The 282,710-nt window shown below is 48.1% G+C and overlaps 8 protein-coding genes, 1 long non-coding RNA gene and 1 other non-coding gene across 25 annotated transcripts in view; 4 read left to right on the plus strand and 6 right to left on the minus strand.

Annotated features, from left to right (window-relative positions):
* Positions 1-12,016: 12,016 nt before the first annotated feature.
* On the minus strand, positions 12,017-13,813 carry C7H11orf86 (chromosome 7 C11orf86 homolog). Of its 2 annotated transcripts, none has more exons than XM_045558369.1 (2): positions 13,410-13,813; positions 12,017-12,805 (listed from the first exon to the last, which is right to left on the minus strand). In XM_045558369.1, the coding sequence occupies exons 1-2, from the start codon at positions 13,683-13,685 to the stop codon at positions 12,710-12,712; spliced, it is 372 nt and encodes a 123-aa protein (XP_045414325.1). In that variant the 5' UTR covers positions 13,686-13,813; the 3' UTR covers positions 12,017-12,709. The 2 variants fall into 2 exon arrangements, with proteins under 2 accessions (XP_045414325.1, XP_045414324.1); XM_045558368.1 differs by having other exon boundaries at positions 12,017-12,808.
* Positions 13,814-21,802: 7,989 nt separating this feature from the next.
* Positions 21,803-119,673, plus strand: PC (pyruvate carboxylase). Of its 6 annotated transcripts, XM_045558371.1 has the most exons (22): positions 24,665-24,723; positions 29,958-29,996; positions 96,720-96,855; positions 96,990-97,174; positions 97,389-97,554; positions 97,687-97,832; positions 97,983-98,100; positions 98,430-98,581; positions 100,079-100,197; positions 102,660-102,822; positions 105,035-105,217; positions 114,796-114,940; positions 115,271-115,360; positions 115,447-115,668; positions 116,201-116,357; positions 116,937-117,177; positions 117,271-117,520; positions 117,730-117,974; positions 118,082-118,261; positions 118,339-118,587; positions 118,828-118,968; positions 119,051-119,673. In XM_045558371.1, exons 3-22 carry the CDS (start codon positions 96,720-96,722, stop codon positions 119,297-119,299), a joined length of 3,537 nt encoding a protein of 1,178 aa, XP_045414327.1. In that variant the 5' UTR covers positions 24,665-24,723; positions 29,958-29,996; the 3' UTR covers positions 119,300-119,673. The 6 variants fall into 6 exon arrangements, with proteins under 6 accessions (XP_045414330.1, XP_045414328.1, XP_045414327.1 ...); XM_045558374.1 differs by lacking the exons at positions 24,665-24,723; positions 29,958-29,996 and adding an exon at positions 21,803-21,822; XM_045558372.1 differs by lacking the exon at positions 29,958-29,996 and having other exon boundaries at positions 24,664-24,723.
* Positions 108,263-111,703, minus strand: LRFN4 (leucine rich repeat and fibronectin type III domain containing 4). The gene is made up of 3 exons (XM_045558377.1): positions 111,461-111,703; positions 109,662-111,020; positions 108,263-109,096 (listed from the first exon to the last, which is right to left on the minus strand). The coding sequence occupies exons 2-3, from the start codon at positions 111,008-111,010 to the stop codon at positions 108,538-108,540; spliced, it is 1,908 nt and encodes a 635-aa protein (XP_045414333.1). The 5' UTR covers positions 111,011-111,020; positions 111,461-111,703; the 3' UTR covers positions 108,263-108,537.
* A 230-nt stretch (positions 119,674-119,903) lies between the features above and the next one.
* RCE1 (Ras converting CAAX endopeptidase 1) lies at positions 119,904-124,739 on the minus strand. 4 transcript variants are annotated; one of them, XR_006736543.1, is made up of 9 exons: positions 124,516-124,727; positions 124,281-124,383; positions 124,106-124,189; positions 123,752-123,830; positions 122,915-123,082; positions 122,715-122,786; positions 122,386-122,448; positions 120,515-120,775; positions 119,904-120,198 (listed from the first exon to the last, which is right to left on the minus strand). XR_006736543.1 is itself a non-coding variant. In XM_045558379.1 (8 exons), the coding sequence occupies exons 1-8, from the start codon at positions 124,698-124,700 to the stop codon at positions 120,684-120,686; spliced, it is 846 nt and encodes a 281-aa protein (XP_045414335.1). In that variant the 5' UTR covers positions 124,701-124,727; the 3' UTR covers positions 119,904-120,683. The 4 variants fall into 4 exon arrangements, 3 of the variants coding, with proteins under 3 accessions (XP_045414335.1, XP_045414334.1, XP_045414336.1); XM_045558379.1 differs by having other exon boundaries at positions 119,904-120,775; XM_045558378.1 differs by lacking the exons at positions 119,904-120,198; positions 120,515-120,775 and adding an exon at positions 121,407-122,076 and having other exon boundaries at positions 124,516-124,739.
* An 83-nt stretch (positions 124,740-124,822) lies between these two features.
* On the minus strand, positions 124,823-201,082 carry C7H11orf80 (chromosome 7 C11orf80 homolog). Its single transcript, XM_045558381.1, has 16 exons — positions 201,029-201,082; positions 198,995-199,133; positions 192,374-192,427; positions 169,577-169,686; positions 165,323-165,406; positions 162,804-162,859; positions 162,033-162,104; positions 160,211-160,406; positions 151,335-151,485; positions 149,306-149,452; positions 144,969-145,090; positions 144,070-144,180; positions 141,391-141,489; positions 128,838-128,913; positions 125,023-125,243; positions 124,823-124,947 (listed from the first exon to the last, which is right to left on the minus strand). Exons 1-16 carry the CDS (start codon positions 201,056-201,058, stop codon positions 124,882-124,884), a joined length of 1,734 nt encoding a protein of 577 aa, XP_045414337.1. The 5' UTR covers positions 201,059-201,082; the 3' UTR covers positions 124,823-124,881.
* A 7,776-nt stretch (positions 201,083-208,858) lies between these two features.
* LOC123642876 lies at positions 208,859-214,581 on the minus strand. The gene is made up of 3 exons (XR_006736544.1): positions 214,475-214,581; positions 211,154-211,203; positions 208,859-209,042 (listed from the first exon to the last, which is right to left on the minus strand). It is a non-coding gene; the product is annotated as an uncharacterized LOC123642876 (long non-coding RNA).
* A 5,247-nt stretch (positions 214,582-219,828) lies between these two features.
* On the plus strand, positions 219,829-249,728 carry SPTBN2 (spectrin beta, non-erythrocytic 2). Of its 2 annotated transcripts, none has more exons than XM_045558384.1 (36): positions 219,829-219,985; positions 224,643-224,794; positions 225,208-225,381; positions 226,170-226,261; positions 226,420-226,500; positions 226,825-226,940; positions 228,694-228,806; positions 228,951-229,138; positions 230,787-230,904; positions 231,378-231,536; positions 231,843-232,145; positions 233,132-233,285; positions 233,520-234,390; positions 235,632-235,769; positions 236,077-236,833; positions 236,986-237,188; positions 237,563-237,653; positions 237,858-238,004; positions 240,110-240,373; positions 241,785-242,009; positions 242,275-242,364; positions 242,718-242,978; positions 243,070-243,200; positions 243,429-243,633; positions 244,154-244,528; positions 245,186-245,430; positions 245,529-245,667; positions 245,920-246,004; positions 246,222-246,418; positions 246,717-246,859; positions 246,950-247,025; positions 247,103-247,153; positions 247,317-247,537; positions 247,823-247,996; positions 248,535-248,577; positions 248,870-249,728. In XM_045558384.1, the coding sequence occupies exons 1-36, from the start codon at positions 219,829-219,831 to the stop codon at positions 249,101-249,103; spliced, it is 7,173 nt and encodes a 2,390-aa protein (XP_045414340.1). In that variant the 3' UTR covers positions 249,104-249,728. The 2 variants fall into 2 exon arrangements, with proteins under 2 accessions (XP_045414340.1, XP_045414339.1); XM_045558383.1 differs by lacking the exon at positions 219,829-219,985 and adding an exon at positions 222,139-222,539.
* A 5,279-nt stretch (positions 249,729-255,007) lies between these two features.
* Positions 255,008-265,163, plus strand: LOC123642880 (RNA-binding protein 4B). Of its 6 annotated transcripts, none has more exons than XR_006736547.1 (5): positions 255,038-255,152; positions 255,821-256,244; positions 260,119-260,164; positions 261,376-262,046; positions 264,580-265,163. XR_006736547.1 is itself a non-coding variant. In XM_045558392.1 (4 exons), the coding sequence occupies exons 2-3, from the start codon at positions 255,833-255,835 to the stop codon at positions 262,035-262,037; spliced, it is 1,074 nt and encodes a 357-aa protein (XP_045414348.1). In that variant the 5' UTR covers positions 255,008-255,152; positions 255,821-255,832; the 3' UTR covers positions 262,038-262,046; positions 263,688-265,163. The 6 variants fall into 6 exon arrangements, 3 of the variants coding, with proteins under 3 accessions (XP_045414348.1, XP_045414347.1, XP_045414349.1); XR_006736545.1 differs by lacking the exon at positions 260,119-260,164 and adding an exon at positions 263,688-263,909 and having other exon boundaries at positions 264,499-265,163; XR_006736546.1 differs by lacking the exon at positions 260,119-260,164 and adding an exon at positions 263,688-263,909.
* Positions 258,371-258,470, plus strand: LOC123643155. Its single transcript, XR_006736712.1, has one exon. It is a non-coding gene; the product is annotated as a small nucleolar RNA U13 (small nucleolar RNA).
* Positions 265,164-280,956: 15,793 nt separating the features above from the next.
* The window catches only part of LOC123642879 (RNA-binding protein 4), an 8,530-nt gene continuing 6,776 nt past the window's right edge, over positions 280,957-282,710 (minus strand). The window contains exon 3 of the mRNA XM_045558390.1: positions 280,957-281,398. Coding sequence (XP_045414346.1) covers positions 281,379-281,398 — 20 coding nt within the window. The 3' untranslated portion in view covers positions 280,957-281,378. The remainder of the gene's footprint in view (positions 281,399-282,710) is intronic.

Consider the following 282,710-nt stretch of genomic DNA (forward strand, 5'->3'; position numbering starts at 1 on the left):
TTAGTGACCTGAGACCCCTCCCCTTGGACCATCCCAACTTAATAAATGTGGGAAAAATCGGGTAGACGGGGCTCAGAATTTGGTGGCAAGACCCCTCTGAGCCCACTGGCAAATAAACCTTGATTCTCCGACTCTCCGTGTGCTACTCGATTTGTCCTTGGGACCACCCACTGTAACACTTGCTGTAACACCGCAATTGTCTCCATTTCATAGACAAGAGCGCAAGATCTGCCAGGATTACGCTAGAGCTAGCCAGTGGCAAAGTCAGGAGTCATACTCCGGTTTTTCGACCCTGGATGTAACTGCTTGTAGAACCAAAGTACAGAGACGCTTGTCCGTGTTCACCCAGCAAGTTGGTTGCTCCACCCAGGGCCCTCCCACGGCCAGGCGGCCTGTGACACCACCATGGTTATTTCTTACTCCCCATCCCTGGCCTGGCCTCAGCCCCCGGTTCAAGCTGCCCTCCCTGACCCTGTCCAGCCTGTGTTCTTTGGCTGCTGTGGCTACTGGCACCCCTGGGGGAAGGGACCCAGACTTCCCAGCAAGTAAACACCGCCCCCAGGTTTCCAGATATAGAGAGATAAGTGTTCCCTCCCGCCACGGCTGGGACTGCTGGAACTGCAAACATCCTGTGTGGCTTCTGCTCCTCATGGTGATGGTCCCAGATCCTGACTTCTTTCTGGGGCACTATGCGACCTGCCCTGTACAGTGGAGGTGACACCTGCCCATGGGACTAATCATTAACAACAACCGATAGCACAGTAGTGATAATAACACCCATAATCCCAGTTTAGATACTTTATTTTTATTTACTTACTTTTTTAGAGATAGTCTCACTCTGTCACCCAGGCTGGACTGCAGTGGTGTGATCATAGCTCACTGCAGCCTCAAACTGCTGGCCTCAAACGATCCTCCTGCCTCAGCCTCCCGAGTAGCTGAGACTACAGGTGGGCAACACCAGGCCCAGATAATTTTTTAAAAACGATTTTTATAGAGACAGGCTCTTACAGAAAGAAGTCTTTTGCTGCCCAGGCTTGTCTTGACCTTCTGGCCTCAAGTGATCCTCCTGCCTCAGCCTCCCAAAATGCGGGGATCACAGGCATGAGCCATCCTGCTTGTCCTGGATACATTTTATAAAACAGTTGTGAGCAAAGTCTTCACAAACATCTTGGACGACAATGTCTTTATCCTCAGACAGAGCCACTTTGTGACCTGTCTCACAGGGTTGTTGCCAGCAGCCTGCACCCCAGCCTCACATGCAGGGCAGTGAGTTGGGGCACAGAGCTCTCTGTCTGCTTGGGTGTTAGCCATCTCCATGTGGACACCACTTACAGAGACACTGCTTTTCAGAAACTCTCCACTGTAAAGAGTTTTGAACAGGCCGAGTGCAGTGGCTCACACCTGTAATCCCAGCAATTTGGGAGGCTAAGGTGGGAGGATCACTTGAGACCAGGAGTTCAAGACCAGCCTGAGCAGCATATTGAGACCTAGCCTCTACAAAAAAAATAAAATTTAGCCAGGTGTGGTGGCACACACCTGTAGTTCCAGCTATTCTGGGGACGGAGGCAGGAGGACCGCTTGAGCCCAGGAGTCTGAGGTTGCAGTGAGCTATGATGACACCACCGCACTCCAGCCTGGACGACAGAGTGAGACCCTGTCTCAAAAAAAAAAAGGAAAGAATCTTGAAGATATACAAAATTAGACACCCCCCACCCCCACCCAGTACCCATCACCGTTTCAGGGCTGACTCACTTCAGCTACATTCTCAACCGTTTCCCTCCCTTCTGAAACAAGTCCCAGACATTGTATCATCTTACCATAAAAGATAAAAATAATTTAAATGAGGATTCTTTTTTCAGTATAACAATTAAATCATTTTTGCCCCTAAAAAAGGACTAATTCTATAATATCAAATATCTAGCCAATGTTCAAAGTTCCAAAGGTTTCATAAATATTTTCTTTTTCTTTCTTTCTTTTTGTTTTCTTGCAATGTGTTTGAAGTAGTATCCAAATAAAATTAATGCCTTATGATTGGTTCATATGTCAGGTTTCTTTTAATGTAGAGTTTCCCCTCCGTCTCTCTTTTTTTCTTTGCAATTTATTTGTTGAAAAATTGCTGGACTGCCTGTCCTGCAGGGCCCCCCACATCTGCATCTCGCTGGCTGCAGCCCCACAGTGTGGTTTAATATGCTTCTCTGTCCCCAGGGCTCCTTGCAAATTGGGAGTTGGATCTAGAAGCTTGATAAAATGCAGCTTGACTCTTTTGGGCAAGAACATTTCGTAGTTGATACTGTTTCTCCCATCAGGAGGCACATACTGTCTGGTTGCCTCTCCTTTTGTGATGTTATCATATTGCTTTATGTTTAAAATCTCTTATTTTGAAAAAAATCCAAACCTACAGAAAGTTGCAAGGATAGTACAAAGAACTCTTGTATGCCCTTCTCTTTGATTCAAGTTTTGCCACATTTGCTTTATTATTCACATTCTTTTACATATATATTAATATATATATGCACATATATTTTCCTAAATCGTTTGAGAATAGGTTGCAAATATCATGCCCCCTCACCCCTAAATACTTCACTCAGCATGCATCTCCTAAAACTCTTACCCGTAACCATTTAATTCAGGAAATGTAACAGTGATACCATTCCATTATCTAATATCTAGATCATATTCCAATTTTGCCCATTATCCTATGTTGCCTTTCAAAATGACCTTTAAAAGACTTATTTCCAAAACATCTAATCCTTGCAGCCACAAGGTCATAGCCTCGTAAGTAATTTTTTTTTTTTTGAGACAGAGTCTCGCTCTGTTGCCCAGGCTAGCGTGCCATGGTGTCATCCTAGCTCACAGCAACCTCAAACTCCTGGGCTCAAGTGATCCTCCTGCCTCAGCCTCCCGAGTAGCTGGGACTATAGGTTCACGCCACAACGCCTGGCTAAGTTTTTCTATTTTTAGTAGAAAAACTCTTGCTCAGGCTGGTCTCAAACTCCTGAGCTCAAGTGATCCTCCTGCTTCAGCCTCCCAGAGTGCTGGGATTATAGGCGTGAGCCACCGCGCCTGGCCACCTCATAAGTAAGTTATAAATCCACGTTAAATTTATTTTTTTATTTTATTATTTTTATCAAAGTAATCTATGTACTTAATTTTTAAAATCAAATAGTTGAAGACTTACAACGAAAACCAGTGGCCGTTTGCCTTTTCCCACCCCACCTCCAGGGCAGCCACTCAGGTGCGTATTTCCTCTGGGATTTGCCTTCGTATTTCTAGATGATACGCTTGCATTACAATTCTTTGATTTTTCAAATTTGGACATCACCTATTGACTTCCTATTATGGAAGATGAGGACTTAGCTCTCCTATTCCCCCCCCCCCCCCCCGCCCCATATACATGCACGCATCTCCTTTCCAGGCCTCCCGACAGAGCTACATCATGAGTTTGGTTAAATAAATATTCAACGATTATATTACTTTGACTATGTAAATATCATTCACAGCTGAGCTACTTAGTGTTCTATGTGTTCATTTCCTTCCTCATACATATTTTATTTTGTTTTGTTTTCATGACTGCAGGACTGGCACTTGATTGCTCAGGGATCCCAGGGTCCTGCCTAGAGCAGAAGTTGATACCCATTTGTTGAATGAATGAATGATGCTCGTTTAAGGGTCAGGGTCATTGCTGACATATGCCAGTAAATTCAAAAGATTATAGAGGGAACCCAAAGGAGCCTCCTTCCGTGAAGTTGCCTAAACTCTTTTGGAGGCTGAAGCCTCATTCAATGAATCATCCATTTATGCAAGTCATTCAACAACTATTAAATGAGCACCTACTATGTGCCAAGTATTGGGAATACAGCAGGACACAAAACATCTCAAGTTCCTGCCTCGTGGGGCTGATATTCTGGTGGGGACACAATGAGCAATAAATGTCAGCAGGATAAACAGGGTAGGAGGCGGAGACACAGGGTGGGATGGGGGTTTCTCATAGGGAGGTCAGGGAAGGCCTCTGCAATGAGGCGATTAATGAGCAGAGACTGCAGGGAAGTGAGGAAGGCATTTCAGGGACAGTATTTCAGGGAGAGGGAACACCTTAGGGTGCTGATGTGTTTAAGGAAGGATAAGGGGCCAATGTGACTGGAGCCAGGGAGAGGCCTCCTGACGAGGTGGGAGGAGTGGCCAGAGGGTGGGGCGGGAGGCTGTGGGATTAACTCTGTATCAGTAGAGAAGCGTTTCTGAGTTTTGAGCAGGGGAGCGCCCTGCCCGGGACGCTGTGTGGGAAGTAGATGGCCAAGCTGGAAGTAGGTCACCAGTTAGGAGACTGCAGAAATGGTCCCAAAGAGAGATGAGGGTGGCTTAGCCCCAGGCCGTGGTGCTGAGGGTGAGGGCAGGAGCTCAGAGTGTGGGTGCCTGTTGAAGATGAGGCTGACAGTATTAGCTGGTGGATGTGGGATGTGGAGTGTGGGACAGCCGTCACTGACCACCGGGATTTCTGGCCCTGGGTGTGGGAAGGTTGGAGCTGCCATTAATTGGGATGGGGGCAGATTGGGCCAGGAGACCAAGAGGACAGTTTGGGGCATGTTGAGCCTGAGCTCTCTGTTAGACATTCGGGTGGAGATGAGGCGTAGGAAGTGGGGTGGAGAAGTCTGGAATCAGGGAAGGGGTGGGGGTGAGGGTGCGGTGTGACCTTGAATGATTTACTCTGTTTCCTATAACAGCTCTACCTTTTAGTGGAAGAATCCATCCTGCCCTCACGTGATTCCAGCAAAGTCAACAATTAGAGCCTTGAATTGCTTCTGCCACAGAGATTGGGTCAGCTATGAGCATGTGCCTCCTTCTGCAAAGGCTTCTGGGACAGAGATAAGCACTGTCCCTGTGGGCCTCAGGATGTAGGGGCTGGAGCTGCCGCAGCTCCATGGGACATCATGAGGAGGGAATGAGAGCTGAGAGAGAGGGAGAGGGAGAGAGCACAGATCCTAGGGATGACTTTGAGCCCCTGATCAAGCTATGCCTGACGCTAGCCCCGCGTCTGGGCTCTTCAGTTATGTGAGTCAATTAATTCTTCTCCCTTGAGCTAGTTTCAGTGGAGTTTCCTTTTAATTGATCTGTACCTGGAGAACCATCCAATCCTTCTATTTTCCAAATAAAAAAGGTGAAACCCAGAAAACCCTTTAGGGACTTCATACAACTAGTGTGAGCAAGCGAGTAATGGAGCCTGCTGTGCAGGTCAGCGGGACTCTCCACCAGTGTCCTGAAGAGGCAGGATTCGGTTGGGAGCAGGAATGGGGGCGCCCTTTAGAGCAACTAAGAAGTCTGGCCAGGGACAGTGTCTTCTCTCAGGGACTCCACTGGCTGCAGGGAGCCCACTGGACAGGCTCCGGTTCACTTAACCTCTTCATGGAAGGTTCTCCTAGTCCCTGGGCCTGTTCTTCTTGGGAAGGTGGAGTGGTGGACGTTGGGGCCAGCTTTGGATTCCATCCTTCGGACTGTCTCTGGCCGGTGGACATCTAACAGAATCACAGTAACCAGCAATGGTCTGGCATCCGTGTTCCAGGGGGCAGCGACTGTGCAGACAACAGTGGAGAGACGGGGTATTTGGCTCCAGGTTGGGAGTGAGAATGGAAGTAGGGAAAGACTGGGGAGGTATCCAGCACCAGGCAATCCCCTGCTTGCTACAGGCAGAAGCAGGGGCCCAGGCCTCCACCCAGCTTCCTTGGCACCTGTCCTCACTGACCCATCCGCCTCCCACTGTCAGGGCTGACGCCTTCACCGGGAAGGGGTGGCCTGAGTGGAGCTGCTTGCTGGGGAGGTGGAACCCAGGTAGGAGGAAACAGACAGAAGGTAAGGCTATGCCAAGGCGCATGGTGGGCAGCTGGGCCTGGCAGGCCAGATGGGGTGTTGGATACAGGGCACTCAGCCTGGGTCATCTCACTGTGTGTGGCCTGGTTAAACCTGTCCCTCCCCCTGAGCTCAAGTGATCCACCTGCCCCAGCCTTCGAGAGTGCTGGGACTACAGGTGTGCACCACCACGCCTGGCTAAAGGAAGCCGTCTCTGATGCCCACCTTCCAACATCTGCACCCTGAGCAAGCTACTGCTGGTTGATCTACAGGGCTGTCATCCGGGGGATTTTGAGCAGGAGAGCGTTTCATCCTCTCTGAAGTCTTCACCCTAGCAGGGGTCTGAGTGAGCTGCACCAGGTGTTGGTTGAATTGACTGCTTGTGCCTGGAGCTCTGAGAAGGGAGACATGGCCTGGCTGGCCTGGGCCGGGGAGGGTTCACTGGCAGCAGTCACAGTGGTGGGGTGGGAAGGTAAGGAGAGAGCACCTCCCTCCTACACCCACGCCCACGATGGTGCTAAAGGAGAGACCACCTCCTGGGAGGCCCCAGGATGGCCATCTGGTCTGTGGCTGGGCCCACTTTCCCAGATCCTGACAGCCCCTCCCTGCCACCCACAGGCCTGCCAAGGCCAGGCCCGGCCAAGGTGAGCTGAGGACATGCTGGGCTCCGAATGCCAGGCTTCTGCGCCTCTCATTGAGCTGGCGCTTCTGTGGGCTGGCCCTGGGCTCAGCACAGTGTGTGCCTTGGCCCAGCTCATCTTCCAAGATGCCTCGGGCCAGGTGCTATTATTAACACCCCCATTTTCCAGAGGAGGCTGCTGAGGCTTAGAGAGGGGACCTGCCTAAGGTCTCATACAGGGAGAATGTCCTGGAACTGGCTCCTAAGAACCAAGGGCTAACTGCTCTAAGTGTTGTACATGTATTAACTCAGGTAATACCACAACCTGTGGGCAGGGACCTTTACTTATTTATTTATTTTTGAGACAGAGTCTCTGTTGCCTGGGCTGGTGTGCAGTGGCATAATCTTAGCTCACTGGAACCTCAAACTCCTGCACTCAAGTGATCCTTCCATTTCGGCCTCCTGAGTAGCTGGCACTACAGGTACATGCCACCCAACTAATTTTTATTTTGAATTTTTTTTAGAGGTGGGATCTGGCTATGTTGCCCAGGCTGGTCTCCAACTCCTGGCTTCATGCAATCTTCCTGCCTCAGCCTCCTAAAGTGCTGGGATTATAGGCGTGAGCCACCACACCTGGCCCATTATTGTTTTTATTGAACAAACTAGGAAATCAAGGAACAGAGAGGTTAAGTAACTTGTCTGATGTCACCCAGCTAGCAAGTGATACAGCCAAGATTTGAACTCAGGCAGTTTGGCCACAGAACTTTTACGTGCTTTGCTCTCTAGCTTGATGAAGGGAGTGATGATGGTGTTGGCTCTTAGGACACAGCATGCTACAGTTTGCACAGTATTTGCACCCTTGGCATCTCATCTGCCCTTTGGCTCAAGGGAAACACAGAGGTCGGGATCTCCATTTTACAGAGGAAGAAATTAAGACCAGAGGAAGGTAGTGATTTGCCTAAGGTCACTCAGCAAGTGGCAGCGGGGGAGGTTTGCCACCCAGGCCTAGACCCTCCCCAGCTCTCCTGACTGGCCGGACACTCTGAGTTTGGTGCCTCCCAAGAAAAGGGTTCTGGACAGCCACTGCAAGCAGGAGTTCTGCACTGGGAGGCAGGGGTGCTAGGGAGGACCCCCAGCTTTGCCTCTGGCCTGCTGTGGCAGCCTCAGTTTCCTCATCTGTAAAGTAAACCAGGTGGATCCGTTGGACTCCGAGGGCCCTTCCAGCCTGAATCCACAGGCCTCACTCCGAGAGGTGCTTGGGAAGGCAGCGTCCGCTGCTCACCTCACTGCTTCCCCCAGCGGCGCACGGCCCCATTTCCCCTGCACGATGTTTTTCCACCTGCTTGTAGCCCGCGTCCTCGCAGGAAGCTCGCAGGAAGCTGGGGAAGACGTCCGGCCACGCGCAGAGCATTACACTGGCGCAGGAATCAGGGCCTCGCTTACCCCTCACCCTGCTGCCCAGCGAGCACTGACTCTGTCCCGCTTCGCGGCAGAGCAGCCAGTCTGCCTGCCTGTCTGCCCCGCCCCCCGGCAGGGCCGTGGGCAGGTTGAGGGCAGAGGTCACATCAGCAGGTCAGAGCTTGACAAGGAGTGAGCTCCCCAGTCCTGGAAACATGCAAGGAGAGGCTGGGTGAGGCAGGACGTTCAGCAGGGGAGAATGGAGCTCCGTGGCGGGGGCTGAGGGGTCTCCTGGCTGTAAGGCCCCGCGAGGGATATTCGAGAGCCCATGGCACGGGAGACCCGTGGCACAGGAGAGGACTGGGTGGCTCTGGCCGCGGTGGGCAGCTGAAATTGAGCAAAGAAGCCTGACGCTGAGGCTCAACCCGGACGTCTTAATGTGACCACTGGGCATCCACCGGCCTGCGGGCGAGCAAACTCAGAGAGCCCGCAGCTTTCACCCTGGCAGGGCCATCTCTCTGCATGGCCCATGCTGCCCACCAGCACTGGGGAGGCCTCCGTGGACGGCACAGCCCCTCCTGTGGGTCCGACGTCGGGAAGGTCTGTGAGGTGGGGCGTGTCCTCCGCGAGGTTGCGCGTGGCAGCTGGAGCCGACGCACCCGCACCGGGAAGCTGCCTTGTCCCTACTGCACACAGCAGGCTGGAGCCCAGCCCGCCCAGCCTGCCCGGCTCAGTGTGGAGCCCGTGCCTCCTCCTGGCACCTCAGGCCGCCCTGACGGCTGGCAAGGCAAGGCTCTCCTCTCCCTTTCACAGAGGCCCCAGGCCTGGGTGTGTGGCCGGCAGTCACAGAGCCCGGCCCGAGGTCCAGGGTCTTTCCCAGTGGCCCTGTGACAGTGAAGTTCTCATGTGCCGAGGAAACCAGGGTGGGCAAGGCCTGCAGAGGGCATGTGGGAGATGGGGCGGGCGGGGAGCGGGGAAGGGGGATCATTTCAGCAAATGAGTCCAGGCCCATTCAAAGCCCCGTTCCCTGCTCACAGGTTTGAGACCCGTACAGCCCTGCAGCCCTCCTGCTCCCGCCCCAGTGGTGACATTACTCACTGCCACTGCAAGAGCTTCTGAGAAAAGCGCCCCCTTCGAACTGCCCCCGCCCCATGGGCCATGATGTGGCTCAACCCCCTGGAGTGCATGGACAAAGGGCCCCACCCACAGCCCAGCTAAGGACAAGCCTGTGCAAACCCGTGTGCATCCCATCCCTGGGAGCCCACCCTCTGGGACCTACATTGCTGAGTGAAGCCTTTGAGACCTCAGGCTTTGCCATGAGAGTGGGCCCAGACGATGCCTCATATTTGCTTTTATTTATTGAGCACCTACTCTGTGTCAGACCCAGAGCTGGGGGGCTCTGAGCAGTCACTTCACTTTTTGAATCTCCATTTCCTCATGTGTAGAATGAGGATGCCTACCCTGCGTGCTTATCATGAGGATGATGTCAGTTCTTAAGGACACCTCGCCTCCAGGCGGTTCGAAGTACCTTACGTTCATGGGATTCTCACAATGGCCCTGGGAGCGGAGGGCCATTCTCAGCTGCACTTTACAAATGAGGAAACCGATGCAGAGAAGGTAAGTGACTTGCCCAGGGTTCAAAACCACCAAGTGGTCGAGTCAAAGCCAGGTATTTGGCTGTGGTGCCAGTGTGCTTAACCACTGAACCACACTGCTCCCCAGGATGGCCGGCAGAGCGCCCAGCAGAGGGTGTGGCCCTGTGAGTGCTCCCGAAACACTATTTCCTTCCTCCTCTCTTCCTCTAAGTGTCAAGGTTCTTCAGGGACTATTACTGATGCAAAGTGTCGTCGCCCTATTTAGGAACTCCTTGGCCACCCTCCTGGCATGCTCCAGCCTGGGGACTAGTTTTCTAAGGGACTTCAGTGCCTGTTGTAAAAGTTTTGCGCAGGGTAGCAGCCAGTCTGTAGCACCACATGGCTTCATTCCTTCCAGGAAGGCATAGCAAACACCTTGTTCCTCTCTTGCTATTGTCCTCAGGCCACTAATGAGAAAGTCCCCAAAGAAATTGTCCCCAACTGTGAGCTCTCCTCCCACAGGGTTTGCAAGAAGGAGCTGTATATTTTGGACAGTTATTGCACATATTAAATACCCCCCTCTACTGGGTTGAATTTTGTCTTCCCAAAATTCATGTCCACCTGGAACCTGTGAATGTGACCTTATCTGACAATAGGGTCTTTGCAGAAATAATCAAGTTAAGAGGGCCGGGCGAGGTGGCTCACGCCTGTAATCCTAGCACTCTGGGAGGCCAAGGCAGGAGGATAGCTCGAGATCAGGAGTTCGAGACCAGCCTGAGCAAGAGAGAGAGACCCCGTCTCTACTAAAAAATAGAAAGAAATGATCTGGACAGCTAAAAAATATATAGAAAAAATTAGCTGGGCATGGTGGTGCATGCCTGTAGTTCCAGCTACTGGGGAGGCTGAGGCAGGAGGATCACTTGAGCCCAAGAGTTTGAGGTTGCTGTGAGCTAGGCTGACGCCATGGCACTGTAGCCTGGGCAACAGAGTGAGACTCTGTCTCAAAAAAAAAAAAAAGGAGATCCTACTGGATCGGGGTGAGCCCTGAATCCAATTACAGCTGGTGTCTTTGTAAGAAATGGGAAATTTGGGTACAGACACACAGGGAAAAGGCCGTGTGGTGATGGAGGCAGAGGTTGGATGACGTATCCGAAAGCTGAGGGATACCAGGGATTGCCAGCAAGCACCAGAGGCCAGGAAGAGGCAGGAGGCCTTTCTCCCTAGAGCCTTCAGAAATAGTGCCGCACTGCTAACAACTTGATTCTGGTCATGTGGACTTCAGAACTGTGAGAAAATGAATTTCTGTTGTTTTAAGCCACCCAGCATGTGGCAATTTGTTACAGCATCCCTAGGCATTGAATACACCCCAAACCCAGTGGTGTAAAGCAACAGGACTTCTTACATTTCAACTCTGTGGGTTGGCTGGGCTCGATTGGGTGGTTCTTTGCTCCACATGGTGTCAGCTTGGTGGCTCAGGCTGCAGTCAGCTGGAAGCAGGGCTGGGGTTTCACTCCCCCGACTGGCTGTTGGCTGGGGGGCCTTGGTTCTTCTCCACGTGGCCCCTGATCTCCACGTGGCCTCTCTAGCAGAATAGCCGCGATGGCCTCACATGGCAGCTGGCTTCAGAGGTAGAAGCAGAAGAGGGCAGAAACAGAAGCTGCAAGCTCTCTTAAAGCCTAGGCCCAGAAGTTCCAGAAAACTGTTTCCACTGTATTCTATTGGTCAAACCGGGTCACGAGGCCCATCTCAATTCAAGGAGAGGGACAATAGACTCTACTCTTGCCGAGAGGTATGACAAAGACAATGCAAGAGGCATCCGTGATGAGAGAGGTGGGTACAGCCATCTTTGGGAACAGCCCACCACCGTGCGTGTGTTTTGGCAGAGGTGTGCTCCCTGTCAACGGGCCTCCTGATGAGGCTGAGATAGGAACACGCTGCCTGAGGGGGGATCCCCCAAACCCACAAGCTGCAGGCCCAGCTCAGCCACCACCTCGCTGGGGGACCTTGGGGCAGTCCCTCGCTCACTCAGTAATAATTTACTGAGCACCTACCACGTGTCAGACCCAGAGCTAGGCACTAGGTCCCGGGAGTGAACAGGCCAAGTCCCCATGGAAGTTTCAGTCTGGAAGGACAAAGCACATAACTACATAACTAGACAAACCGATCGCAAAGCATGACAAGTAGGAGAACTGCTGGGAGTGGGGCTGAAGCATCGCTGAGGACAGAGAGGCCGGGTGTGGCTGCAGGGCAGAGAGCTGGCGGGTGAGAGGCCTGCCCGTTCAGGGACTGCGTTTCCTCCTCCGGACACTGAGCGGGCCTGGGGTGGGGCGTGAGCAGGCAGGCAGGGCGCTCAGAGAGCTGGGTCCTCTGAAGCCGGCCTCGCAGCCAGCACGTGGGTGCAATGCCTCTGGGGAGAAAGATCAGGAGAAGTGGCAGGAAAGGCCCAGCCTCCTGGGGACCCCACAGGCCCCCCACCATCCCCCGCCTCTGCCCCGCCATTCTGGGCCCCTGTGGGCTCAGCCTGCCTCACAGGGTTGGGAGAGGCTCTAAGCCAGCGAATTAGTCACGAGACACATCACTTCCTTCTGCTCGTGTCTTTATTGCTGCGTTCAGCCCCGATGCTGGGTGCGGTGTGGGCTGGGGGTGGGGCCAGAGCTGCCCGGCACAGTACACCCCGCGTCTCAGTTTCTCCCTCTGCGCACGGGAGGAAAGGCTCCCCTGCTCCCTTCACTGGGATACTGTGAGGGTCCAAGGCCTGGGCCTTTCAGCCCCGAGTGCCTGCGCTGCCCAGACGTGGTCCCTGCCCTGGGGGGCTCGCCATTGGTGAGGGCACCTGTGCCAGGGCCCAACATCAGCAGCAGAAGTTGGTAGAGAAGGGCAGATGGGTCACAGCCCCGGGACCAGGCAGTGTCCGGAAGCCTCTCAGCCATGGGTCTGGCTTCACCAAGCTCCATCCTGGAAGGTGACCACGGGTCCTGTGTGGGGCAGGGGCGGGGGCGGCGACTCCCCCACTTGTGGGCAGGTTTCTGTGACTCTCATTCATATCATAGTCCAAGGGCAGGGAGCCGGGCCCCTCCTTTTCAGCCTTAGGGTCTTTGCTGAGGGCCAGAGCCAGAGGGGCAGCCCCGCGGGGACTGGTGGCGGAGGCCTGGTTGTGCCACGTGAGGAAAGCTGGGCAGTCCACCTAGAGGAGGCCGCCCAATCCACTCGAGAAGAGCCACGAGGTCGGCAGCAGTCTCATCCAGGTGCGGCAGGGCGGCCACCGTCGCTTCCTGCATCTTTAGCTGGTGGTGCCCAGTGGGGGCTCCGGGGAGGCCGGCCGACTGAGGGTCACGCCGGGAAAGCTGGCGACAAAGCTGTCCCACCTTCTTCTTACCTGCTGGAAGGCAGACGTGGGGGAGGTGGGGGCCCATGCGGCAGCTGAGTGGTGGGCTTCAGGTGTCTTTCCACCCACAGCCACGAGGTGGGGGTAGACCCCAGGGAGAGAAGCACGGCTCACTAGCGACCCTTTCTCTTAGAGGAAGGGGGCCGGGGCCAGGAGCCCGAGGTTCCCCACAAGGGGGTCTGGATCTCCCCGTCCCCACACCCCCCACACCCCCGCCACCGTAAGACGGTAAGAGGGTCATGGTGTGGAACTCTTGCGAAGTTGTGCTGGCTGATCCCTTGCCTCCTGCTCCATTCGCCCATCCAACACGCTGTCAGATTAATCATCTTAAAACAGCATACTGTGTCGCTTGCCTGCTCTAAAACCTTCAGTGACTCCCCAGTGCCTGTGGGATAGATCCAAACGCCTGCAGCACCCTCTGAGATACGGTTCCAGGGTCGCTGTCTCTCCAGCCTCATCTCCAGACAGCTCTGTTGCCACCCTGGTGCACGGCGCTGCGTGGCTCTGCCTCTGAACCTTGGCCTCCCTGGGTCCCTCTCCCTGCAGTCCCCACCTGCCGCCTGCTGCCCCCTCCGTCCTCCGACCCTCCCCATACCTGTCGGTACTGCCTCAGCCACGCCCGGCTGCTTCCTCGCTGGGCTTGGATCAGCTGCTCTGTGTCCCCCAGGGCCCCGGGCAGCCGCTCCTGAGCAGGGGCATCCAGCTCTTCTGTGCCTCCTTCGAGGCCCCGGGACTTGGACTTCTCACGCCCCTGTCTGAGGCTCAGCACCCGGCGGAGTTGGCCCTCCAGGGGCCTCCCCCAGGGCTCCTGGAGCTTTCCGTAGGTGGCTCGGGGGCCTCGCAAGGACTGGCTCCGCGGCCCCATTCCCATGGCTCTGGAGGCTGCAGGGCAGGACCGCTTCAGCCCTTCAGCAAGCCACCGGCCCTCTGAGGTGGCCTGGCGCCTCCACGCATCTGACAAGAGATCACCTGGGGGCAAAGGTTGGTGCTGCTGAGGTGGCCGTCATAAACCAAAGGGCAGGCCACAGGGACTGAGCATCCCTGAGTCACCTCCCTGCGGCCTCCCCACCCTCCCCTGCCAGGAGTGCAGGCCAAGGGGCCGGATCATATTGCCTCTTCCTCCTCCTCTCCAGGCAGCCTTCCCTGACCACCCCACCCCTAAACAGTGTGGCCTCCTCTGAACTGCTGTGGCCCTGGCTCCCATTGACACAGCACAGATGGCTCCACAGCAAAACAGGGTCGGGCTGTGTAGAATCAGCGCAGCTCCTGCCCGCAGATTCAGACAGAAGGCAGAATGGTGGCCGCCGTGGCTGGGGCAGGGGTGACTGAGGTCACTGCTTAAAGACTGTGGATTTTCAGCTTTTAGAAGATGGAGAGTTCTGGAGACGGGTTGCACAGCAGTGTGAATGTATGTAACACCACTGAACTAAAAAATGGCTGAGATGGTAAATTTTATGTTATGTGTATTTTGTTAGACTTGAGAATTTTTTTTTTTTTTAAAGAAAGGAACAAAAACAAGTAGGACAGCTCCTTGTAACAGGGACAAATAACTCAGGTGATTGTTTGTGGATTAAATGTGATCCACAGGGCCTGGCATACAGCAAGTGCTCAATAAAAGTGAGTTATTTGTATTTATTATCATGGGCAAATCCCTTTCCCTCTTGGTCAGTCTCATCTGTAAAGTGGGTTGTTTTGAAAATAAAATGAAATCAAGAGTGTGAGGCTACCAGCCAGGGGAAAGAGAAGGAGGTTTGGGGCCAGACCAGCAGATTCGTGAGAATTGAGGAAATCAAGGGCTGAAGGGACCTCATACATCTGCTCCACCTTCCTTTTTGTTTTGCTCACTGCGTTTTGAGCATTTTTACTGGTTCCAAAGCTAATCCCTCTGTAAATTTCATTTAAACCTCATGATAGTCCAATGAAGTGGGAATCGTTATCCCATTTTATGGATCAGGAAACTGAGGCTGTGAGGGATTAAACACCTGGCCAGAGAGCATGCTCAGTAAATGGCAGAGCTGGGACTCCCACCCTGGTCAGCCTGGCTTTAAAGTCCATGCTTCAACCACTCTGCTCTCTTGCCCTGGAGTCAGCAGCAGAGGCAGGACTGGAAGCCAGGTGTCCTGCCTTCTCCATGTCTGGGCTGCTGCACATGTACCTCTGTTTGGGGTCAGGGAAGTGCTGGCTGTGACTCCCTAGCCTTGTCCCTGTGGGCTTGGCCTTGCCCTCTTTCCTTCCACTCCGAGTTTCTGGATCTTCCTTACATGAATGGTCACTTAATATCCTCCAGGCTCAGCTCCCAACCCCAGAAGCTACAACCAGTGTGAAGAGAATGGAAAAAAGGAGCCCTGACCCTCTGCTCCAGCCTGTCCCAGACACTGACTCTGATCTGTAACCAGGCCTCTTTATTTCAACACTGGCCAGGCTTCTAGTGTTTAATCCACAGGTCAACCCTGACTTTGGTTAAAAAGCCACAAAACCATTATACAAGTTTCAAGGTCCTCACCCCAGCACACGTGGTCAACTCAAATCCACACTCTCACAACAGTCTGAGCCCAGGAAGAGCTTGCTGACTCATGGACTTTTGAGATGTGTTGGCATGAGTCATTTGCTCTTGCGTCAAGCACATAGCTGCTGAATACCCTCTTGCCAAGCGTACTGTCTTAAAACAATTTCCCAAATCCATTGAGGCCAAAAAGAAAATACGTGCTCTCGTCCTTCCCTCCCTGCTGCCTCCCTGTCGTCTTCATCTGGTGTCTAGTCTATTTCGTGTTGCTATAACAGAATACCTAAGACAGGGTAATTCATAAACAATAGAAGCTTATTTGGCTCATGGTTCTGGAGTCCGGGAAGTCCAAGAGCATGGCACCAGCATCTGGCAAAGGCTTTTGTGCTGTGTCATCCCATGGCAGAAGGTGGAAGGGCAAGAGAGGATGAGGGCAAGCAAGGGTAAGAGAGGACTGAGCTGTTTTTTTTGTTTTTTTTTTTTGAGACAGGGTCTTGCTCTGTTGTCCTGGCTAGAGTGCAGTGGTGTCACATAGCACACTGCAGCCTCCAACTCCTGGGCTCAAGCAATCCTCCTCTGCCTCAGCCTCCTAAGTATCTGGGACTACAGGTGTGCGCCACCACGTCTGGCTAATTTTCAAAAATTTTATATAGAGATGGGGTCTGGAAGTGTTGCTCAGTATGGTCTTGAACTCCTGGCTTCAAGCAATTCTTCTACCCAAAGTGCCCCAAAGTGCTCCAAAGTGCTACGATGATAGGCATGAGCCACTGTACCTAGCCAGAAATTGCTTTTATCAGGAACTCACTCCCTAGTAAAGGGATAACTACATTAATCCATTCACGAGGACAGACTTCTCTTAATGGTCCCACCTCTGAATTCCATCACAATGGTTATTAACTCCAACATCAGTTTTTGAGAGGACATCCAAACCACAGCACCTGGCAAGCTGCACTCACTGTGCAAGTGGCATCTCCCCAAAGAGTCTGCGCCGACCTCTCTAGCCCACCAAATACACGCAGCAGCACAATCACACACGTATGCCTTACCCCACCAGCCTAGGTGTCCCTTGAAGGCTAGGACAACATCTTTTTCGTATCTGTGTCCCCAGGACCCACCGCAGTAAATGGTCTTAAATATTGGAGACTATTCGTTGTCTATTGCTATATAACAAATTATCTCAAAATTTAGTGGCTTAAGACAACCACAGTTTCTGTGGAGCAGGAATCCAAGCATTGCTTAGCAGGTCCCCGGCTCAGGACTCTTCAGGGTCTTTTTGGGGGTGGACCTTCTTCCAGGCTCACTGTCATGGTTGTTTGCATAACTCGGTTCCTTGTGGGCTGTTGGAGTGAGGGCCTCAGCTTCCTGCTTGGGGGCTGTTGCTACTTGGCTTCTCCAAAGAGCGGCTCACAAGGTGGCAGGTGGCTTCAGTGGGAGTGAGCTCGTGGAGGGTAAAGATGGAGAGAGAGACAGAAGCCAGAGGTTTTGGGGACTTAATCTCGGAAGTGACAGCCCATCACTTTTGCTATATTCTGTCCTTTAGAAGCCAGTTACCTGGTCCAGCCCACTCATAGGGAGCGGATTACACAGGGGCCTGTGCCCTTGGAGGCCATCTTAGAGACTGCCTGCCCCAGACACCTGGGACTCCAGACCTGTCACATTGCCTGAGTGGAAAGCCTTGCCCTTTTCGTGTGTTAGCTTTGTGCCTGGGCAAATGGCTTAACCTCACGTGCCTACAATTCTCAGCTCTAAAATGAGGATACCTTATTTCATCAAATCTCAGCTGGAATCTATGGGAAGGTAGCATTATTTTATAAACCATTAAGAGGTATTAAAAGGAGATAGTCTCATGGACATAAAGAAAGGGGCCTTAAAAGAGATGCTGAGTGCTGAGGGTGCATGAAAGAAAATGGGAGGCCAGGCGTGGTAGCTCACGCCTGTAATCCTAGCACTCTGGGAGGCCGAGGCGGGTGGATCCCTCGAGGTCAGGAGTTCGAGACCAGCCAGAGCAAGAGTGAGACCCCCGTCTCTACTAAAAATAGAAAGAAATTATCTGGCCAACTAAAAATATATATAGAAAAAATTAGCCGGGTATGGTGGCGCATGCCTGTAGTCCCAGCTACTGGGGAGGCTGAAGCAGTAGGATCGCTTAAGCCCAGGAGTTTGAGGTTGCTGTGAGCTAGGCTGACGCCACGGCACTCACTCTAGCCCGGGCAACAGAGAGAGACTCTATCTCAAAAAAAAAAAAAAAAAAGAAAGAGAATGGGAGAACGCATCTGGCTTGGGGCTGCGGGAATCTAGGCAGCCTTCCTAGAGGAGGTGGTGTCAGCTCAGCCTCGAGGGCATGGAGGACTGGTACAGGTAGAGATGGGGTTGGAGCTGTGTGGGTGACCACAGCCCCGGAACACAGGGAGCCCACTCTCCAAGCCCTTGAGAGTCAGACCTTGAGAAAGGCAAGGGGCGGGGTGGGGTGGGGAAAGCCCTGCACTCCGGGAGCCTTCCCGCTGCAGTTGCGTCTGCCCCCCACTCCGGAGCTCATCCTGATGTTTCAGAGGAAATAACAGGAGCACAGTCAGTCCTGTGCTGGATCCAGCCCAGCTGAGTCAGGTCAGCAGATATGAGTCCCACCCTCTGTGGAAGCGGCCCGGGTCTCCACGTGCCCGCTGGGAGGAGCAGACAGAGCTATAGCCTAACAGTTGGTGCCGCTAGATTTTCTCCTTGAAAATATGACACCCACCAGAAGTAAGACGAGAGACTGTGCGGATATACATATTTAATTTAAAATTGTTTGTGTATGATAATTTATCATGTGTATGTATGATAATTTATCTTTACTCTGCCTGAACAGATTTTATAGTAGCGCATTTTGGGGCCCTAGTTCTTCTACTTCAGAACAATGGTACCAAATGCGTCCACTTTTTGAATTTCAGGTCCCTCCAGGAAGGTAGAATGCCAACCTGTTCCGTTCAGTGCCAGAACTTGGCCACCTTCTCCCTTGGAGAAATCAAAGGGAACAATAAATAATACGACTATTATTTAAAAGCTGTTACAAAAGCTCCATGTGCTGAGCGCTCCTGTGCGTGGTCTTGTGTAGTTGCAGCGCTGGGGGAACGAGGGCCAGATTGCCCTGAGTTAAAGGCAAAGCATCCAGCTCAGTAGGTGCAGGGTTGCAGAACCGGTAACACAGGTGCTCCTGAATTTTTCAGGATGACTGTCGACAGGGGTCTGCCTCTTCTCCTGCCTGAGCCCGTTTCCTCATCAGTAAAATGGGGCTCACAGGTCTAGCCAGGGTGCCCCAAATTTCCCTTGTTAAAAAGCACCAATATCCGGGGCCCACCACAAGCCCACTGCATGGACAGGTCTGGGCAGGGGCCCGAGAAACCGTCTGTACAGTCATATCCCAGGTGGCCCTCATCTCGCGAGAAATCTTAGAAACACAATTGCTCAGGGTCTCCTCTGAGGACTGTGATGTTAGGACTCAAATTTTAAACCAAAGCCCTTCCTTTGAAATCTGAATTCTGTACTTTCTTGCCTTCTTTTCCCAGTGTGACCAAGGCAAGTGGAGGAGAAAAAGCACAGTGGGTCCAGGGACTGGAAGTCCAGTCCCGGCTCGGCCCTGCCTAGCTTGTGTGATCAGGGCAGAAGCCATTTCCTTTCTCTGAGCTTTAGTGTCCACACCTGTAAAATGGGCGTGGCCTCCCTGTCTGCCTCACAGGGTTGTTGGGAGAACCAGAGGAGGGAGCTCTGGCTCAGAGAGGTGAGGAGGTTCCTCCTGCTCCTCTGCCCCATCTTGTGGGCAATGGAATTGTCCAGACTGAATGGCCAAAGTAGGAGGAGCCCCCAAAGACAGGGCAGTCCCTGGGGGTGGGAAGCAACCAGGTTATAAAGGAGCCTGGGAACACAGCAGAGGAAACATCAGGATTTAGGCTCCCCCCAACCCAAAACCGTACCTGGGTGGCCACAGGCAAGGGCACAAGGCAACCTCACACAGTTGTACAGTTTCCACACTGCACAAACACTCCTAGCAATGCTTTGCCTGTTCAGTTCTGGCTGGTGTGGTGCTACCTCGGCCCCAGGCAGGGTCTTAGCACCAAGTGCTGCCCAGGGGGAGGCCTTTTCTTCACTGTCACAAAGGTGCAGCATAGGCTAGCAGTGGTTGAGTGTGGGAGCCACTCCAAAAGCCCAAGTGGAATGGCCTGGACCCCCTGAGGACATGGCGGGAGGGAAACATCAAAAAGAGCAGCAGGGTCGCCTCTGCCCGTTGCACGCACCAAGGGCGCTGTACTGCCCCATCCTGTCGAAAGGGCCTTTTTTCCTGTCCTCAGGCGTAAGTGGGTGTGTTCACCGAGGGCCTAGCGGCCTCCCCGTCATCCCATCATTAAGGGTCTCCCAGCAGTCAGGCTACCAGAGGCTCAAGCTGCCAGAATTTGGTTAATACATTGGTAAGATACGTCTTTCTTGTGTCACGTTAGCAGGGGGATCAAAGGCATCTGGTTTGTCCTCATGGGATCCTCAGGGTAAATCCAGGCTTCTGAGTCGTAAATACAGGCGGTTGTTTCTGGGCTCATGGTAACTGCTGTGCTTCGAGAGGCCCATGGCTTTGCCTGGGAGCCCCCATCCACCTGGATGCTTAGAGCCTCCTTATTCCTAACTGCTCCTGGCCTTCCCCACTGTGCTTCCTGAACTTGATGGTGAGCTGTCCTCACCGTGCTCCAGTGGTATGACCCTAACCATGCCTCCACCCCATCAGGCCTCCCTGCCTTCGCTTGGGCTGTTTCCCTCCACAAGGGATCCCTTCATCAGTATACTCACCTGATGAACTCTCTATCTATCTATCGAAGACTTAGCCCATGCATTGCCTCCTTCAGGAAGCCCTCCAAGGCCTCTTCCTGGACTCCCGGAGCACCCTGGGCATTCCCTCCAGCACAGCACCACATTGCTTTGAAATCCAGTGCTTTGAGGTAGGGGCGTAGCTCGGGGACTGGGAAAGGAACTCATTTTTCCCAGGTGCTGCTGAAATGGCTCATTGTTCTCCCACCATCATGTCCTCCTTTCTGCCCCAGGAACACTGTCAAAGCCTCAGAAATTCTTCAGAATTTGCTCTTCCAGGTCCATGGCCACTCCCTCCACCCCCACCTGACCTGACCTAGTCCAGGTTGTTATCCTTTAACTTTTCCTCTCCCTTAAATGTGGTGCCCTCTGGACTCCTCTCTGTTGGTGGACTTGCATGGCCTCTGGGGCAGGTCCTTTCACTCCAGTAGTTTTAACTACCAAACATGGGCTGATGACTCCCATTCTTTCATAAGCACCTACTATGTGCTAAACTCAATGCCTGTAGAGGTGACATTCAAGTGTGTCAACAGAAAATAACCCAAACTCTGTAAAATAATATAAGAGGTTTATTTTGAGCTGAATATGCATGATCATGGCCGGGAGAGCCACACCCAAGAAGCCTGGAGCAAGTGATCTTGCCGTGGTTGGGGTACAGTTTAGTTTTATACATTTCAGGGAGACAGGAATTACACATAAATCAATACTTGGAAGATATACATTGGTTTGGCTCAAAAAGGCAGGACATCTTGAAGGGGGGGCAGGATTGCAGGTTATAGGTGAGTTTAAATATTCTTTGATTTGTAATTGGTTAAAGAAATGAAGCTTTATCTAAAGGCTTGGAATGTTTTAAGTTAAGGAATTCTGAGGTCAGGGATTGCTTAAGGCCAGGAATTCAAGACCAGCCTGAGGAAGAGTGAGACCCCTATTTACTAAAAATAGAAAAATCATCTGGGCCTCAGGGTGTGGACCTGTAGTCCCAGCTATTCAGGAGGGTGAGGCAGGAGGATCGCTTGAGCCCAGGAGTTTGAGGTTGCAGTAAGCTAAGAGGTTCCAATGAGCTACGATGACCCACTGCACTCTATCTACCTGGGGTGACAGAGTGAGAGACTGGGTCTTAAAAAAAACAAAAAACCAAAAAGATAAGGAAGTGTGTTAACAGAGACAAGCCACTGGACACATACCCAGAATCAAGTGATTTGTTAAGTAAATTGAGGATCTGCAGATGTGGTTAAGTAGCCTCAGGCTTGTTAATGAGTTACAAAGGGCATCTCTAACAAGGGAGGGAGGCATGAGGAGGCGTGTCTGATCTCCTTTCAACTCAACTTTAGGGTATTTCTGGAGTCCCTTGGCCAGGAGGGGGTCTATTCAGTCAGTTGGGGGGCTTGAGATTTTATTTTAGTTCACAAGTTTGAGAAAGGAATGAGAGACAGAAGGTAAATAAGCCCAAGAACTTTCTAGAAACCAACGGGTACTAAGAAGCAATAAGACAGACCTGCACTCCCAGCCTTCCAGGAGCCCCTGAGCTGCTCTGCAAAGGTCCCCTGGATGTGACTCCTCTTCCCAGAGTCCTGCTGCCTGAGCTGTGCTCCAGAGCTAACTCCTGGCCAGCCCTCCATGGACTGGTCTCAGCCCATCTGTCTGGCTTCACTTTCTGCTGCATCCTCTTAGGACTCAGGTAAGTTTCCCAAGCTTCTCAGATATTAAGAATCAGTTGGGGGCTTGTTAAAAAAAAAAATCAGTAAAAAGATTCCTGGGCCCCACCCTAGATTTACTGACTCATAATCCACAGGTGTTGAGGGGGACCAGGAATATGTTTGCTATTGTTTTTAAAGAGCACCAGAAGATCCTTGTTACCCAGGAAGTCTAGACAATACTTTTCTAGGCTTCTCAGTGGGTCTCAACACTAATACTACTAACAGTAGAGCTGTTAGGAGAGCTACAAACAGTAACAAGGAGACGCAGGGGATCTCATTCCCCAGAGAAGGATTTAAGCGGCCTAGGCTACTCAGGAATTCTGATGGTAATTCTAAGACCTGAGTTGATGGTTAATATGCAAAAGAGCCATGGGATGGAGCTCAAGAGTCTGTTTCCCACTAGCACACGGTCCCAGGAAGGTTCTGTCACTAGTGGTACAGAGGCTACACTGAGAAATAGTTTCTAGCCACGTTAGACTCCTCAACCAGGCTGTTGCCCAGGCAGTTTTCTCTTCCTAGAATGGAATACCCTTGCCAACTTTGTCCTCCTGGAAAACTCATCCTGGAGGTAGGAGAGAATGGGTGGAGAAGTACCTTGTTTCCTAATCTATTAATAACTTGAACTAGATAATTTACATCCAGTTTAAGTCCCGTTCTTTTGCTTGCAGCAGTCCATTTTCTGGTTCTACTCAGTTAGTTTCTCTGTTGAGGCCTCCACCTGGTGGTGCTGATGTGGGAGTCACCTGAACCTGAGTGGAACCACCTGCCCTCTGTTTCAGACCCGGGAGGTCATAGGAACCAAGCAAGACTGAGCCAGCACGTCACAGCCTCTGTCACATGGCCAGCCCTAGAGCAAGGCCTTACTTTTTCTGAGGGACACAGGAATCAACATCCATTTTGTGTGTGTGTGTGTGTGTGTGTGTGTGTGTGTGAGAGAGAGAGAGACAGGGTCTCCCTCTGTCACTTGGGCTCCTGGGTTCAAGCCATCCATCCTGCCTCAGCCTCCTGAGTAGCTGGGACTACAGGTGTGTGCCACCATTCCCAGCTAATTTTTTTTCCTTTCTTTTTTGTAGAGAGGAGGTCTCGTTATGTTGCTCAGGCTGTTCTTGAACTCTTGGCCTCAAGCGATCCTCTCACCTCAGCCTCCCAAAGTGTTAGGATTACAGGCATGAACCACTGTGCCTCTGTGGGATCCAGAATTTACATGTACACCACAGGGGAGATAAGATCCAGGAAGTAGTGAAGTCACAACATCAGCATACACTAGAAGAGTAATAGGAACAACAAGTAAATTACTCAGTGTCCATTAAGTCCAACCCATTTTATGAGGAAATCCAGCCCAGAGGGAGGAGGGGACCTGCCTAAGGTCACTCGGCTTTTGCTGTTGTTTATTTGTTTGTTTGTTTAAGAGATAGGATCTTGCTCTGTTTCCCAGGCTGGAGTGCAGTGGCACAAACAGCTCACTGCATCTGGAACTCCCGGGCTCAAGGGGTCCTCCTGCCTCAGGCACCCTAGTAGCTGGGACTACGAGGTGCTCACCACCATGCTCAGCTTTAACTCTTTCCTGTATAAAGTTTTTACATAGAAAGAGTATTTGGAGTTGGACATCCAGTAGAATGTGAGCTCTATGATGTGATTGCAGAGTCTGTGTCTTGTTCACTACTGTGTCTCCATCACAGCACCAGGCACATACTAAGTGCTCAGGAGGTGTTTGTTGATCTAATGAATGTGTGAATCTGGAGAACTGGGATTTTAATCCTTGTTCTGCTACTAAAAAAGCTGTGTTGGATCTGATCCAGGGGTGAAGTTCTTCAGTATAGGTGGACAAGGAAGTTGGAATGATAAACTATTTCTGCAAGAGTCTGAGAAGGGAGTCATATCTCTCCATTATTCAATAAGCAATTTCTAGTTAACAAGATGTTCTCATGGTCTGTGATTCTCCTAACCGTCTGGAAGCAGGTTATTTTTTCTCCATGCTCTGATTACCATCCAATGTACCGTATATTTTATTTGTTTATTGTCTGCTCTCACTGGAAGGCAGGGACTTTGATTAGTTTGGTCACTCCCTTATACACTGGTTGGCACAGAGCCTAGTTAATGAAGCTTTCCTTTCGTATCTCAACCAAGCCTTTTAAACCCTCTAGGTCCTGAGCGGCTCCGCTTTGAGACTCAGAGAGGTGACGTTGCTAGTCCAAGGTCACACAGAGATGGGCTCCTGACCACTATCACCACCCACGCAGCTGCTAAAGGACGCAGTCATGTAAACCCGTGTGGCACAAGCTCCTTCTCCTTCCTCCTGCCCTTGACTAACGCTTTTCCCCCAACCTCTTCTGCACTCGCTAGCGTGTATATGCATCTGCCCCGGATGCCTGAGTCCCCATGCCATTTGTTATGCTTGCGGCTTTGGGAGACACGTGCTACTGGGTGAATGAATCGAACGTCCCCACCCCCACCGACAGCCAATCACGGCACGCCGGAGCCCGGCCACTTCCGCCTATTGCGGGCCGCGGCGGGGTCCGGCGGCCCACGTGAGGCTCCGGAGATAAGAGAGTGGGCGGTGATGCGCCAGGGGCGGGCTCTCCCAGCCTCGCCACCAATCAAAGAGCCCGCCGAGAACGAGAGGGGCGGGGCTGACGTGGGGCGCCAAGGCTTAAACGTGACGGACAGGTGGGCGTAGGGAGGAGTCCTGAGCGAGGAAGCGGGGAGTGACGGGGGACACTGCCCAATAACGGGAGGGGTTGGGCTGCCTGGACCAATAGGAAGTCTGCGAGGCGGGGCCGGGGCTGCAGCAAGTTCGGTTGCGCGGAGACCGCAGCTGTTCTCTGTCAGTGGAGGCAGCGGTGGTAGAGCCGGCGGCGACGACTTGCGGTGGCGCCGAGGAGGTGAGTGTCCGCGGCGCTCTGCATCTTTCTCTTCCCGTGGCGGGTCGGAGCGGGTGAGCGTGCGCCGGCGCCGCCACGAGGGACGCTTATGTAAGGGTCGCGCGCGCAAAGGCGGTGCGGGCTGCACCAGTGACGGCTCCAGGAGACAGCGGCGGGCGGTGCGCGACGTGACGCGACGTGCGCCGCCTCTCCCCCTCCCGCGGGGGGGCGACCGGTGCGGACCCGCCCCCGGGTCCCTCTCCCGCCCCCGGCCCGGCGCGCGCAGCCCCCGGCCGGCCGCACAGCGAGCATCCCTCCCGCGCGGGAGCTGCCCGCTGCGTCCCACCCTGCGGGCGGCGGCCTTATTCCTGCTCTCGGGCCCATTTTGCAGATGGAGAAACTGACGCTCGGAGCCCTAAAATGCCTCGCGCGAGGTCCCTCAGGGTTCGAGCCCAAGTCTATCAGAATCGGGAGCCCAAGTTGTCCCCTTCATACTGGATGAGGCTCAGCTCTGAAGAAAGCCGTGGCGTGTAAGGCGAGGGTTTTCCTTGTTCCCAGTGCCTGCACTCCGTCCCGGTAGGATCCTCCTAGCCACCCTGTGGGGCATTCTCGGTTCCACTTTTTTCTAATGACGAAGCTTGAGGCGCCCAGGCGCAGCGATTCGCCCAAGGCCGCTCAATTAGGTGGGGCTGGGCTCAGCCCGTTATTTCTAGGTTTTAGTAGTTTACAACATGCATTCGGGAAATGCCCTCCTGGGCACAGAGTCAGAGCCCTGGCTTTGTGGACCTGCCATGCAGGTTCCTCCCACCGTGACTTGCTCCGTGTACCTTCATCTCTGAAGAGCTCTTTCCTCATCTCACAAATGATGGAGTTAGGCCAAGTCCCTAGGTCCTGGCAGCTTTGAAATTCTTAAAAATCTGAGTATGTCTTTATTTTGTGAGACAGATAGGCCAGGGCTCATTATCCCCATTCTCCAGCTGAGAACACTGAGGCTCAGAGAAGTACAACACTTGCTGGATACACCTGGAGTCTCCAGAGTCTTTGCCATGTGCCTTCCCTGTTGCGTCCTTACCCACTGCCACCAGTAGCCCTGGCAGGCCTCCCTCATGTCACGCTTTCCCTGTATGTGATGCAGTTACTTGTGCTGGGGGTGGATGTGCTCAGCATTTCTCTTCACTTGTAGCTACAGCTGTCTGTGTGCATGCTCTTTGTTAACTCTTGAACTTTTAATCGTGTTCTTTGCACACCTACCATGTGCAGAGCCCTAGACTAGGTGCTGAGAGAAGGCGGGGGTGGTGAGGTTAATCCTTGCTCTAGAACTGCTGACAAAGTGATTGTGGGAGAGAAAAATAAACAAAACCTAGGCAGCAAGTCAGCATGCCGCAGATGTTTGTAGAGCGCCTGCGGGAGCATTGGCCCGGTGGAGGACATGGAAGAGGAAATTCAGTAGAGGCCGGAAAATCGGGGGAAAGCACGTGCTAAGACAAGGGAGAGGAGAAGTGGACTGGCCTCAAGGCTGGAAGGGGATGGATCTGGGAAGCCTTCCCGGAGGAGGTGAGTTGTGAACGTCTTCTTGATGCCACTGGCAGTGGAGAAGCAGTGATTGGATTTGAGCTGCGAAGAGTTTATTATGGAGAAATTTTATTGTGAAGTAGAACCTGCAAGAGGAAGGCTGAGGATGGTGGAAGGATGAACGTGGGGGAAATTGGGGGAAATAGTAAGTACTTCATGATTGAGTGTGAGGAACTTGGTTGCTGGGAAGAGGCCTCTGCAGGATATGTAACCAGGTGAGGGCACTAGTATTTGCCCAGGTGCAGGTAAGTCAGTGACTGGAAGCCAAAGTGAGGAAGTAAGTTTGGATCCAAAGGCAGCTGGGGACTTGGCTGGGCTGTGAGGCCCAGCAGCAGGCCTGAGCTACAGGTTGTATCCCGTCCTGTTCTGGCTGCTCTTTGAGAGCAACTGTCCTTTGTTTCCTAATGGCTACTCCATCCTGCCAGGCCCTGCCCTCTGTATAGTTGCTCAATATCTGTTTTTTGAATTAATTTAGGCTGCCATCCAAAGTTTCCCCAGTGTGCCCCACGTACCCTTCTATGCCTGTCTCCTCCTCTCTCTCTGCTGAAGCCTCTGGCACCCTGGCTGCCCCTCTCTGTGCCAGTTCTCACCTCCAAGATCTTCCCCAGGAAGGTGGGGTCCCTCCTGCCTTTGATATACCATACAGGTGGCTTGCCCTTTTTTTGTGCTGCCCCTTGCTTTCTGCCTGTCTCACTTCCAGTACCCCAGGAGCTGTGCTAGGGTGCCTGTCCTCCCAACACCGCTCATGGAGACTCTGGGACCAGCTGCAGGGCTGGACCCCAGACCCATGTCTCCTTCTAAGTCTCAGTTCTCTCTTTCCCGCTTCCCTGTGTCCTCATGGTCCCTAACACAGTGCCAGGAACAAGTAGGCGCTTAATAACTGTTTTGGGTGAATTGTAGTAGAAAAAGGCTCAAATTGGAAGCCAGTGAGGAGAGAAGAGTGAAATTGGGGAATCTGGAAAGGGGTTGCATTTGGGGGCGGTGTGGATGTCCAGCACTGCGGCCGGTGTGTCAGGAAACCGGGGAGCCTGTCCACACCTCTCTCTAGCGCCCTTCTGCCTGAGCTGGGTGCCTCATTCAGATCACCATTTTCATTGACAATCAGTGTGGGCCTTCTCTTTGGCTGCCTCCCGGTAGCATCCTCTTCTGAACGGGTCCCTATGCCCTGTATCGTGGAAGTGCCCTCTTTGGAGGAAGGTTTCTTATCCAGAGAGAGCGCTTGCAGAAGTCGGGGGGCATTTTGACAATTCACTATGAAACCTCACCTGGGCCTGCCTGACCATGCCTTCATCTCTTTCTCTTAGCTGCCTCCCAGTCTCAGCTGTGGACACTCTGCCTTAGGCGTAGGGCCTGATAGTGGAAGACGGGAGATGACAAAAAGAACAAACCGTGGGCCGGGCGCGGTGGCTCACGCCTGTAATCCTAGCACTCTGGGAGGCCAAGGCAGGTGGATCGCTCAAGGTCAGGAGTTCGAGACCAGCCTGAGCAAGAGCGAGACCCCAGTTCTACTAGAAAAATGGAAAGAGATTATCTGGCCAACTAAAATATATATAGAAAAAATTAGCCAGGCATGGTGGCACATGCCTGTAGTCCCAGCTACCCGGGAGGCTGAGGCAGTAGGATCGTTGAAGCCCAGGAGTTTGAGGTTGCTGTGAGCTAGGCTGACGCCACGGCACTCACTCTAGCCTGGGCAACAAAGCGAGACTCAAAAAAAAAAAAAGAACAAACCGTTTCCTCTCACTTGTTGAATGAGAAGCTCACCTCATCTTGGCATTCAGGACTTTCTACTACGATCCTCCCTGTTGGGCTTTTTCTTCCATTTGATCCCACAGGTGTCCTCTTCTGCCTCAGTCCTCATATGGAACTATCACCGTTCCCTCAAACTCGCTTCTTAGTGTCCCTCTCTGCTCTTGTCCTTGGTGACCTTGTTTTCTGCAGGGCCTTTCCTCTTATCTTGTCCTGTCAAAATTGAATTATTCTTTAAGACTCAGGGCACTCCTTCATTAAGCCTTGCCAAATCTTCTATTCATGTGGACTGGGCTTTGTCTTTTGATGATGATGATGATAGATAATGATTTGTTGTTAATAATAAAAAGTAACCTTTATGAGCTCTCACTGCGGTGGCTGGGACTTGCTGAGCCCCTTACGTACATGTATGATCTCATTTGATTATCACACCAACCTATCAGAGAGGTACTGTTAGATTGTCTTTTACAGATGAGCCACGCATGTGGGTGAGACACAGGTGAAATAATTGGCCCACAGGCACACGGCTAGGAAATGGCCTGGCTCTCAGGCTGACTGCTTCAGTGCCTGTCATCCTCTCATCTCTCAATCTCTCATGTGTCTTTTTAATTTTTTTTGGAGACAGAGTCTTGCTCTGTTGCCCAGGCTGGAGCGCCATGGTGTCAGCCTAGCTCACAGCAACCTCAAACTCCTGGGCTCAAGTGATCCTCCTGCCTCAGCCTCCCAAGTAGCTGGGACTACAGGCTTGTGCCACCATGCCCAGCTAATTTTTTCTATTTTTAGTAGAGACGGGTCTAGCTCTTGTTCAGGCTGGTCTCGAACTCCTGACCCCAAGCAATCCTCCCACCTCGGCCTCCCAGAGTGCTAGGATTACAGGTGTGAGCCACTGCGCCTGGCCTCATCTCTCATCTGTCGTCTATTTTTCTCTTCTCTTAGCTAGCCCCCAGCAATTTGCTTTTTGGCACTTTGGGGGCAGAGCCTGAGTGTTCTGGCATATTCCTTATGTAAGAAATGTGCTCAATAAATATTTTATTGAACTGAGTGCACGAGACAGTTGCTGCTTTGACATCATCTACCAAGGCAGCTAGTTTTCTCTGAACATGGATTTGATCCCTTTCGTGGCTTGCTGGCCTGTGTTTCTGTTTTGCTGTTTACTGACCAGTGGCTGGAGCTGTCTCACATGTGGCCTTTCAAAAGTAAGCAGTCTGTAAACTCTGAAAAGTGGTCACACTGCCAGCCGTGGGCTGCCATGGGCCTAAACACGAGGTGTGCTCTTACACGTGGTAGGGAGGGGTCTCTTCAGGAAAGGGTCTGAGGAAATAGGAGACACATCTCAGGTCACAGAAGACAGTTGTTCATTAGTGTCAATTTTGTAGTGAAAGAGGAACCAGACTGGAAGAATCCAGAGGGAAGTAACTCCTGAAGGATTAAAGACAGCTCTGCCCATGAGGCTGCATGGAGTGGTTAGGAAGAGAAAGCACTTCAAGTAAAACATGAACAGTTTCTAGAACTTCTTATTCTTGTGTAGCGGGTGCTAGAAAAGGGTTTTGCTTAAATGCTTCCCACTAAGCATCCCACTAAGCACGAGTGTGTCCTCCGTGCCAGGCAGGGTGCCAGTGCTCTGTGTGCATTACCTCACTGGGCACTCCCTAGAACCCTAAGCAATGAGTGTTGTTATAATTCCCATTTCATAGATGAGGACACAGGCTTTGCATGGTTGTGGGGGCGAGTGGCAGAGCAGCAAGGGGTGGAGCCTAGGCAGCTGGACAACAGCTGGCGCTCTCAGCCTTGTGCTCTCCTGGTGGCCCCTAGAGAACCTGAGATGGAAGCAGAGAAACGGTTGTCTGAGTACTAAATCTATGTTCTTGCCACTCCTAGGTTCTCTGGGAAGTGCATAGAAAAATGAGGATAACAGTTTTTTTTTCCTTTTACTTTAGATAGCATCTGCCTTCTGGAGAGCTGACGAAACACTAAGGGTAAGTCCTGTGCCTGAATCTAGGCCAGTGGGATGCGTGGGGTTCTTCGCCAGAGCGACTGCAGGTGCTAGCAGTTTGCCATGTCAGCTCTCAGGCTCAATCAATAAAAAAGGCCAGCTCCGTCCTTGTGTGTCCCTGGTCTTTCTTGGTTTTTCATGGGAAAGTGACATCTGGCTCCCTGCTGGCCCCGTTTGGCAGCTGGCCAGCTTCGACAGGAGGCCCTACTTCTGGAAGGGTGTGGTTCCGGAAGCTGGGCAGGGAGGGTGGGGAAGCTCTTCTGGACCTAAGGGAAGAATCCCTGGGGCCTGGCAGCCTCTGAGAAGACCCCTTGCGTCAACGCAGCAAGCAGGCAGCTGAGGTACAAGACATGGCTCTGTCAGCTGGTTGTCAAAACACTTGACACGTGTTTCCAGAGGATGACGCTCAGGCTTTGCCAGTCACAATGACAAGGGGGTGAAGGTGGAATTGTCCCTTCTTCCCTCTACATACTGCTCAGCAGCACTGCCCCGTGTAACCTACAGCTGTCAGAGTTTGCCCTAATGGGGCTTCCCTGATTGCAGGTACTTGGGAGGTCCAGTGGCATCTCCTCAGCCTAAATTCCAAAGCCCTCCGGGCCGGGCTCCACCTGATGGTCCAGCCCTAGCTCTCTCTGCCCCGCTGCAAGAGTAGCTGCTGATCATGCCCTTCCCTCCAGGCCAGCTGCTTCCCTGTTTCACAGCTCACTGCCTTGGGGACTTCGTGGCTTGGAGACAACGTTCCCCAGAGCTCATGTTCAGTGCTGAGCGGGGATTCCTTGCTGCAGGGATTTCTCTTGGCTTTCCACCCATTGTGTAGGGATTTTTCTCAGGTGACCCTTCATGACTCAGGAGCTGATTTCCTTCATGAGATTTTTCCACAGTCCTCTCTTGCCCTAGGTCTTGGGCCAGCAGCGGCAGTTTTCACCCTACGATTGAAACCGTCAGCACAGAGAAGCTGACGAGTAAGGGCAGATGGATGGGGTGGCAGTGGCTCTGTCCCGGGGATGGACTCCGCCTTCCACGGTCTCCAGCACCCTGCTCTCTCTCTGCTTGCTCTGTCTTATTCTTGCTTGATAGACTTGGGTGTTATTTCTCTTACTTGTATCCCTACAGAGACAGGTCGGGGGGTGGGGTGGGGTGGATGAAGTTCCCTGCAAACCACCCATCTTATGGAACCCAGGGAAGGCTTGTTAGCAGAATCTAAGCTGCTGATGCCGTGGGTTTTTTTTTGTTGTTTGTTTGTTTAAGTTTATCATCTTTTATTGATATTTCCCCCAAAATCCATAAGTAGGAAGGGAAAACTAGTCACCAAGAAGGGCCTCCTTTTCCCAGGTCATCTAATTTGTCAAAGCTTGCTTGGCTTCTCAGTTCCCAAGGCCCTGCTGACTCCCCAGGGCTTTGCTCAGTGACCCCAACTAAGGCTCTGTGATCTAAGCTTGTCCCCTCCCCTCCTGTTTAGCTCTGTCCTGGTGATGCTGTGGGGAGGTGGATGTGGCCTTTTGATGTCCTTGTTGTTAAGTATTATATCAGAAGGCATAACCCCAGGTCGCCCCAGCACGAACAACCTCAGGTTACCTGCTTTCCGACCTCAGGTTACTTGCTTTCCGGGTGCCTCCTTGTCCTGATTCGCCTGCAGGCCAGAGAAGGGGGTGGGGGCCTGGAGTATGCTAGACCGTTAGAAGTACCTTTCCACCAGCCCTAGGGAATGGGCCAAACCCCCTATGTGGCAGTTCCTCTCCTGACAGACATCCCACATGACATCAGTGGCTGAGGCTGTGGGAAAATTCCACAATTTGGCTGTGCTGAGTCATGCTTAGTCTCTGAGGATACGTGTGTCACCTTTCCCATGTCTGTCCCTGGTCAGCTGCAGTTACTATGGAATGTTATCATGCTGCTCATTTCTTATGTTTGTACATCACTATGCTTCTCCGAGTGCTTCCTCTGACTGCTGTGCTGCTTATCAGTATGAAATGTATTAATATTTAATACAATTTAATTTAATTTAATTATTTATTTAAATAATATTTATTCTGGAAAAAATTCCTCTCTTACGGGTGAGGAAACATTTAGACTAAGTGGTGAGTTTCGGGTGACTGGTGAGTGGCATGTCCGGGTGAGATTTTGGATGCCATTCCCACCCCCACACCTGGATTTTTGTGTCATGCAGATTATTCAGAAGTTACTTTGGTTGAAAAAATTGATTTTCAATTTGTTAAAATTGTAAATTAAAAATTTAGTTCTTTAAGGGCTAGTTTTTTAAATTTAGCTTTTAGGTATAGCCTGCAAATCTTTCTGCTCTGTTTATGGTTCTAGGAAATTTTAACAATCACTTTGCAAGGGGCCTTTTGATTAATGCTTGATCCCATTTGCAAACTTAATTAAACTCATTTGAACATTTTAAATTGAATTTCTAAATTATATTCAACTTCCTGTAATTATTTTAATTCTTCAGTTTGTCTGATTTGAAAAATCTCTAATACTTAAATAACTCCTGTAAATCTAATAAATTAAGCTGACTCTTATAATTTTCTTAAACTTTCCTATACTGTTTTATATTTTATTTTCTTCGATAGCTTTATTGACGTATTATTGACATATAAATTGCATATAATTTAATAAGTTTTGACTTATGTGGGCATTTGTAAAAGCATTACCACAGTCTAGATAGTGAACATTTTCATCACCTTCCTTTTTTTTCCTAATCTTCAGAACCTGTGACACATTTTATCACATTTGGAATCCCTCCCACCTCTTCCCCCCCCCCCCCCCAAGTAACCACCGAACTGCTTTCTATTACTATAGATTAATTTGCATTTTTTGGAATTTTCCATAAATGGACTCATACTGCATATATTCTTTTTTGTGTTTTTTCACTCAGCATAATTATTGTGAGATATGTCCATGTTGCATGTATTGCTGTTTCATTCATTTTATTAAGTGATTCCATTACATGGACATCACATAATTTATTTATCCATTTGCCTGTTGTTGATCATCTCAGTTGCTTTCAGTTTTTGGCAATTACAAATAAAGCTGCTGTGAATGTTTGTGTATCCGTCTTTGTGTGGACATATATTTCGTTTTTTCTTGGGCAAATGTCCAGGAATGGAGTGGCTGGATCACATGGTAGCTGTATGTTTAACTTGAATTGCCAAACTCTTCCAAAGTGGTTGTACTGTTATATTTTATAGTCCCACCAGCAGTGTGTGAGAGTTCTAGTTCCTGTATCCTCCCCAACACTGGGTATGGTCAATCTTTTTAATTTCAGCCATTTTATATGGTGGTATCTCATGATTTCAACTTGAATTTCCCTAATGACTAATGATGTTGAGCATATTTTCATGTGTTTATTATCTGCCAATACTGATTTTAAACTTAGAAATCACAAATCTAAACCAATTACTCAGTTTCATGTTTTAATTGGAATCTCAAGACTTGTTACTCTTAACAAACCAAATTCCCTTAAATATTGAAGTACATAAAGTAATAGATAACACTTAGATTTCTTAACACAAAAATATAAATATTATGGTTTTTATTTTCTTAGGCATGTCTATACTTAACCCTGTGTCTTCCTGGAATTAAAGAAGTTTACCTAATAAGGAAGTAATTACATGATTTTAAACTATAGTAAATTACTTTCCTAATCATTTTTTGGCTTTTTTTCCCTCAGTTGGATGACTTTTTTTTTTTTTTTTTTTTGAGACAAAAGTCTCACTCTGTTGCCTGGGCTAGAGTGCAGTGGTGTCAGCCTAGCTCACAGCAACCTCAAACTCCTGAGCTCAAGCGATCCTTCTGCCTCAGCCTCCCGAGTAGCTGGGGCTACAGGTATGCGCTACCATGCCTGGCTAATTTTTTCTATATATTTTTTAGTTGTCCAGCTAATTTTCTTTCTATTTTTAGTAGAGACGGGGCCTCATTCTTGCTCAGCCTGGTGTCGAACTCCTGAGCTCAAACGATCCACCTGCCTCGGCCTCCCAGAGAGCTGGGATTACAGGCATGAGCCACCATGCCTGGCCCTGACATTTTCTTTAAATTCAAGAGACCCCTGGCCAGGATGTAACTACATCTTGGCCTCTGAATCCAACTGCTCAGGAGAGCCTTGATTCGTTGCCATTTTGCCTCCAAATGAGGATGGTCTCATAGCCCATCGTCCCTAAATAGCAGCATCATGTTACCTACTCTCTTATGTAACTCTGCAATTCTCTACCCAGGGTGTTAAGCCATTTGACTAGATTCAATTAATCTATTTAAGACTTCCTTTCTTATGCACTGTGGTCACAAAATAGGTAGAATTAAATACAAAATTTGTAAAACAGATTCTGTGTATCTCTCAAGGCTTTGTCTTACCCAGGACTAGTTGTAAAATCATGCCAGTGACCCAGCAGTTCTAGCATTTGAGTCCCAGTCTTCTGAGTCCAGGTCTGGCATTTCTTCCCTATCTCTTAGATCTTTGCAAATAAAGAAAGTCTGGTATTCAGAGAGCTCTTGCTTTCTGGTTAGGCTTGGTTACCAAGAAATTATGGCACCCGCAATCAGTGCTGCCTGGTTTTTTTTCAATATGAAGGGGTGGGGAGTTGTGAGGAGAGGTGTTCAGTTGCCTTGTTTTTTTTGTTGTTGTTAAGACAGAGTCTCCCTTTGTCACCCTGGGTAGAGTGCAGTGGCATCATTGTAGTTCACTGCAATGTCCAACTCCTGGACTCTAAGCCATCCTTCTGCCTCAGCCTCACGGGTAGCTGGGACTACAAGGTGAGAGCCGTGATACCTGGCTGGGTTTTTTTTTTCCTTCTTTTTGGTAGAGATGGGGTCTCACTCTTGCTCAGGCTAGTCTTGACCTCCTGAGCTCAAGTGATCCTCCCCCTCGGCCTCCAGAGTGCTAGGATTACAGGCATAAGCCATGCCTGACCAAATGCTACCTTTTTCCTATTCTTCAGTTCACTCCCCTGGAAATGGTAAGAACTTTGGCCTCTCCCTAACCTCCCAGTGGAGAGCTACCAATTTCTTTGGAGGGGACATTGTCATCAAATTCTTGTTAGAGATTTGGATCTTGAATGATAAATACATGTGGAATTGCATCCCCATCCGGGTCACTGGGTATGGCCCTGGGAAGCTTGTGGGTAGGGTGTGGACCTGGTTGAGCACTATTGATGCAGTCTGACCTCTCCCTTGATGCATATGTGGCCCCATGTGGGTAAGAGTGAAGATCCAGGGAGTTCCAAGAAAAGGACATTTGAATGGGAGAGAAATTGGCAGGAGGCTAGCTTAGAGTTTTGCTCTGCAAGAGTTTCCCCACAGCCGTTTTTTTTTTTTTTTTTTTTTCTTGAGACAGGGTCTCACTCTGTTGCCCAGGCTGGAGCAATCACAGCTTACTTCAGCTTCCCAAGTAGCTAGGACTTAAGGTGTATGCCACCATGCCCAGCTAATTTTAAAATTTTTTTGTAGAGACAGTGCCTTGCTATGTTGCTCAGGCTAGTGTCAAACTCCTGGGCTCAAGCGATCCTCCAGCCTTAGCCTCCCAAAGTGCTGGGATTATAGGCGTGAGCTACCGTGCCTGCCCCCTCATTTAAAAAAATTATGGTAAAATACACTGTTTGGTCCATTTCAGCTGCTATAACAAAAGTAGCTTAGTCTGGGTAATTTATAAACAACAGAAATTTATTTCCTACAGTTCTGAATGCTGAGAAGTCTAAGATCAATACACTAGTGCACAAGATTCAGTGTCTGCTGAGGGCTTGTTCTGTATATAAAGATAGTGCCTTCTTGCTGTGTCTTCACACAGTGGAAGGGACAGGGTAGCTCCCTTCAACCTTTCTTTCTTTTTTTTTGAGATAGAGTCTCGCTCTGTTGCCCAGGCTAGAGTGCCATGGCGTCAGCCTCGCTCACAGCAACCTCAAACTCCTGGGCTCAAGTGATCCTTCTGCCTCAGCCTCCCAAGTAGCTGGGACTACAGGCATGCGCCACCATGCCCGGCTAATTTTTTTGTATATATATTTTTAGTTGTCCGGCTAATTTCTTTCTATTTTTTTAGTAGAGATGGGGTCTCTCTCTTGCTCAGCCTGGTCTCAAACTCCTGACCTCGAGCGATCCTCCTGCCTCGGCCTCCCAGAGTGCTAGTATTACAGGCGTGAGCCACCGCGCCTGGCCCCTTCAACCTTTCTCTAAAGGCACTAATCTCACTCATAAGAATGGAACCTTCATGACTCACTCACCTCCTAAAAGCCCCACCTCTTAATACTATTGCATTGGGTGTTAGGTTTCACCATGTAAATTTTGAGGGGATACCAATATTCAGACTACATCATACATATAATATAAAATTTACTGTTTTAACTATTTTTACATGTACAGTTCATTAGTATTAAGTACATTTATATTGTTTACAACCATTACCACCATCTGTCTCCAGAACTCTTCATCTTGCTAAACTGAAACTCTAGATCTATTAAACAATTCCTCATTCCCCATTCACCCCAGCCCAGGTAACCACCATTCTACTTTGTCTCTATGATTTTGACTGCTTGTAGGTACCTCATATAAATGGAATCATACAGTATTTATCTTTTTATGACTGGCTAATTTCACTTAGCATAATGTCCTCAAGGTTCGTCCATGTTGTAGCATGTGTTAGAATTTCGATCCTTTTTTAGGCTGAATGATACTCCATCCATTGTATGGATTTTACTTATCCATTCATCCATCTAGAGACACTTGGGTTGTTCCCATGTTTCAGCTATTGTGAATAATGCTGCTGTGGAAATAGGTGTATAACTATCTCTTCGAGAAAGACTTTACTTTCAATCCTTTTGGGTATATATTCAGCAGTGGAATTGCTGGATCATATGGTAATTCTGTTTTTAATTTTTTTGAGAACTGCCATGCTGTTTTCTGCATCAATGGCACCATTTTATTAATATATTCCCACCAACAGTGCACAAGGGTTCCAGTTTCTCCACATCTTTGCCAAGGCTTGTTATTTTCTGGGGTTTTTTTGATAGTAGCCATCCTAATGGGTATGAGGTGGTATCCCATTGTAGTTTTGACTTGCATTTTCCTAATGATTAGTGATGTTGAGCATCTTTTGATGTGCTTATTGGCCATTTGTATACCTTCTTTGGAGAGTCCTTCTTTCCCCATTTTGAATCGGGTTGTTTGTTTTTATGGTGTTGAATTTTAGAAGTTCTCTGTATATTCTGAATATTAATCCCTTGTCAGATACATGATTTGTCAATAATTTCTCCCATTCTGTGGATCGCCTTTTTACTCTGTTGATAGTGTCTTTTGATGCGCAAAATTTAAAAATTTTCATGATGTCCAGTTTGTCTATCTTTGCTTTTTGTTGCCTGTGGCTTTGGTGTCATATCCAAGAAATCATTGTCAAATCCACTGTCATGAAGTTTTTCCTGTGTTTTTTTCTAAGAGTTTTATAGTTTTAGGTTTGGTGTTAGGTAAGGGTTTAACTTCATTCTTTTGCATGTGTTTGCAGGAGTTGTAAAAAGGAGCACTGTGTGCTACACAGTGTTTGAGAGTACAGTCGTCCCTCAGTATCCGCTCCCTCAGTATCCGCAGAGGACTGGTTCCAGGACCCCCCACAGATACCCAAATCCAAGGATCCTCAAATCCCTGATATAAATGGCACAGTATTTGCATATAACCTATGCACATCCTCGCATATACTTGAAATCATCTCTAGATTAGTTATAATACCTAACACAATGTAAATAGTTGTTCTGTATTGTTTTTAATTTATATTAGTTTTTATTATACTATTATTTTTAATTTTATTTTTTGGAATATTTTTGATCTATGGTCAGTTGCATTTGTGGATACAGAACCATGAATATGGAGGGCTGACTGTATACTGAATGATGGCAGTGATGCCACTGAGTGACAGACTCCTCTCAAAGAGAGAGGAAAATGTGTCCCACCACAGGGCAGGGCATTAAATGGGGAGCAGGAGGGTGGTACAGAGAAGATTAAACCTAAACCTTAAAAAGAAAATCGCTTGACACGGCAATTCCAATTCTAGAAGTGTGACCTGAAGTATGATGGGGCAAGCATACAAACATATGAGGTTGTTCAGATTAGTGTCATTACAGCAGAAAATGGGAGATCACTCAAATGTACGTCAGAAAGGGGTTGCTACATATGCAATCTGTTCAGTGTCATACGATGCAGCCTTTAAAAATAGCTCATGTATCCTAATCAAGCTGTCACTGAAAATTTATTACCATAGAGCTATAATGCTTTTACACAAAAAAGGTATATAATAAAAAAGAATGTATAACATCTCACTTTAGGTTATTTTGGAATGCTATACCAAAATTTTTTTCTGGATGCTAGAATTACAAAATTACATGTTTAAAACATTTTCTTTGCAGTATGGTTTAATTTTAAATTATTAATGTTAAAAGAACTTAAATAGAGAAGGGTGCAATTCCTAATTCTGCTAGAGACTTAAGACTGAGTGCAGGGGACTTAATCATCAGAGTTCTGCTCTTTTACCTCGCTTCTTCAAAAATTGTTTTGGGGATAAAAACCTCTTTCCAAATGCCGTGTGAGATATAGATTCCTGGGAATGGCAGAGTAACTCAGTAAAGATTTTTTCTTTCTTTCTTTCTTTCTTTCTTTTTTTTTTTAAGAGATAGGGTCTTGCTCTGTCACCCAGGCTGGCGTGCAATAGTAGTCATAGTCATAGTCAAGGGATCCTTCCGTCTCAGCCTCCCAAGTAGCTGGGACTACAGGGATGTGCTGGAGGCTGAGATGGAATGTGCCACCACACCCAGCTAGGTTTTTTTTTTTTTTTTTTTATTTCTTAGAGATGGAGTTTCCTATGTTACCTGGGCTGGTTTTGAACTGGCCTCAAGTGATCCTCCTGCCCCAGCTTCTGGAGTAGCTGGGATTATCGGCATGAGCCACTGTGTCTGGCTCAAGGACTTCTTAAAAGACATTCTTCTCACTGCAGCTATTACAGGGGGAAAGATTTTTAAAAAAGAAAGAAAAGAAAAGGCTGTTCCTCCGTATAAGTAATGAGAAAACTGGCAAAAATTGTCAAAACCCACTTTTTCAGAACTCTGGAAATTAACCAAAGACTTGCAACAATCCAAGAGATGTTTGTTGAAGAAAAATGGCTGAAAAAATTATTCTTGTTATCAACAATAAATTATGAGGTATGCAAAGAAACAAGAAAGTATGGTTCATCCATAGGAAAAGAAGCAGTAAATAGAAACTGTCCCTGAAAAAGCCCAGATGTTGGACCATATAGATAAAAACTTTAAATCAACTATTTAAAATATGTCTAAAAAACTAAAGGAAAATATGAGAACAATGCCTCACTAACTAGAAAGTATTAATAAGTAATGGAAATGACAAAAAAGAATCAAATAGAAATTCTGGAGTTGAGAAGTAAAGTAATTGAAGTGAAAAATTCACCAGAGTGGCTTAGCAGCAGATTCGAGCAGGTGGAAGGAATCGGCAAACTTGAGGAGAGGTACATTGAAATCATCCAATTTGAGGATCAGAAAGAAAGAAAGAAGGAAGGGAAATGAACAGAGCCTCAGAGACCCGTGGAGCATCCTCAAGTGAATCAACATATGCATGGTGGCAGTCCTAGAAGGAGAGGAAAGAGTCAGAAAGAATATTTGAAAAAATAATGGCCAGATATTTCCCAAATTTGAAAAACAAATTACATGTTCAAGAAGCTCATTGAACTCCAGCTACGATAAACTCAGGGATGCACACCTAGGCATTTCATAACGAAAGTGTCAAAAGACAAAAAATCTTGGCCGGGTGCGGTGGCTCACGCCTGTAATCCTAGCACTCTGGGAGGCCTAGGTGGGTGGATCGATCAAGGTCAGGAGTTCGAGACCAGCCTGAGCAAGAGCGGGACCCCGTCTCTACTAAAAAAATAGAAAGATTATTTGGCCAACTAAAATATATACAGAAAAAATTAGCTGGGCATGGTGGCGCATGCCTGTAGTCCCAGCTACCCGGGAGGCTGAGGCTGTAAGGATTGCTGAAGTCCAGGAGTTTGAGGTTGCTGTGAGCTAGGCTGACGCCACGGCACTCACTCTAGCCCGGGCAACAAAGCGAGACTCTGTCTCAAAAAAAAAAAAAAAAAGACAAAAAATCTTGGAAGTGAGAGATAAGCAACTCATCATATATAAGCAATCTTTGATAAGATTAACAGCTCATTTCTCCTCAGAAGCTAGTGGGATGGATATTAATGCCATATGAGGCAAAACCTTCAACTGTAATCATTTCGCCTTTGAGTCATAGATGACCCTGACCTCTTCCATCTTCAGGGATAACTTGTCAGTTTAATCCCTAAATAACAATTGGTCAAGTTTCCTTTATACTTGACCTGCAAGAAGTCTGTCTTTTACCAAGTTCCCCTCTCCATGTATTTCTAGAATTACCTAAGGGATGCTTATATGTTCCACCATGCCTAGAACATAGTAAGGGCTGAAAAATATTATTAAATGAATTCAGTTTATCTGGGGTGGTTATTTCCTTGGCAAGCTGACCACTGTTCTCTTCTGCATGTCATCTCGTTCTCCCTGCCTCAGGGCCATTGCCTCGGTCCTCATACCATATGGCCTTAAACATGCAAACAGACCTATCTCATAACTTCTCAAAGTGCAGCTTTTAAAAATATTACCAGGCATTTCACAAAATTTTACTGTATGCTTGGGAATAGAAAGGAATTACAATACAGAGAAAAAAAAATTTGCCCCCAAAGGGAAATTCAACCTTTACCTCAAGAAAATTAGAACAATTGGCAATAACTTAATGGTGACCTCTCCCCCACCCATCAGCCATCAAGGTTTCAACAGATATTGAGGTCTGATCTCAACTTGTACACCCCAAGACACCGCGTGGAGCTGACTACTACTGATATTCTTTTGCTTTTGTTATTGCCAGTACTCTTTATATGTGGTTAGCACTTTCCCCAGGACTGGTTACGGTTGTGGTTTCACTGTGTGGATGACAGACCTGAGGTTCCGAGAGATTCGGTGACTCACTCGGCTTCCCTGGGAAGGAGGAGAGCCAATCCCTGCTCTCAACTCGTGGCTTTTGGGATGGAAAGCAGCAATCCTGATTCGTGGCCTAGGGTTCTTAGAGCATGCTGCTGTTCACAGGATGTTAGAATATGATGTCGCAGTGTTACAGTGCACTGACTGAAAAGACTGCAACCCTCCCTCTTTCCTTCTTAAGTCGATCACTTGAGGTGTATTTGCAGTTTCTATCACAGGAGCCATTTGTTGTCACATGGGCTTGGGTCCAAGTGAGAGTCTACCTCCCCACTGAGGGGGGGGCCCTGCCGTGTGGCCCGAGGCTGTTTCCATAAGGCCTTAAGCTTTTGCTCAGCCTTCCCAGCTTTGACTACCCCATTGGAGCTAGTTGCAAAACAGCGGTTTGGGTTTTTGCTGACCTGAGCCATATTTCCATCCCTTTTTATTTCTGATATTCTTAAATGGCAATTTCCATATCTGGCAGAATGAATTCCCTATGATTCAATCCTGAGTTTTCTCAGTTGACTGAATGGTTTAAGAAGGGCAGAAGTTATTACTGTGCAGTATTGCAAGAAATTGTTCTTCCCTCAAGCATTTGCTGTGCATCTGTGGCATGCACAGCTCTTTACCAGATGCTGGACGGCCACTATCGGATCTGACAAGGTGGCCCTTTGCCCTTGCTAATGCTGTGGTTGGAGAGAAGGAATGTGTGTGCTGGGGCAGAATATATTCTCGCTCAGGTAGTGACTGGTTATTATGGAATAGTCATAATGACTTTATTGAGTGCTGTTTCCGTGCCAGGTAAGATGTGAAATGCACAAATGCACACAGGGAAAAATACCAGGCAAGTGGCATAGTGGTAGTTCAGAGCATGGGCTCTGGCGTCAGGCAGACAGGGCAAAATTTGGGCTTAGTCCTTGACCAGCCCTGTCACCTTGGGCAAGTTCCTTAGCCTCTTTGAGAGTTGGTTTCCTCATCTATAAAATAGGGGCAATAAGACGTTCCTCATGGAGCTGTTGGAGGAGATCAAATGAAATAACTTCTGTAAAGTGACAGTGTCGTGCCTGATACCCATTGGACATGTCATAATGGTGGCTATGTTTTTATTTAAAAAAATTTTTTTTTAGACTAGTGAAGTGTGGTAGTGAGAAGGGGCGGAAAGTAGTAGAACAAGGAATTCAATCTGTAACTGACTGTGAACAATCAAGTGAAATAGCTCACGACCTTCGGACCAGCCTGTGGTGGCTATGTAAATGGCACCCGCGGAGAGTGTCCACAAAGGAACTCACTGTGCAGAGTAGGGCATGTGAGTCCAAGGACCTGCAAGACCAGGGTACTCTACCAGGTGGGTGGGATTACTCAGGAAAGACTTCTTGGAAGAGCTGGCCCTTGAATGTGTTGTCATATTTGGGTTGGTAGGTGGGCAAGGCACCAGGCAGTGGCACACTGAGCAAAGTCATGGTGGGGAGAAAAGCCAGGGAGGGGCAAAGGGTGATGCACCAGCCTCACTGGCACTGAAGAAGGCAGTGGAAGCCTGAGAGAGTGGAGAGTTGTGTGATTGATCACTGCTGAATGCATAGGGCCCTGCGCTTAGGAAGCACTGTTGGAAGAGTGTGCTGGTCCTGGGAGTAGGGAGCCAGATTCATTATGTGAATCCCAGCTGCGTGTTGGGATTTGAGACAAGAAGTCCCCAAGATGCTTGAGCCAGGAGCTACCTAGAGATGGATGTGGCTTTGGAAAACTTGGGGAAGTGGTGGGCAGGCTGACCAGGAATGAGGGGATTCAGGAGGGGGGTGGGGACCAGCTCAGTGTGGAATGTAGGGAATGTAGGGGGTGGGGGACTAGGCTGGTAGTTGCAATGGGAAGAGGCAGATACCTAGTGTCACAAAAGGGAAAGTTGTCTTGGGGTGAATTGGAGGGAGGAATAGGAGAGCTCTAATTTGCAACTCTGTCTTCATCTTGACAGGCAGAGCTAGAAAAGCAACCGCATTCATACAGCAAAAGCTAGTTGACCCCAGGACCTGGGGTCAGGGAAAAAGTGGAGAGGCAAATAGAAATAGGGAATTGGGATGGGACACCATCTTTGGAGATGGGCTATTAAGCCCAACTCAGAATTTTTGAGAAAACTGAGTGAGCTTTAAACCAGAGCAATTGTCTCTGAGAACTTACCTGGAGAAAGTGTCACCCAGAGAGGACATAGGTCTGGTAGTCCGAAGATTATGGAGCTGATTTTCTCCAGTTCTTAGCTCTCAGTGCCTGCCTTTTCCTCCTGTCTGGCAGTTCCTAGATGAGACAGTAGCGCCCCATCTGTGTGGTGAGCCTCCTGCTGTTTGTGAGGCTGGGGTGGAAGGGCTGAGACCCCTGGAAGAGCTAATCAGAAGAGAAATGCCTTCCGTACTTCTACTTCGGTACTTGGAGCTTTCTCTTTGATTCTGGGGCAGGCTAGGCGGAAGCTGAAACTGCCTCCTAGCAAGTGGATTTACACTGAGCAAAACAGTCTATTTGTGGATGTTATAATAGATGTGAGAGGTTTAGGTTTTCTGTTGTGTTTTTTGGAGAGATTCTCCCAGCAGACTGAAAACATGATTTATAACCCTTGTTTCTATTTTTCTCCCAACTACTTTTTGATGTTCATGGTTCCTGTGCTGGGACTTTGGAATGGGGTTTGGTCAGGAGAAAAGACAGGTAGGGGATCTGCTGCCAAGAGGCAAAGTCCACTGAGAGTAAATTCTCAAGGTAAGGGACAGTGCGCTCTACCTCCTAGGAAAAGATCTGCGCCCAGTCCTGTATCTGGCCTCTGTGTTGTTTTTACAGCTCTGAGTCAGTCTTCTTTCCCTGATGGCCAGCTCCTCCAGCTGGAGAGGACACAGTTTACAGAGGCTTTTCCCTCCCCGGGCCAGATTAAGCACATTTCTGGGGCAAAGGGCAAATGCAGCCATTCCTACCAGATTTATAGCCCCAAAAGGACATTTTAGCCACTGCATCTTTGAGAGATTTGTCCCAGATCAGCCAGCCCAGCAGAGTAAGGCCAAGAGTTTAGTCATTGGTGGAGTCCAACCAAGGGGGTCTTTGTGGGACCCTGGGCTTGGATGGGTTGAAATTCTGCCCTCCCAGTGAAATCACATGACACGATGGCGTGCCTTCCGTACTCAAAAACCGAGCTCTGGTGCCACACTTACTGATGAGCAGGGGAAGCCCAGGTGTGACCCAGGTGCCCCTTCAGAGACACTACCCTTGAACCTAATGGTCTTTTAACAGATTATCAAGTGGTAACCCACCCAAAGAGTTGGTGTCAAAGTTACTTTGGCTGCATAACATTTGCACCTGGCACAAACATTTAAATGTCTACAAGTCTCATTTTATTCTCTCTCCGCAGTAACCCATTTCCTCTCCCTGGAGGCCACCTCTGGTAAATTGTCTAACCATTTAGAGATCCATTTAAAATGGAAATAGATTTATTTTTCCTCCTACACTCTCTCTGCCCCATGCCCTTTTCACTTATCAGTGTATCTTGGAGATTTTCCCAGGTCAACACAGGTAAGTCTGCTGCTCTCTTTACCAGCTGTGTGGCATTTCATGGTTTCTTTTTTCTTTTTGTCATTTGTTTGTTGCAAAATCTATCACATTTATAGAAGATACATGTAAAATATATATGTACATTAAAACAAAATAATAAAGTGAACATCAATATTCCCATTCCCCAGGTTAAGGATAGGCCCATATAAGCCCGCTATGCGCCCTCCCCAGTTGAAGCCCCTTACCTCCACAGCTATTCTGACTTCTGCGATAATCGTTCTCTTGATTTTCTTGTTAGTTTTCCCACTATGACCAATCTCGAAATAACTTACTGTTTCGTTTTACCTGGTTTTGAACATCCTAGACATGGAATCCTACTGTAGATTTCTGTGACTTGCTTAGCATTACGTTTGTGATTCATCCACGTGGACGCACGTAGATCCGTTCATTTTCACTGCCGTACAGCTTTCCACTGTGTGACTGTGCCACGGTGTGTTCATCCTTTCTACTGCCAAGAGGCCCTTGGTCTGCTTCCCTTTTTTTGCTCTTAGGAACAACACTGCTGTGAACATTCCTGTACATGGCTCCTGGTGCACATGAGCAAGAGTTTCTCCAGCGTGCAAACTAGGAGAGGAATTGCTGGCATGTCTAACTTTTCTAGGTTATTCAAAACCCTTTGCCAATGTGGCTATATTCATTTGCCCTACTTCCCACCAGCAGTACAGAGCATTGAGTTTTCTAATCACCCAGGTAGTGGAAATTTGGACTACTAATCTGTGTGAGGGCTGCCTTGTGACTGCAGCTTCTTGGGGTGATTTTTTTTTCCCAGTTGCTTAGTGACAAGGATTCAAACAGTTGATTTTTCTTGCACATAGTTTTTGGGGGCAGGGAGAGGTAGATCAGTTTTCTTTCTGGTTCACTCTTACCTTGAGGGGGTATCCTTTGGACGTCCCAACTTCACTGCCAGCGAAATCTCCTTAGATTTCGGGTTTGCCTGGTTCTGCAGATATCCTCAGCGTAAAAGCTGCAGCGTTTACTTGCCCTTTTGGGTTTCTGGCTCCTCTTTGGTTTTGGCGTTAGTGTTTCTTATTTTCTTGCCAACTTGTCTATGCTTTTTAAGAAAAAATTTAAGCAAATATATATATTGGTTTATATATATGTATGTATACACGTGTATTTTAGCCAACACTTTCGGTTATTTTCAGCAGGAGGGATGGGTGGGTATCTAGTCCATCTGGAAAAAACTCTGGGTCAGCTTTCAAGCAGTGCTTTTGAGATGGGGCCCTTGCATCCCTGGGGGTATGGCCTCCACTCTCAGGGGTGCTTGGCTTTACACTTGAGGTATAAGGCCACCAGCACCACAGTGATGTTCTGGAATTAGTTTGGACCACTCCCCCAGAATTTGATGCTTGGGTCAGGAATCAGACTCGTTTCGTTGTCCCAGGAGGCCGCTTTGCGAATTTATAATGGGAGATGGAATCTCCAGGGTCTGCCCCTTCTGGTTTTAAAGATCTGTGGTTGACCCAGCCATACCAAGTAGGCCTTACCTGGGGGTAGGTCCACTCTAGCAGTCAGTGGTGTAGATACGGTTGCTTAGGGAGCAGGAATTAATATATATCTTAAGGGAAAGTTTTATGATATTACCCTATTTCAGATCCTTATCTCCCTTGTCCTTGGTTGCAAATTTCCTACTTTCACATAGTGCTTTTTCCAAATATTTTGCTGTTTTAACCTTTTGATTTCTGAAATTCCTCATAATAATTCTCACATTTTTTGCACTCTTGGGTAGACTGTGTGAACACCCCATGGTCATTTTTGCCACTGCCAAATCCATCTTGGTAGATGTTAATTTCAAGCTGGCCTGATTCTTGTTTTTAAAAATTTTTTTTAGGCCGGGTGGGGTAACTCACGCCTGTAATCCTAGTACTCTGGGAGGCTGAGGCGGGTGGATCACTCGAGGTCAGGAGTTCGAGACCAGCCTGAGCAAGAGAGAGACCCCGTCTCTACTAAAAAATACAAAGAAATTAGCTGGATAACTAAAACTATATAGAAAAAATTAGCCGGGCATGGTGGCGCATGCCTGTAGTCCTAGCTACTTGGGAGGCTGAGGCAGGAGGATCACTTGAGCCCAGGAGTTTGAGGCTGCTGTGAGCTAGGCTGACGCCACAGCACTCTAGCCCAGGCAACAGAGTGAGACTCTGTCTCAAAAAAAGAAAAAAAAAATTTTTTTTTAAAAACTTTTTTATATTGTCCTCCTATTGCCTGGATACCAAAAAGGTTACCTGTCTTATTTGATGTACATACATATTATCATCTTTTTGTAGTGCTTTACTGTTTCCGAGGTACTTTCATGTGTGTGATCTCATTCAATGCCTGCCCGGCCTCCACATTTTAGAGGACCAGCCCCATATCGCAGAGTTCAGCCCCTGAGTGTCAGGGACATTCAGTGACTTGCGCTTTGGACATACCAAGCTGTGGACCAGCTCTGCTTCTGAGAGCAGTCGGCCTTGCATTTCCCACGTTTCTTCTGAAGAGCAAGGCAAGGGGACTGTCACCTACTTATATGTTCATAAATACACAGGTATTATTTCCCCAGTTAACATTCTTTTTTTGTAGAACTCTACCTTATTCAGAATTATGTTAACAAGTTAAAAAGAAACTTTCCTCCAAAATACCCATTTTTCTTTACACGTTCTGCTTATCTAGTGCTCGCTTTCCCTCCTCCCACTTTTTTCCATGTGAATTTTGTATATTTTATTGCCTTGGTCTTGTAAATTGCCTTCTGAGTTCAGCAGTTGTAGCCACCCCCTTTCTAGCACGTTCTGTCTGTACTGTGGGGCTTTGCCTCCTGTGGTGTTCCTCAGCAGCCCTCTTCCCCTTGTCCTGCTCACAGGGGACACTTCCCTTGCTAGGTCTCTGCTCTGCAGCTTCCCTCCTTTGCCAGGGAAATGCCCCGGAACTGCGGTGCCCTCTGAGGCCTTCCTGGCTCTTCAGTGGTTCTGCCCCTGCTCTGAGGTGGTCTTCACTCTCTGTCGTCCCTTTGATACCAGCTTGTCATGCTGTGCTTATCACATAACATCAAACTGTTCTCTGGGCCATTTCAGAAATAGATTCTTTTTATAATTAAAAACATTTTTTTAAACCAGAACAATTATTGTGTGACTGATCATTGAAATCCTTAAGCTGAACCACATCCTGCAGCAGCGCCCTCTTGGGTTTAGGTGTTCCTTCACGGACCCATGCCGTGAATTTGCGGTGTACAATTTTTAGGTGCGTCGTTTGACCAGTCTGGTGGTCCTGGAGGTATTTCATCTTTTAGCCTTGGCACTCCAATCATACTTTCTCTTGTGCTTGGCAGAGTAGCCACTCTTGCCACAGGTGGGCTTCTGAAGGTGGTAGGACACAGTGCCACAGCAGCAGCACAAGGTAGGCATCTTAAATCCAAACGATGACATTCCCTTTGTTGTTCGCTTCTGTGGCCAAGAACAAAGTAAAGATATATATTGTTACGTTTACCTTTATTGTTTGTCTTAGAACCTATTTCTCTCCCTGTTTCTTCATGTAAGTTTCTCCTCTTCTTATGTTTTTCTCTTCTTTCTCTCAGTACTGATTCTATAAACATTTTGTTTCCTATGATCTGGTCTTTTGCGTTCCTTACCACCCTCTCCTGGTGAGTCGGCTTGACACCATCCAGCCCCGTCAAGTGGGCAAAGCAGAACCCAAAGTTAGCATCCCAAATTCTGTCCTTTTCTTTACTGCATGAACAAATTAACCTTTACTGTATGCTCTTTGTGTGCCTGGGGTTGAGGAAGAGCTTGCGCACCTAACATCCCCTTTGTCTCATTTAAGCTCACAGCAGTGTGGGTGTGTGTAATAACATCCCTGTTTCACTAAATGCTCCAAAAGGGCAGCCTGCAGAGTTTCCTATTGATTATCTGTAAATCTCTTCTACTGGGCTGTGGGGATAGGAGGGAATACAAATAATCAGGTTGTTTCTGTCCATGCAGCTGATGCTTCATGTGTATTGATTTTTTAAATTATTTACTTATTTATCCTTTTATTTTTTAAAGAGTTGGGGTCTTGCTGTGTTGTCCAGGCTGGTCTCAAATTCTTAAGCTCAAGTAATCCACCCATCACAGCCTCTCTACTAGCTGAGACTACAGGTGTGCCACCACACCTGGCTGATTTTTAATAGACTTTTGCATTTCTGCTGCTTCCCCCTGCCATCCAGTGCATTGCTGGGCTGCCGTATACCTTCCATGTCAGAGAATGGAAATGGAGAGGAGTACATGGGCGCGACTGGGAGTCAGGCTGTAGAGTCACACTGTTGGTTCAAGTCCTTGACTAATTAAAGCATAACTAGGGAGGCCAGCCTGGATGGTTAAAAATTATATATTTAAAATGTTCCTGCCAGTGTGGTGGCTCATGCCTGTAATCCTAGCACCCTGGGAGGCCGAGGTGGGAGAATCACTTGAGCTCAGGAATTTGAGACCAGCCTGAGCAAGAGCAAGACCCTGTCTCTACTAAAAATAGAAAAAATTAGCCAAGTATCATGGCACACATCTGTAGTCCCAGCTAATTGGGAGGCTGAGGCGGGGGATTGCTTGAGCCCAGGAGTTTGAGGTTGCTGTGAGCTAGGCTGATGCCACTCACTCTAGCCTGGAGAACAGAGCGAGACTCTGTCTCAAAAAAAAAAAAAGAAAAATAGTTACATATGTATGAATATTCATAGCAGCATTATTCAAAAGAGCCAAAAAGTGGAAACAACCCTAATGTTCATCAACCAATGAATGGATAAACGAAATGTGGTCTATCCATGCAGTAAAATGTTATTCAACCATAAAAGGGATGAAGTTCTGACACCTGATACCACATGTATGAACCATGAAAATATTGTGCTAAGTGAAAGAAGCCAGACACAAACAGGCCACATAGTGTATGAAATTTCTATGAAATATCTAGAATAGGCAAATCCATAGAGATGGAAAGCAGATTAGTGGTTACCAGGGGATTGGGGATGGGGAATGACTGTTAGTGGTTCAGGTTTCTTTTTGGAGTGATGAAAATGTCCTGGAATTAGGTAGTGGTGATGGTCACACAACATTGTAAATATGCTAAAAACCACTGAATTGTGTAGTGCTTGTAACCAGAGTGTGTGTATTATTAGGACCATGTGCCAAATGATTCTAGCTGGTCATGTCCCCAGTCTCAGGTTGTATTGACTTACCATGATTTGTTTAATGATTTGCCTACTGTAGAGCGTTTGGGTTATTTCCAGGATTTTGTGATTATTGATAATGGTAAGCCTTGCTTTCAAAGTTTAATATAATTTTTTAAAAAAATTCTACTTCCTACGCTATGCCAGGCACTTAAGGAGTACTCCATAAATATTTATTGAATTATCTATGCTTGTTATTCCCATTTCATTAGTGTGGATAATTACTTACTGTTCCAGAGTGTTTGAAAGAAGATAATATCTGTTAAATTATGTGCCTGTTACATTTGTAAGCTGTGTTTATATTTTTTTCCAAATAGAAAATAGTTTGCTTGCCTTTTCTGATCATAAAGGTAGTATCTCTAATTGTAATCAATTCAGATAATGTCCTTGCCTGGTCCTTATCTTTTAGAGGCCTCCAAACAATTCCACATCTGCAAAGGAATGTGCGTCGTATCTGTCTGCCATATCCTTCTTTTCATTATCTTCTCTGCATCTTGAGTTTGCTTGACTTTCATCATCATTTTCTTCCAAATAGCTTCTTTGATGCCTTCTCTGAGACAGGAGTCTAGGATGCCATTGTCATTTTGTCCAAAGATCATGTCTATCTTGTTTGCAAATAAGAAGGAAGGATAGAGTGTTTGTTATTTGTTCTGCTAAGTCAACATCCTTAATTTCTAGCTTGTTTTTCTTTTTTTTTGCCTCGAAATTTTCTGACATTCTGAAGCTGTGTGCTTTTCTGTGACCCATGTAAAACTCTTATGTATTACATAGCTCTTTTGCCGAAGGCAAGGAATGGACTTCTAGGGTTTTTGTCCCTTTCCCTTTGTTGTACAGCAGAGCCATTCAGTAGCCTGACTTCTTACACTCGTTAGTACCTGGTCTCCTTTCCCTGCCCCGCTGTCATTGCTCAGCACACCTGGAGAGGGAATGTGGCAGTCCTGATGGGCCGTTCTCTATTTACAAAGCTAGTGTTACTGACCCGTGCCTTGCTTTTCTCTTCAGAGTTATTTTTCCAGGAACTAGAATGATCTCATATCCTCTGCGTCCTTATCTGAAACTTCATTTGTGCTAACAGCAAACCTGGACAAGATTATTCATCAGAGTCAGAGTTACAGCCCAGGAAATGAAGTGAAACTAACGGGCCCTTCTAGTGATGGCGAAGCCTCATTTTCACCAGCCATCTAATGGCTCTTGGCTTCCTCGTGAATGGTAAACAACTTGTGTCCCTGTCGCTTGCAGCCATGTGGGGATCTGGGCCAGAGACAGGAAATGAAAGGGTGGAGCAGAGGAAGACCAGGTACTTCTTTTTTTTTTTTTTTTTTTTTTCATTTCAAAATATTATGGGGGTATACACGTTTTGGTTACATTATTTTCTTTTGTACAGTTTGAGTCAAAGTTATAAGTGTCCCCTTCACCCAGATAGTGTGCATTGTACCCATTAGGTATGAATTTACTCCTCATGTACATCTCCTCCTGCCTCCCACCTGTTTGATTTCCGTTGAGTTTTACTTCCGCAGGAAGACCAGGTACTCGTCACTGGAGTTGGGGATGCGTGTCTAGAAGAGCTGGGCTCGTTGCTTTTTCCAACCAATGCTGATGACTGAAAGAATGTTTTACTCGTAGGATGACGCAGTTAATTGTTGAATGAAAGTACATGTGTCTATAGCTGTTTCTTCATCTTTCTTGTCAATATTCTGTTTATTTAGATTTCAAACCCCACATTCTCTGATTTAAGGTAAGACTGTCCAAAACCCCTTTACTGATTCAGTAAGTCTGTTCTGGGATTGTCAATGCTGTTTGGGCTTTATGCAGACATAGGGACCACTCACCTCATACATGAGCATGGGGAATTGTAATTAGGAAGATTGTGGGTCTGCTTTTTCCTATTTAACTGAGCTGGAGGTGAGGGAAAGAACCACTTTGTGAATGATACAGGGTTAGGCAGCTTTCTCTTTGTAGAGCCTTGTTAGTCTAAAATTCTCTGGGACAGTTCCAAAGTATTGGGAAGACGAGATCAAAATTCTTGGGTGGTTTTGTATCTACTGGTTGGTTTTTCCTGATTGATTGATGGATTGATTGATTGAGATGGAGTCTTGCTTTGTCATCCAGGCTGAAGTATAGTGGTGCGATCATGGCTCACTGCATCCTTGAACTCTTGGGCTCAAGTGATCCTCCTGCCTCAGTCTCCTGAGTAGCTGGGACTATGAGTGTGTGCCATCCTGCCTGGCTAATTGTGTTTTTTTGTTTCATTCACAGAGATGGGGTCTTGTTATATCACCCAGGCTGGTCTTGAACTCCTGGCCTCAATGTTTTTCCTTACTTAGCTAAATTTTTATTAAAGAATATGACAGTAGAATAATCATGGCAGCTATAAATAATGATGGCAACTAAATTTATTCTACTTTCCTGGGGTCGCTTATTTATTTACAAAAGCATCAGTTTGAAAAATCCAGGGGTCTCCTTATTTATTATCTCTTCTTCCTTACAACAATCCTGGAGGTAAAAGGTGTTGCCTTGGAGAAACTGAGGCTCTGAGCGGGGGAACTACTTGTCCAAGATCATCCAGCTGGGGGGCAGAGCTCAGATCAGACGTGCCTCTCTGAGTCCCGCCTGTGCCCAGGCCTGCCCTGCACGGTGCTGCTGCTGCGGCCAGAACAGAGCACGCCCCGCCTGAGAAGACGGCATGTCTCTGCTTTTATTCGTCCCAATGGCTCTAGGTTTTCTTTGTCATTTCTGTGCTTGTGTCCTCTACAAAGGCTTTAGCTTCCTTTTATTTTTCTTACCCCAATAGGGTCTGACACGATGCCTGGGGTCTAGGAGCAGGTTCTTTGCCCAGGCATCTTGGTTCTCATCTGTTTTACAAAATTATCCTTGGCCTCTGTTTTCTTTTTCCTTTTATTTCCCCTCACAATACTGCTTCTTCAAGGCAATAGTGAAGATAAAGATAATCCTGCCCAAGGCTTTAAAGAAATGTAAAGGAGAAGGTTTTTTTAGCAAGCAGCTGAGTTTTTTAGGTGGGTTGTTTTCATACTCCTTGTTACCCTAGTGTAAGTGGGTTGTCTTCCTCACGACGCCAAGAAAACAAATGTATAAATGGATGCAGTCAGGTGGCAGTTGAGCCAGGGGTCACACGAGGCATCTTGTCCTTGGTCGCATTTCCTTTGTCACATGCCTGTATTTCTATACATTGAACACATTAAATTTGGATGCAGCCCCAGCTTCATTCCCTGAGGAGGACAGAGTTCTCATACCAGTTGAAGGAAAGAGCCAGAGGGTGAGGCTGCTTGGAGGAGTGTGCGGCGGACACAAAGAAATGGCCCTGAGATTCTTGGGGTTGATGGGATGCCATTGCTGAGAGCTGGCCCTCTGCCCTTTCCGAAGCTCCAGACAGGTCCCCAGGAGACAGGCCTTCCAGGGACTGCCACTTTCTCGGGTGTTAGGTCCATGCACATTTTCCTGTCCCTCTCCACTTGTCCCAGCTCCATCTTCTGAGGTCTGGGGCTTCCTTCCAAAATCGAGTCCTAGTTTCATGCTTTCCTTCCTATCCAGTTGTTAAGCAGGGGCTTGTGGCAGGAAAAAGAAGACGGAATCTTCTGTTGCCCGTAGGAAGATGCCAGGGATGCTGGGGAATCTGCCGGTGAGTAGCCTGGCACCTTTCACCGCGGCTCACCTTGCTGGATGTGGAGTCTGCGAAGCCCATCTCCCTTGCCTTTCCCCTCCTCCTTCCCCTTTCTCCGTGCCCCAGTGCGGTGTGCTCTGGGTTGTCCCTCATTGCTTACGAACACCTTTTCTCAGTCTCTGCTGATCTGATTACTTCAGATTGAACCAGCCTCATTCTGAGTTCATTCATTCATATATTCATTCAACAAGCATTTTGTGCCAGGCACTGCAGTGACCTACATTTTCAAGGCTGTATCTGCTATTATACTACTATCACTTGCAGAAGTTGGGGTCACTGATGTGCCTTTGATCTGATGCCCGTTTCGTAAACCCAGGTATTCCTCTCAAGTAATACAGTATCTCTTTCCCAAAGAATTAAGGCCTAGATTTTAATTCTTATGCAAAGGGGGTATCGGCCCACGCCCCTCACTGCCACACCTCATTCTTTTCTCAGCCATTGGGATTTAGATCACTCTCCCCTCCCTTGTTATCTGTTTGCTGTTCCTAGAGCAGATCATCAAGATTGGTCCATTCACTCACTGCCGCTGCTCTGGAGCCCATTTGACCGTTGTCGCTACGCTACCCTGCCCCTCCTTGCCAGCCAATGGCTTCTCACTTCTTCCCAGCTTGTCAAGCTCCTGGAGGTCTCAGGAGAGTCTCTAACATCTACACACAGGCCTCACCCAGGACTCTGCAAAAGTACTCTTTAAGGGTGTGAGTGAAGGGAGAATTTGAAAATAAACAAAATTTCTCCATTCATTTTACCTTTTGAGACTAACCCATAAGGCCTGAGACAGTCTGCTTGGGCCCAGGGTTACAAGAGTCTTTTGCAGGGACTCTCTTCTTGTTTATGTGGGTGCTAGAGGCATATTGGGCTTGGTCTAGCTCCTCCCTGAGCTGCCTCATTAGAGGAACTTCTGGAGAGAGGAGATCCTCCAGGGAGGAGTCCTGAGTGCTGCTGTCCTCTCCTCCTGGGCCTTCTCCACTTGGCTGGGGCTCTGCTTTGAAGCCAGGGTGAAGAGAATATCTGGGTGTCACACACACTCCATGGGGTTTAGGGGGTGGAGAAGCCTTTTATTTGTTCTTCTGCCTCTCATCTCCACACCCACACCCCCAGAAAGAGAATGTTGGAGGTAGAATGTTAATAGCACAGTCAGTTCTACTGGGCTCAAGACATGGTGGCTTGTTTACCTCCCTTCTATAGGAATTGCTGGTGGAGGGAGGAATTCTATTACAATTGCCTTGCACATGAATTTTTCTTTAATGCAAAATTCTTTAGAATGAAGAAAAAGGATTCTACTTGCTGTTTCCCTCACCACTTAGAGAGCTCATGGGCTGCTGTGAGGGAAGGGACCCGGGCATGTGACTAAAGATTTTGCACTTGATGGTGGCGCTCCATCAGGGGTAAGAAGACATGCTAAGGTGGGGAGAGCTAACCAGCTTCCAGTTTGTCCCCTTCCCGTAGCAGGAGGTCTTCCTGGACCATCCCAGGTTCTAGGCCACCCTTGGAAGACCTTCTCTGCAGCCCACCCTAGGCTGTGAGTATTGTCATCCCAGAAGGCTGAGGCTGAGTCACCTCTTGACCCAGGTCACCCAAGTTCAGGCCAAACAATCTCTCTCTTATTATACAGAATGCCAACAGTTTTCCAGATCTTTCTCCCTTCTTGGTAACTCTCTCATGTCCACAGGGCAGTGGACGTGCACTGTTGTCGATGTTAGATATTGTGATGCTTAAGTCTAGCCAAGGCAAAACACATACACAAGGCAGAGCCTGAGGACAGTGTATGAAGCAACACACATCAACCTATAAAATAAGATCAGCCCTCTTCGGCCTGGTTCCAATTTTCCTTGGAGCTTAGTTCTAGAATTTCAGACTTGACCTCTTTTCTTAGCTTATCAATTCTCCATATGCTTGAACTCCTTTATCCTAGGTAGGAAAAGGTGAGAGGCCATCTCTGGAAACCTGTACCTATTTGCATGCACCCTTCTGATAAGCAAAGTACTTTCACATATGTTTCTGAGGGGGGTTAGGAATCTTGTAGATGATTTGCCCAAGGTCACAAAGAACCAGGGCTGGGATCCAGGTTTTCTGCCACCAAATCTTGCTTCCTACAGTGCCATGTTTTTCTCCCTTCAGGGTTTATTGGTTCCGTAACCATCTGGTGCCTACTTGGGATCCTTGCTCTGTTAGGCCTTGCGGAGACCAGCGTGAGTAAGCCTTGGTCTCGGGCAGCTTCTAGGGATTCATGTTCACTGGAAACTGGAATGAGTGACCTGCTGCCTGTAGCTGGCTATGTCACTTATGCAGTGAGGGCCTCCTTAACCCCGTTAGGAGCAAACACTGCACATATAAAACTGCTTGGCAACAGGTGGCACAGGCCTTCCGTCCGTAGCTCCGGGCCTGGCCCGACCCACACTGGAAAGTGCTAAGGGCAGACCACAAGGGCTGGCCGGGTCATTCTGTGAAGACTGGTGAATGGAACTGTGCCCCTTCCCCGGGAAGAGATCGGCCCCTGCCTGAGGTTGTTTGTTCAGGCTGAGCTCCAGCAGCAGTAGTGTGAGTTCCAGCAGAACCAGTAGCTAGAAGATATGTATATGGGTTGGTGTGTTTGTTTTGGAGGGCGGGGAGGAGGAAGGACCAAAGCAGAAGGGCGTGGCCTTCCTGCTGAAGAGCTGGAGAGCTCTGGAGGAAAGGCCCGGGCAGCCGGGGGTGGTTAGTACTGAGCTTGGGATGCTGAAAGGTAGGAGCAGGGACTGGTACCTGGAAGGACTGCGGAAGAAGGGAGGCTGAACCAAACTGGGGTCTTGGGGCCGGAACCAGGCTCCCCCAGTGGGCCCAGGATTTCTGCCTGGTTACCCTCTCTGTGCCTTTGGCATGAGACTTTAGGATGTGTTGTGGAAGTCTCCCAACCTGGTGTGCCACCTCTGAGGTCTACGGCCCCTCTCCTAGGAGCTCCCTGTGAGCGGAGGGCCCTGGCACAGCCCTCTGCGGGATGGAGCAGAGTCACCACTGGAGCCCTTGGTCTCTGCATGATCGCTGGGCATGGAGTGGCCTGCGGCTGGCTCTCGGCTTGGTGGGGCTGCTGTGTAGCTGAGGCAGCACTTGCTTTGCTCTACAACTGTTTGTTGAGCACGGTGTGTTCTAGGCCCCAAGCTGCATACACACGTCTCCCCAGAGACACAGCAGGGGAAAGAAGGCCCCAGACTTGTGTCCTGTCATCAGAGGAGAGAGGCAGAAGGCCAGTTCCTGTTCAATTACAGCTGTGACCAGGGCTGCACAGGCACTGGATAATGAGAGTGCTCTAACTGGGTCCTGGGGGAAGCCTCCCTCCCGCCGTGGTTATCTGCCTCCTGCAGCAGGCAGCGTCTGGGTGTGGATCGTGGCAGTACACAGGGAACCTTGGCAGGTTTCGGAGACTCAACTGCCGTCCTTGTGTGATGGAGTGGAGGGTGGGAGCAGCCGTGGCTTCTCCTCCCCTTCCCTCCCGGGCTGGAGTCTTGCCGGAGCGGCTTGTCTTAAGCCCCTTGCTGCTGGCGCATGTTTGGACCCTGTGTGGCACACTGTTAACCAGCCCCTGGGAGTGTCATTGGAGGTGATGGCAGATATGCCTCAAGGGGACAGGGCCCGTTGCAAGTTGAATTAAATGCTTTCTTGCCTGGCTGCAGATTATCAGTTTGTAGATTATCTAGGTTTGTTCTTTCCTCACATTTTTGGAGCCTTTACCATGGGCCAGGCTCAGTCCTCCCCTCACAGAACTAGCAGCTCTTCCTGCTTTCTTTCTTCCTGGCTTCTCACCTATTGACCTTACTGAGGGAGACTGGGCAGGGATAAGGTGTGAAATTCAAAACAAACCACCTTGTTTTACTCAATAGGAGCTCAGGCAGAAGAGCTGAAAGGGAGAAAGACAGAGGCCTGTTGGCTTACTGAAGTGTTCGGGTTGCCTGAGATTTTGAATTGTTTAGGTGGCTTAATATCCCCAGAGAGTAAAAAACAAGAAGTAGGCGGGCAGTGGCTCACGCCTGTGACTAGCACTCTGGGAGGCCGAGGTGGGTGGATCGCTCGAGGTCGGGAGCTCGAGACCAGCTTGAGCAAGTGCGAGACCGTGTCTCTACTAAAAATAGAAAGAAAATAGCTGCACAACTAAAAATATATAGAAAAAATTTAGCCGGGCATGGTGGCACATGCCTGTAGTCCCAGCTACTGGGGAGGCTGAGGCAAGAGGATCGCTTGAGCCCAGGAGTTTGAGGTTGCTGTGAGCTAGGCTGACGCCACGGCACTCTAGCCCGGGCAAAAGAGCGAGAATTCTGTCTCCAAACAACAACAACAACAAAAAAACAAGAAATAGCTGGGCTTTGAGTTCCTAGATTTCTTTTTTGAGGGCAACCCTCCTGACCCTTCAAACCCACCATGGTGGCTGTGTCCTCAGGGCCAGTACCACCCAGGCCTGGGCACACATGGTCCCTGTCCCAGCCTCTGCACCTCGGAGGACCCCACACTTCAAAGTGCCTTTCTCCTAATTTTCCAAGTGCCTGGAGTTCCTCCAGTGCCTGGAGCCAGCTGGGGCCCCAGCGCCATTCTGGCTGGGTGTCTCACGCCCATGCTGGGGTCCACATTGATCCCTTGGGGATACTCTCCATCCCTCTACTTTGTTTTATGGAGCCATTCGAGGGCCCCATGTCCTAGCTCAGTTTTGGGGGATGGCTACAGTATTTCTTTTGTGGGAGCATGTGAGATTAGCCTTCCAGAATGGTGCTGACACACTAATTTTAAGTGACTCAAGTTTTTTTATATAGACAGGTCCTCAAAATATATTTTTCTGGGCCCCCACACATCCTAGGGACGGCCCTGCCCAGGGTCCACCCACTGGGCTCTGCTCTGCTTAGCAGCTCTGGGTTTGGACCAGAAGAGAGGACAAGGGCCTATTGTGTGTCCCTGGGGCCTGAATGGCACTTTGTTTTCCCCATTTGGCTCTACAGGCCAAGTGGCTTTACTGCTGCTGTGGTTGTAACAGACTCCAGTGAGAAATCTTTTCCTATGCGGACTTCATGTTGTTTTACTGACTATCCTGGGAGGACAGGGCTTTGAGCCAACTTGGGGTCTTGTGTTCGTTGCTGCTGGGTGGGGGCTCGTGACTGTGGTGCTGAGAGAAGGAGCCGTCCCTCCCAAGAGACCTCAGCTGTCTCTTGGCGGAAGGGGGAAAACGCTTTTGTTAACATGGCACTGGGGAGCTGGTTGGCAGGGAGGAAATGTGGTGGGAATCGGTGGGAAAGGCCTCTCCTGCCCCAGGGTGGACCGAGGCTGGGGGCGACTGGGCAAGGGCAGGAGACGATAATGTTTGCTGCCCTCTCCTTTTTCTGCCTTCTTGCCCTCCTACCCCAACTGCACCCACTCCCTCTCGGCCCAGTCTAGTGTGGAAGCAGGAAAGTGATCCCTAGAGAGTTGAAGCTGCCTATTTTGTGTTGAGCTAGGGGGAATGGAAAGGTGGTGTTGGGCAGAAAGAAAACAAGCGGAGAGCAGGTTGTGAGGTTTGGAAACCACAGAAGCATCTGTTCGACTGAACTTTGGGTCCTGTGAGGCTGTCAGTCATGCAGAGTGCTGAGGTCAGCCCTCCACCTGGCTCAGGACAGAAGTCACATCCACTCCTCTCTCGTGCCTCTTCCGTGTCACTTTGGCTGTTGTTTTATTCTAAAGTTGGCTCTACCTACCCCTAGGCCACAGCGGGGAGTAGCCACAATTGTCTGAAAAGGCTATTAAAATATTCCTCCATTTTGCAACTGCATGTCTGGGTGAGTCCAGGTCTTCTCAAACCACATATCACAATAGATCGAATACAGAAGCACAAGTAGGGGAGGGCAGCTGTCTTCTATTAAGCTGGACATTAGGGAGATTTTCAAAAATGTAAAACATTCTCACTAAGTTTTTTTAAAAGTCATGTTTTATTAAAATATTTATGTTAACGTGTAATGTGTTTATTATTTTTAAATTAATTAATAAATATAAATGAGGCCACTGCATCCCACAATAACCTAGCACGGAATTTGCTTTGCCTACAGAAAGCCTTCCTCCCCTGCTAGTAGACTCTAGAGGTCAAGGAGCATATAGACTTTTTGTTGATGGTTAACAAGCAAAAACAAAAAACTTTTGTTCATACAAGGATTTTAACTTTTCAGGAAGCTTTAACATGTATTACTTTGTAAAATTTATTTTTAAAACAGCTTTACTGAGATGTAATTCACATACTATAAAATCCACCCTTTTAAAGTATATAATTGAAGTGTTTTTTTTTTTGTACATAACGTTGTGCAACCATCTCCACTACTTCCAGGACATTCTCGTTACCCCAGAAGGAAACCCTGTGCCCATTAGCTGTCACTTTCTGTTACCCTGCCCCCCCCAGCCCTTGGCAACCACTAATCTACTTTTTTTGTCTCCATGGATTTGCCTGTTTTTAGATATTGTATATAAATGGGATCAGACACTATGTGGCCTTTGTGTCTAGCTTCTTTCACCTAGGATGTTTTCACGGTTCATCTATTTTGCAGTAATAGCACCTCATTTTTTTATGACTGAGTAACATTCCATTATATGGATATACCATATTTTGTTAATGTATTCATCAGTTGATAGACATTGGGGTTGTTTCACACTTTTGGCTGTTGTGAACAACGCTGCTAAGAACATCTGTGTACAAGTGTTTGAGTGGATATATGTTTTCAGTTGTCTTGTGTACATATCTAGGAGTGGAATCACTAGATCATATCGTAACTATGTTTAATCATTTGAGGAACTTCCACACTGTTTTACAAAGTGTCCACACCATTTTGTATTCCCACCAGCAGTGTATAAGGGTTCCAATTTCTCCATATCCTCACCCACACTTGTTATTGTCGGTCTTTTGATTAGTGCACCCTTGTGAGCGTGAAGTGGAATCTCACTGTGGTTTGATTTACATTTTCCTTATGACTGATGATGTTGAGCATGTTTTCATGTGCTTCTTTGGAGAAATGTCTATTAAGATCCTTTGCCTGGCCAGGCGCGGTGGCTCACGCCTGTAATCCTAGCACTCTGTGAGGCCGAGGCGGGAGGATCGCTTGAACTCAGGAGTTCGAGACCAGCCTGAGCAAGAGCGAGACCCCGTCTCTATTAAAAAAAAAAAAAAAAAGATCCTTTGCCTATTTTAAATTGCGTTGTCTTTTATTGTTAAGTTGAAAGAGCTCTTTATGTATTCTGGATTCTAAGCATTTATCAGATTATATGATTTGTAAAAATTTTCTCCCATTCTATGAATTATCTTTTCACTTTTTAAAAAATATTTTTAAAAATATTTAAACTTTTTTTTAAATATATATTTAAACTGCCTATTACTTCTGGAGAACTTTTCCTTTTCTTGATGGTGTTATTGGAAGCACATTTTTTACTTTGAGGAAGTCAATTTATCTATTTTTTTTCATTGCTTCCTTGTATTTTGGTGTCATATCTAAAGAACCATTGCCTAATCAAAGGCCACAAAGATTTATATTTTGTCCTTAGAGTTTTATAGTTTTAGCTCTTATATTTAGTCTTTGATTCATTTTGTGTTAATTTCTGTAAATGGTATTAATTTCTGTAAGTTCTGTAAAGGGATCCCACTTCATTCTTTTGTTTGTGGATATCCAGTTGTCTCAGCACCCTTGTTGAAGATCACCTGGCTGTAAGAGTTTATTTCTGGGCTCTCAAGTTCTAGTCCATTGATCTATATGTCTATCTGTATGCCAGTACCGTGTTGCACGGTTACTGTAGCTTTGTGTAGTAAGTTTTGAAATCGGGAAGTGTGAGTCCGCCAGCTTCGGTCTTTTTCAAGATTCTTCTAGCAATTCTATAGTAGTTCCCTTGTGCATTTCCATGTGAATTTAGGATCATCTTGTCAATTTCTGCAAATAAAGGCATCTGTGATTGTGATAGGGGTTGTGTTGAATCTGTAGATCAATTTGGGGAGTATTGCCATTTTAACAACAATTAAGTCTCTCATTCACGAACATGTGGTGTCTTTCCTTTTGTTTAGATATTTAATTTCTTTCAGTGATACTTTGTAGTTTTCAGTGTATGAGTCTTACACTTCTTTTGTTAAATGTATTCCTCATTTTAAGTATTTTATTCTTTTCAATGCTTGTCTTACTTTCTATTGATTTAACTTTGTTTTTTTTGGTTTGTTTGTTTGTTTGTTTATTTTTGTGAGACAGAGTCTCGCCTTGTTGCCCCCATTAGAGTACAGTGGCATCATCATAGCTCACAGCAACCTCAAACTCCTGGGCTCAAGCCATCCTCCTGCCTCAACCTCCTGAGTAGCTGGGACTACAGGCCCTCACCACGACGCCTGGCTAATTTTTCTATTTTTAGTAGAGATGAGAGTCTTGCTCATGCTTAGGCTGGTCTGGAACTCCTGAGCTCAAGCGATCCTCCCGCCTTGGCCTCCCAGAGCGCCAGGATTAATTTTGTTATTTAGTCTCCTCTTCACTCCTTTCTCAACTAGGCTGAGGACAGGGATATGTCCTCACAGGTCCTGGCATCTCATGGTACAATGCACTGCAGTAAATATTTTATTTTTTAAGAGAGACAGGTTTTGGTATGTTTCCCAGGCTGGAGTGCAGTGGCTGTTCACAGGTGTGATCATAGTGCACTACAGCATGAAACTCCTGGCCTCGAGCCATCCTCCTGCCACAGCCACCCAAGTACCTGGGGCGACAGGCACCTGCCATCACGCCCAGTTTATGGCTTATTTTTTGTCCACACTGCTCCTATGAAGAAAACATGATAAATAGTATCCCTGGTCTAACAGGGGAAGGAGCCAAAGCCCAGGGTGGTGAGGTGACTTGCCTCTCAGCACAGCACTGGGTAACGCTGTGGTGACAGAGACAGGATGGTGATTTTTCTGATTCACAGCTTGCTGCTCCTCCCAGTCATCACCCCACATGTCACTGACATTATTCTTAGTCTCCCTGGGCTTGCTTCTAGGTCTCTACCTCTCTCATACGCAGGCCCCGGGGCACGATGGAAGAGGGAAGGATTAAGGCTGGTATCACAGGACTAACAATGGGGTCTTTTTTCTGGACATCTCCAATGTGCCAGATTCTCCTAGGTATTCCAAAAATATGTAACCTCGTTGAGTTCTCATAGTGACTCCACAGGATGACTCTGATCATTCTGCATCTTATAGATCAGGAAACTAAGGTTCAGAAGGTTACGTAAATTCCCAAGTCAAAGAGCAACTCGAGTGTTGGAGCTGCAACTAAACACAGTTCCCAAAGGTCAAGCTGTGGTGTGTGTGAGTTGAGTGGAGGAGGAAGAGAATGGGGACCTGGGAAGTTGTGAGGGTCCGTCAACACTAGGGTTGGGTTGGATCAATCCAGAAGCATTTGCTCACTGGCCTGGAGCTGGTATCGCGAAGTTGTTGGCTTGTTGCCTCTTCCTGGAAGTGATGAAGAGACAGGAGAGACCTGTAAACCTTAGCCCATGTCATCCTGTACCCTGCAGCCTTAACCTGTGGTGACTAACTCTTAGGGTGGAAGCTAATTTGCCACGTGCAGATCTTGCCTCTACCAGCTACATGGCAATTTTTTTTTTTTTTTAAAGTCACGAGGTCTCATTTTGTTGCCCAGGCTGGAGTGCAGTGGTGATCATAGCTCACTGTAGCCTCGAACTCCTGGCTTCAAGTGATCTTCCTGCATTGGCCTCCCAAAGTTCTGGGATTAATACAGGTGTGAGCCTCCATGTCCGGCCTGTGAATTCTTAAAGTGTGGGACCAGCACACTCTTTGTTTCCACTTGGAATCACTGGCTGGAAGTTTGATTCTGCCTGTAACACCCAGTGTTAACAGTGTTGTAGAACATCTAAGCGACCCATTCGTGAGGGCAATATTGAATAACCTTGTTGCTGGTTTAACTGAGCCAGACACTTATTTCCCTGTCCCTACTTCTGTTTTTCTAAAATGAAGAAAACAACTATAAAGTTGTAGTAATTGTTGGTTTTGAAGGTATTTTACAACTGCACAGAAGGTTAATTGTCACGTTTTTTCAGTGCTGGATTTTCTGCTTGAGTTGAAAACAGGGGTGCAGATCTCACCGTGTTTCTCCGATGCAGACTTCTCCCCAGACTTCTGCTCCAGCCGTGCCAAACTCTGCATGGTTTGTGCCCATGCAGTGGCCAGGCCGTGTCCCTGCCATGCTGCTCCCTTCCTTCTTCTCTCCCTACTAGTCCTCTGTCAGTCACCTCGTCATCTTTGAGTCTCACTCTGTGACGTGTTTCCTGATACCTGAGTCCCTCTCCTCCCAACACCGGCTTAGAGCTGGTGCTCGCTTCCTTAGGCCCTCACCCCACCTGTTTCATTGCCGTGTAACGGTACCCACCACACTTGGTTTTGCTTCTTTGTTTATGTGTCTAGCGCTTTCCCAGACACCTTCCCTGGCTGTGAGCTCCTGGGGGAAGGGGCTGGTGTCTTAGCTCTGAGCAGAACATGCAGCAGTGATGATGTTTTTGGTACAATCCAGTAGCAGCCTGTGAAAGGCCCACTACAGACAGAGCTGCGGAACATGGTCCAACTCAAGCAACTTCTGCTCTGGGGTGAGGGGTAGAGACACCTGTTCCAAAGGTAACTGTCCTTCTACATGATCCATGTGTGCTAGGAATGAAGCATGAGCATAGGCGGCCGGAGCTTGTGACAAGTGTCCCATGAGGAATGGCATCAGTGCCACTGGAAGTTGTCCCCAGTTCCTTATGGTACGAGGAAGGCCCAAGCAGAGATCTACATCCTCTCTGAGACCTGTCTCCTCTCAGAATGCAGGACTCTCTGTGCTCCTTGGGACTGTTCCTGCTCCAAAGCTAGGTGACTAGCTTCTTTGATCCATCCCAGACACCTGATGCCATAGACCAGATTGCACAGTGCTCTGGGTGCCAGGGGTGCCCAGGGAGGAGTGTGTGGGCCCGGCCATCCTGCTGAGCCTGTCTGACCACCACACTCTTCCCTTCTCCTCATCCTTCCTTCATTGAGTTCTTCAGTATTTGGAGAGTAACAAAATTGGAGAAAGAGTAGAATGTTAAGATATATTTCTCCTTCCTATGTGTCCACCCCTCTCATGAGGAAGGTCCTAGTTTTATGAGAAAAATCGAGAGCAATCAGAAATAGAAACTGGTTCTTCATAATCATATCATAAAGTCCTCGCACACCATGCAAGGAATGTGCCATTAGGCCCCACTTTACAAATGAGCAAACAGAGACTTAGAGGTTAGATGACTTGCCCAAGGTCACACACACATAGCAGAGAGAAAATCCAAGCCCAGGTCTGTCTGACTCCAAAGCCATGTTATTTTCTCTGTGCCCGGCTCACCGCCCATGGGAACTGGAATGTCACCTAACTCTGATCCAAGCTGTTGCCAACATATCTGGAGCATGCTGGGAGAGAGATCTCCGTCCTGCCTGATTCAGGCCAGTTCCTGATCCAGGGACTCACCCTGGTACCAGAGCTGGTACCTTTTCCCTAATAGATTCTGAGTGTCACATCCTTCTTTGGGTAACTTGTTTCCTACACTTGTGTTGTGAGGGTCTCAACCCTCCCCTCTATACAGTGGGGGTAAACGTCCTAGTCCTGCCTTTTGCCGCGTGGTGTAGGGACCTTGAGGTAACGTATGTGGAAAAACTCCTGGGAAAACAGAACAAGGTCTCATGCTGTAGAAATGTCTCCATGGCCATGGTCTTTCTCTTGAGCTTGGCTTTGCTCTTGGATGAGGCTTAGGTCCAGGTGCAGGCCCAGTGTGGACAGTTCCCTCCAGCTCTAGAGCCACCTGGCAGTCCCCCAACCAGATGGCAAGTGTCAAGGTAGGTGTAGGAGTTGTGGCACCTCTCTGCCTCCAGTTGGCGGGAAGTACCTGGTGCCTGTCCTGAGCCAGGGTAGGGAAGAGGATTGTCACAGCCAGAAGGTGTAGCACTGGACTCAGGGAGTTTCTGCTGGTTTCCAACCTCGGCCTTCTAACTGATCCTCCACTCTTCCTATTAGACAGGGCCTCTGTTTTGAGTGTCATTCTGGGCTCACCTTCCAGGACATCGGCTGCCTGCCTTTGTCAAGGTTTCTTAGTGGGTATCACCATTGCTTGGTGGGCTGGAATAGCGGCAGGAAGCTGCTTGTCATCTTTGGGAAAAGATAGAGAAGAGATGGGAACCAAAGTGCCCGTGCCAGTCGAGATCCTGGACCTGAAGGGACATGTAAGTTCCCTCTGTCACTGAGTTTGCAGTTAATGAGTGCTCTCCAGGACCTTGTGGTATTCAGATCTCCTCCTGGGCTGGAACCTTGGCCCAGATCAGGGTGCACCTGCATTTCCTTAGCCAGCTCGTCACACAGCAAGCTCTCAGTGACTGATTAACCTCGGGTTCGGGAGGTGAAGCACACGATCTAGTGGTGAGTTACTGACTGTGCTTCCCCCAAGGAGCCTTGTCGGAGCTCAGCCTGGTAGTTTGTTTTCTGTGATGGTGGAATGGTGCCCAGTGGGTGGGAACTCTGTTCTTGTGCCTGCCTGGAGTGGACTTTTGGGTAATACTACGCTAAATGATCTGGGTGAGTTTCGTCGTGTTCAAGCATTTGAACTACTTGCTAATGAAATCATACCGGGCCAGCAGCTCACGCTAACCACCAGGTAACATCTGCCCCTGTGAGGGATCCAGTCTTCTGGCCCGGTGGGGAGATGGGACCATGATGTCACCAGTTGCCCGGTGGACAGGCATAGTGAGGCCTCAGCAGGAAGGAGGAAGACATTAAACTCCTCATTTTTTCCTCCACTCATCAGATCCTCTGCTCCTTTCCCTGGGCCAGATGCCCATCACTCTCTTGGCTGGCTTTCCCACCTCTGTTTCTGGCTCTCCCTCCTTTATGAAACTCAAATACCATTGCCCTTTAATCCTTCCACCAGAACCCCTGAGCAGCGGCTTTTGACCACCCCACACCCTGCCCTGCCCCACTCCGCCCCGTTCACCCCTGACCTAGTTTTGGGTGTTTTTTTCCCTTCCCTCAAGCAGTCTGCCCAAGGCCCACCCCTGAGCCAGAGATTGGCTCATAAGCAGCCTCTGTCCCTTCTGACCTGTAAGGCAAGGAGCAGTTTTGGAAAGTTATTGACAACGGCTTACCCTAGAACATCAGTTACAAACAGGCAGTAGGCAGTGTGCCAGATTTGGGTGTTCTGGCATCAGGAACAGCGTGTGGCCTCCCTGGGCCTCTGCAGACCAGCCACCACAATGAGATGACGAACTTTCAGAGGCCTCTAGGCACGTGGTCCTGGTGGGGGTGTGCACACATTGTGGCCCTTGTCGCTCTTCCCTCTGGAACTTGGCAGTCTTCTAGTACTTGGAAAAGGAGAGGACAGAGATTCTGGGAACAGGTCCTCAGAGAACAGGAACCCAGTGGAGGGCTGGACTAGATCATTAATCAGGGGCCTGTGGAGACAGTTCTGGCAGGAGAGGGCAAATTGAGGAGCACAAGGTAGGCAAATCCTGCCTGACAATGAAAACAGATTCTGCCTGAGCCCTTGGATGGAAGAAGATGGACCCTGGATCCCACCCAGGGGCCTGGGCCGGACTGCCTTTGTGTGGTGGTCACAGTTAGGGGAAAGGCCACATGGCTCCCTGTGTAAATGGGGAAGGCTCTGTTCTTAGTCCAGCAGGCAGCCTGGGGCCTGTGTGTGCTATGCTCCACCTCAGCCCTGGGGCCTTCATAAAATGCCCTGGAGCTAGAGAACAGGAAGGCCCTGCTTTCCTTTAAGAATCTGAAAAATTAAAGGGCTGAGGTCGGCTATCTTCAGGATGTTAGGTATCCTAGACAGCAATGAAGGAAAAACATGTAATGACCTGTATTTTAGGAGACTAAACTTCTGGTGTTTGAGTAGGACTCACTGCTCAGATCTAAGGGGAAAGAACTTCTCCCATTGCTTAGGAAAAAACCTCACCCTCGGTTCAGGAGGAGGAGAAACTGACAAGGGTCCCAATGGCTTGTGGTTCTTTATCTTTAACTGCAAATAGGCCATGGCTCCGCCAAGTCCCGGGATAACAGCTCAAGGAGAAGGGTGACATGGTGCGGTGTGTGCATGTGTTTGCACACACATGCATTTGGGGGACAGGTGAGGGGGAGGGGAGAGGGTGATGTGGACATCCATGCTCTAGTTGTATTTCCTTCTGCTTTGTCCCAGACTCCCCAAGAGCAGCAGTTGATAAGGAATGTGCCCGGACCAGGGAAGGAGGGATCGAGCGCCTGTGGCTTGGCTCCCCGTCCGGTGCCTCTTCTCCGAGACACTGAGGGAAACCTGCCATCAGGAGAGTCTGAGGCAAGGACACCACTAGTACTTACTAGTCTGCTGGATTTGGAATGGTCTTGTTTGTGCCCTTCATGTCCCAATTAAAATGAAATGTTGGTTTCACGAGGGCAGGAGCCTCTTCCCTTCGTTTGGCATTGTCTCCGGTGACTAACAGCACCTGGCGAGCTGTAAAGGCTCAGCCAATACCAACTGCCTGAATGAGTGCTTTTTTTTTGGCATGTGATTCCCTTAAGCCTCTCCAACTCCATCTTCTGTTGGTTCCGCGCCAGCCTTCTTAGTGGTCGTTGTCTACTTAGTGCTGCCCCTTCCACAGCCTTGAGAGTTCATGTTACCGCAGGAAGCCCCTCCACTGCCCTGCCTGAAACTTCTCTTTTGGGCCCTGTGCTGTAACATAAACCTCCCCCCCATCCCTTCAGTTTCATTCCTGCCTCAGTTTCTCCTCCTCACATTTCTGCAGTTCTGGCCCTGTTCCCCTTCTCAGTGAAGGTTTTCATTAATAGAAAGGGGACACCTGGTGGCACCCCAGGCTTTCCAGGGCCTGGGCAGCGTGAGTTCCTGTGGTTCTGCTGGGAATGGAGCATGGTGGTGGCCGGAGCTGGGCTTGTGGGCACACGCCCCTCCCCTCCCCACCAAGGCCAACCTCTGTCTCATGGTTTCGGCGGTCACCTCTATGCTGATCACCCCCAAGTCAATGTGTCTGCATTTCTCTGCTGGGGTTTCTGACCTTCCAAAGTCGGGTCCAACCCTGGCAATCATGCCTTATTTGATGTTGATGATTATTAATTGGTAGCATATATTACACCCCTAATGTGGACTGATTCACATGCATTCTTGTGTTTAATCCTCCCAATAAACATACAAAGCTGAGTTATTATTTTTGAGAGTCTCAGACAAGTTAGTTCCCCCAGGTAACCTGGCTAATTAGCACAGAGGATCACGATCAGGATTTGAACCAGTCTGCTGGGCCCTGACCCTAAATGGAGTTTGACCACACTCGCAGGGGGAAGGCAGCCCTGCCGTTCCCTCTCACCCCAATGCGCTCACAGAGCAGGTGTTGGTGCCCTGTGGGCCAGGTGCCATGTAGCTTCCTCGGGGCCCAGGTCAAGCCTGTCCTCCATGACCCTTTACGTAACCCTAATCAACTCTTTGCCTCCTCCATCTCCTTTTTCTCTCAAAGCAGCTCCTTGTATATACTAGGTGTTTGATGTTCCTTATATTTCCAGTGTGCTAGTGTTGCCTCCTCACCCTATAGGAAGTTTCTTGAAGGTGGAAGCTGTGTTTTATATGATCCTCCATCCCTCACATGTGTCATAGGCAATAGGTGCTCAGTAGACACTCAGTGGCTCTGATTGGATGAAATCCAATCACAGTCCTTTGTGTGTATTGTGGTTTACAGTTTATGAAACTGGAGGGACAATCTGGAGTTTCACTTGTAACAGATCCCTTACTTGTTGGCCCTCTGTGCTGGGAGGGATAAGCCCAACAGGCCCAGAGAGGTGGAGTGAATTCCCCAAGGTCACATGACCGGTTGTAGCAAAGCCAGAATGTGAACCTGAGTGTTTTGACTCTAAGGCTTTCCTTTTCCACAGAGTCTCAGCAGGGCATGGTCCAGACTTGCGGCAGGCGGCCCCCGCTGGTTCCACTTCATTAAGCCTTCCCCTTTCCTCTGTAGAGCGAGGTTCCTGCCCAGATTCACCCTCCTCCACCCTACAACCCCCTTCCCTCCTGCCAGGCCTTACCTCTCCCTTGGTCATGTATTTCCTTATTCCTGTTTGTCCCTTTTCTTTCATTAGAATTTCTGTCTCTTGAGGGCAGGGACCCTGGCTGCTTTTCCTTTTACCCTTCCAAAGCTCCAGCTCCAGGGTGTGGACCAAACATCATTCTCTCAAGGACATTGATACAGTGAGGCACTCAGTGACTCACCTGAGTGGGTCCAGGAGAATTGGTGGGGAGAGGTGTGACCAGGAGGTGGAGAACCATTATGGGCGTGGGGGCAGGAGGTGGCCTGAAGATAATGGCTGTCTTGCCTTTCCCAGGGGACTGTTAGTAGCAAATGAGAGTGTCTATTAAAGTGCCCGCTGAAGTGCAGAGAGCACTAGGATGTTAAATGTGATTATGGTATGTAAGTAAGAGCTCAATGAAACTGTCACATGGAATAATACTGGCCTTGCGAGTGTTGGGGGACGACCTGGATGGCGCCTCATCCCGGGCCGGGCACTCATAGCTATTACGAACTATTATTGTTTTCATAGTTACTGTAAGACATGAGCTCTTTCTTCAGATGCGGTGGGGGTGGGGGCAGTGCGGGGGGGGGGGGGTGTCACTGAGAAGATGTCTGTTCTGGGTTGGGACTGAGAAGATGGGAAAGGTCATCTGTCCCCAGGGCTTTCATAGGTTCACTCACTAAGCCTGTCAGCTGGACACTCCTTCCTCCCAGGGTGTTTCTGGCAATCTGACCTCTCACAGTTGTTTGGTGAACACTTCCCCTACTAGCAATGGTGAGCACGCGGGGAGTGAGTGCTGGCCGGTCAGGCTGCTCAGTGGGTGAGAGGCTGCGCTGGTTTAGCTGCCGGCTCCTGGCAGGCCAGCCTGCTGCTGTGTCCCCCTGCTCCAGGGGTGCACTTCAGGGTGAAGCTGCATTGAGAGACTTGAGCGCACTTGGCATTTCTGCAGAACTCTGAATCAACGCAGGGCACGGAACATCCACTCAGCCGAGTGCGAGGTCAGACTCACCACCACTGGATGGGCAGGACACTGCGATTGCACGATCAGCTGGGGGAAGGGCTGTGGGCAGCGGTGGGGGCAGCATAGATGTGACTGTGACACAGCTGGAGAAGGTGGACCTTTACGTGGGGATCACAGGGCCCAGGAGTGGCAGTGGCCAGGGCAAGAGTGACGGTGGAGGAGGGGTGGCTGAGGGTGGCAGACAGGGAAGAGTGATGGTAACTAGTAATCGCTGTAGCATGATCCATCTGGACAGCCTGTCCACAGGTGGCTCCTGAGCAGCAGGGCAGTGACTGAGGCACAGCTCCACATGACAGGCACGCTGGCGTCTGTGTGGCTTTGAGCTTGAAACCATGGGCAAGCTATTTATCCTAAGTTTCTGTTTTCTTGCTTACAATAATACCCGCCTTACCAGGCTTCTGGTGATTAAATGAGATAATATAAACCATTTAATGCAGTGGTTGGCACTCAGTGGCAAGCTCGTGCACAATGTTGCTGATGCTGACACTTTGCCACGTGACAATTACGATAAAACCAGCAAGAGGGGATGTCCAGAACTCCGTCTCTGGGAGGCTTCTGGCCCAGTTTCTGTGTTCAAATTCCAAATCGTGAAAGGTCAGATCAAAGGGCTACAAAGGTATGTCCCCCCAGGAGTCAAGAGTAGGAGAGAAAGCAGCAGCAACTATCCCTCAAGTCCTGTCTGGATTGCTGTTTACTTTCTTCCTTCCAGGGACTGAAGCTCTTCGCCATTGAATTCCCTCGCTATCTCTCTGGCTTGTGGGGGTGGGGAACCTGTGGCCTTGGGGCGGTGTGGATCCTTGAGTCCTGCCTTTTGACTGAATCCAAATTTTACAGAACAAATCCTTTTAATAAAGGGGTTTGTTCTGTGAAGTTTGGATTTGGTTGAGGGGCTGGAGGGCCACATGTGGCCCCAAGGCCACCAGTTCCCCACCCATGCGGGCACTTTGGTGCTCAGTTTGCCCAGAGAACCAAGTTTCACACTGCCCTAGGTTCCACAGGGCTTTCCTCCTGGGGATGTTTGGGATGTGGGGTCTAATAAAACAGCAGCAAAGGCTGGGCGCGGTGGCTCATGCCTGTAATCCTAGCACTCTGGGAGGCCGAGGCGGGCAGATCGTTTGAGCTCAGAAGTTCGAGACCAGCCTGAGCAAGAGCGAGACCCTGTCTCTACTAAAAAAATAGAAAGAAATTAGCCAAACAACTAAAATATACACAAAAAAATTAGCCAGGCATGGTGGTGCATGCCTGTAGTCCCAGCTACTCGGGAGGCTGAGGCAGGAGGATCGTTTGAGCCCAGGAGTTTGAGGTTGCTGTGAGCTAGGCTGATGCCACGCACTCTAGCCCGGGGAACAGAGTGAGACTCTGTCTAAAAAAAAAAAAAAAAAAAAAAAAAAACCAGCAGCAAAGACTGGCCAGGATCAACCTCACTAATGAGATGTTAAAAAAAAAAAAAAAAAAGACTGATCAGGAATGGTTGAGAGTCGCACATTGTTTCTGAGAAACTGAATTAATCAGCCAAAACAAGTTGGGCATCCAACAAGGGAAGCTGAAGCACCCAGGGACAAGTGACAGTGGAAAGCCATTACTACTACTAGGCTTGAAGGTGTCAGGAGAGGAAATAGTGTTTCCTCCACACACCAGTGAGGGCTGAAATCGTGGAGGCTGAGATGCCCAGCAGGGACTGTCGTAGTGGCAAGACGTGACAGAAATGGGTGCACATTTCTGTGAATGTACTAAAAAAACCATTGAACTGTACTTTTTTTTTTTTTTTTTTTTTGAGACTGAGTCTTTCACTCTGTGGCCCAGGCTACAGTGCCGTGGCATCAGCCTGGCTCACAGCAACCTCAGACTCCTGGGCTCAAGTGATCCTCCTGCCTCAGCCTCCTGGGTAGCTGAGACTACATGTGTGTGCCACCACGCCCAGCTAATTTTTTCTATTTTTAGTTGCCTCACTAATTTTTCTATTTTTAGTAGAGATGGGGTCTTGCTCTTGCCCAGGCTAGTCTCAAACTCCCGAGCTCAAGAGATCCTCGTGCCTTGGCCTCCCAGAGTGCTAAGATTACAGGCGTGAGCCACCGCGCCCAGCCTGAATTGTACTTTAAATGTATGAACTATATGGTTTGTGAATTATATTCAATAAAGCTGTTAAAAACAAAAACCTGACCCGGCCCTCAAGTAATCTAGGCTAAAAGACATTTAATGAGGAAAGTTTGCTGCTGTTCTGCTGGCCTGGCCCCCTGCCTGGCTGGAGGCACTGCCTGCCACAGAGCAGCCTTGGCCTCTTTTTCTGGATCTTAGCACGTTGAAAGACCCCAGTTCCAGTAGAAAAATTTAATTCTAATTTTATTTTATTCTGGTTCAATTAAACGCTTTGGGAGCCATGTTGGGAGCCAGCGCCAGGCTGGGTCCTGTCGTGAGCAAACGGGCCCTGCTGTTGGACAGGCTCACTAGTTCTGGAGTCTGCTGCTTCCTGTGGGCCCTTCTCTGTCTCCATTTTCTTATCAGTAAGGGGAGGGTTGACAATGCCCCATGGGATTGCGGTGACAATCAAGTGGGCTAGGTGGTGCCTGGCATATGATAGGCAGAAAATGAAAGGTTTTTTCCAGTGCTCCTGGAGCAAGTCGTGCACACCAAGTTTAGATAACAAAGTTAACTGGTCACGTCTGTCCCCAGAGAGCTTGAAGCTGGGCTTGCAACCCGCACCCTGTAGCCAGGGCCCAGGGAGAAGCAGGCGGGGAAGAGGACCCCCGGCTTGCCCTGGGCCAGGGTGGGGACCTGGGAAAGGCTTCCTGAGAGAGGGGGAGTGAAATGGGGCCTTGAACAGGGGGCAGGTACACTTTTCATATACTGTATTTTGTTCATTTTTTGAATACATAATCAGGTATGCAGTACAAATTGAAAAGGGTAAACAGTGAAAGATAAACTTTTCCCCAGAGGCAACCACTGTTACCTGCTTCTTGAGTCTCATTCTGGAAATATCCTACATGTGTATGAGCGGATGTGTGTACATATCGGAGGACGCCTCTCCTTCGGGTGGATTTTGACGTCGTCCACGCTGTGCTCTGTGAGGATCCGAAGGCTCCTGCTAAGATGCGGGTCAGGCTGTAGGTGTTGGTTAAGCTCACGCTGCTTTCCTGTCTCACGGTCAGGTTCATGAGGGCTCTTTTTCCTTCAGTCCCCCCTGGCGGGAAGGGTGTGAGGTGGAGGCCGGCCACCTTCCTTGGCGCTGTCCCCCACGGATTCTCTGTGCCTTTCTCCTGCCCTGGCTCCTATTCCTCACCGACTTGCACGTCCACAGCAGCTTCCCGACAAGGGTTGTTTTAGCCCTAGCTTCCTTGCCTTTATTTTACCTGCATACGTGATCGATAGTTTAGCTGGATAGAGAATTTCAGGTTGGAAATCATTTTTCCCTGACAAGTTTGAAGGATTGCTTTGTACTTCTCTAGATTCTCAAACTGCTGAGACATCTAAAACCTTTCTGATTTCTGATTCTTTCTGTCCTTTTTTCTTTTTCCCCCTTTCTCAAAGCTTATAGGATGTGAAATTTTGTGACATGCCTTGGTGTAAGTCTGTGTTCATCTGTTTTGTTAGCTTCTCTGTGGGTCCTTCCAATGTGGAAACTCGTGTCCTGTCCTAGGAGTTTCTTGAGCTATTTCATTTCTTCCCCTTTGTTTTTTACCGCTCTCCCTTTCTGAAATCCTGTTGTTTAGTTTTTGGATCTCTTGCACTGACCCTTTAATTTTTTTTCCCTTTCTTGCCTATTTTCTACTTTGTCTTTTTGCTTCAGTTTCTAGGAGATTTCCTTTTTTAAAAATTTTTTTATTTTTTTTTTAGAGATGAGGTCTTCTCTGTCACCTAGGCTACAGTGCAGTGGCACAATCATAGCTCACTGCAGCCCTGAACTCCTGGGCTCAAGGAATCCTCCTGCCTCAGCCTCCCGAGTAGCTGGTACTCCAGGCCTTGGGGAGATTTCCAAGAGCTTTTTTGCTGTCTCAATGGTTCTTTTTTTTTTTTTTTTTTTTTTTGAGATGAGGTCTTGCTCGTCTGTCTGAACTAGAGTGCTCACTGCAGCCTTGAACTCTTGAGCTCTAGCAATCGTCCTGCCTCAGCCTCCTGAATAGCTGGGACTACAGGTGCTCGCCACCACACCTGGCTGATTTTTCTATTTTTTTGTAGAGCCTTCCTCAACAGCCAAGGCTGCAAGTTCAGTTAACCTGAGCTGCCTTCCAGCTTCCACAATCATGTTGCTGTTGTCTCCCCTCCTATTCTCTCTGTCCTTGAGGATTTATAGCTTTAAAAAAGAATCTCTTTACTGAAGTTTTGATGGGATTTCAGGAGAGAGAAAAATTAGGTGCATGACTGAGACAGGAGCAGGATTTTCACAGACGAGGTTGGGAGGAAAGGTGTTCTAGTGGGGGAGGGTCTTGGTGTAGGTAGTACCCTGAGGGAGATGGGAAGGTGCTTGGACTATTTGGGAACAAAGAGGAGGCAGTTGGGCTGGAGTTACAGGATCCTGGAGGCTGAGGAATGGTGGAAGACGAGGCTGGGCAGGCCTAAAGGAGACGAGAGCCTCACCTGTGGGCAGTGGGGAGTCACAGAAGGTTTTTAAGAAGAGTGAGGGCATGGCTGTATTTTGGGATGCTAACTATTGGTAGTACATAGTGTGGATTAGTAGCTTAGACTGTGGTAACATGGAGGAGGTTTTTACACAGTTGAGGTAGTAAGAAGAGGACAATTCAGGGTGGTTTAGTAGGCATGAAAGCAGGGAAGATGTCAGGGATTTAAGAGGCCAAACTGACAGGACTTCTTGACCAGATGATAGGTGGGGGGGGAGGTTGAAGATGACTCTAAACCTAAGCCCTGGTTACTGGGGAGAGGGCGGTGAGGAAGGCGGGGAAAGTGTTTGGTTTGGGTTCTGGTACCTGTGTGCTGTTTGGGAGGGGCTTGTTGGGGTGGGGGTGGTTCTGTAGAATAGCCATTGGACATAGAGGCAAAAAACTGATTTCACACGCTCACACTTCCAGGCCTAAGTTGGTTGAGACAGAGAGAAAGAAGGTGTCAGGGTAGGAACAAGGAAATCAGTTCCTTGAGAAGACAAAAGAATTTTCAAGTTGTTAAATGAGATGATGTACTTTTCTGGAGAGCAGGCTTTAAAAAAAATTTTTTTAAATAAATGAGATTATGAAAATAATTTTTATCTTAATATCCCCACAGCTTAGTTAGTATTGCAAAACGGCGCCTGAACTCCCTTCAGACATTGACAGAGCCTGTTTCCTTCCTTCCTTGGCTCACCCTCGTGTTTTGACCAAATTAAGAACTCTGTACACAGGCCCTTAAAAAAGAAAAAGAGGCATCTTTATTTGGGTTCTGTAGCCAAAGGGGAGGGTAGAGAAGGGCTCTGTTCACTCGGGTCCCTCACTTCCGTCTCCATCCTCTCGGGGGGATGCATGTCGCTGTCTGGGTGTTCTGTTAGGGTTGCTCTCTGGGAGGTGAAGAAGGGGCCCCAGTTACAGCGTTTGGCAATATCTGTGGCTTAACCATGCCCACTATGGCCAGTTTCAGACCACAAACATGATGTCACTGAGCACAGAGCTTTTAAGAGATGAGCACAGACTGGCGCGGTGGCTCCTGCCTGTAATCCCAGCACTCTGGGAGGCTGAGGTGGGAGAATCACTCGAGGCCAGGAGTTTGAGACCAGACTCGGCAACATAGTGAGACCCCATCTCTACAAAAAATTAAAAAGTTTAGCTAGGTGTTGTGCATGCCTGTAGTCCCAGCTACTTGGGAGGCCGAGGCAGGAGGAGGCCTTGAACCCAGGAACTGGAGGTTACAATGAGCTATGATCATGCCATGCGCTATAGCCTGGGTGACAGAGCTAGACCGTGTCTCTAAAAAAGAAAAAAAAATGGGGCGAGCTAGTGAGAGAGTGAGCTGTGCATGTGGCTCATGGTGGGTCCTCACTGCAGCCGGGATGCAGGACCTCACCTTTCCAGTCGTCTGACCTGTTCTGACGAAGGGGTTAGCAGGGTGGAACTGTGCTTCAAGGCAGCGTCTCGGCAAACAAGGCCTTGCATTGCAGCAGCCCCAGCCCCTCTCCCGGGCCTCCCCTCACAGCCCCATCCCCACCACTGGCTACTAGCTGCAGATCCAACATTAATACTAAACGCTAATATTAAAAGCCAATATTTATAATAAAGGCTACGTGTCAGGCACTGTTGTAAGCACTTTACATGCACCAACTCATTTGATCTTTGTAACAACCCCATGAGGCAATTACTGTTATCTCTGATTTGACAGATGAAGAAATTGAAGCCCAGAGGTTGAAGGACTTGCCCAGAGTCAGTGGAGCCCTGATTTGAACCCAGGCAGTTTGAACTCTGGGATCTTAATCACTATGTTCTCTCTGGGAATTCTCTTCACGTTTCTTTTCTCCTAAGGCCCAGTCGGGGCCTAAATACTTCTGTCTCATTAGGGTTGCCAGATAAAATACAGGATCCTTAGTTAAATTTAAATTTCAAATAAATAAATAATTTTATAGTAGAAGTATGCCCCAAATATTGTATGTTATATACTTAAAATTTTTTGTTAGGTCTGGGCGTGGTGGCTCACACCTGTAATCCTAGCACTCTGGGAGGATGGCTTGAGCTCAGGAGTTCGAGAGCAGCCTGAGCAAAAGTGAGACCCCATCTTTACAAAAAATAGAAAAATTAGCTGGGTCTGGTGGTGCACGCCTGTAGTCCCAGCTACTCTCAGAAGGCTGAGGCAGGAGGATTGCTTGAGCCCAAGAGTTTGAGGTTGCAGTGAGCTATGATGATGCTACTGTACTCTAGCCGGGGTGACAGAGTGAGACTCTGACTCTGTCTGCCCCACACCAAAAAAAGAATATTAAAACAGCTTTGGAGCCGGGCGTGGTGGCTCACACCTGTAATCCCAGCACTCTGGGAGGCTGAGGTGGGGGTATAGCTCGAGGTCAGGAGTTCAAGACCAGCCTGAGCAAGAGTGAGACCTGGTCTCTACTAAAAAAACAGAAAGAAAGTATCTGGACAACTAAAAATACATAGAAAAAATTAGCCGGGCATGGTGGCGCATGCCTGTAGTCCCAGCTACTCGGGAGGCTGAGGCAGGAGGATCACTTGAGCCCAGGAGTTTGAGGTTGCTGTGAGCTAGGCTGATGCCACAGCACTCTAGCCCGGGCAACAGAGTGAGACTCTGTCTCAAAACAAACCAAAACAAAAAACAGCTTTGTGTAGGAACATGCACAGATTTCAATACAGATTGAGAACTACTTTACTTCCCTTCTCCAAGGTTAAATAATCACAACAGAAATTTTAGAAATCTCTTATACAATCAGTCTAACATTTTGCTATTCTAGAAGAATCACTTGACCTGAACCAACTCATTCAGAAAACTAAATTCTTTTAAAAGTCCTTCAGAGGGAAGTGGGATTGCTTTTTCTAATCTATATCTTTTGCTGATGGGACCAGCCAGGTATTTTTCTTAAAGTTTAATCTCAATCATCCCTGATGCAGCTTGAACTCATTATTCCTGCTTCTTTGAGCAGCTGTAGCAAATGAGTAGTTTGCATGGCAGTAGGAAGTCTCGCTGTCTACAAACTGATTCTTGGCTTGTCACTTTGCTCTTTTGGTTGTGCCTTCTGGAACGTGACATCTACCCTTCTCAGCCTCGATGAAAAAGCTATTAGTCATTGTAAGCCTTGGCTGAGTCAGTGCAATGGGTGACACTTGTAGCCAGACACTAGAATATTTTTCAACTGGTACTGTCCCAGAAAATCTAGGCACTTTGGTCTCAGAGGAGGAGGTGTTCTTCATCTAGTTCAAGGCCAATCCTTCACCTGGGCCTAGAGCCTCCCTACCAGACCCTTCTCTTTATCCCTGCCCTCCCAGCTCTTCCCCTTCCTCTACCTAAAACTTGCTAAACCCCCTCCCATGCAGGAGGCTGTCTGCCACATATGTAATGGACAACTACTCATGTCTAGAATCCATAAAGATTTATTACAACTCAGAAAAAAACAACAAGCCCAGAAGAATAGTGGGCAAATGGTATGAACAGGCAGTTCACAAAAAGGAAAACCTAAATATATGTCCACAATTGTAAGAAAATTGCCAACTTCACTAATAATCAGGAACTGAAAATTAAAACAAGATACCAGTTTATACCTACAAGACTGACAAAAATCAAAGTCTGACAATGTAAGAGTTGATAAAGATGTGGTGGAATGGAAATTCTGTTCTACTTCTGGTGGTTTTGTAAATTATTAAGACAACTACTTTAGAGTGATATTTGGCAATATTGACATTTAAAATGTCAGCCTGAGCAAGGGTGAGACCCCATCTCTACAAAAAATAGAAAAATTGTGTAATGCAGCAGTTCCAACTCTAGGTATACGTCCCAGAGAAATTCTTGTACATTTTATATGTAGGGTCAAGGTTATTCATTTTTAACATTTTTAATTGACTTTTTTATTGTGACTGTTTTCAAACATACACAAAAATGAAGCAAATAGTATAATGAACTTCATGTACCTGTTGCCTAACTGAAGAGTTATCATTTTGCTAATCCATATAACACAGTTCTTAATAGCTAAAAATTGGTAACAACTTATTTGTCACTCTCTTAGTCTGTTTGGACTGCTATGAAACAGCCATAGACCAAGTGGCTGATAAACAACAGAAATTTATTTCTCTCAGTTCTGGAGGCTGGAACGTCCAAGATCAAGGTGTTGGCAGATTGGCTGTATGGCGAGGGCCCACTCCCCAATTCATAGATCACTGTGTTCTCACAGGGCAGAGAGGCCGTGGAGCTCTCTGAGATATCTTTTACGAGGGCACTAATTCCATTTAGGAGGGCTCCACCCCCATGATCTAGCTCCTCCCAAAGGCCCCACCTCCTAACACCGTCACATGGGGAGTTAGGATTTTAACGTATGAATTTGTGAGGACAGAAATAGTCAGTAGCAGTCTCTCATCTGTGGGTGGATAAACTGCGGCACACACAATACAACATTATCCAGCCATTAAAATTAATGAGCTAGGTCTACTTGTACCAATGTGGATAGAGTTCAAATATAAAAATGGGTGAAAAAAAGCAAGTTAAAAGTGCCTATCATTTAAGAAAAATATTAAAGCAAATATATGGCTATAGGTACAGGTATTATCTAATGAATACAAAGTCGGCACAGGGGATGTGTATCCAGCGCCTCTGGGGTGTGGTAGCCCTGGGGGCGGAAAGGAGGAAAGGTCCGGGGAATAGGATTAGGAAGGACCACAGGGACACTGCAACTGTTTGTACAGTGTGGTTTTCCCTTTTGTTAAGTTTAACTTTTATCGGAATACATGTGGACACTTCTGAAAGTCAAATTGTGCCACAGGCGTATAAAAACCCCCCAGTCCGCTGTCCCACCTGTCTCCCCATGAGCGTCTCCCCGAGACAACCCCTGTGGCCTCTGGCTCTTACCTGCCCGTCCCCAGTAGCGTCCGCTCTGTCCACCCTGCCCTCCGTGGAAGATCTAGCTTGCTCACTGCCCACTCGCCCCAGACACGGACCCGCTTGCCCTCCCTCCACCCTCCCGCCATGGTTTTGTAATCATTTTTGTTTAAGTACATTTTCAGATTTCACATTCTTAAAATCACGTAAATATTCACATGGGAAAATACAGAGTGTGTGCTATGGTAGCATCTTCTTGTGTAACATCTTCCTAGAATGATTTTTGCATCATTCCCTCATCCACAGACGAGCAAACTGCACGTTGCCGTCCCCTCTCCACTCTTTGCCAGACACCGGGTGATCGGCCTTTGCACTGCTTTGTGTAACACCTGCTCCCTCCTGGAAATGCCCCACTCCTAGGAGCTTTCTGGCATCTGCTGCCACCTCCGCTGGGGGTTCTCTAAGCCTGCTGGACCGCAGGCCGCCTGGGACTTCTTTCGCTGTCACCCTGAGAGTTCCTTTTGCTTCCTCTATGCCAGCAGCCCAGGTGCCTGGATCCCTTGTCTTCCTCATTCTTGGTTTATTTGCTGCTTTGTTTTGTTAGTGCCCATCCCAGAGCTCCCCGGGCAAGTAGGCACATGGGCGGTAAACTTTCCAGGTCAGGTGTCTGAGAATGCCTATTTTTACCCCACTTGATTGATAGTCTAACTGGGTAGAGAATTCTAGCTCAGAAAGCATTTTTCCTCAGCAGTTTGAGGACATTGCTCCAATAGCTTCTGGCTCCAGTGTCACTGTTGGAGACTGTTATATGTGACCTTCTTTTGCCTTCAGAAGCGTAGCAGGGTGAAAGATGGCCCCCAGAGATACCCAGGCCCTAATCTCTGGAACCTCTAAATGCTACCTTATAAGGAAAAAGGGCTTCTGCAGATGAGGATCTTGACCTGGGGAGATGGTCCTGGATCATCCTGGTGGCCCACGATGCCATCACAGGGACATGCACTGAGGAGAAGCGCTGTGGAGATGGAGCCAGAGATTGAGTAATGGGGCCGTAAGTGAAGGAGTGCAACAGCCACCAGCAGCTGCAAGAGGCAGGGGACAGATTCTCCCTAGAGCTCCAAGGGAGCGCAGCCCTGCTGGTGTTGCCCAGTGAAGCTGATATTGAGTTTCTGGCCTCCAAAACTGGAAGAGAATAGATTTCTGTTGTTTTAAGCCCCCAAGTTAGTGGTAATTTGTTACCATAGCCATAGGGAACTAATGCAGGAAGCTTATGACATCCCTTCTGATCGTTTCTCCAGGTGGGTCTTTTGGCATGTCACTGGACTCAGAGCTTTTTCTCTCTTTTTTTTGAAACAGAGTCTTACTCTGTCGCCCTGGGTATAGTGCAGTGGCATTATCATACCTCACAGCAACCTCGAACTCCTGGAAAGCAATCCTCCTACCTCAGCCTCCCAAGTAGCTGGGACTACAGGCATGCGCCACCATGCCCGGCTAATTTTTCTATTTTTAGTAGAGATGAGGGTCTCACTTTTGCTCAGGCTGGTCTTGAACTCCCGAGCTCAAATGATCCTTCCACCTCAGCCTCCCAGAGTTGCTGGGATTACAGGCCTGAGCCACCGTCCACAGGCCTCAGAGCTCTTCTGACACTGAATGAGCGTCCTTCAGTCCCCCGTGGCCAATCCCCGGGGCTCCCTACTCTCTTCTGTTCTCCCTGTCTGGATTCCCAGGTAGCTGGATATTGGACTTGCTGGACTGAGTCTCTTATTTTTTTACCTTTTCTCCTGTTTTCCATATGTTAATCTTTCTGGGTAATGTCCTGAGATGTCTTCTAATTCTTCTGTTATTATGTTTAAAAGTTTCTGCGACTCTATTTTTAATTTCCTAGAGCTCCTTTTTGTTGCCTTTTAAAAATAACTGCTACTTCTTACTTAATGAATGCAATAGCTTTTCTTGCTTCTCCAAGAAGATTAATTACAGGTTTTCTTTTTTTTCCTTTCTTTTTTTTTTTTGAAACAGAGTCTCACTCTGTTGCCCAGGCTAGAGTGCCATGGCGTCAGCCTAGCTCACAGCAACCTCAAACTCCTGGGCTCAAGCAATCCTACTGCCTCAGCCTCCCCAGTAGCTGGGACTACAGGCATGCGCCACCATGCCTGGCTAATTTTTTCTATTTTTAGTTGTTTTGGCTAATTTCTTTCTATTTTTTTAGTAGAGACGGGGTCTCGCTCTTGCTGAGGTTGGTCTCAAACTCCTGACCTCAAGAGATCCTCCCGCCTCGGCCTCCCAGAGTGCTAGGATTACAGGCATGAACCACCACGCCTGGCCTATAGGTTTTCTAAATATCTACCGTCTATATTACATTTCTCCTCAGAGTTTCCTTTTTTCAAAATTCCTAATTTGTTTTGGGGAATTTTTGGTGATTTCCTCAAATATCTGGTGATATTTGGCTGGCCATTCATATTGAAGATGGTGACACCAAAGCCGACTGCAGTCTGGGCAGGGGTGGAGCTGGGTGGCTGTGGTGCTCCCCGTTGGCAGGCAGCTTGTCCTTGGAGAGCCCACTGAATGTCGGTGGCTGCAGGACTTCTGGTTTCCTGGAGAGGAGTCCCTCAGTTTGCTGCCTGGAGAGGAGCCCGGTGACCCCGTCCTGCCTGTAGGCTTGCATTCATTCCCTGCAGCACTCTGGTGCCTCACAGCCTGGCCCAGACCTCACGGCCGGGCTGGAGCCTCTTCTGAAAGGCGCTGTCACATGGTGGTCAAGAGCAAGGCCCTGCATTCCAGTGACCAGCGTGTGCACCCAGCGCCAACACATCCTGGCAGCACGCCCTTGGGCATGTGACTCCACCCATCCTGCCTGAGCCTCAGTTTCCACAGCTCTAGGCCCAGGAGTGGCATGTGACCCTATCGTAGGGAATGTCGTGAGGACTCAGTGATCGAATGTAGAGGACACTCTGAGACCTGTGCTGGCACATCCAGGGGCTGCAGAGTTTGCTGTCGCTGTCATTCCACTGGGCATGGGAGGGTCCCCTGGCTGTGTGTGGTGGGGAGAGGAATCTCAGGCTGTAACCAGGCCTCTGTCTGCGGCCCTCCTCTCCCTCCTACCTTCTGAGGCTCCCGTGGGCCGGCCCTGGACTTCCCAGCGGGCTGCAGCTCGATTCACTCACTTGCCTGGGCTCCCCCCTCCGCGTGCTCCGCTCCCCTCAGTCGTTGCCACTGGTCCATATGCTGGCCATTGTCCAGGGATTCCTGACCTCTGTCATCTGCTGCTGTCAGCTTTCCCATTCTTTGTCCCTGTGGGCTTGGTTTTTTAAAAATTCTTTTCCTGTAGACCCAGCTGCTCAGGGAGCTGGGATGGGAAGACCACTGGAGGCCAGGAGTTCGTGACCAGCCTGAGTGATATAACAAAACGGTGTCTCAAAAAAAAAAAAAAAAATTCCTTACTGATGTTTTAGTGGGATTTCAAAAGGGGATAGAAATAAATCCCTATATTTGATCCACTACATTTCACCAGACCTATTTCTTAACATGAAATATGAAGCAAATATATCAATGTAGTTCCATCAGTTTATTCTGAACATATGGACACTGTATTGCCAGCTGTATTGTCTGTAGTTTTCAAGTATTTCGTTTTAGAAAAAAAAAAAGGTTCCTTGATTCTAGTACGCTCTAGCTCATCCTGCCTTCCTCTTCTTGCCTAAATGCTCTGAAAGTTCTTGTCCAAACTTTGGGGAGTTGGAAGTAGAAACCTCTTCACCTCTCAACTCACTCTGTCCTCACTTTTCCTCCCCTCTCTCTAAGTATGCTACTGTTTGGGCCACCAAGGAGCCCCCTGCTGCCCAATTTGGTGGCTTTTTTTTTTTTTTTTTTTCCTTGTCAGAGTCCTGCTGCCTTGGACGCTGATCATCCTGTCCTTCTTGGAGCCTTTGGCTCTCGCGACAGCACTCTCCCCGTGGCTCCTGGTGTCCCCTTGGTGTGGTCTCTTCTCCCCACTCCATCCCTGTCTGTGGGTGTCCCCACATCACCCCATGCACCCTCCGCTTTCCTCTCCTGAGCAGGCTGGGGGTGACTCCCAGGTCTCTACCTCTAGTGCAGAACTGTCCCTACGCAGGGGACTCACCCAGCTGCCTGGCTGTCCTCTCCAGCCAGATGCTCTGTGGGTTCAAAGTTGAGTCACTGGTTTCTACCTACACCTGCTTCTGTGTTCTTTAATTTGATGTCGCCACTATTCACCTTGAGACAGGACCCCAGAGGCATCCTCCCTATTGCGTCCTTACCTCCCATTTCGTAGGTGCTGTGGATTTTGTCTCCTCAGCGTTTCTTGGCACGCACCCCTCTTCCATACCTGTTGTCACCACCCTGGTTCAGGTCCTCGTCGTCTCCTGCCCACACTGGAACGTGTTCCCAGCTGATCTTCCGCGTCTCGTCTTTCCTCCTCAAACCCGGCTTCCTCAGAGCTGCCAGAGCAGTCCCCTACGTCGCAAATCTGTCTCTCCTCTGCTTGGTTTTTCCTTCGCGTCTCCTGATGTTGAGGACACAGCCCCTGCTGCTAGCCGGTGTGTGAGCTCTGGACCTGGTGTGGGTGTCTGCCCTGGGGCTGCTGTCGAGCCTTCACTGCCTGCCATGGTGGGACCCTGGCCACTGTTCACTCACTGCCCATCTGCCTTTGCTCCAGCCACCCCCACACCCGACCCTGCTCCTCCCCTCCTCTGCCTCCATTCCCCCCTCCTCTGCCTCCATTCCCCCCGCCTCTGCCTCCATTCCCCCCTCCTCTGGATGTCCCTCCTCCTCCCCAGCCTGGTGTCCTTCCCTGGAGAGGTCCCCCTGCTCACTCTGCCCAGCTCCGACTCGGCCTGCCCGGCCGATCACAGTCCTAAATAGCTGCGTGCTCCGAAAGTCACCACTGTGGCCTGTGTCAGGATGAGCAGATGAGAGACAGGGACATTTTTACCATTGTTGTGCTTCCCAATCCCTGGTTTGAGGGTCAGTACAGGTTCTGGTCATTTGTAGGGAATCTGGGTATATCCTGGGGCTGCCATAACAAAGTACCAAAAACTGGGTGAAAACAACAGAGATTTATTGCATCCCAGAACTGGAGTCCAGAAGTCCAAAATCAAGATGCAGGCAGAGCCATGTCCTCTCTGACAGCGCTAGGGAGGCCCCTTCCTGGCCTCTTCCGGCTTCTGGTGTGTGCCAGCAGGCGTTGGCCCCCTGGCCTGTAGGTGCCTCATTCCAGTCACGTGGTTGTCATCTCCCTGTGTCTTTGTATCATCTTTGTTCTGTGTGTGTCTGTCACTGTGTCCAAATTTTCCCCTTTTCATAAGGACACCAAGCATATTGCATTAGGGCCCATCCTAGTGACCTCATTTTCACTTGATTACCGTGGCAAAAACCCTGTTTCCAAAGGTCACATCTGAGGTGCTAGGGGTTAGGACTTCAACATATCTTTTTTTGTGGGGACACAATTCAACCCATCACATTGGGTGACACTCACTTATCCTGAGCTTGCCAGGTCCCCAAATCCCCAAGACCTCTGGAGTCCCCTCTAATTCAGCCAGTGTTCATTTCCAGTCACCTTGGGACAAGGGGAGTTGAAGGGTGGAGAGCGCGTCCTCCGTGGCTCTCCGGCAGGGGCAGTGTGGGCCTGAAGAGGGTCAGGAAGCTCCTGGACCACCCACCCACGTCTTCTGCGTCCTGGCGTCCATGTCCCTGCACGAAAGCCTTGTCCAGCGTGTTCAGAACTGAGTCTTCGCCGCCCCGACCTCCCTCGCCTCACGCTTCACTGGTTCCCACCCTCAGTCTGTGTCACAGTCCCCTCAGGCTGCTGTGACAAAATTCCACAGACTGGGTGGCTTATAAACAATGGAAATTTATTTCTCACAGTTTTGGAGGCTGAGAAGTCCAAGATAAGGTTTCAGTGTGTGCACGTGGGGGGACACAAACACTAAGTGTAGCAGTCTGTGAGGCACTTTTGGCTGGCCCTGCTCTTTTGACCTCTTTGTGTTCTGTCCACAGCATTTTGGGCTCTAATCTATATGTAAGGGACAATTTTGTGTCCCACTAGCTTGTGTGGGCTGCTCCTAGGAGGGGCCAAGCCTTACTGATGTTTGTCTAAGTGTTCCCCAATATTCCTGGGCAAAGCAAACTCTTTGTGTGACCTGGAATATACATCCACCCATTCATTCATTGCCAGACATTTCATTCTGGTGTCAGGTGCTGTGCAGAGTGCTAGGGACAAAACAGACCGAGGATCCTGTACCCAGGGTCCTCACGGTGTCTTGTGAGGGAGACAGACGGGTCAAGAAATCACTGTAACATTAAATGCTCCTTGCTGAGGACAGGGACATGACATCACAGAGAGCCCCCTAAGCAGAACAATAGGTATGGCGAGGACAATGACAGAGCCATGTTGGAGGGAGATGGCTGCCCCGTGGAGTGTATCAAGCCTGCTGCGGGGCAGGGCAGGAAGGCGTTCCTGAGCCAAGTCCTGAAGGATGTGGAGAAATGAGGGCGAGTGACCTTCCTGATGGTCCAGCGCGGGGCTTCCCCTGCCCACACTGGGCCTCAGGCTGCCGGTGGGCGGGAGTGCTGGCTCCTTTTGCACCAGGGGGCAGTGTTGGCCCTGAAATTCTCACCGCCTTCCGAAGAGGCTGGGACAGAGCAGCCACCTCCATGCCAGCAGGCCTTGTCCTCTTCCCGTCACTCCCTTCCCAGCCCTCAGGACCTCTCACGCGCCTCTTTTTTCTGATTCCCCCTTTGTCCCCCAGTGCGCAAGTTCTGAGACCCACAATGCAAGCTGTAGTAGTGCCACCCTTTCCCCTCTGCTGCTGCCTTTGAATGGAGGGTTGCCAGGGGCGATGAGGAGCCACGCTGGCGGGCCAGGGCTGTTAATCCGCGGGAGGCAGCTCTGGGCAGCCCCACAGATGCACCACTGCCACCGGTGCTGCTGGCAGCCCCGGCCCTAGGCCCAGAGACCAGCTGGCTGGAGTCTTAGCAAATGCCATGTGTCTCTTTCTGTCTTTGGTATTGTCTCTCTCGTATCTTCTGTGTCTGTCACCTGCATTGTTTCTAGGTCCTCCCTTCCGCTTCTCCCACCCAGAAATCTCAGCCTTAGTCTGTCCTTTCTTGGTCACTGTGGTATCGGTCATTGCAGCCCTGAGAGCCAGGCAGAGTCCTCCTTTCATCTGTCCCCATTGCTGCCAGCCCCGGGGCCCCATCGGACACGGGTAGGACAGCGCCCAGCAGCCTGGAAAGAGCGGCCCCGTCTGTCCATCAGGGGCTGCTTCTGCCACAGTGCAGAGTCCTCTGCCAAGAAGTCTTCCTTTCTGGTTCTGACCTGCTTTTGCTGGCAGCTGCTGAGCCTGGCGGGGGGCCGGGGTGGGGGTGGGGGCGGGGGTGCTGGGGGTGGCCAGGAGGAAGTCGATGTGTAGGAACCTTGTTAGTGTGGACATTCCTGGGGCCTGCATCTGAACCTCCCTCCCTTCTCCCCGCTCCGGCTGCTCTCCAACGCACCTCTGAGATGGGTTTGCCGAGGGACTTGGGGCCTGGCCGGCTGCCCCCAAAGCGGCACCCTACCTTGCCTTTCCCTTCTTCTGGCCTCACCCGCAGCTGCGCTCTGAGGCTGCAGGAGGTGCTATGTGAGAACAGGGATATTTGGGATAGAAGTGATGGGGATCCCAAGAGGAACATTCCAGGGTCTGTGGCTTGGCTGCAGCAGCTGTTAGGGGGCCACCCTACCCTGATCCCCACGTCTACTCGGCACAGTGGCCATATTGCCTGGACCAGAACCTGGATGGTGACAGTGTGACAGCAGAACTTTGTGCTGCTTCTGGTTGCAAGAGGCAGCCTGGGAGATGTAGTTTAGACCTGAAGTAGCAGGATTTCCAGGGGCATTCTGATGATTTATTAGGCAAATTGAAATTGCCCTGGCTTATCTGGGACACATGGCCGCAGGCTCTCTGGGAGGAAGCATGGAGTGCCAAGGGCGGCCCTACTGGAGTTCAGGCCAGCGACAGACAGTTTTTATCAGGAGTGGGTTTTTTTGGTTTTGGTTTTTTTGGTTTCTAAGTGCCTGTCACACTGTGCTTCTGACGAAAGCCACAACCTGTTCTTTTAGTTCAGTGAAGACTCTGTAAGCCCCAAAGGGCCAGGGCTCCTGCTCTGGAAGGAGGCGTACACAGTGGGCCCAAATCGGGCTCTGCTGGTGACCTTGGGTGTGTTACTTAATCTACTGCACCTGGTTCCTTCTCTGTAAAAGGGGGTGACCAGGGGTTGTAGGGTTACGTGAGCGAGTACATGGAGAGCACCGCGCTGGAGCCCGTGCCTGGTCGGAGCAGAGGCTCCGCCGGGGTTGATGCTCAGCACCCCCCACCATGGCCCCGGCCCGGCCCGGCGTGGAGCTGTCCTGCAGGGCATTGAAGGCACCTTCCTGACTCCATAGTTGTCTCTCCTTTCTGGAAGGGAGAATGCTAAGTTTATTGATCCACTGTTGGAGGGGAAAACTGAAGCAGGAAGAGAAGTAGAAGCTGTCTGTGGAGTCATCCTGAGAGGCAGCAGGGGAGAAATAGGTGCTGCAGACACTCTCGGCTTCAGTGTGGCTGGTTCTCGATCAAGAGGAGTTATTTACACATCCCAAGTGACAGTCCAAGCTGTCTTATTTCCCTGTCTCTAGTGCGCAACCTGAGGCCGAGAAAAGGGATCTGTCAGCTGGCATTTGGGGAAAATAGCAAAGGGGCCTCTCCGGGCTGTCAGGGAGGAGAGCAGGGGGAAGGCTCTTTGGGAGGGGGCTGACGTGCCACTTCCCCCATCACGGAGGTCAGAAAAGGAAAGTTTTGCTTGTGTGTGTCACCAGCAGCAAGCAAGGCAGTGTGATATCCCCTGGGGCGTGTAGCCTGAGCCTGTGGCTGTGTCGGCAGGATGGCAGGATCTGGATCAATGAAGCCGCGCCCGCCTGGGAGGTCCAGCAGCCTCCTCTCTTGGCTCAGCACCGAGCAGGAAACTAGCAGGAGAGGTTCTGGGTCACTGGATGCAACTCAGTCCCAGTTTTCTTTCTTTCCAAGATGCGGGTTTGTTAATGAGGCCCTTGGTGTTTTCAAGGAAGCTTCTCAGCCAAACTGTCACCAACCTTGAGGACTTCTTGATTTCTGACCACCAACCAAATACCCAAAAAGCAGGGCACAGCGTGCAGCCGCAGTGGGAGCCTGGCCCCTGGCCCCACACTGCTCCGGTATCTGGCCATCACCGCTTCTGTGCCCTGCTGCGAAGATGACAGGATGCACCTGGACAGTGCTGGCCAGAGGGCCGAGGGCTCGAGACACTTTCTGGGCAGGTGCCATCGTGAAGAGAGAGGCTGGCATTCAGACACCTCCGGGATGCCAAGGCCTGGTCCCGTAAAGGCCAGGGAGTGGGTGGGGGTGGGGGTCCCTTTAATGCCAGAGAGGGCTTCTGGGAGTTGCAGAAAGGGCATTTTTGTGCCTGAGGCCTTCTCGGCTTTGGGGATGGCATGAGATTTGGGAGCAGTGGGAATCTGCCCACTCAGCTCTTCCCTCCGGACGGTCGCAGACTCCTGAAACTCAGCAAGCTAGAGTGAGCTTATCCCACACACGCCCTACAAGGCCCTGCTTCTGGGAGAGAGGGCTTGCCGAGGTGGCCCACGCCTGTCCCACAGTAGGATTTCTTCCAGCTGACATTGATTCTGGAACATCTTGTGTTTCAGGCCTGGGAGGGCAGTGGGATTTGATAAGGGAAAAGCCGGGTTAACCAGGTCCTAAGAAGGGTGGAGATGTCCTGGGAATAAGTGGTATTTGTATTCATCTTTGTATCTGCAGGGCCTCGTCCATGCCTGGCGTTGGGTGGGGGTGGGGAGAGACAGGGGTTGGTGGCAGGGGTCTCGTGTGACTACAGCGGTGAGCTGAGCTTCACGGCCATGTCTGGGCTCTGAAGGGCAGTGCGACCCTCCTCACCAGCCTTCCCAGACCCCACGCTGACTGCTGGTTGACATTTCTGTGCATTTAACCTCAAGTGGTAGCATGTCCTAAATCCCTCACGTAAGTCTGCCCTCCCCTCTCGGCTGCTTTCCTGCCTCTGGACCACCTCCCTCGTAATCATGCCCCGTCCCGAGGGGGGTCAAGGCAGCAGGCTGTAGGCTAGGGATCACCTCCTCTCTGATGACCCCGCCTCCCCTCCCCTGCCCAGCGGCCCGCGGCCCATGCTGGCCTGAGGAGGCTGGATGCTGCTCAGGGGTGCCCCTTCCCCTGATTCCAGCCTTGGCCGCAGCCCAGGCCTCCGCAGTCTGTGCCTGAGAACACTGTGACCAGGCCAGTCACCTCAGGCAGAGCAGCAACTGGCCGTGGCTCCTCCGGCACCGTCCTTTGCGAGCTGAAGGCCGGGGCGCCTGGCTGGTGCAGGGTGAGTGCTCTGGGACAGGTGTGGCCCCGCATACCTGCGGCTCCGGAGCTGCCTTTGTCAGGTGTGGGTCTTCTGTACCGGGTAGTCATGAGCGTTGGGGGCAGGTTTCTGCATGTGGCCAGAGTACACGGTGTGCTGCAGCCTGGGGGTTTGCTCCGAGTGTGCAGGTGTCACACATGCTGGTTCCCCTACTCGGCAAACGCCACTAGGTGGTGCACGCTTGGCCTGGCTCAGCGGGCTCCTGCGCCGCCTTCCCACAGGGAAGGCCCCAGGGGAGGTGCCGGTGGGCAGGTCTGGCCGTGGGGCACTGTGCGGTGTCCACGTTGCGCACGGCAGGGGCGGGGCGCTGGTGCGGATGAGAGAGTGCTGGCCTTCGGTTGTGTGGGGCTGGGGGATTCCTTCTCCATCCTGCGTTTGTCTGGGAGCAGAGGGAAAGACAGCAATAGCAGCTGACAGTTATCTCCCAGGCATGGCACACTCCAGACACTATCTCAGTCAACCCCCAGATAACCTTTGTAGATTGGGGTGGTGGAACTTGGTTTGGCGGAAGAGAAAACTGGGGTCTCAGTGGTGCCCAAACCACAAAGCTGGGGCACAGAGGGCAGGGCAGACCGAGCCTGCTGACTGCGGGCCTGCACTGGGCCGTGCCTGGAGGAGGCTGCTCTCTGCCCCACTTTCTCCCTGCTCTGACTTCAGCCAAAGGGCCCTGACCTTTTCCCTTCTATAAACATCTGGCTGGCACCCCACAGAATGGTCTGTTTTCCTTCCCTTTGCAGGGGCACGAGGGCTCATGGGACGGTCCTCTGCCCCACTGCCCACAGCCTCAGGTTCTTTGTGAAAGGGGACTGCTGAGAGCAAATGAGGATCAAATGCAGGGGTGTGAGAGGGTTTGCCAGGGCGGTGCCAGGCATCTCAGTGCTCCATCATTTTCCTGACTGTGCGCTAAGGAGACACTTGGTGGCCACGCTCTAGGCAGGGCTCTGGAGGTGACTGGCCTTTGGCATAACTTCCAAGGGAATCTCTTTCTTTGCCTGGAAAAGGAAGGAAGGGGTAAGCATGGGGAGGAGTGGGGAGGAGGGCAACAAAAATGGCCTATTTAGCCACAGGATGATGGGTGAGTGCCCAAGTGGTCACAGGAATAAGCCCACCCAGGTGGAGAGAAAGATGGTGCTTCCTGGAAATATTTGGGAACTTCCCTGGAGGTTTGAGGATTGCGATGCGGTGGGCCAGGCCCGCTGTGAGGCGGCTCACCTGCAGACAGGCAGGCTCACCTGGGGCAGCAGTGAGGAGGGGTGGCAGCCCTGCTGTGTCGGGGGTACCAGGCTCCTGGGAGACCCGACAGCCCAGCGCTCTCACGAGGGGGGGGCACTGCAGGGGCTCCCCCTAGCCTTTCCTGCAAGGGTCTTCTTGTCCCTTTGGTGTATGTCTTCATTTTTTTTCTAATTGTAAAAAATACATCCCCAACGGAGAAAATATGGAAATTTTTCCATATGGAAATATAGAAAAGCATAAAGAAGGAGGAAAAAACACTGCACCAATTCTGTAGCACGTGGGAGTAAGTGGGGTGACAGGCCGACGCCGTCCTGCAGTTGTTGCCATAGCTTTAAAAACTTCACGAGGTCATGTTATTGTTTAATTTTCTTGGCTTCACATTATATCATAAGCATTTTCCACGTCGTCAAAAACCTATGTAAGGTATTATTTTGAGTGGTTATGTAATGTCTGTATAGGTGCCATGGTGGCCAATCTTTAAGTTGCTTCTCGTTACTTGCTGTTGTAAATAATGCTGTTTTGAACATCTTTCTGCATACATCTTGGTTCCCACTTTAGAATATTTCCTTGGAGTGGATTCCTAGAATGGTGCTAACCAGACTAAAGGGCATAAATATTTTAAAGGCTCTTGATAAGTTTTGCAAACAGCTTTCCAGAGAAGCTGCCCTGATGACCGGACAGTGCCTAGGAGTCTGCCTCCCGTAGCAGCGGAAATTTTAGCTGTGTTTACAACACTGTCGCTGCCTTCATGGGCAGAAGTGGCACCTCGTCGTTTTATTTTAAATGTCTTAATTTCTGGGAGGTGAAACCAGTTAAGGTTTATTAGCCACTGTGTTTACTGGTCTGTTGCTGTGCTTGTCCCAGAGGAGCCTTTGCCTCCTCTTCACTTTCCCCAGGGTGATAGTTTAGGTTCTCTTCTCTTCTTTTTTCTTCCCCTTCCTTCCTTCCTTCCTTCCTTCCTTCCTCCCTCCCTCCCTCCCTCCCTCCCTCCCTCCCCCCCCCTGGCTGTAGTGCAGTGGCAAGATCATGGCTCACTGTAACCTTGAATTCCTGGGCTCAATCAGTCCTCCTGCCTCAGCCTCCCAAAGTGCTGGGATTACAGGTGTGAGCCACTGCACCCAGCCATGGGGTCTTTCGTCACAGCCGTGTTCCAGCCCTGAGCAGAGTAGGCATTTGTGGCCAGGACAAGGGTGAGATTTGCACCCCACACCTGCTCCCTGGTGCTAGCACCCACCTGCTCCCAGCTGGGAAGGAATTCTCCTCATTGTGGGCAACTTCTGGCTTCTGCTGACCACTCAGAGCAGAGCTCAGAGGGTTAGGATGGCTGCTGGTAAATCTGTGAGTGGGAGGTAACGGAGCGATAACCTCTGAAGTTCATTCTGCTCTGAGTAGGGTGTGTCTCCACACCTGAGCTCCCGGTGGATGCTTTGGGCACCTTTGCGCAGCAGGTACTAGGCTGTGAACTCCCTGATATTATCTCCTCCAACAGTATTGGCAGTAGGTACGATGGTTTTCACTTGTCATTTTGAAATGACTTCAGACTTACAGTGAAGTTGCAAGAGTAGTGCAGATAATTCTCTTTTCCCCTTGCCCAAATCCCACGGTATTATTATTTGCTTCATTGTTCCTGTTTTTTCCTGAGCCATTTGAGTGTGAATTGCAGACATGACGCCCTGAAATACTTCAGTGTTTTTTCCTAAGAATGAGAATATTCTTTGACATAACCACAGTCCAATTATCCAGATCAGGAAATTGGCATCAGCACAGTGCTGTTTCGTCCACAGACCGACGGCTACTCTGTCGGTAGTCCCCCGATGTTCCTTACAGGAACAGAAACCCCGGAGCCATCCAGGATCACATGTGCATTTTGTCATCTTCTCTTTAGTCTCCTTTAACCTGAAACCATTCTTGAGTCTTTGTTTCTCACGACCTTTTTTCCCTTCTTTTTTTCTGAGACAGGGTCTCCTCGGTTGCCTGGGAGTCATCATAGCTCACTGCAGCCTCAAACTCCTGGGCTCAAGTGATCCCCTTGCCTCAGCCTCCCAATTAGCTGGGACTACAGATGTGTGCCACCACTCCCTAATTTTTCTATTTTTTGTAGAGGCTGGATCTCACTTTTTCTTAGGCTGGTCTCGAACTTCTGGCCTTAAGCAATCCTCCTGCCTCAGCATCCCAAAGTGCTAGGGTTATAAGTGTGAGCCGCTGCACCTGGCCTCGACATGTTTGAGAGTCCAAGCCAGCTATTTTTTGGAAATTCCCTTAATTTGGATTTGCCTCTTGCTTTCTCCTGGGTGGATTCAGGCCGTGCACCGTGACAGGAACCCACGGGTGCACCGTGTCCTCCTGTCCTTGCTGGATCGTGTCAGGAGGCGTGTGATGTCTCTGTCGCTAGTGGTGTGAAGCCTCATCTCTTGGTCACTGTGGCGTCTGCCAGTTTCTCCACTTGTAATTAATGACAGGGTGTATTTTAGAAAGAGGAGCCCAGAGCCCAGCAAGCTTACTCTGCCCACATTTTGCCTAGCTGAGGGTGGGCGGGGTATCCCCTCCAGATCCAGTTCACTGCCTCCTGGTCACCCGCAGTGGCCCCTTCTCAGTCCTCATCTTATCCCGCCCCTGGGAGTCACAACTCAGCCGACGCCTCATCCTCCTGCAGCACTTGTGCCTGCGCGAGGAGCCTGTGGTCCCCGCCTTCCCTGTCGCCGTGCCGCCTCCTCCTGGCCCAGACTCCCGGTGTCAGTGCCCTGAAGGTGCAGCTGGCCCCCTTCTCTCAAGGGCATTCTCCCCGGCTTCAGAAGCCACCTACTGCCAGTGCCACCCGGGTTTTCCCCAGGCCCTTCCCTGTTCTGGAAGCCCCCAGCCCTGCCCTGCCTGTTTCTCTTATCCTTCCTGTAGCAGGAAAAGTCATCTCCACCCACCTCCCCATTCAGGGTGTCTTCCTTTCCCTTGTCTCCTGCAATGGACTGCTCAGTGAATCGTGCCCAGTGTACCCCCAAACATCTCTCTAAGCCCACCCGACCCCATAGCCCCCACCCTGTGAGAAGCTCGTGTGTGTTAGCTCAGCACCTGCATTGCTCCAAATGTGAGCCGCCATCAGTCCCCGCTGCTCACCTGTCCAGAGAGATCTTTTCCAAACGTGCATCAGACCATGTCCCTCCTGTCCACAGCTGGAGAGAGGCCACGACCACCAGGCCCTGTCCACGCCTGCAGCCCCCCTCACGCCCCAGCCTCTGCCCTCCAACTCAACGGCCTCGCTCTCTCTGGCGCACACCGCGCTCACTCTTCCTTGTGGCCTTTGCACTTGCTGTTCCTGCTACTGGGAGTACTTTCCCTGCAGATACGTGCATGGCCAGCTCCTCCCTTTTCAGGGCCCAGCTTTTGTGTCCCCTCCTCAGAGAGGCCTCTCCCGACATCCAGCTCCTGTGCCCCTGCTCCCTGTCATTCACAGGACGTCACCTGTGTCTTACCTTTGAGGCGTTTGTCATTATCTGAAGTGATCTTATTAATATGTTGTTTTTCTTTTCTTTTCCATTCACGGGCACGTACCTTCCCTGGACGCAGAGTGTGTCACTGTCGTGTTCTCAGCACCCGAGGCCCCGCGTGGCCCGAGCGGGGTCTGCGCCCAGCCCGCCCGCCTCTCCCTCCCCGGCCTCGGGTCTCTCCTCCTCCTCTTCTCTTTCTCTTCTTTGTTTCACCTTTCCCATATTATTGGCCATAATATGACACTGAGATTTTTGCAATATTTGTTTTATTTATTGAGTATGTTTTAAAGTTCCTTATTTAAAGCAAAATGGCTGAGTCAAGTGTCTCAAACTTTTACTGAAGAGTGAATCAGATGGTTAAATAAGGCACTGACGCAGGGTGAAGAGACTGAATTCTGGTTCGAGCTCCGCTCTGGGCAGCTGCCTTTTTAGACTTGTCTGAGCCTTGGTTTCCTTCATTTGTAAAATTAGGGCCTGGTGACCTCTGAGGTCTCTCTACATTCTGGGACATAAGTTGCCCTCACTTCATTTTTTTTAAAAAAAATTTTTATTGTGGTAAAGCACACAGAACATAAAATCTCCCACCTTAACCGTTTCTGAGTGCACAGTTCATTGGCATTAAGTCCATTCACACTGTTAGGCAAACATCACCGCCACCCAGCTCCAGAACGCTTTTCAGCTTGCAAATCTGAAACTCTGTCCCCATAAACACTAACTCCCCGCCCCCCTCCCCCAGCCTCTGGCACCTGCCATCCTACCTTCTGTCTCTATGGATTTGACTACTCTAGGGACATCGTGTAAGTGGAAGAACCATACAGCATTTGTCTTTTTGTGACTGCCCTGTTTCCCTTGCCCTTGGTTGATTTTTATTAGCAATTTCTTTGGTAGCCTCAGTAGAAAGGAAGGTTCCTACCACTGTTTGAAGAAAGCTGCATTTTACTGAGCGGAGGCTTCTTCCTTAGAGAGCATGTTGATGAGGACCAACTCATCTACGGAACCCACCATTACCCTCATTTCCTAGCTGGCCAGGACCCTGGGGACGGGGACACCACGTCACGGGGCGGGGGGCGGGGTGTAAGTTTGGTGGGGGAGTTCTGTAGCCTGGGGCCGGCCCAGGCTGCTGTGTCGCAGCAGAGGGTGGCAGACACTGACGATGCAAATTCCTTGTCTACACAGGGCCTCTTAATGGCCTCTGAAATTGCTTTAAGAGCTTGAAGTGTTGTACTTTTAAAAGCTGTAGTGTGTTAGGCTGGACGTGGTGGCTCATGCCTGTAATCCCAGCACTTTGGGAGGCTGAGGCAGGAGGATCGCTTGAGCCCAGGAGTCTGAGGTTGCAGTGAGCTATGATGATGCCACTGCACTTCAGCCAGGGCAGCAGAGTGAGACCCTGTCTTAACAAAAAAAAAAAAAAAGTTATAGTGCATATTAGAATATTAAGGTCAGCTTGGGGTTCTATTTGAGTTTGGGTTTGCTCCCTTCCCTACAGCCTGGGAATGTCAGGCCTATCCAGGAATTGAGGGAAATGGCAATGGCTTTTATGTGGGGCTGCTCTGGGGTTGCGTGAGGGCCCCTCACTCTTTCTGGGGAGGCTCGGTCCTGAGGCTGCTCTAACCTGAGCTCTGACTTCTGTCCCCAGATGCTGAAGTTCCAGACAGTTCGTGGGGGCCTGAGACTCCTGGGTACCCGCCGAACCTCCACCGCCCCCGCTGCCTCCCCAAATGTCCGGCGCCTGGAGTACAAGCCCATCAAGAAAGTCATGGTGGCCAACAGAGGTGAGCACCAGTGGGGCCAGCAAGAGGAGCCTTAGCCTTCCTCTTCCTGCCATTGCCCCCACACCCAGCTCTCCACCCCCTTCCTGCTTCTCCTAGGACACATGAATCTAACCTCTGGTACCCCTGCTCCCCAGGCGAGATCGCCATCCGTGTGTTCCGGGCCTGCACAGAGCTAGGCATTCGCACCGTGGCTGTGTACTCTGAGCAGGACACAGGCCAGATGCACCGGCAGAAAGCAGACGAAGCCTACCTCATTGGCCGCGGCCTCGCCCCCGTGCAGGCCTACCTGCACATCCCGGACATCATCAAGGTGGCCAAGGTGCGCCAGGCAGGCCAGCTGGGCCGGGGCAGCAGGGACCGGGGAGCCTCGGAATGCCTGGGGTCTTTCGAGGCTGAGCTCTGACCAGGCCCTGGCCGCAATAAGTGTGTGAGTGGAGGGACGGATGAGCCAAGCGGGTGAGGTGGGGGAGGAGGCTGGCCAGGGCCTGCAGGGGGACCGAGGGGTACTAGCCTCTTCCAACCCCCACCCATAGGAGAACAACGTGGATGCTGTGCACCCTGGCTACGGGTTCCTCTCCGAGCGAGCGGACTTCGCCCAAGCCTGCCAGGATGCTGGAGTCAAGTTCATTGGGCCGAGCCCAGAGGTGGTCCGCAAGATGGGGGACAAAGTGGAGGCCCGGGCCATCGCCATCGCCGCAGGTGAACACGGCGGGCAAGCCACCGGGGCCACGCGGCTCCTGGAGAGGGGCTGGCGGGGGTGTTTGTTTCCTTGCTGGGTCTGGCAGGGATTCCCACCTATTACAGAGGCCCCCCACGCCTATCTCCCCACAGGTGTCCCTGTCGTCCCTGGCACAGACGCCCCCATCACTTCCCTGCACGAGGCCCATGAGTTCTCCAACACCTACGGCTTCCCCATTATCTTCAAGGCTGCCTATGGGGGCGGGGGGCGTGGCATGAGGGTCGTGCACAGCTACGAGGTGAGCAAAGGTGCAGGCACCCGGGGCTGGGAGCACGGCCGGGCAACCTGTCCTGGGGTTCGGGCGGCGGGGGCGCCACACACAGCTCATGGCAGAGGGCAAGACAGAGCTGTGGGCCCGATGTCCACTCAGCCCCGCCTGCCCTCCCAGGAGCTGGAGGAGAATTACACCCGGGCCTACTCAGAGGCTCTGGCCGCCTTTGGGAACGGGGCGCTCTTTGTGGAGAAGTTCATCGAGAAGCCGCGCCACATCGAGGTGCAGATCTTGGGTGAGTAGGCAGTGTTCCCAGAGCCAAGCTGAGGGCCCTGATCCTTCTGGGTGCGCAGTGGCTGGCTTTTGGGACAGCTCCAGGGCCTGCTGGGGCGCCCCCCCAGGAGCTCTTCTAGAACCTTCCCTCCAGAAAGTGGCCCTGGGAGCTGGGCCAGCAGTCAGGTCCCAAAGGCCTCAGTTGTGCCAGTGTCTCTGCTGCCCCCGCCCCTGCCCACTGCTGGAAGCCAGCACCACCTGGCCACAGTGGTTACGTGGGGGTTGTTGGGCATTTGGGGGGGTGGCATTTAGATTCCAGAAAAAGCTGAGCGCAGCTACTTTCCGTCCCAGGGGACCAGTATGGGAACATTCTGCACCTGTATGAGCGAGACTGTTCCATCCAGCGACGGCACCAGAAAGTGGTTGAGATTGCCCCTGCTGCCCACCTGGACCCACAGCTCCGGACGAGACTCACCGGTGACTCTGTCAAACTTGCTAAGCAGGTGAGGAGCTGGCACCCGCTGGGACGGAGCTCCGGCAGCTGAGGGCATGGAGCCCTGCCCACGTGGAGACAGGCGCCTGTACGTGCAGGCTCACCCGGTGTCCTCCCCGCAGGCCTCATGGCCGGGGCGCAGGGGTTCCCATGCGGACGGCCTGTGGGGAGCAGGGAGGCCCAGGACGACCAGGGAGGGGCAGGGAAGGGGAGAAGGAATCTCTTAGAAGCCAGAAAGTGGGGTCCTTAGCATCCTTTCTGTGTGACAGTAGAGGCAGCTGGCTCAGAGGCCAGGCCCAGAGTCCAGGATGGCTAAGAAGAGGGAGGGAAAGAGCCCTGGCCACCCCTTAGCCCTCTGCTACCCAGACCGGGCTTCGCCACAGCTCCAGCTCACCCCAGAGTAAAGGGAGTAGATTCAGTGGATGCTGTCAAGATTAAGGGCCATTGTGAAGGCATTTTGTCCTCACTTGCTCTGTCTCCTGCCTCACATTTAGTGCAGTCCATGGCCTCACTCGGGGCCCTCTGCCAATCTCGGCCCACCTGGGAGTCTGGAGACTGGTCGGGGGGTGCCCAGCGACGGCCTGCCCCCGGGCCTGGCCGGAGAGCACCTGCCATGGCTAGGTGTGTGCAGGGGTCCTGCCCGCCCTTCTTCCTGTGCCCTCCTGAGAGCCAGGCCTTCCCAGCGGCCGGGTCCCACAGCCAGGGCCTGATTCCTTCCAGAGCTGTGGCACCTCCGACCTCCAGGCAGCCTGGGCTGGAAGATGTGACAGACACCAGAGGCATCTGTAACCTTCCCCAAGCTGAAAGCCAGGGCCTGCGCTCCGCAGTGAGGCCTCGGCCACAATTAACATGAGGCATTGATTGGGATCTCATGTAGAGTTGTGATTTGGGTTACCTCATAGGAGTAGTTTTACCTTAAGTTTGGTCTTATTTATTGGCTTATGCCATCTCTCATTCCCTAACAGATTTGAGGGAGATGATTTAAATCTAGTTTGTGGTTTGGTAGGACCAGAAGTGAAACTGGATTTATGGTTGAAATTTGAGTTAGAGTTATTATCTGTTGGTTCCTCTCAAATGACATCTCTTTGGGTGGTGGCCAGAGGCAACGATGGAGTAGATGAGGAGGGAACTTTCTGCCAGCCCCTCTGAGAGTCTGGGAGAGCCGAGGTCTGTAGGTGTGAGCGGATGAGGGAGGCCTCAGCTGGCAAGCCCGGGAGGCAGGAAGGGGCACCGAGTCTGGGGCGGATGCTGACGTCTTGGGTGCAGCTATCTGAAGCTCCAGGGAGCCCCTGGGTCCCAGTGGAGTCCTTGGGAGAAGCGTCCGGGCAGGGGCATGGCCCTGGGCCCTAGGCACGGGCCTCCTGCGGGGGCATGTTGGGGCAGGGCATGCTGCAGGCTGTTCTGTTACGGAACCCACCCGAGGGGTGGGATGGGATCCCCGTCCCGGCTTCTGTTGGCTCGCCCCTTCCCTGCCCGCTCGCAGGCTGCTTACGCGGTTGCCCCACAGGTGGGCTACGAGAACGCGGGCACCGTGGAGTTCCTCGTGGACAAGCATGGCAAGCACTACTTCATCGAGGTCAACTCCCGCCTGCAGGTGGAGCACACTGTCACCGAGGAGATCACGGAGTGAGTGCGGCAGGGGTGCCGGGAAGGGCGGTGGGGGTTTTGTGTAAAATCCACGTCAAGTGGCTTCTGAGAGGGCAGACGGCCGGGAGCCTGCTCGCTCTCCACCTTGGTGGGGAACAGCCCGGGATCCAGGTACTTAATGTTTTTAAACATCATTATTGCAAAAGTATCACACGGTTATCGTAAAAATTAGTACAAAGGAGCAAATAAAAATGATTGGGAGCCGCATCCGTCCGGATGCTGATGTGTGCCCACTGCCAGCGCCGTGGAACCCTCGTGGCTGTACGTGAGGAAGGTGCCCATCAGCCCCCTTTATCGAAACCAAGGCTCAGAGAGGGTAAGAGGGTTGCTCACAGTCGCACAGCTAAGACCGGAACCCAATTCTCTAGTCCTGCCTCCAGCTGTGCCCGCTCTGACTCTTGGTATCTTTCTTTCCATTTTACTTACGTTATTATATAAATAGTTTGATGAAACTGAGATGTTTTATATAGAATTTTTATTGTACTTTTTAAACTTAATATTCAATATTTGTTGAAGGCATTCTGCCAGGCCATTACTGTTTCTAAACACTTTAAGCGGCTGCATACTACTGCATCATCTGTGCATTTCATAATTTATGTAGTCCTGTATCATTAGGCGACTAGGTGGTTTCTGGATTGTATGGTTATTAAGGGTGTTGGTCACCAGTGTGTGCCCAAATCTTGGACTTCATCTCTGAGGAGCTCTGAGGACAAACACCTTGCTGAGATTACCTGAGCAAAGCTTAGCGACGTCTCGCCTGACAGCCTCCTAGATACGCTGTGCCACTGTGTTCTCCCACAAGCACCGAGTATGGGCATTTTTTAAATAATCTGCCCAATTTATAAATGGCAATTACAATGGCTTTCACTGTTTCAAAATACATATTTTGAGCAATTTAAGTGTTGATTTTTTTTTTTTTTGAGACAGAGTCTCACTCTGTTGCCCGGGCTAGAGTGAGTGCCATGGGGTCAGCCTAGCTCACAGCAACCTCAGACTCCTGGGCTTAAGCGATCTCCTGCCTCAGCCTCCCGAGTAGCTGGGACTACAGGCATGTGCCACCATGCCCAGCTAATTTTTTTTTATATATATATTTTTAGTTGGCCAGATAATTTCTTTCTATTTTTAGTAGAGACGGGGGTCTCGCTGTTGCTCAGGCTGGTCTCGAACTCCTGACCTCGAGTGATCCACCCGCCTCGGCCTCCCAGAGTGCTAGGATTACAGGCATGAGCCACCGTGCCCGGCCCAATTTAAGTGTTTAACCCAGGCTTTGGGCCAGTCCATCTCGCCACGAACACTCCTGATTCCAGCTCCTTCCCCAAGCCCTGACCCCACCTGAGACTGAGGATGCCGCAGGGGCGGCTGCCTTTGCCCGGCAGGCGCACGAAGGCCACCAGGCTCCTGATGCTCCCAAGGTGAAGGCTGGAGCCTTTGCCGAGGCTCCAGCCTTGCACTCTAGCTCTGTGAGACTCGCCCCATCACGCGGCTGTGAATTGTCAGCCTTGAACCTGCCTGGAGGCTGCTCTGTCTGGGCGGAAGTCTGTGTGTGCTGCAGCAGTCTGTGTCAGACAGACTGGGTTTGGGTTCTCCCCGGGTCCTGAGCTCCACGGAGCTTGGGCGAGCTACAGCCTCCCTGACCCTTGACCCCCTCGTGGAGTGGCCTCCACGCACGCCGTGGAGAGCAGGCATGGCAAGAGCACGGCCCTCGTCCATGGCACGTGGACATGGCGATAAGCAGTAATCGTCCTCGCTGCTATGAAGGGGTCTAGAAGGCAAAACAAAACACTGAGGAAAATCTGCCAGTGTAGTTTCTAGGCTGTCCTTACCACAAGCCTCAGTGACAATAAATTTAAAACCTGGAGTTTTTGTTTTCTTTTAACAGCTGTCCCACTGGGATTTGTTACTGTCCTTAGGAGCATGGCAGTCAGAAAGGCTGAGCTTACAAAACCGTGCAAAGGTGGAGAGCCTTGTACTCTAAAATCACCTCTAGGGGGTCTGGGCATGAGCCAGCACCCAGCCATGAGGCCCTCCGACAGCCCGGCCGTCACACGCCTGTCTCTGCCCCACGCAGCCACCCACGCAACCTAGCACACAGGGCTCCAAACGTGGGGTGTCCCGACCCTCCGACCTAGAGATCTGCTAAGGCTTCAAGTCTAGGCTTCCAGGGAGGAATTGGGTCGGGGGGAGACAGGAGAATGGAGAGGCTCCAGGGGAGCGGGCAGGCCTCCGTGTTTCAGCAGGCCCCTCTTCAGCCGCTACGCTCTCTGTCACTTAGTCTGCGGAGCCTCTCCCAGCATCCTGGCAGGAACAGGGCAGGTGATGATGGAGCCGTGGTCAGGAGCAGCTGGCTGCGCGGGCTGGCGAGAGTCTGTGGCCGTCCCCCGCCGCAGGGCCAGCCACCCCTGCCTCACCTGTCTTCTCCTGTCTTCTTGTGCCACCTGCAGCGTGGACCTGGTCCATGCCCAGATCCACGTGGCCGAGGGCAGGAGCCTGCCCGACCTGGGCTTGCGGCAAGAGAACATCCGCATCAATGGCTGCGCCATCCAGTGCCGGGTCACCACGGAGGATCCCGCACGCAGCTTCCAGCCGGACACTGGCCGCATTGAGGTGGGTGACATTCCGACAGTGAGACGCTAGTCTCAGTCTGTGTGACAATTCTCGCGGGCCAGGCTGCCACTCCACGCGCCCAGAGCTGCAGTGCCAGGTTGCCACAGGCCGGCAGTCAAGGTGAGCACTCTTTTGGGCAGCTCTGAAGCCAGCTTAGAGTCATGGGAGTCGAGCAGTGCCCAGGAGGAAAGGGACAGCGTTCCGGGGAAAGCGGCCGCCGCGCACTCAGGCTGGGAGGAAGCCCGTGGGGAGTCGCGTGGGAACAGGGAGTGGACCAGCTTCCTGGAGTAACATGCGGGGTCCCCAGAAATGAAGCCCAGCCCTTGACTCTTTGATTTTCCACCAGGAGCCCAAATCCTTGCCGCCAGCAAGGCGGGAGTGGCTGGGCCTGTCCTGCCCTCAGGCTGAGGGAGGAGGGCTGGCAAGGCAGGACCCCGGGCGGGGGCAGCAGAGGACTGGCCCCGCTGTCCCAGGGAGACCCATCAGGAGGGAGTGAGGGAGTCAGGGAGGTGGTGGCGCAGGAAGGAGCCCGAGAGGCAGAGTTCAGGGCTGCCAGGGGCTGCGAGACGGCGGCCATGAGAGAGCTGGCGTGGGAAGGGTGCCGGGGCGGGGGGTGCCAGGCCAGGCTCCTGGCACAGTAGGACCTGTGCCTTCTCTGGGAGGCTTCTTCTCAGCACCAGGGCCCAGCCAGTTGGTCCCTGAAAGTTCTGTGTCCCCGCCTCTCCCCGCTGCAGGTAGGAGCCCTCGGCCTGCTCAGGGTGCCCGTGCCCCTCGCCTTCTGGGTCCTGCATGTCGGCAGCTCCCGCCAGCCCGCTGGGCACCGGCCTCCCCCTCCGCCGCAGCCCCCAAGGAGGCAGGACACAGGGGAGCCAGGTTCTGCCCTGGAGTCCAGGGCAGAGGGCCCAGGGTCGGGTGGGGACTGTGAGGCAGGGGCAGGGACGGGGCGCTCTGAATTCTGAAAGCCACAGAGCCCGCAGCGCAGCAGGGAGCCGGCCGCCTGCCTCCCTTTCTGGAAGGATCAGAGCCTGTAGGTGGGGGCAGCCTGAGGCCGAGCTGCTCCCTCCACCCCCACTTCCAAACCTGGCTCCTCGGGCCTGGTTTACCACAGAGTATTTTTAGCTGACAGTTCCTGCTCACAGCTGAGTGTTCACCCTTAAATATTTTATTAAGTTCCTCTTTATTGAACACAGGCCTCTGCCCCTTAGCAGGGGAAACATGGTACAGTGGGTGTCCCACGCCCCTCTGGGCTATCCCCCGACTCCCCGTCTTCCTTATGTGTGCCTGGCGGGTCCCCCAGCCCCGGGGAGGCTCTCTCTGCGGGAGCTCAGTCTCCCCCAGGCCTGTCATGAGTGCCACCTCGTATGCGAGTGTTAGCGCCTCCCCCCGACGGCCCCAGCCTGTCTCCCCCGCACTGAGCCGCCCTCCCTGCTGCCCTGTCTGTGTGTCTCCCCGACCCGCTCGCGCTCCCCGTTTGCTTCCGTGCTGTGATGGGGAGCGGGGCCCACGCGCCTGGTGTCTTCCCGCATCTGGCGTTCTCCCGCCCTCGGTATCCGTGCCTCTGTCCGCTGCCTCCTCGCCCCGTCTTCCCACTCTCCCCTCCTGCAAGGAAAGGGAAGGACAGGGGCGTGGGTGCGTGCTGAGGCCTTCCCCGTCACCCGTATGTGAAAAACAAAACCCCTTGGCCAGCCTGCCTGGTCTCCTGTCCTCACTCATTGTCCCAAAGTGTCCCTGCGCCAGTCTGTGCATGTCCTTGCTTATCTGGCTTGCAGTGGACACTCCATCCCTGCGACATATGAGTGGAGGGACATGTGGGTGAATGGATGCCAGAGGGCTGGTCAGGCAGGCGGCAGAAGGTTGGAGGGTTTCGGCCCCAGGAACGGAGGTGGGGCTGGCCCTGCCGCGCAGGCCCTCTCTGTGCCACGCTGGGCCGTCCACGCAGCCCCGGGGTGGCAAGGCTTCTGCTCCCTTGTGCCCTCCATGTCCTCCCAGGAAGCAGGCTGCAGCGACTGTGTGGGACGTGGGAAGGGGTCATCCCCCTGGGTTTACCAGTAGAAACAGAGCAAAACCTGACGAGCCAGAGTGGGGATTTGCCCGGGGCACCCCGTGCTCGGCCCTCAGCATGCAGCCGAGCCCGCGTGGCCAGCCTGGGCTGGGGGCCACATCCCGACTGCAGCCACCAAGCCAGGTCCCGACTTCTCGCCTGTCCCCACAGGTGTTCCGGAGCGGAGAGGGCATGGGCATCCGCCTGGACAATGCCTCTGCTTTCCAAGGAGCTGTCATCTCGCCCCACTATGACTCCCTGCTGGTCAAAGTCATTGCCCACGGCAAAGACCACCCGACAGCCGCCACCAAGATGAGCAGAGCCCTTGCCGAGTTCCGCGTCCGAGGCGTGAAGGTGAGAGGCTGCGGCGCCCACCTACCTTTGCCCCCGGCCCTCGGAGCGTCCCGTGGTCATTCGCATCCCTGCTGAGGGGCTGGCACGTGGCCCTGCCCTCGGCCTGGTCGAGTAGCGGCTCTCTCCGTGGTAGCCGCACGCCGGCCTCTCCCTGCTGCTCCAACACCGCGGCCACCAGGGCTGCCCCTCGCTCGCTCCTCAGCCTCCCTGGAGTTGCCTGGTCCCCAGAGCTCTTCCTGACACCTTGGTGCACCGGCCTGAGCCTGCCATCAGGAATCTTGTTCTGGGGAGACCCATACTGTTTCCTGCCCCCTTGGGGTCAGAATCATCCGGAGCGTGTGTTCGATACTACCAGGCTGCCTTCTGGAAACCCTGATCCCGCAGGTTTGGGTCAAGGCCCCAGAGCCTGTGTTTTGAACAAGTTCCCAGGTCAATCTTAATTTCAGGAAAACGGGGCCACCCTGAGCACAAGCCCATGCCCTACGTGGATGAGGGCGCTTTGCGAACAGTCAGACCCTCTGCCAGGCCCCGCGGCCTCCTCACCCGGGCCTGGTGTGTGCACAACGTTGGGTGCTTTAGGGACAGCCACAGGGGGGTGGCGAGCAGGGGGCCGGGACAGTGGCTCCACCCTCGGTGGGTCTGCAGCTCAGAGTGCCTTCGTCTGGCTGCGGAGGCCACCCTGCCTGCGAGGGTCCTGCTCACCCACTGCCTCTTTGCTGGGCTCTGTCCCTAGTGTGTGCAGCTAGAGAGGGATTCACAGCCAGGAAATACCGCCTTGTTCTTTGAAGCCAGCACCTGCCCACATGTTCCGTGGGTGCCACCCTCAGCATGGCAGGGCAAGAAGAGCCGGAGGACAGGGCCTGGCCCTGGGCCACTGTGGGAGCTCCTCCCCAGCCTCTCTCGGGGTCCCGCGGGCTGGGCTGTGCTGGGCGCTGGCTGATGGCCTCTCCACCTGGGCCTCATCGTCCTCCCTGCAGCTTCTCCCAGCCCTGTGTGGAGGCTTGGCTGGGTGGGGTTGGGGCATGGGGACAGTGCTGTCCCCTGAGGACCCCACGGTCATTCATCTGTCCACACAGCTCTGTGGCCGATCCCAGCAATTGCCCCAGTGCAGAGACCTTTTGAAAGAGGCTTCTGGGCCTCGAGAGGGAACGGCGAGCCTGCCAGATGCTGGGGGTCTGCACTCTCCTGTGGGGAGCCAGGGGGCCCCTGCCCTGCACACGGGGCAGTGGTGCATCACCTGCTCGACCCACACTTGCCGCGGGGGCCTGGTTTTCCTGGCAGGGGTGTCTGTGGCTGCTTCAGTGTTAGGAGGGGCTGTCTGGCCAGTGTACAGCGTGACCGCAGTGGGATGACCTGGGCTGTCCCCACCCCTTACCTGCCCCCAGCCTGGTGGTCTTGGCTGGGCCCTGTGGTTGTGTCCCAGTTGTTCTCCTCACCATCAGCACCTGGGTCCTACCTGTGTGGCAAGCTAGTCCCTTGGGCCATAGGACTTTGCACCTGTCCTGCACCCTGGAGGGCCCAGGAGCATCCTCTACCTTAGCTCCTCCCCCCCCAAGGTGGAGAAAGGGACACACTGGCCCCTGATCACGGGGCCAGCAGCAGGACAAGTGTTGTGGGTGTCTCGGGGTGCCATGTCCTCCCCAAGTGTACTGAGACCAGGCTGCTGACTCCCGCCGTGCCCCAAGCCTCCCGCCAGCGCCGAGCACTGTGGTCCTGGTGCTCCTGTCCCGGGCGTCCTGCACACCCTCCCTCTCTGCCCTGTCCACACCCCCTCAGACGGCTCTCACCCCCCGCCCTTCTCTGTCTAGGACGTTGTTCCCGTTTCCCTAAACCAGGCTCTTGCGCCACATCCAGCGTGTTCTGGGGCGGGGGGGGGGGGGGGGGGGGGGGGAGCCGGCGCACGCGCATGAGCTCGGCCTGCACGCACGCACGCACGCGCGCACGCACACACACGCACGCACGCACGCGCGCAGCTTAGCGCGCCAGCCGCCGAAAACCCCAGCGCGTCCGTGCAGTGTGTTCGCTGTGGCCGGCCGCAGGGGATGCCAGTGCCCACCTTGTGTTTCCACCTGCTGGGTCGGACCCTCAGGGGGGCTAAGGGCCACCTGTGCCTGTGGGCGCTTGTGTGTCGGCGTGATGCTGCCCAGCCAGCGTCCAGGGGCAGATTGTTCAGGAGGCCACTGGGGCCTGGCCAGGGTCCTGGCAGAGGAGGCAGAGCAGGGTCCCCTGGCCTTGGACTGTCTGGTGTCCAGATCGGGCACTAGAGCAGGGGAGGGGCCACGTGCTCCCCCATCCAGCCGGCTCCTTGCAGGGAGGAGACCCAGGGCCAATTTCCAGAAAGCCAGTGACAAGGGGAGTCAGTGGAGCAGCTGCAGCCACAGTCTCCCTGGGGCCTGCAGTACTGGCAGGAACCTTCCAGAGGGTCCCAGGCTGACAGCAGGGCAGTGGGATTCCCAGCCCTTTCCAGTCCTTTAGGATGGCATTTTACGAATCTAGAAGATGCCCTGGGAGATGGTGGACAAGGCTATTACCAGTGGGAGCCAGGGGACCTTTTTAGTGAGTTGTGCTCAGAAGAATATTGCCAACTCAGGTCCCTTTGTTTGCCCGGAAGGGCTGTACCATCTCCCACCTCCTCCTGTTGCTAAGTCCAGTCCTGCTGGTACCCTGTGGACTGTCACATGCCGCGTCTGCTGGGGAAGATGCTCATGTTGAGTGCCACATGCCCGGCTTTACAGGTGTAAGGTACTATTTCCTGTCCCCACCTGCCAGGAAGGGGCACGCTGTGCACTTACAGGTTCAAGGGCAGAAGCCTACAGAGCTCAAACGACCTGCCCAGGCCCGCAGCTCCTTCAGGGCAGGGACTGGGATCACCCAGGTCATAAGACACCAGCCCCAGCCCCTGCGCTGTGCTGCCCCCTTGGGCAGATGAGGCAGGGTTGGGGGAGGCCCTGCAGCCCTGCCACCTGTCCTGACCTGTGTGCCTCTGCCACCCATGTCCCATCCTCTCCCCAGGGGATCTAGCCGGATGAGACCAGAGACTAGCACTGAGGTGTCCCCAACAATTTTATTATAAATAAAAACAAGACTCCCACTTGGTGGCTGCAGCGCCTGCCTCGGTGGCTGTGAGCACCTGTCAGAGGGACCCGTCCCCTTACCCTAGTCTGGAGGCCAGAACCGAGGAGAGGGCTTCCTGTCCCGCCCAGTACACAGAGGAGCCTGAGGTACCGAGAATAAAAACCAAGGAGGGACCCCTAGGCCGGGCAGTGCCCTGGACCCTCCGCCCTGTGCTTAGGCCTCAGGGCACACGGCCGCTGCCTCCCTCACACCACACTCTCCTCCAGCCGCTCCGAGCTGCCCCCCACGCCGCGGCACCCTGCCCCGAGCAGCCCCCCGTGCACCGAATGGCTCCGCCGGGCCCAGGCCCCTCCCAGGCGCCTGGCGTAACCGTAGCACCCAGCGTCTCCCAGGTCCAGGGAGCAGCTGCGCTGGGGGCGGGGTGGGGGGCTCCGAGGCGGGTGGGTCTTGGGCGTGGGGCTGGGGCCGCCATTGGTCTGGGACTGGACGTGGCTGAGCTTGAGGGGGAGGCGGCCATTCCCAGCCCCCCGGCCCCGAACCAGCAAGGCCACAGTGAAGACCAGTAAGGCAGCCACCAGCACACCCCCCACGGCCACAGTCAGGGTCCCGCCCAGCACGTGGGCCTGCAGGGCATGGCACAGGGGTGTGGCTGGCAGCGTGGAGAAGTGGGCACAGCCCAGCAGCCTGGTGGACGTGAGGTCTGAGGGCCCAGCAGCAGGTGATAGGGCCAGCAGGCAGAGGTCATAGTCAGCGCCAGGGACCAGGTGCTTCAACAGGAAGTGGTGGCTGGAGGCTGGGACAATCCTGCAGGCAGAGGCAGGTGGTCAGAGCCCCAGGCTGGGGTCCAGCCCCCCCCCCACACACACATTCAAAGTCTGCCTCCAACCCATGCTCCCAGCTCTGAATGTCCCCTCCCCCTGAGACCACACAGGCCCAGCGTGTTCACTCAAGAAGGCGGAGACACAGGCACATGTGTGTGGGACAGGAGACGGTGCCAAGGGACAGATGGGTGTGCACACTGACACGCAGGCCCAAGGCAAGCGAAGAGGATGCTGGGGGTGGGGGACGCGGGGAACAGCACCAGCAGAGGCAGAAATAACATGTGTGCGCGACCATGTGCTGCAGCACAGACCCCGACTGCCACGCGCCGCCCAGGGAGACCCCTCCCGGCAGCCTGCTGCCACCTGACCCCCAGGCGGCCATGCCAGGCCATGCCAGGCCAGGCTGCTGCTCCTCCGAGACAACAGCAGCGCAGGGGGGTAAGAGCATGCCAAGGGAGGAGGAGCCGGAGGCAAAGCACGGAGGGGGCAGTGGGGGCGTGGCCGAGGGCAGAGCCGGGGTGAGGGGCGAGCAAAGCGTGCGTCCTCACCGGTAGATGAGGGTCTCGTCCTCGCTGCTGTTGTACTGGATCTGGAACATCCACACAGGGTCAGCTGGCCGCCCCGGCCCCCAGCTCACCAGCCCTGAGGTGGCGGTCACCTCTGTCACCTGCACTGCTGGCTCGGACTCCAGAGTCCCCTCGCCCTCGGCAGCAGTGCGAGCTGAGGCAGCAATGTCCGAGGGCCCGGGGTGGCCCCCGTCAGCACTGGTGTTCCCGCCGTGCGGCAAGGCCAGCACCCGTAGCTCCACGCGGGCTGTGGCCTCTCCAGCGGGGTTGGTGGCAATGCAGGTATAGGCCCCTGCATCACCGGCACCTGTCACCCCGATCTCCAGGGTCCCGTTGGGGAAAGCCCGGGCTCGGGAGGAGTTGCCAACCAGCCGGTCGTCAGGGCCAACCCAGTGCATGGTGGGCGCAGGGTCACCAAGGGCCCGGCACCGCAGCGTGGCCCGCTGGCCCTCCAGCACCCAGAGGCGCTGCGTGTGGCGGGCAATGAGGGGCGGCTCGCAGGAGAACTCGCCCTCGGGCACTGCCCAGAAGTAGCGGCCCGCCAGGCCGGGCGGGGAGGCGCAGGTCTCCAGGTCGTCGGGCCGGGCCAGCCGCCGCAGCCACAGCAGCTCGCAGTTGCAGTGCAGGGGGTTCCCGCTGAAGCTCAGCACCAGGGGGGCAGGCGAAGCCTCCGCGTCCCGCCCCCGGGAGAAGAGAGGGTCGGGTGCCAGTGTGGCCAGGCGGTTGGAGGTGAGGTCCAGGCGGGAGAGCTGACCGAGCTGGGCGAAGGCGCCCGGGGGCAGCGCGTCAATGAGGTTGTGGTCCAGGTTGAGGGTGTGCAGGGCAGGCATGGCGCCGATGCCCGCCCAGGGCACCTGGCGGAGGTTGTTGTAGGACAGGTCCAGGTCCTCCAGGCTGTCCAGGAAGTCATCAAAGGCCCCTGGCGCGATGCGGCCCAGCTGGTTGCCACTGAGGATGAGGTGCTGCAGGTTGACAGGCCCCCGCAGGCTGCCGGTGCCCAGCTCCACCAGCCTGTTGCCATCCAAGTGCAGGGAGCGCAGGCTCTCCAGGTCCCCAAAGGCGCGGGCCCCAATGCGGGTGATGGCATTGCGAGACAGCGTGAGGTCCACCAGCCCTGTCATGTTGCGGAAGTCAGGTGGCCCCAGGGCCTGGATAAAGTTGTCAGCCAGCCGCAGCTCCACCGTGCGCCGGTCCACGTTGGGGGGCACAAACAGCAGGCCTCGGTGGGCACAAAGGGTGCTGAGTGACTCGGACAGGTTCTGGCAGACGCAGGGCAGGGGACATGCAGCCGCTCCACTGGCCAGCAACAGCAGCAGGAGCGGTGGGGCCATGGTGAGCACCCTGTAGGGAAGGGCCACAGCCCAGGCACAGGTGGGGCTGGTGCAGGTGCCCACTCGTGCCCAGGGCACTGTCCCAGGAGCCAGCTTCCAAGAGCCCGGCCTGGGGAGGGACTGGGTCAGAGGTCCAAGGGGTCCTCCAGGGATTAGGGAAGACTGGGGCCTTTAGGGCCAGGCCCCCCAGAGTAAAGGTCACATTTCCCAAGCAGTTAGGGGGAGTCCAGGCGCTGGGGACAAGGTGAGGCATGAGGCAGGAAGCGGAGGTGGGCCGAGAGCAGGGAGGGTCCCGGAACTTCCTTTCCCTGGCGTCCCCTGAAATCGCCATCACCCTCCCCCCTCCGCGCCATCCCCTCCCCCGCTGGGGAAGGTGTCCCCCCCAGCCCCTTCGTGGCCCGTGGCCCCTCCCCAGCCAGTCCCGAGCTGCACCCCCCGCAGCCCCCTCACCTGGTGTCTGTCGCTCAGGGGGCGCGGGCCGGCCTCCCCGCGGGCCTGGCCAGCCCCCGCCGACTCCAGGCCGCTCTCCCGCGGGGGCGAGGCCCGGGGATGACGGGCTGTCTGCCGCCCTCCCTCCGGCCCATGGCGCTTGGGCCCGCGGCCCCGGCTCGCTCGGTTCCCGGCACCTTTCCGCGGCGCGGTTCGCGGTGGCAGCGGCGGCAGCGGCGGCGACAGGCGGGCGGGTGCGCGCCGAGGCGCGCGCGCCGCTGACACGCACGTGGAGGGAGGACGGGGAGGGGCACGCGGAGATCCACCCGGGCTCGGGCGGCCTCCCGAGGTCACGGGGACACGCGACCACTGCAGCGCCCACGGGTGGCGCCCAGTCACGCCCGAGGCCCGGGCCGGCGCGGGCCCGCCGCGCTGCCCCCCGGCGCTGCCGCAGCGCACTCACCCCGGCACAGGCGCGCGCGCCCCCGGCCGCCCTGGCGCCCCGGCATCCTGCACCGCACGGGCGCCCGCCGCGGCGCGAACCTCACTCTGCAGACAGCCAGACAAAGCGCCTGCTCGCGGGCCCCTTCACCATCTCCCAGAGACTGGAGCCTTTGTCACATGTCGCTGGGCACCCTCCCCAGCACACCCACACATGCTCGCACACCCACACGTCCCTGCACCCACCGGCAGGGCCGGGCGCAAACCCGCACTGTTACTGGGACCCTCGCGTTCACAGACGCACGCTGAAGGTCATAACCGTTCTGCATCACCGAGTCACGTGGAGGGTCCCCAACAGGCACGGGGCTCGTTGGGGGGGCCGGGGCGGCGCCCCGGGCAGGGCTGCTGCGGGGTGGGGCCGACGGGCTCGGCCTCTGGGCAGGCGCCCCGCCCCCGCCGCCCCGCCCTGTCCCAGCCCCTCCCCGGCTTCCCCGCCCGCCGGGCCGGGCGCAGGGAGCCAGCCGGCCTCGCTTCGGAGTGTGCGGCGCGGAAGCCCGGTGTCCTCGCGCTCCTGCAGCCGCTCCCTCCTCCTCCGCCCCCGCGGGGCCAGCTCCCTGGGACAGCGGCCCAGGACGAGCTCCCCGAGAAAGGGACCCTGGTGTGAGGTGGGGGTGGCGCCCGCTTCCCACTTCAGAGAGCTGGGGCACCCTGGTCCCACTACCACTAGCCGTCTGCCCAGTTGGGAAACAAGTCACCCCCTCCCCTGTATCTTCTCATGCTCAGACTACCTAAACCCCGACCTTCCTGGTTCTCCTCCCTCCAGACCCGAGATCCCCAGAACCCAGGGGGACCGGAGACTGGAATTCTAATCCCGCCTGGCAAGTTAACCGCTGCGCCGCTTTGCTCATGTAGGCCGGGGTATTAATTGCGCGCACTCATGCACTTCTTGGGGGAGAGGCTTAACTCCTGGCAACTGGAAGCCTTTCTTACTCCTGCCACTCCCTGGGCCTCAGCTGTTGTGTTTGTGAAATGAAGGGTTGGATCCTGGCGCGGGTCAGCGCTGATGTGTGATGGCATCAGATATTTCTTTGTTCCGCTTCTCATCAAAAATGTTTTCATGCACTCTAAACATAGACGTTTATCCTTGCGTCTATCACGTGCCACCTCGTGCTGGGAGTTGGGGTATGTCAGGAGCCAGATGGGCCTGGTTCCTGCCCCATGGAGCTTCCGGTACAGAGGGGACGAAGGATGCCCAGTAGTTACAGAGGCGGAATGTACAGAAGGGAAGTGCAGGCTGGGACAGGGAGGCCTCTGGGGATCCTTCTTGCCCTTATGTGGCTCTAGGCTCTTTAGATGGTTTAAGTAGCTGTTTCCTTTCTCAAATGCCATGAGTTGGCCCAGTTGAAATGTCCCCATCTCTTTAGGAGGGACAGGGGCTAGGCTCAGAAGCAGACCTGCCACACCAGACAGGCACAAGGCATTCTTGACTGGGCCCCACTCTGCAGTGACGCCTGCAGGATGCTGGTGCAGGAGGCACCTTTCCTGTCCAGGTGATAGGAACCCTAAGGGGACAAGTGCACTCTCGAAGAGGTCCATGTTGCACCCTGAGTCCGTAATGAAGGTGCCAGCAGAACTTGGAATACATGGATTTGCTTTCTCCGAAGCAGAAGCCAGGGATGAAGCCACACAGCCACATGCCACGCTCACATGGAGTCCCAGCCATGTGGCCTCACAGTCATGGGGCGTCGCTTGCGGTGCTGGCTCCCAGGTCCTCGTGTAGCCTCTAGGTTATATTTGCCCTGCCCCAACCTCATGTTGTCACCCAGCCATTTAATTAGCAGAACTGAGGGCCCTTGTGCACAAAGCCCACAGATGCAAGTGCCTCAGACAGCATCCTGTCCCCAGAGCGCTCCCAGGCACGTGAGGGACACAGACGAGCACTGGATGATGGGCCTGGGGGGTGGCTCCAGCAGCTAATTCTACAGGGATGCACTAGAAAGAGGAGAGTACAAAGGCCTTCGAGTTCAGACATCCAGCAAGCATTTCCCAGGAGGGTGCAAGCGTGGAGGGTGAGAGCACACAGCGAGTCTGGCGTGGCCAGACGTGGCTATGATGAGGAAGGCCGGTGGAAGGGGTGGCCTGGAGATGGAGGAGAGGTCATAGGGTCTAGAGGCCATAGTAGGACCGTCCAGCTTGACCAGTGACATGGGAGGAGTGGGTGGTGTGCGTGCTGGGTGCAGGTTTTGGTAACTGAGTAGCTGGTGAGGCACCCGCCTAGGCCGAGGGGGACTGGGGCAGCAGGTGGGAAGCTGTTCTGGGACTTGCTGAGCTTCTGTGCGGGACATACAAGCAGAGATGCCCAGGAGGCCATTCTGCCTTTGGGTTTTGGCTCTAGGAATGGAAGCTGTCACTGGAGCTGCAGGCCCAGGATGAGGCCACCCAGGGTGGTGTGTGGTGTGGGAGGAAGCCCAGGGCAAGAGCGTCAGCGTGGGAGCATGTCCGCTGGACTTAGCCAGGAGGCGGCCACCTAGAGATGTCAGAGCGTGGGCTTGTGGGAGGTACGGGCCTCTTCCAAGAAGTGTGGCAGGGACAGAGAGAGGGTGGCTGCTCTAGGCCGTGGCTGCTGCAGGAAAGGCTTAGCCGTGTTCTGGGCTGTAGGGAGGAGAGGAGGTGTGTGTTTCCAGACCACTGAGGAGGTAGGAGAGGTGGCATTCAGCATGCATTTTGGGGTGGGCAGGGGTGGAGGGAGTGGGCTCAGCCCCTGACAGCTTAGGGGACTCCACCAGATGAGGGGAGGGTTGAGGGTTGAAGGATGGGGAAACGCCCCTTCGCACAGGGTGGCAACTTTGGCCTCTTCCCTTCTCCCTTTCCTGTCCGTGCTGCATGGTGACCCCCCACCTGCCTCTGTCCTGCAGACCAACATCCCCTTCCTGCAGAACGTGCTCAACAACCAGCAGTTCCTGGCAGGCACCGTGGACACCCAGTTCATAGACGAGAACCCAGAGCTGTTCCAGCTGCGGCCCGCACAGAACCGGGCCCAGAAGCTGCTACACTACCTCGGTCTGGCCCGAGACTGCCCTTCTCTGCCCTCCCAGATGCCTTGCTCCTGCTCCTGCCCCTGCCCCTTACCCCAGCCCTTTCGATGCACCCTCCCAGTTTACCCATCCTCCTTGCTCTTATTTGAGAAGCTCCCCTTTTCTATCCATGTGGCCCCCAACAAGTCCCCACTGCCTGGACCCAGGAGGGTCTGGCTTTGGAGAGGGCAGGGGCCAGTTGGAGGACTGGGTGTCCTGGAGGCATGCCCCACCCCCGAGCCCACCTACTCTCACTGCTGCTCTCAACTCAGACTCTGCCCCACCTGCCCTGACCCACTGCCCACTCTCTCCCTAGGACACGTCATGGTGAATGGTCCAACCACCCCAATCCCTATCAAGGCCAGTCCCAGCCCCATGGACCCCATTGTCCCTGCAGTGCCCATCGGTAGGTGAGATCCATTCTGCCAACTCATGGGAGAGACAGGAGGTTGTCACCTGCAGGATGGGTGTCAATGCCCCTGTCTGCCCTAGGCCCGCCTCCGGCCGGTTTCAGAGACATTCTGCTGCGGGAGGGGCCCGAAGGCTTCGCTCGAGCTGTGCGGAACCACCAGGGCCTGCTGCTGATGGACACGACCTTCAGGGATGCCCACCAGTCACTGCTGGCCACTCGTGTGCGCACCCATGACCTCAAGAAGATTGCGCCCTATGTCTCCCACAACTTCAGCAAGCTCTTCAGCATAGAGAACTGGGGAGGTAGGTTGGCCGGCTGGAATGTTGGCTAGTACCTGGCAGGAACTGCATACCCAGTGTGTGGCCAGCCCCAAAGGCCCAGGCCACTGGGGACAAGCTCAAGATGTTAACGTTGAGAAAACCAAAGTGTGAGCGCTGCAGAAAGCACAGTGTTTATTTGTTCAGTGAACACGGACTGGTGCCCACTCTGGGCAGGCCTGGTGCTGGGCTCACGTGAGGTTGCAGAGCTGAGACCCAGGCCCTGGGTGGGAGGCTCAGGGTCAGGGAGGAGGCGCCAGCCCGTTAGCTCACTGGAGCACAGGACTGGAGGGAGGAAGACGTGGGGGCCTTAAAGGGGACACAGAGAGGACACAAATGAGCCTGGTCCGCCCAGGAGATCAGCAAAGGGAAAACCTGTGGGGGTCAGAGCTGGGAACACGAGGCACCGCGAAGGTGAACAGGACCTGGTGTACTGGAGCTGCAAGCTCAGGCTGCAGGGCCTACTGGGGTCCCCAGGACCTGTGGAGCTGACCTGGGCCTCTCGGTCCCTGTGCAGGAGCCACGTTTGATGTTGCCATGCGCTTCCTGTATGAGTGCCCCTGGCGGCGGCTGCAGGAGCTGCGGGAGCTCATCCCCAACATCCCATTCCAGATGCTGCTGCGGGGGGCCAATGCTGTGGGCTACACCAATTACCCCGACAATGTGGTCTACAAGTGAGCCTGGGGTGGGGTGGGCAGACACTGCAAGGTGTGGCCCGGCGGGTACCAGGCCACATTGCAATGGCCTGCACTCCCTCGGAGGGCTCGGAACCAAGTCTTTCTGTGGTGACACTCAGCGGGGGCTGCTGTTTGGAAATGTTAGGAAGTGATTTGTAGCTGTAGAACCAGAAGGTTCTAGATCACCCTTTTTCACCCATGGGGAAGTGGAGGCCCTGAGGGGGCAGATGACTTGTCCTAGGCCACTCGGTATAGAGCTGGGGTTAGAACCCAGGCCTCAGGACTCCTCATTCAGTGCTCTCTCCCACAGTGCCACTCCTGTACAGAGCGCATCCCCCAGCCAATCCTCCAGGCCTGGGCAGACGCTACCTACGCTGCATGTGACTAGTGCAGGACCCGGCTCTGCCCAGGGCAGGCTGCCCTGGAAAAGGCCTTGTCCACGCTACTGTGTCCAGCTCACCCCGCCTGTGGATGCCACACCCAGATCTCGTTCCCCAGGGGCTGTGGGGTAGGCCGGGAAAGAACGTGCAGGGGACAGCATGTGGGACTCAGCCCTGGGCTCTCCCACCCACTCAGGTTCTGTGAGGTGGCCAAAGAGAACGGCATGGACGTCTTCCGGATCTTTGACTCTCTCAACTACTTGCCCAACATGCTGCTGGGCATGGAGGCAGCAGGCAGCGCGGGAGGCGTGGTGGAGGCCGCCATCTCGTACACGGGGGACGTGGCGGACCCCAGCCGCACCAAGTACTCGCTGCAGTACTACATGGGCTTGGCTGAAGAGCTGGTGCGAGCCGGCACCCACATCCTGTGCATCAAGGTGCTGGAGCCACTGTCCGCCCCCGCCGCGTCCTCCCCCCAGGCGCACACCATGCCCGCTCTTTACGGTCTCCTCTCTGCCCCATCCCCCCAGGACATGGCAGGGCTGCTGAAGCCAGCGGCCTGCACCATGCTGGTCAGCTCCCTCCGGGACCGTTTCCCTGACCTCCCGCTGCACATCCACACCCACGACACGTCAGGGGCAGGCGTGGCAGCCATGCTGGCCTGTGCCCAGGCTGGGGCTGATGTGGTGGACGTGGCAGCCGACTCCATGTCCGGGATGACCTCACAGCCCAGCATGGGGGCCCTGGTGGCCTGTACGCGAGGGACTCCCCTGGATACAGGTAGGAAGAACAATAGCCCACAACCATGCCCCTCTCAAAGCCACGGCCGCCACTGCTGTCAGCAGACGGGTTTACCTAGAACCCAGGCACCCCACCGTGGCCTTGCTGGCTCCTGTCACCTGAGCCTGAGGTGGGGCCTGAGCCAGCCCTGGGTCTGGGAGGAGGGCCGCGCGCCCCTGAGCCCTCCCCTGACGCTGGCCTCCCCGCAGAGGTGCCCCTGGAGCGAGTGTTTGACTACAGCGAGTACTGGGAGGGGGCGCGGGGACTGTACGCTGCCTTTGACTGCACGGCCACCATGAAGTCTGGCAACTCGGATGTGTACGAGAATGAGATCCCGGGGGGCCAGTACACCAACCTGCACTTCCAGGCCCACAGCATGGGGCTTGGCTCCAAGTTCAAGGAGGTCAAGAAGGCCTATGTGGAGGCCAACCAGATGCTGGGCGACCTCATCAAGGTGAGCCAGGCCCCGTCTCCTGCCTGACACACAGGCCTGTGTGCTCCTGCCTTGGGACCTCCATTAGGTGCCTGGCAGCCTAACCTGCAGGGGATCCTTCTCCTTAGGTGACACCCTCCTCCAAGATTGTGGGGGACCTGGCCCAGTTCATGGTACAGAATGGGTTGAGCCGGGCAGAGGCTGAAGCTCAGGCAGAAGAGCTGTCCTTCCCCCGCTCGGTGGTGGAGTTTCTGCAGGGCTACATTGGCATCCCCCATGGGGGGTTCCCTGAGCCCCTTCGCTCCAAGGTAGGAAAGGCCCAGCATGATGGGAAGGTGGGGTTTGGGTACAGGAATCAGGCCTGACCCTCTGCTTTGCTCCCCAGGTGCTGAAGGACCTGCCCAGGGTGGAGGGAAGGCCCGGAGCCTCCCTCCCGCCCCTTGATCTGCAGGCACTGGAGAAGGAGCTGATGGATCGGCACGGGGAGGAGGTGACCCCAGAAGATGTGCTCTCAGCAGCCATGTACCCGGACGTCTTTGCCCACTTCAAGGACTTCACTGCCACCTTTGGCCCCCTGGATAGTCTCAATACCCGCCTCTTCCTGCAGGGACCCAAAATTGCAGAGGAGTTTGAGGTCAGTGGCTCTGGCGCTGCCCACACTCCACGCCTCGCCCCTGCCCCAGAGCACCAGACTGTGGCTTGGCTGTCTCCCAGCCTAGCAAGCTTTGGGAGCAGAAAGGACCCTTGACATGAACAGTTACCTTCACAAGGGAAGAGCCAAGACCCAGGGTGGGGGACTGCCCTGTGGCCAGGGTCAGGGGGCTACTCTCCCAGACCTGCCCCCCAGCTCTGAGCCTCCAAGCCCTTCTTCCAGGTGGAGCTGGAGCGGGGCAAGACGCTGCACATCAAAGCCCTGGCTGTGAGCGACCTGAACCGGGCCGGCCAGAGGCAGGTCTTCTTTGAGCTCAACGGGCAGCTGCGGTCCATCCTGGTCAAGGACACCCAAGCCATGAAGGTGCGGCTCCCCCCAGGGCCAGCCAGGTGGTGGGGATGGGTTGGCTCTGCTGTGCCTCATGCCCGCTCTGTCCCGTCCGCAGGAGATGCACTTCCACCCCAAGGCCCTGAAGGATGTGAAGGGCCAGATTGGGGCACCCATGCCTGGGAAGGTGATAGACATCAAGGTGGCAGCAGGAGCCAAGGTGGCCAAGGGCCAGCCCCTGTGTGTGCTCAGTGCCATGAAGATGGAGACTGTGGTGACCTCACCCATGGAGGGCACTGTCCGCAAGGTCCACGTGACCAAGGACATGACACTAGAAGGTGACGACCTCATCCTGGAGATTGAGTGATCTTGCGCTAGACCAGAAGCCTGGCCATCCCCACCCCAAGCCTTCAACACAGCTGTGCTACCAGGGCAGGCCCAGACCAGCCAGTGCCTGCGGGCAGGAGGGCCTGGCCCTGGAGGTTTTGTCCTTAGCTGGACAGGAGAGAAGCCACCTGCAGCGGCCCATTCCCTTCAGCCATCTGTCCTTTCCCTACGGGTGGACAGTTTCTCACATACTCATTTCTTGCCAAATAGGAATCTCCTGCTCACTGGAGACTACAGGTGGTCCGAGGACCTGGGGGGAGGGTTTAGGGGTTCTACCTCCTGGAGGGGGGAGAGCAGAGATCTAAGTCCCAGGTCCTGGAAAATCTGCTTAATAAAAACTGGCTTTCCCTTCCATACTGGGTCCTGTGCAGCTCACCTCACCCCAGCGCTGCCCCCAGGCCATGCCACTCAAACCCCACATGGGTGGGGGGCAGGGTATATCTTCCTCTCTAGAGGGTAGCAAAGATGACAGGGTTCTGTTTTTCAGTCACTGCTAGATGCCTACTGTACATATACCCCAAAAGGACTTGCTGTTTCTGAGTCTTGCTTGGGGGATTGGGGATGTTCTAAGTACGTGACACCTGTTAACTCAGGAAATCAGCCTTTATCCATCTTATGGACACCAAAACCAGGTCATAGGAAGGTTAAATAATTTGTCCAGGACTCCACAGCTGTTAAGAGGCAGAGAGGGAGGAAACCCAGGCTGCAGGCAGACTCTCTTCCCAGCCACACTGCTCAGCTTTCTAAAACCCAGGGCCAACCTCTCACCTCGTTAGTTCAGGACTAAATGCAAACACAACCACCTTCTGGGCAGTGGGTGAAAACCTTGGGAGTGGTGATTCGGCAGAAGTTACTCTGAGCGCTCTGGCTGCGAGGGTGCTGGTGGGAGGTTAGAAGGGTCCCAGGTTCTCACCCTGTCCATCCGCACAACCTGAATCCTGAGCCTCAGCTCCCACTCCTGCGGGGGCCGGGGGTGACATTAACCCCACCTACACCACTACCCTCCTCCCCACAGGCAAGGTGAGGTGTGGCTGGTGAGAGGGGAAAGGCAGAGAAGGCAGCTCCTTAGCAGGGGCCGGGGCTGGGGCTGGTGGAAGAAACGCCAGACTCTGTGAGGAGGGGGAGGGACAGAACCGAGAGGCACCCCCCCGCCCCACGCAGCAGGACACACATCCCTGGCACCCAGCAAGCCTACCTGCCCAGTGCTCTGGGGTGGGCAAGTTGCAGGGGTCCCAGGCCTCTTCCTCTCTGGACCCTAAGATCCCAAATGTACCCTGTGGCCCCAACAGGCTGGGGGAGAGGAAAGCTCTCCAGGGAGGCAGGTGTGCGACGTTGCCCTTTAGATCCATGTGAATGTAGTTTAATCACAGCCAACCTGGGGGTGTCGTGGAGAAGTAACCACCAACCTCAAGAAAGGGGACTTGGGCCAACCTCCTTCTTGAGTCTGGAATGGGACCTAAAAGGATAAAACTGTTTCAAGAATCAATTTTTTTTTTAAAGCCCTGGGTGGGAGAATGAGAACCATTCTAAAAATGAAGCCAGTAGGTAGAACACTAATCCGTTCTAAGCAAGAATCCTGAGCTGCCTATCACTGGGCAGAGCCCCCCCCACCCCGGGGCTGCCAGCGCTGTTCTGAGCTCATCCAGGGGCAGAGGTCTGAGTGGCAGAAGCAGAAAAGCCTCTAGTCCTGTGTCACTCCACGTAGGTTCCTCTCGCATTCTGGACCTATTTCCTCTTGTGTAAAATGAGCCTGGTAGACTGTGGAGGTCCTGCTGGAGGCCTCGGGCAGAGGACACAAGCTGGAGGTTCCACCACCGGGGTCAGGGCCATGGCTCTCACTCCCTGGCCCTGTAGCCAAGGCACAGGCCCCAGGATGAGCTGGGCTCACGCTTGGTACCTGCAGTCTCAGACCCACCCATGCTAGGACTTGGAGCCCGGCTCAGGAAAGAGGAAGCCACAAGCCCATGACAGCCAGAGACCCATGCTCAAGGTAGCTGGGACAGGTGGTGGGCACAATTCCAAGAACTGCCTGGAGTCCTCACACAAGACCCCAAATACAGACTGACTCCCAAAGATCCAAGGCCAAGTTACCCAAGTTAAATCTCTTTAATATCCCAATACAAAGTCCTGATGCAAAAAGACAACAAGAAAACCCTGGGAAGTTGTTGGGGGAGGGGTTTTATAAATAAAAAACCCCCAGCAGCTTTTCAGAGGCAGAGGGGGGCAGAGGAGCTAAGAGAAGCAGCAGTCCAAAGTGAGGAAGGGCATGTGTGGTTCCTGGGACCTGCCCCTTGTCCCCTCACTCCAAGCTGTTCCTCAATCCCCTTTTAAGAGGGGCTGCACCCTTTGGATATTTGCTCCTTTCTCTGGTCCCTGGGATTCAACTAGCTCTGGCTTCGATCCCCTACAAAAATTCCTGAGATCTCGGGGACCCCAGCCAGCCCCTCCCCTGCAGTACCCCTTGATGGGGAGGGGCTCGGGGGCCTGTGAGAGTTCATAGGAGTGTACACAGGAGTGAAGGTCAGGAGCACAGGGGAGCCTTTGAGTCTCCTGTCCGCTCCAAAAGCACACAAAGGGGAAGGCTGCCATAGAGCTTGGGGTCCGTGAGGGGCTGGAGCAGAAGCAGGAAGAGTCCCACGCCCAGGGCATAGCCTGCCAGCAGGGGCCGCCTCTGCGGGTGCTCCAGGGCCGCACAGACGGCAGGGAAGCCCATGTAATTGCAGAAGGAGTGGCAGAGAACCGGCCCAATCAGGTGTCCTGGGGAGGGGAGACAGAGCAACTCATGGAGCAGCCCGACCACCTCCTCGGGCCCTTCCAGGGCAAGTGCCCCTCATCCCCTGAAACAGGAGATCTGCACCCCACCCTGCCACCCAATCCACCCACATACCATGGTCTCTGCTGCTTCCCACCTCTCAGACCTCACCAGGCCGAGTGCCCTGGCTCGGCCTGTATCAAGGACTGTGGTGGAAGAACTTGTCACGCCTAGCATAAACAGTATTCCCATTCTCCCACCCGCTTCTGTGGGCCCCTGAGCCCTGGGGGACCCGTGAGAGACTGAGGACCAACCTGTGCGGATGAAGAGGAAAGCAGTGTAGGCACCGAAGACAGCTGTGTAGGAGAACTGGAACGCTGGAGACGGGAGGCTGTGAGTGACCACACCTGCACGCCCTTCCTGCCCCAGCACTGCATACCCACCAGCCAGAGACTATCCCCTTCCCCCTGGGGCAGTGGCTGCCGGCCTACCTACAGCTGTCCTCTGCATCCCAACTCCCATGGTCAGTGGCCCCTCCAATACCACAGCCCTCTCCTCCCAATTCTTTCTCCAGAGTGCCCGGCAGAGACGCCCACACACACCCTAGCCCAGGACTGCCCCAGGCAAGTTCTCCAGGACTCACCTGCAGACAGGAAGATGCTCCCTACACTGCTCTGGCGGAAACGCAGCTGCTCAATAATGTGGTGAAAATGGGCTGGGAAGAAAGTGAAAACCACGTCACGTGCCTCCCAGCCTTCCCTCTATGCCCACTCCTCGCCCCAAGTCCCATTCTTAGCTCTCACACTGAGAACATCTTAGCAGGACCAAGTTGGCCAGACTCACCAACTCCAAAGAAGAGTGGGCAGGTGAACACAGCAGGGCCCAGACCCGTGCATGGTGCTAACATGGGCAACATACAGGCCCGGAACACCAGCTCCTCTGTCAGGGGTGCGATCACTTGGTTCCGCAGCCAACGCATGTCTGTGAGGCAGCGGGCCCAGGAGCGGGGGGCTGGAAAAGGCATTCAGGACAAGCAGTGAGTGACTAGCTACACAACAATGAGACATAGCTCCCTAAGGACCCCTCTCCCACGATTTTACTCGGGGCAAACTCAGGCATCAATATTCTTGGGAACGGGGTTGGTGGGAGGTGGGAGGACAGTCGAACTTCGTTCATTAGACCCAGCATAAAGCACTTTTTTTTTTAGGAGACTGCGGTCTCACTCTGCTGCCCAGGCCGGTCTCGAATTCCTGGCCTTAAGTGATCCTCCTGCCTCACCCTCCCAAGTTGCTGGAATTACTGGTGTGAGCCACTGCACCTGGCTACAAAACAATGTCTTAAGACAACTGAAAGGATGGCATTAGAAGCCTACGCAGGCAGGGTATCCTGGTAGTAAACAGACATCAAAATCTAACCAAGACCAGCTCTGGTTTGGGGAGGCAGGAGGCTTTGCTTTCTGGACCACACCAAGTACTGCTGCGGGTCCCCAGGGGTCACCTTGGACATCAAGAACCAACTCCTAGAGGCCATCTGGCTCTATGTTTCCATTTTACTGATGAGGAAACATACCCAGAGATGACAGCTCATGTCTCATGTCCAGATTACACCATGAGCCCACTGATTCCCTTTCCCCATTGTCCCAGAGTGTGCCTACTTTTCCCCTCACCTTGAAGGACTCACCTAGGACAACCTTCAACCCATTTGCCAGGTCACAGGGACAATCCATAGAAAGCTGCATCAGTGGGCCCAGGAAAAGGATCTGGGGTCAGAAAAACAGGAGAGATCAAAGGAAAGACTTCCATCATAGTCTACTGCCCTTGCCCAAACCTTTGACCTTGGCCAGCCTTGTGAGACTTCAAGCTTCCTTTCTCAGCGAGGATTTCCAACCCAAGAATACCCGAGGGCCCCAGAGCCGTATCACAATTCCTGTCTCCCATCAGCGGAAAACCAGACACACCAAGATAAGAAAAAAAAGTCCACGAAAAACGCATGATGCTAACAAAGACCAGAGAAGGACAAAGCGGGAGCACTCACCATGGTCAGCAGCAGGGGCAGCAGTGCCGCGGGGAAAATGCCCTCCAGCCTGAAGCCCATCAGGGTGAGCAGGGATGTGCCTGGCTGAGCCACAGGAAAGGAGGCATCAGTCTTGCTCCCTCCCCCCAAGACCCCGAGGTCTCTCCAGTTGCCCTGTGCCCCGCATCCTTCCCACCTGGATGCCCGTGAGTTCCCTCCAGAGCAGCACGCAGAGGGGCGAGAGACTGGACACCACCAGGACACTGGTGAAGCGCCGCTTGATGACGGCGGGGTGGTCCCTAGGGAGGGGCAGTAAGTTCAGGGGGCCCGCAGCCGCCTGTCAGTGCGGCCCCGCCCCCGGCTCGCCCGAGCTCCGCCCCAGCCCCGCCTCTCGGGGGCGCGGGATCCGGCCGCGCGCGCAGCCCCCGCACCTGGGCAGCTCGCTCTTCCAGACGTAGAGGCTGCCGACGTAGGAGCAGGCGAGGCTAAGGCAGGAGAACACGGACACCCAGCAGCACAGCCCGGGGCCCGGGCCGCCCAGCGCCGCCGACTCGGGCTGCCGCTCCGGCCGCGACACCGACAGCAGGCGCAGCCCGTCCCCGCCCAGCGCCGCCATCGCGCCCGCACCCGCGGCGCGCACCAGTGACGTAGCCCCGAGGAAGCGCAGGTGACGTCGGGCGGCGCGCGGCCCCGCCCCGCCCCCAACACGCAAGCGCACGCGGAGGCGCGTAGCAGCTTTATTGAAGGACTCGCTACAGCGGCGGCGGGACTGGCGGGACTCGCGGGAGGGGACCGGCTCAGGACCCAGGGCCGGGACTCAGCCACTCGGACAGGTTGGAGACCTCCTGCAGCCACAGCGCGTCCTGCGGGAGCAAAGGGGGCCGGGGTGAGGACCTCGGCAGCGGCCTGGCGCCGCCCTCCCTCCCCCGCCGCGTTACCTCCAGGCCTCTCCCGGGACTCGCGCCTGGCGCCGGGGCCCTGGCGTGGGTCGCGCGGGCCTCCCCTCCGCTAGGGGTGAGGGAAGCCGCAGTGGGCTCCGGGCGGCGCGGGGCGGCCTCCGACGGACTCGGGGCCCTGGCAGGGCGGAGAGCTCGCGTCTTCTCGCCCTGGCGGAGGCGGCCGCTCGTGAGCCTCTTGGTTTCCGCTGGCCCGCTGGTCTCTAGGAGAAAACAAGCCCACTTCATCTTAGTCCCACGGTACCAGAAAGACCCTTGGGGGCAGAGGGGCTCCTCCGTCTGCACCCCTGTCATCAGGTCCTGTCCGGATCAAAACCCTGCAGCTCTAGGGCCTTCGGGAGCAGGGAGGCTGCAGAATGGCTTCAGGGCCTCCCTGCCCCCACAGCCTAACCTGGGAAGCGGCATCTGGGATCGTACTGAACCCTCACTTGGGGGCTCACGCCACTCATTCACGTTCCGCACGCATCCTGCCTGGAGTCCGCCCAAGCTCCTTCCTCCCGCCTGTGATCCTCACCCCCGACCCCTGCCCACGTCGGCCTCGCCTTCCTCTCTCTTTGTGGCTCGCGTTGCTTTAGGCAGTGCCCATAGGCAGCTTTCCTACACTTAAGTGATGCACTTGTGCAAGTTAAGGGATAGATTCTTCCTGAGCAGGTCCTGGGAATGTAGCTCAAGAGAAGCTCACAGGTGCAGGAGGGATGCAGACCTGTGTACAAAGCCCAGGGTTAGAACAGAGAAGGAAGCTGTTAACCTTCTCTGGAGGTGAAGAAAGATTTCCCCGAGGAGATAACCTGAGCTGGGTTTTGAGGAATGAAGAGAAACATGCCAGACAAGAGAAAGAAACGGAATTCCTTGCTGAAAGTTATGCACATAAACTTTATGCAAAGTCATAAAAGCATAAAACAACATCCTACATAAAAGGCAAGGTTGGGGGATCCTGGGAGATGAATCTGAAGGGGTTAATAGGAATCAGAGAAGGCTAAGAAACAAGAGTTTTATCGGTAAGGAAGTAGGAAGCCAATGAAGAGTTTTAAGTACTGGAGAGAGAGAGAGAGAGTTAATTTTGTATTTTACAAAGATCATTCTGTCAAAGTTGAGGCTTCCATCAGACTTGAGGCAGGAAGACCTTAAGAGCCCAGGAGAGTGAAGGCATCACCAGGAGTCAAAATCTCCACCAGGCCCAATCAGCAGGCCTTGGTGACCGATTGGATGTGGGACATGAATGAGAAGCCTCTTGAATGAATCCAAGATATCAGATGGGAAAAACTGGATAGACAGTGGTGCTATTAATCATGACCAAGACTAAAGTAAGAGGAGCCAAATTTGGCGTGTGTGTGCAGAGGGCGCTGTATGGGGAGAGAGGAAGTTGAGGTACCAATGGGACCTCCATGGAGAGCTGCCCAGTGAGCAGATGAATCTCCCATCCGGCACTTGGGAGGCCTGTGTTGGTCATGCCACTTTGGGAATCTTGAGCCCAGAGGCAGTGGTCCATAGCTGGGGTGGAAGACAGCTAGGGAGGAAGTGCAGGATGAACAATAGTTAGGGAGGACCAGGAGGAGGAACTAGGTGAGTCCTGGTCTTTAACAAATTCTGCAAATAGTTCAGAATGAAGATAAATGCACAATTTGGTAATTAAGAGGCCTTCCCGAATGAGAGATTTTGCAGTTTCAGAGGCCACAGGGAAGCAAGTGCCCTGCATTAGGGAGAGAATGAGAGGAAGAAAGGGAGACAGGGTGCATGCACCTTGGGTTATTTTTTTGTTTTGTTTTTTCCAGGGGGTCACCCAGGCTGGAGTGCAGTGGCACTATCATTGCCCAGTGCATCCTCCAACTCCCGAATCAAGCAGTCCTCTTGCCTCAGGCTCCTATCTTAGCCTCCCAAGTATGTGGGACTACAGGCATGCACCACTACCCCTGGCTCTGCAGCTTGCATTTTTAAGAACCCTGGCTGAGATAGGATGGAGGGAGATTGAGGATACATGGAGGAAGTTCAAGGTCATAGGAGATTTTCTTTTGAAGAAATGGGTAATTGACTTGCTGAGGAGAGCTGAAGATAAAGAAGTGATAACTGATACAAATAGGTCCTGAGGAAACAGGAAGAATAATGCTACCCTAAGCCTTAGAGGGCCACTAATGAGGTTCTGCAGTGGGAGGAGTACAAGTTGGGTGAGTTTACTGAGAAAAGAGATGAGTAAGTGTAAAGTGGGAGGCTAAGTCAGGAGCGGAGGTGGGGTAGATTTTTGAAAGAATGGAGTAGCCCCTGAGTAGACAGGGCCTGGAAGACAAGGGAAAGGACTGGCAAACCAAAGGCTCCTCAGTGAATGGACCACGGATGGGTGGTGGCATCAACACAGTATTTTGGTGATTTTTTTCAGTAGAGCTGCCTGTGTGGGGCATAAGATGGATGCCAATGAGAACTGCAGGTTTACAGGGCAGAACAGCCCAAGCTGTCTGGCTGGGGGTTCCATCTAGATTTTAAGGCTCATGTCGCGCAGTGGAGAAAGCATGGGCTGTGGAGGCAGCAGGCTGAGACTCAGCTCCTGCTGTGCGCTGTGCGTGTCTCACTTGTGAGGATCAGTGCTGCCCACCCCACAAGCTCACTGTAAGGACTAAATGAGATAAGGTCTGTGGAAAAGCCCAGCATCTCCCAGGGTCCACGGAAGTTGCTGAATTAAATGTTAATTTTCTTCCTTATAAAGGAAGGTATTTATTCTTTTGTCTCTCCTCACTGCATAAAGACTGACTTGTATGTGGTATGGTATACTTCCATTTTTAAAAACATCCACATCTAAATTTTAAAAAAATAGACTCTTTGCTTTATATGAGCCTTCACTGCAGGATTCTTTTCAGTAGCAACAGCTCTACAACTTTTAAAATATGGTTCAATTGACAGAATGATTCAGGAATACATCTTAGGACCAAGCATAAACAACATGCAGCATGTTGTTTTTATGACCCTGGAAAGGGACGTACCAACAAAGCATAGGTGCTTACGTCACAATCCCCACCTTCCCTCAAGCCCAGATACTATTTTGTCCAAAGGACTCAGGACCTATAGGAGGGCATCCCTGCTAATTTGGCTCTTTCAGAGACAGACCAGGTTTGAATTCTGGCTCTGTCATTTCCTGGCTTGTGGCCTTGGGTAAGCTTATTGACATCCCTGGGCCTCAATTTCCTCCTCTGTCAAATGAGAATAATAATAGTACCTACACCTCAAAGGATTGTTTTGAGAACTAAGAGCATTAATACATTTTAAAAGCTCAGAATAGGGCCTGGCACTCACCAGTGACTGTGAGAGCTGCTGTCACCCTGCTGCTGTTTATGTGGTGTGGAGAAAGGACTTCAGTATAACGGCTGTCACGTAACACACCCTGATACTTCCCCATGCTACATATCAAGGTTGAGGTGGTGCTGTACCCAGGAGCAGCCTCCAGAGCCCAAAGCAGAGTCGCAACCAAAACAGGGAGCTGCAGTGTCAACACTAATGATCAAGAGAAGATGTGAAGGAACCTACTGGATTCATGGCCCAAAATCTACTTGTCCACCCACACTTGCCCCATCACGTGCTATCTGTAACCCGTACAAGCTGTACCAGAAATCTCTAGTCATGTCCTACCGTCTTGGGGAGCGAATTCCTGCTGCTGCCTGGAAGACACCGCCCCCCCCGGGGGGGGTCTTCCCAGTGGCAGCAGCAGGACATTGCTGCAGTAGAAAGTGCAGTGGAATAGTTTGAAAGCTGATGTCATGTTTTTTACTTTTCCAGCTTCAATTTAGGGCTCACCTGAAAAGCTAAAACCTTACCTGCAAGGAGCGCCGGGTTGGTGTTGTCCTGTGCATCCTCAGTGCTCTGAGCTGAATCCTTTTTCTCTGAGGTCAGCTGCTAAAAAAAAAATAGAAGTTCTAAGTGAGTTTTGCAGGAGCATGAACGAGCCCTGGTGAATCAGGAGTGGTCCTGGTAGCTTCATTGACCTCATGGGGCTGTCCTTCCTCACCTGGAATTCCCTCTTAACTCTGTCCTGGCTCATGAATCCCCCATTCAGCCTCCTGCCTCGAGGCTTCCTTCTTACGTGGACCCTTCTGCAGCTCTCTGGCACTCCCAGCATATCCTTCGAACATCAGTCACTTTGCTGCCTGCCTCGCTGCTCGGGCTCTGAAGTCTGCCGGCATGCCCATGTTTGTCACTCCATGTGCATGTGCCCATTTTCTACACCATAAATCCCTTGAAAGGTATGGCTCATCATGCCTTTGTCTTTTCACAGGCAGAGTGCCTTACACAGGGTAAGTGCTCAACAAATGACTATTTAATAAAGTCACACCTGGGAAGTCACAAGGCACATTGTGTAGTCATCTGCAGCCTGACAGCCCTGCCACACTAGTTTCAATTTGGACAGTTACTAAGACTAGAACCCCATCCTTCCAGCCCCTCTTTTGTCTTTTCAAGAATAAAAATTTGTAAAAATAGATACCCTCTTCATCAAAATTAAAAATTTGTGCTTCAAAGGACACTATGACAAAAGTGAAAAGTCAGCCTACAAGAATGGGAGAAAATATTTGCAAATTATATCTGTTAAGGTAATTTTATCCAGAATAAAGAACTTGTAACAATAACAACCCAATTATAGAATGGACAAAGGATTTGGTTTTTTAAAAATTTTATTTACTTATTTATTTATTTATTTATTTTTGAGACAGAGTGTCACCCTGTGCCTGGGCTAGAGTGCCGTGGTGTCAGCCTAGCTCACAGCAGCCTCAAATTCCTGGTCTCAAGTGATCCTCCTGCCTCAGCCTCCCAAGTAGCTGGGACTACAGGCATGCGCCACCATGCCCGGCTAATTTTTTCTCTATATTTTTAGTTATCCAGCATATTTCTTTCTATTTTTAGTAGAGACAGGGTCTCGTTCTTGCCCAGGCTGGTCTCTAATTCCTGAGCTCAAATGATCCTCCCGCCTCGGCCTACCGGAGTGCTAGGATTATAGGTGAGCCACTGCACCCAGCCTGGACAAAGAATTTGAATAGATACGTCTCCAAAGAAGATACACAAATGGCCTATAAGCACATGACAAGATGCTCAAGATCAGTATTCATTAGGGAAATGCAAATCAAAGCCACTGTGAGATATTATTAAGATTTCATACCCTCTAAGATGGCAGTAGTAATAGCAACTGTTGATGGGAATATGGAGAAATTGGAACCATCATACAGTGCTGGTAGGAAGCTAAAATGGTGCAGCCACTGTGGAAATTTCCTCAAAAAGGTAAAACATAGTGTTATTGTATGATTTGGCGATTCCACTCCTAGATACATACCCAAGAGAATTACAAATGTATGATGTCCACACAAAAATGTTCAGAGCAGCATTATTCATAACAGCCAAAAAGTGGGGAAAAACTAAAGTGTTCATCAGCCAGTGAATGGATAAACAAAATGTGGTCTATCTATACAACGGAATATTATTCAGCCATAAAATGAATGAAGGATTATTACATGCTACAACATGGATGAACCTTGGAAACATGCTAAATGAAAGAAGTGACATAAAGGCCACATACTGTATGGTTCCATTTATATGAAATATCCAGAATAGGCAAATCCATAGAGAAGGAAATTAGATTAGTGGTTACCAGGGGCTGGAGGGAGAGGGGAACCGGGATTAACTGCTAAAGGTACTGCTAATGGTGTGATGGCACTTTCTGGAACTTAGTGGCGATGGCTGCACAATACCGTGAATATACTTAAAACCACTGAATTGGACACATTAAAATGGTAAATTCTGTGGTATATGAATTCTATCTCAACAAATAGGTCTTCTGTCACATATTATTTACCAAAACAAGCTTTAATTTCTGAAGTTAATTACATTCCAACAAACCTTGAAGGGGCAAAGATGGCCCTAAAGTTGTGAAGAAAGAAATGGTATTAGGAAATTTTCTAAATTTTTTTTTCTTTGAGAGAAAACTTTTTTTAATACTTTTGGTTGGAAAATCTCATGTAATAGATAAACCTTTCTCCTATCTTGAAATCAGTCTTGCCAAGGAATCCCCCGCATTGAGATATACAGCTCTGAGTCCTGTGGAAGCCTTTCGCACCCTTGATTCATCACCTGATCCTGCAGATGAGACAGCCCTGTCTTTGGGATACACCTCCTTGGACTTACCACTCTACAGGACATTTAATTCTAGTTTAACCTCTGGCAAACACCTAGAAAACTACCTCCCTGTTACTGTTCCTGCTCATTCTGGGTTTAAGTTCTCTGTCCCTACATACATCTGTGATACTTAAGTCCTAGAGCAGTGGTCCACAACCTTTTTGGCACCAGGGACTGGTTTCATGGAAGACAATTTTTCCACAGACCCAGGGATAGGGGGTGGAAATGGTGAGTGATGGAGAGCTGCTGTAAATACAGATGAAGCTTTGCTTGCTCAACTGCCACTCACCTCCTGCTGTGTGGTTGGGTTCCTAACCGGCCATGGACTGGTACCAGTCCCAGGCCCCAGGGTTGGGGACAGCAGCCCTAGAGTACTATCTTGCCCACTCCCCTTCCTTGGCCCACTGTCTCTGTTCGAACACCCAGACTTAAAATCTCCACTTCTGGCTGTGTGTGGTGGTACATGTGTGTAGTTTCAACTACCCAGGAGGCTGAGGCAGGAGGATCACTTGAGCCCAGGAGTTTGAGGCTATGGTGTGCTATGATTGCACCTGCAACTAGCCACTGCACTCCAGCCTGGGTGACAGGAGGAGACTCTGTCTCTAAAAAAAGAAACTCCATTCCTTTACAACCTTTCCCTGAATAAACTCTATAAAACTTGAAATACACATTCTTTCATTTCTTCCATTTCTCAACAAACTATATAATAGCTACAGATGGTTTTATTCTCTGTTTAGGTTAACCTAGAGGTCAGTGATTCTACCTTTCCTGTTTAGAAATGGAAACTGAGGGAATGGCCCAGAGGTTGTCTTTGACCTTGTAGTTTTAGCTGGAGCCACTGGGTGCCACTCTTGTGCCACTAACAAATTATTTATAACTACATGGCCATTACCAGAGGGAAACATGATCTCGAGTAGAAGCAGCAGTTTCTACTCAAGGCCCTGGATCACTTATCTTCCCTGGGCTTAGGCCCCTATAGTGTATAGCAGCAAAATCCTATATGGTAACAATGTTAGTAAGCTTCAGAACGAGGAAATCTCAGTACAAATCCTAGCCTTAAACTTACTGGCTATGTGACTCTGGGCAAATGATGAAAGTTCTGTAACCAGTTTCCTCATCTATATATAAAATGAGAAAACTAATACCTAACACATAACATCTTTGTGGAGGTTAAAGTTGAAATCTTGGCACTGATTAGTAATGCTACTTCCTTCAAAGACCTATGACTGCTGGTAACACCTTGAGTTCAGTAGCCATCTGCCAAGTTAACTGGGCTATGAATGGCCCTAAGGCTATGAGCTGTTGTTATAGCAAAAGAGTAGGGTAAAAGAGGTCAGATCATTTCTTTGTGATAAATGATTGGATATCAGAGAGGCCCAAGCAAAAGGACTTCATAGGCTGAAACACTCCTAGATCCCAAGGAGTCTTTTTCTGTCCATATATCCCAGGTCCTATGATAATGGCACATGCCTTACCCTGAACCTATCCGTAGAAAGCTGAAGATGTGGATGGCTGTAGTGAATTGATCTGTAGCCCCCCCCCACCCGCCCCCGCGTATGTCCTAGTCCTAATCCCCAGAACCTGTGAATATGAGCTTATTTGGGAAAAGTATCACATTTGCAGATGTAATTAGGGATCTCAAGATGGGATCATCCTGGAATTACAGTGGGCCCTGAATCCATTGACAACTGTACTTACAAGAGAAAGGCAGAGGGAGATTGGACAGAGGAGAAAAGTTATGTGAAGATGGAGATAGAGATTAGAGGTATGCAAGCCACGAGCCAAGGAACATCTTCCACAAGACGCTAGAATAGACAAGGATGGATTCTCCCCCAGAGCCTCCAGAGGGAGTCTGGCCTCCAGAACTGTGAAAGAATAAATTTTGGTTGTTTTTAAGCCATCAAGTTTATGGTAATTTCTTACAGCATTCCTAGGGAACCGATACCATGGGTTTTAGTTCTATTTGCTCAAGGTATGGGCAGCAGCTTTCCAAGTTGGAGGAAAACTGGTGAGAGTACTTGTGGTGAACCAGCTGAAAGGAAAAGCAAACACATTCCTAGGAAGGTGTATCCTAGAAGGTACTCTATAGCCATGAAAAAGGGTGTGGCGAAGGGGGCATTTATAGGGGTTTACTGCTGCTCTATGCCTTTCTAGCTACACTGAAGAGGAGGATGGGCGACTCCATGAGATGCCATGATTCCTGGGTGCCTAAACTTCCCCGTCCAATCAGGCAAGCAGCAGTAGGAGGGGGAGAGACGATGTAGAGGAAGTGCTAAAGGCCTTGTTACTCATTCTCTCAGAAACAGTGTCCATAATTTTTTATAAAAACTACTGAGATACAACTGACATACGGTAAACTACATATATAATGAATATATATAATACAATTTTATAAGTTCTGACACACAGCATCGCCACAGTCAAGTTAATGAACACATCCAACACCCTCAAAAGCTTCCTGCTGCCCTTTATAATCATTCCCTTCAACTCTCTCACCTCTCATCCTCAAGCAGCCACTAACCTGTAACTATAGTTAGCATTTTATAGAATTTTATATAAATGCAATCAAATAGAATGTACTCTTTTATTTATTTCTGGATTTCTTCATTGAGGTCAGCTATTCAGAGATTCATCCATGTCACTGTGTGAATCAGCAGTTCATTCCTTTTATTGCTGAGTAGTGTTGCAATATATGGATATACTACAATTTGTTGTGGTTTACCTGTTGACTAACATTGGGCTGTTTCCAGTTTTTGGCTACAACAAATAAAGGTGCCAGGAACATTAGTGTACAAGTCTTTGTGTGGATATACGCTTTCATTTCTCTTGGGTAAATACCTAGGAGTGTAAAAGCTAGGTCATATGATAGGTGTATATTTACCATTTTAAGGAAGGCCACATTGTTTTCCAAAGTGGTTGTACCATTTTCATTCCCACAAGCTGGGTATGTGAATTTCAGTTCCTCCACATCCTTGTCAACACTTGCTATGGTCAGTCTTTTTATTCCAACTGGATGTGAAATGGTATCTCATTGTAGTTTTTATTCTCATTTTCATAATGACTAATGATGTTGAACACCTTTCCTGTATGTTTGTCATTTTTGTATCTGTATTTTCTTTTCTGAAGTGTGTGTTCAAATCTTTGCCCATTTAAAAAATTGGGTTGTTTTCTTATTAATGAGTTTTGAGAGTTCTTTATACATTCTGGATACTGTGGTAAGAATTTAACTAAAAATTCAATTTCTTTAACAGATACAGAGCTATCAGGCATATTATAGAAGTATTTCTTCTTCTTGAGTGAACCTTTTAAATTCATAGCTCTTAAGGAATTTATCATCTAAGTTGTCAAATTTACTGCAATAAAGTTGTACATAATATCCCTGATAATCTTTTTAATATCTGATGCCACGTCTCTAATTTCTGACAGTGGCAATTTGTACCCTCTCTTTTTTATTCTGATTAGTCTGGCTAAATGTTTATCAACGTTTTTAGTCTTCTCAGTGAACCACCTTTTAGTTTCTTTTATTCTTTTTATTTTTTGTCTATTTTTTTTTTGTTTATTTTTCACTAGATTTTATTTTCATTGCCACTCTGATCCAAGTCCCAGGTTTCATTGATTTTTCTCCATTGTTTTTTCCATTTTGTATTTTACTGACTTCCACTCTGATTTTTATTTTTTCATTTCTTCTGTTTAATTTGCTCTTATTCCTGTTTAAGTTTGAAGGTGATGTCACTGATTTGAGACTTTTTCTAACACAGGCATTTTCCCCTCTCATTGCAGCATTAGCTACATCCCACAAATTTTGATAATTTGCATTTCCATTTAATTAAATTATTTCTAATTTCCCTTTTAATTTTGTGTTTAATCCATGGGTTATTTGTAAGTGTGTCATTTAGTTTCCAAATATTTTGGAATTTTCTAGATATCTGTTATAGATTTTACTTTAATGATTCTACTATGTTTAAAAACATACTTTGTATGACTTGGAACCTTTTAAATATACTGAGACATCTAATGGCTTAGAATATGGTCTATCTTGTTAAAAGTTCCTTGTGCACTTGAAAAGAATGTATATTCTTCTGTGGTTGAACAGGCTGTTTTTATAAATGTCAGTTAGGTCAAATCGATTGATAGCATTGTTCAAGACTTCTACAAACTTACTGATTTTCTGTCTACTTGTCCTATCAATTATTAGGAAAAGAATGTTGAAATCTCCAGATACAATTGTGGATTTGTCTATTTCTCCTTACAGTTCTATTATTTTTGTGTCATGTATTTTAAAGCTCTCTTAAAAGGTGCATGAATGTTTAAGACTATTGTCTTCATGATGAATTCATCATTATTATGAAATAACCCTCTTTATCCCTGGTAATATTCTTTGCTCTAAAATCTACTTTGTCTGATATTAATATAGCTTTTCCAGCTCTATTAGTATAAACATGGCATATCTTTTCCCATTTTTTTACTTTTTATTTTTTCTTTTTATTTAAAGTGGGATTCTTGTAGACTGCATAGTTGGTTCTTGCTTCTTTATCCACTCTAACAATCTCTGCCTTTTAATTGAGTTGTTTAGACCATTTACATTTTCTTTTTTTGAGACAAGAGTCTTACTCTGTCACCGAGGCTAGAGTGCAGTGGCGTCATCATAGCTCACTGCAACCTCAAACCCCTGGGCTCAAGCAATCCTCCTGCTTCAGCTTCCCAAGTAGCTGGGACTATAGGCATGCACTACCACACCTGGCTAATTATTTTATTTTTTTGTAGAGATGGGGTCTCGCTCTTGCTAGGGCTGATCTAGAACTCCTGGACTCAAGCAGTCCTCCTGCCTCGGCCCCCCAAAGTGCTAGGATTACAGGTATGAGTGGCCTCATCCAGCTGGACCATTTACATTTAATGCATAATTGATATGATGAGGTTTAAATATATCATCTTTTTTGTTTGTTTTTATAGAGATGGGGTTGCACTATGTTGTCCAGGCTGGTCTCAAACTCCTGGCCTCAAGCAAATATATCACCTTGATACTTGTTTTCTTTTTGTCTCATCTGTTCTTTGTTCCCTTTTTTTCATTTTCTGCCTTCTTTTGGGTTGAGTATTTTTTATGGTTCTATTTTATCTCCTTTCTTGGCTTTTTAGTTATAACTCTTTCTTTTGTTATTTTAATGGTTCTTTTTATCTTCAACTTATCAGTCTATCTTCAAGTAATAGCATATCACTCCACATATAGTGTAAGACCTTACAATAGCACATTTCCAGTTCTCTCCTCCTGGTCTTTTTGTTGTTATTGTCATATATTTTACTTCTACACAGGTCATAAACCTTACAATACATTGTCACTATTTTGCTTTAAAAAGTCAATTATGTTTTAAAGGGATTTAAATAACAAAAAAAATCTTTCTATTTATCTATGTAGTTACCATTTCCAGTGTTCTTCATTCCTTTGTGTAGATCCAAGTTTCTATCTGGTATCACTTTTCTTTCTGCTTTAAGAATTTCCTTTACATTTCTTATCTGCTGATAATTAATTCTTTCATATTTTATATGTTAGAAAAATATCTTTATTTCATCTTTTTTTTTTTTTTGAGACAGGGTCTTTGTGTATCACCCCAGGTAGAGTGCAATGGCACAATCATAGCTCTCTGCAGTCTCAAACTCCTGAGCTCAAGTGATCCTCCTGCCTTAGCCTCCCGAGTAGCTGGGACTACAGGTGTGCATTACCACAACCAGCTAATTTTTCTTTTTCTTTTTTTTTTTGTTGAGATGGGGTCACACTGTGTTGCTTAGGCTGGTCTCAAACTCCTGGCCTCCAGCAATCCTCCTGTCTCAGCCTCCTAAAGTGTTGGGATTATAAGCGTGAGCCACCGCACCTGGCCTCATCTTTGTTTTTACAGATATTTTTGCTGGGTAAAAAATTCTAGGCTAAGAGTTGTTTTTTTCTCTCTAATACTGTAAAGATTGTGCTCCATTTTCTTCTAGCTTACAGTTTCCAACAAGAAATGTGCTCTACTTCTTATCTTTGTTTCCTTGTACATAACATGGGTTTTTCCCCCTCTGTCTATGTTTAAGATTTCCTCTTTACCACTGGTTTTAACCAACTTAATTATTATGTGCCTTGGTGTAGCTTTCTTTATGTTTCTTGGGCTTGGAGCTCATTGAGGTTATTAGATCTGTGGGTTTACAGATTTCATAAAATCTGGAAAAACTTCGGTCATCATTTCTTCAAACATACTTTCTGTTCCCCATGCCTCCTTTTTCATTTAGATTGTCCAATTACATACATATCAGGCTACTTGAAATTTCCCCATAGCTCACTGATATTTTATTACGTATTTACTTATTTTTAGTTGTTTTTTAATCTCTGTGTTTCATTTAGGACAGTTTCTATTGCTATGTATTTTTCCTTAAGTGTCTAATATGCCATTATTACTATTCAGTATAAGTTTCATCTTAGACATTGTAGTTTTCATCTCTAAAAGTTTATTTGGTGGGGCTTTTTTATTTTTAAGAGATCGAGTCTATGTTGCCCATACTGGCTTTGAACTCCTGGGTTCAAATGATTCTCCCACCTCAGCATCCTAAGTAGCTGGGACTACAGGCATGTACCACTGCACCTAGCTATTTTGGGTCTTTTTTTTATACTTTCCACATCTCTATACAATCTTTCCTCTTGCTTCCTGAATACATGGAATACAGTTATAATAATAACTGTTTTTATGGGGGCAATGTATTAGCTTCACTTAAAAGAAAACTCTTATAAATGATAGTCAAGTGCCATCTAGATCTTAAGGAGCTTCCATTTTTCTAGCTCAGTCAATTGGAATAGTATTAGGTTTTGGTTTTTTTCTTTCTCCCCTTTTCACTGGGCCCTTCCAACACAATGAATGAAGGAGATATATCATTAATTTAAGCAGGCCATCAGTGACTGCTGCTAGACTGTTTAGTACGGAATGCCTTCCCGTCATATTTTAGCCAGAACAACTGGCTATATCCCTTGCAGCAAGCACTGCAATTAATGTGACTGTCAACGTCAAAATCTTAGAATATTGCAAAAGATAAGCTAATTGAATGCCTTGAAAGTATCATCCACTGGTCAGATGGTAAGCTTTATTAAGTATTATTTACATTAATAGTTGCACTTGATTGCAGTCTGTGAGGCTGTAGCATTCATGTATAGGCCCTGGCAAGCCTATTTCTGTGATGTGGCAGCAGAGATAGAACACTATGCATTAAAAGCACTGTTTTTGGTAATAAGTTTAATCCCCCACCCCAAGAGGAAAGCCGATTAAGTTGTGTTATCTGTGTCATCAACTTATTCTAGTACCTCAGTGTTCACTCCTGTTACCTGTATATCTTCTGAAAAGAAATAGCTCTCATTAATGCTTTTTTGTTTTCCACTGAGTATACATACACTACTGAATAAGTGGAGTTTTATGTTTACCATTTGAGTCTTGCAACAATAAAGATATTTTGAATATCAGTCGTGATGGTAATTTCTCTATAAAAGATCCTTAAATGGAACATTGTTTTTGAGATCTAACTCCCCACCTTCACAAAAATGGCCAAACTGGCCGGGCGTGGTGGCTCACGCCTGTAATCCTAGCACTCTGGGAGGCAGAGGCGGGCGGATTGTTTGAGCTCAGGAGTTCGAGACCAGCCTGAGCAAGAGCGAGACCCCGTCTCTACTAAAAATAGAAAAGAAATTATACGGACAGCTAAAAACATATATATATATATATATATATGTTTGTATATACATATATATAAACTTAGCCGGGCATGGTGGTACATGCCTGTAGTCCCAGCTACTTGGGAGGCTGAGGCAGGAGGATTACTTGAGCCCTGGAGTTTGAGGTTGCTGTGAGCTAGGCTGACGCCATGGCACTACAGCCCAGGCAACAGAGTGAGACTCTGTCTCAAAATAAATAAATAAATAAATAAATAAATAAATAAAAATGGCCAAACTGCAATAAAAATTATGGCATATCGAAAATAATAACAATGTTCGAGGCCATGAGTTTGAGACCAGCCTGAGACCCTATCTCTACAAAAAACAGAAAAATTAGCCAGGTGTAGTCCCAGCTACTGAGCTAAGAGGCTGAGGCAGGAGGATTGCTTGAGTCTGGGAGTCTGAGGTTGCAGTGAGCTATGATGCCGCTGCTGCATTTTAGCCCCGGGGAACAGAGCAAGATCCTGTCTCCATAAAAAAAAAGAAAAGAAAAAAAGTAATAACAGTAAGTCTTTTAATGTCTTTGTCTACTATCTGTTGTGTCAGTTCTGGATTAGGTATGATTAAGTTTTTTCTTTATTTTCTCCTGCTGTTTAGCAAGCCTGTTAATGTTTGATTGGAAGAAAGGCACTGTGAATATTATCTTGGTGGGTGCTGGATATTTTTGTATTCCTATAAATAATTTTGAACTTTGTTCTGTCATGCTGTTGAATTACTTGGAAATACTTTGATCCTTTTGGATCTTGCTTCTGTTTTTAAGCTTTATTAGACAAAACCAGAGGAGTGTTTATTGTACATTAATCTTTTTCTCCATTCCCAAGGCAAGACTCTTCTTAGTTTTCTGCCTAATGCTCCATACATTATGAGGGTGTTTTTCCACTGATAGATAGGAACAGTCACTACTCCTGGACCTGTATAAGCTCCACATATTGTTCCCTCTAATCTGAATGGCTCTTTACCTGGATTATTCCTCCACATGAATGATCTGATCAGTACTCAACTGAACAGTAGAGGGGTCAGACCCTCTGCAGACATACAGAATTCTCAGTGCAGCTCTCTCCTCTTTGGTACTCTGCTCTGAAAACTTTAGCTGCCCTGGTATCCCTGGATTCCCCAGCTCCAACTATTCAACTTAGGGAGACCACCAAACTTTGCCTGGATTCCTTCTCCCTGTTCCATGGCCTCCGTACTTTGTCTAGACAGTGCGCTGGGGTAATCATCATTTTGTTCAATGAAACAAAAATAATTTGTTTTCCATCTCTCAGGAATGACTATCCCATTTGTTGCCTGATGTCCAATGTCTTAAGAGCCATCGTTTCATATGTCGTATCTGGATTTTCTTTTTTAATTTTGGGCAGGAGGGTATATCTGGTCCCTGTTACTCCATTGTGGCCAGCAGCCACTGTATGATTATTTCATCCTTAACTTCTCATTTATTCATCCTATACTTTAGTTCCAGATAAGTCAATCCTACAGACTGGAGCTAAGAGAGCTAGAAAAGTGGGGTTCAGTTAGAACACTACTACTAGCTACACCTAGAATCTGGAAATATCAGAATTTCCTAGCTATGATTTCCCTCTACTCATCAGAGGAGACTACCACAAAACCAGCCAAAGCTATTTGACATCCTTAAGAGTAGAGACCCCAGCTAATGAAAGTCTACTTGCCTTTGCTTTCTTGGTATAAAAAAAGAAAGGCTATTTTTTAAAAAAGAAACTCTAGATCTCCTACATCCAAAAAGGTAAACAGAAAAAATGTATTTTTCATTAGTCAAAACTAAACATAAGAATCCTACCACATCACCCCATTATAACAGTAGCTATGTGCTTAGCACTTTACATAATCTTATTCAAAATTCACAACAATTATTTTTATTTAAGAGACAAGATCTCACTCCGTTGCCCAGGCTGAAGTGCAGTGACCCAAACATAGCTCACTGCAACCTCAAATTTCTGAGCTCAAGTGATCCTTCTTTCTCAGCCTCCCAAGTAGATAGGACTACAGGTGTGTGCCACTACGCCCAGCTGATTTTTAGAAGAATGTTTTGTAGAGACAGGGTCTTGCTATGTTGCCCAGGCTGGCCTCGAACTCTTGGCCTTAAGCGATCTTCCTGTGTCAGCTTCCCAAAGTGCTGGGATTATAGGTATGGGCCACCATGCCTGGCCTCACAACAATCATTTTAGATATGCCTCATTCCTATTTTACTGATAAAGAAACTGAGGCTTAGAAAGGTTAAATAACTGCCACAATAATGCCAACAACTAGTTAGTGACAAAATGGAATTCAGGCAATGTCTAACCATGCGCTTAACCTCTATGTAATACTATGTTCTATAAAGTTTTTCTGAACCACAGACTTCCTTGCTGAGAGGCTAACCTCAGATCGTGCAGTCTAAAACACTGGCACCTACCCACCCTGAATTCAGGATCCCCACATACCAAAATGGAAGGTTTCTACCAAATTACTAATTATTAGTTTACACTTACCTGCTTCACCTCACATGAACAGTGGTGAAGAAATCGGTGCTGGGTGACCTCATGAAATACTTTGTACAGTTTGGTCCCAAACTCCTGTGTGTCAGCTGCCTACAATGAACCAGAGATAGAACATGCTGAGTTCCAGTACTAGAAAGCAAGGGAGAAGTATTCATAGAAGTTTATGTAGGGAGAGGATGAGGCAGACAGGAAGGCAAACCACTGGTATTGCTCACATGGCGTCAGGGGTTTCTTTTGTTTCTATGAAGGCAGGAAAGGAAGAGAGAAGGCTTGGGATACTGGGCATGAGTTAGGTGGTTGAGGCTCCTGTATGTCTTCCCAATTCCGTCACCTAAGCAAGATCCTTCAAACAAGGTCTTTGTTCTCCTATCTCTGTAGGAGATAAATACCCCAGAGATCCATCTATTTATGAAGGCGTTATATAAACTACTCTTCTGTAAAACAAGTTTCCAAGAGAGCAGAGGTCCACTGAACAACAGAGGCTGATATGAGAACTTTTCCTCAGATAAGCCTTTTAGGGAGGAGAGGGACAAAAGAACATAGTTTGCACCCACAGGGAATGGGTCATAGCCTTCTACTTTTTAATACAGAATTGTAGGATATTAGAGTTAAAGGGGATGAGAATAATCACCTAATGCAACACACTAATTTTATAGATGAGAAAATTTAAATTCCAAAAGGAGAAGTGACTCTCCCAAGATCTCACAGCTATTTAGTACAAAAGTTAGGGCTTTAATGCATAATTCAAATTCCCAATACAGAGTTCTCTCTCTACCCTGTGCTAGCTACATGACCTGGAAAGCTGAAGCTATGACAAAATGCATTAGCTTATAAAGGTGTTAAACTCTTTTATCTGCAACTCCATCTACAGAAATTTATTCTAGGAAATAATTCAAAAGAAGGTATCATATAAAGGTATTGCTGAAGCACTATTTATATCAACAAACACACTGTAAACAATTTAAATGTCTAACAGAGGAATGGTTTATTAAATTAGATAAAAAATACTATAGTGGAATATTAGTTAACTGAAACAAAATTCTAAAACTGTTGAAACAGGGAAAAATATCAAATTATATAAGAAAATAGAATGCTTTGGTTATAATTATGTATGGGATAAGCAAAAATTTTAAATGGTGATAAAATTTATTGGCTGTTATTTCAAGTTGTGTGTATGTGTTATACTATCTTTCCAGAAAAAAAAAGGACAAAAAACTGAAGCAAGAGACATGGAACTAATGTGTTCCCCGTTGATAATATTAATACCAGTTGGTCAGCACACATTCCTAAAAGGCAGAAAAGAAGCTAACATTGAGAACCTATCATATGCCACACACTTTCCCACTGTCTTATTCCTTTTTGCTGCTACAACAAATTACCATAGGCTGGGTGGGTTATAAACAATGAAAATTTATTTCTCACAATCCTGGAGGCTGGAAGTCTGAGATCAAGGTGCCAGCATGGTCGGGTTCTGGTGAGGGCCCTCTTCTGTGTTGCAGACTGCCTACTTCTCCCTGTGTCCTCACGTAGCAGAGAGGCAAGGGTCTCTCTTGGGCCTCTTTTATAAGAGCACTAACCCCATTCATGAGGGTGGACCCTAATGACCTAATCATCTCCCAAAGGCCCCAAGCCTCCTAATACCATCACCTTGGGGCTGGGGTTAGGATTTCTTTCTTTCTTTTTTTTTTTTTTTTGAGACAGAGTGTCACTTTGTTGCCCTGGCTAGAGTGAGTGCCGTGGCATCAGCCTAGCTCACAGCAACCTCAAACTCCTGGGCTTAAGCGATCCTACTGCCTCAGCCTCCCGAGTAGCTGGGACTACAGGCATGCGCCACCATGCCCGGTTAATTTTTTCTATATATATTTTAGTTGGCCAGATAATTTCTATTTTTTTAGTAGAGACGGGGTCTCGCTCTTGCTCAGGCTGGTCTCGAACTCCTGACCTCGAGCGATCCACCCGCCTCGGCCTCCCAGAGTGTTAGGATCACAGGCGTGAGCCACCGCGCCCGGCCCTAGGATTTCAACATATGAATTTTGGGGAGATACAAACATTCAGACCATAGCACGCATGTAGTCCTCACACTCATAATAATGCTGTGAGGTACTATTAATATTTTTTCCAATTTGTAGGTGGGGCTTAGAGAAGTTAAATACAGGCATAAGTCCACATAGCTAGTAAGTAAATGGGTCAGGATGTGAACCTAAGCCTCTGATTCCAAGACTGTTTACACCATTCTATACCGTCACATACTTAAGGTTGATACTTAAGGTTGCTCAGTTATTTCCAATGTATTCTATCACGATGAGGTAGCAGAGCATTGTCCAACAAAGAACTGGAAATCACTGATGTAATCCTAGCTTTCCTCTTAACTAGCTATGTGACCTAAGGGAAGTAGAAATCTTCAATAACTTGTTTTCTCATTTATAAAAGAGTATACACACTACTATACTATTCATTCAACACATTATTTCTTAAAACATTTAGGCCTGGTACTATGTAGGATCACAGTAAGAGCAAATAAAATAATGTTTCTAAAAGCACAGTGCATGTTACAAAATAGGCCTGGTACTATGTAGGATCACAGTAAGAGCAAATAAAATAATGTTTCTAAAAGCACAGTGCATGTTACAAAGGCAGTGGGCACTTCAGCATCCCCAATCCCCTGCTAACCTGAAGGGCCTGGAGACACATCGTTCGGAAACTGCCGCAGGTGCTTCCAGTCACAACACTCATGATGGAATTCACAGCCACCGCGAGTGAGGCCTGCAGTTTCTGATGAGCCTGGACACATAACACATGAGAGGAGACTGCACTAATGCCAAGCTGCCGGCTCAGAGAATCCCAGAGGGCCCAAAGATTTCAGGCAGGGTAGGATTTCAACAATTCTTCCCTTCTATCAACAATACATACTGAGATCATGACACATCTTTACATCATGACACTTAGGGATTAAAACAAATTTTTAAAATGTTCTCTCCTTTCATAGAGATGACTTATTGACACAGACACATTCAGAAACGACAAGCAAGGAGACATCAATCAATAAAACAGATACATTATTTTTTTAAAAAAGCTTTAAGTTTTGCTTTCTTAGTGTGGTTGTTTTTTCCCTGAATAGGGGGCCATATGAAGGGAGAAATGTGTTACCAAAAGTACACAGGATGGATGAATTCAGAAATTCAAGTAAAAAGAGAAAGTGGTGCTATAAAGAATTAGGAAAATAAGGGAAGAATGTAAGATTTAGTGACACAGCAGCTCCAGAAGTATGTGTGGGAAGAGGAGATATACAGATGAGGGAGAAGTGCTTTATCAGTCATGTTTCTCTATTAGTTATTTTCCTATTTACTCAAACCCACCTACTAGGAGGTAAGACTAAGCAAGCTGGTTACAGTGGCCCACCTCACTGAAAGCTTGAGTTCCTAGGCTAGATGCAGTGTTACAAGATCACCCCAGGCGACAGAAGAGGAAAGGAAGGGGCATTAAGGGAGGAAGCGCTCTTAGGCCCTGCCTGCTATATACTATCTTTTTCTTAGAGAGTAGGAGAAAGGAGGCTGTGAATTTCTTATTACCTTGGCAGCCTGGTGATGCTGCTCCAAGACCTGGTCCACAGTGAGCTGGATGGAATCTTGTACTACACTGTGGCTCTCCATGAGGATGGCAGTGAGATGAGCAGTGAGCAAAGTCTGGACTCCTATAGGGAGGAAGAATGTCAGTAAACCATGAGCGAGGGCGGCTCCTTCAAGACTGCATGTGCTCTGAGTCAGAGCTGGGAGTGGGAAAGACACTTCTTGGAAGAAAAGGCCATTACCTGTCCACAAATAATTACTTTTTAAAGACAAAACCTCCCAGCAACTTACAAACCCACCCAATTCTCACTTATAAATGAAAGAAAGCTCAGGAAAATTAAAGGGAGGAATGACATTATTTTTGAAGAAACAAATGAGGGATCCCATCGGAAATATCTATTAACACCACATACTAGAAACAACGATACTGGTGACTGCCAGAGGAGAGGAGAAAGAGGGGGAGGAGAAGCCCTGGAGAGTATTTCTAACCCTACTCCATTCCTACTGAGCATCACTGTTGTGGGGATTCTTCCAGATGTGCTGTGGTAAAGAAAAGGTTAAAACTCACAAAGATGACTCTGAGAACCCCTCGCTTGCATAAGGTCCTTTTGAATGGAAGATTATCTCTCTTTCAGAAAACCTAACATGTGAGAGCAACGGGCAAAAATATGTCTTCAAACAATAGGGTACCATTTAATGATCCTGCTGCAGCAGACACAGGAAGCCAAGTTCACTTGACAGGCCACCTGGAGAAAATGCTTCTTCATCATGCTTTGTGTTTTCAGTGTTGTTCTACTCTCTCCTGGATAGTCTGTTCAGATACTATGGTGAAGGAGCCTAAGGCTGCCTGGCTTTTCTCAGGACTGCATTAAAAATTCAAGCCAGAAGGAACACTCTCTACCACAAGGCACCAGGATGCTTTTCTGCTAAGGAAGGTCATACGGGATAACCTCAAAAGGAGGCTAGAGCTAGAATAAGGAGAACATAGCTTCTAGGGTCAATTTTACCACCAACTAGTGATCGCTAAGTCACTTCACTTTTCTTACTTCAGTACAGAAAATGGCTTTATATCACCTGCTTCATAGGTATGTTGTGCAGATAAACTGGGATGATTTACATGAAGTGTTTTGAAATGTACACTGCAATATTCAATGGAAAAATATTGCTATTGCTGTGATGCTTGATATCTGGATTACTATTTTCCATAGTTTGATCCTAAAAATAGCTTCAAGAAATCAACCCCCCCCCCTTTTTTTTTTTGAGACAGTCTCATTCTGTTGCCCAGGCTAGAGTGCTGTGGCATCAGTCTAGCTCACAGCAACCTCAAACTCCTGGGCTTAAGTGATCCTCCTGCCTCAGCCTCCCAAGTAGCTAGGACTATTGGCATGTGCCACCATGCCTGGCTAATTTTTTCTATATATTTTTAGTTGTCCAGCTAATTTTCTTTCTATTGTTAGCAGAGATCGGGTCTCACTCTTGCTCAGGCTGGTCTTGAACTCCTGACCTCGAGCAATCCACTCGCCTCGGCCTCCCAGAGTGCTAGGATTACAGGTGTGAGCCACCACGCCTGGCCCAGACCCTTTTTGATAGCAGACATTAAATTAAAAAACCAAAGTTCACTCCTAAAACTGCTGATACCACCAGATGCTTTTGACATTAAATAATGAGTTAATCATAGAAAAGTTACCATGACAAGGTAGGCAGAAGGCCAATTATATAATTTTTTTTAAAGATACATGGAAACAGATTGTAATTTTTCACAATCTGTTTCCTAAAAGAAGGAGCCTGGAAAAAGCTTTCAAGAATATGAGAAGGAAGAGGGGGAAGGAGAAGATAAAATCACCACTCTGTCCATATCTACCTCCCTCACTGTGCATCCTCTTCAGAGGCTAGTCCTAAACTACCAGATGTGTGAGATTTGAAAAGATACTCTGTTTACTAATTCAGTGATGAATTTCTTTTTATTCCAACACTGAGTACAAGTACTGAGATACTGCAGGCCTTCAGAGTCAAGCTAAACAGAAGTGTATAAATTATCATGGTACTATAAGAATGATAAGTAACAGTAGTTTCTGAGGAATTTGAGTTCTTAAGGTACGTTCAGTAGCACCCAGAACATGGTACCGGGTTTGTGTTATCCTAGGATTATCCTCTGGCAAACCTTTAAAAAAAACCTGCTTGAAGGTAGCAATCTTAAGTCTTAAGAGACTTTTAGTCTTGGAACGGCTTTTGACATTATCTAGTCTAACAATCTCATGTTAAAGATATGAAAAGGGAGGCTCAGATGATTTATTTGACTTGTTTCCCCAAAATCACTGAGGAAGCTGGTATTAGAGCTAAAATTAAACCCAGGTTTCTTGATTCTACCTTGATGTTCTCTCCACAGTAGCAAGCTGTTTCTCTTATCAGCCTCTGTCTATATGAGCCCAGGCCAGGTAGCAGCCCTAGGAATCCTCACCTTAGACCTCTTTGCTAGCCTCATTAGTTTGGGTCTCATCTATTTCTCATTCCTCTGGGCTTAATCTATGGAACAGTGAGGCATCAAAGAACACCAGCTCCTCAAATAAAGGGCTGGCCAGAGCCCAGCAAACAGTGCTTCTCTCCTAGAGTATTCACAATATGTGTTGGGAAAAGGTAGGAGAGGCTTGGGAGGAAAGCAGCGGAAGGAATCCCACAGGTGGCAGTGGTTTGTTCAACAAATAGTTGGCACCAGTCAATGTGCGCTCTTCTGGTCTGGAGTTGTAAGAGGTCTCATTTTTCTTATGATTCAAGGGGAGGGCCGCACCAAACAGCACTGGAATGCCTGCATAGCAGAATCCCATGAAAACATACATACCAGCCCACAGAGAAAGAACACAAAAACATATCAGAAGCACCAAAAGGGAAGCTTATGAACTTTTCCCCAAATTTGTATAAGCTCCACTTTTCCTTTTAACTTCCCTCAAAGTTTAGGAAGACATTTAGACACACTTAAGTTTGTGTCCCAGGATTTATTGAATTAAAATGAATAAGCGAACTCCGGCTCACACAGTCAGTGGTTTTCAAATTTTACTATATTTAAGAATCACTTGAGAATCTTGTTTCAAATGCAGATTCTTAAACTGTACCAGATTTTTACATTATTGCAAAATAAGGAAAAGTAAAAATTAATCACTGGCCCAGGAAGCTGCAAATTTTCAAATAATCTAGGTGATTCTGATGCATGTGTCTCATGGACCATAAACTGAAACAACTGCTTTACCTTTAAAAGAGAGGTTTTTTTTTTTTGGCCGGGCGCAGTGGCTCACGCCTGTAATCCTAGCTCTCTAGGAGGCCGAAGCGGGTGGATCGCTTGAGGTCAGGAGTTCGAGACCAGCCCCAGCAAGAGCGAGACCCCGTCTCTACTAAAAATAGAAATAAAAATTATCTGGACAACTAAAAATATATAGAAAAAATTAGCCGGGCATGGTGGCACATGCCTGTAGTCCCAGCTACTCGGAAGGCTGAGGCAGTAGGATCGCTTAAGCCCAGGAGTTTGAGGTTGCTGTGAGCTAGGCTGATGCCACAGCACTCACTCTAGCCCGGGCAACAGAGTGAGACTCTGTCTCCAAAAAAAAAAAAGAGAGAGAGGTTTTTTGTTGTGTGGGGTATTTTTTTGTTTTTTGTTTTGAGATGGAGTCTCCCTTTATCACCCAGGCTGGAGTGTAGTGGCATGATCACTGCAACCTCAAAGTCGTGGACTCAAGCGATCCTCTTACCTTAGCCTCCCAAGTAGCTGGGATTATAGGCACAAGCTACCATGCCTGGCGAGACAACCTTTTTGAGAACAGGTTATCACCTTTCTAATAGATAAACGCCAAAGGCTCCCCCTTACATGCCTGAACAAGGACAAGCATACATTTCTTTAATCCACTTGGAAAAGCAGTATGGTGATGAAAAGTTCTCAAGACTGGCTGCACATCAGAATCATCTGAGAAGCTTTAAAAACATACTGAGACCTGGGCCTCACCTCCATCCAAGGAAATCAGAATCTTTGGGGTGAGGTTTGAATCATTTTTAGACACTCCCAGGTTGTGCGGCTAAGGCTGAGAACCACTGAACCCTAGGGGGCGTTATATGAAGTGTCTGCTGATTTCTTGCCAACCAAATCTGGGAATGTCATCATTTACGTGATGCATCAACATAATGGATCTTTCCCATAGGGCATATAATTTAATTTAACAAGCAAGGTTTCTCACTGAAATTCTTTATTCTACAGAAATACATCTAATTCAGATATCTGCATTACACAAAGTCTCCCTTTCTTTATCTTCTCAGCATTTGGCACACCCCAACTGGCAGCCCCATCCTCCTGTACCTACCCCAGATTTCCATTTGCTGGACAGGAAACCCATTGTGGAAATCCACAAAGAGAAAAAGCAGCAGTGTGTGTCCTTGAGTGTCCATATTCTGAGACTGAGCCCCCTCGTTGGATTCCACCACGTAACTCACATCTGGAAGCACCAAATCTAGAGGACAAGATATCACACCAATTCCTGACATAAATAAAGACTTGTAGAAATGCTAAGTGACTAAAGAATGTATATTCTGAACAAGGAAGCATCTGAGAATAGGAGGTCTAAATTCAAACATTTACTTCCCCTCTTGAACTTGTTTCTCTGTCCACACGATGGAAGCAAATAATAGTGACTCACTCACAGGAAGAACATCAAAATAATAACTAGGTGTGTAAAATGCAAACCAAACAATACTCCTTTGCATTTACTGGGAAACACTAAATTCACTGATTCCTCATACAACTTTCCAAGGCAGGTATGGCTAGTAAGAGGCAGAGGTCAGATTCAAACCTGAGTAATGATGATAACAACAGCTAACGTGTGCTACATGCCAGGTTCTATGTTAAATTCTCATATACTGTCTTAACATTTAGACTTCGTAACAACACTACGGGGTAGGACCTATTCTTATGCCTTTTACAGATAAGGAAAGAGGAACAGATAGGTTAAATACCTTGCCCAATGTGAGCTAGTAAATGGTAGAACTGAGTTTTAGATCTTGCTAGACTGACTCCAAAATCTGTGTTCTCAACCCAAATACTGTGTGATATTTGTATTCCTACGTAATTCAATGCCCTGTGGTCACTTTTTAGCACCTTGACCCTTTGGAATACAATCTGGATAGTGCTACCTTCCAGAACCATATGGAGAAGCACCTCTATGTGGATCCTGGTTTTATCCTTTAGAGTAATGAGGGAGGGAGATGAGGGGACATTTCTTACATATTCATTTCCAAAGTTAACTGAGCAAGTTCAGGCATCATGAAGTGGCAAAAAATAAAGTAAATCAACAAAGCCTGAAAACAAAAATGAAAAAGAAAAAGAAATATGGAGATTTCTAGAAATTCACCTAGGTCATCTTTCTATTCAAAATCTTGATAGCCTGACAGGTCTTAAGACCAAACATTCTTTTCTGAAAAAACTACTTACCTCCAGAGAGCCTGTCCCAGGACACCCTCCTCTCATACCCACCCTCTGGAATCACTACCCACTCAGAAACAAAGAACCTTATTGCCAGGCTTCCTTCCCAGGTGAAGAGCCCATCATTCCCCGCCCCCCCCCCCCCCGAGATACTGCCCCACCCCAAGAGGCTTCAATCTTCTCATACCAGTCACAACCCTAGAATACCTCTTCCTTAATAGTCTTCCGGGGGATCCAAATGACCAGACTACCTTCTGAACTTCAAAGGATTCTAGTGCACAACAGTCGAGCTCAAAACTGTAAACCTCTTAGACATCAGCCCAGGGTTGCATATTCCTATTTCCCAATTTTATTTATTAGTTCAGTTATTAACCTCCCAACTTTTAGCATGATTCACCCAAAGATAATGTGGTTAAGCCCTACATGAATATTACAGCCAGCTTCCTAGGTTTAATACTATGGTCTTGAATTTACGTTGCGTTTTAACTTTTTCTAAGTAATTTTATACAGATTTTCTCATTTCATCATGAAGCATTTCTCTTCCACAATAGTTCAAAGGTGTCGTTGCTCCTTTAGTCATCTTTCTAAAGCCCTGAGTTGACAGACTAAGGTACAACAGAAACCCTCTGAACAAGTCCCTAGAAGGACCAGGAATAGAGGTGGCAGCAGAGGAAGTGAGAGAAGAACCAGCATTCACGTGCAATGTCAAACAGGCTCTGATGGGGCTTTGCCTGTTTGACATCTGTTTGCTCACTCCAAGTGGTCTCTTAAACTCAGCCAGACCCCCATCCCCACATCCCAACCTAGGCCATCAGATCACTGGGTCCTATTTTTATATATACCTGCTATTTATATTTCCTTTCTCTAATATCCTTCAGGTTTCTTCATTCCTGTACAAAGAGAGGGAGACATACCTCTATCCAAATTGAGATCCAAATTGGGCACCATATGCAAGTGGTACTTTTTCCAGTCAATGAAATAAGAGGTATCTTTGAACACAGTAGTAATTGGCTGCTCCCGACTTGACAGTATCAGAGGCAGACCCAAAGGTCCATACAGAAATATGTATAGTTGCTAAAGAAAACTGCCAAATTTTAGTTTCTTATGACTATGTATTCACTTGTATAAAGCAAACATAACACTGACCTGGTTCATACTCCCAGAAATAAACAAGCGTGCTATTTAATTACATCTTGAGCCTTTTCCACACCAAAGATAGGTGTGAGGCACCAGAGATAGAGCCACTAGGATATCCAGAAATTTATTTGGGGTTTAATAAACGTGAGCTACTAGTATAGTATTGGGACAGTTAATTTATTCATCTTATGCATTCGATCATAGATTTGAATGGCACTGCAGGTTAATGCTGTTCTAAATTCTGGGGGTACAAAAATCAATATCTAGATTTAATACCTATCTTCAAGTTATCATATTTACAGTATGGGAGATAGATATAAAAACCAATAAACTATAATATAATGCGATACATGCCAGAATAGAAGTATATACAAAGGGCACTTTGGGAGGCCGAGGCAGGAGGATTGCTTGAGGCCAGGAGTTTGAGACCAGCCTGAGAAACAGTGAGACTCCATCTCTACAAAAAATAGAAAAATTAGCTGTGCATGGTGGCACATGCCTGTAATCCCAGCTACTCAGGAGGCTGGGGCAGGAGGATCACTTGAGCCCAGGAGTTTGAGGTAGCAATGAGCTACGATGACACCACTGTACTAAGGTGACAGAGCAAGACCTCATCTCAAACAAACAAATAAATAAATAAAAATAGGCCGGGCGCGGTGGCTCACGCCTGTAATCCTAGCACTCTGGGAGGCTGAGACGGGTGGATCGCTGGAGGTCAGGAGTTCGAGACCAGCCTGAGTGAGACCCCGTCTCTACTAAGAATACAGATAAAAATTATCTGGACAACTAAAAATATATATAGAAAAAATTAGCCGGGCATGATGGCACATGCCTGTAGTCCCAGCTACTTGGGAGGCTGAGGCAGTAGGATCACTTAAGCCCAGGAGTTTGAGGTTGCTGTTAGCTAGGCTGACGCCACGGCACTCACTCTAGCCCGGGCAACAAAGTGAGACTCTGTCTCAAAAAAATAAAAATAAAAATAGAAGTATATACAAACGAATATTTACTAGAAAGTATCTTAGTAGATTTAGATTGAGAAGGAAACTTCCTCTCACCTTCTCCAACCCTATTCTCTAACAAAGACAAAGGCAAACAGGCCCCTGAAATAGTTTCCTTATCTGGACTTCCCATTCCTACTCTCATCTTACCTCTACCCCAGGGTTTCTTGACCTCTGGACCACTGACACTTTGGGCCAGATAATTTTTCACTGGTGGTGGTTGGGGACAGTCCTGTGCATTGCAGGATGTTTAGCAGCATTCCTGGCCTTTACCCACTAGATGCCAGTAGCAAACCTCTTGACATGACCCCCCCCGCCCCCCCGCAACGACAATCCAAAATGTCTCCAGATATTGCCAAATGTCCTCTGAGGACAAAATCACCCCATTAAGAACCACTGCTTAACCTTTCTTGTCCCCTGAACCAAGGCTAAAGAGACCAGAATAAATACTTTCCTTTATTTTTCTTTGTCTTTATCCTCTTTCTATAGGGTAAACACAAGGTATTAAATGTGAATATTAAAATCCTTACCCAGTGGGCACTGAGACATTATGGAAAGTCAGAACAGAAAAAAGGGAGGCGTTGCCCGTAAATGAAGTCTCCTTCACAAATCTCAGAAGGCATTAACACACAAACTAATGCCAACACAGTCACTGTTTAAAGCTAGGGGATCTCTGAGATGCTGCAAACTCAGGATAAGAGTCAAGAGTCTGAAAAGCCAAAATGTGTGGTTGTCTTTTAATTGGATTGTTTAAACCATTTACATTTAATATGAATATATTATAGCTATGGTGGGGTTTAAATCTATCACCTTGTTCTCTCTTTTCCATTTGTTCCTTGTATTACTTTCCCACTTTTCTATTTTTAGATTCTACTTTGGATTACATAATTTTTATAGTTCCATATCTCCTTTTTGGCTTATTAGTTATAACTGCTATATTAATTTAGGGATTGCTTTAGGCTTTATTACTATACAGTTTTAACTTATCATAGTCTACCTTCAAATAATATTGTAACAGTTCACATATAGTATAAGAATCCAGCAATATACTTCCATTTCTCCCCTCTTGGCCTTTGTGCTATTGTCATCACACCTTTTGCTTCCATATATGTTATAAACATTGTTATTTTTGTTTTAAGTAATTATCTTTTGAAGAAATTTTTAAAAAGGACAAAAATCTTTTATATTTACCTACATAGTTACCATTTCCAGCATCCTCCTCCTTTATGTGTAGATCCAGAATTCTGTCTGGAATCATTTTCCTTCTACCTGAAAGATTTCCTTTGACATTTCTTATAATACAAGTCTGCTGGTGATGAATTCTTTCATCTTTTGTATGTCTGAAAAATTCTTTGTTTTTCCTTCATTTTTTTTTTTTTATTTGAAACAGAGTCTCATTCTGTTGCCTGTGCTAGAGTACCGTGGCATCAGCCTAGCTCACAGCAATCTCAAACTCCTGGACTCAAGTGATCCTTCTGCCTCAGACTCCTGAGTAGCTGGGACTACAGGCATGCGCCACCATGCCTGGCTAATTTTTTCTATATATTTTTAGTTGTCCAGCTAATTTCTTTCTATTTTTAGTAGAGATGGGGTCTGGCTCTTGTTCAGGCTGGTCTCGAACTCCTGAGCTCAAAACATCCACCCCCCTCGGCCTTCCAGAATGCTAGGATTACAGGTTTCCTTCATTTTTGAAAAATATTTTCACTGGGTATAGAATTACAGGTGGACAATTTTCTTTTTTCTTTTAGTTCTTTAAAGATGTTGCCCAACTTTCTTCTAGTTAACACTGTTTCCACCGAGAAATCTCCTGTGATTCTTATCTCTGTTCTTCTACACCTAATGTGTTTTTTTATCTCCAGCTGTCTTTAAGATTCTTTATTACTGACTTTATGCAATTTGTTTGAAATGTGTCTTGATATCATTTTCTTCATATTTCTTTTGCTTTTGTTTCATTGATTATGGATCTGTAGGTTTATAGTTTTCATCAGATTTGGAAATTTTGGGACCATTATTTCTTCATATATTTTATCTGCCCTCTTTCCCTTCAGGACTCTAATTGCATGTCCCTGAATTAGGCCACCTGAAGTTATCCCACAGTTCACTGATGCCTTCTTCATTTTTCTTTTCTATTATATAATGATGTTGACACCATACACTTTTTTCTTGGTGTTTCATTTCCATTTCTATTGTTATATATTCAACTTCACTAATTTTTCTTCTGCAGTATGTAGATCTGCCATTAATCTCATCCAGTGTATTTTCATCCTAAAAATTGTAATTTTTATCTCTAGAAGTTCAACTAGGGTCTTTTTTCTTATATCTTGTCTTCATTTAATATGCTTAATTGTTTCTCTTATTGAACATATAGAATACAGTTATATTTGTTTTAATGTCCTTGTTTACTATCATCTGTGACATTTCTGGGTAGGTTTCATTGATTGTTTCTTTTCTTCTTTATGGATCCTATTTTCCTGCTTCTTAGCAAGACAAGTTGTTTTTTAATTAGATGCTAAGCATTGTGAAGTTTACCTTCTTGGGTGCAGGGTATTTTTGTATTCCTATAAATATATATATATATATATATATATATATATATATGTTTTTTTTTTTTTTTTTGAGACAGAGTCTCACTTTGTTGCCTGGGCTAGAGTGAGTGCCGTGGCATCAGCCTAGCTCACAGCAACCTCAAACTGCTGGGCTCAAGTGATCCTCCTGCCTCAGCCTCCCAAGTAGCTGGGACTACAGGCATGCGCCACCATGCCTGGCTAATTTTTTGTATATATTTTTAGTTGTCCAGCTAATTTCTTTCTGTTTTTTTAGTAGAGACAGGGTCTCGCTCTTGCTCAGGCTGGTCTTGAACTCCTGAGCTCAAACAATCCGCCCGCCTCAGCCTCCCACAGTGCTAGGATTACAGGCATGAGCCACTGCGCCCAGTCCCTGTAAATATTCTTGAACTATTTTCTGGGAAGCTATAAAATTACTTGGAAATAGGCCGGTGTGGTGGCTCACGCCTGTAATCCTAGCACTCTGGGAGGCCGAGGCAGGAGGATTGCTCAAAGTCAGGAGTTCTAGACCAGCCTGAGCAAGAGCAAGACCCCATCTCTACAAAAAATAGAAAAATGAGCCACGTGTGGTGGCGCTTGCATGTAGTCCCAGCTACTCAGAAGAGTAAGGCAGGAGGATCGCTTGAGCCCAGGAGTTTGAGGTTGCAGTGAGCTATGATGACACCACTGCACTCTACCCAGGGCAACAGAGCGAGACTCAGTCAAAAAAAAAAAAAAAAAAAAATTACTTGGAAATAATTTGAGCCTTCTAGGTCTTGTTTTCAAGCTTTGTTAGATAGGACCAGAGAAGCCTATAGTCTACAGCTAACTTGTCCCTGCTACGCAGTCAAATCCTTCTGAGGACTCTACCTGACATCCCATGAAATATGAGGTTTTTCATTCTGCCTGGTGGAAACAGTCTCCATGTGATCTCCAAGGATTGTTCTCTGTCTAGAGCTTTCTGTCTCTATGCATTTCTCTCCTCTTCAGTACTCTTTCCTATAAATTCTAGCTGCTCAGACCTCCATGAACTTTGTCTCCCCAACTCAGAGAGATCTACTGGACTCAAGTTGGGTATCTCCTCCCTGCACTGCAGCCTGGAAATGCTCTCTAGGAAGTACAGCAGGACAATCATAAGGTTAACTTGTTTGTTTCTCTTCTTTCCAGAACCACTTTCCAATACTACCAGCTGTATAAGAAAACTGCTGTTGAATATAATTTGTCCATTTAACGTTGTTCAAGGTGGGATGTTAAATCTAGTCCATTATCTTATCATGGCCAGAATGAAAGTTCCTAAATGTTTTTGAAACAATCTCACTGGCCCTTGATACCTTCCTTGCTTGCTGACCTGACATGTTATGCAGGTTCATCTTGTACATTTCTACTCTAGGACTAGAACCAGTCATTTCTCCTTTTTAGTGGGCAATGGTATTCAGAGAAAACATTCTGGGTACTAGGAGTGCTTATTGCTACTAATTGTCATTGCCTATAGGTTTTTTTCAATGGAAAGAACTAAAAAATATATCATTTTAAAAGTCAGAAAAATTGTGGATTCACACCGGTATTTTCAATGGCACTTTAAGGTTACTTTTTAAAAAAACTGTTATTTCTTTGAATTTACACTCATATATCTTCTATCTGATGCTCAAACTTTTGGTTCTTAACAATGTTAATATAATTACTTATTTGTTTTATCATGGAATGCATACAATTTCAGTACAAAATACCAATATTATTACTAATAATCAAGACCACTGAATGAATTTTAAGAGTTCTTTGTACTTCATTTCAACCTCAGAGTATATCACACTAAGAATGTACAATCAAACACCATATTCTAAAGTCAATTGAATTAATTCTCCTTGCTATATTGATTATGACATTAATATAATATATAGGTAGGTTTATTACCTTTTATCTTGAGGGGTATTTTTACAGGGTATGAAATTCTAGGTTGATGATTATTTTATTTCAGGGCATTAACACTATTAGTCTACCACCTTATGTTGCTATGGAGAAGTCAGCTGTCAATTTGTTCCTCTTTTGAATATAATCTGTCTTCCTGGCTGATTTTAAGGTTTTTCTCTTTGTCTTTGATCTTCTATAGGTGTAGATATCTTTTTTATTTATCCTGCTTGATAGTTGAGTTTTTAAATCGGTTTTAGTTGTTTCAGACATTAATTCTTCCAATATTGTTTCTGTCCCATTTTCTCTCTCTGGACATTAGACATTGTATTTGAAAAAGGGTTAAATAATTCGAAGCATAGGATATAGTTATTTTCCTCCAGAAATAATTTGTTTTTTTCTAAAAGAGATCTAGGAGAATTATTAAATAGCAATCTAGAATCACACTAATCCAATTTCGAAGTTTAAGATTTTCTGGCCTGCCTAGATGACTAAAAAACATGCAGTCCATATGAAGGATGATTTATTTCAGGTTCACCTTACTCCTTAAAATGTAGCCTTTTGGTTATCCCTGCCCAAACAGGAGGTGTTTTAACAACACCCACAAGTTCAGCAGGCCTGGATTCTTTGCCTTCTTGTCCTGCATTGATTCAGAAGTATTTTTTATTATACATCTTAGACTCTCAGCTACTTGTTTTCATTGGCAAATGATCCCAGGGCGAAAGCAGCCCCCAATGCTGGAGTCAGCTCTCTGTAATTCCATTCTCCCTTAAATCATGGCCCAGAAATTCATCCCCTTCACTAGTTCATTGATGCTTTTTGATGTTTTTATTAATATATTTTATCCAGCCTTAGTCTTCAATGGGAGGGTTGGTCTAAATTATCTAGTTTGTCATTCTCGGAAACTGAAATCCCACCAGGGTTTTCATAGCTAGTTCTCTCTCTTCATTAAAACATTACCTCCTCAGAGTCTTCACTGACCAGATTTAAAATAACATTCCCATCATTCTCTATCTCTTCACCTGCTTTACTTGTCTTCACTGCACTATCACTACCTAGTATCTATTTATTTGTTAAATTTTCCCACTAACATGTAAACTCTGAGAAGACAGAAAATTTGTCTGTCTTATTCATTCTACAGAATGGAATGAGGAGGGAAAAGAACCTTTTATTCTTTGCTTTATACTCTTCTGTACTATGTAGATATTAAGAAAAAACATGTTTTAAAATATAAAATGTCCATGCATAGTCTTTATCACTATCCTGCTCCTTCTTCCTAAGTAAGATATTCTGATATTGCCAGATAGCTGGCATCTATCTGATCATGCCTCTTCTGTTCTCATTCTGTTTATTTTTTTGAATTGAGACAGGGTTTCACTATGTTGTCCAGGCTGGTCTTGAACTCCTGGGCTCAAGTGATCCTCCTGCTTCAGCCTCCCGACTAGCTGAGACTACAGGCATGCACCACTGCACCCAGCTTTGTTCTCATTCTTTATACTCTTTGATAACTTCATTTACTCCTACAGCTTCAATCATATAGTAATAACAATTAATAATTATTGAGCACTTATTATGTGTCAGGCAGTGTGCTTGGAGCTTCATTCATATGGATTGTTACAGTTAATTCTAAAAAGCAAGCAAACAAGCACCAAAAGAACAACAATATAACCTTTGAGAGGGAAAGCAGACAAATCTATGAGGTAGGTATTATTATCCCCATTTTAAAGTGAAGGAGGTAAAGGCTTAGGCTGGTTAACTAAGATGCCTACAGGCATACAGCTAATTAATGGTGAATCCAGTATTTATACCCCTTTGCCAGGCTCTAAACACAGCACTATATGACACTCACCTACGGTGGAAACCGACATCCTAAAAGTCTGTAATTCCATATCTGATTACTTTCCAGTTCCAGACCAAGATTTCTATATAGCTGTTTACCATCTTCAAAGGATGTCTTGCAGGCATCATAAACTCAGCATGTTCAAAGCCAAACTCATCTTCTTTATCTCCTAAATCTGCTATTAATGTTTTGTATATTTCTGACAGTATCATTATTCTATCAGTCATCCATGGAAATCTTTTTTTTTTTTTTTTTTTTTTTTTAGGAGACAAGGTCTCACTCTGTCACCCAGGCCAGACTGCAATGGCACAATCATAGCTCATTGCAGCTTCAAACTCCTGGGCTCAAGCAATCCTCCTGCCTCAGCCTCTTGAGTAGCTAGGACTATAGGTGCACACCACCATGCTGGCTAATTTTTTAAAATTAAAAACAAGAGAGATGTAGAGATGTGGTCTTCCTATGTTGCCCAGGCTTGTCTCCAACTCCTGGCCTCAAGTGATCCTCCTGCCTCAGCCTCCCAAAGTGCTGGAATTACAAGCGTGAGCCACCATACCCAGCCCGTGGAAATCTTTTTCAACCACTTTATCAAGGTGTGATCCACATATCATACAATTCACCCATTTTAAATGTACAATTGAATGGTTTTAGTATATTCAAAGAGTTGTGCAACCATTACCATCATCAATTTTAGAACATTTTCATCACTTCAAAAAGAAGCTCTCCCCATCTTCCTTCTATCTCTATAGATTTGCCTATTCTAGACATAGAAATCTGACATAAACTTCACCCATTCCCTGCCCCTAATCTCTCCCTACCCCAACAATGATCTGGTTACCTCATTATGTTGATTCCTTCCGGTGATAAGTCTCACCTTTCCATGCCTACCACACTTTCAGTTCAGGCACTCATTATCTCTTAACCCAGTTCACTTATTTATTTACTTAGTAATTACTAACTTCTCTTTCCCATCCATTCTGTGCAATGCTGCTACAGACTCCTGCCAAAACATTCAATGGTTTCCCACTCTATAAAGAATAAAGTTCATACTCCTTAGTATGGCACTCATGATCTACCATACTCAACTCCAGAGTACTTTCCAGCCTCATCTCTCCCTCTTGCACGATTCATCCCATGCTTCAGTTATATTGGACTGTATGAAGAATGAGTAGCACATGTCACATTTTATAGTTTGCAGCTCCCTGTCCAACATTTTCAAACTTGGCTTTCATGTTGGATTATACGTTTTTATACAAATCACTCCACATGCTTGTAGATACAGAATTCATATACTAAAGGCTTTCCTAAAATTGGGATATAAACACCCATTTTAAAAGACAATTGGATGAAATTTGTCATCAAAAAGATATGGAAACTGAAGAAATCCCGTTCGACTGGCTGGAAAAGACCTTTGGGGTGGGGCACAGAGCAGCAGCTGGAGTCAGTGTCAGTTCTCCCAACAAGTCCATGCCAACCACGTCATCAGGGATGGAAAGTGTTATTGGATGTCCTAGCACAGGGTGGATTCTGCTGCAGCATGATTCAGTTGTATCAAATTTTGGTCTACTGTCAGAAAACAGACAAATTTAACTTTTTTCTCTCTTAAGAAATTATTTAAAAGGGCATTCAAAATTCCTTTTATAAACCTCTGGCACATGCATAACCATATAACCTACAATATTGGTTTTGTTGGAATAAGCAAGTTGATTCCTACTCAGGGAATTAGAGCAATGGAAAAAAAGCAAAGAAACTGACATTTCAGGGATGGCATCATGGCTCCTGCTTTTTCTCCCACTAGTGGCAGTTTCTTATTCTCCAAAGCATATTCCCCCAACTAAAATTACTCTATGTTTCTGACCAGAAGTTCTCAAAATCAGTCAAAGATAAGCATTGTGTTAGGGGGTCTGTGTATCACAAATGGCCTAACCTGACCCTGTGGTATTTAGCAATCTGCTCCCCACATGCCACACCTTCCCCTGCAGAGGTCTGAGGTTCCTATTTTATAGGACCAATGAGGAAAAATTAGGCCATCTTTCTCTCCCAGAAAGAATCTAGTAAAATTTTGTGTTCATTTATTTTCCAATGGCTCTTTTCTAAACAGAGAAGAAATATCAATAAACCTTTTCCTCTCTCTGTAAACATATCAGGTCATCCAGGGAAACATGTCCATAAACATTATCTCAAAGGCTTAAACTCTGGTCAGTAAAACTATGATGATGAGCCATCTACCTACAAGGATTATATAATACTAGAGGATTAGATTACTAAAGAAAGATATGGGGTGGGGGTTTTGTTACCTGTATATTAAAAAATAAATTTTATGAGAAATATAAATTTAAATGAGAAATAAAAAATACTCTCATCTGAGGTGTGATTTTTGGTGAGAATAAGAAAATAATCTAAAAAGCCTCGGGTGGTCTCTTCAAGCTGTAACATCCTTATGACTACTAGTATTGACTTAGGACATATAAGCAGAGGCAGAAACTATTGAATAAAGACTAAATTAGTTGGACTTAAGCATATGTTAGGTTTTTTCCTGATATAGTTCATGTTCACTTTGGATTCTGTGGCAGCTGGATAGCAAAGCAAAGCAAGGCAAAGGGTTCTGTCTGTTCCTTATTATTTACCACCTCCTCCACAGGTTTACATTTTTGGAGTCTGAAGGTTAAGGTGGGTAGGGAGAGATTTTCCAAACCTATGCAAAATGCTGATGCACAAAAAATAATATATAACGAATTCCTTTGTATTCATACTATCTCTCTAGCCAAGAGTTCAAGTAAACTTAAATTCACAGACCTCTCTTCTCATGTCTAAATGGGATTGTAATTATCATGGTTTGTTTCATTTCATTTACAGAAGAAAATAAGGAATGGAGAGGAAAAGGAACATGTCTTCAGATCAAGTAGAATATATTCAAGGAGCCAAGAATATTAACAGTTTTCAACATAAATAACTTAAAAGTTTTACTTCCACTTTTCTTTTTCTTTCCTGTTGCCCAGGCTAGAATGCAGTGGAATCACCATAGCTCCCTGTAACCTCAAACTCCTGGCTCAAGCATCCACTTTTCTTAAAGAGAAGCTGACATGTGGCACTTAGAAATGGCAAGTGAGACCATTTCCAATTTCTACCCACGTTCATATTCATAACAGGAGAGTCAAACGGGAGAGAGAAAACAACGCTTTTAGCCTTCACCTCACATAATGCTGAGAGTTTACAACAAGAGCAATTCCATTCGACAGGTTCAAAGTGGGTTCATTCTCTAGCCTGCAAAGCAAAGAAAAGCTAAGCTATTTCTCAAAGATTCTAAAATCAATCTCTGCTTGATACAAATTTTGGCCCATGACTACTACCACCCCCGAGATTACTGGAATTCAGTAACTAATTAACCAAGGGGAAAATGGCAATTTTTAAGTTCACCCTCTCTACTGAAAGGGAAAGACATGAAATTTTGCTTGTTCAAACTTAATACAGAATAAGAAAATGGGGAGGTCTCGAAAAATTAGTTTCAAGGTGATTTTGGATCAAGAAATCAAACTGTGGGGCCAGGTGCGGTGGCTCACGCCTGTAATCCTAGCACTCTGGGAGGCCGAGCCGGGTGGATCGCTCGAGGTCAGGAGTTTGAGACCAGCAAGAGTGAGACCCCGTCTCTACTAAAAATAGAAAGAAATTATCTGGCCAACTAAAATACATATATAAAAAAAAAATTAGCCGGGCATGGTGGCACATGCCTGTAGTCCCAGCTACTCGGGAGGCTGAGGCAGTAGGATCACTTAAGCCCAGGAGTTTGAGGTCGCTGTGAGCTAGGCTGACGCCACGGCACTCACTCTAGCCCGGGCAACAAAGCGAGACTTTGTCTCAAAAAAAAAAAAAAAAGGAAATCAAACTGTGAACCTACTGGAAATAGGACAATAATGGCTGAGAAAAACTGCAGAGCCATAGCATCATCTTAAGCCCTGTACTTACCCAAAAATCTCTTTGGAGAGGATTCCATTTACCTTTAGACTGAAATTAAATCTGATCTGCAAAACAGTAAATGAGGTAAGAGATTTAACATGAGCCAGAATAGAGATTAAAAACTTCTATACTCAATCCCTAAAGGAAAAGAGTATTCTCTTAAAAATTTTTAAAAATTGTTCCTGTCTCTCCGCATCCACGCCAACATGTGTTGTTTTGGGACTTTTTGATAAAGGCCATTCTCACTGGAGTTAAGTGATATCTCATTGTGGTTTTGATTTGCATTTCCCTGATGATTAGGGATGTTGAGCATTTTTTCATATGTTTGTTAGCCATTCTTATATCTTCTTTTGAAACTTTTCTATTCATGTCCTTTGCCCACTTTTTGATAGGGTTGTTTGATTTTTTCTTGCTGATTTTCCTGAGTTCTAAATAGATTCTTGTTATCAGTCCTTTATCTGATGTGTAGTATGCGAAAATTTTTTCCCATTCTGTAGGCTGTCTGTTTATTTTCGTGACTGTTTCTTTGGCTGTGCAGAAGCTTTTTAATTTAATCAGGTCCCATTCGTTTATTTTTGTTGTTGCTCTGATTGCCTTAGGGTTTTTTTTCATAAATTCTTTGCCTAGACCAATGTCTGTAACAGTCTCTCCTACATTTTCTTCTAGAATTCTAATAGTTTCCCACCTAAGATTTAAGTCTGTTATCCACCGTAATTTGATTTTTGTGAGAGGTGAAAGCTATGGGTCCTGTTTTAGTCTTCTACATGTGGCTATCCAGTTTTCCCAGCACCATTTGTTAAATAAGGAATCTTTTCCCCAGAGTATGTTTTTGTCTGCTTTGTCAAAGATTAGATGGCTATTTTTTATTTTTTAAGACAGAGTCTCGCTGTGTTGCCCGGGCTAGAGTGAGTGCCGTGGCATCAGCCTAGCTTACAGCAACCTCAAACTCCTGGGCTTAAGTGATCCTACCGCCTCAGCCTCCCCAGTAGCTGGGACTACAGGCATGTGCCACCATGCCCGGCTAATTTTTTTTCTATATATATTTTTTAGTTGGCCAGATATTTTCTTTCTATTTTTAGTAGAGATGGGGTCTTGCTCTTGCTGGGGCTGGTCTCGAACTCCTGACCTCGAGCAATCCACCCAGCTCGGCCTCCCAGAGTGCTAGGATTACAGGCGTGAGCCACCGCGCCCAGCCTAGATGGCTATTTTAATTGACAAATTGTAGTTATATATATTCCTGGGGTACAATGTGATGTTCTGATATACGTATCCAATATGGAGTGATTAAATCAAGCCGATTAACATATCTATCACCAAGCCAGGCATGGTGGCTCACACCTGTAATCCCAGCTATGTGAGAGGCTGAGGCAGGAGGATCCCTTGAGGCCAGGAGTTCAAGAGAAGCAACATAACAAGACTCTGTCTCTAAAAAAATTTAACACTTTAACTGGGCATGTGCCTATAGTCCCAGCTACTTGGGAGGCTGAAGCAGGAGGATCACTTGAGCTCAGATATTTGAAGTTGCAGTGAGCAACGTTTGGGCCACTGCACTCCAGCCTGCATGACAGAGTGAGACCCTGTCTCTGAAAAAAAAAAAAAAAAAAAGGAGATGATGATAAAACCTATTTCACAAGGGGTGTTGTGAGGGTTAAATGAATGAGTGTATAGAGAGCATGTAGAATAGTAACTGGCAAACAATAAGCAATTAAACCCTGCTGAAGATGAACAAAATAGGAAGATAGCATAAGAAAAGGAGGACATCATATAACATACTTAACTGTGTTCATCTTTACAAACATATCTTACTATGATAATTACTAAAAATTTAGCTCTCCAATGTTTAAAATATTTTATCAAAATTTCCTTATTTGAGCCAGGAACAGTGGCTCACACCTGTAATTCCAGAGGCCGAGGCACGGGGACTGATTGAGGCTGGGAGCTCGAGACCAGCCTGGGCAACATAATGAGGCCCTTTTCTCTACAAAAAATTAAAAAGTTAGCTGGGCATGGTGACATATGCCTATAGTTCTAGCTACTTAGGAGGCTGAGCCAGGAGGTTCACTTGAGCCTGAGAGCTGGAGGTTGCAGTGAGCTGTGATCGAGCCACTGTACTCCAGTCTGGGCGATAGAGCAAAACTCTTAACTCAAAAAAAAAAAAAAAAAAAAATTTTCCTTACTTGTTCTTACAGTCACTTTAGAAAAAGAAATGATCAGCAAGGTTTATTGTCCAGTTTTAAAAGAAAAATGAAGCACAGAGGAGGGAAATGAGGTATGTAGAATGATACAATAAAACAGTAAGAAAGTGAAAATAAGAATCCAAAAGAACACCCTATGTCCAGAGGCTTCTCAGCTGTGTCACACAACCAACGTTAAGATTGTCTTAAGGACACAGAAAGCAAATTAATTCAATATTAAAAGTTTTAATCATCTTCACGGAAAGAGAACTAGTCATGTCCTACAGAGCAGAGGTCTCTTGAAAACATATGACTTAAACAAGACAAGCATTATTGTGCAAAAGAACAGCTTACCTTAGGGTGCACCATGGTGATTTTGCGTAAAAAATGCTTTATAACCAGACAATCTGTCATTAAATTTCTGGGATTTTCATCAATCTGTAAAAACACAACAAACAAAAAACCCCACCAAATTCAAGAGAACAAGTGAATCAAATTATGGTATTTCTTCCCATAAAAGTAACTATACCTCAGAAAGCTTTTGGACATCCAAGAGGAAATATGTTTGGGAATGAGATTATACACAAAAAGGAATTTAAACAGTCATCACTTCTTGGGTCAGAGTACCTATTTCAGGGAACTTCAGGAGATTCATGAAGAAAAATCAGGAGTAAAACCCACAATGTCGAAACTACCTTTGGAGACAAATTTAAAAGTAATTCAGACTGGAGCTGAGAAGAATAACTCTATCTTAACACTACCATCCCAATGTGCTTTAGAACAATCTGTATTAAGAATCTGAGTGGACCAGCCTGAGCAAGAGCGAGACCCCATATCTACTAAAAAAATAGAAAGAAATTAGCTGGACAATTAAAAATATATATACAAAAAAATTAGCCGGGCATGGTGGTGCATGCCTGTAGTCCCAGCTACTTGGGAGGCTGAGGCAGGAGGATTGCTTGAGCCCAGGAGTTTGAGGTTGCTGTGAGCCAGGCTGATGCCATAGCACTCTAGCCCGGGCAACAGAGTGAGACTCTGTCTCAAAAAAAAAAAAAAAAAAAGAATCTGAGTGGAGGCCGGATGTTGTGCCTCACTCTTGTAATCCTAACACTTTGGGAGGCTGAGGCAGGAGGATCACTTGAAGCCAGGAGTTCGAGACCAGCCTGGGCAATGACAGGACCTTGTCTCTACAAAACATACAAAAAAAATTAGCTGGGTTTTAGTGGTGCATATCTCTAGTCCCAGCTACTTGGGAGGCTGAGGCAGGAGGATCTCTTAAGCCCAAGAGTTTGAGGTTGCAGTGAGCTATGATGATGCCACTGCACTCTAGCTGGGGCAACAAAGTGAGATCCTGCCTCAAATTAAAAAAAAAAAAAAAGAATCTGAGTGGAGTTAAAGGAGCAGACAGTAAAAGGAACCTATTTTTGACATCAATCCATTCATCCAAACATTTATTTATAAGGAAAAGCTGTAGAGCAAAAAGCTCAAAAGTCAGAAGACCTGTGATCTAGTACTAGCTCTGTAAAAAATTACTTATGTAACCATGAAAAGGAAATCTCTTCACTGCTTTGGATCTCATTTCCTAATCTGCAAAACAGGGATAAAACCTACCCTTTCTACCTCACAAAATTTTTTTAGGGATCCTTATATTTCAAAGTATATATTATACATGGTAACGATAATAGATACCACTTATTGAATGCCTACTATTGTGACAAGCATTATGCATGTGCTACATATATACACTACCTCACAACAATCCTGTAAGGTAGGTATTACCATCCCTTTTTTGCAGATTTAAAAAAAAGATTCAGAGAAGTTAAGCAACTTGCCTAAGGTCACCCAGCTGTTCAGTGGTAGAGATACCATTTGACCCTACGTCTTTTTTTTAAGTTGTTGTTGGTTGAGTGACCTTAAGTCTTTCTAATACCAACTGCCCACACTCTTTCCAATATACTATGACATTTCCCTACAAATATAAGACTTACCATCTAACGAGGGCTTCCTCTCTCCCAGGAATGGTGCTAGAGAGTCTTATTTATATTACTTCATTTAACCTTCACAAAACCCCCACATTTTATATATGAAAAAAAATGAGTCTCAAAAGGGTTAAACAGGCCTGGTGCAGTGTCTCACACCTGGAATCATAGCACTTTGGGAGGCCAAAGCAGGAGGCTTGCTTGAGGCCAGGAGTTCAAGACAAGTCTGAGCATGAGCTAGACCCTGTCTCTACTAAAGAAATAGAAAAATTAGCCCGGCATGGTGGCCCATGCCTGTAGTCCCAACTGCTTGGGAGGATGGTACAGTTAAGATAGAGTTATTCTTCTCAGCTCCAGTCTGAATTACTTTTAAATTTGTCCCCAAAGGTAGTTTTGACATTGTAGATTTTACTCTGATCTTTCTTCATGAGTTTCCTGAAGTTCCATGAAATAGGTACTCTCACCCAAGAAGTGATGGCTACTTTTTCATGCATGTCTCCATTAAATAGTCTTTGCTATGGACCTCAATACTCAACCCTTCTAACTGAGGCATACATGATGAAATCTTTTGCAATTCCCTCTTTTTCTCTTCTAACTCTCTTTATTCAAATATATATATCTACATATATACATATTTTGACACACCCAGGCTGGAGTACAGTGGCTTGATCATAGCTCACTGCAACCTTAAACTCCTGGGCTCAAGGAATCCTCCTGCTTCAGCCTCCATTGTAGCTAGGACTACAGGCACACACCACCATGCCTGGCTAATTTTTAAAATTTTTTTGTAGAGACATGGTCTCAAACTCCTGGCCTAAAGTGATCCTCCCACCTGGGCCTCCCAAGGTGCTGGGATTACAGGTGTGAGCCACCACACCCGGCCTTGGTTCAACTTCTAATTCTGCCACTTAACTTTTGTATGACATTGGGAAAGTCAGTCAAGTTCTCTGAATCTCAGTTTTCATCTCTATTAAATGGGATGATAATCCTTGTCCTATGAAGTTGTCAAGAGGCTTAAATAATATATATAAATGTTAAGTATACAAATTACTGTTTGTACAGATGGGCTAAAACACATAATCTCATTTCCTAGAATTGCTTTCCTTGGTTCACTGGAATCACCTTTTTATTGCTACTTGACATTAATAGTTTCAGAGGTGACTAACTATTAATTGCTCCCAATTATTTACCCTGTGTTCTCCTAAAAAAGATAAGGCACAGCCAGGGATATCTGTTGTCCTGACACTGTACCCATTCCTTTTAGAAGGAGACAAAATTATTCACACATGGAGAAAGGCTTCCCAAATGCTTACTGGGAGAATGCTCTAATCTGTTATGTCTCTACCAACTCCACTGAAGAAAAGATAGGGGATCAGAGAATTTTTAAAGGGAATGGAGAATGAATTGTCAATCTCATAAATCTGGACTACAATTAAATCAATAAAGAGATTTCTAAACCAACCTAATAAAAACATATCCAGGCCAGGCTCACGCCTGTAATCCTAGCCTTCTGGGAGGCCAAGGCGGGTGGATCGCTCCAGGTCAGGAGTTCGAGACCAGCCTGAGCGAGACCCTGTCTCTACTAAAAATAGAAACAAATTATATGGACAAGTAAAAACATATACATAGAAAAAAATTAGCTGGGCATGGTGGCACATGCCCATAGTCCCAGCTACTCGGGAGGCTGAGGCAGTAGGATCTCTTAAGCCCAGGAGTTTGAGGCTGCTGTGAGCTAGGCTGACGCTACGGCACTCACTCTAGCCCGGGCAACAAAGTGAGACTCTCTCAAAAAAAAAAAAAACATATCCAAATATGATCTGCACTGGGAATCGATTTTTATTTTATCAGGAGATCCAAACTGAAATAAGGGCTTGTTTTGGTCATTCCCAAACATGTCTGCACATTAGGAATCACCTGGGATTTTAAAAATATTCCAAAGCCTAGGTCACACCTGCTATGGACTGAATTGTGTTCTTCAAACTTCATATTTGGGGGTTGAAGCCCTAACCCCCAATGTGACTGAATTTGGAGATAGGGCCTTAGGAGGTAATTAAGGTTAAATGTGGTCATATAGGTGGGGCCCTAATCCATAAGACTGGTGTCCTTATAAAAAGAGACACCTGAGATCTGTCTTTACACACACACACACACATACACACACACACACACACACAGAGAGAGAGAGAGAGAGAGAGAGAGAGAGAGAGAGAGAGAGAGAAGGCCACATAAGGATACAGCAACAAGGTGGCAGTCTGCAATCCAGGAAGAGAGGCCTCACCAGAAACCAACCCTGTTAGCATCTTGATCTTGGACTTCTAGCCTCCAGAACTGTGAGAAAATAAATCTCTGTTGCTTAAGCCACCTAGTTGGTGGCATTTTGTTACGGCAGCCCCAAGCAATTAGATCACCCCAGATCAATTAAATCACAACATCTTTGAGTGGGACACACACACTAGTATTTTGGAAACTCCTAGGTGATCTAATGTCTGCACAGGCAAATTTAGGAAACAAAGCCTTATTTCATTTCAACTTTGGAACTTGATGGACCTAGGCTTTTCTTTCCTGATATCAGATTTGTAGAAAAACGAGTAAAATCATCCATAATTTAGAGAACCACAACAAAACCTGCCTCAAAAATCATCTGGAAAGGTGTTACCACCGACATGTCTTGGGAATAGCTGCCGTCCTCCGAAGTCCAACTCAGCTTTGCAGAGAATCCAGGCAGTATAGACTGTATTTCTGTGTGACAAGAACAGCAACAAGGTAGAACAAGCAGTTTGGATAAGCACCAGAATTTCTAGGTTTGTTTATTAAACTGATAAGCCAAGAAGGCTTTTCCCTGATGAAAAGATTATCTGCGAAATTTAAAATATGACTGGAAATGGCTATGCATCAGCAAATTGCTTGAACATTTAGAATTACTTTATGAGTTTAAGACATTTAATCTCATCTTTTCAATTTTTCACATTTGCTAAATCAATTTGTATTTTCAGTTAATTTCCACAAGGTCATGTCCAATACCAGAAATCTTCAGAACTGATAGTTCTGATGTTGTTGTATTTTTAAATAAATCAATTCATTATTTAATAAACACAAATCTAGTAAGTGAACTAATTTAGAGCTGAAAACAGAAAAATTCAAGAATGACTTTCTCAAGCATGTACCTAATATAGTATGTTCTTTAATGAGGTAGTCTTTAATAAAGCAAACCAAACTCTTGCCAATTTAATTTGTGAATTAACCACTTGGTGTATTTACATGTGCTGACTCAGAGCTATCTTTCTACAAAGCATCAGTGAGTTCTGAATCATCAACAACAAAGAGAATATCAAAGTATGCACCATTTTTCTTCTTCTCTATACCCTGGCACTCATACAACAAAGGAAAAAAATCCAATCTCCCACTTTATAAAATGCCATCCCTTATTTCTCCTCTATATTAGTATAATAATGGAGAACTAAATAGGAACAAAGATAGGTCTCTCAGTGTCTGCAAGTTTTACTTTGTAAATGAGGTTGTTGATGCTGATATTATATAAGAATTCAACTTTAAAAATCTAATAATGATAAAGATATATCCTAAAATATCAGCAAAGGCATTCTACTAATGCTTTAACAACCTCAAAAAAGTATGGACTTTCCCAAGTTCTAGCTATCAATATTAATGAGTAATATTCTTCTTGCCATTAGTTTGTTTTTCAAATTTAATTCAGTCACACAGCTATGAATAATATGTCAGCAAGGTTATGCTACACTGAAGTTTAATGAACTTGACACTGAATCAGGATGCCTTGCATCAATCTTCAGCTTTACTGCTGATTGACTTTCTGACCTAAGGTGAACCCCTTTTGTGTGATTCATTTACCTTTCTGTGAAATAAGGAAAAATTGTTCCTAAATCCTACTTCTCTTTGATAGTAAGACAGTATAGAAAGCGGATAAACATGGGTACATGAGAAAAGGTTTGTAAATAACTTTGAATTCTTCAGAAATCTTAATGATAAATTAAAATAAATCACATAATTATTTGGGGGAAAATCAATTTCAATTGTTTCACTCTACATACCAAAAAAAGAAAATCCAGATGGATTGACTCAAGTTAAATGTAAAAAGGTGAAGCAACAGAACTAAATAAAAGCCTTTTATTTCAAGATAAATTGAGCACATGCTGAAATTTCATCTTCCTATTCAAATATATAAAATGATAGAATAGGCCAGGCGCGGCGGCTCACGCCTGTAATCCTAGCCCTCTGGGAGGCCGAGGCAGGTGGATCGCTCAAGGTCAGGAGTTCGAGACCAGCCTGAACAAGAGTGAGACCTTGTCTCTACTAAAAATAGAAAGAAATGATCTGGCCAACTAAAAATATATATAGAAAAAGTTAGCCGGGCATGGTGGCGCATGCCTGTAGTCCCAGGTACTTGGGAGGCTGAGGCAGTAGGATCGCTTAAGCCCAGGTGTTTGAGGTTGCTGTGAGCTAGGCTGACGCCACGGCACTCACTCTAGCCCAGGCAAGAGAGCGAGACTCTGTCTCAAAAATAAATAAATAAATAAAAATAAAATAAAATGATAGAAGATATATACATATTAATAAATATACAGTCATGGTGAGAAAAAGAGAAACAGAAATCTTTATAGACAAGAAATGGAAAGATAGTCTTCTTTCCCCATCTTCTAAAAGAACAACAACAAAAACAGCATGAGAGAGAATCCACAATGAACTAAAGATATACAATATTTGGGGCCTGGATTGGGAAAAAACATAGAGCTAATATTGCAACACTTACAGGTTTAAGAGCAAGAGCCACACAGACCACATGTAGGAAGTCTAGGCAAGGTACCAAAACATGGACAAAGGCCAGAGATGTGCCATCTGCCTTCCTGAATGTTGGTTAGAACCAAGGGAAGCTGGTAGCAGCTTCACTGATGCGGGATGAGGGCCTCAGAGTCATTTCATATAAGTCGTGACAGGAGTCAGGACTAGCCAATCTATTAAGATGCAGGAGCTTTGTGCTTTACCACTCATGCAAAGTTTAACCCGAGCTATACACCATGCAAGGCTAGGGCTCAGCAACTCAGAGAGCCTCCTACTGGACAGCTGTCAACACAAGATGTACTCAGGTTAAATAGATCATGGACAATTAGCTCTTAACTGAAAATTACCAAGCAATGAAGATCAATACCATGGAAACTATGACAAATATCAACCAACAGCATTTAAGCCTGAGGAAATAGAGTTAACAGAATAATCTGAGATTTTAAAGCAAGTATCTATATTCTATACCATCAAAGAGAAAAAATAAGCCACGTAAAATGAATATACTGTCATAAATTAAACTGAAAATAATGGGGAAAACTCTATTAGAAATCTTGGAAGTTAAAGATACAGTGTTTGAAATTAAAACTCTATGGATGGTTAGATTGGATATAGTAAAAGAGCAAATTTAAAAGTTATTACATGAATGTTCATAGCAACATTATCCATAATAGCTAAAAATGGAAACAACCCAAATGTCTCTGAAATGATGAATGGCTTAACAAAATGTGAAATATTATTCAGCCATAAAAAGAAATGAAGTACTGTTACATGCTACAACACGAATAAACCTTGAAAACATCATGTTTAAAGAAGCCAGACACAAAATGCCACATATTGTATGATTCCATTTATATGAGATGTCCAAAGTAAGCAAATCTAGAGACAGAAGGTAGATTAGTGTTTGCCAAGACATAGGGAGTGAGGGTAAGCAGAGTGACTGCTAATGAGTACAGAGTTTCTTTTTCAGGTAATGAAAATATACTGGGATTAGACAGTGATGATACTTATACAACCTTGTAAATATACTAAAAACCACTGATTTGTTTAAAAACCACTTTACAGTGGTTGTGTTTAGGGCATGTGAATTTTTTATTTTTCTTGAGAACACGCCCAGCTAATTTTTTTTTTTTTTTTGAGACAGAGAGAGTCTCACTCCATTGCCCTGAGCAGAGTGCCATGGCGTCAGCCTAGCTCACAGCAACCTCAAACTCCTGGGCTCAGGTGATCCTTCTGCCTCAGCCTCCTGAGTAGCTGGGACTACAGGCGTGTGCCACCAGGCTTGGCTAATTTTTTTATATTTTTAGTAGAGATGGGGTCTCACTTTTGCTCAGGCTGGTCTCAAACTCCTGACCTCAAGCGATCCTCCCACCTCGGCCTCCCAGAGTGCTAGGATTACAGTCGTGAGCCACCGCGCCCAGCCAGGTATGTGAATTTTCCATCAAGTAAAAGAAGAAAAGATGAAAGACATTAAAAATAGATCCAGAAGATTTGACTAGTCTTAAAAAAAATAGATCCAGAAGAAATAATGACTGAGAATTATCATAAAACAAAGACAGATATAAATACTATTTGAACAGTTTACTGAGTGTGAAGCAGGATAAATTTCTAAAAAACAAAACAAGAGAGAAAACTAGGGCCGGGCACAGTGGCTGACGCCTGTAATCCTAACACTCTGGGAGGCCGAGGCGGGAGGATCATTTGAGCTCAGGAGTTCGAGACCAACCTGAGCAAGAGTGAGAGCCCATCTCTACTAAAAAAAAAAAAAAAAAAAAAAATTACAAAGAAATTATCAAAATTAGCCAGGCATGGTGGTGCATGCCTGTAGTCCCAGCTACTTGGGAGGCTGAGGCAGGAGGATCGCTTGAGCCCAGGAGTTTGAGGCTGCTGTGAGCTAGGCTGACACCATGGCACTCTAGCCCGGGCAACAGAATAAGACTCTGTCTCAAAAATAAAAAAAAAAAAAAAGAAAGAAAGAAAACCAAAAAAGCCACACAGTTAAAACACACCAAAATAAAACCCACAATGAAAAGGATGAGAAAATCCTAAAAGCTACCCAAAAAATTTAAATTAGCCCAAAAAACTCCATGAGTTAGACTTCTCATCAGCAATGCTAAACATAAGAAGATAATCTAGTACTATCTGCAAAGATCTGAAGAAAAGTAACTTTGAATATGGACTTTTTAGAGAGCCAAACCACCATTTAAAAATGAGAGACTTAAGATGTTTACCTCCACAAACCCTCACTGAAAGAACCACTAAGGAATCAACATGACCATTTAACCATGAGTTTACATTTTTGCTGAGATAGCATGGGGATAAGGAGAAAAAAAATGAGAGATCATCATCAATATCAGACTACCTTTTCACATAGCTCTTCAACTGTTAGATAGAAAATTTTCAATCACGTAACATTGTGAACACACAGCAAAACCATATATTGGGGCTTCTTCTTCCAGAAATAATGAAATAACTGATACCAAATGGGCCCTTCCACCAAAAACTACTTAAAACTGGATAAAATAAATGAGATAATTGTTTTTAGGCACTAGAAAACAGATAGCACAAGACTATGATCCTTGACAGAAGAGAAACTCACGAGGTGAGCTCTATGATTGCCCTGGATGTCTGCCTGGGGGAATTTTCCTGTCCACAGAGCAGGGATGTGGAACCCACACTTAGTGGTCCCACTAAGCTGAGGAGTCAGGGAATAGAGTTTGGGGTTGCGAAAGTACCTGGAATCTGCAGGGCAGGGCACTGGAAAGGAGGAAGCTGTAGAGAGGAGGGCACCAAAGTCTATGTGGGAGTTCCCCATGAGTCCTCGGCCAAGGGGTGGGATATACACGCACAGAGTGAGACCACAATAAGATTTCCCAAAGAGCAGGAGCTATGGGGTTGAAAATGGAACAGAATACTGTGGTCAAGCAGTAATGGGAAATGTTGGCCTTCAGGCCTAGCCAGAATGGGGAGACCTTGTTAAAACTGCTGGTGTCCAGCTGAGGTGCCACCCACACAGATCATGCTTTAGTAATAAAAATCGTTTCTCTAGACCCACCCTGAAAAAGTGTAAGGCCATGCCTCAACAAAATCCACAGAGGCAATAGATTTTGGAGGTTAAGTGTTATCAAGTTAGAAAAATGCCTTGGGTTTCCACAGATCTACCCTTTAAAATATATAAAAACAAACCTGCATAAGGTCAAGATGATTGGTCGGCTAGAACTTCCTGCTAGAACAAAAATTAATACTCTTCAGGGGTAGATAACAGAATACAGAATATGATCATATTGCCCAGTATAAAATAAAAATTTACTAGACATGCAACAAAACAGGAAAATGCAACCCACAGTAAAGAAAAAAAAGGCAATCAATAGAAACAGAACCTGATATGGTAAAGATGTTACATTATGAAAGACTTAAAAGCACATCTATTATAAATATGTTCAAAGATTTAAAATTAAAAGATGGTCTTAATGAGTGAACTGATAGGAATTATCAGCAGAGAAATGAATACTATAAAAAGAAAACCAAATGAAAATTCTATAACTTAAAATTTCAATAAGTGAAATGAAGAATTCACTAGATAGGTTTCACAGCAGAGATGACAAAAGAGTCAATGAAATCACTGAAGACAAATAACAAAAATCCAATCTGAAGAACATAGAAAAAAGACTGATGAAAAATAAAGTTTTAGGGACCTGTAGGAAAATATCAACCAGTCTAAAATATGTGTAATGGGAGTCCCTAAAGGAAAATAAAATGAGAACAGGGCAGGAAAATATGAAATCATGAAAAAATTCTCTAAAATTTGATGAAAAAAATGTTTTATTTTCAATTTTTTTGTAGAGACGGGTCATTCTTTGGCCATGAGTGTGCCAAGAACTGATAGTTTTCAGATTAAAATCTAACAAATTGTACTTAATGCCACTGTACATCTAAAAATGGTTAAATTAGGCTGGGCGCAGTGGCTCACGCCTGTAATCCCAGCCCTCTGGGAGGCTGAGGCGGGTGGATCGCTCCAGGTCAGGAGTTCGAGACCAGCCTGAGCAAGACCCCCTCTCTACTAAAAATAGAAATAAAAATTATCTGGATAACTAAAAATATATATAGAAAAAATTAGCCGGGCATGGTGGCGCATGCCTGTAGTCCCAGCTACTTGGGAGGCTGAGGCAATAGGATCCCTTAAGCCCAGGAGTTTGAGGTTGCTGTGAGCTAGGCTGACTCCACGGCACTCACTCTAGCCTGGGCAACAAAGTGAGACTCTGTCTCAAAAAAAAAAAAAAAAAAAGGTTAAATTAGTAAATTTCATGTTATGTATATTTTACCACAATAAAAAATTTCTGCCATTAGTTTTCAATTCACCATCTTCTGTCTTTTGAATACATTTCTCATATCCTCATTTTAAAAAAACTCCAGAATTGTGTTCTGAGAAAATTATTGCCAAACTGAAAATCACCTGGTAACAAAATGTCTGAGCAAATTTAATTTTTTGAAACTTTGTCAGAAGCAATGGGTACTCAAAGAACACAATGATTTACAAATTTGGGGAAAGTGAAGTTTTCTTACAACCTCAAAAATTTTAGTTCCCAGCACCACTTTCCCCAAATAGAAAAGATCTTAACAAATAAAACAGAAAAAAAACAAATAAATTTTAAAAAATGTACATAGACTTTGATCAAGTTAATTCTACTTCAGAAAATTAGTCCTAAATGTTTCAATTAAATATAAAGCTATATGCATTAAGATATTCATTCCAGTGACATTAACAATAGGTAGCACTTACTGAGAACTGTGTACTCAGAAAACCACTGTGCTACATGCATTTATATATATTACCTCATTTAATTCTCAAAACTACTTTATGAGGTAGGTACTTTAAAAAGATCAAATAACTTGCTTAAGGACACATAGTATGAGCTCTTGACCACTAAACTATACTACTTTTTATAATAATGGGGGGGAGAATAAACCTAAGTATCTATTAATAGAAAAAATGGTTAATTTATGATAGTCTTGATAGACAATTTAGCCATTAAAATAATGACTAGAAGACTATGTCATAACATGACAAATGCTTATAATATGTTAAGTGAAAAAGAAATGGGACAACATTGTATACATATTGCGATTATAACTATATTAAAAGTATGGGAGGGAGTCAGAAAAGAATATAATAAAATACCAACATTTATTGTGTAAGAATTTTTTTCCTTTTCTCTGTTTCCCAATTTTCCAAATGAGCTATCCCTATAACAAAGTGCCATTTGAAGATAATTTCTGTGATGGTGGCAAAATTATATTTTGGGGGTTTTTTGTTTTGTTTTTTCAAGCAACTCAACAAACCAATTAACTATTTGGTCTTGCTTGGCCTGACTCCCATCCTTTAGCATAGCGTCATAATGATGGTTGCAAGTAACGTATCAGTAAAAAAAGCAGCAAAACTAATGCATTTCTAAGAAGGAAGCTAATTAAGACAAAAGATGAAAGCTCTTTGGTTGGCTCTGTGGCTTGATGTCATTAGTTAAATTGGATAATTATTTCCATATTATAACAACCCTAGACATGCTTTAGAAAAGGAAAGAGAAAGCAGGACATTTTAATGGAGGATCAGCTACCTTTTAAAAATGTTGTATCAAATCTTCATTCACTCCCATAAAAGGCAGAAGGATTAATGGCCATGGTTGCATATTCACAGAGCTGACCCAGCCAAGAAGTCAGTCATCAAAGGTGTGGTCACTTAGGTCTCCAACAAAGGCACATGCACCTGAGCCTCATACTACCACTGGGTCCCAAACAAAAGGGACACAGTATGGTGGGAGAAAAATGTTGATCTTTCCAAGCATCTGCCTCTTTAGATAACCTCAACAATCTGACCACCAAATGTGACACAGGATACTAGGTATAATTCTATAGATTTATGCAACTTGTACTATGAGAATACCTGTACATTTATTGAGCATAAATAGAGAACTGGTTATCTAAAAGCGAATAAAATAGGCAAATCTCTAGCAAAAGAGTAGACTCTAGAATAAACCAAAATACTATGGAATGCTGATTAAAACATAGCCTCTGGGGCCAGTGTGTTCATATATCCCACTCAACCACCTCTTAGATTTGTGACTTTTAAAAAAATAATAAAATAAAGATTGGAGTCTCGGCTGGGCGCGGTGGCTCACGCCTGTAATCCTAGCTCTGGGAGGCCGAGGCGGGTGGATTGCTCGAGGTCAGGAGTTCGAGACCAGCCTGAGCAAGAGTGAGACCCCGTCTCTACTAAAAATAGAAAGAAATTATCTGGCCAACTAAAAATGTATATACAAAAAAATTAGCCGGGCATGGTGGCTCATGCCTGTAGTCCCAGCTACTCAGGAGGCTGAGGCAGTAGGATCGCTTAAGCCCAGGAGTCTGAGGTTGCTGTGAGCTAGGCTGATGCCACGGCACTCACTCTAGCCCGGGCAACAAAGTGAGACTCTGTCTCAAAAAAAAAAAAAAGATTGGAGTCTCATTATGTTGCCCAGGCTGGTCTTAAACTCCTGGCCTCAAGCAATCCTCTCACCTCAGCCTCGTAAAGTGCTGGGATCATTAGAGGAATGAGCCACCACACCTGGCCAAGATTTCCGACTTTTAATAAGTTATTTAACCTTTTTGTGTTAAAATGAAATGTCTGTTAGTAGTAGTATCATCATCATCACCACCACCAAGCAAAAGAGAAGGCACAAAAACAAAAGAAACTCAAAAGAAACATGGGTGCAATTTTTTTTTTTTTAGAAACAGGGTGTTGCTCTGTCACCCAGGCTGGAGTGCAGTGACACAATCATAGCTCACTGCAGCCTTGAACTCCTGGGCTCAAGCTATCTTCCTCCCTCAGCTTCCTGAGTAGCTAGGACTGCAGGCATGTGCCACCACACCCAGATAGTTTTTGTATTTTTTGTAGAGATGAGGTCTTGCGATATTGCCCAGGCTGGTCATAAGGAATGCAAATATTTTCAAGTCATAAGAGTATACCATAAATAACTTTACACCAATTAATTTGAATATTAAAAAGAAATGCCTAACACACAGCAGATACACATTAGCAAGTGCTAATAAATATGTATGAATGAAGAGATGAATGAAAGAGTAAATTTAGGACAATTTCTAATATGTGTATTAGAAATATATTTTTCCTTACATATATATTTCTAATATATATTTTCTTATATATTTCTTACATATATTTTTCTTATATACACCAAACATACAAAAGAAAATATATGCACATAAGAAATGTGTATTAGTGTGTATATACATGCACACATACACATCAAAATTGACCCATTGACTCTGGGAAAAATAGAAAACTTAAACCAAACATCATTAAAGAAAACAAGTTGGTAATCAAAAATATTTCCTTCTCCACCTCCCCTACCCCAAAACAACAGGTTCAAATTTACTTTTTATACATGTTAGCTTTACCAAATCTTTAAAGAACAGATACAAAAAGTTCCAGAGAACAAAAGCGAATAAACCTATCCAACTCATTTCATAAAGTTAGTATAATCTTGATACCAAAACAGGACAAGAACAATATATACCAATCTCACTAGGACCATAGAGGCAAAAATTAAATCTAGGATATATAAAAATTATATCATGACCAAATTGTGATATAACCACAAGGATGTTTCATCAGAAAGTCTGTCAACATAATTCAGCATATTAATAAGTTAAAGATTTTTTTTAATATCATACTCTCAAAAGATATTTTAAAAAGCATTTTAGAAAATAAAACATTCATAACAAATACTGCTGGGATATTAGGATCAGAAACTTAACAAGAAGCAGGTACTAAACTTAAGAAGCAGGTACTAAAAAACTATGTCAAATGTCATACTTAATGATAGACTTTTAAGTAATCACATTGAAAGAAGGGAAGACACAGCTGCCTAATATTACCCCTGCTATTCTACCCAATAATAGTACTATTTTATCCAATACAATATGACAAGGAAAAGAAGCCATATAAGGATTGAAAAGGAAAAGATGAAGTTGTCATAATTTAGAGATGCTTTGGTTACCCATGTAGAGGATCCAAGAGAATCTACAGATAAACTATCAAAATTAAGTAAACTATCAAAATTAAGTAAACTATCAATTCAGTAAAGTTGAAAAAATGAATACCATTCATAATAACAATAAAAACTTTAAAACTCTGGAAATAAATATAACAAAAAAGTGTTAACATAAAAGGTCTGGCACTAGGTGCAGTGGCTCACACCTGCAATCACACTTGCTCACACCTGCAGCTTTGGAGGGCTGAGGCAGGAGGATTGCTTGGGGCCAGGAGTTCAAGACCAGCCTGGGCAAAACATCAAGACCCCATCTCCACAAAAAATTTAAAAAATTAGTTGGGCAAGGTTGTGTGTACTTGTAGTCCTAGCTACTGGGGAGGCCGAGGTATGAGAATCACTTGAGCTCAGGAGTTCAAGGCTGCAGTGAGTTATGATTGTGCCACTGCACTCCAGCCTGGGTGACAGAGTGGAACCCTGTCTCAAAAAAACTAAAAAATAAAAAAGAAGAAGAAGAAGAAGAGGAAGAGGAAGACTAGATGTGGTGACATGTGCCTATAGTACCAGCTACTAGGGAGGCTGAATCTGGAAGATCAATTTCAGCCCAGGATTTCAAGTCCAGCCTGGTCAACACAGTGAAACCCCATTTCTAAAAATATTTTTTTAAATAACAATAGGGCTGGGTGCAGTCGCTCACACCTGTAATCCCAGCACTCTGGAAGGCCAAGGTGGGAGGATTACTTGAAGCCAGGAGTTTGAGACCAGCCGGGGCAACATGGTGAGACCCCATCTCTACAAAAAAATCTTAAAAATTAGCAGGGCATGGTGGCATGCACCCGTAGTCCCAGCTACTCAGGAGGCTAAGGTAGGAAAATTGCTTGAGCCCAGCAGTTCAAGGCTGCAGTGAGCTATGATCAAGACACTGCACTCTAGCCTGCATGTCAGAGCAAGACCCTGTCTCAAAAAATAAAATAAAATGCAATAAATAAATTTTTTTTAAAAAGATCTAAATAGAAATGATATTAGCAAGACAGCAGAAAAGGAAGAGCCAGGCCCTCATTCCCCCACAGACACACTGACTGAACAAGAATATCTCAAAAGCTGAAGTTAAGGGCACGAAATAAAAAAAAATAAAAATAAAAAATAAATAAAAAATAAAACAAGAATATCAAATTGCCTTTGTGAGAACTTCAAAAGCCAGTTAACATTGGCCGGGCGTGGTGGCACACACCTGTAATCCTAGCACTCTGGGAGGCTGAGGCAGGCGGATTGTTTGAGGTCAGGAGTTCAAGACCAGCCTGAGCAAGGGTAAGACCCCTGTCTCTACTAAAAATAGAAAGAAATGATTTGGACAGCTAAAAATATATATAGAAAAAGTAGCCGGGCATGGTGGCACATGCCTGTAGTCCCAGCTACTCGGGAGGCTGAGGCAGGAGGATGGCTTGAGCCCAGGAGTTTGAGGTTGCTGTGAGCTATGCTGATGCCATGGCACTCTAGCCCGAGCAATAGAGTGAGACTCTGTCTCAAAAAAACAAACAAACAAACAAAAAAAAGACAAAAGATAACAAATGCTGGTGATGACAATGTGGAGAAAACGGAACCCTTGTACATTGTAGGTGCAAACATAAATTAGTACTGCCCTTATGGAAAACTGTATGGAGGTTCCCCAAAACCCTTAAAAAATAGAATTACCAAATGATCTAGCAATCCAGCTTCCAGGTATATATCCTAAGGACTTGAAATTAGTATATCAAGGAGGTATTGACACTGTGTTCAATGCAGCATTATTTACAATAACCAAGTTATAGAAACAACTTAAGTGTCCATCAATGGATAAATGGTAAAGAAAATGTGGTATATATACACAATGAAATAGTATTCAACCTTAAAGAAAAGGGAAATCCTGTCTTTTGCAACAACATGGATGAACCTGGAGGACATTATGTTAAGTAAAATAAGCCAGGCACAAAAAGACAAATACCACGTGTTCTCACTTATATATAGAATCTAAAACAATTGAACTTATAGAAGCAGAAAGTAGAATCTAGGTAGTTACCAGAGGCTGGGGGGCTGGAAAGAATGGGGAGAAGTTGGTCAAAGGACACAAAGTTGCAGTTAGACAGGAAAAATAAATATTTAAATGTTAATTGTCTTGATTTAATCATTCCATACTGTATACATATATCATAATGTCACTTTATAACCCATAATTATATATGATAATTTGTCAAAAAATAAATGCAGCTTTATACTGTTTCAAATTGTTTTCACATTAATTTTTTTTTTTTTTTTTTGAGACAGAGTCTCACTTTGTTGCCCGGGCTAGAGTGAGTGCTGTGGTGTCAGCCTAGCTCACAGCAACCTCAAACTCCTGGGCTTAAGCAATCCTACTGCCTCACCCTCCCTAGTAGCTGGGACTACAGGCATGTGCCACCATGCCTGGCTAATTTTTTCTATATATATATTTTTAGTTGTCCAGATAATTTATTTCTATTTTTTTTTAGTAGAGACGGGGTCTCGCTCAGGCTGGTCTCGAACTCCTGACCTCGAGCGATCCACCCGCCTCGGCCTCCCAGAGGGCTAGGATTACAGGCATGAGCCACCATGCCCGGCCTGTTTTCACATTTTAACATTAAAGCTACCTGCACGAGAGACCAATGTTTGTTATTTTCTAAATCAGAAAACTAAGATTCAGAAATGTAAAGCAGAATAAAAAATTTAGAATTTGGAAGTTTTTTATATACTGACTCCCTGAATTTTACATTACAGGAAACTAAAATACAAAAAGATAAGCAAAATCACACCAAATGGTTAATGTCAGAGTCAGGACTGTAACCCAGATGTCCTCACTGTTCACCCTACAACTTACTGCTGACTATAAACATTTTTGAAGATGAGTTTGTGACCTTTTTGTAGCTAAGTTTTTTATAAATACTTTGTACCTACACAATCAGAAGCACTTCATAAAATGCTAAAAGTAAAATTATTACAAATTAGGTTAGCCATATAATCAAACTTCTTAAAAGATATTTCAGAGATGACAGAAATAGTTGTCATGAGACTGTGATTTGTCTAAGGCCACAGAGCTAATAAGAGACAGGTCTTGATTATAACTGAATATTTCAAATTTAAATTCCCTAAATGGGAATTGGAAGAAATATCACTTGGACAACCTCAACCTTCTCGGTAAAATAGAAGACAAAGGCATTTGTTTAGATGAGTTTCAGGTAATTCAGAACATATACTATGGGAATAGGATAAAAGGATAAACAAGATTAACAAAAGAATGATTACTGAACAACCCCAATAAAGTTAAAAATTCTGCTTAAATCTGTAGTGCACCCAACACTCAATTTTATGATTTGTACTAGCAACACTGGGTAGTTTGGAAATAAGAATGGAAAAGCAAATAATGAAGATTATCCAAGCTTAGAGACTGGTAAGAAAGGAAAGGTAGAAAGGCAAGGCAAGGCCACGTGCAGTGGCTCATGCCTGTAATCCCAGAACTTTCGAAAGCCAAGGCGGGAGGATCACTTGAGCTCAGGAGTTCAAGACCAGCCTGGGCAACACAGTGAGACCCTGTCTCTACAAAAAAAATATCAAAAATTAGCTGGGTATGGTAGCGTGTGCCTGTAGAAGTCCTAGCTACTTGGGGGCAGAAGTGGAAGGATCACTTAAGCCTAGGAGTTCAAAGTTGCTGCCATTGCAGCCTGGATGACAGAGTGTGACTCTATCTCTTAAACAGAAGGGAGGAAGGAACGGAGGCAGGGAGGGAAGAAAGAAGGAAAGGAAAAAGGAACGAAGTCAAGGCAGCAGGGGGATTATTCTGTATTAAATGGCCAATGATGGGTAGGAAGGCCAAAAGGGGTGTCCATGTAGAGAAGAGAGAAGTAAAGGGGAAGATGGGAGTTCAAGAAACTTCAATTTCAGGCCGGGCGTGGTGGCTTACGCCTGTAATCCTAGCACTCTGGGAGGCGGAGGTGGGCAGATTGTTTGAGGTCAGGTGTTCGAGACCAGCCTGAGCAAGAGCGAGATCCCATCTCTACTAAAAATAGAAAGAAATTATATGGACAACTAAAAATATATATAGAAAAAATTAGCCAAGCATGGTGGCACATGCCTGTAGTCCCAGCTACTCGGGAGGCTGAGGCAGAAGGATCGCTTAAGCCCAGAAGTTTGAGGTTGCTGTGAGCTAGGCTGATGCCATGGCACTCTAGTCAGAGTGACAGAGCGGGACTCTGCCTCAAAAAAAAAAGAAAAAAGAAAAAAAGAAACTTCAATTTCATATGACCACCACTTTTTAAAAAAAAACTGAGATACAATTCAGATATCATAAAATTTACCATTTTAGGTGTATAATTCTGTGGATTTTAGTATATTCACAAGGTTATGCAACCATCACCATTATCTAATTTTGGAATATTTTTATCACCCCCAAAAGAAAACTCATATCCATTTAATAATAACTCCCCATTCCTTCCTCCTCCCACTAGTCTATCTTGGATACGTCTCTATGGATTTTCCTATTTTGGATATTTCATATAATATGTGGCCTTTCATGCCTGGCTTCCTTCATTTAGCATGTTTTCCAGGTTCATCCATGTCATAGCCATATCAGTACTACATTCCTTTTTATGGATGAATATTCCATTGTATAGATACAGCACATTTGTCCATCAATTGATGAACATTTCTGTTATTTCCACTTTTTGGCTATTATGAATAATGCTACCATAAATATTTGCATACAAGCTTTTGTGTGAACATTGCTGGGTCATTAAACTCTGTATTTAGCTTTTTGAGGAACTTCCAACAAACTGTTTTCCAAAGTGGTTGCACCATTTTTACATTCCTACCAACAATGCATAAGGGCTCCAATTTCTCTATATCTTTGCCAATACTTATTTTGTTTGTTTTTTTTTAATTATAGCCATACTAGTGGGTGTAAAGGGTTATCTCATTACGGTTTTGACTTGCATTTCCCTAATGACTAATAATGCTGAGAATTTACCTTTTTAAGGGCTTATTGGCCATTTGTATATTGCCTTTGTATAAATGCTGTCTTGGTCCACTGAGGCTGCCATAACAAAAGACCACAAATAGGGGACTTAAAAAAGAAAAATGTATTTCTCTCAGTTCTGAAGGCTGGGAAGTCCAAGATCAAGGTGCTGGTTGATTTGGTTCCTGAGGAAGACTCTTTTCCTGACTTTCTGATGGCTGGCTTCTCACTGTGTCCTCACATGGCCTTTCCTCCGTGGGTGCAAGGTGGAGGGGGGCAGCAGGGAGAGAGATTCTCCCTCTTCCTCTTCCAATAAGGCCACTAATCCCAACATGAAGACCTAACCATCATGACCTAATCTAATACTATTAATATTTACCTCCCAAAGGCCCCATCACCAAATACCATCACATTGGGGGTTAGGGCTTCAACATATGAATTTTGGAAGGACACAAACATTTAGTCCATAACAAATATCTATTCAGATCCTTTTGTCCTTTTACTGTTAAGTTGTAAATGTTCTTTATGTACTTTGGATTCTAGAGTCTTATCTGTGGGTTATCTTTTCACTTTCTTCTTTTTTGTTAAGGCTTGGAACTAGACACTTTTATTTTTTTCCAGATTTTTGAGGTATAATTGATCTTTCCACTGTCTTGATAGTGTCTTTTGAAGCACAAAAGTTTTCAATATTGATTAAGCCCAATTTATCTATTTTTCCTTTGGTTGCCTGTGCTTTAAATGTCATATCTAAGAAAACACTGCCTAATCCAAGGTCATGAAAATTTACACCTATATTTTCTTCTAAGAGTTTTTTTAGTTTTAGCTTTTAGATTTAGGTCTTTGGTCCATTTTGAATTAGTTTTCATATATGATATCATCTGACCACTTTTCAGAAGGTATTAAATGGCTAACTATAACGTCTACTCAGGAAAAAATACAATGTCCCCTCTTTCCATACCAGCCAAATTTACCACTCCAGGCAGCCAACTCCTACTATTCCCACATAAGATAAAAAGTATGTGGTAACCCAAAAGGCTAGAGTTGGAGCAGTAAGTGCCCAGCTGCTTACTCAATAAGGAGTAACTACAGTTCAAGGATTTAAGCCAAAGCAGGTAGAAGGCAAGCTAGCTCTCACTGATTGCTGAATAAAAGCAGTTATATACCACTTAGCCAGGATATGAACCAACTCCCTGGATCTCTAATAATAAGAGTTGTCCTTTTCTTCCTCTTTTACCTATCCAGGTTCAAAAGGAAAAGGAGTATGTCAGGGATGGGTATAAACCACTTCTGTCCTTTCCATCCTCTTCCCTGTCACATCAAATCTTGAACATGTTCTCAATAGTGAAGTGCAATTAGATAAATATAACAGGGAAAAGAGTAAAGAAATGTTAAGGAAGTAAAAGAAGGGAGAAATCTATTTGTTTCAGCTTCTCTTGATCTTCAATTAACCTTTATAAAATCTTGCCAAGTATTAGGCAAATTTGGCAGCAAAGAAACTTTAAAATGTATCAAAAGCTTAAGAATTAAGCATGGTCTCACAAGGTTTAATGGATAAACAGTGACCTATGAGTCCACAAACTCTTCCCTTACTTCTGAACTTAGTATATGAGGCTGAGGTAACTCTCAGTTTCCTCATCTCTGAAACAGAAAAGGTGATAATACTTATGTCTGACCTACCTCTCAAGAATGAATGAGATCATGTCTACAAAATGAGCTGGGGGCGGAAAGTGTTAGATAAGTTCTGAGCCTAACAGTTGTTTATTTTGTAAGATATAAAATTATAACAGATTTTTATTTTTTGAATACAAGAATCATAGTTTTGAAAAAACAAACTCGATTAAGTCAGACATTCAAGAGTTCACCATTGTGAGTTTCTCACTTAATACTGAACAAGCCTGGACTTGTCAATCTCTCTAACCCACAAAAAGCACCACTCCCCATTTCCTTTCCCAACAAATTAACAAAGAGGACAAAACTAAGCTTGGGGGGGAAAAAAAACAGGGAAGAGGCAAAAACTGAACTATCATAACCACATAACCACACATTAACAGCAAGCAGTCTCTTCCCTGCTTACAAGGACTGGTGTTCTTATATAGTCATTTGAAGAGAAAAAAAAAAAGGCTATAAACTTTTTGACACTTGAATATTTTTAAAACTAACTGGCCAAATTATATTTTACTAAAGAGTTAAATTATGTCAATAAATATAGGAATGAGGAGATGTTTCAAAAAGATAAAAATGATAAAAATAATGTGAAAAGGAGAGACAGGAAAAAACAGCAAAATAGAGATCTATAAACGTGGCTTTTTTCATAGTCCCCCATCTCATCACTCTCCTTTTTCTTTTTTTCCTCACTTGAATAAGGACATGACAGGAAGTAGCTTCTAGACCTGAGCAAATAGGACAAATTGATACAATCACATTTCACTAAATATTTATGATAGAAGTAGTTCTACATAAATTAATACTTGCATACATAAATGGATATATAAATGGAATTATATATAAGTGGATAAGTATGCAATGCAGAATAGTAGCATACATATTAATAAAAAGTTATGAGAATTGTTAAACTCATAAGAATTTATCTTAGTGGGAACCATTCTTCAAAGTAGAGGGGATTATTTTAGTGGATGTAAGCCCTCAAATCTGATACAATATCCCTTATTCTAATAATATTAATAAATAGAGAATTATTAAGGGAAAAATATAAATCTATGCTTAAATTAATTTATTAAATAATAATTCTACATTATAAAGACAGAATTAACCAAAAAATGCAATTAGATTAGATAATGAAGAAACGAAAAAGAGGAAGTCTCCCACCAGCAAAAAGCCAAGATTTTTAACCCTGGAGAATTATAAGAATGTTATTGCTGAAAGGAATGAAGACATCACACAAGTTAGTTTCGTGAAAATGAACCCAATGTTAGACATGTTACACATGATATTTCAGAGGAACTCTCAAATGAAATAGTCTAATTGACAATCAAACCTATTCCATTGTAGTTTATGGGACATGTGAGTGATAGAGGGAAAAAATAAGTCTCATCAGCACAGAAATTATAAAGTCTTAAAGGAAGAAAACCTATCTGAATTGAATGTAGAATGATGATGCAGAATAATGAAGGGAAGAAAGGCACATTGGTGACTGAACTTTGGGGAATATCCTCTGGGTTACCAAAGAAGCACCTTGAACATACCTCCATTACACACTATCACACTGCATTTTATTTGCAGAGCTGTCTCTCCTTCCCATAACTTCCTTGTGCAAAGATGTTGTATAAAAGTTTACTGAATAAAAATGTGAATAGTTAGGGACCAGAGAAGATAGAAAAAAAGAGAACATAAACCATTAGAGAGGCAGGAAAACAGGGAGATTAGTTTGGCTGTTGTTTAATAAGACAGCAGAAATAACATACCCAGAAATATGACCTTATTTTGTGCAGGCACTGATCTGAAGTATTCTAGATCAGAGAAAGAGTACCTTGATATAACCTTGACAGAACACACTGAAGAGTAAAGAAAACTGAAGCTGATGGCTCTACAACAGTCCAGTTCCCTAAGAGAGGTCAGATCTTATTTTGAAATCAACCGAGCAATGAAGACAACACAGTTACACTGAATTCAGAGACATATGATTTTGGATAGATATATAATTCTTTAGCATCTAGAAACTTGATGATTAATGAATCAGCTGCCAGAGACTCCCTGATGAAGCTAATTAAACAGTGTAAAGATTAGTGAATGGACCAATTTAAAGCAGTTTGCTAATAGTTTAATAGCATTACAGTAATTCTAAATAAATAATGATAGCAGTGAATGTATAATTAACAGTGCATAAGCCAGGGAGCTAAAGGATTCATGTCTTAGTCTTGGCCAATATTCTTTGTGAGCTTCACTGAGTAATTTTTGTTACTAATTAGTAAGAATATACAACTAATTGATCACAACCAGTTGCACATTTCTTTGTTTCTTCACTTTCACTGCTTCACTTCACTAGCTTTGAAAAAAAAGAGAGAGAGAAGAAATAGCATATTGAGTGGAGGTTAGTATTATGAGCCCTAACAGCTGGAGAGAAGACTTAGGCTACAGTTGGCTACTAAATGTGATTAATTATGAGCAAATGACTCAATTTTAATTGTGTACTTGATATGTGTACTTAAGAGCCACTCACACTTTATCACAAGGATATAAAAATAGATTAAATAAAATTGATTTGAACTTTTAAAATAACAGTTAAATTAAAACTAAATCACCATGACACAAATTGTCTAGAGTTTGTACTGGCACAATAAAAAGGTGGTTATTCCATAAGTAATACTCAACTCAGTACCTCCTCCCTACTAATAACAATGACAATAAAAACATTCCCTTGTACTTACATGGCTTTTCACTTTTATCAAGGTACTTTCACAAATATTAATCAAAGACGTAGCCTTATGTATGATCTGACCACTCCTTGTACAAGCATATTAAGTATGGATTTATTTTGCAGGAAATGCTCCTACCTCCTCCCTAATGCTAATACACTCCCTTTTATTTATATGAATTTTCACTTCTAGCATAGCAGTTTCACAGATATTAACCGGAGAGTGGCATTAAGAATGATCTTTCTATTTTTTTGCATCATCCCAAGGGCATAATCCAAAAAAGAAGAGCAAGTAAAAACTGGTAAGTAGGGGAGATTACTTTGAGGCAATCAACTCATGATTCTTGAACTTGGATTTGTATCTTCAAAGTCCAGAATCAGGGCAAACTCTCCATGACAGTATGCTGATTCTCCTTTTCTTCCAGGAATAGGCTTAAGGAGGCCACAGAATAAAGCGATTAAGGTATCTTAAGTGTGGGCATAAAAAGAGAAACCAGGCTGGGCGCGGTGGCTCACGCCTGTAATCCTAGCACTCTGGGAGGCTGAGGCGGGTGGATTGCTCAAGGTCAGGAGTTTGAGACCAGCCTCAGCAAGAGCGAGACCCCATCTCTACTAAAAATAGAAAGAAATTATCTGGCCAACTAAAATATATATATATAGAAAAAATTAGCCAGGCATGGTGGTGCATGCCTGTAGTCCCAGCTACTGGGGAGGCTGAGGCAGTAGGATCGCTTAAGCCCAGGAGTTTGAGGTTGCTGTGAGCTAGGTTGACGCCATGGCACTCACTCTAGCCTGGGCAACAGAGTGAAACTCTGTCTCAAAAAAAAAAAAGAGAGAAACCAAATCTATCTTGTTCACTGCTGTAACCCCTCAGTGTCCTGCTCAAGGCCTAAAGCATGGTAAATGCTCAACAAATCATCATTGTGATTACTAAAGGGAGAACATTCTATCCACATTCTCACATAATATCTGTTATGGAGCTAAGAAGAAAAAAACCTCAAAAAGTTTTCTTGTTTTATTACTTTTCCTCCACAATTACTGTTTTTAAATGCCTCACATCAAGCAGAACCTAAACAAAATTAGGATCATAGAACAAAAGCTGAGGTCTACTAAAAATCCAAGGATACAGACAGCTGGAAGGTAGATTCAGAGGGCCAAGACAATTGCAAAGGCAAAGGGGAATATGCCTGTGACCTTTCATTCAGCAAGCAAGCACTTTTAAGTACCCATTCTTAAACAAAAATTACTTCAGAAAAGAAGTTTCAAAGGTAGAACTGTTTCCTATACATTTGTGTCTTTAGAGTATTTATCTGCTAACTGAGTTGCAGAAACAATTTCTTCTTTTTCCTTGATAATAAAGAAAGGTACTTTGATTTATGCAATAACTGAGTTACTGGAAATTTGAGTATAAATTAAAATTTTTAATTGATTTCCACTTTACAAAACACTAAGAAAACTTCCCATTTAAAAAAAACCCAATGGTAATAACACATTTCATAAACATTTATTTTACAACATTATACCTTTTTTTTTCTAAGACAGAGTCTCACTGTCACCTGGGCTAGAGTGTAGCGGCATCATCACAGCGCACAGCAACCTCAAACGCCTGGGCTCAAGTGATCCTCCTGCCTCAGCCTCCCAAGTAGCTGGGATTATATAGGCGTGAGCCACCATGCCTGGCTAGTTTTTCTATTTTTAGTAGAGATGGCGTCTCACTCTTGCTCAGGCTGGTCATGAACACATTATACCTTTCTTTTTTTTTTTTTTTTTTTTTTTGGAGACAGAGTCTCACTCTGTTGCCCGGGCTAGAGTGAGTGCCGTGGCATCAGCCTAGCTCACAGCAACCTCAAACTCCTGGGCTTAAGTGATCCTACTGCCTCAGCCTCCCGAGAAGCTGGGACTACAGGCATGCACCACCATGCCCGGCTAATTTTTTTTATATATATTTTAGTTGGCCAGATCATTTCTTTCTATTTTTAGAAGAGATGGGGGTCTCACTCTTGCTCAGGTTGGTCTCGAACTCCTGACCTCAAGCAATCCACCCGCCTTGGGCTCCCAGAGTGCTAGGATTACAGGCGTGAGCCACCGTGCCCGGCCTATACCTTTCTAATGGAGCTTTTTGGTTGTTTCCACTTTAAAACACAGCATGTTTTCTTAAAGCAAGGACAAATATAAGTTTCTTTAAAAAAAACTACTAATATTCCAGATTAAGTTGGAGAAAGTTTCTTTTAAAAAGTAATTTTGGGCCAAGCACAGTGGCTCACATCTGTAATTCTAGCACTTTGGGAGGCCAAGGCAGGAGGATTGCTTGAGTCCAGGAGTCTGAGACCAGCCTAAGCAACATAGCAAGACCCTCCCTCTAAAAAAATTTAAAAATTAGCCGAGCATGGTGGTATGTACCTGTAATCCCAGCTACCGAAGAGGCTGAAGCAGGAGTATCACTTAAACCCAGGAGTTTGAGGTTGCAGTGAACTATGATGATGCCACTGCACTCTAGCCTGGGCAATACAGCAAGACCCTGTATCAAAAAAAATTATTTATAGAATTTGTAAATTAACAACCCATTAGGAAAAGACAGGTCCATTGGATAATATTTATCAACCAAACCATAGAAGATAAAAATGAAAGCACAACAGTTCTCAGATCATTCGGTCTCCTTAACATAAATTATGCCCTCTAGCTTGTAGATTATTCTTAAGCCAAAGGAAATAAGAAATTCTTAAAACCAAGGTCAACAAAAGCTCCTAACTTATACCAACTTTGGCATATAATGTAGAAAACAGTATTAATAGCCAATCACTTATAACAAAAAACCTTCTCCCCACATTTTTTCTTTGAAGTAGATGAGAACAAATACTTTACTAAAATTTTAATTTTACATTTGGGAAACTTTGCCTGAAGTTGTACAGAGAGTATTCACAGAAGCTACCTAGGTATTTTGTCCATTCCTATATTTACACAGTTTTATAGATCATCTTTCAGTAGAGTTACCAGATAAAATTGAGGATAAAGTATTGTATGAGACATATTTATACTAAAAAATCATTCATTGTTTATTTTAAATTCACATTTAAGTGGGTGTCCTGTATTTTTATTTGCTAAATCTGGCAACCCTCTCTTTCAGTAAAAGTTTGTTTCAGAAAATACCAAATTCATTGTCAAGAAGAGATTCAATCTCAGGGAAATGGGGTAATTTTTTACCTTTTAGGAACTTCTTGAGGATGAAGCCACCATAAAAGCTTCCTACAGAAGCAACTGCAAGAAACAGAATACAAAGAAATATCACAAATAAGACAAGTAAATGGATTTTATTTAAGGAATCAAATAGGAGTCTGAAAACACTGCTTATAGATATAGAACACTAAAAAAGCGACCACTCTTAGTGAGTTCAGTAAAAATGAAAGCACCGAAGAAGTACTTTGAGGCTATAATGACTGTGTGGGAATGGAATAACTTCCTGGAGATAACCAAATACCAAGTCTTTTCACTTATATTCAACACTACCCACAAACACACCAGCACAGCCTCTTTGGATGCTATTATACCTGATAGAAAAGGATTATGGGAAGACTGCAAATTGCCGCTAGTAATCAGAGTACATCATGCCAATAACTCATACTTCAGTATAAGATTCAATTAAAACTTTGGCCTTTCTTTTAACCAATTTTACTCTTAAATGCAAAATACTTTACAAGGCTATCAGGTAAGAATTCTCTGTACCTAGCATTCTAAATCTAAACATTAGAACATTTAGAGCAATAATTCTTTGGAGTAGAAAGTGAGGAAGCAGGCACCTAAGAGGGGATAAAAGATCAGAACCACCTGGAGGTTTTTTTTTCCCCCCAAATTGAACATGCCCTTCCCCTGAGTGATGTGACCCCATAGTTAAGAATCTAAGAAATCACTGCCATAGGAACTAATGGAAATATGTCTACCTCTCAGAAAATGTGTATCCTTCAGGCCAAGAAAAAAGGTTGAGAATCACTGAACTACAGCGAGAGGCAACATCATTCTCTAAATGTCCAGTATGGTAGCTACAAACTACATGTGGCTATTTAAATTTAGCTAACCTTAAAAATTTAATTCCTCACTCACACTAGTCACATTTCAAGGGGTCAACAGCACATGCGGCTAAATGCTAGTATTAAACAGCACAAAGAACATTTCCATCATCACAAATAGTTCAATTGGATAATAATGCTCTAGGTCTCCAGATTTTAAATAATTCTGGACAAATGATAAACAATACGTATTTCAAAAGGCCTAAGCCCAAGCAGCATAGAACATTTAACAAAAGACAGGGGTTTTTGTTCTTGTTTTATGGTTAGTGTTCCTCACAGGCATACAGTGGTTCTAACATAAAGGAAAGTGGGTCATTGGGACAGGGATGGCAGGTGGTGGCAGGCCTATACTAATGATTAGTGAGGAACTAGAACATTAATAACCACACAATCCAACTATCTTACAGTGTCTATGATGCTTCTCAATTGAATATCACACTGTTTCTTCTAACATCCTTAGTTTTAAGCAAGTATCACATCAACAATTGTAGAAAACAGGCCACTTTTGATAAATGTGCTCAAGGAGAACAATCATTCACATGCTCCACATCCCACTCAGCCCCCAATTTTCAGCTATATGTCTAATGTTTTTGTACTAAAGTCATAAAGTGCTATTCTCCAGATGCAGAGATGACAGTAGAGACTTATCTGTAAAATACTTTTTTTTTTGAGAGAGAGAGTCTTGCTCTGTTGCCTGGGGAGAGTGCTGTGGCATCATCATAGCTCACTGCAACCTCAAACTCCTGGGCTCAAGCAATCCTCCTGCCTCAGCCTCCCGAGTAGCTGGGACTACAGGCATGCACCACCATGCTTGGCTAATTTTTTCTATATATATTTTTAGTTGTCCATATAATATCTTTCTATTTTTAGTAGTCGCTCTTGCTCAGGCTGGTCTCGAACACCTGAGCTCAAATGATACACCCGCCTCGGCCTCCCAGAGTGCTAGGATTACAGGCGTGAGCTACCGTGCCTGGCCTTGATTTTGGATTTTTGGCTGCCAGAACTGGGAGAGCAGAAATTTATTTTGTTTTAAGCCACCCAGTTGGAGGTACTTTGTCATAGCAGTCCTAAGTAACTAATACATGGTTCTTCATCATCAGAGATTTCAAATCAAACTTAAAAGACACCACTTCACATTTTCAGGTAAAGATGGCAGATGGAATGCACACATTTATTTCACTTTCTCCTGAAACCTCAATGAAACTGAAAATGGATTTTTTAAAGGCTTAAACCCACAAGAATAGAAATCAAAAGAGGAAGATAATTATAATAAAATTCTAGAAACTGAAAAACAGAAGAACAAGTAGGAAAGGATTTAGGAGATCAGAGAAATTGAATTATAAGGGGAAAAGGAGAAGGCCAAGAAACAATCTGAATTATACAACAAAATTCCAAAAGACTCAACCATGGCAGTATCGGGAACCTCTGGAAATACAGTTGGGGTGAGAGCTAAAATAAGGAGAGTCATTTGAAAAATGAATTTTAAGTAGACTTTCAGATTACTTTCTCCATTCAGCATTCTAGGGACTGGCCCTTCCCTCACCTTGGTGTACGGTAGGGGAGAAGTTATTCTTTGAAAATGGTAGAAGTGTGGATCTCTAGGATAAGAACCAAAGTTGTACTACAAACAAATAGATCAAGTGAACAGAAACACTGAACACTGAGATACCCAACACACCTTTTCTCCCTCATTCCCAAAATGCTGGCAGTCTGCCTTTTACCCACCTGGTGAGAGCCTGCAAGATCTGGCCATCCCAAGAGCAAAGACCTAAAGATTCTGATACTGAAAAGAAGAGACATTTCCCCAGTGAAAAACGCAGTTAGATCACCCTTCAGTGATGCTGTTTCAAACCAACTTTATGGTCTCTAACCCTTAAAATGAGAAGACAACCAAGAATTTTAAGATATCTGAAGAAAGCTTCTAACATGAAAAACAGAAACCAGGCTGAGTAGGAAAAGCAATATAGAGGAAACAGGAAGTAGGTAGAGAAAAAAATTGTTTTAAATCTTTATATACTCAGAAAGATAAGAGGTTCCTATAAAGTAGAAGAGATGAAAATTAGGAGAAAAAATATTTTTTTAAAAAGGACCAGGCTGGAAGTCCAATATCTACATAATAGAAGTTCCAGAGACAGAAAATGCAAGGGAAATTTCCCAGAACCAAAGGACGTGAGTTTCCAGATTGAAAAGGCCCACTGAGTGCTGAGCACAATCGATGAAAACTGACCCACACCAAGGATCATCACTGTGAATTTTCAGAACAAGGAGGACGGCAGCAGAAACTGCTGGTGCTCACAAATATCCAGTTCTCTTCTTCCTGAGCACAAAATTAGACTACATTTTCCCATCTCCTTGCAACTGCAGGCAATTATGGCAATAAGACTTAGTCCTGGCCAACAGAATGTGAGTGGAAGTATTATAATATACATAATTTCAAATCCTAACTCATAAAAACCTTCCATTTATAAGCCTTGCTCTCTTTCCCTATCCTTAGCTGAATGGAGATTGCTTAGAGGATCTAGAGGAAGATGGAGCCACAAGACAGAAACAACCTGGACCCTGCATGAGACAAAATATACCCCTGTACACACACACACATTCATCTGACTGTGAAGTAAAGGAAAAATAAAAATTTTCTGTGTTAAGCCACTGAGACTTCAGGGTTTATCTGTTATAGCATCTAGCCTTATTTCTTTCTTTCTTTCTTTTTTTTTTTTTTGAGACAGAGTCTCATTTTGTTGCCCGGGCTAGAGTGAGTGCCGTGGCGTCAGCCTAGCTCACAGCAACCTCAAACTCCTGGGCTTAAGCAATCCTACTGCCTCAGCCTCCCAAGTAGCTGGGACTACAGGCATGCACCACCATGCCCGGCTAATTTTTTCTATATATATTTTTAGTTGTCCAGATAATTTTTATTTCTATTTTTAGTAGAGACGGGGGTCTCGCTCAGGCTGGTCTCGAACTCCTGACCTCGAGCGATCCACTCGCCTCGGCCTCCCAGAGGGCTAGGATTACAGGCGTGAGCCACCGCGCCCGGCCCATCTAGCCTTATTTCTGAGGACAAAGAGATCCTATAAGCTTACAGAGAGTAAAAGAATAAAGAAAAAACACATCACATGCAGAATAATCAGAAAAACTTTAGAATTTTCAACAGCAACACCTGAAGTTACAAGATAATTTTGCAATGTCATTAAAATTCTGAAGGAAAATGAATTACAATCTAGAATCAGCCAAACTGTCAATCAAGTATGAGTGTAGATATTTTCACTCATGAGATGCAAAGTCTCAAGGAATTTACCTCCCACTCTTTCTCAGGAAGCTACCAAAGTCTGAGATCCATCCAAACAAGGAGTAAGCCAAGAAAAAAAGAAGATACTGGGATTCAGGAAACACAAAATTCAGCACAAAACTAAATATTCTTAATAATGATGAAGGGAAGATTCCAAGAGGACAGCTGTACTCCAGACACAGAAGGCATCAAGTCAAGATTAGGGTAGGTCAGAAAACTCTAGGACAGAGTTCTTCAGGAGGATGAAACTAATATTTCTTTCTTTCTTTTTTTTTGAGACAGAGTCTTGCTCTGTTGCCTGGTAGAGTACCATGGCATCAGCTTAGCTCACAGCAATCTCAAACTCCTGGTCTCAAGCGATTCTCCTGCCTCAGCCTCCCAAGTAGCTGGGACTACAGGCGTGCGCCACTATGCCTGGCTAATTTTTATATATATATATTTCTAGTTACCTGACCAAATTTCTTTCCCTATTTTAGTAGAGACAAGGTCTCACTCTTGCTCAGGCTGGTCTTGAACTCCTGAGCTCAAGCAGTCCTCCTGCCTCAGCCTCCCAGAGTGCTAGGATTACAGGTGTGAGCCACCACACCCAGCCAGTATCTGATGTGTTGGAATATATTGAGTAAATTTAGACAAATGCTGAAAGTTTGGGGGTTGACTAGATGATAAAAACATAGAAAATAAAACAATTATTAACAGAGGGAAAATGTAAAGAGAAAGTAATCATAGTTTTCTATATGGCTAAACTGTGAATAGAACTTTATGGTCATAATAATGAGTAAATATTGATCTACATTTTTAGTGTGAAAATTATAACTATATTAGAAGAAAGACGTGGTAGAGTTGGAGATATGAAAGAGCTGTCATCCTCTATAGTGGGAAGTCAATAATGCCTAAAAAAGTTAAATCAAGATATGACACAAATATGTTATTTAGATAGAGTTCAATATTAAAATAATCAGTTAATGGAGTTGCAAGTATTAGCCTCTAAGAGAGAAAAAGATAGGAAGGGGGACATAGAAGAAGTATGCAGGAAACTATAGGTTTTGTAACATGTTTCACTGAACTATTTCACTTTTAAAACTATGTGCATGTATAACTTTGACAAAACTTAAAACTAAATGTGTGTATATTATTTTCCCCCCAAAATGAAGTATAGCCCTACATGCTAACATGAAATGCTGCCCACAAAGTATTGGTACATGTCATAGCCATAAGCATAGTATAATTCTATTTTTAAAATATTGATAATAACTATGAACATATGCATATAAAAATCTAGAATATATGCTGAATGTTAATAATTATCTCAAAAGGTGAGATAGCTAGAAAGTCACACTCTCCATAACATGTTTCTGTAATGTTGTAATGTTTTATGTCAAGCACGTAACACCACTTTTCCTGACAAAAAAATTATAAACATAATTATTAATACATAAATCTGAGAGCCAATAAAGAGAAGAGAAATGCCTCCATACTAGATGAGCTAAGGAAGTCCATTAGGCTTAAAATGAAGAATTGGGTTTCTTGCCAAAGACTATTATGGCTGAATTCTTTTGCTTTGAGTGAAGTCAACCCTGCTAGTCTGGCCACAATTTATTGGATTAGAATCAATGCACTAACTATTACAACCATGTACAGACCAAACATCACCAGAGCCATATAGCTAAGCATTTCTATGAGTGGTTGGAACTCTGCCCAGAGTGGAGTTCATGCAGAGTAACAGCAAACCAACCTATCATACCTCTCTTCAGGGTGTTTAATACTAAGTACACAAAGAGAACACAACTCATATCAGTTCAGGTAAGCGAATGTCTTATAGAACCTAACGTACTGTTTTCAACTCGGTGTCCAAGTGACTCCTTTAAGTCTGATGGGGCAACTTCATTCCAAGGTATTCAATAAATGTACACCCCCCCAAAAAAAACAAGTACTTCACACGTTTAACAAAATTATTTGTTTCAGAGCCACTCAATGCATCAGCTTTCCCTCAAGAGAATAAGCAAAAATGATGAAAGAGTAAAAGTCAAGTGGAAGAGATGCTTTCAAACTAACTGCAGATCAGAATTGACAAAGTATGCCCCATTCATCATTTTCTCTTCCCTACCCCTAACTTTTTTGGCCCTTTTGCAACTGCCAAAGTCTGGACATGAAAGAAAAAATAGGTAAAACTCAATGTAATAAAATTTTTCTGTGAAAAGAGTAGGTTAAAACCAAGAGCAAAAGTAAGATTGCTTCTAAGCAATTTTATTTTAAGCCAGTAAAAATAATCTGTGATAGGAGTCATTCTACTCACCTCTCCTGTATGACACATTTGTAAATCACCAGATACTTATTACATAATCATTTTGTCTTTTAACTATGGAACAATCCAGGAATAACATAAGATTATGACTAATTGAAAATTTTAAATAAACTATGACATAAATCATGATAAAACAAAGATAGAAAATCAGTAATTTTTCTTCCTCTACTTACTAGTTGTTACACAATGAAGAGCATTTGCTTCGTGCTTAGAATGTAATGCTTCTATGGAAATCACTAGCTGGCCTTCTAGCAATGCTCCCTTTGATATTCCTATTTCACATTTCCAATGGATTATTAAATATCTCAAAATCTGGAAAGAGTACAATTCAAAGAAAATACAATCTTCTTTAGAAATCATGGTAATAATAAATTCATATGATACAGTTAAATTAATAACTATAATTTCCTCCAAAACTGTATTCCTGCTCGTAAAATGTCATATTTACATTTGTTCAGAGCAGATCATTGTCTAAATAGAATAGATACTAGGGGAGTGACATAAGAAAGGGAACAGTGAAATTCAACACAATGCCCAAAAAGACACGAAATTGAGACAATAAATTGCTTTATTCAGAGGATTAAGTTCACCTGAAAATAATTAGGGAAAAATTAAGTGGGAGTTTGTGTTTCGTGTTTCTTGTTTCTTTTTTCTCTCCTCAAATAAAAGCCAACATGAAGACCACGAATAAGAGTGACATCTGGTTATTTATCATCTCCATCTTTCATTAAATCAACGTTTTCTGAGGGTCAGAATACTATTTGAGAGTGCTAAAGGCAAATGCCTGGATTTGAATCCCTGATGTGCCAAATTCTAGCATGTGACCCTGGGCAAGTTACTCTACCACAGATTCCTCATCTATAAAAATGGGGATAAAACACATAGGGCTGCTGCTGAAAGTAAACAATTATGTGCAAAATGGTTAACACGGTACCTGGCATATAGCAAATGCTTAACAGATATTAGCTATTATTTCTAAGTTCACCTGCAGTAAAGACTGCACATAATACTTTTAAGCTGAATAGGACTCTAAGATGTCTGGATAAAACATTCAATTTTGATGAGACAAATTTAAAATAAAATACATTATATTTAATTTCATTATTCATGAACGTAAACTCTCACTTCCACACTACCGTACCACAAGGAAAATTATCACCCCTTTTTTAAAGGCAGGGAAATCTGAGTAAGAGAACTTGGGAACTAAGATCCTGACTGGTCCCAGAGTTTCCTAAGGATGGTTTCCAGGAATCTGTACAGCCTAACACTTTCCTTCACACATCCTCTGACTTCCTGTGCTCGCTCTGTTAAGATTTCCCAGTGTCTCTATCGGAAATGAGAGAGCAGTGGGGAAGAGAACACTAGCCTGGAGAGTCGGAGCTCTGCGTTCTACCATCTGCAAAATCGAATCCCCCAACCTTCTTTGATGATAACAAAGAAGGCGGGAAGCCTGGGAGCCTGTGATTCCGTTTTACCTGCCCAGCACCCCTCACAAGGAAGCCTAAGCGTCCAATCAGGCAACGGCTGGTACAGAACAAACGTGGCGGGCCTGGCGCCAGGTGTGCGGTGCCGCCCTCCAGACCAGCACAGGTGTCCGCTCACGGGCGTGGGGAGAGCCGCGAGGCCTGGGAACTCCACCCTCTTCCCTCCGGCTGCTCTTGGACCCAGGAATCTGCACCCCCCTGGGCCGACCCAAGGGCCTAAAACCACTCTCCCTCGCCCCCCTCTGCACTGCTGGGTCCCTCCTTGCCTGCTCCCCGATGTGCCCCGGGGTTGCCCATTTCTTTCCCTTCTTGCCGCGTCCCCTCCCAGCACCGGGTGCGAGGAAAGCGCCGGATCAAGGCCGGCCACCTCCGAGGCTGGCTTGGGGCTCTGACCGGGTGCCCGCCCAGGTTTGGGCAAACACCGCCGCCCCCTGAGCCCCGGCGTCCCCGGCTGGAACGTGAGGGCGACGTTCCCCCCGACTGAGCAGCTGCTCCTCACAGAGAAGCCCGCGAGGGGGACTGCCCGGCGCCCTGAGCCCCGGCGTCCATCTGCTCCTCACACCGCGGGAGGCGGGCCGCGTGCGCCCACTCACAACACTCCCGAACCTTCCTCCTGCACCTCGGGCAACGCCAGACCCCTCCGCCCAGACTTCGCGGTCTCCTCACAAAGCCCGTCTCCTCATAAAGTGTCCTTCTCTGCTTTGTCTCCCTTCCCGGCATCACCTCGAAGACGGCCACGGCCGTCCCCTCCATTCTGCGCCGGGAGCACCAGCAACACCCGGTTGAACGCTGCCCGCCCGCGGCCGCCTCCTCCTCGGCGCGCGTTTCGGCCCACGCCCACGCCCCGCCCACCTGCCCGCCGCGCCTGCGCACGCGGCGCCGCCCGGCTCCCGGCCACGAGCAGCTGCGCGGCGTCCGCGAGAGCTGCCCGGGCAGGTGGGCCGGCGGGTGGGCGGGCCGCGGGCGTGGGAGAGCCCGCGGGCAGCAGCTGCGGCTGCAGGCGAGCAGGAATGAGGCCAGGCCATGACTCCTCCCTCCTCTCCGAGAGACGTTCCCACGGTCCTGCCGAAGTGCGGTCCGTAGCCTTTTTCCTGAGAGCTTTCGCCGCCCTCCGCGCTTTCCAGGACCCTCCGCTCAGCCGCGACAAGCGGCCGGTGCCTGGTGCCGGATTCTACACTGGTTCTTGGCCCCAAAACAGCCTCACCTGCTGCGGGGGCTGCCCTGAGTGCCCTGGGCCAATCTCTGGTTCCCAGCTTTAGCAAAGAAAAATAAAGGACGGCCAGTTAAAATTGAATTTCAGATAAACAATGATTTTTTATAAGTATACGTATATCTCATCAATATGTGGAGTGTATACCAAAAAGAGTATTCGTTAATCTGAAATTCAAAACTAGACGCCCTGTATTGTACCTGGCAACCAGCCCCAAGCATCTCCCCAGCCTAGTCGTAGCAGCCCAGCCTGCCCCCCAGCCCCGCCCCACCCGGGCGCCGCCCCACGTTTGACTGCACTGAATGCGCCAAGGGCAGGAGCTGGCTTTCCTAGGCTCCAGCCGGCTGGAGAAGCTCTGGGGGTTTCCAAGAGCGTTCCAGCTGGAAGGAAAGAAGGTGGTCCTGCAGACGCCAGCTGCTGCACTCTGGTGGGCTCCGGAGAGGCATGGTGAGAGGGGCATAAGCTGGTAATTGCTGATGTTCTGGCAGCCAAAGAAAACTCTGATGAGAGAGATTCCTGCCTGGCAAAGAGTTGCCCCAGGAGAAGGGTGGGACAGGGTGTTGGCTGCTTTCCTTCAGGGAAAATTCTTCCAGCCCAGCTCCAAGAAGCCAGGATTGGATAGAACAGGCTGGGGAGCTGGCAGAGTACCTGCCCAGTACACAACCTTGGTACTACTCCAAAGAACATGCCTATTGAGACCTGAATCACAACCTCTCTGCTCAGCACTTTGCCCCTCCTCCCCATCTCAGTTGCTCGCAGGTAGACCTTTTGGAGAAAGGTAGCTTTTATTTCTGGAAAATTCATCACAACCATCAGATTTGATAAGAGAGTTGACATTTGGGACATTACTGGAGTCTTCCTCTCCCTCTCACTCTCTCCTCTCCCCACCCCCACCCCTTTCCCCCCTCTCATCCCCTTTAGGAAGAGGAGTTGCCAAGGGGAAAGGAGCTAACATTACTGAATGACTGCTTGTTGTCAGACACCACTGGCTGTTCACATGAATTATCTCATTCTCACTACTCTCTTGTAAGATAATTGTTATTATCCCTATTTCATGGGTGAGAAACCAAGGTACTGAGGATGGCTCTTTAAATTATTTCCCATTGAGAGTGTTGGCTCAGCAGAAAATGCTCAGACTTGAGAATGGCTTTGGGGATGACGGGTGAAGGAATAGTTGCCCATGGCAAAGTACTTCAGATAAGGCAGTCTTCCTGGCTTCCAGCCCTTGTCCTTGGAGTGAGCCTGGGGAACACCCAACACCATCCTAGAGGAAGAGGAGGCCTATCAAAGGTAGCCTCGGCCCCAGCTGCCCTCCCTGCTGGATCTAGGCAGTGCGGAAGGTGGCCTTTGATAGGAGGGTAATTGGGGCTTCCACAGCATAAACCTTTGTCATCAGGCGGGGTTGGATGAAGGCTTGATATTTGGTGAGTGTCCACCAAATGTGAAGTGCTAACCACTCTTCACTTTTTCTTATTTATCTTAATAATCCTCCCAACCTTGTCAGGGAGGTTTTGTTACCCTTGTTTTATAAATGATGAAAATGAGGATCCAAGAAGAGATTATATGAAGTCAACCGTACGACAGTTTGTAAATGACAGAGCCAGAATCTGAAATAAAAATCTCTTAACCCCACTTTCTACCCGCCCCCCACATAGTTACCCAGTGCATCTCCCACGTGGTTGTGACCTGCCTAGCTCCTTGACAGTTCTGTAGTATGGGAACGTTAACATTACCGTGAGACCCCAACCCCTGTGCAAAACCTAAGGAGCCAATGAACTCACATGCCCGCATCTCCCACAAACCAAGACTTGAATGAGCTACAGCTGTCAGTCCTTCTTTCCCCCATCAGTGTGTGCCCCTACCCTGGTTGGGGTCTAGTAACTAAAATGCTATTGAAATCCACGTTGTTAAAACTATTTTTTTCAGATCCCGCCCTCAGAGCAACAGAATGTTAGAGCCAGAAGGGACTTTAGAGGTTATCTATCTTCAATAGATGGAGAAATTAGAGACCCGGAGAAATTCAATGACCTGCCCACAGTTAAGGTCACCTTAGTCAACCAAAGAACCTTTGGATATGACTGGATGTTCTCAGCCCTGGCCTTCCAGGTCTTATTGGCAGTCTCTTCAGGGGGCCAGTTTTTCCCAGTCGTTAGACTGGGTGACATATCAATTCTGCTTCCATTTCTCTACCCACCTCAGGATTTGGATTACCGTTTCCTGTCCACTTTGGATATCCTGTTCATTCTGAGAAGAACTCTCCCGTCTGGCTGGAAGAGACCCGACCTAAAGAGCACCAGACTGATTCTGACCCAAACCGAGGGTTTGAGTGGAACCAGAATATCCTAGGGAATGCTGCTAGATGAACAGTGACATTTTAGGGACTGTCAAGCTGTCTTTCCCTTTTGGATGTGCCCTCTCTGTGCATATCATTCCTAGATACTTCTTAGATCCTACCTTGCTCTCAGGCTCCCCCAAGAGCATTCAAATGCTCTGAAGAGGTTAACCCTAGGAACTTCGTGGAAAATGTCCCTGAGGTTCCCCTTACCAGGCTGATGCAACGGGAAGTCCATTTGAGGGCTTTCTCCCCTGGGAAAAAAATCAAGCAACTATTAAAAGAGGCTGTTTCCCATACAGACAATAGGAATGGGTTAATTGCCTCTCCTGGGTCCTGAGCAAAGTCTGTCCCCCACCAGTTCCCATAACCGGGTTTCCTGAAGTGGAGCAGGTCCCAGGTGCCTCTCCACTAATCACATCCTTGGAAATGGGGCCATGAAGCTCAGATTAGCTCATCCCTTCACCTTCTTGAGGCCTTCTCCACCTGGAGCACAGAATCTGGGGCAGCATCACCACTCACCTCCCTCTGCTTTCCTATCAGGGGTCAGACAGGGATCTTCTGGAGGAGGAATATTAGCTTATGGAGGCACTGGAGGCCATAGTGGTGCTGACTTTTGTGTAATTCTTGGACTGCAGCATCTATTCTTCCTCTTTCTAAGACTTATGGGCAAAAGAAAGGGTCTCTTCCCAGGGCAGTACCAAAGTTTGTATAACTAGAGTATTTTCTTCTTCACTCCCATTCCCTGTTTTCTCCTCTCCTTAGAATGACGGAATGTGACACTGGTGAGCTTCCTGTTTTTCCTGGCCGAGTCACCCTTTGCCCAGAGTCTCTGATTTCTCATCCACCAGTAGCAGGTGCTGGGCCAGCCCAGGAGATTTCATTACTTTCCTGTTATTGTCCAATTTCTCCTCTGCCTAGATAACTAATAAAATCTCTATCACAAAGTGGTTCCACCCTCTGTACCTGGCTTTTTACCTTCTGTCTAGGCAGGGCTTGGTTTGTCCCACCAGCTGATGTCCACTGGAAGGCAAGGACTCTTTGTGACCTAGAAGTCTTGGGAATGGAAATAGCAGTGTAATCTGGTTGCATTTGGCCAAGTAAATCTATTGCTCCAAAGGCCAGATGATCAACTTTATTTGAAAGGCAAGTAGGCTAATTAGGATAAAGATTCTTCCTCCAGGAACCCCTGTAAAGAGGACATTGGCTCCACATGTTCAGTCTTGGTTCAGTCTTTGTGTAATTACAGTCATCTGAAGTACTTTACCAGTAATGCTGGTGTACGCGTAGCCTTTAAAGCTAGTAATCTGGAAACTTAGTTGAGCTGATTTTTCACCAGTCTCTAAAGTTGGCTTGATTTTCATCTGTTCTAATTTTAAGACCACTTCTATCTTCGGTTTCCCCAACTTTCATTCTCACCAGTTGAAAAGAGGCCGTGGGAGCAAACGTCTAAAAGGGTCAGGATGTCTGAATTTTTTTCCCATTTTACCTCTTACTTTAGGTGTTATGCTCTAGTTTTCCACAACTAAAATAGGAAAATTCTCCCAGGAATACAGTTAAAATAACATCTATGAAACAATTGGAGAGTTTTAGAATATTTAAATTAGAAAAAATCTTAAAGGTCATTTAATCCAGTATTTCCTAGCCAGAGAAGCTATGTCTTTTCCAATTCAGTTCCTTTATCCCCTCCCCTTCTCCTGAATAGCCTCTCCCTACATCCTTCCTCAACTTGCTGTCCAAGGTAGAGAATTGATCCAATTTGCACAGTGTATTTAGTGTATTCAGGGTTGGGAAGCACTGACCTACTTCACCTCCCTATTTCATGCAATAATCATTCCAACAGTTGTAACAAGTTGATATCTAGCATTTACTTGAATATCTCATGTTAGGAAATTTGCCACCTCAGAGGCAACCCATTCCAGCTTTGGACAGCAATGGCTTGGTAGAGAGTTTTTCATCACATCAAGCTAAAATCTACCTCCCCTCCCCTCTCCACTCTGTATCTTCCATCCATTGGTCCCAGATCTGGCCTTTGAAACCACACAGAATCTATCTAATCCCTTTATAAAAGCATGTGTAGAATACCCAGGATTGTCATTGTTAACTTGTCACAGTGGCTCAGACCTGGCCTGAATGATTGCATTACAGATATCCTGTGCTTTGTGGACTAGCTGTGTTCCTAAAACATTGTATAAACCAAGTTTTATATGAAACAAATCATTGTAGACATACTGGGAAGTTGACTGTTTAAAAGAAACCCTGTTATCTGTTCTTTCATAAACTGAAGAATTCTTTTGTAATGCAAATAATCTCCCCCATTAACCTTGTATGCAAATCTAGATTTGCATACATTATGTTTTACTTAAGGCAGGATTTGCCTACATACAATGCAAGTGAAATAATGATAACAGCAATAGCTAGCATTTACTGAGCCCTAGTGTGGCACTAGGAGTCATGCACCTGACATGCATTATTTAATTTCTCACCACAACTTCCTTCTGTAAAATTATCCCCTATTTACAGATAAGGAAACTCAGGCTTAGACAAGTTAAATACCTTGTCTAAGGTCACATAATTAGAAAGTGATGGGCCAGAATTCAAAGTCATGGAGTTCAGAGTCTGATGTCTTAACCCTGAACTTTCAGAAGCCAGTAACAGTTGAAATGACTACTAGCTGTGTATCACAGCACATGTAAATTAGGTTAAGATACAGAAAACTGACCTAAAATGTCAACAGCTCCAAATACACACACAAAACCTACTCTTTTTTTGGGTTCTGGGGGGCAGTTTTTCCAGCGCAACTCACAGTTTCCAATGTAATTTGATCAAGGAACCCCAAAGGCTCCCCCCCCTCAGCTATTATTAATAGTATTAAACAAATGCTTCCAAAATTTATGTTGGGCATATGGAGGATTGCTTGAGGTCAGAATTTTGAAACCAGCCTGGGCAATGTAGTAAGACCCCATCTCTGCAAAAAATAGAAAATTAGGTGGGCATGGTGGCACGTGCCTGTAGTCCCAGCTACTTGGGAGGCTGAGAAAGGAGGGTCACTGGAGCCCAAGAGTTTGAGGCTGCAGTGAGTTATGATGACACCACTGCACTCTAGCCAGGGTGACAGAGCAAGACTGTCTCAACAAAAAAAAAAAAGAAAGAAAGAAAGAAAGAAGTGGTTCATTATTGACTAGTAAAATCAAAGGTATTGAGAATCATGGTTGATGCCAGCCTGCTCCTAGATGGGTTGGAATCATTCAAATGGGCCCAGTTTTTAATGGCATTTAGGTTTGCAAGTTAAAAATAGTTTGGGAGGAATAGTCCATAAATAAGTGCTGGTCTGAATCCAAACTTGACAAAGATAAATGGATGTAATAATTCTATGTCCTCAAATCAGTTCTAGTCTCTCCAGTTTAGTCAACAGAAGCATGCACTCACAGCATTGCTTAGCTCAGAACACATCCTTTAGGGCTCCTGGAACCCAGAATTTTCTACACTATATAAGGGTGCTCAAGGTAGGACCCTCTTCTATCCTCCATGCCCCTCCTCCACCTACCCCCACCTAGTAGAATTCCCCATTTGATATGAGACTTCATCTTGGCTCATTTGCAGATTTAGCTTTGAAAAACATGATCATCCTTTGCAAATCATGGCCCCAGCTGGCCAAGAACAAGCTGGCATTCTGGTCTAAGAAGTCACAGGAAATCAGATCAGTCCTCATAAGGAACAGAGCTCCCCACACAAGCCCACCTTTCTGACCTTCACTTGTGCGGTAGGCTTGTTTACAAATTCAAGTCATAGACTTGGGTAAGGAAATATGTAATTTTCTTTACTTCTTAAATTAGCTCTCCAGCCCCCATTTGTACTGTTGGCTGAAAAAGAATAAAGCTCGCCAATTCAAGACAACTCAATCATTCTAAGTTTTAAATTCAGTCTCACCATTCTCCTCCCAATCCCCTTCTCCACATGATGTTCCAGTTTGGGGTTTCTATATCACTCTGACATCAGGGAAGGAGCACCAAGGCCAGGTGCCATCTTCCACCTCTCTGACCTCTCAGTAAGTCCCACCTCAGCTCTTCCTGGTACTGCTCAACTTCGTCTGACCCCTGACATGGCCCATCCACCGTCAGCCTCTACTGTGGGGTTCTCACCCCCACTCCACAGCAGTCCTCACAGGCACCCTGACTTTCAGTTCTCAGCTCTCTCTTATGCTCCATTCCAGTGGTGAGCACCAAGGAACCCTTCAGATGTCCTCCAAATGTCAAGGAGCCAAGGAGACTGAGGCTTAAGGGGTAAGAAGTTTGGGTGGTGTGATGGGAGGAATTTATCTCAGATCTCCTTTGCCTACACAGGTGACAGTGCCATTTCTACTCTGTGGTAGTTGCTCCTTGCTAGCAAAGGGCCATTTGGAAGGCTGTGCCTTCTCAGAGTTCCAGAACGAAATGGAGCATAAGGCTCTCTGTCTACTAGTGTTTGGTGGTACAGACAGAGAACGGAGCCCCACAGTTGCAGCTAAACACTCTTGCTCTCCTCTCCCCATCCTTTCCAATTCTGCTCCAAGCCCCAAAAGGATTATATTTTCTGTGTGGAGGGGAAACTCACATATTCTTCCCAATTCAATAGATGATGGCACAAACTCTTCGGTTTACCACCTACTTTTTTTACTTTTTCTGTTGCTTGATATTTAAAGGGAAGCATCTGAAGGGGAAAAAAATCCTCTCAAGCACCTGGCTTTTACAATTTAAAAACTGGACCTTTCAAGAACATTGTCTCTGCTACAGATTTCAAAAGGTCTAGTTAAGAGTTCACAAGCTAAGAACTTAACTCTGATCTCTCTGTATCACCCCTACGCAGAGCACAGTGCATCTACAAAGCACTTGCTGCTGCTTAAGTGAGGGGAGATGATAGATTGGGGGTAAAAGAAACGGGGAACACATCATTTGATGTGAAAACATTTAGTTTCAGCTACTTACAATAAAGAATCACCTTCTCCCCCAAGGTCTTTTCTGTCATTTGTTAGTTTATTGCACAGGTGTCTACGTATCTGCTCTGTTGGGGATACAACTGTGAAATCAATGTGTTCTTTCTCCTCTTGGAGCTCAAAGAGGGAACAAAACCAATGGGCAGTGATGATCCAGTATGGAGTGCTGTGAGAAGGCTCCGGTCCCAGACTTGGACAGAGGAAGTGACATCTAAATTGAGACCTACAGGATGAATAAATATTGGGTGAATGGAAGAGGAAGAGTGATTCCAATCAGAAAGAAGCGCATGTTCAAAATCCTACAAACGTTGGGAAAACTCCAAGGGATTCCTATGGCTAAGACAGCGTGCGGAGTGCCAAATGTGGTAAGATGGGACTGGAGAGGTGAGCAGGGTATGTAAACTTTGTTAAGAACTTTGGACTTTATCCTCATGGCAACAGGGAGCCACTGAAGGGTTTTCAGCAGAGGAAAGATCGGTCAGATTGATGTGTTAAAGAGGCCACTCTAGCTGTACAGTGGATACGGTGGCCCAGGAAGAATGCATAGAGTTAGAAAAGGCCTAGACAAAACATAACCACCAACAGCAGTTACGTGACAAGCAGAAAAAGAACCCACAAAAGAATCAGAAAAGGAGGGACCACAGGGGTTGAAGGAAAACCAAGAGTGTGGCAAGCCTAAACTGAAAGAAGGAAATTTTAAGAAGCAGAACATGATTAGAGTCAATTGCTGCCAAAAGGAACAGGAAGATAGCATTTTGAAATTAACAACTGGATTTAGCAACGGGATTATTGACAACCTTGTTGAAAGCAGTCTTAGAGGAGTGAAAATTCTGTTGTGTTGGATTAAATCAATTGTATCAATGCTCATCTATCCCCTTCAATTGCCATCTATCCCTACACTGATAGCTTCCAAATGGATATCTTAAGTCCAGATCTCCCCTTTGAACTCCAAACCCATGTACAATTGACTACTCAATATCTCTACTTGATTGGTTCAAAGGTATCTCAAACTCAGTTTCCAAAACCCACCCAAACCCGGTCTTCCTCCAGTATTCCTCATCTCAGCAAATAGTACCTCTGTTCTTCCAGTTACACAGGCCATCTGTGACAAACCCTTTCCCTTACCACCACCCCTATTTCTAGCCAATCACTGCATCTTGTCAATGCTTTCTACCCGTGCCCTGTCTCCACTGCCAACATCTGAATTCAAGCTCCCTTCTTCTCTCTCACTTGAACCACACTGGTAGTCTCCTAACTGGTTTCTCACATCAATCCGCACACCCCTCCAACCTATTCCCCACACAGCAGCTAGAGTAATCTTTTTAAAATACAAAGTTGATCATTTCACTTCTTTGCTTCAACCTTTCAGTACCCTCTCAGGGCTCTAAAGGTGAAAATTTAATTTCCTTAAATGACATAGTTCTGCGTGATCTAGCCCTTGCCTGTCTTCCCAGCCACAATTCACTACGCATTCCTTCGTGCCTTGCACACTGGCCTTCTCTCCATTTCATGTATGCTCCCTGTATCCTGCAACATCCGGCCTGGCATCCACACACCCTGTGGCAAAAATCTTGGGCTCAAGTGTCAGATTGGGTTAAAATCCCAGGTCCACCCCTGCCTGGTTCCATGACCTGGGGTAAGGTACTTAATCTCTCAATGTACCCATTTCCTTATCTGTGAACTAGGGTTAATAGTTACCTCTCAGAGTTGTTATAAGAATTAAATAAAATGATACGTGTAGAGTGCTAGAAATATAGCCCCCAACTAATGTTAGTAACTGTTCTTATTATTCCCCATTCTCTGTCTGATTAACGCTTCTCACATTTCAGCTGTCGGCTCAAATAATCTAAGGGAGGTCTCCTCCCCCTCCCCACTCCTAACCAGGTTACAGCTCTGTCAAATTCTCTTATAGCACCCTGAACTTTTCATTCATAACACTCATTATACTTTGTGGTTATATATATGAGGGGTTATTTTATTAATGTCTGTCACCCCCACTAGAGGCTCCTCCAGAACGAGACAGTGTCCATTTACTCGTCATTATGTCCCTAGATCCTAGCACAGTGCCTGGCACACAATAAGTAAACCATTTCGTTTTTGAATGACTGTTTGATTGAATGGAGACAAGGAAGTAGAGCCAATGAGTGCAGATGACTCAGGAAGACTGTGGACATAAAGAGTAAGGGAAACACGTGGAGGGGATCAGGATTTCTTACTTATTTTTGTCAGCTGGCAGATACTTGAGCATGTTTAAGTGCTTCTGGGAAGGAGCCAACAGTGAGAGAGCTCACCAGGAGTGAGGGCCATGAGGCTGCAGGAGGGGCTGAGACTTACAGCAGGAGCCAGAAGAATCCACCTCAGATGGAAGGAGGGACACCGCTTCCCTGGTACAGAAACAAGCAATGAAAATTCAGCTACTTCTGTAGCTTTGGTGGCAGGACCTAAGACCTTCCCATGAATCTTGGTAACACAAGCAGCAAATCTGGATTCTCGGATTCTCGGAGAAGCTTAGCAAACTTGGTGGACATCATTCCATTCACTTTTGTAACTCAAGTAAAAAGGAAGCAGGCGTTTTCTTCATCATTGACTATACTGATTCACTACAGAGCAAAATAACAAGTTTCCAAAGCAACACAGTCACTGAGCTGAGACAAGCAATCTCAGTGTTCTCTTTAGTGAGCACGCTTCCTCTCCAAATTGGGAAGCAGTATGGCAAAATAATAATATGGTAAAATAATAATGGCTGACTAGTTGAGTGCTTACTATGTGTAGTAGGTGGCAGAACTAGGTTTTAAGCCTAGGGAGTCTGACTCCAAAATCAATGCTTTTAACCATTCTGTTATACTCTCTCTCTAGCAGAGGAGAAAGAACATATCAGGAATCAGAAGACCTGGAGGTTTTACCATGAACTAACTCTGTGAATTTGGGCATTCACTTAGGTGCCTGAACATCAGTTTGCTCATCAATAAAATGAGAGTGAGAATGTGTACCTTACAAGGCTTTTTGAAGGATTATGAAGTACTGAATATGGAAAATGACTCTACAAAAGATATCATTATTATGCTAATCATAAGACCTAATATCCTTGACTTCTAATTGGGTCATAATCTAATAAGCTGTCACTGAGACCCTTGGTTCCATAGCCAGGACAGCAGCAGCAGTTTAGTAGCTCCAGTTCCCTTGGCAGATTAGCTGATTCTCATCCCATCAGCTTTAAGGTCCCCGACCAAGTCTCCCTGGACCATTATGTACACACTGGTGCCTCTTTCCGCCTGAACCTATCAACACACACTCCTGCCTTGGGAAGAGCTGCAGCTTATGCCGTTGCTGCTTTGATTCTGTTGCCTGAAAGAGTGATTGTTAAAATAATAATAAATAGCCTAATTATAGCTAACTGTGAGGTGCATCCCAGAAGAGTGAGTTCCAGTTTAGTGGTAGAAGCACAGATATCAGAGCTAGAAGAGAATTTCAGAGTAATCTTTTAGTGCAACTCCCCAACCTCTTCCCAACCCATTTTATAGACTAGGAAAACTGAGGCCAGGTAGATGAGATGACACAACTAGTTAGGGTTAGTAGCAGGACTTTTTTTTTTTTACCTTGAAAATGTTTTCAAGTTCGTTTAACGCAAGTGATTTCACCTCACCAAAATCATATCTGGAAAGTACTTCAATTACATATATCTGTTTCAGTATGCATACCTTTTCCATAAAGGAGCAAAATCCTTAAATTCAATTACCCATAAAGCTGTTAAAACCTTAAGCCCAATAATTCATTCAAAGCTCATTCTTCGAGTGCCCTGACTTGGCCATTTCAGGCATTCCCCAGGCAGGAATGGGCCACATCTCGAGAGGCAGCACTTAACCTAACGGCAGTCTACAAAGCCCACCCTGTTATGACTAGCTCATCTCTGAGCTTAGTTTTCTAGTCTGGAAGAACAGTACCTACCTCTCGCGGCTGGAGTGCTGTGGGGGGCACATGAGATAATGCACTTTTAGCTCCCACCTGGCACTCTGCAAGTTTGTTATGATTGGAGCATAATTCCTTCCCCTCCTAAGCAGAGAGTTCAGCTTGGTTAATGACTTTAGAACTTAGACCACTCAGATGCTAATAAACCAAGGAGAAACCCAGCCGTGCCAGGCCTAGAAATGTCCATCCCCACCCCCACCCCCCCTCAAGACAGTGACTAGGCCGGAATTCTCCTGGTTGATAAATGAGAGGAGCTGAGAATCTGGTTTGTGAGACGGCGAATCTGCACATGTACCATGGAGACGCTTCGGGAAAGAGAGCCGGCCCACCTGCCTGAAGGAGGCCGGGAGAGAGAGGGGACGGATGAGAGAAACGCTTAAGGGAGAGGGACTGGAGGTGCCCGAAGAGGAAATCTTGAAAAGGAAAATAGAGGCTGAACCTCGGGAAACCTTTTCAGCGGTGAGTGCCATTCAAGGAAGGATTGCGTGTCCCGCGGATACAGACTTTGGATTAAAAGGTGGACAAAGGTGGGTGTCCAGACTGGGGAGACCGAGCCCCGCAAGCTGTGGGGGTACATCCAGGCGGCCCGGGGGTGACCGGGGCCAGTGAGGACCGGAAGGCGGGGTTCTGGGGGGAAGCCACACGGAAGGTGGTGGGGGGTCGGGAGCCGGCCGCGGAGCTGCCGCCGCGTTCGCCCCGGGGAATGTCAGCGACCCCGGCCGAGGGAGCTGCGGGGAGAGCCGAGAGGGGCCGCGGTTGCCATGGCGCCGGGCGGAGAAGGGGTGACGCAGGCCCCGCCCCGAGCCCCGCGGGGCCGCAGGCTCCAGATGGTCCCCGGCCTCCCGCGGGAGCCGGCGGCCTGTGGCAGGGGAAGGCTATTGTCCTCCTTCCGCGGCGCCGCAGTCCCGCCGCTCGCGCCCGCGCGCCGCCACCACGCGCCCCGCCGCCGCCGCCCGCCCCGCGCGCCCCCCGCGCCGCTCGCGCCGCGTGACAGCGCCCGCCCGCCGCCCGCTGTGCGCCCCACTGCCGCCCGGCCACCCGCCGCCGCCCGCAACCGCCCCTCACTGCCGGGCTGCGGGCGCGGCGACGACCGGTGCGCCCCCGCTCGCCGCGCTCCCGCCTGCCGGGCCGGCGCTCCGCACCGAGGTAGGTGCCGGCGCCCCCGCCCGCTTTGTCCCGGCCGGCGGGGCGGCGCGCTTTGTGCAGCCGCGTGCGGGCGCCGGGTCGGGGTCGGGGTCGGGGTCGGGGCCGCCGGGGTGAGCCGGAGAGGGAGGATGCGGCGCCCGGCCCTCGCTCCCGCCGGGTCCCGGGGACAGCGTGGAGAGAGTCCTGTGCCAGCCTCCCAGGTACCAGTGTGAGGGCCGTGGGGGTCGAGGCTTGGGGGACGCGGGCCTTCCTGGGGCCGAGAGAAGAGTCTGGAAGAGTTGGGCTGACACGCGCCGTAACGGATCGGGTCGCTCGGGCTGGGAGCGTGTCTGACAGCGCCGGCTGTGGCGTCTCTGGGGCCGCGGGCGCCGGCGCCGGTCCCGGTGCTGAGGACGCGCTCGGCCGTCTCTGCCCGGCGCCTGCGAGCGCGTTGGGGGCTCTCTGCACCGCGTGGGCTTCCCTCCCTCCGGTAGCCCGGGCCGCGCCGTGCCGTCCCTTCCGCTGTGTGCGACAGGGGGACGCGCTAGGCTGTGGTGGCCGTACCTCCGGCAGAGGGAGAACCAAGACCCTCCGGGCGCCGGGCGGCCGTTGTGTAAGGTGTTTCCGTGGCCCGGACGTTTGCCCGGCTGTGGAGTCCGCCCCTGTGGAGCGAGGCCTGCTCCTGCCTGCTCGTGGGGTGTCTGTTCCAACTCTGGCAGCACAGTCGGTATTTACCATCCTCTCTGCCTGGAACGGCTTTACCCCGTTAACCCCATGACGCTGCACGTCCGACATGCAGGCTTGCCGCTGCCTAGCCCGCCGCGTGTCGTCCCTGGGCTTCCTCGGCCGCCCGCCCCCTCCGGGGCAGCCACAGTTCCGGCGTGGAAAGCTAGGAGGGTGCAGGCTCGGGTAGGGTATCCACAAACCCGGTTTCCTTGAGGGTCGAGAGGGCAGAGTGGGTTCCAAATCTGTGTCTTAGCTTGAGGTGTGGGGCAACCTCTTGGCATATTCAGAAGAGCAAAGAATTAGGCAAGGAGAAGGTAAGATGGAGTTTAGAGTTGTCCCTGGGAGAAACTGATGTAACCCTAGGCTGGGGAAGGCGGTAGCAAGGCAGTGAAAACTATTCAGAATAATTCTGCCCTAAGAGAAGGTTTCTAAAGGAGAGAATGAAAAATTCGTCCACCTCTTTAGCCCAGTTCCTAAATTCCTTGGAGGGGAGTCCTGTGCTTTATCAGGAACACAGCTGGAGCTGTGGTTGGGGTTTTGTTTTTCCTGCCTTCTCCTGTTCTCTGTCCTGGGAGCATCTTTCTCTTGCCTTCCTAGGAGCTCTGAGTTTATTTGTGATTTCTTTTTCCTTTTATCTCTCTGCCAGTCCACCCATTTATACTTTGAGGCAAGTAAGATTTTTAGTTTGCCAAAGTCCCCATTTCTCCTAATCTATCTTTCATCCTGCCATCATTTATTCAGCTCTGCCTTCCCATAGCTTCTCCAGCCCCAACATCCTCCTTCACTGGCTGTGATGCGCTGTTCTGGGGCATCGGCTCTATTTCTTTCATTAGCTCTAGTGCCCACTCCGTCTTCATCTTCTTCCCTCATCGTCTGAGGCTCCTGAGGGGAAGTGATATTTAAGTTTAACCCCCAACCTAGAAGGTAACTGGGGTTACACTCACCCCTAAAACCTTGTGTGTTATCAGTCCTCATAGCTTCTCTAACCAATTCCAGCTGTTTCTCATCTTTGGACAATGGTGGCCCTCAAAGTGTGGTCCCCAGGGAATGGGTTAGAAATGCAAATTCCCAGGCACCACCCCAGAGCTACTAAATCAAACTCTGGGGACAGGGCCCAGTGATCTGTCATTTAACAGCTCTCCAGGTCATTGTGATTCATGCAAGTTTAAGAATCCCTGGTCCCGAGCTATAGAGCTCGACTCTAAAAGTACTGCAGCTCAGGAGCAGGTCTTTTTTGACACCATTTTCATTCTTTGCTTGAGCTTCTCTTTAGCTCTAAGAAAGACCTTAATTTGACGGCCAAAAAATGAATTATAGTCAATTTACTCAGTATCTCTTTATTGAATAGCTAGTGTACTGGGCCCAGAAAACACAAAAAGGAGTAAGACATAGCCCTTGTCCTCAATGAGTTAAAAGTGGAGCGGGCAGAGAGACACATAAACAGCTAACCTTAATATGATGTGATAAGTGCAATACTAGCTGCTGCCGAAGTGCTGTGGGAGCACAGAGGAGGGCATGATCGACTCTCTCTGAGGGAGGTAAAGAATTAATCGGGCAGGATGTGGTGAGAGGAGGAATCAGGATACAAGACAGCTTCTAGCCTGGGGGATAGGATTTCTAACTTAACACCCAGCTAAAACGAAGGAAAGGGAAGGGGGGCAGCTGCCCTTGGGGATCAGCACGGCATGGCATGTGGCTGAGCCGAGTCCCCATCTGGCAGCACTTGGGCAGCACTTGGGTGTAGATTACGGTGGGACCCCCAAGCCTGCAGCTTGTGGGGTTGGCATTATTCTGGCACTGACTCTGTAAGCTACTTGGGCCTGGCCTTGAGGTCAGTGGCTAAGAATAAGGTAGTGGTGAAACTGTAATCTGGATTAGCTACTGCGCCGCCCTATTGCCATACTTCAGGAATCCACGGAGGAGAATAAGGTTGAGGATTCTCCAGCATCAAGAGACACGGGGGTCATGAGCCTGGGGGCTTACTGGAGGGCTGCTGGTAGACTACAGAAGTGTGAACATGGAGAGCCAGGTCATAGGTGAGCAGTGATCTGCTCAGTGAAAAGAAACCAGGGCAGGATCTATGTAGGAAAAACTCAAATAGAAAACTATAGGAATCTGGAGGTGGCCTCAGGGAACACAGAGAACGCAGCATATCATCCAAAAGGCCAGGGGACTGAAGAGCCGGAATGCTTGGAAACCAAAGCATAGGACACAGTGCCGACCATGGTCAGCACCACTCACATGGAAGTCTATGGAAATAAAGACCCTGGAATCGTGACATCATGGCCCTATGGGGGTCTGTGATTTAAGGACAGAAGTACCATCTTGGTTCCTTATCTATATCACAGCATCTCTGGAAACTCAATATGCAAATCATATATGCCTCAAACTCGATTCAGTGAGAAGAGCATTTAAATGGCTGAATTTTATTTGGGGGAAGGGGAGGTTCCAGCTGCATACTTTCTCCCAGGAATTATAGGATTCCAGAGAGGTTCTAACAGCTGGACCTCCCTGGAAGTTCTGAATCCCATGCCTGGACCCCAGTTGAATCACCAAAAAGAAGCCAAAGCAGTACATATTTGGGTTCTGCGTAACTTATGGGGGCCTCAGGGATATAGTAGTTGGGAGACAGGGTCAGATGGTTGGCTGCCTTACGTTTCTGCTTCTTTGTGGAGTCCAAGATATAAGGCAGGGTTTGAAAACCTCAGAGGTCTTCAGGGGCCTGGCAGGTAACATAGATACGTGAAGTGGCTGGGTAGGAGACAAAAGGGAATGGTGGGGCCTGTAGAGAAATGGGAACCACAGGCCCATCCAAAGAAATCCCAAAGCAGTTATTGTAAAACAGCTTGTTGGCCCAACAAAACACTCCTAGGGGCTGGCCTTAGTAGGTTTATGACTCCTAGTAAAAGAAAAAGGGGTCATGGAACCAAAGGTCAGAGGACATTGGACGTAGGTCTGGACAGGAAGTTTGAGTGCTGGAAATGTCAATCCCAGAGCTAAGCATGAGCATGGCTGCTGGTTAGGACGCCCTAATCTGAAGGGCAGAGAGAAATGGAATTAGAGTTGGTCCTGAGTCATGGACTGCTTTTCTATCTAGCAGCTGAGAGTATTAGGTAACTTTACTTACGGTCATGCCTTGCCCACAGCACTCTTTGCTCAGAGTGATTCAACTCTGCCCTAGAATTTATTTTTATGTAAATATTTACAGAACAAATTCAGAGACTCTGTTGAGCGAAATGGTAGATTTTGAACAAGAAAGGAGTCCTAGACCTAGTGGAAATTAAGCTCCCTTTCCTACTACAGGGAATAAAAGCCCAAATCTCGGAACCTTACACCTTAGCTCCCTTGCATCTCATTAGTGCTATTCTCAGGAAAATCTTTGTGTGTGTGTTTTTCTCTGGGAGATAGGGGAGAGGTGGACAACCCTGGCCTTCGAGCTGGTCAGGTTCAGCTTCATGGAACCAGTTAATGAGAGAAGCTGAGTTCTGCCTTTGCGTCCCCATGGGAACACGCCTCCCTGCCTACCCGGGTCTCACCACCCATCCCTTCTTCCTTGCCCAAACCACACAGGAAGCTTTTCACATCTTCTTCCTTTCCAGAACCAGAAACTGCCAAGATCATAGCCTTGGCCCTAGGGATTAGTGCTTAGGATTAAAATGTCTTTGTATATGAGAACTACTAGGAAAATGAGAAATGCAGAATTTGGGGTTTTGTAAAAGTTACAGACCCAGCTCCACCCCGGCCCCCCATTTCCTTGAATGGTGGCTGAATGCTGAATTACACAAGAACTTTGGATGGTAGAGATTTTTTAAAATCCCCGGCAGCTAATCTGAACCTTATTTGTTAGTTCTGAGGGCAGAGTGTGTTTGCCTGAGTTAGAGTCATAAGTAGTGCTGGCAAGTGCACATGGTTCGTATGTCCTCAGCCAGGGCCCTAGAAGGGAGCACTGGGTGCAGATCCCTCCGGGGGAGCACAGAAGGGCTCCAGGGTGGTCAGGGTACTTGTACATGTTCTCTATTTGAGAGGCTGTGATTAAGAACTTGTCTGCCAGAGTCCAGACGAACTTTACTTCAAAACCCAGTACTCCTCCTTCCAGCTGTGTAACCTTGAACCAGCGGCTTAACTTCTTCAGGACAGCTTCCTCATCTATGAAATTTATGAAATGGGGACAACAGTCGACCCTGACCCCATAGCGGGGATGTGCTGAGGCAATGCATGTAAATGGCAGGGCCACATCACAGTGGACATGTGTTGAGCACTAAGTATTCCTTGTAGCAAACAGAGAGAAACAAGGGGCAGAGAACCATCCTGTGTCCCCCTTTGAGTGCCTGGGCCCTTTGTCCATACTTGCCTCACAGCACATCAGTCTTCCTAGTGTGTGAGATTTGTTTTAGCTCAAGAGCAGAATCGGGTCTTTTCATCTTAAATTGCCTACAAGGTACAGGAGGCCGTCTGGGCTGAGTAGAGGCTCGGAACAGCTTGTAGAACCAGAGAATGAAAGAACGCCAATTTCTGCTCATTATTGCCCAAGGGGGCCTGTGTCTGCTGCCTCCATTGCCCTGGGCTACACACTGCTGTCCTGAAGTGCCCAGCATCCACCCTTTCAGTCCCCACCCCACCTCCCTGTACCCCCTTGCTGAGACATGGCTGCCCTCCTGCATCACTCCATGTGCTCCTATTTTTTTTCTATGCCAGGTATTCAACAAATATTGGTTGAGTACCTGCTTATGTTAGGTATATAAATAGGTAGGAAAGACATTGTGTAACTTGTAAGGTAAACTGTTCCCATAAATTTACCGTTTCAGAATATTGCAGCAAGCAATTCCCCTCTCTGCAGATGATCCGCCACCTCTAACAGCTGCATAATGATGTGATTATGGAGGAGGATGGGCTGGAGACCCAGGGAAGAGTTGATATGGAAGCTTGGGCAGAAGTCAGTCCACTGGCAGAATTTCTTCTGCGTGCTTCTGTTGTATTCCTATCCCTTGGCTTCCCCATGGTGGCTTCCCCCCTCCCACTGGGGGCTGATTTACGCTGACAAAAAAACCCCAAAAAACAACCACAACCTCTGGCCACAAGGAGAGCAAAGTAGAGTGAGGGCAGGAAGATAGAAGGACCTGGTGAGTGGGGGCTTGGGAGACGCCCCTCACCAGCTGCATTCTCCTTGCAGGAGCAGAAAGCCACCCACCACCATGAGCAGCACTCTGTCGCCCACGGACTTTGACAGCTTAGAGATCCAGGGCCAGTACAGTGACATCAACAACCGCTGGGACCTGCCTGACTCGGACTGGGACAATGACAGCAGCTCGGCCCGCCTCTTTGAGAGGTCTCGCATTAAGGCCCTGGCAGGTGAGGTCAGGGGAGGGCCGAGGGAGATGCTGAGGAATCTGGAGGAGGCTTGTGAAGAGCCTTGTGACTTTCTGGGAAGACTAACTTTCTAAGTGGCTGCACTAAAGTGGGAGACCCACAGCACCCTATCAAGCCCCTGGTCCCCAAATCCAGCCTCAAGAACAAACTTCATGCAATCCAGAACATTCCCCAGCCCCTCTCCCCAAGCATAGAGAAGCCGAATGACCCCTAGACTGGCTCAGATGGCTAAAACAGCTTCGTTCTCTGGCCTCAGCCCTGAGTCACGTCCCTTCATCCTTTTGCACTTACTCTCGATGTCACTTCTGTGTCCACCCACCTCTCCCTCACCTTCCATCCCCTGTGTGCCTTCCTTGATTTCCACCGCTGTTTCCCACACCTGTTCTCCCTGCCCATCCATTATGCTCGCCGCTCCCTCCCCACCTGTTCCTGCCACTTGCCGCCTGTCACTCCCATTATTTCATCTACCTGTTCCCTGAAGCAGGTTCCCTCCGCCCGCAGCCGGTTTCCGCAGCCGCCCATTCTCCCGGGTTCGCTCTCCGCCTGCCTCAGCCGCTGCCCCTCCCTGCAGCCAGGGCTCTCCCCTTCGGCTCCTCTGAGCACAAACAAACCCGTCCGACAGCCTCCCTGCGTTCGGGGGAGGAGTTCTCATGGCAATCAGAGTGCGGCTGCCACCTGACACCACCAGCGGCTGGCGTGGGGCTGAGTCACCCACACACCCCAAGGCCACCCATCCCGTCTGGCTTCACTCTTGCATCCCACCCTTGTCATTGCCACTGACCCGCAGGCCACCCAGCCCTGTTCAGTGGGAGAGGTCCCAGCTACTCCCACCTGAGAGGTGGTGCTCCCAGTGGGGGTGGGTTGGCCCCTCTAAAAAGAAACTTGACGGGGAGGTTCCTGAACCTGGCCACGTGTTCTACAGGATCACCCAGGGACCTTTTTTTACAGATGTAGGTTCCCAAGCCCCTCCCAGGACACAGTGAATTAGAATCTTTAAACATATGATTGAGAACTCAGGGTTTTTCGAACACTCCCAGGTAATTCTTTTGAGCGCACTCCGCACCATTTTGAGGACCCGCTATGTGGTGACCATAGCTTTTGGTGACCCCTTCTCATTTTCTCCGAGGCCACTGTCCTTCTGGTTGGATCTTCAGGCTGTCTTGAGGAATACTCACGTCAGTGCGTCTATATACCAGAGAAGGGAGAAGATGTGGGTTATGGAGAATGTCATGTCTTTGGGGAAGGTTTCCTGGTACCCTGGTTTTGGAATCATGTAGCCTATAGAACTGTCATGATATTTGTGTGTGTACAACATGTGCCACCCAGACCTGTTGCCATGTCTGTGCAGATGTGACACATGCCACGCAGGACCGTCACCATTCTGTGCACATGACACATGCCACCCAAAACTGGCACCATGTCTGAACAGGACTGTCACCATGTCTGCACAGATATGACACATGCCACCCAGGACTGCCACCATGTCTATGCACGCATGTGTCACTCCATGCTTTCATTTGTCTCCACCACTGCACTGGGCTGTCCTGCAGAGGACACCTGCCTGGGCGTTGCCTAGCGCTGTGCCTCGGACCAGTGGTGCCGAATAAATAGTGAACGAGTGATGATGGGGAGGGGCAAGTGTAGGCTGCAAGTGACAAAAGCTGAAGCCCAGCAAGAGCTAGGAATGGCATCTGGGAGATGTGCTCCACTCAGGGCTGTATCTGGGGCCTGGCTGAGGAGAGCCCTGGTAGCACTGGAGGCAAACAAGTGGCCAGGACAATAAATGCCTGTTCCACAGATGAGGAAACGAAAGCAAACACCTAGCACAGTGCCTGGCTTTGCCTCTTGGAGGATCTTTCTTTTTCTCTGTCTGAGCCTGCCCACGTCCTGGAGAAGGACCTCCCAGACTCACCCGGAGAGCAGCCATCCTTGCAGAGCCTGCAAACCTTGGGAAGCAAGACTTTGTTTTGGGGGCCCCTCCCTCGGGTCTCCTGTATTCTTAGGCAACTAGGGGCCTGATGGGCGGGTCTGAAAGCGCTGGCGGCTCTTTCCTCCGCCCCCGCAGGGCCGGGCCCTGCCCCCGCCGGTGGCGCTCCGCCTCCCTCCCCTCCCCCGACACTGTCCGACCTGTTTGTCTAGAGCTGCCTCTGTCTCCTCTCGCCACAGCCAGGTGTGCCCGCTTGCTCATCTCAGGCGCTCAGACACCCTGTAATCTTTTTTCCCTCTCCCTGAAACTCCCACCGTCCTAGAGTTCCCCGGACCCCCAGCACGGCTCCAGTGGGGCGCAGAGACTGGCCACGCGCCCGGCGCGGGAGCATGGACTCTGGGCCGCGAGCTCTGTAGCAGGCGGCGGGCACCATGAATGGGAACGGCGTGGGCAGGGTGCACGGGAACGGCCTGCACGGGGCCGGCGAGTTTTACTATGAGGCGGTGGACGGGTCTCAGAACCCCGGGGGCCTCCTGCTCTCGCCAGCCGCCTTCATCAACCCCTCTCAGTACGCCAGCGTGCTGGAAGGACGCTTCAAGCAGCTCCAAGGTGAGGCAGAGGGGAGCCCAGTGGGGGCAGCCAGAGGGGACCCAGAGGGGACCCGGGTGGGGGAGAGCGGCCACAGCAAAGCACTCGGAGCAGGACACTTTTCCATGATTCAGGTGTTTGTGTTGGGAGGCAACATGACAGGGCTTAGAGGGAATAATTGCAAGTAGCCAGAAAATACACAGATGTTGGAGGAACTGGGAAAGGTTTGGACCCCCTGGCAGCGACTGGGTGTGACAGCGTGGTTGAGTGTGCCTGTGAGGTGCCCGCTGGGCACTGCGTGGGGCAGAGGTGCCCAGCCATGGTGGGAGTGTGGAGCTCCGAGTCAGCCACCAGGGAAGCCACAGCAGTCCCACTGTGGCAGCACCCTTTCCGTGGGTCTGGTGATGGGACAGTTAGGGAAGGAGAAGGCCAGTGAGCCAGAGGCCGGGGCACCCAGGGGTCCTGAGTGGGCTGAGTGCGTGAGGAGGCAGCGTGTGTGGCAACCAGGAGAGTGTGTCAAAGGAGAAGTCTTGTGCAAGTAGGCTCAGGTGGACGTCAGAGCAGGCCTGTGTTCATCCTGGCACAAATATTTAAGTGTGTTTCTGGCAGTCACTGTGTTTTGTGGTGTGTGTGTAAGGATTTAGGGATGTTGTGGGAGTTTTGTGACATTACACTACGTCTCTAGGACTTGGCTTTGCCCATTTGTCTCCTAGCTGCCACCATTTCTGTGTCTTCCCCTTCTGTTCCACCTGTGTGCCGAAGTGGCCTCACCCAGGGTGCCTGCTGTCAGGGCAGTGCCCCAGTGCAGCGATGGCCTGTGATCCCAGCCAGCCCCAGCTCAGGCAGGGCCTGTAGACCCTGAAAGGTGGCTCAGGGACACCTCTGGTTGCACAGGTGCTATGGAACATGGGGCCGTCCCACGCAGGGATCAGGACCCCAGGTTTGGCACAGACACAGGAGTTGGACGTAAGAGACAGGAGTGGATGTGGGTGTGTTGCCGTCTCATGGGCGAGGTGCATAGGAATGTGAGATTAAGGGATGAGGCTTTCGGTTTCTGAGATGCTGGTGCTGAGACAGAAACAAAAGTGACTCTTTAGGCCCTAACCGATTGCACAGGGTCCTTACCCTGGGCTCCTTGTGGGGAACCGGCAGAAATCCTAGTGACCAGAGAGCACTGATGGCTTGAGCCTTTTCCTCCATGTCTTCATTTATAAAATTTCTAATTTTTATTTTTCCATGTAACCTAACAGCATGCCCTCTTGAGTAGCTCCCGCTGTGCACCGGGCTGCAGGGCATTTCCTAACTTTTTTGGAGATTGACATCTGACTCCGCCTGGCTCCCCCGCCCCCTGCAGTTTCCTGGGCTCACTGTTTTCCCAGACCCAATGTTCAAGCTTTTGTTTTTCTTAGCATTGGGATGTTTGTGTCCTGGAACTGCATCCGCGTTCAGCCACTTGAAAGTACCCAGCCCAGAAGCAGAGCGTGGCCCGTCCTTTCTTTACACTATCCAAGGGCAGTAGGCTGACTCAGGAGGCCGGCAGCCTCTATACTGTCAAGTCTTAATGACCGCTTGGAAGAGCCGCTGCTGTAATTTCAGTCCACACCCTCTCCTTTGTCCACAACCGAAAGAGAACAGCCATACCTCCTACCGGTCCTGAGCAACTCTGGGTGTTGCCTTGGGGTCAGAGCACTTTGTAACAGCTGTTCATCAGGAGCCATTTTGTGCCGGGCACCAACTAGGTGTTTTATCCACATTATCTCATTTAGTCAACGCAGGGGACTGTTGAAGAGAAAGCAATATGCCCATTTTACAGTGGGGATCGGGGCTCCCTCCGGTGGATGAAGTAACTTCTGCATGTCCCGTACTTTCCAGTGTCTTTCATCCTTTCCTCTCAAAGCCTGTTTTCTGTCTTTCATTTTTCTTCTTTACCTTGCTTATGAGCTCATTCCAATTTCTTTATTTCCCAGCTTTTTAAGTTATGGGTTTTCCTCTTGGCCATCTTCCCTCCCCTCCTCCTCCCCAGACCTCACTTCCCATCTCTCAGACACCCCCACCCCGCAATGGTGTTTAGAAGCGGGCGTGCTGTACTTAAAGGACAGAAATGACCCCATGTTGCTGCCACAGATGAGCGAGAAGCCGTGCAGAAGAAAACCTTCACCAAGTGGGTGAACTCGCACCTGGCCCGGGTGACATGCCGGGTAGGAGACCTGTACAGCGACCTCCGGGATGGACGCAACCTCCTGAGGCTCCTTGAGGTGCTCTCAGGAGAGACACTGGTGAGCTGTGGGCTTGGAGGAGAAGAAGCCTCAGAAACAGTGGCCAAGGGGACTAGCTGGAGGAATGGCCCTCAGAGAGAGTGACAGCACAGGGCAGAAGGCAGTGGCTCCCTCTGCTCAGAGGACGGGTTCATTTTGAGAGGCTGTGCCACGTGGATTACATAGGAGCATTGCTTCATGGAGACAGGAACAGTGGCCCCATTGAACACATTTCTTTTCCCACCCACTCTGGGTACAATTAATTCCCTTGGGAATCTTAATCTGCCCGAGCCTCATCGGTAACCTCAGCCTTGGGGCTGTCCCTGTGTTCCTGGGGGAGGTCGTGGGGAAAGTGTGCAAAGGAGGGCCCTAGGAAGGCTGGGTAGAAAAGAGAGACCCATGGTGCCATGCCATTATGCCCTGTCCCTCCACAGCCGAAGCCCACAAAGGGTCGCATGCGGATCCACTGCCTAGAGAATGTGGACAAAGCGCTGCAGTTCCTAAAGGAGCAAAAAGTGCACTTGGAAAATATGGGTTCCCATGACATCGTGGACGGAAACCACCGCCTGACCCTCGGGCTGGTCTGGACTATCATCCTTCGATTCCAGGTACCCCAGCACACTGTGACTCAGGGTGTGGTTCATGTGCCAGTTCCGCACCACAGACTGTTCCTGCTGGCCTGTGACACAATAAATACAAAAACAGAGAGTCCAGAACCTTATATAGTAGTTTTCCATTACAGCAATATCCAAGCACCAGATCAGTGGACGCGCCTCATTACACAGGGTAGAAACCAGTTTGGGTGTTGTCACACTACTGCTGAAAGTTCCCTGTGGCCTGGTCTGTGGCCTGGTCACCTGCAGTAGGACTGCAGGCTGGTCCATGAGGGACTGGAAGTTTTATAAACTGGACCTTCACCACAGGGAGTTCGGGAGTGCATGCGGGGTCTGGTCCTAGCCCCACTCCTCTGCCTCCCTCAAGATAACAGTCACCCTGCTCCTTCTCATGCTCTAATGTCCTAATGCCATCTCAAGGTTCCTCATCATCCCCTTCTTCCCCGGGGTAAACTTTCTGCTCCTTCTGGCCCTAAGCAGAGCTCTATCAGCTTCACCTTTGCAAGCCAGCTCTCAGAAAGTGTTTGCTCACCCACCTGCAGTCCCCACCTGGAGGAGCTCAGGGGCACTTCCATTCTTCCGGTGGCCTGTCCCAATCTGCTGCCTCAAATCTCTTGGGGCCAGTGTTTCTTGGTTACTGGCCAGGTTGGAAGGGCCCCAAGCTCTGTCTGATAACCCCTATTGCAGCAGTCTACAGAGCAACTTCCTGATGTTTATCTGAGTCTCTGATAACACAAGGAGCCTTGTCCAGGGGGTGAAGACCCTGCTTGCTTCCTTCTTAGATCCAAGACATCAGTGTCGAGACAGAAGACAACAAGGAGAAGAAGTCAGCCAAGGATGCCCTGCTGCTGTGGTGCCAGATGAAGACTGCAGGGTGAGGATGCCCCTGGGGCGTGGCCCTGGAGGGTCGGCTGCCCTGAGGTTGTGCAGTAAAGGAAGGACAGGCGCTGGGAACCACGAGCTGGTGACTGTCCCTGAGTCACAGGCCAGGGCTCGGCCCTACTCAGCATTTTTCCTGGTCTCTGTTTATAGGTATCCCAACGTCAATGTGCACAACTTCACCACCAGCTGGAGAGATGGACTTGCCTTCAACGCCATTGTGCATAAACACCGGTGAGGAGACGGGGTTTGCAGGCGCGTCAGAGGTGCAGGGTTGGTTAAGGACCCAGGGTGCACACACGTGTAGCCAAAGAGATGAGCCGAGCTACACAGCAGTTATAAGGAATGAGCGCGGAGCAGAGCCTGAGTGTGGGGGTGCCGCCCTGCACAGAAAACCTGGATGGAAGCAAGGGTAGGGTGGGGTGGGGGTGGGGGTGGCATGTCTGCTGCTGGACAAAATCGAGTCGGTGGCTTAGGGACACAGGTTGCGGTGGATCTGCTCTTCCCCTTTAGCGTCTCAAGTGCTTTTGATGCCTTCTGCTTTCCCTCCCCACCTAGGCCAGACCTGCTGGATTTTGAGTCCCTGAAGAAGTGTAACGCACACTACAACCTGCAGAACGCGTTCAACCTGGCCGAGAAGGAGCTGGGACTGACCAAGCTGCTGGACCCTGAAGGTGGGGGCAGAGCTCTGGGAAGAGGTGGTAGGACAGAGACAGAAGGTGGACCAGTGGCTGCCAGGGGCCAGGGGAGGGGAGGACAAGGGAGTAACTGCCAACAGGTATGGGGGATTCTTAGGGTGGGAGATAAAAATATTTTGGAATTAGATAGTGGTGATGGTTGCAAACCTTGTGAATATACTGAAAACCACTGAATTGCATACTTTAAAAGAGTGCATGTTATGGTTATGAAAAGTATATCTCAATTTAAAAAAAAAAAAAGGGCTGCAGGAAGAAAGGTATCCCTGTGCTGGCAAGAGCCCGGACTATGGGTCATCTCTCAGCCTGGGCACAGAGCAGCTCTGTGACTGAGCGCCCGTCGCCGGGCCTCTCTGTGGCTCAGGGTCCTCATCTCTAAAATGAGAGGATTGGTCTGTAAGGTCTCTAAGGGCCCTTCTCATTCTAAAATTCTAGGATTCTAAATTAAGCTACCTGACCTTGAGGTCTAGCCCAGGCTTGGCCGATGTCAGCTGACCCTGTCAGTTGGCTCCTGTGGTTCTAACCGGAATGCTGATGGGATCAGTAACAGCCCTTGGGCTTTTAGTTTGTACCTGGCTCTGCACTCGACATGTTTCTATTAATTTAGTCCTCACAACACCCCTTTGAAATCGTACTGTCATTATCCTCATTTATGGAAGAGAAGACGGGGCCCTGTGGAGGTTCAGTGAGTGGCCCAAGGTCGTCCGGCTGGTGGAGCTGAGATTCGAATTCGGGCAGCCTAGTGCCAGAGCCTGTCTTTTTGGCTGCCTCTGGGGGAGCCGAGAGCAGTCTTGGTGCAGCCAGAAAAGGAGAGGAGAGAAGAGACAAGAGACCCCCTGTTGGAAGTGCTCCTTCTAATGACACACATGAGCTACGCAGTGATGGAAGCAGGCTAGATGCAGTGTTCCTTGGAGGGTGTGTGAGAGGCACAGCTAGAATGCGGAATATGGAAGTAAAGCTAAGTATTCTGTCACTTCCTGAGATGACTGCAGTTGCTTCCACCTGCCTATGTGTTTCCAGAAGTGGTGAAGAGGCTTCTGGTCATAGTCATACCTTTAGGTAGGATAAAGTCTGGCTTAATGAAGAAAGCCCAGGGATTTCAAGTTATGGCCAGCCCTGGTCATGTGGGGGAAGTCACTTCAGCTTAAAGGACACCTACTTTTTTGGGCTGAGCTTTGGGACTGAGGTTAGAAATGGCTGTGATTGTGCCCAGAGATGATGTTGAGAGCTGGCCTCTGTCCCTGCTGTGTCCCTCAGGGGCTCACTGGGGCTGTCACTCTGAACATCTTAGGTTCAGGAGGCTTGCTTAGTTCATGCCTTCCAACCCACTGCCCCTGAATCTGTTGACTTCTTACACATCTTTCCGGCCTAAAAGTCCATGGTCCGTCCCCAAGTGGAAACGCTGTGACTTTTCTTGCTTTTCTTCCTCCAAACAACTAATTTTGGTCTCCACTGGGAACACGAGTAAAAGCCTCTTTGGGCTTCTGGGGTCTGTCCTGTGCTTGGAGGGCCCTTCTCACTTGTAGGAGAAAGAAAAAAAAAAATGAGGTGTTTTTGTGCTCTCTTAATTCAAATGATTGAGTTGTCATTTTGGTCTGAAAGGGGCTGCAAAGGTGTTGGCCTTGGAGGGCTAGGAGAGCCCCAGGCTAGGGGTAAGCGATTCAAGTTGTGGGTGTACTTCTGGGAGGCAGGTTTCTAATCTCTGCCTGACCTGAGTGGCCCTTTTTCTCAGATGTGAATGTGGACCAGCCCGATGAGAAATCAATCATCACATATGTGGCCACTTACTACCACTACTTCTCCAAGATGAAGGCCTTGGCCGTGGAAGGCAAAAGAATTGGCAAGGTACTCCCCACCATGGGACAGTAGCAGAAAAGCCAGAGGAGGGCTGACCCGGGCTCTTACTCCCCTAAAGGGGGGGCAGGTGGAGCTGTAGGACTGGGCCAGGAGCCCTGCGGGTGGGACCCCACATCCCTTTCTGTCTGGCAGGTGCTAGACCATGCCATGGAGGCAGAGCGCCTGGTAGAGAAGTACGAGTCCCTGGCCTCAGAGCTGCTGCAGTGGATTGAGCAAATGATTGTGACCCTAAATGACCGGCAACTGGCCAACTCCCTGAGCGGGGTCCAGAACCAGCTGCAGTCCTTCAATTCCTACCGCACTGTGGAGAAGCCGCCCAAGTAGGTGTCCCTGGGGCCGCACCCTGCTGAGGCACACCTGCCCTGAGCTGTGCTCGCGGGAGAGCAAACCCAAATCAGGGCAGCCTTTCGAGAGGGAAATTTGGCAGCGGAGGCTTGTTTCCCCAGCTCAAAGCATCAGAAGCATCCAAACAACATCGTTGTTACAAAATAATGTTTTTGAATGATTAGCCATTTTTAAAAATCATGCTGTGGAAAGTATTGCTATGGTAGGTTGAGTTGGTGCAATCCCTCAGATAAGATTACAGGTTGGGGTGTCGCAGCAACCGACCCCAGCATAGGGACTGGACCTGAAGGCCAGGTGCCAGCTGCAGCACAGGGGTGTGGCTGGTCACCTGAGCATTGTACAGACTCTTATCATCTACATGTTTTAGCAATTAACTGGTTCAAGGGTGGAATTGCTGCCAAACAATGTTATACAGTACATGCTAGAGCGTCTGTTTATTGAGCTCTTTTGGAGTTAATAAAGGCCATCCCCCAGACTAGTATTAGCCCAGAAAACAACTGTTCCTTTACCTTCCAGGAAATGATTTGAGGTGTGCCCTTTGACCCAGAAACTCCTCTTCTGGGCATTAAACAAATATGTAGCTTCAAGGATGATCACCAGCATTGACCTTTACAAAAGAAAAATAAGTCACAGGGCAGCCACTGGAGAAAAAAAAAAAAAAATTTATATATATATATATATATATATATATATATATATTTTTTTTTTTTTTGATACAGAGTCTCACTCTGTTGCCTAGGCTACAGTGCCATGGCATCAGCCTAGCTCACAGCAACCTCAAACTCCTGGGCTTAAGCGATCCTACTGCCTCAGCCTCCCGAGTAGCTGGGACTACAGGCATGCGCCACCATGCCTGGCTAATTTTTTCTATATATATTTTTAGTTGTCCATATAATTTCTTTCTATTTTTAATAGAGACGGGGTCTCGCTCTTGCTCAGGCTGGTCTTGAACTCCTGAGCTCAAATGATCCTCCCCCCTCGGCCTCCCAGAGTGCTAGGATTATGTGAGGCATGAGCCATCGTACCCGGCCTGAAAATAATATTGAAGATACATTTATTGACATGGAAAGATGTTCACGAAAAATAAGTGAAGAAACAGGTTACAAAAGAGTTCCTGTAGACAGCAGAGAACCAAGCGCTAAGCATGCAGGTTCAAAGGGCCTGAGTTTAAATCCTGGCCCTGCCACTTAGCAGTTGTGGGTGTTGGGCAACTTATTTAGCCTTTCTCTGTCTTAGTTTTCTCATCTGGAAAATGGAGATAATAGTAAGGGAATGTAGGTAACAGTGACAAGTAAGCGAGTTAATGCATGTACAGCTCTGCGAGCTGGGCCCAGCACACAGTGAGCGAGTCCTTGATAAACGTTAGCTGTGGCTGCACTCTGACCCCATCCGTGTGAAACCGACATCAAATATATGCACACAAAAGGATCATTTCCGGATGGTTTGGGTGGTTTTAAAATGATGTTCTTTTTGGTTTGCCAGTATTTTCTGGCTTTCACACAAAGAGCATGTGTTGCTTTTCTGAGAAGAAAAATAACGCAGGACACTCCACTTTGAAGAGTGAGGAGTCCTTGTGCCCCACGTGGCCTTTGACTCTGACCCCAGCCTGGCCTCCTGCCTCAGGTTCACTGAGAAGGGGAACTTGGAGGTGCTGCTCTTCACCGTCCAGAGCAAGCTGCGGGCCAACAACCAGAAGGTCTACACTCCCCGCGAGGGCCGGCTCATCTCCGACATCAACAAGGTCTGCAGCTCGGGGCAGCCCCGGGCCATCTCAGCCTCCTCCGCGCCCCACTGCCCCAGCCTGGGACTCAACCACTCCGTGTGGCTGCCCCACGGCAGTCCTCACGCATATCCGCACCCGCTTGTCTTACTCTCCATGCAGGGTCACATAAAGAAATTACACCGCAAGTCCATTATCTTACGCAACATGTTCCCAACTCACCATCCTGACTTTTATTTTATTTTTTCCCGCAGTGTTACAAGATTAGTAAAAGTAAGGTTCACCCACTGTCCTGCCACCACAAACAAATCAGTCTCTATTCCTCCTGCTCCTTCCCGCCCTTGTACAGGAGCAGACAGTTTGCACACGGCCGTTCCTCGTGCTTCCTCGCACAGTCTGCCTTCCACTGTGTCCACTGGACTTTCCATGTGTCCCCAGCCCCCTGACCCCTGCCTGCCCTGGCCCTTTCTCACTGATCTGTCCCCACTGCGCAGGCTTGGGAGCGGCTTGAGAAAGCTGAGCACGAGCGAGAGCTGGCGCTGCGCACGGAGCTGATCCGCCAGGAGAAGCTGGAGCAGCTGGCTGCCCGCTTTGACCGCAAGGCCGCCATGCGGGAGACCTGGCTCAGCGAGAACCAGCGCCTCGTGTCCCAGGTAGGGCTCGGGGCTCTGGGGACGTCCAGGCTTGTTGGGAGAATTGGGAGAGAGACAGTGGTGGATGAGGAGAGGGGATGAAACATGAAACCCATCCCACAGGTAAAAAGACCACGAGACCCGTGAACCAGGGCCAGAGGTCTGAACAGGAGAGAGGGGTGCCGAGGCAGGATGGGAGGGATGGAGAGGAAACTTGGCCACTGTGTGGAGTTGGCATCTTGCAGCTGAAGTGCTCTGGGGGAGGAAGGGGAGAGCAGAGCCGCTGTGCCTTGGTTCTCAAGCCTCCCCGCCCGGCCCCCGGCACAGGACAACTTTGGGCTGGAGCTGGCAGCAGTGGAGGCAGCAGTGCGGAAGCACGAGGCCATTGAGACGGACATCGTGGCCTACAGCGGCCGGGTGCAGGCAGTGGACGCCGTGGCCGCGGAGCTGGCGGCCGAGCGCTACCACGACATCAAGCGCATTGCCGCTCGGCAGCACAACGTGGCGCGGCTCTGGGACTTCTTGCGGCAGATGGTGGCTGCCCGGCGGGAGCGGCTCCTCCTCAACCTGGAGCTGCAGAAGGTGTTTCAGGACCTGTTCTACCTCATGGACTGGATGGAAGAGATGAAGGTACCAGTGGGATGCGCTTGGGGGCTTGAGATGATCGAGAACCGAGGGGCACGGCCACCAGTGCAGTCGCCTGTTTGCCCAGCCAGTCTCTGCAGAGCGTGTAGCAGTGCAGGGCCATCCCCGGTGCTGACGCACAAAGTAGACAGGTTCCTGTCCCCATGGGGCTCACGGCCCAGTGGGAGGAGACTGGCCGAAAACCCACAGACATTTCCATACACAGAAGAGCAGGTGGCCAGAAACCCACCCGATGAGGCAGTTGGAGCAGGTGGGGTAACAGGGTGGTCACCACAGCCTCGCAGAGAGGCTGCCATTTACGCTGAGACCCGAACGACACAAGGAGCCGGCACAGGGAGACCTGGGGAGAGAACATTCCAGGCAGACGCAGCAGCTGGGCAGTGGCCCTCGCCTGTCCAAGTGCGGCACGTCCCGGATCAGGGGGACATCCTGAGGGCTGTCAGTGTGAGGAGAGGGGCGTGGACTGAGAGGGGGGCTCAGCCAGCTCACTGGGGCCTTACAGGCCTGGTCAAGCGGTTTGGATGTTATTCAAGGTAACAAGGAGCCTTTAGATTAAAAGGTTTTGAAAGGGAGAAACAGGATTCTGCCTTTTCAAAAGGTCACTTTGGCTGCTGCGTGCAGAAAACCCGTCAGAGGCTGTGCGGTCGCCTGGGCAAGAGGCGGGTATGGGAGGGGTCCGGAGAGATGCTGGGGGCGAAGCTGTGACGCTAGGAGAGTCGATGATTCCGAGGCTGAGATGAGTCATAGCAAAGCTTCCAGCAGCAGGATTTCGTGAGAAAGTTGTTCCATGGGAGGGAGGTGAGGATAAGGGGGCTGGGATGCCTGGCAGAACGGGGGTGTCCCTGTGTGCATGAGTGAGCAGGTGTGCTCACCTGGGTGCAACACCTGGAGCCACCCAAAGGAAAACACAGCGAGGTTAGCACGAAGTTAGCCCCGGAGGTGGGCACTGGCAAGCTGCTTGTGCCCGGCAGGGCCGGCTGCAGTCTCAGGACCTGGGCAAGCACCTGGCCGGCGTGGAGGACCTGCTGCAGCTGCATGAGCTGGTGGAAGCGGACATCGCCGTGCAGGCTGAGAGGGTGCGGGCTGTCAGTGCCTCTGCTCTGCGCTTCTGCGACCCGGGGAAAGGTGATAACCACGGGAAGATTCTGGAAAGGGGGCGTTGGGAGGGAGAACTTGAAGAGCTGAGGCAGAAGACTGGGAAAACCTGGGGACAGGAAAGCTGGTGGGTGGGCGGTGGGTGACAGAGCTAGAGCCAGGGAGAGAGGCTTGAGAGAGTAGCGGGGGGATCCGTAACGGGGGTGGACCGGCAGCAGCTGAGGGCTGGGTTACAGCCCTGACCCTCTGCTGTGACTTTTTCAGAGTACAGACCTTGTGACCCACAGCTGGTGTCGGAGCGGGTGGCCACCCTGGAGCAGAGCTACGAGGCTCTGTGCGAGTTGGCAGCAACCCGGCGGGCCCGGCTGGAGGAGTCGCGGCGCCTCTGGCGTTTCCTCTGGGAGGTGGGCGAGGCTGAGGCCTGGGTGCGGGAGCAGCAGCACCTCCTGGCCTCAGCTGACACCGGCCGGGACCTGACCGGCGTCCTCCGCCTGCTCAACAAGCACACGGCCCTGCGGGGCGAGATGAGCGGCCGGCTGGGTCCCCTGAAGCTCACCCTGGACCAGGGCCAGCAATTGGTGGCCGAGGGCCACCCCGGTGCAGGCCAGGCTGCTGCCCGTGCAGCTGAGCTCCAGGCCCAGTGGGAGCGGCTAGAGGCCCTGGCTGAGGAACGTGCTCAGCGGCTGTCCCAGGCCGCCAGCCTCTACCAGTTCCAGGCAGATGCAAACGACATGGAGGCCTGGTTGGTGGACGCGCTGCGCCTGGTGTCCAGCCCTGAGCTGGGGCATGACGAGTTCTCCACGCAGGCCCTGGCCAGGCAGCACCGGGCCCTGGAGGAGGAGATCCGAGGCCACCGGCCAACACTGGATGCCTTGAGAGAACAGGCTGCAGCCCTGCCTCTGGCGCTGAGCCGGACGCCCGAGGTGCAGGGCAGGGTGCCCACCCTGGAGCGGCACTACCAGGCGCTGCAGGCGCAGGCAGGCGAGCGCGCACAGGCCCTGGAAGCAGCCCTGGCGCTCTACACCATGCTCAGTGAGGCTGGGGCCTGTGGGCTCTGGGTGGAGGAGAAGGAGCAGTGGCTCAACGGGCTGGCCCTGCCTGAGCGCCTGGAGGACCTGGAGGTCGTGCAGCAGAGGTAGGCCCCAAGGCCTCCCAGCAGCAGGCCGTGCGGGGCTGTGAGTCTGCTAGACTGCCTGTCTCGTCCTTCTGAGTCTTAGTGGCTGTTTGTTTTTAGTTCTGATGAAAAATGTTGAACCTACAAGTAGAGGACATATCGCAACAAACCACTACATGCCCATCACCCAAACTCGGTCATTGTCAACGTCTTGCTCTATTTGATTCACCTCCCTTTTAAAAAGCAAACCGTCAATATTGTCATTTCACTCCTACATTCTTCAGGCTGCCTCCTTTAAGAAATAGGAGGAGGCACTTTTACATACAATATATTATTTTTTAATTGTGTGTATAGACTTAAAATAGCTGAAGCCTTGAAGATACACACCTTGTAGAGGCACTGCTTTACCTGTCACAAAATAGCTTTGTTTACAAAATAGTAAATCTTAAAATTCTTTAGAAAGGACAGTTTTCTTAACCACAATACTATTATCATATAGAACAAAATTAGCAATTCCTTCATATCTCAATCTAGGATCAAATTTCCTGGGTTTTAAAAACAATTAAGGATTTTTTACTTTTCAAGACATATTAATACAGGGGTTGACCAACTACAACCCCTGGGCAAGTCCGGCCTTGCTGCCTGTTTTTGTCAATAAAGCTATACTGGAGCAGAGCCGTGCTCGTTCCTTTAGGTGCTGCCCGTGGCTGCTTCTGTGCTACAGAAGCAGGGTGGAGTAGCTGCACAGAGACTGCGTGGCTCACAAAGCCGAAATGATTTACTGCCTGGCTCTTTACAGAAAATATTTTCATGCCCTGCCCTATAAAGTGTACCTGGGAGAAGTTATACTTCACACCTTTATCACTTAGACAAATGTTTTTGGTTCTTACTGCATTTTCGCACACGTATTGGTAGGACGAGACCCAGGCAGGCAGCTAAGGGGTGAGCCCCAGGCCAAGAGAGAGGCTGGTGATGGCTGGGCCCACACCAGGGTCTGGTTGGCTTGTGCAGCTGTTCCTGACCTTCACCTTTTACCGCCTTTTTGAGCAACTCCAGAGATGATAGTTTTTCTGCTTGTTTTGTGGGGCTTGGGGGCTCCTCCCTTGACCCACAGGTGCTGTGAGCCTTGTGGGCTGCGAGGCAGAGATGCCTACAAATAGGCCCCGTGGTGAAGGAGAGGGGCTCTCGTGGGGCCTAAGGGAGGGGCTGGGCTTGCGGCATCGCGGCCTCCCCGGTCACGCCCAGCATTTCCACTCGCTCAGGTTCGAGACCCTGGAGCCTGAAATGAACGCCCTTGCTGCACGAATCACTGCCGTGAATGACATTGCTGAGCAGTTGCTGAAGGCCAACCCCCCGGGCAAGGACCGCATTGTCAACACGCAGAAGCAGCTCAACCACAGGTGGGCTTGGGGAGGGCGGGATGGGGGACTGAGAAAGCATGGGGGTGACACTGGGAAGTGAGTTTGTCAGGGCTGGAAGGTGGTTAAAAAGGAGGAAGGAAAGAGGTCAGGGCTGTGTCGGGGGAGGAGAAACGATGGAGAGGTGAGAGGGGCCAAGAAGAGAAGCAGTCGGGGAAGATGAGCGGGGAGCAGCTGCTTTAGAACAGAGAGCAGGTGAGTAGAAAATACCCACAGAGGAAGAAGCAGGGAAGAAGCTTCCAGATAGATCTGGACAGGGCTGGGGAGCTAAACCCTCCCTGGCTCTCAGGTGGCAGCAGTTTCGGTCCCTGGCGGACGGCAAGAAGGCAGCTCTGACATCAGCCCTGAGCATCCAGAACTACCACCTAGAGTGCACGGAGACCCAGGCCTGGATGAGAGAGAAGACCAAGGTCATCGAGTCCACCCAGGGCCTGGGCAACGACCTGGCCGGGGTGCTGGCCCTGCAGCGTAAGCTGGCCGGCACCGAGCGGGACCTGGAAGCCATCGCCGCCCGGGTGGGTGAACTGACTCGAGAGGCAAATGCCCTGGCCGCTGGCCATCCGGCCCAGGCCCCTGCCATCAACGCCCGGCTTGGAGAAGTGCAGGCTGGCTGGGAGGACCTGAGGGCCACCATGCGGCGTCGAGAGGAGTCGCTGGGGGAGGCACGGCGGCTGCAGGACTTCCTGCGCAGCTTGGATGACTTCCAGGCTTGGCTAGGGCGCACTCAGACCGCCGTGGCCTCTGAAGAAGGGCCAGCCACCCTGCCCGAGGCAGAGGCCCTCCTAGCCCAACACGCAGCCCTGCGGGGAGAGGTGGAGCGGGCCCAGAGCGAGTATAGCCGGCTGCGGGCCTTGGGCGAGGAGGTGACCCGGGACCAGGCGGATCCCCAGTGCCTCTTCCTACGGCAGCGACTGGAAGCCCTGGGAACCGGCTGGGAGGAGCTGGGCCGGATGTGGGAGAGCCGGCAAGGTCGCCTGGCCCAGGCCCACGGCCTCCAGGGCTTCCTGCGGGACGCTCGCCAGGCAGAGGGCGTGCTCAGCAGCCAGGTGAGCGCTGGGCAGCCGTGAGGGTGCGCAGCAGGGGGGCGCAGGGGCTGGGGTATCGGCCCCTACATCTCAGATGAGGGCGGGGGGGGGGTCCCTTCTGAGGGCTTGAGTGGTGCTGTGAGAAGTGAGCTCAGTGTCACCCTCCCATACAGGAGTACGTTCTGTCTCACGCGGAGATGCCGGGGACTCTCCAGGCTGCTGACGCTGCCATAAAGAAGCTGGAAGACTTCATGAGCACCATGGACGCCAGCGGGGAGCGGATCCGCGGGCTCCTGGAGGCCGGGCGCCAGCTGGTGTCCGAGGGCAACATCCACGCCGAGAAGATCCGGGAGAAGGCAGACTCCATCGAGCGGAGGTGTTGGGGGGACAGTGCACGGATGAGGGGCCCGTGGGGGGGAAGGAGTGAAAACAGGATGGCCTCAGAGAGGGAGAACGTGGCACAGGCAAACTGACAGATGGGGCAGGGGCTGGCGGAAAAGCAGAGGAGGAAGAACCAGACGGTGGGACAGGGACCACACCACGGGCTGGGAGCTTCTGCCTCCCCCTGCACTAGGGCAGGGTGACGTCTACCGGGGAGCAGGCCTGGAAACCGGGGTTCCTGGGTTGTCTCGTCGTGCTCCGGGAAGGCGTCATCCCCCTACTAGGAGGACTGAAGGCTTCTGAGTTAGTCAAAGGGTCATAACCCTTTCACAGCGAGTTCAAGGGTTTCACTCGGGGCTGTCGTTACAGACACAGAAAGAATCAGGAGGCAGCGCAGCAGCTCTTGGGCCGTCTTCGGGACAACCGAGAACAGCAGCATTTCTTACAAGATTGTCACGAGGTGAGGCTCTAGTCCCTGATGTCCCCTGTGACATTCCCTAGCCATCCGTTTGCCACTCTGAGCCTAGAACAAGTCCATCACGGTGTCACCAGAGCGTGTGAGCCCCTTCACGCCTCTTCCCCAGTCTCACCCTCTTTTGCGCCCCACTGGTCTCTCCCTTTGAAACATCCTCTGTCCTCCATCCCTACGTCACGCTTGGTCCAGCTGAAACTCTGGATTGACGAGAAGATGCTGACAGCCCAGGATGTGTCCTACGACGAGGCCCGCAACCTGCACACCAAGTGGCAGAAGCACCAGGCGTTCATGGCCGAGCTGGCCGCCAACAAGGACTGGTTGGACAAGGTGGACAAGGTGAGCAGTGTGGCAGGGGCGGCGAGGAGTCTTGGGGCTGCCTCGGGCAGGGTCCCACTGCAGCGCAGGGGAGGGGCCTGGCTCCAAGATATGTTTATTTTCAGGGTTAGAGATCATAGGGCCTCTGGTGCCACCCCTCCAACGTGGAAAGTTGTGGCCTGGGGGACAAATGTCTCAGGGCTGTGGGACAGTAACTCCAGAACTTTTCGAGAGTACAAATGAGTAGGGGGCCAGACTGCAGCTTTGGTTCAACATGATCACTCTTCCTGGGTCCCGAGCAGGAAGAAACCCTTCAGCAGGAATCTGCAAACTTTTTCTGTAAATGGCCAGTAGCAACTGTTACAGTTTCTGCTGCAATTCCTCATCCCTGCTGTGGTGGTGCAAAAGCAGCCACAGAGAGCACGGAAATGAAGGAGTGTGGCTGTGTTGCAATAAAACTTTATTTATAAAAACAGGCAGGAGGCCAGATTCGGCCCATGGGCCATAGTTTGCCAACCCTTGCTTTTGAGTCTTTCTGTCCCTGGTCCTTGGTCTCCCACCCACCCAGCTCTTCCTCAAGAGCGGAGGACAGGTGAAACTTCACTTCTACTCAGCAAGTATGCCTAGAGGACATTGCGTGTGACTGCAAGGTATATAAAAAGACACTTTCCTCCCCTCAAGGGTGTGATGGTTGGGGAGAAGAGGAGGCCAGCATGTTTTTGGTTTTTCCATTTGTTCAGCGAATACTCACTTGCTGCTCCTCTGTGCAAAGCATTGTCTGAGGCCCTGAGTGGGGGACAATGATGATTCCATTGTGGGCACCACCCTCAAGGAACGACACTGTAGCCAGGACAGGAGACTCGTACACAAATAGGTAAATTAAATCCACAGCAGCATAGGATGGGTGCCGAGAGAGACCCTGGTAAAGCCTGGGGCAGAGGAGAGAGGAGACGTGGGTCTTCTGAGAGCTCCCATGGCAGTCCACGGGGCACCAGCAGAATTTGGACAAGCAGAGATATTGGGGGAAAGATGTTTCTCGGTAGAGAAAACAGTTAGAGCAGAAAAGCAGGGCTGTGGAAGGGCCGGAACGGGAGCACGGGGGTCTGTCAGTCCCTAGGAGCACAGGGTGTGTGAAGGGGCCCATGGAAGAAACGGTGGGAAAAGCACGCAGGGCCAGGCCACCCACAGCCCTGATCCCCAGTGGGGAGTGTGCTTTGAGGTGTGGGTTGTGCTGAGGGTTGTGAAGTTACCAAGCAGTGCTGGCCTTGACGCCCGCCCTTCATCCTGACAGTGACAGCCACGTGGGAAATAGCCTGAAGGCAGTGCCTGGGTTTGGGTTCTGCAAGAAGCAGATGCTGAAGCAGTGATCCTAGTGCAGGCCACTCAGATGGGAGGTGATGCCAGGAGGTGCTGGCAGCGGGGTGGAGAGATGAGACAGAGAAGGGCTGAGGTCAGTCAAGGTGCACAGTAACGCCAGTCACCCCGTGTGGAGCCGGAGCTCAGCCCTGACAGGGCCCGTGAGAGACAGTGTAGAACACACATCAACGTCGTCACAGCCAGAGCACGAGGACACTGGGTGTTTATCCATCGACTCTCTGCCTGTCATTGGTTAAGGGCTGTTTCTGGGGACATTAAGTCTCTGGCACTTGTAACTCTCCTTCCACTCAGCTCAAGAGAGTGTGCTTCCCTCACCTCCTCAGAAACACATCCTCAAGCAGAGAAGCTGAAGGTGGGGAACCAGGTGGGACGCACTGGCCACAGTTCAAGTGAGGGGTGACAAGCTGGGACACGTGAGGTGAGAGTGAATGAGGCAAGTCTGCATGTAGCGTGACACTGGAAACCACAGTGCCAGGGAGCCCACGCTAAGGACGGACTGCAACGGCTCCTCAGCTGAAACGGGTTTGAGCTGGGCCTTGGAGGAGGAGTGGCTTGGCCAGCAGGGCAGGCAGGGCAGTCCAGAGGGGTCTGCAGCCTCCGGGAAGAGTGTGTTCACGAGAACACACAAGGACTTGGAGTTACTGCCCACGTGTCAGGTCTCTGCTGCTCTTAGCTCCTTGGTCTGCTATCGCCTGTGAAGTTCAGTGGTGTCTAATTCTGGCACTGACACTCTCTGTCCTGCCTCCCAGGAAGGGCGGGAGCTGACTCTTGAGAAGCCAGAGCTGAAAGCCCTGGTGTCGGAGAAGCTGGGGGACCTGCACAGGCGCTGGGATGAGCTGGAGACCACCACCCAAGCCAAGGCCCGCAGCCTGTTCGATGCCAACCGTGCCGAGCTGTTTGCCCAGAGCTGCTCCGCCCTGGAGAGCTGGCTGGAGAGCCTGCAGGCCCAGCTGCACTCAGACGACTACGGCAAGGACCTCACCAGCGTCAACATTCTACTCAAGAAGCAGCAGGTGGGCCGTGGGCCTTTGGTGGGGATGGCGAACGGCGGAAGAAAGGAGGGAGGCCGTAGATCCTGAGAGCTGGGGGGCCATTCTGAGGCCTGGCAGATAACAGCTTCTCGAAGTGATTTCTGTGGGCCGCCGGTGTGGGAACCTCTAGGGCGATGTGTCAGTTTGGGTAAAGTCAAGAGATAGAGACCTACCCACATTTGGAAGGGGTGGACTTTAGTGAAAAGAAATATTAGTAGAAAGTAGTTAAAAGGGATAAAGAGAATCCTACAACAGGGGTCGGAAAACTTTTTTTCCGGCCGGGCGCAGTGGCTCACGCCTGTAATCCCAGCACTTTGGGAGGCCGAGGCGGGAGGATCTCTTGAGGCCAGGAGTTCAAGACCAGTCTGAGCAAGAGTGAGACCCTGTCTCTACAAAAAATAGAAAAATTAGCTGGGCGTGGTGGCGTGTACCTGTAGTCCCAGCTACTCTGGAGGCTGAGGAAGGAGGATCGCTTGAGCCCAGGAGTCTGAGGTTGCACTGAGCCATAATGATACCAGCCAGGGCGACAGAACAGGACCTTATCCCAAAAAACCAAAAACAAACAAAAAACCTTTTTTTTCTGTAAATGTTTGGAGCTTTGTGGGTCATACGGTCTCTGTCACAACTATTCAACTCTGTCTTTGTAAGGTAAAAGCAGCCGTAGACAACAGACAAAAAAGGAGGTGTGGCTGTGTTCCAATAAACTTTAAAAGAATGGGCAGAGGGCTGGGTTTGCTGGCCCTGCTCTAAAGAGCACAGGACTAGCCAATGCAGGGGCAGCTCCGACCTGCGGGCCAGGGGGACCCAAGGAAGGAACAGATGGTTGAGTTTCAGACCTTGGAGAGGGCTGAGGCCCAGCGAATGGCCTAGAAATTTGCCGGAGTATCATGGGCCAGGGCAGTCTGCAGCTGGAAGGCCAAGGCTGGCCGGCAGGAGGCTGCCACCGGAGCGCCGGCAACCGTGCAGGAGGGTGAGACGACGGGATCTCTTGTGCGGTGCTGCTGTAGGAGCAAGAAGAGCACACTGGAGCCATAGACCCCCTTCCTGCTGTGCCTTTTGCTGTCCCTCCAGCACCCTCTACTGACAAGGCCAAGCACTGTGACAGCTGGCAAAAGAGAAATGTTTACAGGGTCCAGTACCAACGTGTCAAAGCAGGGCAAAGATGGATTTGGAACCGAGGAGGATTTCGGGCCGACGGCACGGTCATCACGCTGCCCCGGATCCTTATGTGTGTTAAAGTTTAGGAGCCACTGGTCCGGGCCCCAGGAATGCTGTCCCTGTAGTGAGCCCCGGGGATGATAAGCCATGATTGGCTTGATACAGCTGAGCGTCTCCTCCGGGTTTGAAGGCGGAAATGCAGGGCTGACGCATCCGTCCTCCCCGCCACGTGCAGATGCTGGAGCGGGAGATGGCTGTGCGGGAGAAGGAGGTGGAGGCCATCCAGGCCCAGGCAAAAGCACTGGCCCAGGAAGACCAGGGCGCAGGGGAGGTGGAGAGGACCTCGAGGGCCGTGGAGGAGAAGTTCAGGGCCTTGTACCAGCCCATGCAGGAACGCTGCCAGCGCCTGCAGGCTTCTCGCGAGCAGCACCAGTTCCACCGGGACGTGGAGGACGAGATCGTGAGTCCCTGGGGCCGCGGGTGGGAGAGAGTCTTCTCTGGGCAAATCACCCCATGCCACACGGCTCTCTAGCCTCTTGCTGGGCAGACGCCAGCAGTGCTCTGTTCCCTCTTCTCTTTGGCTTGAAAATTTCCCCTCCAGGGAGACTTGGGGATGCCCTCTTGGTCCCTTTACCCCAGCCCCAGTAGCTCTAGACATCCCCACTATCCCACCCCCAGTGCTTGCTTTGCCCTCTGGAACTCCGCTGACCCCCTTCCTCTTCCAGTTGTGGGTGACGGAGCGACTGCCCATGGCCAGCTCCATGGAACATGGCAAGGACCTGCCTAGCGTCCAGCTTCTCATGAAGAAAAACCAGGTGAGGCAGAGGCTGAAGGCAAAGTCCCCAGGGGCCTCCCCAGACTTGGACATTTGTTTCTTCTTAAGACCTGGTGCTTCTCTGGCCCAGGCTCCATGCTGTGTGTACCCCTAGGCTTCAGTGGTCCTCATTTCCTCACCGGGAGGGTGGCTTCTCTTAGTAGCAGATCAGGTGGATGGAAGGGTCACTACCACTGAGTATCTGGGCCAAGAAAGGGGGCCTTGCAGAGAGGGCTGGGGAAGGACAAGAGGCAAGAGGGTGGAGAGGGCTTGCCCTTGAGCAGGTCTAAGGGAGGTGGGGGTAGGGGTCCCTCAGCAAGCCCTTCCGTGTTTCCTCTTCTGCTGCCGGGGCAGACCCTGCAGAAGGAGATGCAAGGCCACGAGCCCCGGATTGCAGACCTAACGGAGCGGCAGCGGGCCCTGGGTGCGGCAGCGGCAGGCCCGGAGCTGGCTGAGCTGCAGGGATTGTGGAAACGCCTGGGCCACGAGCTGGAACTTCGAGGGAAGCGACTTGAGGAGGCCCTGCGGGCCCAGCAGTTCTACCGCGACGCCGCTGAGGCGGAGGCCTGGATGGGCGAGCAGGAGTTACACATGATGGGCCAGGAGAAGGCCAAGGTGAGGGCAGGGCGGAGCCCAGTCTGTGTGGCCGACTCTGCCTCACCCCACGGCCCGACTCACTGCCCGATGCCCACTGTCACTTTCCCAGGACGAGCCGAGCGCCCAGGCAGAGGTGAAGAAGCACCAGGTCCTGGAGCAAGCCTTGGCCAGCTACGCGCGGACCGTCCACCAGCTGGCAGCCAGCAGCCAAGACATGATTGACCACGACCACCCGGAGAGGTGAGTGCAGCGGCAGCACAGAAGCCCAGGCCTGGGGGAGAGGGGCGCTGTCAGGGCAGGTGCAGGGATTGGGAGCCTTCTGTGCTGTGTGCACAGAGCCACCTGAGAGCTGGAGACACAGGCACTTGGTGATGTTGAGAGACTAAGAGGGACAGGACTGCACAGAACAGGCTGGGGTCAGAGCAGTGGCTCCTCAATCCCATGGTGCCCCCGCCACTCCCCTTGCAGCACACGGATATCGATCCGCCAAGCCCAGGTGGACAAGCTGTACGCCAGCCTGAAGGAGCTGGCCGGGGAGCGGCGGGAGCGCCTGCAGGAGCACCTCCGGCTGTGCCAGCTCCGCCGAGAGCTGGATGACCTGGAGCAGTGGATCCAGGAGCGCGAGGTGGTGGCCGCCTCCCACGAGCTGGGCCAGGACTACGAGCACGTGACTGTGAGTTCGGAAGGACCCACTGGGAGACCAGAGCCTCATCCTGGGCAGAGGGCCAAGGGGCAGGGGTGGGGTCTGAGACCAGGCTAAGCAGGCGCGTCCCCCTGGGTCTCGAGGTGTTTAATCCGAGGAATTGTGCAGCAAGGGGGACACGGGGCTGAGCCTGGGCAAGGGCAAAAAGGAAATATCCAATCACTCTTTCCAGCGTAGCTCAGCAGATGGGGTGGGGCTCCCCACCATAGTTCGGGGCTTTGGATCCTCACAGTCAGGGTATCCTTGTCCGAGGTCTGAAGGTTCCAATCATCTCCAAGTGCTTGGGCCACCCATGGAGGGAGTCGGTTGAATGCAGCGTCAGTGGCTGCATCTGCTTGTTAACTCAGCCCTGGCCATGAAACCTGCTGTGCCCCGAGCGGCCCCGGGGAGAGAAGTGGGTTCTGAGTGTGGCAGGGCGGCCTCACTCCATCAGGCAGGGGCCACATCACCAGTGTCACAGCGTCGTCTGCACAACTGCTTCCTCCGCCAGATGCTCCGGGACAAATTCCGAGAGTTCTCCCGGGACACGAGCACCATCGGCCAGGAGCGTGTAGACGGTGCCAACGCGCTGGCCAATGGGCTCATCGCTGGGGGCCATGCTGCACGGGCCACCGTGGCTGAGTGGAAGGACAGTCTCAACGAGGCCTGGGCCGACCTGCTCGAGCTGCTGGACACGCGGGGTCAGGTGCTGGCCGCCGCCTACGAGCTGCAGCGCTTCCTGCATGGGGCGCGCCAGGCCCTGGCCCGGGTGCAGCACAAGCAGCAGCAACTTCCAGACGGGACCGGCCGTGATCTCAACGCTGCCGAGGCCCTGCAGCGCCGACACTGTGCCTACGAGCATGACATCCAGGCGCTCAGCGCCCAGGTCTGAGCCAAGCCTGAGGAGGTGGGGGAGGCTTAGAGGAGGCTGTGCGCAGTGGGGCGGGGTTCTTGGGAGCTGGGCAGATCCCGGAAGTGCTGGGAGTGTGGCATCCTCGCGGGGGTCATTGAGGGATGAGGTTAGAATTGCTCCAGGAGAACATCTCTGACCAGGGGACAGCCACTGTGTTCACATTTTTAATGACAAGCCTCCTTGAGAGCCCATGTCATTTTCAGGTGGCCCCAGTGGCTACAGGACTCTTCATGCCACACTAACACCGGCCCGCTGGTGCCTCCCAGGCTTGAGCTCTAGACCGCACAGAATAAGCACAGGACCTTCCTTCCACCATCTAAACCCAGTCAGCGCCCCCGTGTCCCTTCTTTAGACTAAACGTTTCAGTCTTGCAATCTCCGAGGACCCTCGCGTCCTGGCCTCCTTTCCTCTGGTGAGCCCAGGCCCTCACGTGAGACCCAACAGGGCAGAGTCTGGCAGGGCCCCTGCCTCCATCGTTCCTGGCCACCCCCCACCCCCACCCCGGCTCCTTCTCCTGCCTCTCTGGCTGGCGAAACAGGCAGGAGATAGACAGCGGCAGCCAGGACCGAGACAGGCTGCGGCTCCTCGGAGCCTCCTCGCTCCGCCTGACCCTGACCCGGGGCCCCGCAGGTCCAGCAGGTGCAGGACGATGGCCACCGGCTCCAGAAGGCCTATGCTGGAGACAAGGCCGAGGAGATCGGCCGCCACATGCAGGCTGTGGCCGAGGCCTGGACCCAGCTTCAAGGAAGCTCTGCCGCCCGCCGCCAGCTGCTGCTGGACACCACGGACAAGTTCCGCTTCTTCAAGGCCGTGCGGGAGCTGATGCTCTGGATGGACGGGGTCAACCTGCAGATGGACGCCCAGGAGCGGCCCCGGTAAGCCCACTGTGCCCAGGCCTCTGTGGATGGTGTGGCTGGCATCACGGGGGTGACGGGCTGTGGGCAGCGGGCGATACCGTTTCTGTACCCACTAGGGATGTGTCCTCCGCGGATCTGGTCATCAAGAACCAACAAGGCATCAAGGCAGAGATAGAGGCCAGGGCGGACCGCTTCTCCTCCTGCATCGACATGGGACAGGAGCTGCTGGCCAGGAGCCACTACGCAGCCGAGGAGGTGGGCGATGCTGGCCTCACGCGCCGGGCTCAGTGCTGATTTTCCCTCTGAGTCTGGCTGCTTCCTCGCATTCTCTCTTTGCAAGAAATCTTCCACTCTCTGCCCTCAGCACCGTTCAGAGATTTCCCACATCCCATCTTTCCCCCAGAACCGTCTGCCTCTTGACGTCAGAAATCACCAGCCCTCTGGGGTGATTCGGGGTCAGGGCTGGAAAGGCCCCCATTTGTGCTAACTCGCATCTCTGCCCCCCAGATCTCAGAGAAGCTGTCTCAGCTGCAAGCACGGCGCCAGGAGACAGCTGACAAGTGGCAGGAGAAGATGGATTGGCTCCAACTCGGTGAGCTGCCGTGGGAGCGCGGGTCCTGGGAGGAGGGGCTGGGCATCCTGCACTCTGTGTTTCCCGAGTGCGTGAGTCCAGGAACCCGGGTGTGGAACGCAAGGTGCCCGACTGCCTGGCACTGCTCTGGGGCAGTGGCTTTCTCTGCGTCCTTGTTCTCACTGTGCCCTGCCAGTGCCCACTCTGACCTGCCCTCTGTGATGCCCGATCCCGGCAGTTTTGGAGGTGCTCGTGTTTGGGAGAGACGCAGGGATGGCCGAGGCCTGGCTGTGCAGCCAGGAGCCGCTGGTGCGAAGCGCGGAGCTGGGCTGCACGGTGGATGAAGTCGAGAGCCTCATCAAGCGGCACGAAGCCTTCCAGAAGTCAGCGGTGGCCTGGGAGGAGCGTTTCAGTGCGCTGGAGAAGCTCACTGCGGTGAGGGCTACGGGACCCCAGGGACGCCTGCCCCAACCTGCTGCCCCGGCCGGTGCTCTCTCCTGCTGTTCCCACTGCACCGGCATCTCCCAGGGGTGAGCTGGGAGTGCCCTGTTGTCATCACAACTTCAGGAGTCCTCGGTTCCCCAGGCGATGCTGACACACCGCCTCCCCCTTTGAATTCTATTCTCCATCCTTCCTACTTCAGCAGACTAGAACTGAGACATCTCAGCTTTCCCCAACACTCCAGTCCTTTGAAATGAGACCTTCTAACTCTGACCTCAGCATTTTTTGACAGCTGGAGGAGCGGGAGAAGGAGCAAAGGAGGAAGAGGGAAGAGGAGGAACGGAGGAAACAGCCCCCTGCCCCGGAACCCAGGGCCAGTCTGCCGCAGGGGGGCCTGGCGGCCGGCCAGACAGCTCCTGACGCCACCTGGGATGGGTGAGAGCCGGAACACCTGGGGCAGGAGGATGAGGCTGAACCCAGGCAACCCAAAGACTAATTATTCCCCGTCACCTTCGGCTGTTCCAGAACCCAGCCACGGCTGCCAGCGTCCACACAAGCGCCCAGCATTAATGGAGTCTGCACGGACGCAGAGGCCTCACAGGTAACCCGGGGGTCCCCGCACCCCGTCAGAATCGTAGCCCCTCTTGCAAACCCTCTTACGGCTTCCTGTCCTTGCAGCCCCTGATAGAACAGCAGAGACTCGAGCAGAGCGGCTTCCCAGAAGGGCCTGTGAGTTCCCTGGATGTGTGGGTGTCGATGGCTGGGGGGTGAAGGGACCAAAGGGGGTGTAAGCCGGGGGTGCCATCCTGGGGATAAGAGAGGGCGGAGGCTCCGAGGAAGCTTGGGGGTCTCTCATCTCACCCTCTGCCACTGACACTGGTTTTTCCCACAGGGATCCGGTGCAGGGGAAGAGGCCGGTGGGCCACGGGGAGAGAGGCAGACCCGGACACGGGGCCCGGCCTCTCAGGCAATGCCCCAGAGCAGGTCGTCGGAGTCCGCCCATGTTGCCACCCTGCCCCCTCGCGGCCCCGAGCCCTCTGCTCAGGAGCAGATGGAGGGCATGCTCTGCCGCAAGCAGGAGATGGAGGCCTTCGGCAAGAAGGCTGCCAACAGGTACTGGCTCTGGCCGTGCAGTGCCCGTGGCCTCCCTGGTGCCTGCCTTCTGAGGAGGCTTCCCTGGGACGTCTTCCTAGGCGGAGGGAGGGGTGCCCACTAGACTGCGTCCTCTGGGAACGGGGCAGGACTCAGGACCAGAGCAGGGCCTCGGGGGAGGACCAGGAGGCCGCAAAGATGACGGGCCTGAGGACAGGAGTGGAGCTGCAAGTCCCAGGTCACAGGCCCCACCGAGGCCAGCCAGGCACCCTGTCTCACCTCTCGACTGCACCGTGTCCCACCCAGGTCCTGGCAGAACATATACTGCGTCCTGCGGCGTGGGAGCCTGGGCTTTTACAAGGATGCAAAGGCAGCCAGCATGGGAGTGCCATACCACGGAGAAGTGCCTGTCAGCCTGGCCAGGGCCCAGGGCAGCGTTGCCTTTGATTATCGAAAGCGCAAACATGTCTTCAAGCTGGGGTAGGAACGGGGCGCGGTGCTCTTGGGGTGGGAGGGAAGTCAGGAGTGATGTGGGTGAGCGAGGGGGTGGGCCCAGAGGGAGAGGGGTTCCCTGCAAGGGGCACCTCAACGAAGTGACCAGACCAGCTGCTTGGGGACAGATGCAGAGGCAGAGGATTGTGGCTGTATTTATTCCACACTAAGGGGAGCTGGGGAACCAAGACCCAGGCCTGACAGCTGATGTCGAGCTGCAGGACTTCCGGGGGGGGGGGGGGGGGCGGCGTCTGAAGACGGGTCTGGCACTCCCCTGCCTCCAGCAGCCTCGGGCCTGCCCCTGCCCGCCAGCAAGCACCCAGCTGAGGCACCCCGGCCCTCCACGGCCAGTCCGTTGGAAAGGGTTTGCTTTTACGGCCCTGGGCATCTGAAGAATGTGTCTTGTCCGGCCCGAGGCCTGCAGCCAGGACGTCCCCCTGGCCTGGACTCTGGGTTGGGATCGAGCTCTCACCAGCACTGATCTGGCGGAGTCTCGGCTCTGCCTGTGGCTTCTCTCTCCCAACAGCTTACAGGATGGAAAAGAATATTTATTCCAGGCCAAGGATGAGGTGAGCCGCTGCTTCTCCTCCGTGTTCCCGTCTCTCCGGGCCATTCTTAGAACCTCCTTCCCTCTCTTTTCCTTATCTCATTCTTTGTAATAAGACAACGCACAGTGTGCTAGCTGGGTGTTTATGAGGCCGCACCAAGACATGTTCCCTACCTTACAGGGTCCTTTTTCTTCTGATGAGAGGCCATAGTCAAGATGTGTTTCTGCCTCCTCCTCTTGCACTTCCCTGCTGTCCCCCGCGCTGGCCCAGCACAGTGTCCCTGCAGCTGACCGGGCGTCTTTCTGTCCTGCAGGCAGAGATGAGCTCATGGCTTCGGGTGGTGAATGCGGCCATTGCCACTGCGTCCTCCGCCTCTGGAGAGCCAGAGGAGCCAGCAGCACCCGGTGCCCCCCGGGGCATGACCCGCGCCATGACCATGCCCCCAGTAGCACCGGCTGGGGCCGAGGCGCCTGTCGTGCTTCGCAGCAAGGACGGCCGAGAACGAGAGCGAGAGAAACGCTTCAGTTTCTTTAAGAAGAACAAGTAGTCGGGGTCAAGACTCTGAGGCCATCTCCCTCCTCCCTCTGTTCAGGAAACTGCCAGGGACTGTGGACAGGGACCACCCTCTTGTCCGGATAACTGCCTGCTGCTAGGGTCTGTTGCCAAGGTCAACCCATCACCAGAAACTGTCACTGGGGACAAGTCGGTGTCCCCATGGGCAACCCTTCTCTTCTGCTATTTAATTCCAGACTGGTGGTGGGACCCAGGCAACCCCCAATTCCACTCCCCCCACCTCAGCCTCTTCCCCAGCCTTAGCCTCTGTCCCCGCCACAGGGTGGACAGTGCCATGCCCTCAACACAGGCCATGTGGGGAATGGCTGCCCGCCTCAGGGTCCTTCTCCCACCACAGCTAGGGCACGCCGTCCGCCGGCTGGTTCCTTGCCCCTGGGACTAGCCAGGAACCTCTCAGAGCTGACGCAGGACCTGGGGGTGAGAATGCCAGATGCCGGAGTCAGAGGCACCGAAGCTGTCCCTTCCCATTCTTCCTCATCCTCTGACTTGAGTGGCCACTCCACCTCCACCTGCCCTCAGTGACTTCCAGGTGTGAGTCGTTCAGGGGCAACCACAGCCTTGAGTCTGGCCAAGGAGGTGATTAAACAGCTCAGCTTCTCTCACTGCCTCTGGGTGTGTTTGCTTTCCTGACCGCAGCCCCCTGCCTGAGCGTGTCTCTCCTTTGGTCCCGCTCTCCTGCGCGTCAGGTCTCCACTCTGCCCCCAGCCCCCGAGCCCTGCGAGAACCACACTGCTGGGAGCCTCCCCCCGCGCTCTCCCTTGCCCGTGAGGACGGCCTCCGGTGTGCTGGCCTGACCACTGCCAAGCCTCTTTTTAGACCAAAGAAGTCCACCGTGGGTTGGGGTGATGTCAGCAAGCAGTGTTCGTGTTCAAAGGCAACAAGGGACTCCTTCCCTGGCGCTCAGCATTCTTCACTCGATTCTCTAAACCGTTTTTAAAAATGGAAGACTGGGGAGCATTGCCACAGCCACCACCTAGTCTCAGCCGCTGCCCAGCCCGGGGGAAGAGTCAGGCACATAGGGGGTGATTAGTGTCCCCACACTCTGTCTCCTCCCCAGTGGAATCCAGGGAGCTCAGACAGGCGTCGGAGAAGTGGCAGGTTCCCAACAGACTGAGCAACAGAATGGTGTTACCCTGGGAGGCCCAAGGACATAAATACACATACAAAAGCACAGTAGGATATATTCTAGATTTAGTAAAGTACTAATGATGAACTCACTGGAGGTTTCGGGGCAATGCTGTCTGGCTCCAGATGTTGGTGGAAGTGACCACTCCCTGGTGGCCTCCAACAGGCAAAGCTGTGTTTTCTACGCACACACAAACAGCCATCTTTCCAGGAAAGCAGCCCCATCTGTAGCGTAATCGGGCAAGGGCCCCGACTGAGCAGATCTGCACCGGCTAACATCAGTCGCAGCAGCCCGGAGTGGGCTCCAAACATGAGATCGGGTAGACCAGGCAGCGCACAGAATGATTCTTTCTGCTAAGTTGATCCTGTATTCCACAGTATCCAGGTGAATACACGGCACAGTGTGTGATGTGACCAAATGGAATAATACATCAGTGCTACACGGATACCTCTTGTTCTTCAAGTACAACTGTAACATCGCCCCTGTTTGAAGGGCGTGACAGTCACACATTGTAGGGTGCTCAAGGAATCTGGGCATTTGCACTCCCAGGTGGCAAGCAGAGGGGTTGGTGGGAAATCAATAATTAGACATTTTAGAAGGAAGTGTAAATGGAGGAGAGAAGTTAGGGAAGAAATGGTCATTTTCATGTAAAACGTAAGCATGAGTAGGCAGCCAGTTGGAGCGGTCCTGGTCCCGCAAAACACAGGTGTGACTGGAGAGGTAAGACAGACATGTGGCAGCCGAAGCCACTGTAGGGCACAATTCCTTAAGGATGGGACATGGAAGAGGACAGCACAGGGTCAGGAAGTAGGTCTCGGGAAACACCTTCCTATGTGGGGGGGCAGAAAGGAAAAGTTCCAGAAAGACAACAGATGGGATGGGCGGTGAGGGGTATGGCACAAGTCGGAGCACAAAGATACAGTAAGCACAGGCACCGCCGATCCACAGGAGACGCGGACAGAGAAAGCGGGGTAATTATTTAGAGAAAAATCAATTTGCATTCTCACATAACAACACCTTCAAGAGTGGACTGACCCTAGCTCTGCGCTATCCAGTGTGGCAGCCACTGGCCACGTGTGGCTGCTGAGCACTTGAGATGTGGCTTTCCAAACTCAGATGTGCTGTAAGTACAAAATACCGGATGTCTGCCGGTTGCGGTGGCTCACGCCTGTGATCCTAGGACTCTGGGAGGCCGAGGCGGGAGGATCGCTTGAGCTCAGGAGTTTGAGACCAGCCTGAGCAAGAGCGAGACCCCGTCTCTACTAAAAATAGAAAAAATTAGCCGGGCATGGTGGCGCAGCCCTGTAGTCCCAGCTACTCAGGAGGCCGAGGCAGGAGGATTGCTTGAGCCCAGGAGTTTGAGGTTGCTGTGAGCTAGGCTGACACCACGGCACTCTAGCCCGGGCAACAGAGTGAGACCTTGCCTCAAAAAAATAAAAATATAAATAAATTGTCAGATGTCAAGTACTTAAGAGGGAAAAACTTTTAATATATTTTTATTGATTACATGTTGATAATATCTTAGCTATATTGGGTTTCAAAAGTGTTATTAAAGTGGCTTTGAACTGTTTTGTTTTACTTTTTTAACGTGTTTTCTGGAAATTATTAAATTACTTATGTAGCTTATTTCTATTGGACAGCATTGCTCCAAATGGCTCCCAGACCTACATGTAAAAGGTGAGAGCTACAATGTTAGTAGAGGAAAATGTAAAAGAATATCTTTGTGGCTCAGGGCTAGAAAAGAACATCTTATGCAAAACTTCAAAAGAACAAGCTTTAAGATTAAAAAATTGATTAATTTGATTGGATATAGAATAAGGATTTCTGTTCAATGAAGGACACCATGACAAAGTTAATAATTGGCAGAATGAGAGAATATATTCGAAACCAATAAGAGATTAATATCTAGAATACACAAGGGAGTCCTATAAATCCACAACAAAAAGACTGCAACCTACAAAGAAAGATGAGCAAAGACATGAATGGGAAATGAAATATCACTTTATACTTACTAGACTGGCATTGGAGAAGTGGATACTGTCAAACATTGGCAAATACATAGAGATACAAAGGCCCTCATACGCTGCAGGTAGAAGAGTATGATGGCACAGGCTTTCCAGAGAACAACTTTGCTCAACTTAGACAAGTTAGTTCTACATATATTCTATGACCCAGCAACCCTGCAATTCCACTTCTGGTTTATATACCCCTAAATTCTCAGACAGAATTAGGGCACACACATAATTACTCAGTAGTTAGATATCACACAGCAACACAGCACTTAGTGGAAAAAAGTAAAAAAATTATGAGCTATATAACACAATAAACAGATGTACATAATTTATACAAATGTACAACGGGTGGACCGTGTTTAGGTCCAGATTAGAAGAAACCGAATGTAGAAAAGACATTTGTGACAGTCTAGGAGAAATTTGAGCATAAACGATGATAATATAGCATAGTGCTGATGTTTTAAATTAAAAATAGTGAAGTACACACAAATGATATTGTCTGAGGTTGACTTTAAAATACTCCAGCAAAAAATTTAAAAAGTAGAGGGGCTAGATGAATAAGACCAGCAAAATGTTGACAAGGTCAAAGCTGGGTGAAGGGTACATAGGAATTCACCATCATATTTTCTCTTCATTTGTCCCTTTTTTGATAATTTCCACAATAAAATATTTTTAAGAATGGAGAATACAAACTCACATTTAAAAGACATGTTTGGAATAACACAGACAAAGTAATACACACTAAACTCATTAGAATGGCTGCCTATGAATAGGGGAAGGAGAATGGAGGTAAATGGGAATAAGTAAATAGATGGGAGAAAGGAGATGGAATGGTACAGTCAGGGCTATGAGAAGAAATAGCATAAAACATAGAGGCGGCTGGGTGCTCAAACCTGTAATCCTAGCACTTTGGGAGGCCAAGATAGGAGGATCACCTGAGGCCAGGAGTTCAAGACCAGCCTGATCAACATGGTGAGACCCCATCTCTACAAAAAAAAAGAAAAAAAATTAGCCAGGCGTGGTGGCACGCACCTGTAGTCCTAGCTACTTAGGAGGCTGAGGAGGGAGGATTGCTTGAGCCCCGGAATTTGAGGGTGCAATGAGCTATGATCACACCGCTGTGCTCTAACCTGGGCGACAAAGAAAAAAAAATAAAACACAGAAGAGGAAAGGTTGGTGAACTGAAATTTTAGGAGGATGAAAACTGTTAAGAGGACATTAATTTTGGAGACCTCAGAAAACTTGGGGAATTGGAGAGGACGATAGAATCCAAAATACCAGGTATGAAGGTGGGTGATAAATTCAGACTCTTTGTTTGAGAAGTCTCTCCTGGAACACTGAAGGAACCCCAGTTACAAAATGGTAAGATTAGTGAAAACAATGTCAGAAACTGTCAAGATGGTGGTGGCACGTGCCTGTAGTCCCAGCTACTTGGGAGGCCGAGGCAGGAGGATCGCTTGAGCCCAGGAGTTTGAGGTTGCTGTGAGCTAGGCTGACGTCACAGCACTCTAGCCTGGGCGACAGAGCAAGACTCTGTCTCAAAAAGAAAAAAAGAAATAAAAATGTAAAGAAATGGTCAAGATGGTATCTACATGTGTCTTGAGAGCAGAAAGAAACTGAAAATGCCCAAGAGGAGAAGGGCAGGGGAGAGGTAGACAGAATTAGGTAGGAGACAATCATGCATGTTGGTTATTAAAATTACCTCTTCTGAAATGCCTGGGAAACAAAAAGAATTCAGTGAAAGAAACATACCCGAGTAGTTGGAGTGGAAGACGGCAGCCTGAGGAATTTGTGCCTGATGGTATCAGAGAAGCTGCTAGGGAGCCACCACAATGAGGAACGGTGATTGACAACCACCCTAGAGATAAACTCAATCCATCCATCTCCATAAACGTCCATGTTGGAGGGGTGACGGTGAGTGATCCACCTAATAGCTTCCCTTTTGCCACCAGGAGGCGGTGCCCTTGGAGCACCGTTGAATTTTCAACGCTAGAAAGCGTCGGGAGATTCGCAGTTGCCTAGACCTCGAGCAGCGTGGTGTGGACGGGACCCTGACGTCCCGCAAAGCAAGGAACCTCTCTGGGCCTCTCCTCGGTATTCCTTGGTGTGCTCACCACAGACCAGGAACTGTGATGGACACACAATCAGAGCTTTTATTCTACCCAGAGGGAAACGGCCCACGTGTACACGTGAGCAAACAAACCATGACTAAGTGTGACCTGGGTAGAAATGCCTTAGACCTGTCCCAGTTCTGCCAGATCATCTTTCTGCTCCTGGGTTCTCAGTTTTCTCACCAATAAATAACACGTTTGCAATGAAAATTTTAAAAATTATGTTTAAAGAGATACAAAAAAATGATTAGGTTTGCTTAAAATGTGGCGCGCCTGTATTTTTGAAATGTAGCCCCAAGTTGCCATAGAGGCTGGCCGGCCCGCTGAGAAAGCCCCTTCTTAGGGGCCCAGTCAGAAAACTCTTTGTCACCAGCTCCCCCACGGCCCCCGCCCCCAGTTGGCCCTACAGCACGTCCCATTGTGACGGCCAGCGACCCCGGGCTTCCCATTGCCCGGGACGGTGGTTACGACCAGAGCGCTTCTGACGCGTGGGCGGCCACCCCCGCGCAGGGTGGTGATTGGCTAGCCCGGGCTGGGGGCGGGCTGACCTCCGCTCCGCGGCGCCGTCCCCACTGGCCCCGCCCCCGTGCCGGGCCGCCATTTGTCTGCGGCCGCGGGATTGGTCGCCCGGCTCCCGCGAGGGGGGGAGGGAGGCAGCGCGCACTCGCGCGTGCGTGAGCTGGCGCGCGAGGAAGGCCCGGTCGCGCCGAGGCTCGAGCGGCCGTCGCCATTTTGTAGGGTTCTCTCTGACGCGGGAGCCGCCGCCACCGGGAGGTGAGAGGGCGTCTTGTGTGTGTGTCAGGGGAGCCCGGGGGCAGGCCAGGCCGAGCCTCCCGCGGACTGGGATGGCCGAGGGTTTGCGTTTCTCCTCTCGCTGCGGGAGGTCCGGGGAAGACAACGGGAGGAGGCGGGGCCGGGTCTCCGGAAGGGGGCGGGGCAGGGGTCGGGTCGAGTCTTTGTTGGGGCCAAGGAGCTGGAGGTTGCGCCGCTGGGCGGGGGACGGTCCCGGTTTGGGGCGAAGGGGACCTTTTTATTCTTAGTCTCTTGAAAGGCGATGTCTCTCGGAGGAGAGGTACACAGATTTCCCTCCAAAATCTTGTTACCGGGCGCTCCGATAGATGCCTCTTGCCTTCTGCTTGGGCTTTTCTCTTTCCTCCCTATTTTAAGACAGGAACAGCTAATCCTGTTACTTAAATGCGCTCCGTTTCACGGAGGTGATGGTCTGTGCTATGCATGCTGACCCCTGAGCTCCTGTTTGCAGGTCACACATAGCTAACACTTCCCCTTAAGAACAAACCGTTCTTCCTCTGTTGAGGAAGAATAATGAACGTCAGTGTGAGTGAGGGTCTTGAAGGTGCCGAGAACTTTGGAGGATTAAACTAAAATGCTGCAGTGCACTGAAATTTCCCACCCCACTTTGAAATCTTGTTTTTCTCTTCCAGGCTCTCGTCAGGATGGTGAAGCTTTTCATCGGAAACCTGCCTCGGGAGGCCACAGAGCAAGAGATCCGCTCACTCTTCGAGCAGTATGGGAAGGTGCTGGAATGTGACATCATTAAGAACTACGGCTTTGTGCACATAGAGGACAAGACGGCCGCCGAGGATGCCATACGCAACCTGCACCACTACAAGCTTCATGGGGTGAACATCAACGTGGAAGCCAGCAAGAATAAGAGCAAAGCTTCAACCAAGTTACATGTGGGCAACATCAGTCCCACTTGTACCAACCAAGAGCTTCGGGCCAAGTTTGAGGAGTATGGTCCAGTCATCGAATGTGACATCGTGAAAGATTATGCCTTCGTACACATGGAGCGGGCAGAGGATGCAGTGGAGGCCATCAGGGGCCTTGATAACACAGAGTTTCAAGGTGAACTGGTCTGGGGCCTGGGTGGCAGAACTGAGTGGGGTCTAGCTCAAGACAGAGGCAAGAATACAAGACCATGGGACTGGCAGGGTGGTCTCTTCCCTTCTATTTTAGATGGAAATAATAGATTACATTTACCACTCCTAAGTATAATTTACTTTGGGGGAAGCAAACACTTCTCCTTTTCAGGTTTGCTAAGGTGTTCCTCAGCAGCTGTGTAGAATCACAAACTGTGGGTTACTTTATTCTGCAGGCTTCATTCATTTGTTTTTGAATGCTGTCAGAAGTTTAATCTGCCTGGGCAAATGAGTACCTCATGGGAGATGGGAGGATAAAGGTCTGGCTTACCTGCTTATTTTGTTATGACCAGGAAGCCTTATATTTGAGGTTTTCAACGTTTAGCACTTATATTTTTTACTGCCTTGGGTGATGGGTAGTGGTGGGAAAGAATAAAAAAGACATTTAGAGAAATCTCTATAATATAGATTTGGGGGAGTCTCTTTTGGGTGCTGAAATTTGTTCAGTCTGTGGACTAAACAAGCAGGGTCAAAAAAAAAGAAAACAAAAACATGCCATGGACTATTGTGCTCCACCTACTATTATTTAACCTGAATGGAAAAAGAAGGAAATTTCTAAAAGTATCAGATTGGATGGGAATGATAGTCCTGCTTCTGAAGAGAGTCCAGTAAGGGCATCACAGCTCGTGTCATGTTATTTATGCCAGTAATATTGTTACATGCATTGTCATTAATATCACAAAGAGGTTGCCTGAAGATTCTCTAGAACTGTGCTAATATGGTAGCCACATGTAGCTAGTACATTTAAATTAATTAAAATTAAGTAAAATTTTAAAATCCGTTTTTCAGTTGTACCAGAACATTTCAAGCATTCAGTAGTCTTATGAGGCTAATGGTTACCATATTAGTGCAGATATAAAACACTCCCATCATCATAGAGAGTCCTTTTGATTAAAGTTGTTAGACAAGTTTTTTGTTAGCGGTATCATTGTGGACCACATGTTCACAGTCACTTTTGTGGTTCCTAAGTCAACACCCCTTTTCCTGAGTGCCATTAATGCGGTTGTTACGAAGTACTTAAGGGTCCTTTGCTAAACTTAGAAAAGAGAATGAGAAAAGAAATAATGGGAGAAGAAGAAAACTTGACCAGAAAAGGATAAGAAAGCTTGCAAGTAGTAGAGAGGGGTAGCGGAACACCATAAAGCATCTCTGGCTTCAGCCTTGGCCTTTAGCTGTCCTTTAAAGCATAGGGCCAAAGTTGCAGGTACTTGATTCCATTAACTAGTCGTATGACCTTGGACAATTCTTTTAACCTCTCTGTGCTTCATTTTCCCCACTTATAAAATAGAGTTAATGATCTCTGCCATACCTCCCTCACAGGATGGTAGTGAGGCTAGCATGTGGTAATAACTGTGAACGTGTTTTGACAGTAAAAGCACTATGTGGTGAAAGGTGAGTGCTGTTTGCAACTACGGTGTTTGTCTTCTGGTTATTTAAAATGTGATAGTGAAGCTTTCCTTGTTTATGTACTTTTTTATTTATATTTTATCTTCAATTATTTTGGAATGCTGTTGCATTTCAACTTGAAAAAGTATTCTTAACTATTTTATTTGATGGGAAGGAAAACACGGTGGGAGACTGGGAAAGGAAGGCTTTCTCTTGGCAGGTAACAAGCAACATGTAAAAGAATATAAAGTCAGGTACAAATTCTGCAGAGGTATTCTAGTCACAGAATACAGCATGCCCTTGCCTTTTTAATACACAGCCGAATAAAAGGAAAGGGGCAAATGTATGTTAATTGGGGAGGAGGTGGCTTAGGATGAGCGCGCCTTAACAGGGCAGGTGTGATTACTTTAGGAAGTGGGCATCTGAGTAACTCAGTGGGACGGCCATGAGATTTTTAAAACCATCACTTCCTTAGAAAGTGCAGACACTAAAATGAATTGAGAAAGAAAAATTCTTCATTTGGTTTCCATGTTTTTAGCTTGGCTCCTCTGGAGAGAGCACTCTTCTCTGAGTTAGACATACAGACATTTTTGTAACTAGCTCTGGTTTTCTTTCCCCTACATGACAAGGGAAAGTTTAGTATTGGATGATAAGTTGTAGTTTTAGATCTGTTTGTAGTTCATAAGCGTGATGATTGGGTGTTCATTCGCATGTGTCAGATGTGCCTCAAACCTTGTTATGGCATGGGCACGTTACCCATCTGATGTGGGGGAAAACATTGCAGCTTTACAGAAGATACAGTCTAGATACCAGTTGGAGCTATTTTTTAATTTCAGTCATCTAATGAAGCCTTTTCTGTCATCTACTAATGAAGGTAGCTTCTTAAAAGTGCCACATTAGGCATCTTTTGAACCTTTATTTCTCTATGTTAATAGCTGCCATTTAGACTTCTGTGCAAGTCATTTTACATATGACTTCTGAAAGGAAGCAGCAGAATCCGAGTTTACCTGACTCTTCCAGTTCAAGCAGCATTGAACTGAACCACTGTTTACTTAACACACACAGTTTGCATTGGAACACCCTAAGGAAGCTATTCCCAGGTAACAACTCAGGCAGTGGAATTGGGAAGGATATATGAGAGTTCAGGTGTCTCATTTTTTCCCCATATGTAAACAAGTATTAAGTGAGAGTACTGCTGTATATCAGCTACATCCCCATCCCTCTCTCAGTCTTGGCACTTGATAGCTCAGAAATTAGGACCCCAAGTTTCTCACCTCAGCATTTTAATGCTCTTTTCTCTTCCAGCTTTCAAAAGAAAATACTTTTATTGGGCTGGTTTTCTGGAAAATGTTGGCAGCAGATTTCAGTAACTTTTGAAGGTCTCAGAAAATCTTTAAGCTTTTGGTCTGTCCAAGTGTAGTAGAGTGGAAGAATTTAGTCTTCTCTCAATCTTCTTTGCCCTGGTTCCGTAAGGTAGTAGAACAGCACGGTATTTTTCAATTATTATGAGAAGTTTAGAGGATTTAAATTAAAAGCCTAGTTATAACCATTGGAAAGACTGTTTTAAAAAAACAACAACACATCACTTCTATTATAGATTTTTTAGTTCTAGGTTAAAAAGTTGTTACCTGCATCTGCATCCTTTTCACAACTACACAGATTTGCTACAAATGTTTATAAACTTGTGTTCCCACCCTCTAAAGAAAATCAGGAATGAAGATTGGATTTAGTAACAGAAACGTCAAGGTAAAATTACTAGGTTTTGTTTCTCAAAAAAAAACAGACCCAAAATCTATAAAAGTGCAACCTTAATTGATTTTTTTTTCCTTTAAAAATGTTACTTCTAGGTCTCTGGATTGGCTGCCTTTTAGATTGGCATGGTTACTCTGACTTTAGAATTGGAGCAGTTTGTGTCTTGTCTCACAGCTTAATGTCGCCATGCATGTCTGAAAGCCAAGTAATTTGTAATCCTTTAGTCTAAATTATAGGGAACTCTACATTTGAGATATAAATTGGAGCGGAAATCTGTTTCTAAGTGTAGTTAGCATTGTGGCCCTTAATAACTTCTAACAATTAGAATGGGAGTATTTAAATCTCTGAAAACAACGGGATGTCTAAATGCAGCTTCCAGAGAATGAGCGCCATTTGGTATCTGTTGACTGTATCAGTGGTGATGGTGGATGCTGCCTGTCTGCTACCAGCTGGAGTATAAAGCCTGAGCTCCTTTGTTGATGCTAAAGAATGGGTTTTAAGTTGGAGGTGGCGAATACCAGAAACTGGGGTGGTAGGAATCTTAGACATTGGGCAGAACTGAGTTTGACTAAAGTGATGTTACTGCACTAACCCGCTCCCCTCCCAGGGTCAGTGCATGGCGCTGTTCTGGCTGCCGTCCTGAATCTGGCTGTTTCCAACAGGATGGTGGAGCCACGAGGCCTATCGCATAGCTGCATCCAGAACAAGGTCTGTTAAAGAGAGAATAACTGCTAATCGTGGAGGGGGATTGTTCTGATCAGCCCTTGAGAGTGATGAGAAGCTCCTGTTCTCCACGTCTGTACTGGCTGCTGTGTCTTTTGGCTACAGTTTGAAAAGCATTAACTTGATCTCCAAAAATCTTAAGGAATTTGGGACTGAATTACTGCCACAATTACTTCTTTTCCTAAACTGCTTTTAAAGACTTCAGATGTTTTCATCAGTAAGGGTCCCTGGGTTCAGTAGTACACAAGCCCTGGGCACAGATTGTTTCTTCTCTCAGCTGTTCTTCAGTGTTGCTCATTTCCTGGAAGTGTGGATGCGACCTGTTTGTGTGGGTTCCCAGAGGCCTTTAGGCAAATGCTGCATTTTCCTAGCAAGTCGGTAATCCCCTATAAAGAATTTTGAGCTACCTGGTAGGATGAAATGCTCATCATTTCATTACATGGAAACACATTGTTCTTTAGTAACCCATACTGTTTCCAGATCTTTCTAATACTTGCTGTTGAGAGACCTTGGACAAGTGGTTTTCTTTTCCACAGTAAGCATGAATTCGCCTTTGTGGGAAAACAGTGGGGGTGGGTTGAAATCTGGAGGGTCTTATAACTTCCAGAGGCACTGGAGATGAAGCGGATGATAAGCCAGGGTTGATTTGTGTACCCAACATGGGGAGCCTTCTGATGACACCTGCAAAAACTGCTGGAGGAAACCAGATGGATGAAAGATTGCTGTGGTTTTTAAACTACGGTAAATGCTCAGGCCTTACATGGCCCTGAGTAAATCAGTGAGAGGTGGGTAAGATGCCTTCCAAATCTGGTGTAACTGAGGTTTTGTTGGATATTTGATTTGGAAGTACTGGCAGGTTTTGGATCATTACAATTAGTAACACTTTTACTAGTGAGAAGTGGAAACTTTTTCAGTTTTTGTGTTTGGGGGGAAAAGGAAGTGTGGAGATACAAGCAGGAAGGAGTCTGTTCTGTTGGTCTAAGTAGACAATATTAACCCAGATTGGCTCTGAGGACTCAAATTTTCTAGCTGTCATCTGTATTAAAACTTCATTTCGACTACTTTTTTGAGGGGATTGCTGAAATAGGGTCACAGGAGTGTGTATGTGTCTTCTGCCAACTAGTTTACTTTCATTTAGAAGAGGGTAAAGAATGCCAGTGAGTTATAATAAATCTTCTTACATCTATTTCCTCAAGGCAAAAGAATGCACGTGCAGTTGTCCACCAGTCGGCTTCGGACTGCCCCTGGGATGGGAGACCAGAGCGGCTGCTATCGGTGTGGGAAAGAGGGGCACTGGTCCAAAGAGTGCCCAGTAGATCGTACAGGTCGCGTGGCAGACTTTACTGAGCAGTATAACGAGCAGTATGGAGCAGTGCGCACGCCTTACACCATGGGCTACGGGGAGTCCGTGTATTACAACGATGCATATGGAGCATTCGACTACTATAAGCGTTACCGGGTTCGCTCTTATGAGGCGGTGGCAGCAGCGGCAGCAGCTTCCGCATACAACTACGCAGAGCAGACCATGTCCCATCTGCCTCAAGTCCAAAGCACAGCAGTGACCAGCCACCTCAACTCCACTTCTGTTGATCCCTACGACAGACACCTGTTGCCGAACTCTGGCGCTGCCACCTCAGCTGCTATGGCTGCTGCTGCCACCACTTCATCCTATTATGGAAGGGACAGGAGTCCACTGCGTCGTGCTGCAGCTGTGCTCCCCACAGTTGGAGAGGGCTACGGTTATGGGCCAGAGAGTGAGTTGTCCCAAGCTTCAGCAGCTGCACGGAATTCTCTGTATGACATGGCCCGGTATGAGCGGGAGCAGTATGTGGACCGAGCACGGTACTCAGCCTTTTGAAAACTGGAGGTGAGAGTGGGGTGGGTGTGGTTAAGAGATTCTGTTTAAATTCCCTCGAAAGAGACCTATGCTTCATAGAGGCGGCAAGAGCTATCTGTTTACTGTTGGGACAGTATCTAAAGGATGCAAATTACGTGTCTTCAGTATTTCTGTAGCTTAGGCCAGAGGTTCATCTGGCCTTCTGAGGTTTTAGTGTATGACTGTAACCAACTTGTTCCTTCTGAGAGAACAACAAACTCCATTTGTTAGTGAGAATATTGTTCTTTAATCAGTTGTGAACAGATTTGGGTTATAGAAGAATATTTAAGAGAATTAACATTTGTTATGTGCCCTCTGTGTATATTATATCATCTACACGATAAGCCTTTGAGATATTTTCTTTTATGAAGAAGGGAACTAAGGCTCAGAGAGGTTAAGTACTTTGCCCAAAGTCAGTTAGTAAATGATAGGTAGAGTCAAAATTCAAACTCAGACCTAACTCCAAAACCCATGCTCTTGCCACTACAAAAGTACAGTGGTGTTAACCTGAGAGTATAGGTTCAGGAGTTAGTAATAACACAGTCAGGATTTTAACTATAACTTTAGGCTTTTAGTTTGCTGATAAAACTACTTCTTGGGTCATTATCCTTTATCAAAGGAAACCCTTCTAATACATCTACATGCCAGATACAGTCCTATACATTTTAAATGTTTTCATCTAAGATTATTTGCCTGAAGGCTGAATGTTTTGATGCTCTGTCCCATGGAGTCCTTTTCTTACTAGTAATCCCGAGTATCTTGTCCTCTATGGGCACGTAAGCCCTATTCATCATAGCCTGAGATGCTATCATTTAGAGCCTGACATTTCCCATTTCTTCCAGCAATTTTTGTTTTGTTTTTTGAAGGGAGGAACATTTAAGGAATTAGATAAACTGGTAATTTGCTAACGTGCATAGCATAAAATCCCATAGGTGGTGAAAGCCAGTGCCATAGGCTCTGAAAATTTAGTGTTTCCTACTTCAGGAAGTGTGTACCAAAGGTGTTGGAATGGCAAGAATAATTAGTATTCTAGAGATGGATAAATGTCTTCATCAGAATGGAAATGGCATTGTGACTACTTTATATTTTCATGGTTTTCCTTGTACCTTGAAATTGAGTATCACCTGAATTGGAGCCCCAATAGCAAGATTAAACTGAGCTGCACTGAGTGTCCAGTGTTCCTAACGCATCCCTTTGGTATTTATGTAGAAGAAAGCAAAGCCATAGGAATTTGCTCTTTTATGTGAACTGAGAAGCAAATATAGCATGAACCTGTGATAAGTTATATTGTATATGAGCCTGTCAGCAAGGCTTGGGGTCTCCTGAGACCATTGTGCAGCAAGTCTGTGTTCATGTGTGTGTAGTGGATAATCTTACAACTTGTAGAGTTTGTCCTTAATTTTTACTTTTAATGTAGCTGGATCTGCCATAAGGTGGGATATGCCTCTGAAGTAAGCTGGTATAAATTTGTTAGATAACCTGTTTCTCTCAAATATGTTTCAAAGTTAAATTAGTATATTGTGGTCTTTAAAAGGTATTGCTAGGGCATTTTAAAGTGAATTTTGACTACAAGCAGTGGTTTTTCAACTAACCTCTTTTTAGTGATGACTTTTAAAGAAACTTACCTTCCAGGTGTGAACCTCAAATGGACTGAATAACCCTGAGTTGGTTGCAGTCCCAGGAGCCTGATGTTAATGAGGCTGCCAGGATGAAATACTCCAGAACTATTGGGGATCCAAATTCGGGTCTCACCTTAGCAGAACTGATCCAAGAACGTCACAGCTTTTGAAGTCGATTGGCACAGATCAAGACCAAGATTTGGCCCTTTGTCTATAATAAGTAGAGGAACTTGGTGTGAGTTAACTTTTTTTTCCCCTCAGCCATTGGTGTCTGGAGTTCCCATCAATAGAAGAATTAGAGAATTCTAGGAGTGATTTCTTCTTTTGATTCGGCAAGGGAGATTTGGTCAATTAGGGGAATCACTGGAACTGTGGCTCTAAATCTGTGACAGTGTGGCACATAGGTGTGTTAGTGATGGGTAAATGACCAACTCCTCCTTGATACCCTACCCTTTGTGACTCTCATTTCTGAAAGCTTGTTTACTATGAAAGATTAAAATGAAATACATTTAAAATAGCGTAGTTGGCCATATATGAGATCTCAGCATCTTCTGCCTTTCCTGGACCCAAAAACTAAATTGTGGTTCTTAATAATATATGTGTGCCCTTTGTTGGCCTAAAACATGGATAAGAAAATGAGAAAGATGTATTTATCACCAACATAATATCCTCCAACTAGATTGCATCTTGTCCTATATTTAGCTATAAGTAGATTCCTGTATATAGCTATTGGTAGACTCCTAGGGGTAATTACATGCAATATAAGTTTGATCCAGTCTGACTTGGTTGTTTTGTTCTTTTTTTTTCCCCTCCCTGGAATACAGGACGAGACCAGGGCCCCTGTACTCGGAGCCAAGCTGCTCTCCAGGCATTGTGTAAGCCTCTTGTGTTGTGCTCTCTTTCAGGTAGGATAATTGCGGACTGAACCCTCGGGCTGCGGTCATATATGAGAACTTGCTCCGCGCGGTCCCCTTTGCCGGGATGTTTCCATTGCTTCATGTTTCAGTAAACAAAGGAGTTTGTGACCAACTATGTTTTCTTTCTTAATTTAATTCTTCTGAGTTGACTTTTCTTTCTTCTTGATACTAGTCTTTGTAGCTTTTCACTGTTCCTTATATTCTCAGCCTCTGAGCAGCCCTAGGTAAGGATTACGCTGGCATCCCCTTCCTGTGCAATGGAACCCCTCTCATCTCGCTTTCCCTAGGAGTTGAACCCTTCTCCCTGCCTACCTGGCAGCATCTCCTTTCCCTTTAAAATGACCATGTAGTGGGAAAGCAGCCTTTTACTCCTCTCTGTTAGCTCTGGACTCTAACATTGAAGCTAATCTTCTGAAATTGTTAGGACCATTGGGGGTTTTGTTGTTTTGTTTGTTTTCTTTTATGTCTGACCTGTGATCGTGATACAGCATTAGCTGAAATTTAGCCTTGTTTTACTCCACTCCTCCCATTTTTTTTTATTTTTTTGACAAATAAACGTTTCTAACATTTAAGTATCTTTTTGTGTTTGTGTGACTGTTATTGATAACTGGTATCTTCTTATTCTTTCCCAGTTGTGTTCGGGCTACAAAATTCAAACGAATGCATGTCTGAAATTTAGGTGGAGAAGGAAAGATTTAGTGAGGTGATATGGCTTCAGTAATAGGTGGTGAGAAATTAGCCAGAATCTCGAGACACTGCTAAATACGCTCGTAGTCAGGCTCGTTTTCTTTAAATAATTAGAGCCGCTAGTTATTTAGAGAAAAGTTTGAAGGCTCGCAAAGCCAGATTAGTAGTGATAAAAGTAAGCCCTACATCAGGAAAAGGCTGAGCTACAGTAGCTCCAAGGGTCTATCAGGTTGATTCAATTTGACTTAATAGTTTTTTGGCAAGTATAAAGAATACATTTTTGCTTAATTAGCTCCCTTCCCCAATATGCCTCCTTTTTTGATTTTTAAAAAATATTCATTTAAATTCACTTACGAGCTATTGAAAGAGGTCTCTCTTCCCAAGGTGTTAGTATTCTGCTAGGATTAGACTTTGGCTCAAAGAAGGGAAGTATCATAGTATTTTGAACAGAAAAGCAGATAAGGTATTACTGATTAGCAGTGACAGCATTTTGCAGTAAAGTATGTGTGTGAGAATTTTTAAAAAGATTTATGGACATTTTAGTTATCATTTTTTAGATCCTTACAAAGCACATTTAACAATGGACTCAAGCTTACTTAAGCTTTATTGTAAACACTGACATGTAAATTCTGACTACATGTGAAATTTTACCTACAGTTATATAGTACTTTCCCCGCATATTTTATGCTTAATCCTGACAGGTGAAGCAAAAATTTTCCCTTATTTTTTGAGGGGATGAGATATGACAATCTACAGAGGTTAACCTGTCCACACACACATTCCAACCAGTGGTAAAACACACAAGGTTCAGTATTCCTCAGAGGGGCCGGACTGTCGCTGTTTTACAAAAGGGAAAATAAGGCAAAGCCACTGGGATTTCCTTGTGATTGATTTGCAAGCCACGGGGCAGAGCCAAGAAATAAATATGTGCAGGTTTGCTGGTTCACCAGAATCTCTGGTGGTCCTCTGTGCTAGGTTTTGAACAATTTAACATAGTTTTTAATGTATCTCATTTTCTATCTCATTGGCAGAACAAAAAAATTAGATTGATTCTGCAAGAGAGTTCTATGTCAACACTGCCCAATAAAACTTTTGGCAGTGATGGAAGTATTCTTTATCTGTGTTGTCCAGTTTGTAGCTACTGGCCACCTGTGCCTATCGAGTACTTGGAATATGGCTAATGCATCTGAGAAACTGAAATTTTTTTAACTTAATCATAATTTAATTAGCCACATTTGGCTAGTGGCTACTGTATTGGACAGCACAGTTTTAATAGTGAAATAAGTTTCTTATATGAGGAGAAAAAGCCTTGCATAATCATATAAAAAATCCTTTCACTTTTCTGAGGTAGATAAACACTAGATAGGGGGTTAGTTTTCAGCCAATGAAAGAGGACTGTTGAGTAGAAATAAATGTATTTATTTCTTTTTTTATTTTTATTTTTTTTTGAGACAGTCTTGCTCTGTTGCCCAGGCTAGAGTGCCATGGCGTCAGCCTAGCTCACAGCAACCTCAGACTCCTGGGCTCAAGCAATCCTCCTGCCTCAGTCTCCCAAGTAGCTGGGACTACAGGCATGCGGCACCATACCTGGCTGATTTTTTCTATATATATTTTTTCAGTTGTCCATATAATTTCTTTCTATTTTTAGTAGAGACAGGGGTCTCACTCTTGCTCAGGCTGGTCTTGAACTCCTGACCTTGAGCGATCCACCCGCCTCGGCCTCCCAGAGTGCTAGGATTATAGGTGTGAGCCACTGCGCCCGGCCACAAATGTATTTATTTCTAAACCTCACCTTACATGAGCAATTGCATGTTGTGGGCACAAAATTCCTTTTATTCACCAAGACCATGTTCTCATTATAGACCATTTCAGAGTCGCATGAAGCCTCTCCATGCTAAAAGCTCCTGAATTCATTTATCAGCTCTTCCTACTATGAGTCAGGATGTGGGGACATGGTGATGCATGAAATCTGTGGTGCCTAGTAGAGAAGCAGACCTTAATGATATTTGTGTCAAGTACTGTGGAGTTTGACAAGTACAGTGTGCTGTGAAACATACAACAGTGATTGACGGGGCTGGGGAGGTGGTTATTCCAAGCGGAGGAGGCAACACATGTGAACATCCGTGATCAGGATGGGTATGACACCCACTAGGAACCAGAAAGGGAGCTCTGTGGCAGGAGAAAAGCTGTGCAATAGAAATCTGAAGAGGTAAGTTATGGGCGCAGTTTATGGAAAGCCTTGTAAAGGCTGGAAGAATTCATTTTTACCCTTTGAGTAACTGGAAGCTACTGGTTTTAATCTACAGAATAACAGGATCAGATTAATTTTTCCTAAAAGATCACTCTGGAGAGGAACAAGAGTGAACAGCATTATAAATGTGAGATTTAATCCCAGCACTATGGGAGGCCAAAGAGGGAGGATCTCTTGAGGCCAGGAGTTCCAGACCAGCCCGGGCAACACAGTCTCTAAAAAGAAAAGGGAGGAGAGAGAGAAGGGGGGCAAAGAAGAGATTTCTCTGAAATTTAACAGAGATCTCGCCCCTGATGTTAATGGAGTTGAAGTTGTAAAGAAAAAATACTTCGTAGATAGGACAGGGACCATGCTTAAGGACAAGGGATTCAGGGGACAATCGGGGAGATGGGATTTAAATCCCTGAGGTTGATTAAGCCATGAATCAAGGGATGGGTGTTATCTACAAACCCTAAGATTTGTTGAGCACGTCTTCTGAGCCAGGCCTTGCCTAAAGGATTTGCACAAGTGCTAAAAGGCAGAGATCAGATAGGGGCCTTCAAAGATCTTCAGAGACTACAGAGACAGGACAGTACAGTGGTTAGGAACATAGGTCTGAAGTCACAGAATCTAAAATCACAGCTCTGCCGCTTTTAGCATTCAAAGATTAAGACCTGTCATAATTGATTGTAACAAACAATATAAAGTGGTAATGGCTATGAGAAAGGTAAAACCACTGCTAGAGTTCAGAGATACAGGCAATTATTTATGCAATCCTACTAAAATTTCATAGTTTATTCTTTGCGCCCTAAGATTGAAACTTAAAAATATTTCTCTCTTTTGAAATAGAACTATACTTATCAGTCCACAAAGACAGTGAAATGTTTGTGAGGGATGATGAAGGCCAAGGGGACGTCCTGGGCCATGGCGGGTGGGGAGATGACTACCCCAGGCCCTGCGCCTCCATGAACTTGTCGAGCGGCCGGCTGTTTGAGATTGGTTCCTAGCCCCTGCCCAAGCAAGCCCCAGCCACAGCAGCGGCACTTTGTGAGGCACTTGAAGCACAAGGGAAAATAAACCCTAGGGGAGCCGCAGACCTACTGCACCGCAGCCCCTGTCTGGGAAAAGCTCCTGCAACCCAAGCCTTACTCTACCTTCTAGGCATGTCTGGCAGCCTCAGATTTACCCACTTCCACTGATGTTCAGCCACACAGTGAAGTTACATGGCACAGAAGGATACCAGGTCCTTGTGGCACTCAATGGACTGTAAAGAGCTTATCCTAAGGGCAGAAAAACACCGGCTGCCTGCAGGATGGCCCAGAAGAGGGTAGCAGCTTGCCCCAGATTGGATTCATGGCTTGTCAGGATTTGTCTCACAAACCTGGTCCTCAGAGACTGTCACCTGCCCTAGGAGATTAGAGAAGAGGAAGGAGGAGAGAAATGAACATACATTCCTGGGAAGAACTGTTAGTCAGAATCAATCTCTGGGCTTTCTTGAGGGAGATGAGGGGTAGGCTATACCACTAGAAGTACAAGAAATGACCGAATCAACTCCAGGAACCCACTTAGGAAGAGTCTGGTGAGATGAATTCAATCAAAAGTGCCTTAGGTTTGCAGGGTCTTTGAGGATCCAGGCCAAATTGAAACCACATATCCATCATCTCTGCTAATCCACAAGAACCAAGTGAGGTAGCATTGTTGGCTCCCCAGCAATTAAGGCAACTGAGGTCTAGAAAGTTTAAATGATTTGACTCCCCCTTCTCCCCGCCCCCCACAGTGGTAAAGGAAAAGACCCCTGGCTCCCAGTGCTTGTTCAGCACAGCAGGAAGCTGTAGTAAGAAGCTACTGCAATGGAGATGAGCAGCTGGCAAAGGGCCCAGCAGTCCTAAGGGCAGAGCCTGTCCACGTGGAGGGCAAGGTGATGATGGCCCTGGCCCGCCCTCAGCTCTGATGTCTCAGAAGCAGGATGCTGCTGTGAGAATTAGGAAAGTGAGTGGCTAGGACAGGGCCTCCTCCCTGCACTGTCACTACCACTGTATCCCCCTCACTGGGACATGGCCAGTACACATCAGTGGCTGTGTTTTCTGACTCGTATGTCACCTCTGTTCTGCCCACGATCAGTTTAGCTGGGTGTGTGGCCCATGCTCCAGAGCACTCACAGGGCGGGGAATGGGCCATGAGGAGCCCTCCCAGGCTGGCCAGGCCGGCTGACCCTCCTTGCACACCAGCCCCTTCCCCCGGATTCTGGCAGCAGTCCCCCTCGCTCCCCCGCTGGTGACCTGGGAGAACATCCAGCCCTGTGGGGACGCCAGAATCCAGGACGTGCCTGGCCTAGGAGCCACCCACCATGGAGCTCGCCTGGCTGCGGGCCCTGGGCCCACCTAGCTCCTGAAAGGAATGCCAGAACTCAAATCCAAGCCCTTTCTGTGGCCTCGGGCATGTTACTTAACCTCTCTGAGCCTGATTCCTCATGTGTCAGGAATTATATACCTTCCTCTCCAGAGTTGTTCAGAGGAATAAATGTAAAGCATTCAATAAATGTGGCTATTACTATTACAAACGAACTGTGCTAGACCTTGGAAGAGGCAGTAAACTCTCAAACACACAAATACATCCAACATCCATGCTGACGAACTATCAAGAAGGTGCTCCCTGCAGGGAGACAGAGGGCCTGTCAGGCCTGTGTGGGGCTGAAGTGAGAGCTGAGGGGGCAGAGCTGTCGGTGGTCCCGTCCTGCCCTGGCTGGTGCCTGGCAGTGGGTGCTCCAGACAACCACTCCAGCTCTGCCCTAGGCATCACCAAATCTCAAAGCTAAAGGGCTATCCTAGGTTCTCAGACATTTCTACCATCTCTGCCTTTCTAGACTGCTGAACTCTTATGGGCCAGGGACGATTCCAGCCCTAACAGTGGCCACCCATGAATCCTTTGGTCCTATTCCACAGCCTGGCCCTGTGCTGGCACTCAGCTTCGTGAATGACTGGTGGCTGCTAAAGTAATGAATGGCTGGGGGGGTGGAGGTGGGCAGAGAGTAGGATATTCTCAAAGGGAGCCCAGCATTCAAATGGTATTAAATAGCTTACATATACACACTTACCATTAAATGCCCACTGTGTGTTTCAGGCATTGTTTCCAGACACTGGGGTATATATTGGTGAGGCAGGTAACTTCCTGTCCTCCGTAACAATTCTGTGAGGAAAATGTTCAATAAATGAGTAAGCAAAGGAATTGGGATAAGTACCACAAAACACACAAACTGAGGACAATGGTAGGGAATAATGAGATAATGAGAGGAGGCATCTCTTAGCTAGAGGTGGTCTGGGAGGAGATTCTGATGCTTGATCCTGAAGCTACAATCTGAAGGATAAGAAGTTAGCCCTAAAGTAGTCAAGGGGAGGGTCCTTCTAGGTAAAAAAGAGGTCCTAAGGCAGGAAAGAGTTTGATGTACAAGAAGGGCCAGTGTGGTTAGAAAAAGGTGTGGGGGGGGCGGGCAGGGGGAAGGCCTAGGATGATGGAGTGTGGGATAGAGGCCAGGCATTTCTAAGGTAAAAGACTGTGCATTTTAGCTGGGTGCGGTGGCTCATGCCTATACTCCTACCACTCTGGGAGGCCGAGGTGGGAGGATCGCTTGAGGTCAGAAGTTCGAGACCAGCCTCACTGAGCAAGAGCGAGACCCTGTCTCCACTAAAAATAGAAAAAATTAGCCAGGTGTGGTGATGCACCCCTATAGTCCCAGCTATGGGGAGGCGGAGGCAGGAGGATCGCTTAAGCCCAGGAGTTTGAGGTTGCTGTGAGCTAGGCTGATGCTACGACACTCCTAGCCTGGGCAACAGCACAAGACTCTGTCTCAAAAAAAAAAAAAAAAAAAAGATTATACATTTTACTTTAAATACAATGGTAAGTTGCTGAAAGGTTTTAAGTAGCTGATGACCATCTGATTTGTATTTGACAAAATCATTCTGGCTACTGATGGACACCAGGGGAAAGGAAAGACCCAGAGAAGGCCACTTTAGCAGTCCTGGTGGGAGAGAACTGTATTTTGTGGCAAAGACACAGAGAGATGCAGCAGCATTTGATATAAAATGTGCTAAAGAACAGCTGAGGGGAAAGAAGAGATAAGAACCAAGGATGACACCAAGAGCCTTGCTGGAGCAGAGGAGCGGGTGCGGACGGCGACAGGAGAAAGGATTCTGGAGTGGGGGCCTCAGCACATCTCCCGGTGGCATACAAAGTCAAGGGGATCGAAATCGCCTCAAGCTTCAATCTTGGTACTACTGATATTTGGAACTGGGTAATTCTCTGTGCAGGTGCCATCCTGTGCATTGGAGGATGTTTAGAAGCATCCCTGCCAGTACCAAATGCCAGTAGCACGCCCCACTTGTGACTATTAAAAATGACTTCATTTGCAAAAACACAGTGGTGACTGAAAGAAAAATAAATAAATAAAAATTTAAAAAAGAACTGACTTCAGACATTGCCAGATGTCGCAGTGAGGGTTTGGTATTGGAAAAGGGAAGTCACTAGCAGTTGAGAACTGCTGACCTGGTAGGAGAATGAAGAGGGCCAAGGGAACAGAGCGGCACTCCAGCCTCAGCATCTGGCTTAGCGGGTAGGGAGGTGGCTTTGGGGTGGGGAGGAGGATTCAAGTGAACAAATAAATTCTCTAGTTCAAATTTTCTAAGATAATAGGTACTCAGGAAAGAAAAAGGAGTGGGTTATTTCAGGAGAAAACTGCAGAGCTCTAGTTTCCAGCACGTGGAAAATCACAACCAATATGTAATAGCAACATCAAGAGATCTTTCCCACATTCACTTCTTATATCAAGTTTTCCTCTTCTCTTCTGATCCATTCCTCTCAACAACCAGTAACATTCCCGGAGGATCACTGTCCTCAAAGAGAAACTCCCTATGCCTGGAGAGAACTGGGGGTTATCTAAATTAGAGGAAACCCTGGGGGCAGATTCAAGTATGGAGCCTCCATGGCCTCTAGGCCAGACACACACACTGATGGAGAACAGAGTCTGAGATCAGGCTGGAGATGAACACTTGGAAATCTTCAGATCTTGATGGCACATGAAGCCAAGGGAATTGATGATACCACTTACACGGAGAACATGGAAAAAAGAGAGGACAGAGCCCTAGCAATGCCTTATTTTTACTACCCTGAAAGCTGCTTGTCGTATTTCTTTTCACCTTGAAAACCCAAATTTGATTTAGGAAAAAAAAAAAAAAAAAAGACTTCCTGATGAACTTAATGTGGGTGTGAACCCCCAGTTTTTGGCCAGAGTTACTGAAGGATGGAGTTACTAACAACTGAGAAAGATAGGGGACAAGAGAAGTACATGGTAGGGGAAGATAAGAAGTTCAGTTTATACAAGTTGGATTTGAAATATCAGATACCCAAATAGAAAGAAACAACAGAAAAAAAAAAAAAAAGAAAAGAAAAGAAATATCAGATACCCAAGCAAAAAATGTCAAAGTAGGACATGAATCTGAAGTTTGGGAGAGAGATCTGGGCTGGAGCTGTAAATTGGGAATTTCTGTATATAGATGTCGTTTGAATCCACTGGATCACCAAGAAAGTGCAGGAAAAAGAAAAAAAAAATGACATTGACAAGAGATTGAAAAGGGAGGAAAACCAAGAGCATTGTGTCCTGGAAGCCGAAGGAATTAATTGTTTCAAGGAACAGAGAGTAATCAACTATGTCAAAATGTTCATACCAAAGATATAAGTAGGTTAATCATGATGAAGATGAAGAACTGACAAGGGGCTGAGGGCATTAACCACAAAGTGGCACAAAGGCTTCTGGGTTGACAAAAATGTTCTGTATTTTGATTGCAGTGATGGTTACAAGATTGTCATTTGTCAAAAGTACATTTGTCAAAATGTATCAAATTGTACTCAAAATTGATGTAATTTATTGTAGGAAAAGAATACCTCAGTGAAAGGTGGCCTTACTAACAACCTATCTAACAGAGGAAAAATAAACTATCAAACAGTAAGAGAAATAAACTCACAGCACATAATTGCTCCTTCGAAGAAAAACAACACAGCTACCCTCTTTGTTCTGTTTAATTAAAAAACCTGTGGCCTGGTTGGGCGCAGTGACGCACGCCTGTAATCCTAGCACTCTGGGAGGCCGAGGCAGGATTGCTTGAGCTCAGGAGTTCAAGACTAGCCTGAGCAAGAGTGAGACTCTGTCTACTAAAAAGAAAGAAAGAAAAAAAAAACCTAGCCAGGCCTTGTGGCAGCGCATGCCTATAGTCCCAACTGCCCAAGAGGCTGAGGCAGGAGGGTCATTGGAGCCCAGGAGTTGGAAGTTGCAGTGAGCTATGACGACGCCACTGTACTCTACCCAGTGGGACAGGGTGAGACTCTGTCTCAACAAAAACAAACAAGGCAACTGAACTGAACACCCTCCTGACAACCCCCCCACCCCTTTTAAAACAAAAACCAAAAAAACACCTGTTGCCTAACTTGTTATCTCTAAGAGTTGTTTCTCTGTCTTGAAGAGCCTTAAGTGGACAGTAGGGATACGAACTCCCTGCTCCAGCTCTCTGCCTCAGTTCTTGCCAAAAAAACCCAAAACAAAACAAAACAGATTTCAAGTACTCAGATAACCCAGCCTCACAGAAAAAGAAGAAAAAAAAAAAAGAGCAGCTGCAACTGCTTCACTTCTGCAGAGAGAAAAAAAGGCCATTTTTACCCTTTAAAACTCTGAGCAACTTTCCTCAGCCACCTGGCACCACCCTCTACCTTTTCCTCAGTACTGTGGCCACACTCTATTTCACTCTTTTTTTCCTCCTTTCTTGAGAAAGTAAAACAAACTTTCTTTCTTAAAACTGTTCTACTCCTGGTGTGAGAATTCCTTCTCTAACCTGCCATGAATACCTAGTAAGTTTCCACCCTAACATTTAGTGGCCTGCATGGGGAAGTCAACTCACAGGGAAACTGAGTCACTTTTCTGCTTTTGTCTCTATCCTCCTCTGTTACACAGTTCCCAGGACTTCATTCTCGGTGCCCTCATTCAGAATTTAAGTCTCCTGGGCTGTGGGAATGGTCACATGCACGCCCTGGAGAGTGGCAGCTTTCTGGTTTGGTCAAAAGGGAAAAGCCAGCGCTGGGTCTACCACTCAGGAGGGTGTCAGGACACTTCCTAACCACTCTTGGGGGCAGGGGAGGGTGGTGTCTTGGAGGGCTTTATGCCTCCTGCCCCCATCGGTCTTCACTCAGAGTTGGGGACACCTGGCTTTGGGGGAAGATTACAAGATCCGAGTCTGAGTCAGAACTCAGGGACGCCCATTTTCCGGCCAGATCTTCAGGTCACAGTCCACCTCAGACCTCAGGGACTCCTGATATCTGGTCAGAATTTCATTCAAAATATGACCATCCCTAAAAAGTCCTTTTCTTTTTCTTAGTTGCCATCATAAGCAACATTGCATTAAATGAAATTTGGCCTGAGAACGGATCTCTTAATCATAATGCTATTCCGCCACCCGAACTTCTATGGCTGCTGGCATGGTCAGCATGGGGTCTAAAGTCCTCCCTGTTCAGGCTTTCCTTAAACTTGCTAGACTTTCTGATCTTCACTCTGCCTGCCACATGTTACTTCTTACTCCTACAGCTCTCTCACCGTCTTCACTTTCCAGATAAGTTTCCCATTCGGCTTCCCCTGCTCCCCCTCCTCTCCGTCCCCACCACTCTGGCCAGGCTGCGCTCACTCGGGCCAGTTATTCCAAACTCCCTCCTCGTCTGTACACCAACTCTCTCCAGGAGGCTGCTGGGTCAGAAGACATTATAAATTACTCAGAGCCAGGATAATCCAACCCTTTTTCCTTTCAAGACTGTCTGAAGCCTTTCGCCTCTTTACTACTTAGATCCTGACACCAGGGAGGAACAATCTATCTTGGCAATACGCTTCATCTCCCAGTTGGCCCTTGATATTCAGCGTAAACTCCAAAAACTTGAAAAGGGGCCTTAGACTCCATAAGCAGAGATTTTAGACTTGGCCTTCAAGGTCTTTAATAACCGAGACAAGATGAGAAGGAAGGAAAAAATAGAGACCAGAAACGGGTCTCAAAAGAGAAGGAAGCTCTTCAAATGGTGGCCACTGCAATGAGAAAAGTTTTCAGAGGCAGTTACCCTGGGGCTCAGACAGGAAGACACCAGGACCACACTTTTCTCCAGGAACTGAGCCCTGCCTCCACTACAACTCTGCGTCACTGGAGTAATGAGTGCCCAAGAAGTGGGCTCCACTGGGACTGTCCCTAACTGTACGAAGGAAGGGCACTGAAAGAGCAAGTGCCCGCTTCCTAAACCGGGAGATCACACTCCCATTCCAGACCCGGCGGACCCTGCTGAACCAGCACCCTCCACACCCACGGACCCTCTAGGATTACTTCAGTTCTGACCCTGGCTTTGGAACAAGCTCAACTTTGTCATACCAAGATCGCTGAGCCTTGCGTACTCATCTCTCTATGTCCCAGGTAAGCAAATTGATTTTTTAAATTAACACAGGAGCCACTTTCTCTGCTCTTCCTGAATTTTGGGGACCTCTATTTCCCTCTCCTATCTCCATTGTCAGAGTGAAAAGTAAAATGCAAACCCCTATGTATTCCACAGCCCCTCTGCTCCTGGGAGATCAAGTCTTTGTTCATTCCTTTTAGTACTTCCCCAATGCTCCGCCCTCTACTGGTAAAGACTTTAAGGTTAAGATAAACACCTAACTACTCCCTTAACACCACAGGCTTCCTTTCTCAGGTTCTTGAAAAAGATTTAATGTTTTCACTAACTCTAAGTGTATGTGTGTACACACTGGAAATCCTGTCTCTGCCGTTTGGGCTTTTATGCCATTTGGACCCAGGACAGATTGTTTACAGTATTGGTTGGTTTGAGGTAAGATTCTTGAAAACTTCTCTAATGTATTGTTTCCAACCTTGTGTTTGAAATCTCAACAGTCTCAAGTAACTGGGACTACAGGTTTGCACAACCACTTCCATCACCGTCCCTGCTTTGTATCTTAAGGGTGCTACTTACCTGCCACGAAGTGATGCAAGTCCCTACTCCTGTCAGATCTGTATATGGTGAGAGGCTAGAAGGTTCACTCATATTAAGCCATCATCATCTGGCTTAAGATAGGAGAACTGTTAGCATGACAAAATATTTTATCAAAACAATGCAAGGAGTTAAAGACCAGCCTGGGCAAACATAGTAAGATCTCTCTATAAAAAATTAAAGAAAAAAAGTTAGCCAAGTGTGGTGGCTCATGCCTATAGTTCCAGCTGCTGAGGAGACTTAGGCAGGAGATTGCTTGAGCCCAGGAGTTCAAGGTTGCAGTGAGCTGTGATGACGCCTCACTGCATTCCAGCCTCGGTGACAAAGCGAGACCTTGTCTCAAATTAAAAAAAAAAAGGCAAGAACATGGTTTAACAAAGCAAATACCACCCTAAGTCTTTAAAGAGTTCACTGCCCTACCCTCCCCAGAAGCCAACTTACTGTTTTTGTCTTTTTAGTTGTTCCTTACCTTTGTTTCTGAATAAGATGCTCATATTTGCCACTTTTAAAAATTACCTGATTTCTATAAGAGTTTTGCTCATAAACACATTACCCGCCTATCCATACTTTCTCATGTTAGATAATTACTACATTAATAATTCAGTGCTGCCATTATGACTAGGCTAATAATCGTTGAGCCCTGCTATCATCTCAATGTTTGTGATCCCCCCAAATTCATGTTAAAATAGTGCCCTTGTAAATGGGAAACCCCAGAGAGAAGCCTCACCCCTTTTGCCCTGTGAACACAAGACAGACAGAATCCAGACACTAAATCTGCAGTTGCCTCGACCTTGGCCTTCCCAGCTTCTACAACTGTGAGAAATAAAATTCTCGCCATTCTGTTTATGGTATTTTTTGTTATAACAACTCAAACAGATTATAGTACAAGTTTTTGTTCTAGTTAATATTTACCTTAATTTTTTCATTTATTTTCTCTGTACTTGATGAGTATTTCAGCTCTGAACTCTAAATGAGCCAAAATTTTCCTCACATGTCCAAATACAGTAAGTTTTTTGACTTGGAGTCATCCCTGCCTGAACTGTACTTTCTCCACTTCAACCAAGACTACTGTTCTCCAAACCCATGCAGAAAAGTAGTCCTGGGACTTGCCACCACCATCATTCTGGGAATTCCTTTTGCCTCAGCATAGGATCATGTGTAAGAACCCAAGAGTACTGAGCAAACTGACTCCAATAACTTGAAACAGCACTTAATACGACAGTGCAAATAATCTCACTCTCACCACTCCATTCCCCTAGAGTTTACTTTAGTACTGATGTAGCTCTAGGGTAAGAAGTCTGGTTTAACTTAGCATTCAACCAAGTTAACCCCAATTTTGAGGATGCTGGGAAAACTTTTAAGGCAAGTGAAGAGGTCTAACACCAAACAGAACTCCCAGATCACCTTTAACTCTGCTGTCAGAGGTTCCTTGACCCACTCAGACTGTGCCATGTCATCACTACGAAAGTGTGACCATTTCCACCCCCATCTGACTTCCAAGGACACATCAATTATTTGCATACCCATGGCCCAGACAGGAACCAGCTTGTGGAGGCAAAGTGAGGACAGACACCATGCCCTATTCATCTTTGTGTTCTCTCACGTGGTAACCTACACGAGGCAATCAGGTAGTACCTAGTTAAGTGCAAGGCCAGCTCTCAGGTGGCTACTAATCACACTTAACAAAATGAATGGTGGAATGCTATGGAAAATCAGTGTATTAAAGTATTACTCTTGAAAAACTACTTTATGACTCCTAAGTGATGGCAGTATGGCCTTGTCAATTACACAAATTGTGCGGCCTCAACTCAGAGATATGCTTGATTGGAAGCATTTTGTTTGTCTTTCCCAATACGTAATGACTTTCAATTAGCTTTAACAAAATAATTTCCAAAAACTTTAATGTTGAAAATCAGTGAGTTATATTCAACCTTTTCAAGTCACTTCTTAAAAATAATTTTAGAATTCACTATTTTCCCTTTGTTCTTTATAGTGTTTTTCCTTTCAGCAAGTAATTTATATAAAAAAAAGATAAAAAGACGCCTACTATGAATGTAATATTGAGCCAGCTTAGATTACAAGTCATGAAAAAACTGCTCTTAGGTTGTCTGTTACAGGGAGACCACTTCAAAGCAAAAAGCAAAGATGACTTCCTTTAACAGAACTAAGAAGGTAAAATTTTATCCAGTGTTTTTTTTTTGAGACAGCGTCTTGCTTTGTTGCCTAGACTTGAGTGCAGTGGTGTCATCATAGCTCATTGCAACCTCAAACTCCAGGGCTGAAGGGATCCTCTTGCTTCAGCCTCCCAAGTAGCTGGGAATACAGATGTGGGCCACCACACCCAGCCACATACATGTTTTGATTTTTGTAGAAATGAGATCTTACTATGTTGCTTAGGCTAGTCTCAAACTTGAGGCCTACAGTGATCCTCCTGCCTAGACCTCCCAAAAGGTTGAGGTTACAGGTGTGAGCCATGGCTCCTGGCCTCTAGCTTATTATTATTTTCACCCCCTAGCTTAATTTATAATGCAAAAATATAACATGCCCATGTTTAATCTACAACATACCACTTCAGAAAATCCTTCACTGATTATCCCCATCTAAGCAGAATCCTCTACTTGACATTTATGCATTGTCCTGCACTCCCCCCCAGCATGTAAGTTCAAGAACTATATCCCCAGCACCTCGAATACCACCTTAGAGTATCACTCAATAAAGTATTTGTTCAATGAATACTGCTAGTCTCCAACTTTTGAAACTTGCCAACCTTATCCATCAGACCAAGGGGTATACTGACAGAGCGGGGATCAGCAATGTGTCTGTCCTTTACAGCTGTGGTCCCCAACCCCACCTGTGGACCGGTACCAGCCCCCCATGGCCCATTAGAAACTTGGGAGGCAAGTGGCAGGTGAGCAAGTAAAGCTTCATCTGTATTTACAGCTGCTCCCGATCCTGGCATTACTGCATTACCTCCACCTCCTGTTAGATCAGCAGCGGCACTAGATTCTCATAGGAGCGCGAAGCCCACTGTGAAGTGCACATGTGAGGGCCCTAGGTTGAGCTCGCCTTAGGACTCTACTGCCTGATGATCTGAGGTGGAGCTAAGACAGTGATGCTAGCACTGGGGAGTGGCTGCAAATACAAGATTATCATTAGCAGAGAGGTTTGACTGTGACGCGTTTGAATCATCCTGAAACCATCCTCATGCCCCCAGTCCGTGGAAAATTCTTTCAGGAAATTGGTCTCTGGTGCCAGAAACGCTGGGGACTGCTGCTTTAGAACAAAAGGCACCAAAGCAGGTATCACCCTCCAAGAGAAGTGGCAGTGGCAGAGAACCAACCCAGCCAGGGAAGGAAAAAGTTGACAGAAAAATGTTTGCTGGCAGGATTAAATGAGAACACATAAAACACCTACCACAGGCCTGGTGTACAAAAAATATTCAATAAATTATTTTGTATCAATACAGAGCAGTTCCAAGCTTGGCCAAACGAATCCATCAGGTAGAAGCAGTTAGTAGAAATACCTGGGAAATCACCCAAGATGAATTCCTTTATCTCCTGTTACAATCCACCCTTCCTGAAAGCATGACTATCACACAGAAGGTGCTCAGTATTTGCTGAATGAATGATTTTGACAAATGCTCTGACTAGACACAGTCCTATATATGAGGAAACTGGAGCAAGGCATAGACAATAAAAACATATGGAAGGCAAACAATGTTAGAAACATGGGATAGTCAGCCCCAGCCTGACTGTTCAATAAAACTAAAGCTCACTGCTGGGTCCTTTCTCTATGCCCACCATCTAAAGGTGGCAGGTGTAAGTAATGAGGTGCTAATGAGGCCATTCAGGTATTCTTTGGATTTTGGCAGAACCAGACAAATAAGATGGTGAAACGGCCTACACTGTGTTACCTGGCTTAGAGTTAGCAAAATACTCTGTTGGAGCCACACCCTCATTTTTCTAGGTGGCATGGAGAATGAAAGCTGACCTTCTCTTCCCCCAAACGCCTCCTTTTCCCTAGACCTCTTCCCTGGAAGTCAGTCAAGTTCGGTATGTTGACTGGGTGACTAGAATGGTAGTCATCAATGTAGGTTCTAATTGTTTCTCTAGCAGGGAATACCTACATCTCTAAACTACTAGTGTAATTGGTTTTATAACAAAGATGGACCAGTGGGAGAAGTCTTCATTGGAATAAGGCTGCCTGCCTGGGTTCTTCCGTATAATCTCTTTTTCCTTTGGTACCTGTAAGTCCTATCTACAACAAATAAAATAACTTCAGTGATGTTCACCCAAAGCTGCGTATCTTAAACTTTACACCCTCCCCTTCTCTTGAAGGTACAAATAAAGAGCCCCAAAACAAGCCCAAGCAAGAACTCTCTCAAAGCACACATACCCTAAGTTGAAAAACCATTTATTTCACTGGAAAGAAAAAAGTGATCCAACTCTATAGGTCTAGCCTTTGGGCCAAAAAAAGACCCAGAAGCAGTGAGACTCTCACCAACGTCATCCCCAAATCCAACACCCACTGGAGGCAGGAAGCAGGGAGGAGGTAGCTCAGCCCCCACCACAGTTTCTGCACACAATGAGGCCTGCTGGGAGAACAGAACATGAATGGGAGGCTACAGAAGTATTGAAGGACAGGAAGAACAGGAAAGTGGGCAGGAAAGGAAAGGAAAGGAAAGGAAGAGAAGGTCTGAACTCAGCAAGGTAAATTAAGGTCCATGGTTCCTGAGGGACTGAATGCACAGAGCCGAGAACGTCCCGGAGATGGGGTACCACGAAGGGTGTATTCTCATGCACAACCGCAGCTCGGAATTTCAGCCCACACACATCCCACCTGAAAGAGAGCACAATACAGGGGCTTTATAGCAAAGCTCAAAAGGCCTTTACCACTTAAAACTTCAAAGAACATCTTTACAAAGTCTGATAACTTGACACACCTTTTAAGTTTACTTGTACCCTTTCCCAGTAATAATCTCTAGAAGTGAAAAGAGCTTGAAAGCCAGAGAATAACTGGGAAAGCTAAACAATCTCAGACTAAGGCCCTTCTCTAAATTAACAGCAAATCTTGTTTCATGAACAATCTCAAACTAAGGCCTTTCTCTAAATTAATAGCAAATCTTGTTTCATGAGAGTAGGCAAAGACAGTCCATTGCTTTTGATGTTAACATTAGCATTCCTCAGAGAAGGTCACATGTCACAAACTGTCACTGGAGGACAGGAAAAAGGTAAAGGTTCCAATTAGCTCTCTGGGGTAAAAGGACAACAGTATGTTTCAATCTGGGAGTTACTGCCAAGGTTCAAGTTAAAAACCATTCAAGGTCTTGGACAAAAGTAGCATCAATTGAACAAGTTCTAAGACCTGAGGACATCCAAATTCAGCCTAGGGAAGAAACTAGCTTTTGAGAGACAGTACTGGAGGACATGTGTAAGCTACACATCAAGTCACTGAATTTTCTTTTGTAGCCCAATCAGTGAATTTCCTATCCAATGACCCTGGGCAAGTCACATAACCTTCTGCTCTAACTTAAAAGATGACAACATCACTCACACTGTTACTACAATTAAGGATCAATGGCAATGTCTGGGACACACTGGGTGCTACTCAAAACTAAGGGTGTTGAGAATTACCCTTAAGCACAACAATAATCTCAAACACCTAGAGCCCAAAGCTGGCAAGTATCAGAAGAGAATATATTCAAGTAGAGCCAAATGGATCATGAGGCTCAAAATGTACAACAGAGGAAAAAGCCAGAGGACTCAAGGTAGATAGAGCTGGTGGCTCAAGAGTATTAAATGCCCATAACAGCTAGTGAGAAGATGAAGGGAGTGATCTGCTTATGGCAAGGCTCCCAATCCTGGATTTTAACATTACCAAAAGAGTAAAATTAACAGGTGTGCGTGCATACTTATATTACCATATACCTTGCAGAAGTGGAAGATATAAAAAGTAGCACTGTGCAAACAGTTATTTAAAAAAAAAAACTGAACAAAGTAACAGGTTTGTTACAGGACAGATTCAAAGATACAGCAATAAGAGTGGGCACTATATTCAGGGAATGAATCTGGGCTGGGCAGAGAAGTTGGATGTTAGAGTCTATGCCCAGACTTCCATGTTGAAATTTATAAACGATATACTCTGTATTTCT

This window comes from Lemur catta, chromosome 7 (genome assembly GCF_020740605.2).
Source record: "Lemur catta isolate mLemCat1 chromosome 7, mLemCat1.pri, whole genome shotgun sequence".
Classification (NCBI taxonomy): Eukaryota; Metazoa; Chordata; class Mammalia; order Primates; family Lemuridae; genus Lemur; species Lemur catta.

Excerpts from the sequence above, each read along its gene's own strand:
- LRFN4 (XM_045558377.1), bottom strand. The coding sequence starts at position 111,010 with ATGGCCCCACCGCTCCTGCTGCTGTTGCTGGCCAGTGGAGCGGCTGCA. Across the intron at positions 109,097-109,661 it reads GACGAGACCCTCATCTACCG|GATTGTCCCAGCCTCCAGCC; the intron begins GTGAGGACGCAC and ends CTCTGCCTGCAG.
- C7H11orf86 (XM_045558368.1), bottom strand. The coding sequence starts at position 13,685 with ATGGGAATGGGGCCGCGGAGCCAGTCCTTGCGAGGCCCCCGAGCCACC. Across the intron at positions 12,809-13,409 it reads GGCTGAGGCAGTACCGACAG|CAGGTAAGAAGAAGGTGGGA; the intron begins GTATGGGGAGGG and ends TCTGCCTTCCAG.
- PC (XM_045558374.1), top strand. The coding sequence starts at position 96,720 with ATGCTGAAGTTCCAGACAGTTCGTGGGGGCCTGAGACTCCTGGGTACC. Across the intron at positions 98,101-98,429 it reads CATCGAGGTGCAGATCTTGG|GGGACCAGTATGGGAACATT; the intron begins GTGAGTAGGCAG and ends TTTCCGTCCCAG. Across the intron at positions 117,521-117,729 it reads AGGGACTCCCCTGGATACAG|AGGTGCCCCTGGAGCGAGTG; the intron begins GTAGGAAGAACA and ends GCCTCCCCGCAG.
- LOC123642880 (XM_045558392.1), top strand. The coding sequence starts at position 255,833 with ATGGTGAAGCTTTTCATCGGAAACCTGCCTCGGGAGGCCACAGAGCAA. Across the intron at positions 256,245-261,375 it reads TGATAACACAGAGTTTCAAG|GCAAAAGAATGCACGTGCAG; the intron begins GTGAACTGGTCT and ends TATTTCCTCAAG.
- SPTBN2 (XM_045558383.1), top strand. The coding sequence starts at position 222,362 with ATGAATGGGAACGGCGTGGGCAGGGTGCACGGGAACGGCCTGCACGGG. Across the intron at positions 224,795-225,207 it reads TGCTCTCAGGAGAGACACTG|CCGAAGCCCACAAAGGGTCG; the intron begins GTGAGCTGTGGG and ends GTCCCTCCACAG. Across the intron at positions 230,905-231,377 it reads TCATCTCCGACATCAACAAG|GCTTGGGAGCGGCTTGAGAA; the intron begins GTCTGCAGCTCG and ends CCCACTGCGCAG.
- RCE1 (XM_045558378.1), bottom strand. The coding sequence starts at position 124,700 with ATGGCGGCGCTGGGCGGGGACGGGCTGCGCCTGCTGTCGGTGTCGCGG. Across the intron at positions 124,384-124,515 it reads TGGAAGAGCGAGCTGCCCAG|GGACCACCCCGCCGTCATCA; the intron begins GTGCGGGGGCTG and ends GCCCCTCCCTAG. Across the intron at positions 123,831-124,105 it reads TGCCCCTGCTGCTGACCATG|ATCCTTTTCCTGGGCCCACT; the intron begins GTGAGTGCTCCC and ends TTCTGACCCCAG.
- C7H11orf80 (XM_045558381.1), bottom strand. The coding sequence starts at position 201,058 with ATGGAGGGGACGGCCGTGGCCGTCTTCGAG. Across the intron at positions 144,181-144,968 it reads AGCATCACCAGGCTGCCAAG|GCTCATCAGAAACTGCAGGC; the intron begins GTAATAAGAAAT and ends TTATGTGTCCAG. Across the intron at positions 141,490-144,069 it reads TGTGTCTCCAGGCCCTTCAG|GCAGCTGACACACAGGAGTT; the intron begins GTTAGCAGGGGA and ends GGTTCATTGTAG.